The sequence below is a fragment of the Equus asinus genome, chromosome 7, assembly GCF_041296235.1.
Source record: "Equus asinus isolate D_3611 breed Donkey chromosome 7, EquAss-T2T_v2, whole genome shotgun sequence".
Taxonomy (NCBI): Eukaryota; Metazoa; Chordata; class Mammalia; order Perissodactyla; family Equidae; genus Equus; species Equus asinus.
Genome location: NC_091796.1, coordinates 28,481,607 through 28,768,868, shown reverse-complemented (window position 1 = coordinate 28,768,868; position 287,262 = coordinate 28,481,607). Strand labels below are relative to the sequence as shown.

The window sequence follows — 287,262 nt, the reverse complement described above, 5'->3', positions numbered from 1 at the left end:
CTTTATTGTACTTCTGTGAACTTTAACTAGTGGCAGGAAGAATGGAAAACAGTCTTCCCAGCGTGTTGGAAAAAAGTGGGAGGAAGAAGCAATACTAGATTGTGTGCTGGGAAATAATGGATTCTAGTTCTAACTCAGCCAGGAATGGCTGTGACCTTGCTCCTAACCCCATTTCTGGGCCTCGGTCTCCTTATCTGTAAAACAAGGAGATGGGCAAGACAATAATCAAGTTTCAGTCTTGGAGACACTTCCATATTTATGCTTCTAGAATTCTCTATATTATATACAGACTTCATAGCAATCTTCTCATTTGATCCTCACAATAAACCTTTAAGGCAGGTCTGGCAGGGGTTATTAATACACCCATTAGACAGATGGGTGCATTGAGGCTGAGGAATGGTAGGTTTCTCCCAAAATTTCATTCAAAATGAAACTTCTCCTCCTAATCCACAATAATTCCATTTTAGCAGGAGGCGCGTGCCTGTGTGTGAATGTTGGTATACTGGTGAATATGTCTGCTACGTTTCTCCGATGTGTGAATATGAAGAGTGCACTTAGTAGCGGGCTCATGATTTCTCTAGGTTCACAGCGCTGCTCTGTTCCTTGGTGATTGCTTTTGTCTGACGCATGTTTCGTGTTATGGCATAATTTACACTAAATGCATGAACTAGGCATTCATGAATAGTAACCAGAGGGCAAGAGGTAGTGGGCAAGGAGAGATGGACAACAAAAGGGGAAAGAACGAAGAGCTGAATGGCCAGGCGCTGTTCTATGTACTCTACCAGTATTAACTTACTTGGTCCTCACATTAATCCGAGAAAGGTTGCTGTAATCATGCTCATTTTACAAATATGGAAACCAAGCCCTAGAAAAGTTAAATAACCTGTCCAAGCTGTTAAGCAGCAGAGCCAGACTGTGAAGCCAGGCAATCCGATTTCAGAATTTGTACCCTAACCACTCTGCTGCCAGGTCAGATTGGGTAGTCATAAGCTGTCATGAGCTGCTCTGGTATAAAGTAAGATAGAAAAAAAAAAGAATGCCTACGCAAAGCCAGCAAGGTTGCAGAGAAATTGGCACACCATATATTGCTGGTAGCATTGACAATGAGTTTAATCTTTTTTTTTTTTTTTTTGTGGGGTAAGATTCACCCTGAGCTAACATCCGTTGTCAGCCTTCCTCCCCAAAGCCCCAGTGCATGGTTGTATACCCTAGTTGTAAGTCATTCTAGCTCTTCTATGCGAGTCACCGTCACAGCATGGCAACTGATGGTCGGGTGGTGTGGTTCGTGACCGAGCAGTGAACCCAGGCTGCTAAAGCAGTGAGCGCCGAACTTCAACCACCAGGCCATCAGAACTGGCTCGAGTTTAATCTTTTTATAAAGCAATGTGTGGCAAGAGCCATAAAGTTGCCTGTTGACTTAAGAATGCTAATCCTAGAAGTTTATTCTAAGTTTATAGTTCAACAAAAGCAACAAGCTACAGGCAAGAAGAAATTCATTGTATGATCGGCAACAACGGAAAACTGGGAGCAAATTAAGTGCCCATGAATAGAGTATGATTAAGTAATTTCACAGTACATTTGCCTGTTGGAATACTACGAAAACATTTAAAATGAAAATTCCGAAGATAATTATACAGAAGGACCGGAAAATGTTTCTGAGGAAATGTTAAGTTTAAAAAGCAGGATAAAAAATATGTAGATTATGACAACAGAACCGATATGCATGCATACTGCCAAAGCCTGAAATAGAACACGAAAAAATTCTAGCGGTTAGGAGTTTGTTAAGGTCATTTCATATTTTAAGATTTTTATTAGTGGTGGCATATTTGACAGATAAAAAAGAAAACTGCTGGTGGCAGGAGTGGGTTGTAATGTCACCTAGAATGAGGCTGGGGACTCTTGAGAGGCTGCACTGGTGGGGGTCTCGGGAGGCTCTGTGTCACCTCCCTATGCCCTGACACAACACAATGTGTCTTCAACAAATGCTCCCCTTTTTCTTTATCTCTAAAATGGGGGCAGGTAGACTGGATTAGATTTCTCCCACCTCCACACACTGTGATTTTACCACGTAGTTTTTACCAGACATTAAATAAAGGAGCCACAGGGTTTCGAAGACAACTTCCACCAGAGGAAATGGCCTCCATCTTTCCACCTGTGGATGTGCCCCCCCACCACTCGTATTCTGGCCTCTGTGTGGACTGTGAGCCTGGTCTATGGGTGGTGGTGGCAGTTTTCATAGCAGGTGGGCTGAGTGCATGAATGTGGTCTTAGCAGCCCATCTGACAACAGGGCTGTGGGGTGAAGGTTCTTTGCTCCTATCTTGCTTTACCTAGCCACTGGCCACACGTGACACCGTGGCTGTGTGGCCACGTGTGAATCTGAGGAGGCTGTAGCCCTGATGTCATATGCATGCCTGCCTGCTATGGAAGTGGGCGTGTCTGTGCACATGGCTGGTTGTGCTTGTGTCAAGAGTGGGGAGGTTGGTGGCCATGTGGCTCTGGGTTTTCTGGGTGAGCATGTCTCTGTGCACATACCTCAGTGTATGAGTGGCTTTCAATCTAGCAAATAATTATTGTGAGCTTTGTGCTCTGCAAGAGCAACAAAGCAGTGCCACAGGCAGGGAGCCTGGGAGTGTACATATCTGCATTGTGTGTCCTCTCTGTGTGTCTTCGGGAGTGCGTTCTTGGCACGTGTCCTGCGTTAACAAGGCCTTCGGCATGTGCATATCTGTGTGACGGTCCTGTGTGCGGCTGCTTGCTCGCTTTCCAGCTTCACTTGTGCCCGCAGTCAGGCTCTGCACGTGCACCAGCCTCCATGCGCACGTCCCCGAGTGACCTGTGCGCGGCGTGCAAAGACCTCCGGGTCGTGTGCACTTGGTGCGCTGGTGCCTGTCTTTCTGCATGCACCTCCACATGTCTGGGCGCACGTCCCTCTCGGTGCGTGCAAGTTCCGTGTGCACGCCGCCCGCGTCTGTGTGCAGGGCGCTGCACACGCGCGCGCTCCGGCCTGCGGGCGGCCAGAGACCCGCGCTGGGCTTAACTCACCCGGCGGGCTGAGCCCCCTGTCCCCCTGCGCCCAGCCGCGGGCCACCGCGATTGGCCGCGCGCTCCTTCTCAGCCGTCACCCCTCCCTCTCCCCGCCACCCGCGCGCCCGCGGTCCCCGCTGTCCCCCGCGGTTCCGGCGAGGCCGCGCCGCGCTGCGCTCCGCTCCCATTGGCTGCGCGCGCCTTTGTGTGGCGGCAGCTGCGGCCCCAGCGCCTTTGAATGTCGAGAGGGGCCGGGAAGGGAGCCTTTCCATGGGCCATCTGTCTCCCCGCCAGCCGCCGCCCCACCGCCGCCCGCGCCCCGCGCTCCGCCTCCCGCCCCGGCGGCTCCCGCAGCCCCGCCGCCGCCCGCGCCCGCGCCCCGGAGCCGCGCCACAAAGGGCCCGCGCGCAGCCGCCGCCGCCGCCGCCGCCGCGCGAGGAGCCAGGATGGTCCTGGTCCACGTCGGCTATCTCGTGCTTCCAGTATTTGGCTCTGTGCGAAACAGAGGTATCGCTTTTTCCTTTCGGGGTCCGCTTCGGAGCGTGGATCGCCGCAGGCACCGGGGCGGGGGCGGGCGCCGTGGGTGGCGGGGGGCGCAGGGCACACCCGCGAGGACGAAGGGCGAGCGGTGGCTTCTCCCCTCTCGCTTTTGGGGGGACCCCCGAGTGTGGGGGTGGCCGCCCTCGTGGGAGCTTTTGTAGTGAAGTTAGGGTTTGGCGAATTTGGGTCCCTCCCTCCTCAGCCCCATTTTTTCTTCTTTGCGGCGGACGCAGTTCCCCGAAATCACAGCCCCTTCCCCTAATACCTAGCCCTGTATGATCGAAAGACGGAGATACATGACTGTGTGCGTGTGTGCGTGCGTGCGTGTGTGTGTGAAAGCATACTTGGTTTTCTGTGATTTGCTTTTTTTGAGGTATATGTGTGTTTTGTGTTATTCACGTTTGTATTTCATTTTTTGGCCATGGATACCGATGGCTGGTTCGCTGGGATCTGGGATCTGCCCTTCCCATGCCCCAGCCCCCACCCTCTCTTGGGCACTTGCACGATTTCCCGTCCTATCCTTTTCTCCCCTCTAACCCTTTTTGTGTGTCGCCCTTGTGCTGTGCCCCGCTCCCTTCCCAATTGTCTTTGTATGACAGTTGCACTTACGGGTTCAAGATGCTTGTGTGCGTGTGTGTATGTGTGCGTGTGCAAGTGTGTGCGCGCCTCGGAGAGTCAGACATGCCCTGGTGTGCACCCCTGGGCCCGGCCGGAGCGGGGTGCCCGGCCCTTGGGTGTTGCGCTGTGTGTGCGGATGAGGTGGGAAGCTGCCCCACGCCAGGCCTTTGCCCCGGGCAGGCGTTGACAAAGCAGCAGGCCGGCGCCGGCTTTGTTTTTAACTGTGATATATGGGGTGTGTTTGCAAGGTCCCCTTCCCCACATCCCCTTTCCCTTACATTCTGCTACAACAATAGCTTGATTTCCCCCTCTTCTCCCCCCACCGCACATTTCTTTCATTTTCTTTTAATCAAAAATTCCCACCTCCCAAAGCAAATTTGAGATGCATTTAGATTCATTTTTTTTTTTTTCTTTTTGTATTCTGCCTCTGGACTCACATTTCTCTTCTTGGAAATGTTTCTGCTATCCTCTCCCACTCCACGTCTGGTTAAACCCCGCTGGGTAAGGCCCTCCCTCCTCCCCCCTCCCTCAGGCACAGAATGATGTTTTCCCTTTGCGACCAGGGCTGCTCCACCAAGTCAGAGTTGGGGGTGGGGTCGCGGGGCCAGCGCTTCGTGCGCCCCAGGGGCCCATTGGGTGAGAAAATGGAAGCCCAGCCCTCTGTTCCAGCCCAGCAGTCCCCAGCCCCACGCCTGTCCCCAGAACCTGAAAGGCAAGGTTGGCCCCCTTAGGCCTGTTGGAACCCCAGTTTTTTTGTGTGATGATAGAATGATGACATTCTGCATTTATCAAATCTTTTTTTTCTTCATTGTGTAGCTCAGTGAATGGTCAACTCGCTGCTGTGTGCGCTGTGACCCTTCTGCCTCCGCATTTAGCTGTATTGTGACACCCCTCTTAACCATCTCCTGTCTCCATCTGAGGAAGGCATTGCTATTTAAGCGGCAGTATCCCCTATCTCAGGCCAGCCTAGCAGTGGGGGGCGGTAGTGGAGTGGGGATGTGGGGGATAGGAATGGGGGGGCTGGATGAGATCTCCCTTGAAATGCCAACCCCCTCCCCCAACCCACAATTATGTCTTATTACTTGGCATTTCCTCTTAAAACGGGTGTGGAACATTACACTAGGCAGAAATTCAAAAATGATTAAGAAGGATGTTGAGCCTGAAAGTATAATTAGCCTGATTAAATCATTATCATCCTCATTAATACCACCGATCTCTAAATACCATTGCAGGATGCTGATTCCATGTTTTGAAATTCAAATTGCTCAGCTGCCTTTAAATTTTATTTTTAATACCACCCCCCCACCCCCCAAAATCCAACAAACTAATTATGCCCGTCAGTCAAAGTTTACTTTCATGGCAAACGTGCCCACAGGAAATGCAAGAGCTGAGGGGTGAATCGGGCTGTGGGTAAAATTTAGCACAATGTGATAAGAATTCATGACCTTCCGATAGAGGATACTAATGCTTAACCCAACAAGGTCCTAAACCACAGTCTTCTGGTAAAACTATTAGATAGCCTGCCAGCTTAAATCTGTTCTTTTCAGTTTCCATTGTAGTAGTATAGGATGTAGGCCATTTCAGAATAGATGTAGAGAAATAACCATTTTTGTATCTTCATCTTGTTTAGCCGAGTACATTGCACTGTAAATCCCTGTTAAGTGGATTCCTTTTGCCTTGGCTTGGAGGCTGTAGCACCCCATTTCCCACTTATCCAGGTGGCCATTGGCTACTTCCTGGCAGCACCCGGGCATAACCAAAGACGTTACATTTAGTTGGAGGCAAAAAATAATAAATATATCTATATGGAAATCTTTGATGAAATGACAGTTGCTGCTACTCCCTAGCTTCTGAAAATTTGATGCAGCCATGTCCCTGGCTTAAGGGGGAGCCGTGGCCGCGGTGTCTTAATTGTTTAATTGTACAATGTCAAGAGCATCTTTGGACATCCGCCCTGGCCCTCAGAGCTGCCCCTTTAACAGCCGGCTCCCTTCTGCTGCCTCGCCGGCCAGACCTGCTTGAAAACGGAAACAAAACAGCAGCAATAATGAAAGAATAAGGCCCCTCCTTCGAGGGCCCTTCCAAAATCAAGTCCCAAGTGGCCTCCCCAGATTGCCATTTGGCAATCTGAAAAGAAAGAGGGAAACGAAATAAAGAATCTCCAGCAAAATGGTTTTCCATTAAACAGGGATAACGTGTTCTGCTGTGCTGAATTACTTCCTGTTCTTATTTTGTGGGTAATTTTTTCTGTATCAAATATCCTTTTGGTTGTGTATCTTTTTCACCTTTTCTTGTACTAAAACTAAAGCATGATCTGTATTTTTTTACATCCCCCAGTTGACAATGTACAGCGCTCGGTTAGAGATGTTACCCCGCTGAAACGTACTGTGGTCGTGTAGCTCGGGCCATCTGCTCATTGTACGCTGCTTTGTTCTGTTGCCCTTCCGAAGCATGGTGGGCCCAGCCTTTTTTTTTTTTTGTATCGTGTGCATGACGACATTGTTACACACAGAATCCACTAATACTAATATACAATCTCTCAATAAAGAACTAGTTTCCTATATTAACCTAGTGTGCTTTTTCTCTTGCTGTTTTCCCATTTATTGTCGTATCCTGCTGTTTAGATTTTCCCCTGCTTTTCTATCCCCACCCTCACCCGCCCACCACTCCCACCTCCCATTGTAAGATTTGAGTGAATGCCTTTTTATTTTTAACTTTACTTTTTTTTTTTGGTGGTACAGATATGGTGACTTTAGTTTCATCTAGTCCATATCTTTTTACAATAGACGTTTGGGGTGATGGGAGGGTGAGTTGTCCTGTCACATGGAAACAGCTCAACTATGTAGAGAGAGCCCCTGTCTTTGGCTACTTATGTATCCAATAGCCTCCGGATTTCATCTTAGTTTCTAAGTCACATGGGCAGTCAATTTATGATGCTGGTGGAAAGGGGATATAACACTTAGGTTGAGAAAAGGGATACTGTTCTTAACTAGCAATCTTGTAGCATTTCAGACTCACCTGAAAAACCCATTTTTAATGTGTTTTAACTTTTCCTTTTACTGTCTCATTGATTTACTGTTCTTCTAAATCATGCTGGGGGTGACATTACATGTAGTTGAAGCTATGATCTGGAATTTTAAAGTACCCTCTTCTATGTGCGTATTTAAATTCTTGGGACCTGTAGTGTAAGTTTCACGTTGAGATCCTGCATAAGGAAGATGTTTGAAACAGAAACCCACTCAGACCACCCCCACATTCATCCCTGACCTGTTACCGTAGGAATAAGAGGTCTGTGCCCTCTGCAGGCTGTGAGCCAGTTAAAGCTGATTACAGCCTAGTTCCCTGACAGCTGCCTCATCTGTGGCCCTAATGCCTCCCTTGAGAAAGAAAGCCAGATTTCTGCCTCTGAGTGTGTGTGTGTGTGTTGTGTGTGTATGGGTGGTGGGGCGGATCAGGAGGGCAGTCAGGACCTATCCCCAAAGTGAACTGGAGGAAGAGCCTTTAAAATGTATCTTTTTTCCATAATTACATTTGAGAAGCCAGTGGAGAGGTATTTTTCCCCAGAGTGGAACCCCAATTCAAGCATTTGTCAATTATACCTATTCAATTTCAGCCCAGAACAAGCCTTGCTAAATGAGGCGTTTTAGACGGGAGGAAATCAGCTGATTAAAGAAATTCATGGTTCCTTCAAAAGGTCATCATTTTGGAGCCGCTCTTCCTTGGGCCAATGGGCATCCTCCTCATTCCTCTGGGTTGTCCCCCCTGCTGGCCTCTGTCCCTCGGCTTGGAGGCGGTCCTTCCCCAGACAGGCGCACCCCTGCCTGACCACAGTGCTTCCTTGCCTTCTTTGTGGCTTGGTGTGACAGTCCTCTCCCCCCATGGCTGCCCTTTCTGCTCTGGCCCTTTGTTCTCATGCTCTCCCCAGGCTGGGTGGGAAGGCTGAGCTGATTTACTGTGACACATGGACACACATGGAAATTCCCAGCGGAGGCTCGTGCTGTAGCTGTACAAGAAGAGATACGTAGGTCTTCAAGGATTCTGTTCCTTCTTCTCCGACTCCTCCTTCCTCTTCTTTTATTTTGGTTTACATGAAACTTTTAGTTTTGTTCCTAGTTTGAGAAAGCAAAATAAACCCAACCCAACCTCAACAATAATAAAACTACCCCAAATCAGGCGATCCCCCTCATTTTTGTCCTAGAGAGCAGTGGCTCATTCGATTGATATTAACCAACTCTAAGCTTTTACTCTTTAAATTAGTGTGATGTATGTCAGAAGTATTTGATCAATATCTTCTGAGGATGGTTTAGTAACCTAGTAATGATATAGAAAGCTAGTGGGTTAACGGGAAGTCATGGTTTAGCAATTTATCAAATGCATACTATATTTTCACCCAGATTGTTAGAATAAACACATTCATATGGAGGAAACTTTTCCCCTGACTGGACAATCCAGTCATTACGAAGCCATTATACTTCATATCTACTCTCTCAACCATCTGACACATAAGCTGTTTTAATAACTTTTGACTCCAGGATTTTGGAAAAGCCATCTGTTACGTAGATCCTATACCACAGACTTTGTAATAAGATGGCACACAGCTCTTCTTTTGGAACAAGAGAATGTCTCTCTTGAAAGTAGCATCAGATAATGCCACTTAACTGATGAGTTATCTGAAATAATAGTTTCCCATAAACCAGCAAAACTATTATTCAAGGTCAGGGGAAAAGCCACCCAGAGTCTCGATGCCCTAATATGCAGATGACACAGACTGGGCTGCCTCTCTTCCTTTGGCAGTTTGCTCACCTCTTGCCCCACCCTTCCTCCCTGCTCCACACTCCTTCCCATCTTTAAATAAGCAGCATGCAGTGTCGCACTGGGAAACCTAATGGTTTTCTGGGTTAGGGAAGCAACGGCTCCGAGCTGGATCCCAGTGCAGCATGGGGGCCCCTCCCGGCAGGAGACACAGGCCCTTGACTCCGATTCAGGTGTGACTGTGCATCTCTCAATCCTCCCCTACCACTATTGCACAAACGTGCAAGACACCTGTGCCTCGGTTTCTCTTTGGATCTAAACAGCTCTTCACAAATCCCTGGTTAACACGGCATGAATGTGAACTAGTATGTATGAGTTTCCGCTATGGTTTAGCTGCAGATGAACCAATTGATTTCCAAGAGAATCCAGGAGACGGCTTACCTTCAGGAAGCTCAGATTTTCAGGATGATTTAAGAACTAAAAGCAAACATTCATAACGCTGCAGCTGGACCACTCTCAATGCCTGTACATTCATGTATTCAGTCATTCATTCATTCACTCACCTGTTTGTTCATTTAGTTAATGAGCGTTTGTTGAGTATCTATTCGGGGCCAAGCTAAGGGGGTGCAAAAGCAACACAGGACCTGAGTGCCTGCCCTCCTGAGGCGTATGCTGAGGCTGGGAGGTGGATGCTCAGGAAACCAGATGCTGTCTAAGATGTTCTGTGCCAAAGCTCCCAAATGGATAGCAGAACATCCTGACTGGTGGGGTGGGAAGAGCTTGGAGCAGTCCAGGGCTGGAGTCCTGGCTGTCTTGACCTGGAGGGGTGACTTAGGCCACTGCTCTGAGCATCATCTAAACAGTGACTATCATAAGCTGATGTGGTGTGTCTACCTGATAGGCTGTGTCTAGACTATTCCAAGGCACCTGGCACATAGCGGGTGCCTCAGGCATGCTAGGTGGCTGCCCCCCAGCCCCCACGACTGTAGGAATCTACTGGCCTGAGGGATCAAAGAAAGTGAGAGATGGCCTTGCTGAGGAGGTGAGGTTGAGATGTGCCTCAAAGGGTGATAGCTGTACGGGAGGAGGAAGAGGAAGGTGGGGAAGGAGTGAGACTTTGGCCAAGGCCAGGGAGCTCTGCTGGCCTGGCATGAAAAGAGAGTGCACATGAGGAGGGGTGCGTGTGTATAGGGGTATGTGTGCAGGCCTGTTGCCTTGCGCAGCTACAGGAGGCACCGGGACCACTGTCCTGTCTTTGAAAGGTTCTCCCGAGAGCACCACTCCAGGAGTTAAGGGGCACGAAGTCCACAGAACGTGGGAGAAAAGGCTGGAAGGGATTTCAAAGCATTTTTGAGGCCTCTGGAAGCTCCAGTAGAGTTTGGACTTTCTCCTTTAGCCACTGGGAGCTCTCTGGGGAGAGTGGTGTTTCAATGACTTATTCTGGCAGCTGATGACAGAGGGGTGAGCCTAGGGGGCTGTGGCCAGGGAGGAGGCTGTGACAGGCTTCCAGGGGTGATGGAAGCCCCAACCAGGGGTCTGGGGATGGGAGGGAAGGCTCGCTGTAGGAGCCATACCATAAGAGGAAGGACGCAGAACAGAGTCGATGTGGAGGCCCTGAGGGGCAGGGAGATCGGGGAGGGGGGGTGCCTGGGAGAGCGTAAGACCCTGAAGACAAGGCAGGAAGACGGGAGGAACAGTTAGCTTTGGGGAGAGATGAGTTCAGCGTGCAGATAGACAGAATTTGAGATGCTGAGAGTGGCAGAGGGAAGGGGACCACGGCAATGTCCCGGCATTTGAAACTTCCAGCCCCCATTTCATTATTACCTTCAATAATGAAAATTCCTCCTATTTACATGACACCGCCTCAAAAAACTCTCTATCCAAGCCTGAAATCCCCTTATTCGGTTATGCTTATGTATCGTTAGTTACGCAGGTCACTTTCGCAGCAACCTCCTTACAACACTGACCCCTCCTGGGAGCTGTGCCATATTGTGCCCCGATATCTCAGATTGAACATCTTTTATTAAATTTCACCCTTCTTGAGAAGAGGGACCCCAAGGCAGACAAGTGCCAGAATTATTGCCTCCATAGGTTTACAGAAAGGTCAAGCCTACCCATGGAAGAAGGAGGAGCTGGAGGGAGCCCCCCTAGATAGCAGAGCGGGGTGATAAGGCTGAGGCAGGGGTGTGGTAGCTGGGGACAAGGGCAGGGGTGAAAGGGGGGGCATGGGCTCCAATCTCGGGCCTGGTCCTGTCTGCAGAGAGCCGATTCTCCTCAATTCAAAGCCCTTTCTCTTCCCTTGTCTCATGTCCTCCTTGACACAGCCTGTGAGGAGGTAATTGGGGACCAGAGGAAGAAACTGAGGTCAAGGGTGAGGAAGGCCTTTGCCGCCCCTCCCTCCTCCCAGCTAGGAAACGTCTGAGCCAGAAGTAGACACCAGGTCACTGGACGCCCTGTGGTGGCTCCTCGCACTGCCCACCATGGCCTGCACACTGTTGGGAACCTTGTTAAGACCAAGACAAGAATTGGAAAGGAACCCCAATTTTCCTCCATGTCCGGGGTTACCAATTCGGAATGCTAGGCTCCTTGTCCACACTGGCAGAGGCCTCTGTCCAGCTCAGGGCCTGCCCAGCTGTGAGGGGGTCTGAGTCCCCAACACTGAGCCCCACAGTCCTGGAAGGGACCTCTGAGAGACAGCATGTGTGGTGGACCAGAGAACCCCCGAGCAGGAGATGAGCAGGGGGCTGGAACCTGCCTGGTGAGTCCCTTGACCTGCGGACACTGGCTCGGAGGAGGCCTGGCCGGCTCGCTGGGGGGCCTCTGTGCTCCGATTGCCACAGAAACAATCAGATTCCCTTCCGAGGACTTTGGCTCCCAAGTCGTGAGCATGTCTTCTGTCATTTCTTAGGTCATCTTGATGGCTTCACATGTTATATCTATGTTATATCTTAGAAGTAATAGAATTACATTTTGGAAAGTTTAGAAAAATGTTTTAGAAAAAAAATCTCAGAGTCCACCCCTCTGAGATCATGGTAGTGAAAGGCCTTCCACATTTTCATTCACACATATTTATGAATTTTTTGTAGAGTTGTAAACACAGTCATATACAAATTTGCATTCTTCATGTTTTACTTTAACATATCAGAAGTCTTTTCATGTTTTGCTATGTTGTTTTTACAAGCATCACTTTTAACAGCTATATAATATTCCACTTGAATGGTGGCTCTGCCTCAGGCTCGGTGGCTTCTGAGGCACTCAGACGGCCCAGGGTTGCAGGACCACTCTGTGCTGGTCTACCCACCACCTCCCCTGGGCTGCTGTTTGCCCAGATAGGAGAAGGTGGTTAGTGAAAGGGTCTGACAGCTCCCCAGCCTCTCTGCTCACCGTCAGCCCCTTCCATCAACAAGCCCAAACAGATGGAGAGAGGGGCAGATAAGGCTTGGGGAAGGAAGAAGGTTTGGATAACACTCTTCTGAGATCTGGGTTCTGCCACAAACTTCCACTGTCACAAGTCAACTTCCTCCACCGGGTCTCAGTTTCCCCATCAGTGAAATCGATAGGATAGACCCATGGTTTCTGTCTTACAGGACTTGTCCCATGAAGTAATGCATATAAAACAAAGCAAGAAGCCAGCCAAAGGCAACAATAACAATAATAACTCACATCATCCACGGAGGCAGTCCTCACTCAGACAGGCCATGCGGTGCAAAGCAAGAATGCTGGCTTCCTGTCCCACTCTGCCAGTACCCACCCTTGTGACATGTTGGCTGAATCTGCCTGCTCTGTGCCTTCACTTCCTATCTGCCAAGGGAGATAATTGGCCTAATTGCTCTTTCCTGCTTTAAAAAGCTGTGATTTCCTCTGGATGAGAACAACTTAGATTTCCAGGGCCTTTTTGCCTTTCACGGGGCAGCAGCCCCAGGCTCTCTAGCAATAGGTAGATAGGCACGTGCCCTCCCCGCACCCCGCCGCGGCAGGCGCTGTGCTGTAGGAGGAATGGGGAGCAGCACTTACTCCTAGGGGCTCCAGCTAAGGCTGTGAGCACAGACCCCGTGGGGGCCGACCTTAGGCTCGGCCCTGCTAGTCTTGTTCCGCCTCTGAGCAAGAAGTTCCCTCGGACATCATTGCTTCCTAATGCAGTCCTTTCCTTTAAACATCCCCCTGAGGTGTGCCGCAAGAGGGCAGGGGGGACAGCCCTGCAGGAAGTCACCCACGCCGTGGCCGCCCCACCGGCCGCCTCGCAGCGCTCAGCCGCGCCCCCAGGGCGGCGGTGCAGCATCGGCCTTCCCTCTGAACCTCGGAGAGGGAGCGGCGGCTGCTGACTCAGCACGAGCCGCCGGTGGAGGGGGTGGAGGCGCTCCCGGAGGCTGGGAGGAAGTGAGAATTCAGCCAACACCTGTCTCAAAGAAGGGCAGGAAGCTTTGGAACAGCTGCGGCTCCTCCTCTGGGGCTGCGAGTGGGGGGGGGGGGTGCCCTCAAGTCTTCCCCTCCCCCTCAGGGGGCTGGCTTAGCTCCGGCTTTCCTCCCCCAGCCGCCAGGGCCTCCATACCACCCCCTCCCCACTGCTCAGGGGCCCCACGGTGCTGTCTGCCTCCCAGGACCACCCCCCTCCTAGGACAATTGCTTCTGCTCCCAAAGTCTGTGGGCACCCTACCCAGGGCTGGAGACACTGGCCTTCCTTAAGCCAAAGGGTGGCTCTTCCAGGGGGGCCCTCTGCCTCCATGACATTCTCTGGAAGGGGAGCTGGAATGGACTGAAGGGGGAGGGCCCCTGGGCCTGTCTAGGCCGACCCTCCACCTATGAAGTGTGGCCCTCCTGAGAGAGTTGGAACTGTGCTGGGGAAGGTGAGGCAGTGAGGGGGCAGACCTGGGCCCACAGGCCGGTCCCCTTCTGCAAAGCTCCCTGCACTGCCCTGCCAGTCACCCAATGGCCCAGCAGTGTGTGCCCAGGCAGGCAGAGGGCCTTTGGTGGACTCCCGTCCTCTGGGGCATAGGTGGAGGTCAGGACTGAAGAGGGCGCTCAGTCAGCTGGTCTGGAGGGAAGCTGGGCCTGGGAGGCAGCTCCCATCTGACTTCCTTTGGCTGAAGAGACACGGAGGCTGCTCCAGGCAGGGGTGCCCACAAGGCAGCGCTGCCACGGAGCTAGAGACAGAGGGGAAGGGAGCCTGGGCCCCATCAGGACCTAAGCTATCTAGCCCCCTCCCCACCAGGAGGAATGGGACTGCGGGAGGGGTGAGGGGAAGAGGCCATATGAGGTGAAGGGACGAACAGCCAACCAGCCCTCGGGCACTGGGGCAGGTGAGCTGGGAGCGTGTTGGAGAAGGTGGAGGAGGAGCCCAAAGACAAACCTGGGATGGTGTTTTCCTATTCTAACTCCCATGCCATCCTGAAGGGTCTCTGACGAGTGCAGGCTTCCCCCAGGAGAGAGGTGGAAGAAAGAAAGAGAAAGAAGGACGAGAAGGTGGGAGGGAGAAGTTAAAGACCTGCTCTGTGGGGACCGATCATCCTCTCATGGGTACTCAGTAGGTCTGCGCTGCTCCCTGCAGAGTCCTACCTTGGGCTCACCATGGGTGGCTGGGCCTGGCCTGTCTTCTGGGAGCATCCAGACTAGACAGGAGACTGGACAGGTGTGCAGCTGTCAGAGAGCAGAACACTTGACTCTGGGCAAAAAAGGGCCTTGTCACATCCCAGGACAATCACAGCATTTCAGATGTACTGCTAAATTTGGGGAAAAGGAGATTTTTATATTAAATGAAACAAGGAAGTCTTATGTCACGAGTTGCAAATTTTGCATGAACTTTTGAGTGAAAACATAGAACTTCAGTGACATATTTCATTTGGGCAGGCCCATCCAGACCATGCATGTATGGCTGGGTCATTTCACACTCCTCTGACATTTGGGGGCTTCTGTGAAAGAGTATGAGGAGTGCCTCAGGGTCTTGCAATGTCTCCTCTTCACTGAACTGGAAACCCAAGCCTATCCAGTGGCTGGAGTGGCAAAGCCAGCTCCTGAGAGCCCCAGTCAGGATTGGACCTGGGTCTGTTGACTCTGAAGGCGAATGCTCTCCTTGGGTCTTGACTCAAGACCAATTGGAAGGAGCCCAAGCTCCAGCAGCTGCAGCAGGAGTGGTCAAGGGGGACTTTGTGCGTGTGAAGACAGCATGGGGTTTGACTGGGCAGAGGGAGAAGGGGTGGCATTTCAATATGGCGGCTGATCCCCATATTACTCCCCTCGTCTGGAGCACCAGGGCCAAGACTGGGAGCGAGGGACTGAGGGGTGAGGTCAGGGGATGGAGACGAGCCCCATGAACAGGTGTGTCAGGGACGCCTTCCTGTGGGGGAGGCCCAATATGGGGCTGTCCCTGGTACTGTAAGGACTTTGTTTTTTTACTATGGTAAAATATATAAAGCATGAAGTTTGCTGTTTTAACCATTTTATAGTGTACACTTCAGTAGCATTAAGTACATTCACAGGGTTGTGCCACCATCACCACTTTCTATTTCCCACATGTTTTTATCATCCCAAACAGAAGCTCAGGGGCCCCTTCTCTTTGAGGCCTGCTCCCAGGCAGGGCAAGGCTGCGCTTTCTGGGTCTCCTGGAGGATGGTGGGGGGAGAATAAGTGGTAACAAGGAATGCACAGATTTTGACATCGAGCAGTCTTGGGTTCAACTCCTGGCCTTACCACCTATCAACCAGGTGACTTTGGGCCTCTCTGACCTTTGGTCTCTTTGTCTGAAAAAGTGGAGATAATCATTATTAATACCAGTGTCATGGGGGAGATGAGGATAAAACAGACTATGATGCATATAAAGTACAAAGCACACAAAACTCTGGGAGGTACCTCATAAAAGAGGGTTATTCCCAATTCCCCCACTCCCTCTGAACACACACCCCTGTTAGTTTGGGCCTGGAACAGCCTAAATAGTCCTAAGGGGGTGCAGAGGGGGCAGACAGGAAAGGGCTGGACATGTTTCGGCCTCACTGTGTAAGCAGGTCCTGAGAATCAACTTTGGGCTGTGGGCAACCGAGGTACAGAGAGCTTCTGGTCCATAGCCTAGCTGGGGAGACCCCTGAGCACCCCTGAAGTGGGTGGAGAACCCACAGACAGGGCTACACAGAGGGCCAGGCTGATGGTCATGCTGGCCAGAAAGTGTGGTCCAGCCTGGAGGCAGCTGGCCAGGGTTGGCGCACAGGATGGGGAGAGGTCACTAGGTCTGGAGAAGTCGGGAGGGCTTCCTGGAGGAAGCAGAAATGGAGCTGTTCTCCTAGGAGGGAGATCTGTAGCTCTGCTGCCTAAGGGGGCTACCAGGTCAGGCTGCTCCCCACCTCCACTCCCACGTAGGCCCAGATCTGATCCAAGAGGTGAATGTTCAGAGTCCTGTGGCTGTCACCTTGTCTGATTTTTCTTTTTCTTTTCTGGAGCATTGGGTCCTCTCATTTCATTATCATCCCACCCATTCCCGTCCCCTTCTTCCCTGCCGTCCCCAGCCCTGGCCATTTCTCCTGCGGTCCTCTGCCTCCTCTTCCACCCCTCTGCCCAGCGGAACTGCCTGAGCGTTCCCGTGGGAGAGCCACGCAGAGGGTGAGCTGCCCGAGGGGAGCTGGGGCTTCCGTGACCTCCCTCTGAAGCAGGCAGCCCCCTCGGGGCATTGGTTCCTCTCTCAGCAGAATGGGGTCCTCACTCTTACTTGCCAGGTGAGTGAGGACCAAATACGGCAGACGTAACGCACCCACCCTGACGCCTGGCACAGAGCACAGGGCTCCTCTTGTGGTTGTATGTGGCTACCTACTAGGGAGGTGCCACATACAGAAGCCCCCTTGCCCGCTCCTGGGAGGCACTTTGAATTTGGTAAGGGGGACAAAGGGGAGGGGGAAAACTCTGAGCCTCTGTGTTCTCATCTGTAAAATGGGAACCATCCTGGTCACCACCACCCCCCTCCCCGCCCCCTGCGCAAAAGAGTTATAGTAAGGCTCAGATTTGATCATGGATTTGATCGGCTCATCTTACAGATGCACACTGAGCATCTGCACTGTACCAGGTGCCCTGCCAGGTGCTGGAGACATGAGGATACAACAACAATGACAAAAGGGTAGCAAATGCTTTTGCACATTGGCTCTGTGCCAGGCACACTCCCTACCCTAAACAGACTCAGTCTCCTGGGAAACAGAGACGTAAACAATCAGAAAGTAAGGTCCCAGCTATGTGCTGGGTGCTCTCTCAGCCTGGGGGAGACACCCTGGGGAAGGCGATGCCTGTAGGAGCTGATGCTGAGCCAGTCTTAAAGGATGCTCTGGGTTGACCGGGAGGAGAGGTGGGCGCAGGTTGTTACAGGCAGGGGCCTGCAGGGGCTCTGGGCGGGCTGAGCAGCAGAGCACTGCAGAGGGGGCATGGGGAGGAGGCTAATGTCCTGCAGGTGCAGGGGCTGTGTCACTCCTAACTGTCAGCACGGCAGTGTGCCCGGTGATCAGCACTGCTGCTGCTTGATTGGCTTTCGTGGAGAATGAAGTGCACACAGTCACCTGAGCGCTCCCGTGTGTCTTGTATGAGCTAAGGGCTGAGTGCGAGACCTGGGCGATGCCCTTGAAGACCTAGAAAACAAGCTGGAGTCCTGACAGACCCTCACAAAGCAATGCGGGGCATAATAATAGTAGTAGTAGTAGTAATAATAATAATAATAATAATAATAATAGGGTTGGCATGGTTTTCTGCTGGGAGGAGTTCAGAGGATGAGAAGAGGAGTGGGTGTGGTGTCTGGGAGACCAGAAAGACATGTGGGTGGAGCTGACCCTTGAAGTAGGGGCCTTGGGCAGTATTTCCCACACTGTCCAACTGAGCACTGGGCCCCCTTGAGTTGTTAAAAGTTGTTTGTGCAAAAGGGTCACATGTTCCAACAATCTGGAAAATGCTACATACTACACCCCGCACTTGGAGAGTCCCAATGCCTCCTAGCACACTAAAGACTCTGATAAGTCCCGCAGTAAAGAAAGCCTTTTGGTTCTGCTTCAGTAGCATTTCCCCAAACAGAACTCCGCGGGTGTGTGTGTGTGATTCCTAGAAATATCCCTGGACCCTGGTGCGTGAGCACTTTTGGGAAATGCTAGCTTGGGAAGTGGGTCATCTAGCTCAAGACCGGCTCAAAGCAACTCCTGACACTGAGGGGAAATGGAGACTGAGAAAAAGCCCGTGCACGGTGCTCATCAGTTGGTGACTGCCTGTCTCAAAGTTGCCCCACCCCCTCATCCTCCCGGGAGTGCCATCTTTCCCTACTCAAGGGGAGACTCTTAAGATCGGGAGGTCAGTGATGAGCCGGTCATTTGCTCCAGTGACACCCTTGCTGGCCACCCGGGGAAGCTCTGCCACTGGCCAGGGAGCAGAGGCTGCCCTGGAGGGACCTCTCGACCACTGGAAGAACTGACATTCCATCAAAGCTCCCCTCTGCTCCGGACTTCCCTCCTACCTTCCTGTACTTATGACCTTGTCCAGGTTCCCTGGGGTGGGCTTTCTCCCTGCCCAGCTGTGAGCCCCCGTGCCCCTAACCCACGGCTACATTTCACACACTGCACACGATCCGTGAAGCACTTGATGTTCACATAATAGTGCACGCAGATGTCCACCCTCAACACACACTCATCCCCACACAGTCCCCACGTAATACCCGTTCATGCGCAATCCACACACATTTATGATGTCAGCACACAAACTCATTTACACTCATTAATATCTGTACTAGGTCAGAACACACAGTAATATACACACTCACATTCCCAGATACAGAGAAATGCACACACTTGGCCACTGCTGCTCACATAGACGTGTACATGCAGGTATACCCCGTGATACCTACACACTTTATCTCATGAAATACAAGTTTAAATGTCTTCAGATGCCACCCCTTCCCCTTCTTTTCTCTGACATGTCACCTGTGCCCCCATGAGGCCCCCACCCGGCCCTCACTGAATTCACACAGTGTTCCAACAAGGAGATGGACGCCTTCAGCCGGGATAACGCCACGAGGCCTGCCTGTGTCCACATGCCCCGGCCAGGCCCGCTGAGTTAAGGGACCAAGGCCTGCCACAGAGCTTGGGCCTAGAGCACCCAGTTGTCACCGTCCTACAGGCTCTGCTGTCTCCACAGGCCCTTGCTGAGGCCAGGACGGGCAGTGGCCTGTGTGCATGCTAACGAGGGAGGCACAGTTGCTTTGCCAAGGTCTCCACTGTAGCCACCTGGTGACGGATAAAACCAGCATCACAGAGCCCCTTTGGGAGGCTGGGTGGCCTGGAGGGCTTCGTGGAGGAGGTGGATCTCAAGCTTGGGTTGAAGGGTGAGGTCCATGTCCGTAGGAAGTGAGAGAGTGGAGGGCACCGAGGTGGGGGGACTGCATGAGGGGCAACCAGGGGGAGTGAGCATGGCTGGGGCTCCCCAACCTGAGGACCCTGGCAGTGCTTATGGGGACAGTTCCAGCAGAGATGGAAGAAGAAGCAGTGGGGCCAGGAGATGGCCAGCAGCCCCACTCAGCTGGGGTGTCCTCCGGCCGTCCTGGCGGTGGAGTGGAGTAGAGTGGAGTGGAGTGGAGGTCTTAGGGCTGGGAGACTCTTCAATGGATGCTCAGCCTCTGCAGCCAGGTGGCTGGGGGAATTAAAGAGACCGTGCCGCCCCATTTTATAAAGTGCCCTAACAAGCTGGCAAGCAGGCACACTCAGTCTTATTTACGGCTACTATTATTTCTCCGACATCGAGATTAATTTGATGATAGCGGTTTATAAGCTCTTCTATCATCAGATGGGCCCATTACCTGGGAGGAGAGGAGGGCTGGATTTAATTTGTGATCAGTGTGCTGGGTTCTCTTGCTCCTGGAGTGTCACAACCATAAATCATGGAAGGCGCCAGCAGTGCTGAGACCAGAGGCCTGGGAGCTTCCCGAGCCGGCAGTGTGTAGGAGAGGGATGCCCTGGCTGGTGGGCCAGTCTGCAGACCCAGGGCGCTAGGAGGGGATGCACAACCATCAGTGCTGGGAGAGAGACCCTTGGAGGGTCACCTGGACAAGGAACTTCAAACTCGAGTTTCCACCAAGTGAGAATCATCTGGAAGTTTGTTAAAATACAGAACTCCTCCCACCCCCCAAGCCTTACAGAGTCACCACCTCTCGGGGTGGGTTTTGGGACTTCCTGGAGTCTGGAGTTTTCTCAGATGAGACCTGCCAGGTACACTCGGGCCTCAATGAGTATTGGCCTGTGGACAGGCATAACAGGGTCCCTCCAGGTTCCCCCTGCTCCAGGGAAAAGCTTCCCTTCCTGGATATCTGAAGAGAAAGGGACAGGAGAGGGGCTCGCAAAGAATAGATCCAGAATAAATAGCTAAAGAGGCTGGGTCTTGAGCAGCGTGGTAAAGTTGGCAAAGGCTGTCTCCTTCCACCCACAGAGCCCCCCGGCATCGTCACCCCTCAGCTGCCTGTGAGCCCCTCCTGCCAAGCAGGAGAGAAGCATCTGTTCTGAATGTCACACTGGGGGCTTTATAGACGTCATCTCTCTGTCATCTTATGTTGATCTTTGGGTTACCTTTTATTAAACCCAACTGAAAGATAAAAAACTGAAGCATTGCAAGAGGTGGTTCTAGATTTCACAGCCTAGAAACTGAGGCCAGGCTTTAAATCCAGTTGGGACCCTGAGATCCCTTCTATGCCCTGAGGCAGTATTCGCAGCCTCAGGGCAGGGCCTGGCTGTGCATCTGCATGCCCACGGACGTTGTGTCCCTTAGCAGACAGTAAAACCAGCAGTGTGTATTGGGATGGGGTCCACGAGAACTCAAGGTGTTAAGGAGTTCTCCTGCTCCTTGCACTTACGCAGTCTTCCTCTGAGAGGTGGTTGTATTTTCCTGGGGGCCTCTGGAGCAGAATGCAGTGCATCCTTCTCTGCTGGTGGCCTGGCAGACCCTGTTGCTGCAGGTCAGTGGGGGAGATGGTTGTGGGGCAGGAGGGCCTGACTCACAGACATAACCCCTGTCCTGCCCTGATGAAGGTCAGTGGCTCCCAGGTGGTGACCTTGCCCTTTGCCTTTCCCTGTACTTCTTGGGCCTGTCTCCTCAGATGGCAGCTTTATGTCCCCTGTCTCCCAGGCCTTGGCCTTTCCTCCCCACTGTTGGCTCCTGCAGCCTTCGCAGGGTTCTGGTGGGCACTTTTGAGAATCCTTCAGGCCCAGATCCCCAGGTCCTTCTCCACAGGTGTCTTGGGTCTTATCCAAGACGTTCACTTTGATGAACTCTGGCTGCTCAAAGCCCATAAAATAGGAAGGAAGCCCATGTGGACTCCCCTGGACCCCTCCCCTTGTCGAGGATCTTCACTTCCATCAATGTGGCTTCAGTTTGCATCAGATGTTTTGGGCACACACTACCCTGTCATCAAGCTTAGTTCATGCAGACCAGAACTCTCGAGTCTGCTGACACCCGCTACAGAGTTGCTTATGTCCTTGCCTAGTGGAGCTGGTTTACTGGGTAGGGTGGAAGTTTGGTTCTGGTGACAGAGACTCAATAAAGGTGGCTTAAAGGGGATGCCAACTCTCTCAGAGCAGCCCAGAGTTAGCGGTTCTGGGCAGGCAGGTGCTCGATGTCAGGGACTCAGGAACCTCCTCTCTTATTGCTCTGCCCTCCCTAGGGTGTGGCCCTTTTCTGAATGGTGCAGGACAGTTCACCTCCGTGTGCACTTTCCGAGTAGCAAGATGGAGGAAGAAGGGAAAAGGCAGGAAGAGCATGGGGTAATGCTGCCCAGCACCCCCGTTCATATCTCATTGGCCAAAATTGGTCACATGACCTTGCATGGCTGCAAAGGAAGCGAAGAAAGGTAGTTTTTATTCTGGAAGGCCATACGCCCAGCTAAATTTGGGGATTCTATTACCACAGAAGGAGAGAAGAGATATTGGGGGACAACTAGTTGTCTTCACCTCAGTTGGTTCTTAGGACCCACACATGAGCCCTTATATTGATCCGAAAGATTCTCTTATGAGACAAACTTATGGTCTCACAAGCAAATCGTTTGTCTGCAGAAAAAAAAAAAAGATTGTCCTGTGTCCAACCCCTCAGTTTAGTGTTGTGGTGGGTGGGGCTAGCACGCCATCCATGGCTTCACCTAATAGGCGAGAACAGAGCCCCAAGGCAGGAAGCGAGAAGCCACTGTCAATCCACTGACCTGTATTAATTGGATGTGCTCATTGATTTAGTTACAAACTCTCCTCGTTGTCCTGGTGATTAGCTCACATTTTCCATCTTGTCCACAAGAATGTAGTAGGAGGTAAGGGCTAAAAATGGGATGATGATTGTGAGTGCCCAGCCCAAGGTGGTGGACAGTAGAGCCTCAACAAAGCTGTGCGCCCTCGGGCAAGGTATTTAACCTCTTGGAGCTTCAGTTTTCTTATCTGAGAAATGAGGATGTATTCATGACCTGCCCCTTGGGTTGCAGCGGAAATTCAGTGTAAGTCCACAGGCAGCACCCAGTGCAATGACTGGAGCAGGATTGGTAGCTGCCACAGAGGCGGGATGGCCTGCGGGTCAAGAGCACAGGCTGTGGGTCAGGCTGGCTGGGTGAGGGTGAGGCTCTGTAACCCCCTGAGAGGTTACTGTGAGGATTATATGGGCTGCATACAGCTTTCAGCACAGGTGTCTGGTGAGCAGTGGGCGCTCAGTGAATGCTAGTTTGCTCCCTGTCCCCTACCCCACTGTCAGTAATAAGGGCCATCACTTGAAGATCCCTTAATTCCAGCCCATCCCTCTACGGGTGGTTGGTGGAGGCCTGGGAGGACTCTGAGAATCAGAGCACAAGTGATAGGGCCGAGGAGACACAAGTTGCCGGTGGGCAGAAGATCAGGACCTAGGCTCCTTAGGCCAGCTTTGTGCCCATTGTCCCTGCTGCTGCCGCAGGCCCTCCCTCTGGTCAGGGAAAGAGATGTGCTCTCCAGAAGTGATAACCAGACACAGACGTCACTTGTTGAGAGCCCAGAGACCTGGGGCTGGGCCACGATTCCCGGGGGCTCCCGGTGGGTGGCCTGGCTGGACCCTGTCTGCCAAGACCCAGCTCTCAGGATTTTTATTGGAAGCCTGGAAAGGCAGGGCTGGAAGGAACCCCAGAGATATCTGGCACATCACCCAAACCCAGGAAACAGAGGTCCAGAGAGAGGAGGGGACTTTGCCAAGGGCACTCAGTAGGAATGAAGACCCAGGCCCCCTCCCCTCATTCTCCACTCTCATTCCCGAACCAGGAGTGCAGGAGCCAGATCCTTCATGCTGCCCACTTTTCTTTCTCTCTTCTTCCTTCCGCCCCCAATTAAGAATTATTCCATTTCTTCCCATGCTGCTGCAGTCATTGCATCCAGTCCAAGGAAGGCCTGGGGAGGGGCACGTGAGGGAGCAGCTGCGATGGGGAGGGAGCATTGCAGGATCAGGGGTTGGGATGGGCTCGGCTGCCAGCTCCGAGGCTCACTGGTGGGTGCTGAGGACAAGAGCGGGCAAAATCAGACCCGCCTCCCAGGGTTAGGATGGCGATTAACTGACATAAGTTTGTTAACTCTGAGGGGCCATTCAGACACAAGGCTTCTGTCCATTCAGGTTGTAAAGATGCGGTTCCTCACGCGTGAAGCACACGACAGAGGAAGTGTGATCTGGGGTGTAGGCTCTGAAATCCAACAGTGCTTTGACCACATGGGTCTCCTTCTATCTTAGAGGTCAAACAGAAGAAATCCTTACGAGTCTCAATAGTTGGTTAGGACGTCTCCAGGGTCTCTGTCTGACATCCCAGGGTTTTCACAGAGCAGACCACTGCCGCCACCGCAGCTGCAGGAAGCTTCTAGATGCATGCACTTTCACGTTTCACGTCTTGGAAACTGGGATGCCCGTGTGTCCTAGTTTTAATTGTCTTTTAAAAATCTTTTATAAAGTGATGGTGTACCGTGCAATTGACAGTCTCTGAGAGCTGATGGAATTTGGCATTCTTTTTTTATGCGCCCCGTATACAAAGCTTTGAGGCCACAAATAAGTCTGTAGAAGCGTCAGAGGCAAACGTCAGTGCCCAGTCTGTGGTTCGTGAGATCTAGTTTCTTTCTCACCATAGAGCGCCCCCTTCATCTTGTTTTTAACATTTTGAGACCCCTCGCACCCAAGGACTCAGGAGGACGGACAGATCTGGGAGGACAAGAGCCAGCGAATTGGGAGATGGGAGTCCTGGGACCCTTCTGATGGGAGCAGCCTTGTTAACCTCTCTGGGGGCCCTGGGCTCCTCATTGGTCCCATGGGAGGAGCACCCCCTTTCTGCCTCACTCTCCAGGGCCTGGTGAGGATGGCAGAGGTCATACAGCTTGTAGGGGCTGAGCCAGGATACAGACTCAGGCAGGGGACCCCAGAGTCCGAATTGTGACCACTCTGCTACATGGCCTCCATGTGTCTCTGTCACATCCCCGGGCCTGGTGGGTTCTCTGAGTCCTGAGGCCAGACGGCTGCTCCCCTACCTCACCCCTCAGGGCAGGGGTGCTGACAGGTTGGTGCAGCACCCTGCATGCCATTCAGAGCCTTTCTCAGTGCATGGCTCACTGTCCCCCTTTATGTATGAGGAAAATGAGGCCCAGAGAGACAAACCGATTTGCCCAAAGCCACAAGCTGATTAATAATTGGGTAGGTTTGAGGCCTCTCCTTGTCCCTTTGGAGTGTCTCCTCTTTTTGTCTGATTTTTTTGCTGGTGGCAGGGCCACGGGAGGGGTGTGTTGGGAGGAGGTGAGAGCACAGTGGATCCGTCCATCCTCTTGGGACCATCTCTGAGGACAAGGTGTGTGTATGTGTGTATATGTGCACCTGTGTTTGCATATGTGTGCATACATGCGTGTGCGTACATGTGTGCACACAGAAGGGACTGTTCAGATTCCACCAAGGACCCCCCTGAATCGAGCCCAAGACACAAGCAGCTGAGGGTTGAGAGGGTGCCCGGGGTCCCAGCATGCGCTTCCAGGGCTCCACCTCCACAGGCCTTCTCAGTGGCATTGCCATCTGCTCCTCTCATGGTGTCATCTCTCCTCCCCCTGACTCCTGCCTCCATTCTAGACCTTGGTCACATGTGGTCATAGTGTAGGTGTCAGAGGTTTTACACTCATCAGAACTGGCACCCCCAAGATTAGAGAGCCTTCTTCCAGAGCCACATGGAGCCCTGGCTGGAAAAGCCATGTCTGTGCCTTTGAGTTACAGCCTTGACTTCAGGTGGGGACAACTGACTTTGTCCAGTTCTCACACCTGTCATTAGGGTTACCTGGGGAGCTTGCAAAAATCCGCATTCCCAGGTCCCACGGCAGAGCTACCTTTCTGAGGTAGAAATATGTATTTTTATGTATTTGTGAAGTTTAAATACAAATTAGTTGTTTTGATGTTAAAGAAGAAAGACATGCCCATGAGAAATGTGACAGTATGAAGACTCATTGCTGAACAGCAAAAGTTTCTCCCCTGCTCCCCTGCCTCACCTTCACCCTCCAGGCCCTCCCAAGAGAGGACGATTCTTAATACTCATCCTTGATTAAGTAGCAAGAGCTGTGCTAGACATGGTGGTTGCCCTGTGTTGAGCACAACCCATGTGTCCCTGCCCTCGTAAGGCTTGCAGTCTAGTGGAGGCGACTGGGCGTAAACAGATGACAAACAAATACGTACGTCATCGTGAAACGTGACAAGGGTCAGGCATGACCGGAACAGGTGTTGGGAGAGAAAACAACAGGGATGATCACATTTTAATGGGCTGTGCTGGAGAAGGTGGTGGTGGATGGGTTGAGGTCGTCCCATCCATGGGACTGGACTTCCTAACTTGCCGTCCAGAATCCCAGGTGATTCTGAAGGAAACTTTGTGGGGGCTCAGGACCCTCTCCACTCACTTCTCACTCAATGCTTGGGGCACAGAGGGGAGCAAGATCCTTCCTGATGCTTGGGTGTCACCATCCAGTTAGGGAGGCAGGATGTCATCCACGAGGAGGATTGTGTTGGCTTCCTGGGGCTGCTGTAACAAAGGATTGTAAACTGGGTGGTTTCAAACAATAGAAATTTACTGGCTCACAGTTCCGGAGGCTGGGAGTTGGAAATCGAGGTGTTGACAGGGTGCTCCCCCTCAAGGCTCCAGGGGAGGACTCTTCCTCACCACTTCCATCTTCTGGTGGTTGCTGGCAATCCTTGGTGTGCCTTGGCTCGTATACACATCGCTCCAATCTCTGTCATCACATGGCATTCTCCGTGTGTGTCTCTGTGTTTCCACATGGCCTTCTTATAAGGACACCAGGCATTGGGTTAGGGCCCACTCTAATCCACTGTGACCTCGTCTTAATTTGACCACATCTGCAAAGGCCCTATTTCCACTTAAGGTCACATTTCACAGGTGCTGGGTGTTAGGATTTCAGCATATCTTTTTTGGGACGACACAGCTCAACCCTCAACAAGGATGAAACATGCAGGCCTAGCCAGTGGGACAGCCTGTGAGGGCTGCAAGGAATCCAGGAAGAGGACTTGGGTCCCTGCAGACTGGGGTGGGCAGGGCAGGCTTTAGGAGGGGGAAGCGTTTGATGGCTGGGGAGGACCCAGGTACTTGGGGAGGCGGGCAGAGCACGAGCAAGTGCATGAGTGAAGGACGGCCGAGGCGGGAATGCACAGATGCACAGACTCAAGGCAGAGGCTCCAAGGACCTCCTTAGAGCTGCCTTCTGGCACGGTGAGTCCAGTAACACAGGCCACGGCAATTACGAAGCCTGCAGCACAGCCTAAAGGTAACCCATTTGCTCCTCCCCTGAAGGGAGCAATGGAGACTCTGCGGTGTGCTCACCCTTTCTCTGTGACTTTTCCCAGTCCCACTGGCTCAAGCCTTCAGGTACGGTGACTGTCACCTGGGTTCCTGGGCTGAGCTAACACGTGCCTCCAGAGCCAGAGCCTCTGGCCCTTGATGACATGCTCCAAACCAGGACCATACCTTCCCCTCCTTATGCCCACCCCAACTAGCTTCTTGTTCCATCCCTCCCCTTCTCACAGGCTCACGGAGACATATTTAGGTGTGATGACACTCACCTTGTTCGTTGCTGTATCCCCAGTGCCTATAGAAGGGTCTGCTCAGACATGCCCGCAGAATTTCTCCTGACAGTCACACCCTCAGAGCTTGTCCCCTGGAGACCAGATCCCCCAGCCCTTCGTGCACCACTGTGTCAGGAGGATGGGCTCAGGTCCTGTGGCTGCCGCGGAGCCGACATGAAGCTTGGGCGAGGCACTTCCCCTCCTGGAACTCAGCCTCCCTCTCTGTAAAGTGGAGGTAGTAATACCCACGTCCTAGGGTGCACACGAGGGAAGATGCAAACAGCTGTCAGAAGCTAGACTCATGCAATTCAACTAAGCCGATAATCTGAGCTCCTTCTCTGCAATCTGAGCTCTATGCCAGGCCCAGGGGATTCAGGGTGGACCAGGCTTGCTGCTCCCTTCCTGTGGGGGTGATGGCCTGTCTGCTGGGAAAGATGGATTGTACGTAAGGAGTTTACAAAATGATGAAAGGTACAAACGGGGAATGCCACATCTCTGAGAGGGTGTAAGGGATTTCAGCTGGTTCAGGGGTCAGGTACATCCCTCCTGAGGAGGTGGCACAGAAGGGGGGACCTGGCCGATGAGGAGGAATTAGGCAGGCAGAGTGGGACAAGAGTTCTCAGCAGAGGGAATAGCATCCTAGAGGCTAGAGCTCATGGCCTGTCCTAGAAATACAAGGCAGTCTGGGGTGGTTGTAGCACAGAATGAAGGGGATTTGAGAACTCAGCCCAGAGAGCCCTGATGGACTCCATCTGAAAGGCCATTGTATTAGTTAGCATTCGGTTTGGTTTACAATCTGTAGGTTATTTCTCTCACCTGTTTAGAAGTGTGGCGGTAGCAATCGAAGGCTGGTGTGGTGCCTCATAGTGTCAGGGACCTGGCGTCTTCTAATTACTCTACCATTCATGACTTCCATTTCCAAAGACACTCATGGCCCAAAATGACTGTTAAATCTCCAGACCTTGTGTCTACATTCTAGCAAATACAAAGGAGAAGGGATGAAGATGCTTTCTCAAATTAGGTACTGTCTAGAAATTGCATGCACCATTTCCACTTAAATCCTATTGGACAGATTTTAGTCACATGGTCACACTTGGCTTCTAGGGAATCTGGGAAAGTGTCTTTATTGCAGACAGCATGGGCCCTCTAAGAATGAGAGATTCTATTACTGTGGAAAGCAAGGAAGATGGATATTGGGGGATAAGTTCATGGCCTCTACTGTAGTCACCATGTTTGCTGTTTCCATTGATGAGGGCACTCCGGGTCCAGAATACCATGAGACACACCATGAGTTCACGTGCTGGCTCCCTTGAGGGGCTTCCAGCTCATTCCTCCAAAGAGAGCCGTCCTCCGTCCCACCACTGTGGTTCATTCAAGGGCAATCCTCTTCTCCTCCATGGAACCCGCCCTCCACCGAGGGTGCTGAGGCTGTTGGAGGTCTTTACTCCTGCTGCTGGGATGGGAGGAGGGATAATGTATTTGTGGCAGGCCGTGAGCAAGAGAGGGTGTTCTGTAGAGAGTGGACTAAATTGACGGTCAGGCCCAACTGGCAAAACAGTCTGCCTGCTTCTGTGGACTAATCTGGGAACCTGGGGTTCCTAAGGAAAGTGCAATTGAAATTCCAAACGCCTCGTTTACAAACAAACCTTGAGACTCAGGTTGTTTGTGTCCTTTTCTCAAAGACATTTCCATGGCAAGCCCTGCTGTCCAGCCTGGCCCTCCCGGCCTGTCTTTTGGGGCCAAATCACCAGGCAGCATCAGGCAGAGGACCCCTGTGTTAAGAAAGTTGTCTGAGCTTCCCTGGGGGCCAGGAGGTGGGGTGCTATGAAAGAACCCTGCCCTGCCTCCAGTTCTGCCCCCAACAGGCACACGAGGTGGGGTGTGGAATACTGCCTGGGGTGGTGCCAGGCAGGGTCAGGCACCCGAGGGGTCAGGCTGGGCCTGGGCACTCAGGCTGGGAGGGAGCTAAATTCCATCCAGGCTTGGGGTGTTCCAGCTGCTCTTGGGTCCCCCGGGGACTGCAGAGCTGTGGAGGAGGGAGGAGCCCAGGGGCAGTGCTGCAGCCCCACAGCAGGAGACTTCCCATCTGCTTTCAAAGTGGGTTTCCACCATACATTGCATTTAAAGGAAGGTCTCTGCGACTAGGAATCCAGCTGGTCCCTCAGCGAGCAGCTGGTGGGAAATGGGCTGGTAAGAGGGGAGCGACTTGCCGGATATCCACAGACCCACGCTGCTAGCTGGCTCAAAGCTGGGGCATGAGCGCATTTTCCTGATGCTCGTGTAAGGCTTTACCACTCACCCCACACTGCCTGCAGCTGGTCAGATTAGGTGACATCTTCTTGCCCTGCCATGGGCACTCGGATGCTTTAGGGGGGCTGCAGCCCCGCTCCAGATGGGAAAACAAAAGGACAAGGTGAACTCTTCCTTGCCCTCCAAAGTGAAATTTCAAGTCAATCCCTTAGCCTGCTCTTCTAAAAAAGAAGAAAACGTATCAATTATACATACTTATGGTGATATAGAGATCATTGTATAGGTAGGTGTATGTAATAGGTTTACGTATATATGTGTATTATTATTTGACTGGGCCTTGTAGGCAGACGATACAATATCCAGAAGGCAGAGGTGCACACGGTGAAAGCAGGGCTCCCCGCCGACTGTACGCAGCCCCCCAGGCCCCCCCACCCCCCCCAGATTCCTCTGGACCCTGTCAAGGATTGTCACGCTCATTCCATTTGGCCCTCTTGATCCATGTGAACATTACTCTCAGTATTGTTATTAAATATACACGATGAAGGAAGGGGAGTGAGCAGGCTGACTGGCTGGGGAAGGGCCTGCCCCACTCAGCGCGTCGTTGGGGGCTGGCCTAGGTGTGAAGGCCTGTCCTCTCCCCAGGTGTGAGCTAGGAGGCTCCGGCAGCCTCCGTCCCGGCCTCTGCTGTCTCCTGGGGGAATGACTCTGGCTCTCCTCAGATCTTAGTCTCCCGCACTAGCAAGTGAAGGCCTTGGGTGAGATGCTCTTGAGGATTCCTTTTAGCTTCAGTTTCCATGATCCTATTATCTACTTCATGCCCCGTTTCCCCACTTAAAGAAATAAGAAATAGGGCAGCATGGAAGATAATAGCTCATTTATGTCCTGAAGGATTTCAAAGGCATTTACAGATTGTAAGCAAAACGGAGCTAAAATTCGGCTAAAGTTGGTCTGCCAAAGGCAACTTCCGCCCGCCCCTCCCGACTCAAACATGGAGGGTACAGTGAGGAGGCCCAGGCTCCAGGCTTGGGAGCAGGTCCAAGGTGACAAGGGGGTCAGAGGTGGTGGCTTCCCACTCCAAGGCCAGTCTTTTCTCCACCAGGCTATGCAGTGGGCTCCAGTAGGCCCTTGGGATGGATTCTCAAAGAGGCCAGGTTTTCCTTTCAAGGTTTTGCGAGAAAGTTGGTTTCCATTGAAGATTCCTTAGGCCTGGGTTTACTCTATGAGGGCCAGCTGGGCAAGTTCCTCAGGGCACTCCTGAAAGGAACAACAGACTTTCCACAAGATGCTTGCCTTCCAGGAGTTGGTGGGGGAGCAGGGTGTGGGTGGACAGATCCCACAGGCCCCCTGGAGTCTCGCCCACTCATCGGCAATGCCTCTAATTCCATCCTGGATATCCTCCTTGTGTCTCATGTCTGTTCTGGAAAACCCTGAAGAGCAGCATAGAAGCCACCCAAATAGATGGTGGCACAACCACATTCTGGTCTTTGAACTAGTGAAAGCTTCAAAGCCTTGTCACAGACACGGGGTAACTCCACCTCGGCCAATGAAACTTTGGAACCTGCTTCTGTGAACAAACAAGAGATAACCACACCAAGTTCAAGTGTGCTTAAGTAGGGGTGTTCAAAGTGCTTGACAAGTCTTTCTTTTCAGCAGTCCCCTCGGGGCCTTTCCTTTTGCTTACAGAGGCACATCAGACCCAAGCCGAAAGGACTTTGGAGAAGGGTTCACTCAGCTCCTCCATTTTGCAGAGGTGGAGACTGAGACTCGAAGGGCAAGAATCACAGGACTAGACAGTGGTACAGGGCAGGCCAGACCCCAGGGCTCTTGTGTGGAGCTCTTTCCACACCTGCAGAGAGAATGTCGAGTCAGAGCCAGGCCGCCTCTATGGTACAGAATGGAAACTCGCAATGGTGGGGGTTCTGCCTGACTTGCTCACAGCTGTCTCCCTGGTGCCCGGCCCAGGGCTGGCACATAGGGGATGCTCAATAAATATGAATTGACCACATGAATGGGAATTACAACACATTCTAAATCAGAGGGGTCTGAATAAATGTGGCTTTGCTGTGCTGTCAGCCAAGAAAATCCTTCCTTCTTTGGGCTTCGAATGTGGCCCTGAAGGGGAGCACTCTTCATTCTTCCATCTCCTTTGCTACAGAGGAAGCAAAGGCTGTCTTCTCCCCTGGCAGAACACATGACTCTATTCCAGGTGTTAAAACGATTGACAGGCACCCACAGCAGTGCCCCTAGCCAGATCTGCTGTTGTTTGCAAAGCTCCAGCTGTCACAGGGCCTAGGGCAGCCTGGAAGTGGTGTCTGTATCTGGCTTCTCTTAGGGCCTTTGCTGGACTTGACTGGAGGCGCCTATGAATCAGGATTCACCCTTTGGTCTCTGGGACCCTGATTCACCCCTGCATAACCGCCTCCTGTGCTGGTTCATATCTACTCTGAGGGCAGCCCTGACATGGGTCCAGGGGAGAGGACAAGGCAGAGAGCAGGTGGTCAAGTCGCAGCCCAGCTCGTGAGGGGCTCACAGGCTGGTGGAGGAGCTACAACTCTCATGGTCGTACTGAGCTGACCTTGTCTCCCCAGCCTGGCTGCAAGCTCCCAGAGGGCAGAGAATATGTCTCTTTGTCTTGGGTGCCTTGGACTTTCTGAGGAGAACTGAAGAGGTCACATGGACTAGCTGGGGCCATCAGTGAGATTATGACCTCCAGACTCACCTCTCAGAGGGCCTGAGGCCCAGGCTCTGCTCCCTGAACCGCTTTCCTAAGGACAAAGGGTCTTCCGGGGTCTTCTTGAGCTCCCTTGCCCGACTCATGCGCTTCCTCCCCAAATGGAAGAAGTTTGCTTGGGTCAAAAATCCTCGAGAGTTAACCAAAATGTGTTTTGGTGTGGTCTAGCAAAACTTCAAAGGAAAAGCCCCAGGGACACAGAACACAGCCTCGAAGGTACCCTCAGACAGGCTCGCTGTGGGGGCCCCAGCGGACCCTTGGTGATGCCCACCGGTGAGCCCCTGGGCGCGTGACTTCAGTCATCTCCCAGCCCCCACTGTAAGATGCCCTCCTCTCTCTGCTGACCCCTGGACTTAGGATTGGTTTACAGTTGGATTTGTTGTCTCCAGAGGGGCCAGAAGAGAGGCCGGAGGCCTGGGGGAGACTCCTCCGTGGGTTTCACAAGGCTGCCCTTAGGCTCCCTCTGACGCCTGTCCATCTGTGTGTCCTGGTTGGGGGCGGCATTTGTGGAGGACTGCACGGTCCTCGGGAGCAGAGGAGCAGCAGGAGAACAAGGTCCGTGGATTCCTCTGAGCTACTCCTCTCTGGGCTGCTGTCTGGAGGCCTCAGGAAGCTGCTCCCTGATTGGCCAGGTCTCCTGGAACTTCACGGTGGTTCAGGTGGAGGAAAAGAGCCCTGGCCCAGGATTCAGGAGAGCTGGGCCCTCTGGTTCCAGCTGCATCCCTCCCAGGCTCTTGGGGCTCTGTGTCTCTCTCTGTGACAGGAGAAGGGGGCTGGCTTAGGGCCTCTGGGACTCCCCTCACTTCAATCGCCCTGTGAATCTCTGGTTCTCTGGGATATTTCTACTTTATCACCTCCCCTGCTTCTCCTGCTGTGTCCTCTCAAGACAGCTTCCCTCCTCCTTGTTACAGAAGAAAGAGTGGAGTTACTTTTTGGAACCAGACCTGGGTGGAGGGGGTGGAGGGCTCTGATGGCAGGAGCCCCTTGTGGGCCTTCAGGCTCCCGTGTGGGCTCCTCAGAAACCCAAGTCCCCTGTCTGTGTTACCCACCCCACTCCCCTGACTCAGGGTCATGCAGGGTCAAGAGTTCCACGGGTTCTGTTTTGCTCTATTCTGTTTTGGGATGACTGATGTCTGTCTCCGGAAGTCTTTTCTATGCTAAGTGAACACATGTAGTTATTTCTTTTGGTTTTTTTTTTGTGTGTGTGTGAGGAAGATTGGCCCTGAGCTAACATCTGTTGCCAATCTTCCTCTTTTTGCTTGAGGAAGATTATTGCTGAGCTAACATCTGTGCCAATCTTCCTCTATTTTGTGTGGGATGCCACCACAACATGGCGGTGCTAGGTCCGTGCCCAGGATCCGAACCTGCGAACCCTGGGCCACAAAAGCAGAGTGCAAACTTAACCGCTACACCACCGGGTAGGCCCCCACATGTAGTTATTTCTTCACAAGGATGCTGGGTCTTGATATGCAGGATTCTGAGTCTGAAATATGGCTGGAGTATCTTCTTATTTTGTGACCTTGGACATCTCACTTCGCTTCTGGATTTCTACCTCCTCATTCAGTAATGGAGAGCTCTAACTTTGTGGCTAGATCTTCCTGAGAGTTCAGGGTGTGGGCAAGGGAGAGGGATGACCACAGGAGATGTATAAAGAGCCAGGTGGTCACCCTGAAGGAAGTTAAAATCATTTGCAAAGGAAATGTCATACCTCGTGAACGAACACTGGCGGGGGTTGGGGGGTTAGTAGAAGCTGGGGTCTCATTAAGAGAAAACTCTTATGAAGATTAGAGGAAGGTGAGCTGGCAACAACTGACAGTGTTACCCTCCTCCTCCCCAAGCCCAGCTCAGCCCCAGAGGACACTGTGTTCCGCCCACACGCCCCCTCCGATGCTGCAGTTCACTTCATGATGAGCCCCTGAGAACTTGGGGAGGGGTCACGAAGAGTTGCTCCCTGGTTTCCTTGTGCTCTGAGTCAATGGGAGCGCCCGGCAGTGCCTTCTGCGGGATTCCAGGAGAACTTCTTGATAGCACAGTGGTTACTAAACGCTGGAGTCGTGACTGAGAGGAAGAGTAGGATTTCTGAAAAGCTCCTACGCTGGGAGAAAGGTGTTCATTTCCGGCACGGCTCAAGTGCTGCTCCGCCTTGAGACTTTCCCCTGCCCTTCCTACTCCTGAGATTAGGTTGGATTCATTCATTCATTCACTCATTCATTCCTTTACTTAACACACACGTCTGGACTGTCCACCATATGTCCGGCGTTGTGCGAAGGGCTCGGGAAAGGAGAACAAAAGAGAGTCTTCGAGAGCAAAAATGCAAGTCTAGCAGAAGGCCTCTGTGTCCTGCTGGAAAGAATGGATTTTCTGCAACTGGCTTAGGGCCAAGTGTTCCTGTTGGGCTTCTGGGATTCACACCAAGAAGAAATTCATCATATACTTAATTTCCAAGAAAAAGGAAATAAATCACCAAGCAAAACAACACTGTGGACCTTATAAAGCAAACACAACAGGAAGACACTGGGGTTGGGTGGATGAAACGTTCCTCCCAGGCTGCCCGTCTGCTGGGGACGTGGGATCTCTTCTTACACACACAGAGTTTTGGGAGTTTTCCAAGGACGTTTTGGGATTTAGTTTCCTATTCAACTGGATCAATCTTCTCCAGATGTTGGGTAGACCAGATGACCCCTGAGGTCTCCATCTGCTTTAAAATTCAACTATTCAGGGATTTTCAGGATCTGAGCTCAAACTGGAGGATTGTATCAATGTTTAGCATGGGTGATGGGAAGCAATTTGTCCTCAGTAGTGACCTGGAAAGGAAGTGGGTTCCTGCTTGGCAGAAAAGTGGCTCTGTGTTCCACGCATTTGTGACAAAGCCTTGTGCTGACACTCTTTGTGGCAGGGTAGAATTGCTTCTTGAATGACAGATGGGTCTATTGGATTCATAGCCTGGTGTCTTCATAATCAGGCAGTTTCAATGAAAGGGTGGCCCCGCAACCTGGGCCTTCAAACCCACATTGCACAAAGCTTCTAGCACAGAGCCAGTTGTGTTTGTATAACCTTTGGCAACGTATTCTGTCAAACTGGCCTTGGTTTTTCCACCAGTCGGCTGCGGCTTTGTGTTTCAGCAAGACCAGACCCCGGATCCCCTGAGTATCAGAGTAGAGGTATGGTTCTTAAGCCTTCTTGAGCATCAGAATCTCTTCAGTGCTTTAAATAATTCAGATTACTGGGCTCTACTCCTTCATGTTCATTGCAGCTGGTCTAGGGTTGGGGCAGGAATCTGTGTTTTTAACCACCTCCCTACATGATTTTGATGCCCAGCTTGGGTTGAGAATCAAGGCCTGAAGCCAGCGAGTCTCTAAGTGTAGTGTCCTTGGCAGAGTCCCCACTCCGGGGAGCTTGTTAAACATGCAGACCCCTGGGTCCCTCCCCAGAATGAGAATCTGCGTGGGTAATTTTGATGCACAGTAACAGGGAAGAACTCCTGTGCTGGGCCTTGTCTCTTCCCTGGACCTCCACGAGCCCTGGTGCTTCTGTAAAGAAATCCTTCCCGGGAGTTTATTGGAAGTTCCCTAAGTGAATTCATCCCTCGAGATGTAGGTTGGACCTGCCCCATGTTGGCTGAGATTGGCTTGGGGTGGGGCCCTGAACAGAGAATAAAATATGTTGGTTAAATCATTTACTCTTCCCCCATCTGCCTCCTTTCTCGCTCCCACCCTCTGCCCACATCACCACCCTAAACCCTACAGGATAGAGTCATGGGATAGAGGAGCAGGAAGAAGCCCATGAGGGCCCCTAGCTTTCTCGTGGGCCAGGGGGACACAGGTCACCTTGGTCAAAGTTTGCCCTGGGCTTTGTCCCCAGCCTCATCAGCGATCTAAGAGAAGCCAGCTGGACCTTCTCCTGAGGTGATTCACTTCCGTAGATCTGTTCCCTTCAGGACAACCCCACGGATTTGAGTCTTTTCAGTTACACGGTGGGTCATGAAGTGCTCACTGTGTACCCAGGCCTGGCTGTGAATACAGAAGTGGGTCGACCTGTACGGAGAGTCTATCTTGATGGGTGGGATTACAACCTGGAGCGAGAATGCTTGGGTTCAGGCCTCATTCTGTCGTTCACTAGCTGTGTGACGTAGGGCAAGTCACTTAACCTCTTTGAACCTCCATGTCCTCGTGTTTGTTTACTCACATCTATTCAACCAACAACTGTTTGCTCAGTACTGACTCACAATGGGCTGGACTTGACCGCATGTCATTTCTGAGAGCTGAGTACAGAGTCCAGGATGGACCATGTCAGGAGGACCTGAGGATGAGGCAGAGTTCCTTTAGGGTAGGACAAAGGGACTGGTGTCTACACAGGGGTGCATGTGAGGGCAGTGCTGGTGGGCTGTGGGTTGGCTGGCAGGCCCCCAAAGGCTGGACTGTCTGCCACACTTCAGCAATGCCAAGTTCAAGGGCACCCTAGAACCCACCAGCTCCTACATAGGGTCCTTCAGAGGATACTGATCAAGAGCTCTCTCTGGAGGGAGCCTGGTTGGAGAACGGCGGAGCTAAGTTCTGGTGCTGACCTCACCACTCACTTGCTGTGCATCCTTAGGCAAGCTGCTTCGTTTCTTCCTGCCTCAGTGCTGGGAGCCATAACCTGCCACGGCCTCTCCCCGAGGGAGGCCCTGTGAGGACCCAATAAAAGGGTGCACAGGACACAATGAGAACAGTGTTCTGTGATGTCAGGGCATCGTTGTCCTCTCCACCATCCCCTATGTGGGCTATCTTATGGTCACCCTACATTCTGGCTTGTTTCGGTCCTGGAAGAGAGGACCACCATCTGTAGAACTAATTCATGTTACCCTGGCAACAGACAGGCTGGTCTTGGGAGGGGCTGGCCTGAGGGGTTAGGGATCCTCTGTCAGGACAAGGTGGACGGGAGGCAGGAATAGAGAGCCGAGGCTTCTGCTCTGGTTCCAGAATCTAAAGGTTTTGTTGCCTCTGGTCAGGCCGTTTCACCCATACTTGTTAAACCCCCTACATTTGACAGGGACAAAATCCATATGTTTCCTTTATTCTAACCACACTGCAGTACTGTTATGTAAGGGCTGTGTGGTGTCCAGGAAGCCTCCTGGGGCACAGGGAAAATGAAGTTGCTCACCTCTGAGCCCCTTCTCTCTGCTTTCTTTTCCCACGGCCTCTCAATGGCACTGCCAGCCCCAGTGAGGGAGGGGAGCCTCCTGCTCTGAAATCGAAGGTGTGTGTGCATGTATGCGTGTCTGTGTGTAGGAGGACGTGGGCTTAAAACTCCAAGGTAATGAGTGGACAGAGGGCTCCTTCATCCTTCTCATTACACATGCCAAGCTCAGCAGAAGAGCTCCTGCCCACTCACTCGGCTCCTGCAAGGGCATGGTCTCCTCCAGGGGCCTCCAGTGCCGTGAACTTGGTACCACAGCTCTTGGTCTAGCATGGCTGATGCTTGGCCTTTGGGGAATGGTCATGCCCACCAAAGGCTCAGGGTAATCACTCCGTGCATTTCCCCAGAGCTTCCTGCAGGCTCTCTGAGGTTCCCTTACTCCTTCATCCTGACAACCGCCTGTGAAGGTGCTGGTCTGCCAGGCAGATGAGGAAAGGAAGGCCCAGGGGAGCCGAGGGACTACCTGGAGTGGCCCAGCGAGTGGTGGGCTCTGTCTAGGCCTCCTGACTCCAAGGTGGCCCGTGACGTCCTGGCTAGAAGGACTGGCCTAGCTGGATGTATCCCAGAGAGCAGGTCACTGCCATGGTGTCTGTGGCCATGGATGACCCAGTTGAAAGTGATGTGGGGAAAAGAGAGCACAGAGCTAGGGACATGGAAGGCTTGATAAACACTTGCTGATGCTGAAGATGGGGCTAAGCACCCCAACAGAGGCTGCCCAGTCTCTAGGACAGCGTGCCAGTAACCGGCAGAGCAGACATGTGTGTAAATAGCCCTGTATGGTTCTTTCCGGGACTAGGTTCTCCCCAGGATCTGGGGAGTGGGAGGCTTGTTATCTGCATCATGGGTCGGGAAGCTGGGCTCAGAGTGTCTCAGTGCCTGGGCACTCGCTCTGCCCCAGCCCTCAGCCCGGTGCCCTTGAGTGCTCCTGGCAGCTGCCTGCTTTCCCAGAAGCAGATGGGCAGTGGCTCCCACAAAGGGCATGTGTGGCGCCTGTGCTCAGTTCCCATGGCAAACTCGAGCCCCTCGTGTTTCTAATTACTCCCAGTGTTCTTTTCTTCCCCCGGTGTGAACGTGGCCAGGCAGGGGCATTCTTGTCATCCTGGTCCCCCACCTCCCCTCCCGATCAAGTGTCCCTGTATGGAGCCCTTCTCACAAACAGGAAAACGGGGTCCCAGGCAGTTTGCGCACCAGCCAGGCGGCCTTTGCTATCTTTTAAATTTGTTCTCTTTCAGTTGATTAATTAATCATGTTTTATGGTGGTAAAATACACATAACATAAAATTTACCATGTTAACCATTTTCGGGCACAGTTCAGCAGCATTAAGTACGTTCACATTGTTGGGCAGCCATCCCCACCATCCATCTGCAGGACATTTTCATCTTCCCCAACAGAAACGGTTCCCAATAAACACTAACACCCCGTTCCCCTCCCCCTCAGCCCTTGGCAGCCCCTAGTCTACTTCTATCTCCACAAGTCTGACGGCTCTAGGAACGCCCTATAAGTGCATTTATGCAATCTTGGTCCTTTTGAATCTGGCTTATCTCACTTAGAATACCGTCTTCGAGGTTCCTCCATGTTGTACCATGTGTCAGAACTTCCTTTCCCAGCTAGGTGGCTTTACGCCTTCCCTTTTGCTCTAATTCTTTAGTTTTTAAACTTAAAAAAAAAAAAGCAATGGAATCCTCCCTCAGCTTTTTTCCCTCCCCCAACAAAATCACCCGCAGAGGCCCATAAACAGGCACTCAAAAGTGGAGGGGTTCTAGCCAGTTGGGGGAGAACTGGGGACCCCACACCCTGACTTTGATTTTCCTGGAAACCCTTTCCAGGAGCTCCTGGACACACAGCTGGCCATCTGCCCCCCAGTGGACTTTCATGTCCCAGAGACGGGGCGATTTGATTGATGGTGGGGCCCTGCACTTGCCCTGAGGGGCCTGGCCTCGTCCATCGCTGCGCTTCCTTCCTGCCTCCTCTGCTTTCCTCCTAAATGTCCTCTTCGTGTCCCTGGGCCTGGCCAGACCCTTCTAACACAGGTGAAGGTCCAGAGAAAGTTAAAAACGCTCTTTGCTGGGGGATTTGGGATTCTTCTTGCAAACCTCCCCCAGGCTGGGTTTATCTGCATCTGTCTGATCTTTTCCCGGACCTCGTGGAAGCTCCCTGCCTCCCCTCCCTCCATCCTCCATTCACCTCTATCATCCTGCCAGCTCTCCCTGCCCTGAGCCTTGGGGCTCCTTCCGGGTAAGCTGGCCCCATTCTGTTCTGTTCTCACCGGCCTCATCTATATACCAGCTCCTTTCCCTTTCATGGAAAATTCCTTGCCAGGAGTCTCCATTCTTAGCGCCTGGTGCATAATGAGTGGCTGCACAGGTTTGTGCACGCTGGGGCGTTCTACGTTTGTCAGACGACACTTGGGTCCTGGCAGTTTTACGCGAAGGCCCAGAGCACGCGCAGAATTTCAGACCCCGTCACAGGCAAGGTGGGGCTGATATTTCGGGATGGGAGCCGCACATGGAGGAGAGTGCCTTTTGGGTGTCCCGTGAATCTACGATGGCAGCCACTGACTCACCCAGTGAGTGCCAGGCCCTGGGCTTAGGCCCAGGGAAACAACAAAACAGGCTTAGATCTTGCCCTTGATGAGACCGTGTGATTCTGTGCAAGTTATTTCATCTCCTTTTGCCTCCTTTTCCTTCTCTGTGAAACGGGATGACAGTAGCCCCTTGGACGAGGACTGAAGGAGATCCAGCGTGTGGAATGCTTAGAACAGGCCAGCACAGTCAGCACTGGCCACTCTGAGTACCACCGTTTCCCACAGCCGAGGGGCCAACAGGCTCCTCTCTGTACCCACTGTTAGGGCCCTGGCTTTTTAAACAACAGAACTGTCACACGTCCTTCTGTCCACTGAAGTCCTTTCTAAAATCAACCTGCAGCATGGGGGGAACTGACATCAGTTGGTTAGCTTCTCTGTGCCAAAAGTCTCTGTGAGGTAAGTGTAAGTATGTGCCCACTTTACAGACAAGGAAACAGGTTCAGGTGGTTAAGGAGCGTGTCCAGGACAACACGGTCAGAACATGGTAGAGGCCACTGCCTGGTCCTGGCCTGCCCAGCATTAAGCTTTGTTCCTAGTGAGGAAAAAGGAGCATAGGCGTGAAGGAAACAGAAGATGCAGCCCCTTGGGGAGATTTTTTTATCAGGGGTTTTTTTTTTTTTTGAAGATTTTATTTTTCCCTTTTTCTCCCCAAAGCCCCCTGGTACATAGTTGTGTATTCTTCGTTGTGGGTTCTTCTAGTTGTGGCATGTGGGACGCCGCCTCAGCGTGGTCTGATGAGCAGTGCCATGTCCGCGCCCAGGATTCGAACCAACGAAACACTGGGCCGCCTGCAGCGGAGCGCGCAAACTTAACCACTCGGCCACGGGGCCAGCCCCTTTATCAGGGGTTTTTTGAAGCCTCCTGGATGGGACCCCAGACCCTGCCTGTGCACTGAAATATCAGACCAGAATTTGTGGAATGTTGCAAAATTATGGCCCTGTGACTTGGGAAGGGATTACGCCGGAGGCCTCAATCCAGTTCACTGGAAGTTAGTTCAGTGAGCACTGGTTAGGAATGCTTTATGTGCAGGGATTGCGAGACTCAAAGATGCAAACCCCAGCCCTGCCCCCTAGGGAGCGTCCGGGCTGCGGGAGGAGGCAGGCTTACACTGGATGGCACTAAGAGAGGTTCTCTGGTCAATGGATTACTTTAAATTGTGAATATATTTCTATGAAAGATCCCAAGAAGGTGTAAAATGTATCAGATTTAATTCCATTTTTAGTAAATAGCCTTTAATGAAAAGAATAATGATTCGTGAAACTGAGACTGAATATTTGACGCTTACAGTTAATATCATCCCTTTCTCCCTCCTTCCCTCCTTTTCTCCCCCCTTTGCTCTCTTTCCCTCCCTCTTCCCCTTCCACAGGTATTTATTGGAACCTGCTATGTGCTAGACACAAAATGAATAAGGAGCTTTCAGTGAAGTGAGAGAGGCAGGCAAATATCAGACGTAAAACTGCTTCAAAAAAAGTCTATTTAAAAAAAAGGCAATATCGACATTACTCCAAAATGGCTGTGCATGGAGGTGTCACAATAACTCCCAGAAGGGGACTTCACTCAGATATGGGGCCGGGAGCAGCTGGAGGAAGTTTTCTGGGAAGAAGCCATGTGGGAGGGGTGACTAGAAGGACGGCAGTACCTAGGTGAAGGGGTGGAGGTTGAGGGGGGAGCTGGAGAGAGGGTACTAGGTAGACAGCAAAGGATGTATGAAGACTCTATAAACCAAACATATGGAAGGTCAGGGGCGGGTGTAATTAATTTTGCTTGAGGGCAGAGGTTGAAGACAAAGGCTTCAGGGAGGGGCTGGTGTTTGGGGCATTGTGGGATGAGTAGGAGTTTGATAAGCAAAGGTTGAGAGCGCTCTGAGCAGAAGGAGTGGCATGAGCCAATAAATGCATGGTATATTTAGGGTGTGATGTTCAGGCCACCATGTCTAGACGAAGGTACAAGAGAATGGGACTTGGCATGATCAGGCATCCGAGAGGAAGATCTGGGCAGGGGGATTGCTAGGAGGTGATGGTGGGTTGCATGATGGAGGTGGTGCAGGAATGGAGAGGTGTGGAAGGTTCAAGAGGCATTGGAGAAGAAGGCGGTGGGTCTTGGCAACTGACAAGTTGGAGTAGTTGAGAGATGAAGCCATTGGAAGATGACCCTGGGTTTGCATTTTAGCGACCTGCTCTGCCACATCCTAATGCAGACTTTATTAACCCTCCAAGGGAGCCCCAGCCATTTATCAATTTGTATTAAGGAGCAAACTTGAGGGCGTGTGTTCAAAAGTGAGATAGGGACCACCACATTCCGATCTCTGCCTGGCTAGCTCTAGTGTGCACAGTAATGCACAGTGGTTTCTCCCTGCGCCCATAGTACAAATGAGAAAACTGAGGCTGGGAGGCTGCTGAAGGCCACAGAGCAGTTAGGGTCAGCGCCAGGGCTGGAAGCCAGGTGCCTGGGGCACATCTTCTAGAACATTCATCCTTGTGGATATACTCTGTGGAAGGGGCAGGGTGAAAAGTGGTGGCCTTTTGCACCTCTTTCTTTATAAATCACACCAAAATTGGATGGGCTTCAGGGAGCTTGGGGGGAAGCTCTGAAGTGTCTTCGCTGCCAAATGTATAACCGCCCCCCCCACCCCCCCATCTCCTAGCGTAGCTCTGATGGCTAAGCAGCTGAAACTAACCACATGTCAAGTGGAGGGATCCTCAGCCCCTTATGGGGCTCACCTGCTCCTAATTAGGGCTGAAGCAAGGAGGGGAGCGGGGCTCCACAAGGCAGCAGCCCACACCTGGTCCCCAGACTCGCAGGTGTGGGGAGGCAGCGAAGGGAAGGGAAGGCTTTGGGGCCTCATTGCCCCTTCTGGGAGCCCCCAGGCCTCCCACCCCACCCATGATTCTACTCTATGATAAACGGGAGGAGCTGGAAACGCTGTGGTGCTGGCAAGTCTCTCAACCAAGGCAAACACTCCTTACTCCCTTTTGGGGGGCATCCAGTCCAGAGGGTTTTAAGCTCATTGACTCCACTTGTCCCCACTTTGCAAACAGAACCCTCTCCTTGAAACTTACCTTGAAATTTAAGAGAACAAATCCATCTCATAGGGCAGTTTCTTTTCAAGGCTGACACCTCATCCCTGTAGGTTCTGAAAAACCCCTTCCTACTCACTTCCCACAACTCCCACCCATCCCCTCAACCATCTTACAGATAAGGGAATAAGCCCAGAGAGGTTGAGTGGCCTGCCTGAGGTCACACTGTGATTTGGCCTCTGGGCCTGGGCAGCAGCACTGGACCGCTTCTCTTCCCACCAGGCCCTTCATGGCACATTTCCTCCCTTAGGCCGCCTTCTGAATTCCTCTTCCTGCTCAGGGCCCTCGCTGCTAACTACAAAGGTATAGCATCTCCAGGGGTGGCCACAGTCTAGCCAGCCACCCCGGGGAGCTCGTGAGCTTTCTGAACCTAAAGGATATGACTCAGGACCACAGACAGCGGAAGAGGCACTTGATGCAAAGGGTCCGTTTCCAGTCCCTTCCAGAGATGCTGCCCTGTGGGTACCTGTTCCTGAATTCTAACTGCTGAAGGGGCTGTCCTGCCCCTGGGGTCCTTGGCCCACGGGGAAGTTCCCGCCACCAGCCCCGCTGGCGGACCTCATCTCGAATGGAACTGGAATGTGAGAGAAGAAATGAGGGTCCAAAGGCCAAGGCCGCCTCCTACCCTGAAATTCCTCCTGATCCTTTGGTCTCAAGTTCTCTCCATCAATGAGCTGTGCTGTTGGCTCACTGCAGCTTTTTAAACAACAGCTCACTTCCCCCTTCCCGGCAGCGGGTGGAGTGGGAGAGTCTCGAACCTCTGCCTCCCTGTCCGCCCTGTGCCTCTAGGCTCAGTTTCCTCCTCTATGAAATATGAGAGTGGGGCAGGAGGGTCTCTCCACCACCCTTCAGCTCTGCCAGTCTCTCACTTGAGGGTTCCCAAGGAAGGGGAGAAGGGAGACGCCACTGACGGGAAGTGTGGGAACCACGAAGGAAATCCCCAGTCCCTGAACATGCGTGCTTTTGCAGGGGTGGGGAGGGGTACCTCTGGGAGGGGCTACGGTCTCAAGGTTCCCCTCATCTCCTCCACCTCTCTCCCATGGCCAGTCTGGCGCTGCCCGGGCTGGGCCTGGAGGTGGGCCCTGGAGGAACATGCGCAGTGGGCTGTCTTCCTTTCTCCCCTGTTGACCTGGGAAGGGGGTGTGCAGGGATATCCACAGGTCTGAAGGAAGCCCTAAAGAACTTGCTTAAGGTTCACTGAGAGGCAAGTGAAAGTAACAGTGACGATGACAACCTCGACGTCAAGACCAATAACAGTAGTAACAGTAATAACCGGCGCTTGCGTGGCTTTTGGGGGAGACCCTACACTGTCCCCAGCGCTTTACCTAAATGAACTCTGGCCCAGGGGCCTGTCTTTCCTCATGTCCTGAACCTGCTGCCTTAGGGAGACACCGTGCTCGCTGCTGGGCACCGGATAGTCTCAGGTTTGGGGAGCTGGGAGCCGGTGACCTCTGAGGTCCCCCAGCTCCCACTATCTGGGATCCTGCAGCTCTGAACCAGCCCGCACGCCCTGGGCTGAATGCTTGTGTGCAGCCCCCCCCCCCCTCCCCCCAGCTAAGGGGAAAGAGAGGCTGGAAGGCAAGTGCTGCCCTCCTGGGTCAGGTCCCCCTCACACTCTCCCCTGCCCGCCTCCCCAAGTCTCAGGGGAACCCCAGAGCCAGCCCCATGGTGGAAAAGGAAGGAAAAGGACAGAGGGAGTCTTAGAATGCAAGCCCCAACTGGCTTGGTTCTCTTTATCTCTCAGAAATAAATCCATCGCAGATAACGTCTTTGACTCCTGGGTTCCTCTGGCTGTGTGTGGGAGTGTGGTGAAGACTTGGGGTGGACACATTACGGGGTCTCAGTCTCCCCATCTGTAAAATGGGGACAATACCATCACTCTGCCCTCCCCGTGGAAGGGGAGAAGGGAAGCAAAGTTGTTCTGAACTGAGGAGGAATTACTGTCACTGCAGCCTGGCTTGGAGATAAGGCCAGGTGCGTCCTCTGTCGTCCGCAGCTGACACCAGGTTTCCATCCTGACTTGCTGTTCCGGCTCTGGTCTGTGAAGAGCCAGGCTCCCCTGTCTCAGGACATGAGGGCAGGCGCAGCCCCAGGAGACAGTGACCTGTGCCCAGGCAGTGCTGTGCTCCTCCGCCCCCTCCCTCCTGCCTGGGCCTTCGTCCCCGCCATCATGGGCGCAGGCTGCCCCTTGCCCAGTGTCCCAAGGCTCGTAGCTGCATCAATGTTTGGCCCTCTCAGGGTCTTCCTGTTTCCAGAGAGGCCTCCTGGAGGGGAAAAAAACATGCTGTAAGATTCTCAGGAACAAAATGCCAGTGGTGGGATTTCCGGGACCCCCACTGGGAAGGTGTTTTTGGAGAGAGGCACTTCTCCCTGGCTCTCTGCCCCAGGGTTCAGCTCAGGCACCAGCAGTGCCTGCCCTCCCCTCAGGCATCATGGATGAGATGCTCCTCAAGGGCCCTGTGGCCCGCCTTCCAGAGACCCTGGGAGACAGAGCTGTGTGGACGGTGCAGGCTCTCCCCGGTGCCATCTCCGTCTGTGGGGCCGGGTGGCTTTGGGAGGCTTGGTTTTTCAACAAGAGGCTGTGAAGATTTCAAACACAGCAAATTTTGGCATCTGAGCAGCTGGATCCCTGGCAGCATAGATCCCTCCACTGTCTTCCCTTCCTCCTGAGATGGGCAGGCCCCAGGGAGGAAGGGGTCCCCCAGATCTGCAGCTGGGGAGGATCAGGGCAGGACAGGAGCCCACAAACCTGTAGCTTCCAGAGATGAGATTTTTTTGCCAAGAGGAATTCTTCTCCTTATATGTCATTTAATATTTTAAAATCAATTAATACATTCATCTAGTGTCAGTCTCTTATTTTCCCATTGTTTATTTAGCCTACTGCTGAAGATAAAATCCTGCCTACCCATACTTTCATGTTTTGAGTTTCCAGCTTTCCTAACCATCCTCTATCTATTGTCCATCTCCTCTGATGCCCCGCCGAGGTGTGATTTCCTCTGTGTGCAGGGAAAGAAAGAGAGGATCATGGAGCTTTGGTTTCCCTCCTGGGGAAGCGGCAGTGGAAGTGGACAGGGCCTGAGATGGCTCACTCTCCCTGGCCCCCGGGTCTGGAACCTCAGGCACACTCCAGCCTGCTGGGCCAGCGGGACCAGGTCAAAGGACCCACCTCGTACCCTCCTTCCTCTCACTGTGCTAGGCCAAGATCAGGCAGAGGGCCCAGCCCAGGCTGGGATAGGAGCTGGCTGGGCGAGCTGGGCAGGCCAGATGATGGCTGCCCAAGAGGAAGACATGGTTAGACCCCGTCCAGCTGCAGGAGGCAGTCAGCCCAAGACAGAGTCAAAGTCAAATTTTCAAAATGTTGGAAACATTCTCCTACAAATATTTAGTGAGCAAGAGTCAAAGATATTTAAGCCATTAATGAGGGAACCAGCAGAGTGATACACCCAGTTCAAAAGAGGAATAAAAAATATACATACACACACACATTAATGGAAAAAAAGGAATGCTGAAATAAGGTTGCTAAGTTAGATACAAAGCTGATTCACGTCCAACAGAGCATAAAGCAGTAACCTTTGGTGTTATATTCTCCACTGGACAAAAGTCATTTGTACTTTATCAATTTTCTAATAAGAATGTCTAACTTTACAGAGACTGGGCTCTACCAATCGGAAGTAGTAAGTCAAACAAAGTTATATTGCCCTAGAAAGCCCCGTGGCTCTTAGGCAGGACAATGTTCTAATGTGACTTTGAAAGGATGCACAGTCTTCTTTTTGCCTTGTTTCAAAATTTGGGATTTTTTTCTTAACAGCAGGCAGAAGCAACCAGGAGGTGAAACTGAGGGATTCTAGCCGGAGAGAGCGGAGAGGGAGACGGCACAGCAGGGTGTTTCCCCTCCAAGCCCACTGCCCCCTCCTCTGGCCCTGTCCCGCCTACTTGGTCATCCCTCCCTCCATCTAGAACTCCACTCAGGTTATTAGAGCAACCTGGTCACTTAATGATGGACGTGAGTCCCAGAGAGCTGGGCATGCTAAGTCCTCATCTGGGGCTCCCTGCAGCGCTCCATCTTCCTGAGGACCTGCAGGTGGGTGTGTATTTGCACATGGGACTCCATTCCTTTTCATCACAGGGACTCTCTCCTTCAGGGCTCTGCCCAGTGCTGGGGCTGGAGAGCCTCTTCCCTCCTGAGACCCCTCTGGCCCCTGTTTTCTATCCTCTCCCAAATCCATTACTCTTTCATTGAATTTTTTTCCATGGACATATACCCCCCCACCCCTGCCACACAGGCCCACACATAACACCCCCATAAAAGCAAACCCACTCCCTCAGATGCTCTGTGAAGCAGCACCTCTTCCCAGTAGAAAGGGGGCCGTCCCTACCTTCCACTTCTTCCCCCCTGGACCAAGGCCAGTCCATTCTGCACCTTTGCATGAGTTAGTGGTTTTCCTTCCCCGCCGTGGATGCAGCCAGGGCTCACGCATCCCAGCGCCCTGCTTCAGCCCCACCACTCCCTTGCAGGACATCTTTGTGCCCGGCACAGATAGCACATTTATGTAGAGTGGCCCCATTCCCTCCCCATCAGAGATTTCCAGAGTCACCTCCAAGGCTCCCTTCAACCTCTTGGTTGGCAAACTTTTGAAGTCCCCATGGGAGAGAGCCCAACCAGTACCGTCACGTGTTCTCTTAGATCCTGCTCACCACGCTGGTGCTGCCTCTTGTTTCCTGGGTTGGAGAATATTGTTCTCCAGGCAATGTGGTGTCAGGGGCCAGGAGAAACCCACCCACTCTACTAATTACAGGGCTGCCTTCTGGGCCCTAAGTCAAACTGCACAGAAATGAGAGTTACATTGTAGATTCTCTTGGGAGATTAGGTGTAAGTGACTGATGACAGATTGTCCTGTCTGGAGGGTTCTGGGCACTAGGAAGACTCTGTGTGTGTGTGTGTGTGTGTGTGTGCACGCGTGTGTACACATGCAGGGTGGGGTTCTGAAGAGGAAGGCGATACACAAGTGTGTTGAGGCTGAGACTGGGAGGTTCCATGTTGGCTCTGCTGACTCTGGTGTACAGAGAACAGCCTCTGGAGCCCCTAAGTTCCCCAGATTCTGCTCCTCTCTGCTGATGGGCTGAAGGAGGAACTAGGCCTGTTTTAAAATGCACAGAGGGAAAATCTAAATACAAGCCCCACAGCCCCTCATCTGGAAGTGTCAGCTCTCACCCCCTGGAGTGTGAGCTGAGCGCTCACCACCTCCTCCCAGGGCTCTCCGCCACTCCCCGCTCCCCTGGGGCTCCGCTCCTGCAGTTTTGGCTGGACCCTCTGGTGGTAATTAATTAATAAATCAGTCTTTGGCTCCCTCTTGGAAAAGTGATTTTCTTCCCTCTATAGGTGATAAGTGTTTCAGTTCAACCCAGCGAGGTGTCTGGGGCCGGAGGAGCTGCTTTTGTTAATGCATGCCAATAAGACGGTAATGTTGTCCCCATAAAGTGAGGGGACAGGGCTACCTGACCTCCTGGTGGTGTCTGCCAGCCCTGACACTCTGACCGCATGTCCACAGGGAGGAACTTCCAGGCCATCTGGGCCTCGCTCTTAGTCGTTTTGCCGAAAGGAGATATTAGTGTGCCCCAACAGCTTCATCGGGGCTTGGCAGCAAATGCCTTGGCCCATTGGTTCAGGGGGAATGTTCTCATGTTTGAGAAGGGAATGGCTACCCATGGCACCAGAGTTTATCCTCTCCTGGCTGTCTCAGTGCTGGTGACACAGGCTGAATGAAATTCTTCCCCATCCTTGTACAAGGATCCGTAGGCTCTGACACCCTGGCTACTCTTTAATCATCAGCATTGTCATCATCATCACCATCACATCTGGCATTTGTATAATCTGATGGTTTACCAAGTACCACCACATGTGTAGTCATCTATTTGAGGCACAAACTCTCGCTATGATGGAGTTGTGGCAGATATAACCATCATTGTTTGATAGGAAGCAGTGGCTCAGAGGAGTTAATATCAATTTTCTTCTAAGGCCAGTAAGTACTGGGGCCAGAACCAGAATCCAGGTCTCTTTCTAAGGTATCTTATGTCTTGACCCCAGATCCATCCATCCAACTATCCATCCATTCATCTTTCCAACCAACCATCTATCCCTTCATCCCCCATCGATCCATTCATCCTTCCAACCAACCATCTATCCATTCATCCCCCATCCAACAGATAATTACTAAAAGCCTATCTCATGCCAAGCATGTAGGAGGGGTAGAGTATGAGCAAAAACAACCTGTTCTCTGACCCCAGGAGCTGTCAGTCAAGTGGGGATTCTCTTCTCTGTAGAATGAAAGAGGCAAAATGTGGAGAGGGAGCCTGGACATGAGGTTCTTGGAGGAACATTTTGTTTTCTCTTCCCACCATTTCCTCTTTCCTTCTGCCCACAGCAGAATGGATTTAGGTCATTTTGGGAGCCCTCCACCTTCGGATTTCTAGAACTTTGTTATGGCGAGAGGACTTGGGTGGTAGAAGAGCAGCTAAGCACCAGCTGAGGGCAGGGAGGCACTGCTGGGCGCCGGTGCTGACCGGGAACTTTGCAAACACGTCTCATCTGATCCATCCCTCACGACCTCCCCAAGGGGATGCGTAGTGAGGGGATCCGGGACAGTGGGCCAGGTCAGGGAAGCAGTGATTTCTGGCGATCTCATGGCAGTGATATCCTAATGTGCCTTGTTAGTCCAGAGCCCTGGTCTGGCCGGCTCAGTAGACAAGTTTCTTGATGACCTGTGGTCCTCAATTTCAGCGTCCAGTTGAGTGCGCATGCAGGGTGGGGTCTTACATTAAGTCCCCCACCCTGTAGTTCCCATGCAGTGCTCCAGGGGCCACCCTGAAGTCAGGAAGGCAGTTTTTCCTCAGGACAGTGGAGGCCTTCAGGAGCAAGTCTAGTATCACAACAACACTTAGCTGTGGGGACAGGGCGTTTGTACAGAACTTGCAGTATTCCAGGATTTGTACTGGAGAAACTTGTCCAAACTTTGGTGCCTGAGTCCCCTCAAGGCTGTGCAAAACATGGGCACTCCTGTGCTTCCAACTCCATCTGAGTGCAGGTCTGGGAGGTGGAAGGTGAGGAAGCCTCACTAGACCGGAGGAGGTCTGGAGCTGAGCCAGGAGGTCAACTGAGGGGTGTGAGGGCCCACTGAGTGGGAACAGACAGAAACCCCAGGTGGCTTCCGTTGTGGAAGCAAAGGCCAAGAGGGGAGAGGATTCCAGTATCTGCCATTGAGGACTTCTGAAATCTCAGGGTTCTGCCACCCAAAAGCAGACTCTTGAAGCAGAAGGTGACCTTAGGGGTAACCTAGTGACAGGGACCACCAATGTGGGGCATGCAGGCCGCCCACCTGGCTCCTGGGATGGGGGCAGACATACTTAATTGACCTCGGCAGCTTCTCCCTCAAGCCTGGAGTTCTCAACACAGTATCGCAGGCCAGGATGTTCCAAGATTCAAGCTGGCACATGAGTTCCACACAAGTCTCTTTGCCAATCCAGACCTAGATGAACTTCCCCATCTGACACATGAAGAATATGAGGCCGAGAGAGGGAGAGCAGCTCACACAATGGTTATTTAGAATCATGGCTGGGAAGTGAAAGAAGGTAGCTGCATAGTAAGGTGGCGTTGTCAAGGGATGCTGGCCAGGTACGTTTGAGAAATCCTGTATGTAATATCCCCTCTCTCTGGAAAATTCACCACTCGCAGAGTATTTTACAGGCTTGGAACTTATTTAACCCGCAGCTTCGTAAATGCATTTGGTCCTGGGACCCTTTCTTGCTGTAGAAACTGTTCAATCCTGCAAGACGATTTGTTCCTGAAACACACGTTGGGGCCTGCAGGTTGAGCAGAAAGAGATTAGGCAGCAAGACACCGGTGCACTGTTTTCAGGTCTTTCCCGGCCGTGATCAAGGGCACAGGAGGCGCATGAGGTCGGCGCTAAATAAAGCCATCCTCAGTCTGGGTCTGCGGCCTGGTTGATTTGTGGCTTCTTTTTGCCCTGGTGGTTTAGGCTTCGCAGGTCAGGGCGTGGGCTGTGTGCATGCGGCGTGGGCACGGGCCTGCTCACCAAGCCTAGTCAACAAGAAAAAGTGGCTCTTTTGGAAGGTGGTTTTAGGATAAACTAAAGAAAGTTCCATTTTTCCAGAGTGAGAAGTAAACCTGGAGAACTCCAAGAGACGTGTTTGTGTGGAGAGGTGGGTGTGAGTGAAAATTTAACACCCCACTTAGGGGCAGTCAAAAACAGATCTAAGAACACAGAGGCTTAAAAAAAAAAAAAGACATGAAACACTAAAATAGCTATCATGGCGCTCGCGTGCTTAACTCTGGGGCAGTTTCTTGGATTTCTTTCATAGTTTATCCACTCTTAGTTTACAAAGAGTTCTACCGATGGTGGCGCTCAGTCCACAACAGATTGGAAATACCCAGTTGGAAGCAAGAGGACAGGCTCGGGGACAACAGAAATGGTAACTGAGAGGAATGGGTCCATAATCGTCCTATATCACGACTCACCATTAGGTCATTCTGACCACAGGGAAACAGGGAAGGGTACATCGTATTTAGTCACTGTTTAAGGAGCCAGGAAAGTAAGTGTGTGAGCACTTGGGGAAGGTTTCCATGTTAAACGATGGAGGCCAAGTGGGTACGTTTCTGTTCTGCGGAAAATTCACTCAAGTGAATCTTTCCCAACCGTGCTGATAAACGAAACTTCACAGTAAGTTCTAAATGCTCTAGATAAATTCCCCTGGGACACACACATAATATGTTATAGGAACCAAAGTGTGTTGGAGTCATCTGGTTCAAGGGCTTCGTTTTGTAGGCACCAAAAGGGAGGTGGAGTGGAGGGAGCCACCCAGCTAGAGGCCCACAGCTGGTGGAGGTAGGGACAGTCTCCCGGTGCTGGTCCAGCATTTGCTCTCATCAAGGCAACCATGGGGGCTGGATTATTACACCCCCTAAAGCCCCTGCAGACATAGACTTCCAGATGGCAAGGACTTGGCCCCATGCAGGGCCTTTCTTGGGTCCTCTTTATGATTCAAACTCTATTCAAACCAGAGCAGCTCTCTCCGAAAAACAAAATGACCACTTTTAACCAGTGACCACTCTGTTCCCCTCTTCTCTCCGGGGTCTTCAGAAAGCACTCTGGCTTCCCTGCCCTCTGCTGAGCTTCTTGTGTTGTCCTTTCTCTGCTCCTGCTTCTACCTGACTCTCTGTGCCTCCTCTTGCTGGGGTGGGTCAGGCTGGTCAAGTCTGGGTGGACACTGGGTTGATTCCTGCTTCGACCTTCACCCAGAATGTCTGGCTCCTCCTTCCCATCACTGTCTAAATCTCCCTTGTCTTTCTTAGCCACAATTAAGCCCCCCACAGCCTTCCCTAATATTTCCAGACCCTCTGACTCTTTCCTCTTCCTGCCTCCCACCCTGGGGGTTGGAGCTGCCACAGGAATCGGGCATTGTGGGAGATTAAGCCAAGATAAGTGTCTTAGGAAACTGACTCCATCAGCCATCGCTGGTCTGACAGCAAATGACAGTGGTTAGAGATGGGGCCCTGCCTCTGTGTCCTCAGGTGGTGTGGCTGGTTTCATAGAAGCACTGGCATATGTGTTCTATTTTCAGTGGAACTTGAATTTAAAGCTTGTGGATTTTAGGCTTTCTGTGAAACGAAACACTAACCCTTCTCTGAGTGATGGAAATAGGCCAGTTCCATCTGTTTTTTTTTCCTATAGGACAATGAGTCCATCAGCCCCCATTCATAAGCACTTACATGTGGAATATAAGACTAAGGAGAGATGAAGGAAATGTGGGAGAACCGGGGCTCAGAGTTCCAGATGGGCCCCGCTCAGGTTTCTGTGGCGCCACTTCTGAGCTGGGTGCCCTTGGTGTTGGTAGTTAATTTCCCTCATCTGTAAAACAGGGATGTGAATGCCTCACAGGGTATGATGATCAAAAGAGATGGTGAATATAAATCATTTAGGAGGCACTCAGTGAAAAGGAGTGATTATTCTATTAAAGGAGATTTTTATTGACTTGCACCTCCACCATTGGTAAGAAAGTGGTCGCTGAAATTCTTGAAATACCTCGCATTTCATAATGGTCTGAGAGTGTGACAGACTGGGTTTGGATTGGGCTCTGCTTTTGCCAGCTAGGTGGCTGAGGATGAGATTTCCTGCCTCACAGGGCTGAGGACAAAATGGCGCCAGTCATGGCTCCATAAATGGGGGCCACCACTTCTTTGTTCATTATTTAGAGTTTACTGTTCACCGAGCACATCCTCCTGGGCTGTATTTCACATGAGTTATCTTGCTTAGTCTTGAAGCGGGAGACTGGGATTCTAGACCCAGTGTCTTCACTCACAGCGTGTGACCTGGAGCATGTTCTTTAACAGCTCTGCGCTCTGTCAGGTGGGAATGGCGCTGTGGCTCTTTCAGGAGACCATTGGGAAAATTAAAGGTGAGGCTCAGGGCACCTACCACGGTGCCTGGCTCACTGCATGCTCCCAGTTCAAGGTGGAAGTGACAACACTGATGTTATTGCCATTACTCCACACTTGGAGTCCTCATTTCTCACGTGTGTTGGACCCACTGCTTCCTAACTGTGCTCTGGAGGAACCTGGGGCTCCTGGGGGCCTCCTGGGGCAGGCCCTGGTGGGGGCAGGGGTGGTTGGCACAGCCAATTCTCCCAACTTTCCTTCAACCTGAGCTGTTCTGCTTGGTCTGTTGACATGTTAAAATATGTTTGCACACCCCTGACTAATGGTCACCCAGGCACTTTCTAGGCTAAGTGCTGTAAAGAGCTTGGGACATGTTGATCTCCAGATTATGTCCTCTCTTATCCCCTCTTCCTAAGCCTGCCCCTCACCCCCACACCACACACATACATGCACCATACAATATACATACTATACACACACACTTCACACACCACACACACCCCCCCCCGCCCCACTCATTCCCACCCCCCAGCTCTTTCCCTGCTCAGCCCCTCACCTTACCGGGCCTTCATCTTCAGCCTGCCTCTTCCCCAAAGACACTTGGCTTACTCCAGCCCATGTCAACCCCTCTCCTTCTGAATGCTCAGTGGAGCATTTGATGGGATTCAGCTGGGGGCTCCTTGCTGTGTACAATGGTCCTGTGTGTGTCCCCCCGTAAGCTCCTTTAGGCTAAGGCCATCGGTGCCCTCCTTTGGTCACTTATTGACCATACTTGGTGAGAGTGGATGATGCTCAGAGCATTTTTTTGTTCGCCAGCTCTTGAGAGCCACACTGGAATCTGTGAAGCTCCCTGTGGCCAGTGTCCCTATCCTGCTAGACCTGTGAACAGAGACTGAGCAGAAGTTGCTTGAGGGAGCCCACATGTGGGGTGATGGGTCAGTGCATGGAGGAGGGCCCAGAGAGTGAGGTCAGCGCCCACCTCACACCTGGTCGTGACGTTGTCACTGGCCTCTTCACTCTCTGTGCCCCCTTCTGAGGGCCAGGGCCCTCGATTCAGCACTCTGCTATGCCTCTGCCAGGTACCCAGCTCCAGAGTGGGCCTATATGGAGAACAGACACGCAGTGCCTGCATGGAGGAGGGCAGCGAGCCTCCATGGAGCCGGACTGCAGAGAGACTCATGGTCCTGGCCTTTAAGGAGTGACTCCTGGTCATTTTCCCTCTGGGTCCAGCCCCAGGAACCAAAGGAACGCCATGAAGAAGTTTGGAGGGAAATCAGAGCCCCTGAGGCAGCCTCCTCACACCATGGGCACAGAGACTCAGGGGCCCAGGGACTCACTCTCCACCGCAAGGCCACTTGGTGCAAGATGAGCACTCTCCAACGTGGGCAGCCGCGGCCTGCTGTACTGGCTTCACAAATTTAGATTTTTCAGGGGTCGGATTTGCTTAAATCATGGCTCTGTATTTAAAAGCAGCACAAAGACAGGGCACTGTGTTAAGAATTCTATTCGTCAAGAGGATATGCCCACTAGTTTCATCCTGACAACATGTCGTTAAGTTTAAGGATAGCTTCGCAGTGTGAATCGTCCCAGCCTTGTTCTGGGCTGGTGGAGGACGGTCCCCAGGTGAGAGGGCTGTGCCAGGTCCTTGGGCAATTTGGCCGGGCCGCATCTGATCAGGCGATATCCTCAATCCAGTCCAAGCAGGCAGAGCTTGCCTTAGGTGTCCCAACCTTTCCTTTTAGCTTCCTACTGCCCTTGCGGGGTGCACACTCTGCTGCAAACCAGACTCTCATTAATTTCCTCCCTCCAGAATCTTCTTTTCACTTAGGTGCAAGTGGCTAGGGATGGCGAGACAGATGGGGAGCTTCCTGCAGAGGGACAGACTTTAAACAGGATGAAAACATGAACCTAAAGTGATCAAGCGTATGCCCTGATTTCACATAGAAGCATAATCTTCCTGGAGCACAAGCAAGACACAGCAAGAGTTGTGTCTGAGGCCCTGCACCAGCTCACTACCCAAGACTGAGGGAGCTCCCTCCTTCCAGCCTGCCAGGTGTCCCTGCCATTGGATTGTTCACTCCTGGAAAGGCCATGCCTCTCCCCCGCCCTTCCAAACAGTCCACTGGCTGACATCCAAGTGATCCTCGGGGACTTTGCTTCTGAGGGTCATGAGTCTCCATCCTCCCCCGCCACTCACTCTCATTCAGCTCTCAGCTTGGCTCTGCTCACACAGCTACAGCGAAGGAGGTTTCCGCTGAGACCACATTGATCAAATGGAAGGCAGTTTGAAGTATATTCTTAATAAACTACCCTGGTGGTTTTTTCCCACTTAACTTCTCATTTGGGTTGAATAGGTCCCTGCATACCCCACCCCAAGTCAGACAAGCAGGAAATCCAGAGAGGCAGAGCCTTGCCTCATGTCCCTAGCACCATGCAGGGACAACCGTGGACCCTAATAATGGCCCCAAGGTTGTTTCCGTAGGGGCTTCCCTCCAAATGTGCCGTAAATCCCACATAAAGCCTCATTTAGCTTATGGAGAAGGCTACCTTTGGGCCACAGAATCTTAGCTGCCACCCGCCTGTTGGGATTCAAGCTGATACCCCAAACCAGTCCAGACCAGCTGGACTCCCATTTTGTGGACCTATAGAGTGGATGGACTCAAAGGTGCAAGGTGGGCCAGCTATTATCAACAGCCAGTCGGTATTGCCGCTTTTCCCTGAACCTCCCAGGAAGGGTGCAGAGGTCCTTGAGCCCTGCTTTTCCAGAGGACTATGTGACCATCTTTTTTTTTTTTTTTTTTTGAGGAAGATTAGCCCTAAGCTAACATCTGCTGCCAATCCTCCTCTTTTTGCTGAGGAACACTGGCCCTGAGCTAACATCTGTGCCCATCTTCCTCTGCTTTCTATGTGGGAGGCCTACCACAGCATGGCTTGCCAAGCGGTGCCATGTCTGCACCCGGGATTCGAACTAGTGAACCCTGGGCCACCGAAGTGGAACGTGAGCACTTAACTGCTGCACCACCGGGCCGGTCCCTATGTGACCATCTTCACTGCTGCTTGCTGAGTGCCAGGGACTAAGACCAGAGGCCTCAGGGTTTCCCCACTTTGGCACTATTGACATTTTGGGCTGGATAATTCTTTATTTTGGGGGCTATCTTGTGCGTTGTAGGATGTTTACCAGCACCCCTGGCCTCTCCTACTAAATGCCAGTAGCAGCACCTCTATCCCCCCCCTGCACTCCCCTGCTTTGTAACAACCAGAAATGTCCCCAGATATTGCCAAATGTCCCCTGAGGGCCTAAGTCACCCCCACGTGAGAACTGCTGCTTTCCATATATCATCAGATATAATCCTCAGAGCAGCCCTTTGAGGAGCCAACTTTTATCATCAGCTCCCGTTTACAGAGGAATTGCCAAGGCTGAGTGAGTTAAGTAACTTATCTGTGGTTGGTAAATGGCAGAGCTGGGACTCAATCCTAAGTGTGTCTGGCACAAAGTCCATGATTTTAACCAAGATTCCTGCTACAGAGGATGAGGTCTGGTTCACTCCCTGGAGCCCCCAGGAGCCCAGGATCTCAGCTAGTGTTCAGCTGGGAAAATGCCCAAGCCTGGGTTTGGGAGACATGAGCTGGTAGGTGGTGTTCCATGCAAGGGTCCCAAGTATGAATTCTCTTGCTGCAGAGGCTTTCCAGGGCCAAGGGAGATGAGAAGAAGTGTCAGTATCTAGTGCCACCATCATGCTGCATATGAAGTCACCCAACACCCAGTGGCTGAGACCCTGAATCATTTATGATGGCTCACGATTCTCTGGGAAATGTGAACAGTTCTTCTGGCCTCGTGTGGGCTCAGCAGGGCTCCCGCATGCCTGTGCAGTGTTCTGCTCTTGGCTGGGTTCTCTCACCTATCTGTGGTTTTGGCTGGGACAATTGGGCTACCTCCGCTTAGTTCTATGTGGTCTCATCACCCGGCAGGTTAGCTCGAGCTTGCTCCCATGGTGAAGCAGGAATAGGAGAGAGAGAAACAGAGAGAAAACGTGCAAGACCCTCTGCGGCCTCGGCTTGGAACTGGAACAATCCCACGTGCCTCATTCTGTTGGCTAGGACAAGTCGCAGAGCCAGCCTAGATGCAAGGTGGGGAAATATTCTGCCTCTTGATGGAAGTGGCTGCAAAGTTATTGCAGGGATGTGGAGACAGGGAGGGGGCAACCGAGGCCCTTTTTGTATTTCTTCTCTCACAGTACTCATCTGGCCTTGGCTCAGCCACTGGAAGCCCAGGCCCGGTCAGTGAGATGGGAAAAGGGAATGTTAGCAGGTTCAGGCTTCTGTAGAGAAATTCGACCTGCCTGGATGCAGAGTGGGTCTCCTCTCACCTCTCAGGATGGTGAGCTCCTTGAGAATGTGGACTTTGTTCTCCCCTTCATCCTAAGAACCTGGGATGTGCCTGGCACGCAGTAGGTTCTCAGCTAATAGTTGGTAAATATGAAATTAATTCAATTAGTTCACCTCAACTCAATTCCATGTCACTTGATTTCAGTGGCCTTTGTTACATACCTATTGTCTATTGAGCTCAGTCTGACTTTATCCAGGAGAGTCAGAAGACTGTTTGGTTCTCAGCCTGGCTGTCAGGACCGTGAATCAAAGGTCGGGCATGAGTGATGGACCACTTCAGAGAAGGGACCTAGACAAGCCTTGGTAGCGCTGGCCTTGCAAACCACACCCATTTCGTGACAGCCTGGGCCATCCAAGGTAGGGTGTGGCAGAGGCCTGGGGCTCTGGAAACTCTTCCCCAGTTCTTGGCACCATGTGAGTTGGGTGGATTTTCTGCTGATTTTCCAAATGGCTCCATTTAGCCAGCTCCAGTGGGTGTCCCGGCAGCCTGCTGGCCTTCCTTTTCCTTTGAAAGCCTGAGAGCTCTGGAAGGGAAATCTGAGACCATGCTTGAGATTCACCACAATGCTGTCTGTGTCAGAACGGCTGGGACGGGAGAAGCCTTCCAAAGCCCCAGATTCTTAGAAGCAGGAAGCTGCTTTCTGCCAGGAGTCAGCAAGGTTCACTTCCCCTGGGTAGGCCTGGAGTCCAGGCTTCATGTTGGCCCAGGGGGCCTGTGACTGAGGCCTCCCTTCTTCCTGCTCTCCAGTTTGGAGGAGGAGGGAAGGACCTTAATGAGATGTCATTCCTCTCTCTCATCTCCACCTTCAGCCTTTCCCAGGGTCAGGAGTGAGCCTGAGGGTGGGGTTCCTTCTAAATCAGGAAACATCAGACGAATGTGTGTGGTTTCTCTGAGGGCAGAGATCATTAATATCAGTCACTTAGGGCAGAGCATATGCAGTGTGTGTGAGTTTGTGTGTGTGTTGGGGGGGGGGAGGGCGTCACGGGAAGCTGGGAGGATGTGCGTGTGTGTGGTCATGGGGAGGTGGCAGGGTGGGAGGAAGGAGGCAGGCAGAAGGAAAAGCAAATACCAGGAGACCAGGTGTTGCACATCAAGCGTGTATCAGGTGGCTTGAGCCTTTGCCGGAAGCTGTGGACAGTCCAGGAGAAGATGCAGTGGTTTGTCCCCAAGGTGCCCACTCCCAGTGGGGACATGAATCTGGCACAGGTGAGACCACCGGCTATCAGTGATGGACAGTGTCCCATGCAATGTCAGATGGTGTGGCCAGGACTTTAGGGCTGGAGGGACACAGAGGAGGGAGGTCAGGGAAAGAATGAAGAAGAGGAAGATTTGAGCCGGGGTGACACCATGGGGTTGGTGGGTCTTGCACTGCAGGAGGACAAGCACAGCCACCTGCTGTTGAACCGAGAGCACACAGTCAGCCCCCAGGGGCTCTATGGAGACCAGTGGTCCTAAAGCTGCTGCCATCAAGGGGTCTGCTCCCCGAGACAGGAGAGGCTAAATGTCCCAAATGCCGTGACTCCCCTCTCCTCTGCTCTTCGCTCCTGGGGGGGCGGGGGCAGGTGCTTACTGCCCGTTTTCCCTCTGGCTTCTGTCCTTCCTGCTTGGATCCCCATCTCACATGAGACATGTCTCCACTATCTAGTCACAGTCTCAGCAACGCGTGTAGGGCAGTGGTTCTGAAGCGGCACTGTGCTAAAGGATCTCCCGGGAGCGCTTGCTGAGATGCAGGCTCCTGGGAACGGCTGCCGGAGATGCTGGCTCAGCAAACCTGCCACAGGGCCTGGGAATCTGTATTTTACTTAAGTCCCCAGGAAACTTAAGTTTCCAGGAAGGCCTGGAAAATTGCTTCAGTGTTTTGTGGTTGCAAAATACCTTCAACTACAGGGTTTCCTAGAACTCCTGCTGCCCTGTAAGGTTGGCTGAGCAGGGATAGCTGTGCCCATTTTCTGGATGGGGACAGTGGGGCCCGTGAGCAGATCATAAAGGCAGTAGGTGGCAGAACTAGGATGCCTTTCTCCATCAAATACCCCCACTAGACTGGATCAGGCAGCGAGGCCTCCCGGGAATGTGCGCACTTGAATTGGGTAAAGACATGTGACTCCCCGGGGAGAGCCCGTTTTATCTGATTTGTTAATGTGTCATGGTTACTGACTGATGGCAGAGAACAGAGTCCTGAGGACTGGGACACAGGGTGGGTCGACTCTGACGGGAGAGGTGGGGGTGGCGACGAAAGGAAGGTCGGTTGGCAATGAATGACAGAGTCCAGTGCTGCCTGCCACCCCTCCTGGAGGCAAGTAGTGGTTTCTTCCTCTTCTTCCCCTGGGAGGACCCCCGGAGCTCTCGGAATCGTGGACTGTGAAAATGGAAGGCGTCTCATTTTCAGGTGAGGAACCCAAGATTGGAAACGCTGCCCAGGGCCAGACCTCATCACCAGCAGATTCAGCCTGCGGGCTCAGGTTTTGTGTTTCCGATTCAATAGCCTCTCATCCAGCCTCGATGTGCTTTCCTCTTTCCTTGTCCAGGCCCTGCTCTTGGTCTTCTCCCTCGTTTCTGGCCGTTTCTCTGGTTTTCTCTCTAATTCTCTGATACCAGCCCCTCACATTCCATACTGTGGTTGGCTTGTCCAAAGCCCTTTTGTGTACGCTACCCTGAAAAGTGATGGAGCCAGTGACCTAACTCCACTTTACAGATGGAGAAACTGAGGCTCAGGGTTAGTGAGGTGCAGATGTGGGACCAGCCCTGGCTGTTCTGGTCTCTGGGCCCCTGGGGTGCTGGGCACTCTGACTCTCAGAGAAGGTACCCAAGTGCACCCCGGGCCCTCACTCATCTCTTATCCTTCACCTGGGTTCATTTCTCATGGATGGGACGTCCTGGTCTCCCTCTGTAGTTCCAGCCCTGATTTCTAGAAATGGGCTTAGTACTTCTGATGCTCAAGTTTCTCTCTCCTCATTGGCTCCTCCCTGAGGCTTTTACCTGACCACATGAGCAGTCTCTGGGTGCTGTCTTTGTCTTTGGGCTTGGCCAGCTTCTCTCTGTCTGTTAAAGGGAATCTTGTAAGATTGTGTGACCTGCCTCTGATTCCGTGTTAAATGCTTTGGGGGACAGAGAAAGAGGAGAAACGGGGAACAGCATCATTGAGACAATGTCATTTCTAGGCACGCAGAAGGCCCCGCAGTTCTCACAAGTCCCAGATGTTCAGGACGTTCCCTGGTGCGTCACTGTGCCTCTCAGTGTGGCGAACCCGAGTCAGATAGTCTGTCAGGGACGCTCTGTCGTCTCCTTGGATCTGAACACAGCTTAAATTGTACCAGCTTTTCAGTAGCCCTGTCACTGTTCTTCTGATGGCTAAATCTTGCTCCTCTAAGTCTTTGAATTTTTCCATGTTTGGTCTTCTGTTAGAATAAAATATGCCAGGGAGGGCCTCAGGATGAGGCTCAGGGAGGCATTTATGACTCCCTCCCTCTGGGTTTATTGGGGAGAGCAGTTTGGGATGGGCAGGGGATGGGATACAGGGAGGCCAAAGCTGCCAGAGGCCCAGATCGCCAGCAGCAAGCTGAGCCTTGACCTGGAAATGCTGGGAGGCCAGACTCTCCCACAAAGCAATGAGGGGTGTGCTGTGCAGGCTGACAGTCCTAGGCCTCGGGACATGAGCTGGAAAGCTGGGGGAAGTGAGGGCTCAGGAAGACTGGGGTCCCCAGGGGCTTGCTCTGTCCTGCTCAGAGGCGAGGGTGAAACCTGCTCCACCAGGCCCTGTCTGATAGTGAGGACCTGGGTCCATTTCCCGGGGAGCCACTTCACCTGCCGCACTGGCCCAGGCATCGCCTGGGGCCTCCCAGCTGCCAGTGGGCTCTGTAGGCCACACCAAACTCAGCGGGTCGGCAGAGAAAATCCAGCTGAAGTCAGAGAGCATCATGCAGCATTCCTCCCACCCTCCGTTTCTCCAGCCACCCAGGGTCACTCAAGGGCATTTTTTTCCTTATTGTGGAATTTTTCAGACCTCAGCAGTGTCATTCAATTAAGAACGAGGGTTCTTTGTATTTAAATTTTACAGTGGAGCCAAGAGCATGATGACACAAAAGGACCTTATGAAACCCCTTGTTGTCTTCTGGACAAAGTGACTGGCCTGTGGTCACCCACCCACTCTGGGCTGGGCAGCTGGACCTCACCTGGGTCAGAGGACAGAGCAGAGGAACACAAGAAGAGAGCTAGGACCCATTCCATCCTGCCGTCTTCCCATTAAACCCTCTTTAACAAATGTCAGCCACCTTCAGGACTGCTCTTTAAATGACTACAAACCATCGCATCAACCCTGGTGCGCTTGAGCCTCTTGGTGGAGCTTCTGGCGTCAAGAGGCCTCAGAGTTGAGGGGGCCTTGGAGGCATCTCCTCCTCTGGTCCCCAGACAGGTCAGGAAGACACATGGGGGTCCAGGAGTCCAGGTGACGACAAGCATCTCATGCCAAAGCAGGGGGCTTTACACAGTGGGAGCGTCATCAGTAAGTGTCTGCTCTATACGGGGGAGCTCTCAGTGAGATCTATTTACACAGAAAAAAGATTGGAAACCACAAATCTGATGTAAACTCAGAAAACCTCTCCTCACTACCCAACGAGAAGCTTGGACTGAACTTTTTCTGGGAAAGGTCTCACACACTGTTTGCAAAGCAATTCATTTCTCCCTCCTCCATTAAAAAAAAATAGACTTATTGAGGTATAGTTGGTGTTCAATAAGCTGCACATATTTAAAATTCATGATTTGGTGAGCTTTGACATATGTATATACCAGTGAAAGCGTCTATTCCCTGTTGGTTGACACTTCTTGATCGTTTATTAACTCATTTATTAGATCAGCTACTTATTGAGCACATATAATCTTATATTCAGTTAAAACCTGTCTCCCTCTAAATTCTACTCTCCCACGCAGCTTTGCTAGGGGTGCCAGATAAAATACGGGATGCTCAGTTAAAATAGAATCACAGATAAACAATGAATGGATAGGTTTTTGTTTGTTTGTTTGTTTTGTATAATTATGTTTCAAATATTTCATGGGACCTACTTATACAAATATTGCATGTGACACAATTGATAAAAATTATCTATCTGAAATTCTAACTTGACTGGGCATCCTGTGCTGTCATTTGTTCATGGGCAATCCTAAGCTCCACCCTCTTGAGCAGTATGGAATTCCTGTGTTCCCTCTGCCAAGGGACAGCCTTGCTGACGTTTGATGACAGCTGTTAGTGCTCCCACGTGTTCTGAACTTCCTGGTGTTTCAAAGTGTTGGACAGCACCTCCTCTGGTCTCAATGCCAGGATTTAATTAATGATGTTAAGATTGTGTTAGCCTTTTCGAGTCATGCCCCTGGCTCCTGTTGATCTTGTCACGCTCAAAACCCATGGCTCATGTGCACTTGGGTGCCACCAGGCAGGCCTCCCCTCCAGCCCTTAGGCAGAGGTTTTGAAGTAAGCCTTAGCTTCTCCATCCATGCTGGTGATATTTCGTCTTGGTGGTTTGTCCATGCTTCTTGGCCACTGGAATCTCATGGAAGCCAGAGTCTATCACCTAGCAAAGCATCCATCACTCCCAGATTAGAATATATTCAAAGCTGATAGACCTGACTCATAAGTCTTCAGTCAGATAACTGGTGGAAATGGGACCAGGTCAAGGCTAGGCACAGACGCCTATGGTGTGCCCTGGAGAGAGTCCCCTCGCCCTCCGTCCCTTCCTGTAGGTTGACATTAACCAGCACTCATTGGGCCAACTCACCTAAGTGTGGTGTCTATTTCCCAGACTATATTTCTCATTTCTATCTGCAAATGTTTCATAACAATCTTCTTCAATTTTCTGATTCACTCATCTCAGTGAATATTTATTGAATGCTTCCTTGTGCGAAGTGCCAGACGCCTGGTGAAGATCAGATCCACGACAACTGGTATTCTGCATCTCCCAAACTAGGGAACCCCCCCTGTTACAAAAGCTCATTCCTTAGGGAACGCTACTGGCCGCCTGGGATTATCAGTCCCCTCTTGCTCTCCCTTCACATTTTAAATGATCACAAACCATTTTAAAATCCATTAAAAATTTGTCAAGGTGTTTTATATTCCAATTTAAAGTTTCTGCATTTCATCTTTTTTCCTTGTGGGAAAATTTAAACACGATTTACGGTCTGGAACGCCTGCCCCTCTGCGGTCAGTCTTGATTCCTGCTTAGAAGTTCTCGGGTCACGTCTGCGAGTCCCTCCCTCGTGCTGCACCAGAATTTAATGAAGTTTGAAGATGGAGGTTCAGTGAATGTGCCGAATGGCTCTCCAGCTCTTTTTAACGCAATCTAGTGAATTCTCAGTAATTTGATGGATCTAGGTCAAGGACAGGAGAAAGGGTGACTGACGGAAACTAATACATATTAAGCACTTATTTTGTGTCAAACATGCAGTGCCTTCAGTATTTATTGTATTATTTCACCCTCAGCAACTTTGATGAAGTAGGAATTATTAGCCCAACTTTTCATTTGGAGAAACTAAGCCTGAGAAGTTCAGAGAAGTTAAGTATGGTGTTCAAGGTCACACAGCTGGGATGGCTGTGTGATATGTGCAGAATTCACATCCAGCTCTGTTTAGCTTTAAAGTCTGTGTTCTTCCCACTGTACTACAGAGCTGAGCTGAACTTGAAGCAAGCATAATAGGGCAAAACACATATTTTGGGGAGATAAGACTCATTATATAATTTCTTTTTACATAGGATCTAACTCATAAAGTGAGTTTTTAATTATTATTTTGAGGAAGATTAGCCCTGAGCCAACATCTGCCGCCAATCCTCCTCTTTTTGCTGAGAAAGATTGGCCCTGAGCTAACATCTGTGCCCATCCTCCTCTACTTTCTATGTGGGACGCCTTTCACAGCATAGCTTGATACGTGGTGCGTAGGTCCACCCCCAGGATCCAAACCAGCGAATCCTGGGCACCAAAGCGGAGCATGCAAACTTAACCCCTATGCCACAGGGCCGGCCCCATGAGTTTATTATTTTTGAACACATCTCTTGTGCACAGTATGGTAGACTGGGTTGTTGCTCTCTGGGACACAGGGAGGTTGAGTGACTTGTTGAGGGTTCCATAGAAGAATATTTAACTGTGGGGGCAGCTGAGAGGTCAGCAATTCTTCAGCTGTGAGGTGATAACCCTGCCCAGGAATAGCAGTGCCTGTGGGCAGTGTCTGTGGCCAGAGAGGAAATCAGCGCCACCACTGGGAGCCAACAGGCTGGCACCTGGAAGGCGGCTGGCTGGAGTGTGTACGGCAGTGTGGGCCAGGCGGAAGGCGGGGCCAGTGAGGGGCACAGCAGTGGCCCAGCTAGGGACAATGGGGTTGTAGACACAGCTGAGGCGGTGGGATGGAGTGGCGGTGGGAGGGTGGGAGCGGTTGTAGGAGGCGGTGGGGGAAACAGCAGAAGTGGGTGAAGGAGGAAGAGAGAGAGCAAGAGGGAAACTCTAGGAAGGGTCCCAGGATCCTGCCCTGGGCTACAGTCCAGACGAGTTCGGGACAGCCCAAGGGGTAAGACAGATGGAGGAGCAGGTGGGAGGAAATAAATTTGATTTGGATGGGTTGAGGCTGAAGTATATTGGGACACCCAGGCAAAGGGCTTCTTAAGGTCTGGGGCTTGCGGGGGAGATTTCGGGGTTACCGCTATGAGGGCGGCCATTTTCTAGAGTTATTTGTAGGTAAGATCGTCCGGGCAATGAAGCTCTCTACGGAACCAGCATCCCTTCTCCCACCAGGAGTGAGCTTCCACCGGGTCTGTGCACGCCTGTGCACCCTTACACACTCACCCACACATCTTGCACTCCCCTCACGCACACACTTGTATACACTGACATAGTCACACACTCACATGCATACTCATACACACACGCACTCAAACACATTGTGTACACCCATAAACACTACATGTAGGCACACCGACACTCTCTTCACACATGTACTTACACACTCCCTTAATACACACTCCTGCGCTTGTACATATCTGCACATTGACACCCACATCCACACGTGTGCATCTCAACACATTCACTCACATACACACTCCCCTCATCCACACATTCACACACATACTCACGTGCATACTTATGCATGTTGTGTGCACCCTTTGCCCCTCACACACTCATACAACCCATGCACACACTCCCCTCATCCACACACACTCACCGCCACTCACACACTTGTACGCATTTATACACTTAAACACACGCCCTCACACACGTGGGTACCCTTCTTCCTCCCCCACTCCCACTCATAAACCGCTCCTGCTGCATAAAGTCAGCCCCTGCCCAGCCTCCTGGGACGGTGGCCACTATCACAGGACTGAAGGCCCCGGGCAGAGTAGCAGCTCCACAGACAGGTGGTCCGCACTTGGGGCAGCTCCTAACTCCTACTAGCTCCAGCCATAGGTGCTGGCTGGGGCTCACCTTCTGGATCCAAGCTCTGATGAACTTGTGGCCCTTCCGTCCTTCTAAGCTCCAGGCCTCTAGGAAACATGGGACCAGGCTGTCCTTGGAGTAGAACGAAGTGTTGGAACTTGAAGAGTTCATGGGAGCCTCTCATCTGGCTCGTTGTTCAGATGAACCAACTGAGGCTCAGAGAGGGCCTGATGCCGAAAGTCACCCTGCCAGATGGTGGCATGTCAGGGGACTAGAACACCACGATCTGGGAAGCGGAGCTCTCAGGGCCGCCTGGCTGATAGGTTTGACTGCAGAGGGATCAGATGTGAGCCCAAGTGTTGAGGGTGGGGCACAGGGCCCATCAAGAGCAATGAAGCCAGATGTTGGGGGCCCTTATGTTCCCGTCCTGTCCCTGACAGAGTTGCCATCCCTGAGACGGGGCCCGGCTGGTGCCTGGTAGTGGGTAGTGAGGGCAGGTGTCAGGCAGCTCCAGGTGCTGGCCCATCCAGCCCAGAATCCTGATGGTGATGGGGACACATGGGGATAGGGTAGGCAAAGCGTGGTTGTCTTTCCTGGCATCATCCTTGCTCTGTCCCTGAACAGCCTAGTTCCTTTTAAAAATGACTATTTATGGAGCGCTTATTTAAGAGTTACCCAAAACCCTCCTGACCTGACTTTTGCCCCTGCGTCTACCCCCTCTTGAGGGGAATGAGGACTATAAATTGCAACCTACAGCATACAGTTGGGCTTCCTTTGATTTGCCTTGAATTCCCCTGTGTTTGAGATCTATTTGAAGTACTGGGGTTAGCGACAAGGGCTACTGCTTCCCTTTCCAGGGCATGTGCAGCTTTCATCCCACAGGGCGGGGGACCAGCTCTGGCCTAGGCATCCAGCTTCAGACCCAGCCAGCCCTTTGGAGGTACCAGGTTTTCTTTCCCAGCCAGGCTCCTGACATCCCACCCAAGCATTGTGGCTGATGGCTGATGCGGGGGTTAGCTCTTTCTTGCTTGCTCACGTGTGCTTTCTCTCTTTGGCACATATTTTCTTTGTTATTACTATGTGGCTTTATTTCTTTCTCCATTATAAAACCATGTAACAAGAAATTTGGAAAATATCATTCCTAACCCCATCACCCAACAAGGCCATGTTCACCTGTTGGTGTGCTTCCTTCTAGATTTTCTCCCTAGGCAGATGAGGTGTTGTTTAGTTTAGGGTTTTTTTTTTTGAAGTTGAAGGTTAATCCCTTGTAATGCAGAGGCTGTTTCTAGACGTGTGGCTCCAGCAGTCTCTTGCATGGGAAAAAAATGGGTCACAGCTGCTATTCATAGCTGGATTTTTTAAAATTAAGAGCAGAGAAACACTTGCTGGGAGCTGGTGCTGGGCTCTGAGCCTTGAGGCATATCAGGTACCTCCTGCCTGGAAGGAGCATACATTCCAGTTGGGGTAACAAGATCCACCCAGGTAAAAAGCCGGTGACATCACAGGCATTACGTAATCACAAATGTTCTAAGGCTGCTCGGGGAGCCTTGCTTATTGAGAAGCACAGGGATAGATGGTGCCTTCAGGAATCCGGGGTGGCAAGGATCCGGTGAGGTGGTCAGAGAAGCTTTCCAGGGGGAAGTAGGATGGTGGCTGAGCTTGGAGATGGATGTCAGGGTAGGGGATGTATTTCAGATTGAGGAAAGAGCCTGGGGAAATATTTGGAGGCAGGAAAGCTCCAGAAAGTCTGGAGGCCTGGAAGCAGCTCAGTGAAGGAGGGATGGTTGGTGGGAGTTGGATGTGAAGGGTGGTGACTGCCCAGCTATGACATCTAACCTGGAGGGAGTAGGGAACCATGGAGGTAGCTGCTAAAGGTGCTGTGACAGAGGCTGCTGATTCAGGCGAAGGTGAGCAGGAGGAAACATGGGTCTGCTTTAAGGACCAGGGAAGAGGCCACTGAGGAAGTGGAGGGAGGGATCTGCCAAGGAGCAGCCCTTGCCTTGCCATCTCTTGGCACTATCTCCCTCCTGCCTAGAGCTGGGTCTCAGGCAAATCTGACTCGTTTCTGGTTCGTGGCATCTATAATGGCAGCCTGGAGTCAGGGGAACATCTATAGAGGTGAAACGCTCAGCACGCAGATCTAGACTCCTAGATTCAAATCCCAGATCTATTTCATTACGGCCCACCAGCCAAGACCACCAGGGGCACACCTGAGGCCACACATAGTCAGGTGCATTAGCCTCCTGCAGCGAGCGAGAGCACACGTCATGGGAAACTGCAGGGCACCTCAAAAGAGGGCATTCAAGATGGGGCACTTACGGAGTTTGGGGGCTGGAGTTCATTACAGCACAGTCTTGGTCAGAGTTGGTGAACTAGCGGGTTGCTGGAACAGGCAGAAATCATAACTTTAGAAGCACAGGCCTATTGGGAATTGCTGTCAGATCGGTTTGTCTGTGGTCTTGTCTTGGAACATATGGGTGTGAATGAGCTGGTGTCAAAAGAATTTGAGCTTAGATAGTCTGCGCTGTGCCGTTTATCTGTTTTATGAGTCACTGCACAGGGCTTTTTGCAAATTGCTGTTTCTGTTTCAAGTCTCAGTTCCCTGTTCACTGGCTAGCTGCCCTCAGGGCCGTTTCCCACTTCAAGTTTGTCTGTGGGTAAGTGACTTGCCCTCTCTGTGCCTTGGCTTCCTCAGTGGTTAAGTGGGGGCAATAACAGCCACTACACCATGGAGTCCTGAGGATTATAGGAGTTAATGTAGGTGAAGCATCGAACAGTGCCTGGCACACAGTACAATGTAAATGTCAGCCATCATTAGGACTGGAAGCTGTTAGGATTGAAAAAAAGAATGTTTGATGCTTCTACTGCTCCCAAAGAAAGGAATAATCTACAAGCTTATTTTCCACTTACGGGGGAAAAATGAGGCACAGAGATATGAGGTACCTTGGACCAGAACAGGATGGTGTCCCAGGGAGCAGCCAGCATGGTCTAGAAGAAGCAAGCCCTGTTTGATGGGTATGATCTTCTAGAAGGAGAGAAGGAGGAGGGTCAAAGTATGCTTTGAGGTTTCGGGCACGTCTGCCGGTGAAGGGTGGTGACACCCTCTACCTTGGGTCAGCCAAGGGCAGAGCAGGAAGGCATGGACTAATGCAATGACACTAAGGGTTTGGATTTCATACAGAAACAATAGTCTGACTCTGGGTCATTAAGTATTGGGGTGGGGAGGGTAAGAGGCCATGGGCTCCTGGCCACATCTGACTAGGGTGGAAACTGTGGTGCAATGGTGGGGCACCTGGCCTGGGAGTCAGGTGGCCTGGGTCCTAGCACTGAACCGCCTCTGAGGAGCAGAGCTGTGGCTTTTTGCTACTCATTCTTCACTCTGCGTCTTAGCCTCCCCACTTGTAAAATGAAGGATTCGGAGGGCCTTACAGACTCCCTGCTGTCTTCACTTCAAGGCATCCTGGAGATGATGGTCATTCTTTCTCACGACTGCACAATATTCCCTGAAAACACATGCCCTATTGATGGACGTTTGGTTGTTTCTAGTCTTCCACATTTAGGCCACCATGCACACTTTGTACATACAGCTTTATGGAGTTGTATACATTTAGCTAGGATGCCGAGTGGAGTTACCCATTGACGGGCATTGTGCAATTGTGATTTTCATGGCCATTGCCAAATCACTGTCCATGGAAGCTGCACCAAATTATAACCCTACTGCCAAGTTGTGGGCCCTGCTGCGTCAGTTACATGGTGAGGGGCGGTGAGCAGGAAGTCTTGGTGATCCCTCCAATACACCTTCCACCTCTAAGGCTCCCTGATGTCAGGGTCCTGCTCTGCCCCTGCTCCCATTTCTTAAGGCACCAAAAGTTTGGCTGGGCTTGGCTTCTTGCTTCTTCCCTTGAATTTGTTTGTCTGCTCTCCATCTCACCCCAATTAGAGAGAGAGAGTGCGTGCAAGAGAGAATGAGAATGAATGAATGCGAGAGAGTTCCAGGTGTTCAATGTCTGGCCAGTGCTGTGCCAGCAACTGTCGTCATTCCACTTTCTGTGCACACACACCTGGCTTCCTACAGTCGGGGTGGAGGAGGAGGAGGCCAGCCAGCTGTGTTTATAATGGTGAAGGTCAGAACCCCTGGACAGTGAGACCAAAGGGCACAATCGCCATCCATGGTTCTGCTTCCAGCTTTCAGGATGAGGATCATCATTCATTAATTTAACAAGGCGTCTGATACTTCATGGCAATTTCACACCAGGAAGGTGCTGGTAGGGCCTAGAGTTTGGTTGTGACCTGGAGCCATGCCCGAAAACACTCAAACCGATCACCAATAACTGTCTGTGGGCTTAGCTGAGGGGGATGGCCGATGGAAATCCATCCCAAAGGAAGTGAAACATGACCCAGGGAATGGAAGTGCCACTTGTTCCTCCCATTCTCGCCATTGGCATGGCCAATGAACTCACTTTACGAATTATGTCCTTAATTGTCCAGGCTAATGAAAGCAGTCAGACAATGATCCCTGGATTCTTTACTGTGTGCCAGGTGCTGGCTGTGCCTGGGTGGCAGATGACCAAACCCTGCCTCCATCCTGGGGAAGTTGCTAAGACAAGGCTCCTTGTGACAAATCATAGGGTGGTAAGTGACAAGTGTCAACAAGACAGGAAAACATGCCCTACAGATTCAGGCCCTCCCCTGCCCCCTGACAGCCCTCTTAGTCTGCATTCCCTGCACATCTAATAATTTTGAGAGTGTAATGAAGGGAGAACCAGAGTGTGAAGGAGTGGACAGCTCCCTGGAGAAGGTGGGTGAGGCCCTGTAGGACAGAGCTTCAGCTCTAGCGTTTGCTGACTTAACAGGGTCACTGGCAAGTTGCTTTGGGTTGGGCGAGACGGAGAACCACAGTGGTGTTGGCTGGAGAAAGGAAAGAGACAAGATTTCCTAGGGGGCCTCTGCCCTTGGCCTTGGTGGATGAGATGATGTCATGTAGCCATCATTAACAGGACATGTGCTTCTTGGTCAGTTGATTGTTTCTCACCCTTGTTGTTGAGAGGGGGTTGCATGGGGCCGTTTGCATCTTCTTGCCAACTCCCCTTTCTTACTGGTCCATTCATTTCAACACACGTTTGGTAAGTACCTACTGTGTGCCAGCAGTGAACCAGACAGCAGAGGTCCTGCCTCATGGAGTTACACTTTATGTGTGTCCCCAACTGTGACGAAGTACCCATCCTGGGGAGGGTCACTAGGATCTTAGTGGGGGATCTTGAAAAAGTCTTTGTGTTGCAAAGGGGTAGGCTCTACTGGTGGAACCTCAGGCATAGGTCAGATATTTGGGGCTCTTTGCTTCACCGAGGGGAGGTGTTCAAGGAAACCAGATTCAGTCAGGTAGCTGGGCGTGCCTGAATTATGGCCTAGAGCTGGGCCATGTGTGTACGTAATCTTTACATCCCCTTGGTCCCTTTTCTCCTGGGGGTGGATGCTCCCTGGGAGGGGGAGGGCTGGGGAACCATGGCTTCCAGCTCCCTGGGGTGGCATGGAGGATGCCAGGCTCCCTGGGCTGAAAGCCTCTTGTCAGCGGAGTAATTGGATCTGACTTGCAGCAGGCAGGGAGCGGAGGTACTGGAGTCAGTCGTGCTATTTTTATACGCCCTCTCTTCCTCAAGTGCAGATCTCAAGCTCAGCGGGAGAGCATGGCTCATCTCAGAGCCTGGGGAATCAAAGCGCAGCTCTCCCCACCAGGTTTGAGTCTTCCCCCTCCCATCCTTCAAATCAGATCTCATCTTGGGCAAGCCCCCATGAGTCCTGCCACTGCCACATGCCCGGTTTGGGGAAGGGTGGACTCCAGGGGCCGCGGGGCTGAGGGGACATATCCTAGTTTGGGTTGGCTGTCAAGCTGGCCAGAGGCAGGCCCACAGCCCTGGTCCCTCGGCTGCGTGGCAGTCCCAGAGGCTCACCACTCAGCCTGTAGGCAAACATGTCCCTGCCTGTCTGCCCTCTGCCGCCATCTCTGACTCTTGGTAGCAGCTCACAGCTGCCTGCCAGGCTCTGAAGACAGCAGGAGTCAGAGCAGAGGGCAGGCGTGCTCCTGTCAAGCATCCGTCTGAGAGCTGAGCCCCACACCCTGTAGCCCAGGGTGGCGGAGACGGCTCCCGGGAGGCTGTGCTCTCGGTCACGCTGCGGACAAGGCTGCCTCGTTCCCCTGCTTCTCCTCACTTGCAGCACTTGCTCCCCGCTCGCCCCCGCCTCCAGCAACAGCAGCCTCTGGTTGAGGGGCCTCTGAGCTACAGGTTGGCTGTGAAATGTTCCCCTTCCAGGGGATGCAGGGAAGACACGAAGGGCAAGTGCCAGTGGTCCTTGACTATCACTCTTGGAGAAGGACAAGGCCACCTCGGGCAGGAGCTGCTGTGGAAATGGAGACGCTGTTGGCAGCCCACACGGAGTGAGTGCCCTCCCTGCTCCAGACGTCACACCTGTGGGCCGGGAATCACCGTGCCTGTTACAGACGAGGACACAGAGGCCCAAAGGGAGCCCCTTGGCCAAGGTGACTGGCAGATCCTCCCTGTCACCATGACAAGGATCGTCGAAAACCCCCAGAATTCCTGAGGCCTTGAATGCAAAGAATGAAGGATGCCCCAACTTCAGACAACACAACCCCGTCTCTGAGATGCTGGAGGGAGCTAAGCCCTGGGGCACTGTTCAAGTTTACTGCTTTGGGGGACGGGTCTTGAACTCAGTTTTCAAAATTGTTTAAAACATTGCCAGTTGGGAACCCTGCCGGGACCTCCTCTCTCTAGAGTGGAATTAGAATAAGGCGGGCTGCCCCGAACCTGATTCTCAAGTTCACGCCCAAAGCACCTTTTATAAAGCACCGTCACTCAAGCCCAGCCTCATCCAGAAATGGACATGTGGTGACATCCACGGGGCCCTGGGAAGATCCGCTCCACCCCAAAGTATGTCCGCTATTGTCTGTCACTTGGTGTCTGAACTCACACCACTGCAGGGGACTTCCTTTGGCTTTCTAAGCAGTTTTGAGGTATTGGTTCCGAGTGGGGACTCTGGTTTTGGAGTCTACAGAGCTCTACAGAACTGAATCCAGACCCATCTTGTGTTAGCCTTGCAGCCTGGGATATGGCATAGCAAGTTGTCTATTTTCTTCACCTCTCAGTTTACTTCTTCTTCTTCTTCTTCTTTTTTTGGTGAGGAAGATTGGCCCTAAGCTAACATCTTTACCAATCTTCCTCTTTTTTTCCCTACCCAAAGCCCCACTGCATAGTTGTATATCATAGTTGTAAATCCTTCCAGTTCTTCTGTGTGGGATGCCGCCACAGCATGGCTTGATGAGGGGTATGTAGGTCTGCGCCCAGGATCTGAACTGGCGAACTCTGGGCCACAGAAGAGGATCATTTGAACTTAACCACTATGCCACCAGGCCGGCTCCTATTTATCTTTATCTGAGGAGAGAGGAGGAGTTGAAACTTGAGGAGAGGCGTGGGAGCAGTTGTGGGAGGCCCTGGGAACCTGGGGTGAAGGAGGTGGGAGGATGAGAAGGGGGACAGAACAACACTGAAGATTGACCACCTTTTCCATTTTGCTATACTTGCACTTTTCATTATTTTATTTTTTAAAACTACTGGGTATATTTTAAAAACCACATAATATATGCACATGGTAAAAAAGGATGCATATATACAGAGAAAAACCACAGTCCCCTCTCTCCCCTGCCCCCAGCCACCCAGGTTCTCTCCCCATGGTGAACCACTATTGTCAGATCTCATGGATCCTTCTAGAAATTATCTGCATATTTACTTTTCCTGAATATAGACTATAATCTAAACCACAGTTTAATTCAAGATATTGCAGCATCCTCAGGTTCCTCTCACATAAATATTTGTTGTAAGTCTTTAATACCAGGCCTCATGTGAGTAAGTCATTTTACAATCTCCAAGGCACCTTACCACAGCCTATCTTATCTGAATCCATGACAGTCCTGGAGGTAGAGATGGCAACATCCTCATGCCCATTTTGCGGGTTGTGAAGCTGAGGTTCAGAGAGGTTAGGCTACTCGCCTAAGGCCACACAGCATGTAAGTCATTAAGACTAGACACGAATACCGCTTGCCTGACTCCCTGGGCAGATGTATCACACTGCTTCCTTGAGGGAAATACTTAACTCCCCGCTATATTGTTGAGTATAGAGCAGGTATTTAATAAAAAATAATTGACCTGGCTAACCAGCGCTGTGTGTAGGCACTGCCAACAGGCAGGCCTGACTTATCCCAGCAGGTCTCGGGGCAGATTGTGGATACTAAGGCTACAGTTGCCCTCTGTGTGCACACACACACACTCACACACAGCCCGACACCCCTCAGACTCCAGAAGGGCAAACACAGCATGGAGACTGCCTTGCTCCTCACGGCTCCCCTTGCCCAGTGGAGAGGGAGGGCGCACTGTAGCTGGGAAGGGCTGTGAGAGGCCACATAACCCATCAGAGGCCATTTTGCCCCCGGTAAACATCTTCATTTTTGTGCTGTCACAGCATTGCCAATGGGGAGCCCGCACTGACACCAGGGCTGCAGGAGAATGCGGGCCTGATCCGGGCCTGACCTAAGCCAAAGGTCTGTGGGGCCTCCAATGAACCTGGAAAATGGGCCTTTATTCTTGGCTTATTGGCGTCCCACTAGCTTCAGATGACACCTGGAGCCCAGGAGATGGGGGCAGGGGCAGGTTCAGGAGTGTCCCTGTGTCTCCTCAAAGTGCCACCTCTTCTGAGCCTCAGTTTCTTCATCTCTAAAATGGGGATAGTCTACATAACTCACTGAGCTGGATGGTTGTGGGGCTGAATTTGGAAAATGCTTTGTAGGAAGTGACGTGATGCACTGATGTTACTGTCAGCATCAGAGAGGGACAGATGCAGAGCTCCTGAGGGATCTGGCTCACCTGGGGTTGAGGGAAGACAAGCAGAGGGGCAGAAAACAGTGCCGAACGAAGCCCTGGACATGGACACGAGCCCTGGACGGAAGTCAGGACGCCCAGGGCTGCACCAGCTGGCTACCCAGGGCTGGAGATTGTCCTCAGCCTTTTTGACTTTGCTGTTGGCATTCTCCCTGCTAATTAACATGTCATGGGGGTGGAGAGGAGGAAAAACTCAAAACAATTGATTTGTCTATTTGCCAGCACATCTGGGAAAAGGCCGGGTGTGGGAGGTCAAAACAGGCTAAAAATCAGTGCTTCACATTCTCAAGGAAACACACGGATCTGCGGGTTTCTATTCTCTGTGGGTATCGCTGATGAAAGCTCTAGGAAATCAAGGCTCAACTGCAAACTCTGGAGGGAGCAGTGGGCAGAGAGAGAGAGGAAGTATTTAAAGCTCTTTTGGCTTTGTCAGGGGGAAGGTGATTCAGGGACGAGGCTCGTTCATAGGGAGTCAGTTAATAAGTGATCCATCCATCCTTCCTTCCATCCATCCATGCATGCATCTTTCCTTCTTTCCTTCCTTCTGTCCGTCTATCTGTCCTTCCTTCCTTCCATCTTTCCATCTAGCCACCTACCTCGTAAGTACACACTGAGCACGCGGATTCTATCCAGTCCTTTCCTGAGGGCGCTTTGATTGTTGCGGGGAGAGAAGACTAAGATTTTTCTCTCTAAGCATCCAGATTCACATTCAAAACAATGAGAGCATAACTCAAAGTTGAGTTCCCACCTCAATAAATGGCAGCATCATCTGAATCAGTTCACTTTGTCTGTATTACAACCCCTCCAAAGCCTGGCTTTAAAACAACAATCATTGATTCACCTCATAATTCAGTGGGTTGATAATTTGCTTTGGGCTCAAAGAACTCAGCTGGGAAGTTCTTTGGTCTTGTCTGGACTCCCTCATACATCCAGGGTCCGCTGGGACAGACTTGTCTGGGATGGCCTCAGTGAGGACAGTTTATCTCTGCTTCACAGGGTCTCTCATCCTCCAGTGGGTGAGCCTGGGTTTGTTCATATGGTAGAGGCAGGGGTCAGAGAGAGAATGGGAACAGCAAGGTCTCTTGAGGCCCAGGCTCAGAATGGGCATGGTGACACTTCCACCACATGCTATTGATCAAAGTCAGTCACATGGCCAAGCCCAGATTCAAGGGGTGGGGAAATAGACTCAGCCTCTTGGTGGGAGGAGCTACAAAGCCATCGTGCAGGTGTGTATACTAGGGGAGAGGAGGAATAGGGCCCTTTTTGCGTAATGTCAACCACACCATCCTAGTTGCTCAGGACAAAAGATCTGGAGTCCTCCTTGTCCTCTCTCACATTGCACGTCCAACTCATCAGCAAATCTGGTCACCTCTACCCTGGACATATATTTTGGATCTGACCACTCCATCTTCTCTCTGCCCCATTCCCACCCTGGTCCAAGAAACCAGGATCTCTTTCTTGGTCCCTGTTTCTTTCCTTTTGCCCCTGTAGCTTGTTCTCAACACAGCAGCCAGAGTAAGTCACATCCTGTCACTTCTCTGCTCAGACACCCTCCTTTGGCTCCTAATCTCACTCAGAGTAAAAGCCAACATCTCGTAATGGCCAACAAGGTCCTGCACGACGTGTTCCCCTGAGCCCTCAATATCTATCTCACCTAAAGTCCTGCCACCCTCCCCTTCCTCAGTCTATTCTGAGCACACTGGCCTCCTGACGTTCATCCAAATGCCAGACATCTCTTACCACAGGGCCTTTGTACTGGCAATTCCATCTGCCTGGAAAGCTCTTCCACTGATATCTTCATGCTCCACCCTTCCCCTCTCTCAGTTCTTCTTGCAAAGTAACCTTCTCAGCGAAGGCTCTTCTGGCTATCCCATCTAAAATGGAAACATCCCCCTACTCACCCTCCTTCCTTGCTTCAATTTTCTCCATAGCTCTTATCACCATGATCAATAAATGTATATGTTTAGATAAATAAATATATTTTCTTATATACCTACTTATTGTCTAGGCCAGAGCTGTCCAATAGGAATATAATGTAAGACACATACGTCATTAAACTTTTCTAGCAGTCACCTTAAAAAAGTAAAAAGAAACAGGTGAAATTTATTTTAATAATATACATTATTTAATTCAATATATCCAAAATCTATCATTTCAACATATAGGTAATTTGCAAAGATGTGGGGTTTTTTTTACATTATTTTGTGGGTACTAAGTCTTTGAAGGCCGGGGTATATTTTACATTGGCAGCCTGTATCAATTTGGACGAGCCGCATTTCACCTGCTGAACAGTCACACGTGGTGATCACCCTGGACAGCACAGAACTAGACCACATTCCCACGAGGACAAGGATTTTGGACTGTTCTATTCACAGCTGCAGCCGTAGCACCTAGAACTGTGCCTGGCATATAATTTGCATGCAGTAAATATTTCCTGAGTGAATACGTCAAGTTTGGCATCAAATGCAATTATGTGGCCAGTTAGTTTCAGGCCCAGAAAAGAGCTGTTGCCTGGTGATCTTCCTTCTCGGGGCTGTGGGGGCTGACGGGGATAAAGCGAGGCTCTTTCTCCCAGCCCTGCCACCTGACTCAGCGTCTCCACAACTTTCCATTCTCTCTGGACAGACAGAAAGGCTTGCTGGTTCATCCACATGGAACAGTTGGGACTTAGCGTGTTGCCCTCTCGGGAGCATTTGCATCTTAAGAGCAGGAGTGAGAGAGCACAGCTTAATTCAGAGCACTGACTCCCTCCTGGAGAAGTTTTGGCTCCAGTGGGAACGCTAGTGGTGGACCATGAATCTCTCTGGTGTCCCCGGGTTCACCCCAGGAGTAGGAGGCCAGACAAGGTGCTTCTACTGGCAGGGAGCCATTAGGAGGCCTGAGCTGGGTGCCGGGGCCACTCTCCCCTGCCTGGCGTTTCACTCAAGACCGCGCTGGGGCCTGATGGGCAGAGACGGGACTGGGGAGGAGAGGGTGTTCTCTGCAGCCAGCCCTGGGCCAGGCCCAGTGGAGGGTGAGAAGCGTTTGTCCCCTGTAAGGCACTTCCGCAGGCGGTGTCTCACAGCATTCTCCCTGCCAGGCGGGCAGGTGAGGCACGACCTGCTGGTTTTGCAGATCGGAACGCTACAGCCCAGGGCTGGTAAGCCAGGTGCCTCCGCTGCTCTCCTAGGGCTTCCCGGGGGGCTGTCCTCCATGGGAGCAGGCACAGTGCGGGCCTGCCGGGGCTCTCATTCCAGCTGGGGGAACCTGGCTGAAGGGACAGTGGCCTGAAATGATAACTCTGCAGGATACCAGGTGATGAGCTGAGAGCACGGGGCACAGCTGGACCAGCCTGCCCAGGCAAAGGCCAATTAGACAGTGGCGGGAGGCAGGCACAGTCACAGGCCAAGCCAGGGACAGCTGGGGGGCTGATAGAGTCACCTGAGGTGACTTGAGATGAGCCTTTGCTGCTGGTTCCCAGACACCTCGAGCTCTGCTTTTCCCAGGCATCTTCTCCATCCCCTCCCCCACTCTCTTCCCTCTCTTCCTTGTGTGACCTCTCCCTTCCTGTTCTCTCTCACAGCCTTCTCTCTCTCCTGCCTTCCTTTTCCTCTCTCATATATTTCAACCAATGTCCTCCTTCAATCCTTTCTTTCTCTCTGTCTCTGTTACACACACATCGGGGTGCTAGACTGAGGTGCCCATGAGCAGCAGTGGTTGGAGATCTAATTTAATTGCCCCTGCTCCCTCTCAAAGCAAGCAGATACCCACCGGCCCAAGCGATTTGCTTTTAGGGGCATGGGGAGGCCAGGAGCTCCCACAATGCCTGCACTCACTGGCTGCTATCCGAAATCCCACCAGGAGAATTTCAGGATGTGGTTTTGCCAAAACATAACTGCTCCTGAGAAAAGTCATTGTCTAAACTCTTCTCCGTCGTTGCACCTCACAGGGAATGGGCCCTGGGAGCAAGGCTGGGAGCAGGACAGAGGAGTGGGCAGGAGAACAGGTAGTCAGAAGAAACAGAATTCTCCTGGGGGAAACGGGAGGCTGAGGAACGATGCTACCCTCAGTCCTTTCCACAGAGTTCACAGGGCCAGGCTTCTGTGTAAGTGGAACAGGTGTTCTGCAAACCTCAATAGAAAGGGTCCAGTGGAAGAGGCTTTCTGGACTTGGTCTGCCCCTTTGGGCCCCAGGCAACGCTAATTTGAGATGGACCCAGGTAGCTGCCCTAGCACAGCTTGAACGCTGTTGGGGTTCGGGGTTTTTAATTTCCTTGATCTTTTATCAAGTATAGTAAGAGAGTGTGTGAACTCATGATGTAGGAGGAGCTACATGAGTTTTACAAAAGCTAACCAAAGTCACCAGCAGTGCAGACCCCGCCTTCCTTGGCCAGGAACGGCAGGAGGAGGGTATCTGTTCTGGGTCTGAAACTGCTTCTTCTTCTGGGTTCGTTGGTCTGCTTCACACTGACCACCTCACAGGGTGGGCCCCCAGGCATTGGACTTGCAACTGGGCCCCTGAACTCATTGAAAGAATCCCAGTCTTTCTGTCTGCAGTGTCTCCCAGGTCAGTCTTTCCACCTTGCACTTTACCTCCTTTAGCCACATTTGTTCCTCTGCCACAATGCCAGCCCACCGGTGCTGAAATGCTGGGAGGCAGTGGTGTTACACGCTACCGAGACACTGCTTCCCATAGGTTCAACCGTTCGTTATCATTCCTTCACTCATCCATTTATTCACTGAGCGAGTTCTTACTGTGTATTAAGATCTGTGCCAGGCACTAGGCATACAGGTGGATGAGATAAATCCAGGTCCTGCCTTCATGGAGTAAAGTCTTCTGACCACAGATACCTTCCATGAAACGCCCTCTTACGACTGTGGTGGGATGTTTTTATAGACCTCTTTGGCATTAGATGGAGAAAAGGTATCTTCTGGGATGGAGGATGCCTGGAAGACTGTCCCACTACTCATAAGGGTTTTCTTCTGCAATGGCATCTAGCCAACCACCTCCTCCTGGGCTCCCTTCCCTCACTCCTGGCCCGTGAGGGCAACTGGAGCTAACAATTGGCCCTTTGCTGCTTGCTGGAAGTTTGCTGCTTATTTGTCCCATGCCCACGGGCAAGTCAGCTTCCTTAGGATGGAAAGTCCCCTCCCACAGTGTTTTGAGGGCCTGGAATTCAGTTCCTTGGAAGAAGCTGAGCTTTTCATTAGAGATCAAAGGCTGGCCCTGGGCAAGCATTCACAAAGCAGCTCTTGGCTGTCAGGGGTCCCTTTGGGCTTATCATTGCCTTTCCAGGCCCTTGTATCCTCCACTGTTCAGGGAACCAAACCATGGAGAGGCAGGAAAGCAGACCTCTGGTAGCCCAAGGAGCTGGGCCAGGGAGTAGGCCTCTTGGGGTTGATCAGACTAGAGCAAAAGAAGGTTAAACTGGTTTACCTGGAGCAGGTAAGGAAGCCAGGAAGAACAGTCCAGGAAGCTGGGTTCTGGGCACGCGGCCCACTCTCCATATTCTTCATCTCCGATTTGTCTGGTTTGTAGTGAAGCAGTTAGCCTGTGAAGTATACCCGAGACTCCTGGCTCCGCCATTCAAGACTCCCCACAACTTACCTCCTCCCCCATCTTTCCTGTACCACCTCCCCAAGTGTCCTGCATCTGAATGGATCGCAAAGGATGCATTATCTAGTCACGTGGAACTTGGATGTGTCCCAGGTTGGAGAAGTCATTGTGGGCCACTGGGAGGCTCAGAAGACATGGGAAATGGAACTCTGAGCTGTACCAGTGGAGCGGGGGAAAGGAGGAGGCACCTGGGGGCCATGTTGAGTAGGACAGAAGGTCTGTCTTTGGACACCCGCCTTGAGGCTTACAGCTCTTCCTCGCCTCTGGGCTCAGGCCTCCAGGCTTGGGCCCTGAGTACTCAGGTTTGTTCTCTCCTTGCTGCCATGCACCTTGCTCCCTTCCCCCATCACCGAGGCCAGGCTTTCTGTGCCTTCACAGACCAGCTTGTCCTAACTGTGAGCAAGCAGGGGGTAGAGGTTACAGGGAACTTACGTCACCTCATGGTGGGCCTAGAAGGGGCCCTGGAGGTGCTCCCCACCATCTCCTGCCCCAGTGTTCACACTCCTCTGCTGGGCAATTAGTTGGCCTCAACAGGGACATCCCCAGTGATGAGGAACTTTGGGGAACGAAGTGACATTCTAAGAAATATCTTCCCTATGTCGACCCAAATCTACCAGAAAGAGCTTAATCCCTTTGCCTGCAGCTGTTACCTGACCCATCTCCTCTTCCCTCCTCACACCCGGACTCTTCAGCTGACAACTCAAGTCCCCTCACAGCCCCGGTCTCCATCATCAGAGTCCAGTTTACACGTGTCCCTGTTAGTACCAGGGGCCTAGAAGTGGTGTCAGGACCCCAGAAGTTTCCTCCATCCTTTCTCATCAATTAAACCCTGTGAAACACAGGACCTAAAGCTTCCAGCAGCCCCACAGGATTTACCTCGCTGGGAACACCTTGGCCTACTCCATAAAGCTGGGGCTTGCCCTGGGCATTTTCTTAGGCCTGGGAGGGGACCTGGGGCTACGGGCCAAGGTGGACTGGACTGAGCCTAAGCAATCGCACTCACCACGGCCATCCCTCTGCATCTCCCACAGAAGAGATTCAAAACCGATTCCCATGGGCACCAGCAGCTGGTCCCTTGCCATTTCACGGTTACTTCCTTAGGCAGGAACAGGCTTTCTCCTGGGGAAGCTCGGGAGAGGGATGGGTGTTGGGGAGGGAGGTGGGACCAACATGGCCATGGCATGTCCTTCCTGGGCAGGCGGGTTCCACTCTGGGAGTACCATGTGTGCACATGTAGGGCCTTATGAGGGTCCGGGTGCTGGGAGGGGGCCTCTGAAGTGGCAGGGCAGGGGGACAGCACACTGCACTGGACTCAGGAGGCCAGAACTCCAGCCTCAACTCGTCCTCGGACAAGCCACCCCACCTCTTCCAGCTTCAGAATCCTCATCTGTAGAACAAATGCTGTGCACTTTCCAAGCCTCATTTAGCTTGAATATTCGATGATTCCGTGAAGAACCATATTGCCTTACTTGCTAATACTTTAATACTTAACATTTCTGAGATAATGGAGGTCTTTCTTCCTTTTCCTTCCTTCCTTCTGCTTTCTTCTCTCTCTTCTTCCCACCTCATCCCTCTTTCTTTCTCTTTTCCTCTCTCCTCCATTCTCTCATTTGCTCTCATTCCCCCTCCTGCCCTTCTTGGAAGATTCCTAAGCCCCTTCTAAGAACAGACAGCATTTACTGCATGGTATTTTCCCTGAAACTACTCACTTCACTGCTTATTATTGGAGATAAAATTTATCCACAAATAAAATGCCAAGTATAATAGGCAAATGTCACAGGTCAAATGGGTTGGGGTGTCTCATCCGGCTGGGAGATTCCATCCTAGGGTTAACTTCTACCCTGAGCAGTCCAGGTTGGACAGGACGTGACAGTCTGGTGAGGTGGGGGTAGCAGTGCCAGGGGACAGAGAATGGCCATTGGGGGCCCAGAGGCAGCCAAGGCCCCGGGGGTCCGGAAGAGGTGAGAGGGAAGGTCATGTGGGACAGCGGGAGAGACACCAGGAGGGGAATTTGTGCAAGGGATGCAAGCTCAGAATTGGGCTTTAGGGTAATGTGGCAGCTATATGGAAGATGGGTTTCGAAGGTCAGCCCGGCCTGCCCTGCTTCTCACTGTTCCAGCTCGCTTCAAATGCTGGACATCACCACATGCTTTCCTTGACAGCTGGAGGGCAGGAGGCAACAGGCAGGAGAGCCAGGTCTGGGCTGTCCAGCTGTGGGGCCCTGGGGCCGTCACAACATCCAGTTCACAAACATCTCCTAGTTGTTGCTTTCTACTTGTCTTGCTCATGAGAGGCCTGGCCAGATGTTTGTAGCCCCAGCCAGCCGAGAGATTTGGGCAGGTTGTAGGAGCAGGTGTTATTATTGTGGGTCACAAGTCTAGGAAACTAAGGACGGACAAGTCCAAGGTCCCATCCACAGGACCATGAGGGGAGACACCCTGGCCTCCAGGACACCGGATAACTCTGCCTGGCTTTGAAAGCCTCGTCAGTAAGTAGAGGCCTTCCTCAGTGGCCTCTTGTGGACAGAAATCTGCTTTTCAAAAGACTGTTTTCTTTGCGGCTTGAGAGCAAGCTTTTCAGAAAGGAGTAAACTCTGACCCCAGCTCCAGCTTCCAGAAAGCTCTCCGCAATGACAAGTCTGAGCCTTCCCCATCCCGCTGGTTGACTGACCTCCATCCTCTTTCTCCCCACACCACCCTTTGGGAGGGAGTCTCTTTGGCTCTCCCCTCCCTTCTGACTCTGCCGTGGGCCCTGCCCAGTGCCTGCCCCTTCCCACCACCTGTTCTGCCCTCAACTCTGAGGCAGAGGGATGCTGGGTCCATGAGTTGAGCGACAGCAGGGAACCGACACCCTGAGAACCAGCCTGGGGAGGATGGGACATGCCAGCCCAACTTCCCTGGAGACCTGGGAGGGTTTGGTTCCCATCCTACTCTCCCAGGGTCCCACATCCCTGGGAGGAGCAGGAGACAGAGAACCCCGGTTGGCTGGTGGGCCTGCTACAGGGACTCTGGGCAGGCCTCGTGCCTGAGGCACCCACGGGCTGAGATGTTGGGTTCCCCCCATCCTCCTCACAGCACCACCTATTCCTCCCTTCCCTCTTCCTCTGAGCACTTGAAGGCAGGGCCTCTCAGTGCTAGAGTCTTGAGGATGAAAGCCCCTTTACTTCGGGGTGACCTCATTAATCCCGATTAGAATACAGCTAGCATACTCCTCCAGCTCAGGAGGCTGCCCACTCGGGATAAGTCTCTGCCGTCTCTGGCATTCTCACTTCTTGGCCTGGCTCCTTTCTGCTCCTGCCCAGGCCCAGCCATGAGGCTCCTCCAGCCCCCTTGACTCCATTCTCCTCATCCCCAGGTTGGATGAGAACACAGAAACCAAGGCCTAGTGTGTCCTCTGGGTGTCCTGGCTGCATTTCCTTGCCGCCCTGCTCTTTGGGAGGTCCCCTCACTGCCACCTCTCCTCTATCCAGCTTCCCAGTTCCCTGGGCTCTGGCCCCTCCCTCCCACCCACAACTGGCTTTCAGGAAAGACTTCAGTTGAAACCTCCGCTCTGTCATTTACCAGATGAGTGTCAGTGAAACTTCCAGAGCCTCAGGACCTCTGTCACTGTTCTCTCCACCCAACTTGCCCGCAGCCCTTGGCCCCAGAGTCCCCTGCTTCTCCCTTACCTTTCCCTCCCCCGTGGGACTGTGTGGCTTCTTCTGTCCTTTGATCCACCCACTCTCCAGCTGTCAGCCTCTTTGGGCTCCCTGCCCACGAGGCACGAATCAGCCACCAGTCTCTGGCATTTGTGGAGTGACTGTTGCGTCCCGTGGGCATCAGGCAAGCCCCGCGCTGTGGGCTCCCCCTGCCCCAGCTGTGCAGGGCTGGACCTGAGCCTCCTCCGCAGCCCTGCCCCGCCTCGCTCAGGCCCCAGCCCCCGGATGAAGGTGTTGCTCCCAGCCAGCTCTCAGGGGGCGCCAATAGTCAGCATCGATTTTCTGAATTTTAAGATGTGCATGTTTTTCTTTAGATTTCTGAATGGAATATGTGTCTTACACTTGCTGTGTTTCTTTAATGTGGTGGTTTGGTTCTGGGAGACCCCTTTTTCTCCCCACTCCCTAAAATGTTATTTAGCTCATGATAAATCTTTCAACTGATGGCATTTCAGCCCTGGGGGAAATATGATAAATGGATAGTGTAATCAGTACATCTGGAGATTATGTTTTAACCCAAAGGAGTAACTCTAATGGGAAAAATTGTAGGTTGTCTATTGATGGGGACATTTTGGGATGTCAGTGTTGTTCAGACGTCCCTGATCATTGGCTTGTCATGGCCTGGATATCTACCCTAAGAACATCCCTCTTCTGGTGTTAGAGACCAAATACAGCAGCTATTATCTGCTACTTTCACAGACCCCCACATGACATGGGGCTGAGAGAGGCTGGGGACCCCAGAATGGGTGTTTCTTGGCTTCAATTCCCTTCTGAGCAGGGGTGATGAGACTGAGAACCCTCTGTGGATGGAGATGACAGGGGAGAGGGACACAAGGCCCGGAACGGCAGTCAGAGGACCTCTGCAGCTAGAAATTTCCTAAAATATTATGGGACAAACAGATACTTTGGCTCACTCTTCTCCTGCTGTCCATCCTAGAGAGAGGGCACCTGCTCTCACTTCGCAGTGCATCAACTGGAAGGCACAGGTTCCAGGAGAGTGGAAATTGCTCCAGGTGAGGAGAGTCTGCCCTCTTCCTAATGGGCTTCCATAGAAACCTGAAGGCTCCCCCTCATGGGGTGGGCACCCTCATGGCAGGATGCTGGCCAGCCGTGCCTGACCTGTCCCTGCCAAGCCATAGCAGTAAAACCCAGAGCTCACCTGGGCCCTACTTGCCACTCTCTGTCCCTCTCAATTTCAAACCAGTTTGCCTTCAACCAGCCTCAGTGCCTCAGTCCCCTTGAGCCCCTGATTTTCTCTCAGTCCCTCCAAGAGTCAGTCAACAGGTCTTCACTGAACGCCAGCTCGAGTGAGGTGCGTGGGGATCCAGAAACAGTAAGACACGAAGCTCAGCCAGCTGGGGGTGGCGAGTGTGAAGAAGCAGCTCAAGGTAGCCAGCGCCAGGTGCCAAATGAGTGATACAGACAGGGCGTTCTACAGGAATTCAGAGGAAGAAGGCGTCCCTGGGGCTGGTGGGCAGGGGAGGCATTCTTGAGAGAGTTGAGAGGTGACCTTTAAAGATTGGGAAGGCAGCTGGCAAGGCATGAGCAAAGGCCCCTCAATGGGAATGTGTGTGGCATGTCTGGAGTTTTGAGTAGACTGACGTGGGTGGCTGGGGCAGGGCTGGGTGGGGTTAGTGGGGTCCAGAGGATGGAGCTAATATCAGGCTAAGGGGTGTGCATCTAAGAAATGGGGATCTCTCCTTTTGAAGGCAGACCAGTTAGCAAACTTGGCTAAAATGCTTTGCTCTGTGTATGGGGTTGGCTTTCTTCCTCTGGGACGGCACTGTCCAATATGGAAGCCACTAACCATGAGTAGGCTATTGAGCCCTTGGAATGTGGCTGGTCCAAACTGAGATGTATTATAAGTGAAAAACATACACTGGATTTTGAAGACTTAGTCCAAAAAAAAAAAAACAATGTAAAATATCTCAGTAATATTTTATATTGAGTACATGTTGAAATAATAACATTGGATATATTGAGTTATGTACCATATATTATTAAAATTAATCTCACCTGATTCTTTTTACTTCTTTAGAGGTGGCTACTGGAAAATTTACAGTTATATACGGAGCTCACATTATGATTCTTTTGGACAGTGCTGAATTGGATTCTTTACAATATCCTTTTTCTACCCTACTCCCTTTCTCTATGGTCATCCCTGCCTTTCACTTCTTCTCCTCAGCTTTCAACAGCTCTCCTCTCCTGTTCCTGCCTTCTTTCCTTCTGTTATGTTGGGCTTCTCCTTCTCTTTTTATGGTCACAAGTGACGATAGATGGTGGAAGGAGGGAGAAGGGGTAATCAGGCCACAGCCCCTGGACTCATTGAAGTCAGAATTCACCAGGCAGAGAGGCCCTACTTATCAGGCACACTTGTGGGACTTAAGCTTCTAGATCATTCTTTTCTGGTTCACTTGAGGGCAGTCAGAAATTCTTTTTATTTTCATTTGGTTTTGCAAATATTTATCTTTAAAATATTTAACAAAAATCTATCAACGACATGCACGTCATTTACAAAGTCGAATAGCACCAATATAAGACACGTTTAGTAAAACCACGATTGTCTGCTCCTTGCTCTCCCACCACAATCCTACTGCCTGAAGCTCGACACTTCCAACTCTCCCTCGGGTATTTATTTCCTGAAATACATAAACTACTAAGTCAATTTATAAATACATTCTTATACTGACATTTATTGATTTTTCAACTTTGATGTCTATTTTCTTATTATGGAGGAAATGTCTTTCCTGTTAAATGTCTTTTCTGTTTAATATTAATGCTTGTTTTGTTATTAATATATAAATATTGTTCACTGCTGAGCCAAGTAGTGCATAAAAATTACACTTTCTTGCACAACTTTTTCTCTTCGTGGAGGTAAATAATTACTTGCTTTCTATGACATTTTTACAAATTCTTACCAAATTCTCTATGAAATTGTAAAATTCCTTCAAACACCATTTTCATGTGGCCAAATCTATTGGTAATCCCAAATTTTCCATCCCCTGGCCCCAGATACCCTCTTGGAGTGCCCACCGACCTGTTCCCTTGAATGGTGCCAGAGCCCCTGCATAGCTGAATGGGAAACCCCACCTCTTTCAGGGATCACCTCCAGTTCTTTGTTCCTCTCTCTTGGTTTGTGTCAGTACATTTTTGAGAAAGGGTGCTGCGCAGGTTATTTTTTTGAGTCCCTGAATGTTTGAAAACGTCTTTCATCTATTCTCACCCTTGATTAATAGTTTGGCTGGGTATAGAACTCTAGATTGAAAATCTTTTTTTCCCCCTTAGTCCCTTGAAGGCAGTTACTCTACTGTTTTCAAGTTTCTGATGATGTTCTTGAAAAATCTCATGCTGTCTTGCTTCCTGGCCCTTTGTATGGCCCCTCTTTGTTTTCTCTCTGGAAGGTGTTAGAATCGTCTCTCTGCCCCCACTATTTGGACATTTCACAGTCAGATGCCTTGGTGCAGGGTTCTTCTCCCATCTATTTTGCTGGAAATTCAGACCTTCTGTGCTGGGAAATAGTTTTTGCAATTTTTTTCATAGTTTCCTCCCCATCGTATCCTCCGTGCTTTCCCTCTTACTAGTCAAATGTGGAATCTTCTGACTGGATCATTCACTGTTGACATCATTTTTCTCCTATTTCCTTTCTCCCTGTGTCCTTGCTCTCCCTCCTGGGAAATTTCCAACCCTCATATTTAGAACTTCCAAGAGCTCTCTTTCTTATTTCTCATTACTCCTTTTAAAAGAGCTTCTCGTTGTTTCATGGATCCAACATCTTATTTCCCTGAGGACATTAATTATAGTGTTTTGAAGTTTATATTTTCCTGGTCCCTGTATTACCTCTGTTCCTCTGAGCTCCTTCTCTTTTCTTTTGCTTTTAGTTTGGTACTTTTTCTTTTCACTTTGTAATCTTCCTCAAGAGACCGGTCACCCTTGGGCTGTCTGTTCATACTGAAGAGTAGGTCACTAAAAGCTTCCAGAGGCTGTGTGTGTGTGTGTGTGTGTGTACTTTTCAATTTATGGGCTTCATTATAGAGTGGCCACTTGGGGCCACAACTATTTTATTGGGGTACTCCTAACCAGAAGTATCTATACAGCTCTTTCTGGAGAGTTTCTAGACCAGGGCTGTGGAGGGTGCAGGCAAGGGGCATAAGGTGGCAGCATTTTCAGAACCAGGTGGTCGAAAGGGGCAGGGGTTTCCAAATTTCCATGTATGTGGTACTGCACCCCACCCTCCTCTGTTGGAGCTTCCCTGGCTCAGTTTCCCTGCAAAATGCCAGGAAGAGGGAGGGGCAGTGGTCAGGGCCCTGGATGGAAAAGGGGAGAAGCCCTGGGCAGAACTACTTCTACACAGACTTGTAGTCAGCCTTTCAGTTCTCACTCTCTCTCCTGCCTTCCAAAGTAGCCACTGCCTTCACCTCCTGAGTCTTCCAGCACGTGCGCAGGATCTGTCCACTTCTTGTTGACCTCCCCTTCAGTAGGCACTTGATTTCCAATTTCTCAGCTCTGCTGATTCCCTCATCTGCTTTCCATCTTCCAAAAATCTGTTGACATCTGTTGCCTGCTGATGTCACCTCTCCTGTTCTCTCTGTCCTTGTCTATCTTCTCTTTATTCCTTTGCTCTCATTTCAGTGGGGTTGGGGAAAGAGCAGACAGTGTTGAACCTGCCATGTTTAGCAGGAAGTCTCTGCAAGCCTCTCTAAAATGCTGAAATTAAAGGACTGCTTGCATCATCAAAGGACTCCAGTGCCGAGAGCTGGATCTTTGCTCACAGAGAACTTATAAGGCTTTCTTGTCATCAAGATCAATTTTATTTAGAAAAGTAGTGGAGACTAGATTCAATGTCACCTAAGCCCAGCTTATTCCTGGAAATATTTGCTTTGAAGTAGATTATAATAGTATTAACAAATTATTTAATTATTATTTAAATAAAAACTATTTTGCATGATTAGTTTTTTCTTAAAACTGCATGGAAAACAACTTCTGCTTGTTTTCTTTCTAGAAATTAGGGCTCCCTACACCTGGGTCCTGGCTAGCCAAGATTTCAGTGTAGTTCAGAGCTTGGCTAGGCTGGACTCAGTTTTCTCTAGGTGGCATCTATTAAAAAAGATCCTGGAGCCGGCCTGGTGGTATAGCAGTTAAGCTTGCATACTCTGCTTTGGCAGCCCGGGGTTCGCTGGTTTGGATCCTGGGTGCAGATCCATGCATCACTTATCAAGCCATGCTGTGGCGGCATCCTACATATAAAATAGAGGAAGATGGGCACAGATGTTAGCTCAGGGCCAATCTTCCTCAGCAAAAAGAGGAGGATTGGCAGTGGATGTTAGCTTAGGGCTAATCTTCCTCAAAAAAAAAAAAAAAAAGATACTAAAGTCAATGAGGTTACATGGGAGGAGTCTAATTCAAGAAAGCCAAAATGCCTTCACAGACCTTAAAAATCTGTTCATAAATATGTTAATTTTAAAAAGGGATGCTTATCTATTAATTAAATATTAATTATCTATTAATTAATCCTCCCCCCTCCAACACATATACACACAGAGCCCTTACTTGGCAGCCTTAAAGATGACCACGTGTATATAAAAGTGAAGACACTTCTGTGTTCTAATGAAAGGCTTGAGTTGCACCAGCTGCAGGGTGTCCCCAGGGCGGGACAGGTCTGTGGGGTTGGGGTGCAGCGGTGGTCCTCATGGAGCTTTCTCTGTCTTCGCCTCTCCAGGTGCCCCCTTTCAAAGGTCTCAGCATCCGCACGCTACCTCCTGCCGCCACTTCCACCTGGGCCCCCCGCAGCCGCAGCAGCTCGCGCCCGACTTCCCCCTGGCCCACCCCGTGCAGTCGCAGCCTGGCCTCAGCGCCCACATGGCCCCGGCCCACCAGCACAGCAGCGCCCTGCACCAGTCGCTAACCCCGCTGCCCACCCTGCAGTTCCAGGACGTCACAGGTCCCTCCTTCCTACCTCAGGCCCTGCACCAGCAATACCTCCTGCAGCAGCAGCTCCTGGAAGCCCAGCACCGCAGGCTCGTCTCGCACCCCAGGTGGGTGCTGCCTGGGGAGGGGGCGGGGCGAGGAGGGCTGAGGGCGGGGCTTAGGGCAGGACACCGGCTTCTAGCCCCCCAGGCCTGGCCCGAAGTCACCAACTGGGTCTCCGCGCAGGAGGCAGCTTTTGCTCCCCTTAGAGGCATTCATTTCAGGCAGTGATTGCTATCATGACCCTACACGGACTCCCTCCACAGCTAGCGTGTCTCTGTCACATCACCCAGGTGGAGGGACAAGGGCTGGGTAACTGGTGGTCTATGACGCTCGCATGGACTTTTGCACCATGTGAGAGATTTGACTAGGGGACCCCTCACGTCCCCTCTAGCTTGATGATCACCTGGTTCCAACACCCAGCATCCCTAAGCGATACCAAAGGACGGTCTGCTTGGAGAGACCAGCTATGAAACAAGTGGAGAGTAAAGTTAGACGACCCTAATCAAATGGGTCTGAAGTAGCTGTGGGACTCCAGGCAAGTCACTTCACCTCTCTGATCCTCCTCAGCTGTCAAGAGAGAGTTGGACTAGATCAGTGGTTCTCAAACAGTTTTGTCTCAGGACCCTTTACACTCTTAAAAATTATTGAGGGAAACAGTGAGCTTCTGTTTATGTGGGTCACGACCATTGGTACTTACCATATTAGAAATTAAAACAGAGAATTTAAAAAGTATTTATTAACTGATTTTAAAATACAATAACAAAAGTATGTTAACACCAATAGTATCTTTTTCAAAGAATAGCTACATATAAATGTAGTGAGAAGAGTTAGTTTTTTTACATATTTGCAAATCTCTTTAATGCTTGGCTTAATAGAGGACAGCTGTGTTCTCACGTCTACTTCTGCATTCAGTCTGTTGCAGAATCACATGTCACATAGTTTCTGGAACACTCCACCGTTCCCTTGTGAGGGAACGAGAGTGAAAAAGTAAATGATATCATAGTAGTATTATAAAAATAGTTGGACCTCATGAATCCCATGAAGGAGGCTTGGGGACCACCAGGGTTGCTTGGCACACACTTTGCAAACTGCTGGACTACATGATCTCTAAGGCCCTAAGTGTCCATGTCTGTAGGGGTTGGGGTGCCTGGGACAAAAGATGAGTGTTGTAGGAGGTCAGAGGGAGGAGGTCACCATGATCTGGAGTTTTCAGGGAGGCCTTCCTGGAGGAGGTGGGCTTCGACCTGGGCCAGGAAAGCTGCGAGGCTTCCTTGGAGTTTGGGAAGAGGGATGAAGCTCTGTAGGCTGTGGGCTCAGGCTGGCTGGGGCTGCTCAGAGCTCCAGGGAGCCGGGCTGGCCCTGGGCAGCCCCTGATGCCAAGGACCCTTCCTCCCTTCCGGTGCAGGCGGAGTCAGGAGCGTGTGTCTGTCCACCCCCACCGCCTCCATCCAAGCTTCGACTTCAGCCACCAACTCCAGACGCCTCAGCCCAGGTATTTGGCTGAGGGCACCGACTGGTGAGTCTTTGGGGTCCCTGGGGGAGTAGGGAGGGAGGAGGTCTTACCTGATCTGTCAAGTTCCTGTTTCCTTCGCTAGAATGGTGCAAGACATCTGGTCCTCAAGCTCCAGCCTTTGCCCTGTCCCCAGCCACCCTCAGGGCCAGACGGCCCCCACCCACCCTGGTTCCAGCAATTAGCTCAGACATGGCTGGGGGCCATCATGTGCCCAGTCTGGGGCTCAGTGCACCTGGTCCTGTTAGGAAGGAGGGGGCAGGGATACAAAACATTCCCCAAGCTCAGTGAGGCCTGGGGACCAGTGCCGCCTGGGAGGAGGGAAGAAAGGAGCATGTCAGGAGCTAGGGTGGCCAGGGAAGGAGCGGGTGGGCCTTGAGAGACCCACAAAGAGGTGCCAGGGCGTGCCAGCGAGGCAAAACACAGGCGGATGGAGACAGAGCCAGCTGGGTGGGAGGCAAAGCCTGGGGAGAGAAGCTGGGGAAAGAGGTTGAGGGCTTTGTTGTGATGTCTTTGTAGGTAACGGGCCCCTGTGAAGTCCTCCCACAATCCCCTGCGCTCAGGACAGAGGTCTTTGTTGCCTGGGATGCAGCGTTGCTTAGTTTTAGATGCTTGATCCTATCCGACTCTCTGATTCTAGCTCAGGAGAGGGCTGACCTAAACTGGGGTCGGATCCGAACACCCAAACACTTGAAAAAGACCTGCAGCCCACTGAAGCATTCAGAGGTCAAGGGCATCATGCCTGCAACTTATTTTTAAATACTTCATGGAGAAGTGTGTGTGTGGATGGATGCATGGATGGAGAGAGAAGGAAATGCAGAAAAATAGTGAAACGTTGACACTTGGGGAATCTGGGTGAAGGGTATCTGGAAACTCTTTGTGCTGTTCTCGCAACTTTGAGGTCAAAAAAATTTTTTTAAGAATGTAAAAACGAACAAAAACCCTCAATGGAAAGGGATGGATTATTTAAAAAGAAATAGGAGTGCCGTTGTGTCATTTCTCAGCCATTCCGTCGGGCAAACTGGCTTAGTCAAGGGTCACTTACCGGACACCCAGGAATGATTCAAAAGCAGGATAGTTCTGCTTGATTTGATGCTAAAGGCACTTCCAGGTGCTGAAAATAGTTGTTTTAACATGTTCTGTTGTCTCCAGCCCACTCTCAGGTACACTGTTAAACCACATACTCCCTAAAAAGATAGATTGTGCTCAGGCCAATTTCAGCCCGGCCTTTTTCTCATTAGCAGATTCAAAAGTGGAAGATTTAATAGCAGTTTGGACTGAATTCTGTCCCTCAGCAGGCAGGTCAATGGAATTTAACTCAACTCAGCCCCCACGGAGCACCCAGGGCCCTTGCACAGGGCTGAGTGATCTGAACGAACAAACAAGGGCCAACGTGGCCAGTGGGACAGGACAGGTGACATAGGAGAGAGTGCTCCTGGGGAGATGCTAGGAGGAGCAGAGCAGGCGTTAGCCCTGTCAGCTCTCTTTATTCAGCCCAATCTCCTGGTCTTTCTCGCTCATTTCAATCACTCTGCGTTCCTGACCCCCGCTTGCCCCAGACACATAAAGACTGAGGCCCTGAAAGGCTGGTCTGTGTCCCAGCAGGGGATGCTGGGAGGCCCCCGCCCTGCCTGAGTCCCGTCCATCTGGGTCCACCCCTGGGTCGTTTCTGCCTGTGCCATCTCCGCTTCCTAAGAAGGAAGCCTTTTCCAGAGGAGGAGCAACAATTTCTCCTGCCTTGTAATTAGGTCTGCTCCAGCAAGGGCCAGCCTCGTGGTGACGAGGGCCTTTTTGTCATTGTGATCATGCTAAGTGCATCCCACCACTCTTTTCCAGAGAGGCCTCTTCTGCCAGGAGGTGTGCAGTCTGGAAATTAGATGACAGAAATGCATGATAGGATGGACCACTCCCATCCCTGCAAGGAACCCTGGGAGGAAGGAGGTGGGGAGAGTCTGGCAGCAACCCCTCCCCCCACCCCCCGCCCTGCGCTTAAAGAACCATCAGAAACCACTGAATTCTGTCCTAGGTCATTCTAGGAATTGAACCAGATATAGGCCGCAAGATGGTGCAAGATGCCCTTTTGGGGCAAGCTTCCTAGGAAGAATCTAAGGGTCTGCATAGCAACCAGACCACACTAAGCCTCGAGGCCATTGACAGTGGAAAATAAAGCTCAGTTTGATGTTTAGACACAACTGACAAAAACTGTGCATTGAGACTATGTCCACAAGAAGTCTCCAGGGCACCGTTCTGGGTAACCCCGGGACTTCAGGCCTGTGGGAAGTTCTATGACCCTTTCCAGACTCAGCCAGGTCCTCACAGGCTGGTGGGAACAGCAGGAAGAGACACTGCCTCTCTAGGGGCTGATGTCTTCTCGGGGCAAGTCCCCACCCAGGCTTCTTTAGGGTCCGAGGAGCATCCCCTGTTCAGGGGTCCTGGGCGCAAGAAGGGATTTTCTGACGAGATGGTCAAAGGGGCATCCCAGAGCCACCCAGACCCAACCCCAGCAGGTCATCCCACGCATCTGAGGGCTGAAGCACCTTTGGCTTCTCCGATCAGCATTCTTGGATTCAGGGTGACTCTGTTCCAAGTTCCTTGGGACTTTGCTTTTGGTTGAATTCCCTGAACATCTTCCCTGCTTTGGATTTGCTGGGCTCCCTGAGACTGCTGGTAAATGCTGACATGGGAGCTTCTCTCACAGGCGGGTGCCTTGTGGAACTCCTTTCCTTGGGGTAGGTCAATGGAATGAGCCCTGGCATGGGGCAGAAACCCTGGTGGCCCTAACCAGCTAGCCCAGGACTAAGGCTGCCCTTCTGCAGGCCACAGATGGGCCAGCAGAAACGAGCGGCTGGAGTAGAGGATTTCTGAGTTTGCTTCCAATTGGCTCCAAGAGTTTAGCTCATTTCTCAAATGACAGACTCATTGGAGTTATTCCAGGGATCCAGGCTAATATCTATAAGAAATACAGGAATATATATACATCATAACAAATATATATCATGGCTGGAAGCAGAAATTCCTTTAATACCCCTCATATATAAATATATATATATATATATATATAAAATGTCTTTGTTGCAGAAATCAGGCTGTTTTCCAGTAGAGTTTCCCCTTATCTGGATTTTGGTGGTTACACCATGGTGGTATCACTTAAGATGTCCCTCAGTTTCCATTGTTCTCCATACACTGGAACTTAGATCAAGCCTTGAGCAGATTCAGGTTCAGCTCTTATTTCTTGGCAAAACTACTTCATAGGTGCTGGTGCGTCTTCCAGCAGAAAGCTGGTGTCTCTCCTTTTGTGGTGTTAGCAGCAATTGACGATCCTCGCCGGGATCCTTTATTTCTTTAGAGGTTGCAAAGGTGACAAATAATTCAATCCCTCTTTATTCATTTCTTAGCTAGAAAACTTTTATAAATGCAATTTCCCTTCATCAACTATTTGGTTACTGTGAAGTACAGTGAAGAGAGGAGAGGCAAGATAAATGCTTAGTTCTTTCCCTTTATTTACTAGTTTTCGAAATGAAGAGCTTGTTCCCCGGCATCCTTCAAAGGGTCCAGTGTCCTTTAGCATCACTTCACCCCCATGGATTTGGACCTATTTGACGCGGTTCATTCAGTCTGTTGCAGTTATGCTCGCTGACATGGGAAGTGCCCAAACTCCAGCCAGTGGGAGCCTCTTCAGGATGCTTCCTGAATCCTTTTGACTTGAGCCTGGTCTTGTTGGATAACTTTCTTGCTTTCAGTTATGACAAGATGTTTCAATCTCATTTTGCACATTTTCTGCCCCAGACCTGAAATCAGCCATTTTCCAGGGAGCTCTGGTTCCTTTGCAGTTGCATTAATTGATTAATTTTTAAGTGAAATCAGTTTTCCTGTACTTCTCGGGTGGGTGGCAGGGGCTGGGGTCCAGGATAGCTTTTCCTGCCTCACAGCTGTCGAGGTTCATTTTCTGTTGTTTTCTCAAGTTGGTAACAGTATGCCCTCTGTTCCCTACTCCACTCTGTCTGGGCTGTCTTTCCTTTGCTCTGTATCTCTGATCTTCTCTGTTTCGATCCATCTTTCAGCATTTCTCTCAGGCATGGGCTTTGTCGTGAGAGGGCACTTTGGTGACTAGTTTCAGGAAGTTTTATGGGGCCTAGACTGTTCTAGCTCCTTCAGACCTCAAGATCCCTTTGTCGTCTGTGCCTCAGTTTCTTCACTATAAAGAGGGGAAGAGCTAGTGAGGTTGCCCCTTGCAGCCCTGGCAGTTTGTGACTCTGATTCTCCTCGATGGGCGTGATGCCTGAGGTTCCTTCTGCAGCCTGATGGCTGAGTCACACCACCTGTGGTTCACTGTGGCCATGTCCCTGCAGGGATCTCAGTGTGGACGCCGGCTTGAGTCCTGCTCAGTTCCAGGTGCGGCCCATCCCTCAGCACTATCAGCATTACCTAGCGACTCCTCGAATGCACCACTTCCCCCGAAACTCCTCCTCCACGCAGATGGTGAGTGGAGGGCTCCCCCGGGACACTGCCTCCTTGCTGCCTGGTGGGGGCCCATGGTGGGCTGAGGTCTGCAGCTCCCCCGGGTCCCTCTGCCCCATGTCCCTGTCCCGCATGTCCCCTCTCCTGTGTCCTTGTCCCCTGTGTCCCTCTCCCAGGCTAATCAACTGCTACTCTCCCCTCTCAGCTCCTCTTCCCACTCTGGCTTGAAGGGGAGAGATAAAGGGAACCTACTGGACTGAAGCTAGTACTGTGGACAGGACCGGGCGGGCCCTGGAGGGGCGGAAAGGGGCCAAGTGGCAGGCTGTGGCCTGTGGGGAAAAGGCTCAGGGTGAAGAGCAGGCAGGGAAGCCCCTGGACTCCATATGACCTTGTTTAGTGAACTTCTTGGGGTCAGGTGCCTCCCTGGGCTTTGGCTTCACTCACCTGTGAAATGGGAAGAAGACACCTGCCTCGCCCATCCCCCAGGACTGGTGTGAGGAACAGAAGGGACCCCAGAGGGAGCCCCCGGGCTGGCCGACTGATGCAGTTCTGCTCTCTGCAGGGGGCAGGACTTCCTCACTGTGGGGTGCTGAGATTGCAGAGGATCCGGTGGGGTGTGGGGGCTTTTGAGTTCCTGGCATTGCAGGCTGCAGGGAATGAAGGCGAAGATACTCCATTAAAGCAGCAAAAGGCTGATTAAAAATCTTATTTCCAGATAGCTTCTTCACGTTGCTGCCCTGAAGCATAACTCCTCCCTGCCAGCCCTTGCCTCTGCCACCAGGCAGGCAGCACCTCAGTCTCCTTATTTGTAAAATGAGAACCTATGATGAGTAGTCTCAGAAGTCCTTGGCAGCTCCGAGGTTCTATGGTTTGCATTCTGAAGCCCCATCTCCTAAGAACAAAAGCTAACATTTATTGAGCACTTACTGTATACCAGGCGCTGTTCTGAGCACTTTACGTGAATTATCTCATTGAAGCCCCTCAATGACCCTACACGAAAGGGTATTATCCCTATTTTACTCGGCAGACTCGGGCACAGAGAGGTTAAGGAACTGGCCCGGAGTCCTACAGTGAGTAAGCTGAACAGCTAGGATGGAAACCGGGTCCCTCTGACTCATAGGCTGGGTCAGGGCGAGGCGAGTGAGGTAGGGCCATGCAAGTACAGGGTCAGATCCTGTCTCTATTTAAAATTTTGATATACTGTTCATTATGGATTTTTTGCATTAATTTTTATTTTTTTAAATATCACATTAAAATATTATTTATCTTGCTTCCTGGGTCTTTTGGTGTCCTCTTGTATTTTGTGCCCTCGCTTGCCCCACCCTAGTCTGGGCAGTGCAGAGCAGAAGGGGAAGGAATGGATGCTGCCATCCAACTGCCTGTGTTCCAAATAGTAGTTCTGTCACTTGGTTGCATAACTCTGGCCACTAACTTAATCTGTTTGTGTCTCATTTACAGTATCAGTATCATGGGAATAGTAATTGCACCCACAGTGTAGATCAGATGAGATAATTAAATAAATAAATTTGTGAAGGGCTTAGAACAGAGCCCACTATGAAATAAATGCCCAACCAGGTTAGTCTTTTATTTTCCTGATTTTATTATTCTTTCTGAGGCTGGTCTGGTACAAGCTTGGTTCTTGATGAGGAGGGGGACAGAGGAGCGGGAAAGACAGCACTTCTGCCTGTAGCATCTCAGGGATGTGGTGACTGGCCGTTGCTGGAGGAAGAATCGGTTGCTGGGCTCATCAAGACTTGATTCCTATCCAAGGCATTTTCTCCCCAACAGGTCGTCCATGAAATCCGAAACTACCCTTACCCTCAGCTTCACTTCCTTGCTCTCCAGGGACTGAACCCCAGCAGACACACCTCCGCCGTGCGGGAGAGCTACGAGGTATATTCTTCTGTCTGGGAATCCTCCTGCCAGCCTGGTCCCAACTGGGTTGGTGGAGATGCCATCATCGTTCATCATCTCCTCTCCCTTTCCCCTGCTGGTGGGTAGGGCATTGGTGCAAAGGGGAGCCTTGGGGTTGAGAGTAAGAGAGAAAAAGAGAGAGAGTAGAGATACTATGGTCTTTCTGCATCAGACCAGTTCTTCCCAATGGCTATGTGAATGCTTCCTGCTGGCATCCCAGTGCCCCTCTTCCTTACTGTGTGTATGTGTGTGTTCGCACGTGCCCAGGGCACACATGCACATTTTTCTCTTTTCAGGAGCTGCTGCAGCTCGAGGACAGGTTGGGAAATGTGACTCGGGGAGCTGTACAGAACACCATTGAGAGGTTCACCTTCCCCCACAAGTACAAGAAGGTGAGTCTGCCAGCAGGTCAGCCTGCACAGTTGGGGGATGGGGAGTGTGGGTTGTCTAATTGACCTTGGCCTGCATGTCCACAGAGTGGTACAGTCTAAAATCTAGAAGCCTCTGCTCTGGGTAGATGTTCTGAAGCTGCAATACCTTCCCAGGGTCTTCTCTCTTGCCTCTGCCAGGAGGAGAAACGGGGGCCCTCTCAGCAGTAAGGAGGAGGGCTAGGTATGTGTGTGTGTGCATATGGACTTGTGACTGGGTATATTAACTAGGAGTACAGGCATATAACTGTTTGCATCTGAGTGAGGCAGGCAAAGGGAACACCTGCACTGCAGGCTAAAATTTGCCTTAGAAAAGAATTCCAAGTCCAATCTCACATGGACAAACAGGCAACTAAGGCTCCAGAGGAGGGGTTTCCAATCTTGCCTGAGAATCAGGATCACCGGGGGAGCTTTTAAAGCCACAGATTCACAGCCTCTACCCTAAGCTATATAGGTAGACTCTGCAGGGTGATTGCCCAGCCATCTGGGGTAGGATTCAAGCCCAGGAATCTGAATTTAAAAGTTTTTAAATTAAAATAAATAAAAAATTTTGGAAGCAACCAAGATGTCCTTCAATAACCAAATGGATAAACAAACTGTAGCACATCTATACAATGGAATATTATTCCCTGATAAAAAGCCATTAAAAGCTATCAAGCCATTAAAAGATGTGGAGGAAACTTCAATGCATATTGCAAAGTGAAAGAAGCCAGCCTGAAAAAGCTACATGCTGTTTGATTCCAACTATATAGCATTCTGAAAAAGGCAAAACTAGAGACAGTAAAAAGATCTGTTGTTGCCAACAGGCTGTGGGGGAGGGAAAGAAGAATCAATAGGTGGGTCACAGCGGACTTTGAGGGCAGTTGAACTATTTTGTATGATACTGTAATGGTGGACACATACATTGTACATTTGTCACAACCCATGGAATGTACAACACAAAGAATGAACCCTAATGTAAACTAACGGACTTTAGTTAACAACACTGGATCTCTATTGCTTTCACTAATTGTAACAAACATACCACACTAATGTAAGCTGTTAATAATAAAGGCAACTGTGTGTGTCTTGGGAGGGGGAGGAATATGGAAACACACTGTACTTTCTGCTCAAAAAAACCCAAATAAATAAATAATTTAAAAATATCCCCCCTCCTGGAAGAATTAAAAACTTGACAAGTGTTAAGAAACTTGGAGCAGGAACATGCTCATCGTGGTCCAGCCAGAGCCCATCTTTACCTCCTTATGGGGCCCTGGGGTGCATGGTGGAGAGCACTAGGTGTTGGAGTTAGACAGGGCCAGTTTTGAATCTCAGTTTTACTACTGTCTCAGTCAATTCAAGCTGCTATAACAAAACACCATGGACTCGGGAGGCTTAAACAACAGACATTTATTTCTCACAGTTCTGGAGGCTGAGAAGTCCAAGATCAAGGCACCTGCAGATTTGGTTCTTGCTGAGGGCTCTCCTCCTGGCTTGCAGACAGCTGCCTCCTCTCTGCATCTCCACGTGATAGAGAGAGGAGGTGTCCTTTCTTCTTCTCATAAGGGCACTAACCCCATGATGGGGGCTCTATCTTCATGAGCTCATATAAACCTAGTTACCTCCCAAAGGCTCTACCTCCTAACACCATCACATTGGGGGTTAGGGCTTCAATATATGAATTTGGGGTGATGCAGACATCCCATCCATAACCACCACTCACAGCTGTTCAACTTTGGAAAACTTACTTGGCTTTTCTGGCCCCTTCCCTGCCCTTTTTAATGTAAAATGGGAATGCTATATTAGTGCTACATAAGGGGTGCTCTGGGGGTTCAGTGGGCGAATGCATAGACACAACTTAGCACAGCTCTGCTCTCACCTTGAGATGGGGCTCACTTGGTCTAGGCTTGCCCAGGTGCCAGTGGTGTCAACATCAAGGATTATGAGTCTCAGTCTCTGCAACTCCTCATGGAGGAACTGGCTTTATCCCTAAGTGATTCCACCAACATTTACTATTATGTGTCAGGAACGGATAGTATGTTAACAGAGGAAATGACAGTATTTCAGTAATTAAGGGTGTCATCTGCATGGAAAAAATTGTCATTCTCTGGAGAGAGAGCTTTGAGCTATTGGAGAAGAACATGGAAGGGAATGAGGCATGTTCAGGAGCCGGGAGCAGCTTCTACTTCCCTGACTAGGGTGTGCTTGCTCCCGCCAGGGCCACGTGCGTCACCGACCACCCTTTCAACAGGCCAGGAGGAGATAAGGAAAAAAACCAAGCACTAAGAATGAAAAAGGAAAATGGATCGAACCAATGAGACAAAGAGTCAAGCTAGAAAATTATGAGAATAAAAAAAGAATTAGTGGAGTAGAAATATTTTAAGTAAGGAATAAGAGAAATTAAAAATGAGAGCTTATAAAGTCTAGGACCCAAACGAAATGTGAAAAAAAATTAAACTGATAGTAAAATAATGTAAAACAAAAAGGGTATTTTAAAATGGTAATGATAGGACAAAATAAAAAAACATGGAAAAATATATAGTCTAATAGAAAAATATAAAAAGAATAAGAATTAGGAAAAGATATGAAAACAACATGTAAAATTAAAATCAATAACATCAAAGTGAAAAGTGAATGTCAATGAAAATCAGAAGGTAAGGGAAAGAGGGATAAAATAAATATTAAATAAATAAATGCTGAAAAAAGTAATAGTTAAAAGTTGCATAGATAATGAAAAGAGAAGAGAAAAAGCAGAAGCCCTAAAAGATTACAAATAAAAATAGGAAATAGGATAAATTTCAAAGAGAATAATTTAAAGAACTGTAGGTCAGACATAGTAAAACAAGGTAAGAATATTAAGCTAAAATTATTAGCTATAAAAAGGAAATCATGAATAATAGTGGGGAAAAAACAATAAAAAAACAGGCAAGTAGTTGAGTCTTAATGGTGTCTTTTACAGAACATCCCTTTTGTTGCAGGGCCAACTAAAAGAAGGCCACTTCTCTAGCCACCCCAGCTGGGCTCTTAGGCAGACAGATCCTCATGACTCCATTCATACTCAAAAGTCATGACAATTATGTGGGACTATGGATGTAATTCTGGTTGTCTGGATTCTGGATAAGGGGATACTTATTGTAGTAGCCTTGCATGGTTTGCAATGGGATGTATAGGGCACAAGGAGGCTGAGAGCAGAAGGCATAGATTTTCTTGTCTCTTCTAGCGAGCTTACAGTATTCCTCAGACTATATCAGACTAAGGAACTTCAGAACTTAGGACTAAGGATCAGTATAAGGAGATTTGGCATCTAGGGCTGGCCTCAAGGTCATGGTCATTCTCTGGGTGGCCTCCATCTAGTGACTATAGATTTTTCTCCGTAAAGTGATCTTTCAGTCTGCTTATCCCTGGAGGGGAGACAGAAGGGCTAATTTTCTTCCCATGGGTACTGTCAGACTTTCACCACATAGCATGGAGATGGGAGCATGAGAGGTAGGCTGATTTATTCACTGATTACATTCCTTCCTCTCCAGAATATTTATTAAGCACCAATGGTGTACCTGTGCTTGGCCAAATGTGGGGCAGTACCTAAAGAAGAGTGAGCCACGGTCCACACCATCTAAGAACTTGGAACTTTCTACTTAGTGGCTACTATATTCAAATAATTATCATAGAATTTAAAACAGGACAGTTAAAGTCAATAAGTCTAAACAGAGTGCCTGCATGATGTCTAACCTCATGTTGGAACTGTGCCTATATAAGAGGAACTTTCTGGATAGGGAGTGAAATCCAACAATATAAAATAAGAGTGTAGTACAAGTTACAGATGTAATGCCAGGTTGAAGAATTTTGCCTACATCTAGTAATGAATGAATAAATGAATATATATTAGTGAGTGGAAGGAAGGAAAGAAGAAAGGAAGGAAGGAAGGGAGGGAGGGAGGAAGGAAAGAAGGAAGAATGGTTGCATAGATGGGTGGATGGATGGAGCCTGCTGCACCTGAGAGGGGAGGGAGAAGCCTGGAGGTAGGGACCTAGGTTGGAAAGGGTGTAATGAGGAGTGAACAGCATGAGTTGAACAAAAAGGGGGAAACTCTTTATGCACAGCCATCATTTTGCAAATAACTGATTCATCAGGTACCCAATTCCTTTCCAAATGCTATGCTCCTAGGACAGCATAAAGTTTATGCCTGTGACATAAATTACATGGGACAACAAAAGTAAAGTCCACTTGGCCTCTTCCTCGCTTGGCTTTAACCCTTTGTATCCTGAGCAGGGAGGAGGGGTTGGGAGGAGGCAGAGAGAAGGCAGAAGGGAAGAGCACAGAAGTCTGGCTGTTACTTAGGAACTTAAAGAGACTAATTCAAAGGAACAGGAGGCCGCAAGGGAGTGGGAGGCTGTGGATGAAAGGCAATGGTCACCCGGTGAGTCTGCCCCAAGTAATGAAAGCTCCTCCTCTGCTTCTCACAGCGAAGACCCCAGGATGGCAAGGGCAAGAAGGAAGAGGGGGAGGAGTCAGACACAGATGAGAAATGCACAATCTGTCTGTCTATGCTGGAAGATGGAGAAGATGTGAGGTAGGAGGCTGGCCTCTTCCACTCCCTCTTGGGTATTGGTGATCACTCCTATACTGTGTGTCAGGGGTGGGGGTACTTGTTTGTGTGCGTGTGAGTGTGTGTGTGTGAGAGAGAGAGAGAGACAGAGAGTGCCAAGTGTGCCATAGTGTGCTTTGTGGTTGTTCTAGGAAGGTGGGGTGTAGAACATTCTAGATGTGTGGTACCCATGGCTATGAACCCGTGGACACAAAGTGTGAGTAAATAGAGTGCTATTTGGCCTGAATGGGTCTAAGACAAAATCATGGCTTTGTTTCAGCCTGATCTAAAAGGGCTGCATGGAGGACGAGGGCCTTGGGGCTCTCCTTCTTGTCACAACTTCCCATCCCAGCCACAGCCTCACTCCATGGCAGGGCTCCCAAGACCCTCTTTGGCCAATCTCCCAGTGGTCCTGGGTGTGAGTCTCCTGATCTTCTCAGTAGCCTGTATCCCTCAGCTCCTGGCACAGCTCCGGACCCCTTCCCTCCGACCATTCCTCTGACTCTCCTTCCTCTCTTCCAGGCGCCTACCCTGTATGCATCTCTTTCACCAACTGTGCGTGGACCAGTGGCTTGCCATGAGCAAGAAATGCCCCATCTGCCGAGTGGACATTGAGACACAGCTGGGAGCTGACAGCTGAGGGAAGAGTTAGCCAGTGGACGCCCCATTTTCCTTCACCAGGTCCCCCCACGGCCATAGCCCTTGCAGCCAAACTTTGCCTTCTGAGCCATTTGATGTAGAGGATAAGCCTGCAAGCACATTTTGTGGACAGAGGAGTTGGTGGTATCAGTGTCTGAGGGAAAGGAGGGGGTGGAGGGAGGACCACCCATCCAGAATGGTGACTGCCCCCATCCGCCTTGCCGAGTGGGAGGGAGGGAGCTGGCCGTGCCCGGAGCAGGGGTGGGAAGGGGGGGCCCACGCTGCTGAGAATCTTGATGCGATCCTGAAGGTCCTAGCTGATAGACTGGCCCCTCAATCCTGTCCTTTGAAGGATTGTATATATACCTCTCGACCACGTAGAAACCATGTAGGGGTCTCTAGCTATTTCTGTGGATGGCAGCCGGAGCATGTTAGCTTAAGAAAAATGTTGTGTGTGGTGCTCTAGTCATCTTGTGGTGGACATGTCGCTATTACCGAATTCGCACCAAATATTTCTCATTGAGTTTCTTGTTTTGGTGCCTGACTGAACCAACCAACGACAGCCCAAATCTTCCCGCCTTTAGGAGAGAAAAGGAAAAAGGAATCAAAAGTGAAAAAAAAAAAGCCAAATTCTGTTTACGGTGAAAACCAATTTTTTTCACCCAGATTGGGAGGCGGGAGGGGGGGTTCTCGTGTTTTTTGGTTTTGTGTTTTCCTTTGCTTTTGTTTTTCTCATGTTTACAGTGCATGGAGTGTGGAGAGGGGCATCTGGGAAAGGGCAGAACTGGAAATGGAGCAGATAGGGGACTTAGATGGGCTTCTGAGGGGCTCAGCCGGGGTTGGGAAGGCAGAGTTTGAGTAGGTGCAGGGGAAAATTCTGTCTTGAAAGAGGGCTCCCCAGTTCTGGAGCCCATCTACTGAGCTCCAGCCATCCCCCTGGCTTTAGCCAGAGTCGCCCCAGGTCCCTCAGAGCCAGGATGCCCCTCATGCCAGCTTCTTCCTTACGGCTGTGCTCATGCCCTGTCACAAAGAGGCAATTTGGCCACTGCCTCCCTATGCAACAAATTAACCAATGCTGAAGACAAGATAGCATAGGTGATGGACACTTGGTCTTGGCCAGAGTGCTCTCCTCTAGCACTCAGGGGCTGAGGTCAAACTCTGTGGACCCTGAGGAGGACCTTCAGCTTCTTTTGGAATGTCTCAAATCCTGCTGGCGTCCGTCCGAGATGGCCCCGGCCCTGAGACTGCACTGGCTGGGTTTGGGGGGTCCTGTGTCCCTAGCCTCTGGCTCTTTCTCTGACTCTTTGATAACCTTGGGCAAGTCCCTTTCTCTGTGCCTCAGTTTCCTTCTCCTTAGAGTGGGGAGAAACAACAGTGCATCCCATTTCCACTTCCTCTACCTCACCTAGATGTTGTGAGGATTAACAGTATCTGCCCAATGCATCCTATGCTCTCTCCTGGGAACCTCCTTAAGGTTTAGGGATGAGGGGTGGTAGGAGAGACAGACCTGGAGGTTCCAAGTGACACCACCCAGGTGTCTTTCTGCACCACCACACAATTTTTCTGAACCTCCAAGGGAGCAGAGATGGGAGGACTGAAGAATGGAGATAGGAAAATCCACCAAATTCCAACCCCAACCCAACTTTATCCACACGTGGAAAACATCAGCTCAGCTGGAATTCCACTCTCTTCTTTTGCCCCTCCCCCTCTCCCGAATTTGCACTGCCCTCAAAGCTTCCCTCCCCTCACCCCCTACTCCCTTCTCAATGCCCTTCTATCAATAAGAGAAGACTAAGAAGGACCAGATACTTATCACATAGATGAAGAAGTTCCATAAGGTTTAGGAAATCTGAGTTTGCACTGCTGCTACAAAGGGTAAAATCAGGACCAATGGGCAAATGACTGGGAGGCAGATTTTGGCTTGAGGCAGAACCTTCCAGGACAACCAGAGCTGTCAGGTGGAAGGATGGCTGCTCTGGACACCTGCAGGCAGAGAGTGGGGACGTGGCTTCCGGTAGGAGGGCTACTCAAGGATCTTACTCAGACTAAGGCAATCTTGACTGAGGTGCTGGGACAGACAATGACAAAGAAGACAATATCTCGCCTTGAGGAGCTTCCAGTCTAGCTGAGGAGCCAAGATACAAACAGGTGCAAAAATGGTGAATAGTGTGATTCAGGGTTAACATCAACGAGCCTTACATTGTCCCATTCAGTGATTCCGGTATGTGAACATTGTCTCCAGGGTGGTGGAGACCCCACCAACGGGGGCAGCACTTCTGAGTCAGGATTTGGAGCAAGCTGGTTACCAGTGGCCACAGGAAGCTGGGAATACTTCCAACCCTGCTTTGATGCAGAGGCAGCCAAGGTGGTCTGGGGAAGGGCACGCTCCTCTCAGTCTCGGCTTCTCTCTGAGGCTGGTTTCAAAGGCTAGCAGGTAGAGGGAGTCAGTGAGGAGGCCAGATGGAATGAGAGCTGGTGCCCCGGGGTCCCGTCTTGGCTCTTCACTGACAAAGTGGGCCACGTTAGAAACCCTCTCCGTCTCTCTCTGGGCCTCAGTTTCCTCAGCTGTAACACAAGGAGGTTGGATTGGACGCTAAATTCCCTTTCAACACTCATTCTCTGATCCTCCCTAACATCGACACATCTTTCAAGTCAGTAGAGCTGGGTGCCAACTGAGCTATTGAAAATGACTTTCTGTGGACACCAACATCTATTTCCCAGGCCAAGAGTTGGGTGTGGTGCCCTCCTTCCTCCGGATTCTCTGCAGGCTCCCTGAGTGCCCCAGGCTAACATGAGGCACTGACTGGGTTGGGGGTCTTCCGGGGGGGAGAGGTCAGCTGCTGACTTTGGGGGTAGATCCCGAAGCCCCCCTCCTCCCCATCTCTCTGGGGCCCCTGTACCCTGCAGGTGGGCACAGGAGGTGAGTGGACTCATGCTCCTCCCAGCTCCCGGCTTCCTTAGGCAGGCAGCCCGGCAGCCATCCCGGGGAGAGGAGTCGGGAGAGGGTTGTGCTTCCGCTCCCCTGAGACCCCCTGCCAATTGTCCGCGAGCCTGGGAAGAGCGGAGAAGAGGTGGGCTCGGGGCTCGGCATCTGGCACCCACCACCTCCAGGAGAGAAGACCCCTGGTAGTCCTCCTTCTGCTCAACTCAAGGGACTCAAACCCTTTCTTGACTGAGACGTATGAGTGCCTTCTGGGGCGAGAGCTGCCCCAGGATTCCAGTTGGGCCTCCTAGCCGCAGCCCTGGCCGCAGCGGGCGCACCGAGGACGCCAATCAATGAAACCAACGCCACGAGCCCGGCTGGCGCGGGCAGAGGCGCCGGGGTCGGGGGGCCGCGGGCTCCTCCGCTAGCCGGGACGCCCTCGGGCCCTGAAGCCCTTGCTCACCACCTGTGGCGGGACTCAAGCTCCTCTTCTACAAATGTTCCCAGCCTCCGTGCAAGTATTCTTAACTCTTTACGCCTAATGAACAAGCACAGTTTTTTCAATGGTGAAGAAAAAGCACCAGATTTTTTTTTTTTCTTGAAGAAATCCCCCAAACCCTCCGCCTGCCGGCGGGACAAACACTCCCCGCGTGGGGCTGTAGCAACGTCTGTCAGGTCCCCCCCTCGTGTTTCATCTCCTGCGCGCGTAGAGCAAATGCTAGAGCGATTTCAGCTGATAGAAAAACAAAAATGAAAAAAAAAAACACAAAAAACAAAAAACATGGCACGTTGCTAGTTTACAGGGTTTTTGTGAGTTTAAATGCCTTATATTTAACAATCATAATTTATGACTAACTTGTAGATATCGTGGGTTCTTATTTAATTATTTTTATAGTTGTTTTGCATTTTTAATTATAATTTATTTATTTAGAAAGGATACTAATTTTTTTTATTACTCCTATTACCTCATTTTGGCATTGTCCCTGGGAGTGGAATGCTTTGCATGCATTGGTACGATGACAAACAACTACGAATACAAAAAAAAAATTTAAAATAAAATTCTGCGAACTTTATTTCGTCCAAACTATCAGGGTGTGTGATTGCAAGCTGTCCTACTGTGGTGCTGGCCTCTTTTGGATACATTCCATACGAAATGCAAAACTTTGATTCTGTATGCTGTGATCTAGTGAAAAACTCCAATATAGTGACTGTATTTAGCACATATATAAATATAATTTGCACTCGTCAGCAGACTGGGGTAATCCTTTCACTTGCTACCTGCCCCCCACCCCCATCATTAACCTGTTTTTCCTTCTTCCCTTAACTTCGACCCACCCTGCCTTCATCCTCTGGGGAAAGTCAAGGGCCACTGGACGTCACTCTTTCCCCCCCGGGCTCCAAATCTCTCTGGTTCCAGAATTGGGCCCTTCGGACACAGCCAGCAGGAGTATCTGAAAGCCAAAAAGCTTGATTTATTAGAATGAGACTAACTGGGGTTTTCAGACCAGCTCTGCTGCAAACCGCCCTCTGACCTTGAGCAAGTCACTTGGCTTCCCCCAGTCTTGGTTTTCTGGGCTGGGTGAGGGAGGTGAGCTGGAGGATCTCTAGGGTCCCTCAGACTCGGATAGAGTATAACCCAGATTCGGTGGGAGACCGCCACGCTGTGCTATCTCACCCTCTCAGGAGAGAGGAGAGGGGAGGAGAGAGGATAAAGGGAGGTGGGAAGGAAAGAGAAAAGGAGAGGAAGAGAGTGGACGGAGGATTTATCCAGCAGATTTGCTCAAAGGAGAGATCCGGAAGGGTTTTTGTCCTTTTATATGCTACATCCTGTGGGTGACAGAGAGGAGGTTAGGTGGACGCATCCCTGGACATGGGACATGGCTTTCACAAGGCCATTTGGAGAATGAGCTGAAGTCCACATCTTGTTGGATATGGGAATGGGGGAGGCAGAATATAAGCCCCAAACCGTGGTGTTTGGGATTGGCACCCCTGTCCTATCATCTCTTGGAGCCTTTGTTGTTGAGGCATCACCCTTGACAACAGGTTGGGACACAGATTTTGGACTCTGGTCTCTCCTCCCCAGCATCTCCTCCTTCACCCTCTGCCAGTGCTCCATGGGAGCTGTGGGCAGGAGAGGCTGCTGTGGAGGACGGGGTGAGGTGGGCGCTCCAGTCTCACTGCCCCCAAGGAGAAGTGCTGGGGGAGGGTTTGGGGAAGCAGTGGCCTCAAAGGCTGGCACAGCAGTGAGCCCAGTTGCCTTTGAGCCAAAAGGAGAGAGAGGAGGTCCATGCACGCGGGAGGAGCTTCTGAGCAGGCTCAGACCCTGGCCAGGAATGGGAGGACCACTCCTGTGCTCTCTGCGTGTCTGCCTCCTCCCTCCTCTCCTCCTTCCCTTCCTTTCCAGCTCATCCTTCCCCCTTGCCTCTTGATATCACTGCCTTTGCCTGGTGGAAAATTCCACCCTCCACATGAGGCCCCCTGCGATGGTGCTGATGGGGGAGGAAGCGGAGGCCTGGATTCGCCACACTGCCTGGCCAGGCCCCTAAGCCCCAACTTTGCTCTGGCTGGTCTATGGGTCCCGTTCCCTGGGCTTCCTGCCTGCTGCCTGCCCAGCTTCCCTTTCTGCCTACACCCTGGAAGCTTGTCTTCTCGTTTTGCTTGGAGGCGGCCTGTGGAGCGGCCCACGGGGGCCCATGACCACCACACTGCCGCGCCTGGCAGATACTGCCCCCTTGGCAGGGCTCCTGGACGGACATGCCTTATGCTGCTCTGCAGGGTCAGAGTGGGAAGGGGCCCTTTGCCCTGGCTGGTCCGTCCCTCTCCCCGCCCCCCCCAGGCCCAGCCCCACCTCTGGCCTTGGATTTGGCTCCTTTCTCAGCTATGGAGCCTATAGCACCAGGCCCTCCACGGGGTAATTTGGTAGCCCCTGGTAAGTGAAAGGATTATCCTCAGTGTTGATTGTCCTTTTTTGTAATCCTCCTGCTGTTCTGTTCTGTTGTGCTGTGCAACATTTTGCTACATAGACTATTTTATAGCAGAAAGCTAGAAGAATATTTATTATGAATATTAAAGCAATAGTGCACCAATGAAAAGGCGGAGACATTAGGAATTGTGTAAATGCTTAGATTCACTTTCGGTGGATTTTTTGTACTTTATTTATAACTAATAAAAATGAACTGCATTGCTAACTACATCTTACTTGTGCAGGGTGCTTATTTCTGTGCAAACCCAGGGCAAGTCCGGAGAAAGCCTTGCAGAATCTCTCCCCACCCGTTTTCCTTGTCCCCTCTCCCTGCCTGTCACCTGTTTCCCCCCCATCTTTCCCCTCCTCCTTCACCTCCTCTGCCTCCTCCACCTCCTTCTCTCATATTTGTTATCTCTTTTACCTCTTTATCTCTCAAAGACTCTGTTCCATACTAGGAACATTCATCTAATTAACCTGTTTCCTAAACTTCAGTCTATGGGTCTTAAAGGAGAAAGATGCCATTTTTGATCAATTTTCAAATGTGACCTCTTGTGTTCTGAACTGGAGGGCTCCTTAGTTTCTCTTTGGGAGGAATTCCATTTTCGACAGTTGGCGTGGATTTCTTATTCCTTTGTGGGAGCCCAAATTCAGACCTTCTGCATTGTCTAGAGTCTGTTCTCGGTGTGGGAGTCAGTGAACTGAAAGATGGCTTTCTTTCATAAACTGCAAACAGAACCCATATTAATGAACTTTTTTTTTAAGTAATAGATCTTTTTTTTAGGACAGTTTTAGGTTTACAGAAAAATGAGCAGAAAGTACAGAGAATTCCCACATACTGTTTCGCTACCACCCCCAGTTTCCCCGATTATTAACATCTTGCATTAGCGTGGTACATTTGTTACAATTGATGAGCCAATACTGATACGTTATCATTAACTAGAGTCCAGAGTTTGCATTAGATTAATGAATGTTCAAATCCCTAGTTCTTGTTCAAGTGAGACGATCCTAAATGCCGTTGGTTGCTTTCACATATTTCCATCTACGTCTGCTCTGACCCATGACCAGGCACTTTAGTCCTGGCCCCGCCACTAGCCAGCATGCCGACGTGGCAAAGACACTTCCCTTCCCTTGTTTTGCCAACCGCAACAATGCGAACGGTAGACTGGGTTCTTCCAGCTCGACATTCCACGGGTCTCTATTTATAGGCTCTGCCTCCCTCTAGTATCCTTGTCCATTTAATCTCTGTTTACACTTACACTGGAGGTGACCCTGGGAGGAATGGCCTGGGCTACTTTCGCACGGGGGGAGGGGAGAGGGAGCCGGGGGATAGTTCTCTTTCCTTAGATTTTGTGCCCGCCCCCCACAGTGCATGGGCAAACGTGCAGCCTTCCTCATCTCCACTCCCGTGCCCTCACCTTCCTGTTGCAGTGGCCAGGAGGACAGTGGTTTCTCAGAAAACACCCAGACTCACGCTCTGCCTACACCCCGTGACTCCCAGTCAGCATGAAGTCCCCCCAGGAGGTCAGGAGGAACAGAGTCTGTCTGTGTTAGTCAAGACTCTCCAGAGAAACACAACCAAGAGGAGTTTTATTAAGAAGAATTGGCCCCCGTGGTGACGGAGGCTGAGCAGTCGCCCAATCTGCTGTAAGCTAGCCGGAGGCCCAGGGAAGCTGATGGCGCAGTTCCAGCTGGAGTCTGAAGGCCTGAGAGCCAGGGAGCCGACTGTGCAAATTCCAGTCCAACGGCAGGAGAAGACCGATGCCCAGCTCTAGCAGGCAGGGAGGAAGGGGGCAACTTCTCCCTTCCTCTGCTTTCCATTCTATTCAGGCCCTGAAGGCGCTGGATGACGCCCACTCCCCCGAGGCAGGGCGATCTACTTTACTGAGTCCACCAATTCAAACGCTCATCTTATCTGGAAACACCCTCACAGACACACCAGCAATGGTGTCTAATCTGGGCCCCCTGTGGCCAGTGAAGCTGACATATAAGTTAGCCAGGACCCCTCGCTTCTTGTTCTCGGCTCTCCATTCCCGAGAAGCCCGTATCGCTCCTGGGATGTAGAAGACAGGAATGGACCTCCTCTCTCCAGGGCATTTTCCTCTCCCCACTCCCTTTCGTCCTAGCTGGCGTGCCCTGTTCAGCAGCCTTAACCCCGGCAAATAGCACTCCTTCCCCACATCCGCCCTGCACTGCTGAGCAGCCTTCTGTCTGGGAACCTCCCTCTTGTCCCCACAACCAGCCGGAGCAGCCGTTCCTTCATCTGTGTTGTGTTTTGAGCTTCCATCTAACATTTCACCTGAGGAAAAGCCCTGCCCTTGGGCTTTATACGCCACCTGCTAGCTGTGTGACTTTGGGCAAGTTACTTAAACTCTCTGTGCTTCAGTTTCTTCATCTATAAAGTGGGATAATAGCACCCGCGTAGGTCTTTATGAGGATTTAATGAGCTAATGTGTGAAGCATTTAACACGTGTCTGGAATATAGTAAGCACCACATAAATATTAGCTATGATGATGATGATTTTTTTTTTTTAAAAATCCCTGCTTTCCGTAGTGCTTCTCCTTGGCCCTCTTGTTCTCCCCTCTCCCTCATTTTCCTAGAGAGTTTCCCGGGCTCCATTAATGTCTGCTCTTCCCCTCTTGCCATCCCAGGCCGTGGTCATCCACCAGCAATTGCCTGTCCAGTAGGAGGGCTGGTGGCAGAGGCTTCCAGACCAAGACTCCTATGACCCTTGCTTCATAATAGTTTTCCTGCATTCAGCAGAGATTCTACAAGAAAAGTCACATTGAGGCCTGTAGGCTGGAAGTACAGAACCCATCTTCCCTCTAGCTTGTAAGCAACGCCACCTCCCCCACCATCCAGGTGTGGCTCCCCAAGCTCCCCCTTTTAAATGTAGGGCTAAGATGCTCTTTCCTCCCTTAAAAAGTCATTCACTCTCCAAACCCGTCTGTCCCCAAACCCTTCTTTCCCATAGGCTCTATTTACTCCCTATGTCCAAAGCCGAGGTTCCCCCACCCATTCCCTGAACACCTCTTATCCTGCCCTGGCTGAGGGCATTTGGGTGTCTGTCAGTGGTTGACGCCTGGTGTCACGCTCTGCCAAGGGGCTGGAAGTAATGGGGGTCCCTGTTCAAGAGGCCTGCCCCAGGTGATGATGCAAGGTTGGGACAGGGGCTCTTCTGTAAGACAGGCTGCCCCTTACAGACTGCGGCTGGGCCACCGTGTCAGCCCTAAGGTGGGACTTGGGGGACTAAGGCCCTGAGAACGGCCCACTTCAGGTGGAAGGTTTCTCAGTCTACTGCTGCCACACACTTTATTTGGGAAGCCTGTGTTCAGGATGGACACGCAGCACCAGGGGTCTTCAGGAAGTGCTGCATCCAGAGTATTTCTGGCCTCTTCCACTTGGACCCACATAATCAGAATTTAGAAGGGGTGTATCTGAACCGGGCTGAGTTTACTTGTATCAAAATCTTGGAAGAAAAGTGTCCTTCAGCCAAAGAGCTGAGAACGTAAGATCGGAAGGCTTTTGTTTAACCTACTTAAGAGCAAAAGTGTTTTTTAGTCTTTGGTGCAACAGTTTGCATGTAAATAGCTTGTGCTAATTGCAAACGAGGCTTATCTCTGCTTTGATGTAGACCCCCAGGGATATTTGTTTGCAAATACTTTGTTAGCAGTTACTGGAAAGCAATACAATTAAGGTTCTCTCCAAATTTTCTTTAATGAAGACTTGTCTCTAAATCAGGAGAGGAAAGATGGAGCTGATATAAAACCTTGTCACTCAAGAAGCCGTCCTTATAAGGAAGAACTTTCTAATGGTGTCAGCAGTCAGCACCAGGGGGTCTGGGGAGGGAGTGAGCAGCTCTGGCAGGGGCTGTGGGAACTGGAAGGGAGGTGCAGGGGAAGGGAGAAACCATTACTTCCTTTGTTTTCTTCACCCTGAGCCCTAGTGAGGGGGCTCTGTCTTGGCCGGAGGAGAGGTGGCATTTCAGCGCCACCTGCCCATGGTCCCCTGCCCCAGCAATGACCACGGGCTATGTCAGCCACAGGGCATTGGAGGAAGACTGGTTCAGGAGGGACCTTCCCAAGAGAAGGGGCTTGATCACCCTCCCCATGGCCCGCTGTTGGGTCTCAGCCTCAGAGTTAGGACTGTTGGGGTACAGAGACTTGTGGGGACTTCGGGTGGGAGAATATCTTCCTACTAGGGCCAAGACTAGGGCGAGGCAGGTGAGGCACCCTATGTGCAACATTTAAGGAGCCTTCATTCTTGGGTGGAGCCCTGCCTTTGCACGAGCCTGAGGGTGAGAGCTTCCTCAAACTTTGCACCCTGGGCTTCTTGCTTGCTTCACCCAAACCACAGCTTTGCTTTCTGCCCTCGCCAAGAGGGCATTGCTGTGATTGCCTGTAAGGAAGAGAGGGAAATTGAAAGGCAGAGCCCAGAGCAGGGGCAGATGGGCTGAGATCTGGAGCAAAGCCCCCTCATTCCTTCCTCAGGGTGGTGGGCAGGCTTGGGGGCAGCAGGCAGGTGAGAGCAGAATGCAGCAGTGGGTTGGCCTTTTCCATCCTGCCCCCCAATGCCCTTGTGAGCAATTCTCCCCACCCTTCACCTTCAGCCTCGGCACAGCCTGGGTGGAGAAAGGAAGACTGTAGGGTCTCGAACAATATAACTCACCAAGGGCCCCAGCGCCCCTTAGGGAAAGGCAGTGCCCAGCCCAAAGAAGCAGGGCTGTGGAGATGGGATCCAACAGATGTTGAATTCTGCAAGATTCCCAGCCCCCCTCGCTTTCCCCCCTCTGCCACCATGCGCATCTCGCCCCAACCTCCTCCACAGAGTGTGAAGGGCGTCAGAAGCCTAGTTCTGGCCCAGCTTTGCCCCATGGGACCCTCAGTGAGTCAGAGACCTGCTCTGGGCCTCAGTTTCTGCTCCTATAAAGCAGAGAGGTTAGACTAGCATGGGGCCTCATAACATGGTCCGATGGAGGGGTGGATGGATGGGTGGCAAGGAGACTTCAAGCAGATGGGACAGTCCTAGCAGAGGCACGGCAGAGAGGACAGTGTCTGTGGCATTGCTGGAAGGCAACATGCTGGGTCTGAAGCTGTGGGTAACTTGCCCACAGTGGAGATGGCCAAGGTCCTGGGAACTTGGGGAACCAGGTGGAACGTGAGAGGTCCCTGAATGAACCAAAGGTATAACAGGTTTTTATGGGACTTTTACAGCTGTAGTTTCATCAGACCTAGACAAGTCCTCTCTGGAAAGCAGAGGAGGCAGGGCAGGTAAGGGTGGAAGAAACGTCGACTAAGGTCATGGGGGATGTCGTCAAACCAGGTCTGCCCTATCCCAACAAGAGTAAGCCAACATTTATTGAACACATCGGCAACACGACGTGAGGCTCTTCCTGTACCAATTTTGGCTGGATCCACAAGACAGTAGATGCGACCCTCCACATGAGACCACACGGCACTTGCCAGAGGGCATGGCAGATAACTGTTTTGAGCTTTGAACTGATCATCCTCCTTCAAATTATGACAGAGGATGGAGAGGCTGAGAAGGGGGTCATGGATCTGAGCACAGGACACTCAGAAAGAGCTGCAGGTGGGCTGGGGGTACCCCCTTCTTCTTGGCAAAGTGATTGAGGCTTCAACAGGGCTATTTGGAGAAGCGGATGAGTCCACCTCAGTTGAGGACATAGTGCCCTTCTCCGTCCAGAGAAATCACAGGGATGAGAGTTGGCTGGCTGGCCACTGATGGCAAAGATGAGTGGCCTGAATGCCGAATTTGTCAGAGCAAAGGATGCTGGAGGACGTCTTATAAGGTGTCTTAGATACTGAACAAGAAAACAGAGTGGAAGGGTGAAGGGACTGAGAACGAGCCCACCCAAGTGCAGGTGAGAGCAGGGGTCCAAACTCCCCCTAGTCCAGAAAGAAAGACCCCGACCACAATAGCACCCCTCCAAGAGGATGCTGCCTGCTCCCTTCATTTCCCCACTCTTCCGTGGAGGAGTAAGAAACAGCATCAGCAGGAAGAGGAAGCAGGAAGAAAAGTGTGAGGGAGAGAAAAAGAGGTGAAGGTGACCCCACACTCACACTCCCACACACACTCCTCCTGCACTTCGGTTCATGCCTGTGACATGCCTATGCTGGGGGATGAGAGGAAATAACTCTAAGTGTGACGTTTTCACCTTTATATTGGAGCTGGACCTTTAAATTACAGAATTGACACCGACTCTGTGACTTAGAATGGTTGTTGGACTTTTTATGACCTAAAAGAGTCCAGAAGAGTTGCGAGGCTTGCCTAAATTTTCTTCGGGGACAGAAGCAGAACCCGTTCCACAGAAAAGACACAAATTAAGCTTTTTAATGGTTACTTCTCCTCCCACCCCCTTCCAGCCCCCTTGAGTCTTGCTTGTTCAACACAATGGACACAGTCACCCTTCAGTGCAGGTGCTGGATTAGAACTGTCTGCATATTAACTCATTTAGTCTTCATAACAACCTAGGAGGTAGGTATTATCATTCTCTCTGTTTGACAGATGAGGAAACTGAGGCCCAAGAGATGAAATAATGTGCCCAAGATCTCCCAGCAGGTAGGAGGTGGACTGGGAACTCCAGCCCAGGCAGGCAGCCTCCGAGCCTGCACTTTCAATGGCCACCTCGCTTTCCCCCTCAGGGCCCCCTCAACCCACCCCCGCAGGACAGTCAGAAGTCAGGTGCTGTGAATTCGGCTTCCTGATCTCTTTGTGATTGTTGTCCAGAGAGTGTGCGTGTCTGTGCACACGTATGTGCATGCACGTGAGCGTGTGGTTCTCCTGCTACCTCTCCATCAAGGTCACGTTCCCCTTGAGGGCAGCTCTCGGTCCACATTGGCCGCAGGGAGCCAACAGTGATACATGATAAAGATCCCCCACGCCTGCTCCTCCCCCAGGCTTTCCCAGGTACCGTCCCCACCACCTTCTGCTCAGGTCTCTGGGTCTCAACTGTGTTATCACAGGGTGGGGCAACCAGAGGACACCCGGAGATTTGTTCTTTGTAAAGTGATGGCAAGGGTCATGTACCTTTTCACAGGCTCATAAATCCCCACGGCCAAAACACTTCCTCCTGATGTTTTCTCTGTTTGCCACTGGATTTATTGAAAATGGGAAAAAAGGATGCATTTCTTAGTGAGCAGATGCCAAGATGAGTTCTTTGTGGAGTGTGGTTGGTAATAATTTAATTAGCCCAGCTTTTTTGGGAAAAAAGTGTTAATTAGTTTTTGCTTAAAATACACCATCATGATGGCCTCTTCTTCCCCACTTCTATCCCCTGGGTGAAGCCCCAATTTCCCGTCCACACCCGGCAGCGTGTCTCAGCCTGGTCACCACTATAATTGGAGAAGAAAATGCAAAAAGCTACTTTGGTGCAGCCATGAATTATGACACATGTTGATGGATTCCTGTAGGTCCAGGAGACCGGGTAGGGGCAGGACCCCGAAAGTGGTCGCCCACAGTAGACGCTGAAGGACCAGGAAGTTCTGGTCCACAGCGCCACACGCCACCCTTCTAGCCCCCAGTCCCAGCTCCAGGAGGCTTCGAGAAAGGACTGCTGACAGCCCAGGTGGGGGCAGGAAGGTGTGGTCAGGGCCTCCAGCCCTCAGACAGAAGGGAAGAGGTCTCTCCAGGTGAGCCCGTCCCCCCGCTTCTTGTCCAGCCACCTGCCACAGTTGAAGATGGTGGCCACTCCAGTGCTGGTGTTGGTGACTTCCACCTTCTCCACCAGCCAGCCGGAGTAGTAGCCGCTGCTGTCATGTTCCACGCGCACCTTGCGCAGCTCACCCAGCTCCAGCGTCTCCAGGAAGAAGCGGTCGGTGCTGCCCCGCTCGAAGAGGTTGCGCATTTTCTGCTTCAGCTCCCGCTTGCCCGTGTCCCCATTGGCCCCAAAGATGGTTATGAAGACGTTGGCATCAGTGCCTGCCCCTGGCTCGTAGCCTGTCGTCACAATGACCTCATACTTGACGGGCACCAGGCTCTGGACCTTGCTGGCAAAGCTCTCCGTCGTCTTGGTGACCTCGAATACCTTGAAGTACTTCCTCTTCCTCTTGAGAGGGATGAGGCAGTCGCAGTTGAAGAAGTACCTGGGCAGGGAGAGGTGCGAGGAGACTCAGTGAATACCAACCAAGGGTCATGCCCTCCTCGGGGACCCCTGGTCATCCATAAATGATTGCTTTCCCAGGCGACGGGATATTCGGGCTGGCAATGTCTGTGTTAAAATGTGAGGATGGGGTCTTTATCTTAAAATTCACAGTGAGTGGCATCTCCATCCTTCCAGTTGCTTCTTGATTCTCCTTTTATTTTTCCCCCTCACACTCCAGATCCAATCCCCTTGACTCCATCTTTAAAACAGATCCAGAATCAGCCCACTTGAAAAACTATCCAGTCCCTCAGCATCTGTCCTGCTGCCCCTCTGGTCCAAGGCACCACCATCTTCTACCTGGAATATATCAGCCTCCTATCTGGTGTCCCTGCTTCCTGCTACCTCCAGTCAATTCTCTATACAGCAGCCAAGTGACCCTGTGGAGATGGAAGCCCAAGAATGTCATTATTCTGCTCAGAACTGTCTGATGGCTTTCCAGGTTAAGCAAAAACCAGTATCTTGCAGAGGGCTGCAAGACCTTACACGATGTGTCCCTCCTCCTGATGTTTACCTTTCTGACCTGTTGCCTGCCCTTCTCCTCTAAACTCACTCCACGCCAACCGTGCTGGTCCCCTTGCTCCTTCAAAGGGATTGAAGAATCTTTACCCAGTGTTGGCACCTTCAGAGGCAGCTGTGGGATCCAGGGTGACAATCCTAGGCAAAGCCAAGTGGAAATGTGACTACGGAATGTGTGCTATCAAATCCCTCGAGCTTGGCTGAGTCAAACTATGAGAGTGTGTGTGTGTGTGTGTGCACGTGTGCCTGTGTGTGCATGCACATACCTGTGATATGGGGAGTACAAAGGGTAAGAGAAAGTCCTCTACTGAAGAAGTACCACAAGCAGAAGCAAGTCCACGCCAAGAGAAACGGTCTTGGACCAAAAAGTTCTCTCTCTTCCTCCACCCCACACACCCCCAATTTTAGCCTTAGGGTCGTGGCAGTGAGTCTAATAATTATCAAGGAGGAAGTCAGAGGGCAGAGTGGGAAAATGTTGCATAGGGCTTGAGGGGGCTTGGGGTCGGCCCCAGCCCTACCACCTACCGCCTGTTTGTCCTTGGGCAAGTCACACCCCTACCTGGACCTTGATTTTCCTAATGGCAACACTAGAGGTTTGGACTAACAACTGCTGTGGTTTCTTCCCACTCCAAATTACTAATATTTCAACAGCCTTGGAAATAAGCAACCCTGGCACTGGCTAATGACTTCAGGAATGCAGCCCTGAAAGGGCGTGCCCAGTGGTGCCAAATCAAGCCCTATTTTACGTGAAAATCCATAAAGGCAAAAAAGATCTCGGTTTTCTGCATGCTTACTGAATGCCAGGGCTTTGCATTCTTACATCTCATTAACTCCCACAACAACCCCAAGCTGTAGGCCTGATCTTCCCTTTTCACAGAAGGGGAAACTAAGGCTTGGAGAAGAGAAGTCACAGCCCAAGGTGACTCAGAGCTGGGCCGAGAGCTAGCCTGCCTGGCCACCTGAAAAACCAGCCATTTAAAGACACTTCTCAGGTTTTGAGATCTGTCTTCCTCAACCTATCACTTGATAAATTTGGATTGTTGCTACATATCACACTTTCTTAGAGGGAGATATACTTGCATTCTTTGCTTAAAAATTCTTTTAAGATGTATGTCTTTATGCAAATGCCCACTTACAGACATAATTCTATATAAATGCACAAATCATGTGATCACACGCATGTTTTCTAAATGCGCTTTTTTTCTTTTCCTTTTGCTTGGCTCTCCCTCCTTTCCACTTCAGCATCCCGCCGTCACCTCAGATAACCCATGTAACAGTGGCAGGTGTATCTTGCCAAATTTCCCTCTGTTCCACCCAACCCTGTATAGACCCGCATAGACACAGGCATAGACAGGACGTCAGTGTTCCCTGTACACAATGGCATCTTCCCATATCTTGCTTTTCTCACTCAACAATACTTCCTGGGAACTGCTCCAAGTCATCTGGTACATATTTAATTCATTATTTTTAATGCCTGAAAAATATTCCCTGGTGTCATGATAAGGAAATGTTTTCTAATAGACATAATTATAAGATCACCAGAATGTGGGACCCCAGGGCTTTGTGGAGTCAAGACTCTAGCTGTGGAAGGACACATGCCAGGCTGTTGTAGAAATGGGGGTAGGGTCATCAGCAAGTATAAAGGCAAAAGCAGAGAATAACGAACAAAAAGAAATTAAATATCTTTAAAAACTTGGATGAGATGATCACACTTCTGCAAACAGCATGTGTGTGAGATATTTAAAAAACGCCAGAGAGAATGGGGTCACCAGACGCTCATGGTGGCCGTCTCTGATGGGTAAGACTGTAGAGAATTTTTACTTTCTTTTGTACACTTTTTTGTATTATTTGAATTTTTATAATGATTACGTATTATATATGACATTGGGGTAAAACAATAAAGCTGTTTTTTGTTTTTTAAAAAAGAATAAGGGGCCGGCCCAGTGGTGTAGTAATTAAATTTGCACACTCTGCTTTGGCAGTGGGGGGGGGTTTGTGGGTTTTGATCCTGGGTGCAGACCTACACACTGCTCATCAAGCCTTGCTGTGGCAGTGTCCTACATACAAAAGAGAGGAAGATTGGCACAGATGTTAGCTCAGTGACAATCTTCCTCAAGCAAAAAGAAGACAATTGGCAACAGATGTTAGCTCAGGGCCAATCTTCCTTACCAAAAAAACAACAAAAAAAGAGGAATAAAAGTCTTTCTGTGTGTACTCCCATTGAAATCTTGAGGCTATTAATGGTAAAGAACTGGTCAGAAGGTAATGCACATTGCAGAAGAGGAGTCAGAACTGAAAAAGTTTGGAAGGTAAAAATTTGAGATTATTGTGTTCATAAGAGATTGAGAATAAATTCACTTGTATTCAATGGGAACTCAAATATTATGGTTAACATGGTGGTTGGAAAGGAACTGTGGATCTACATAGCATACACAGTGCTGTGTACGTGGTTTTGTAATGGCAGACTGTAAGCACCTTCTAGAACGGTGACGTATGAGTCACTGCAGTGAGGAAACACGCCTGCACAGTCCCCTTTCCAGATGGAGGCAGTATTTCTCGAGGGAGGTAGGTTCTCACCCATCAGAACCCATTGGCTTGAGACCTGCGCAGGCAGGTGGGCTGCAGCATGACTTCCGGGAGCTTCCCACGCTGGAACCCTGCCATCCTTCCTTGCCGCCAGACTCCAGAGAGCATCTAGCTCACCTCCCAAAAGGAGAAACTGAGGCACAGAGAGGTGATGGACTATTGCCTGAGGCCACACAGCTGACCATGTGACAGCTCTAGTATCCAAGATTCTGGGCTCTCTGCATCCCGTTCCCTTCGGGAAGAGCCCCCACCCCAAGGACATCCCTCCCTCCCTCTCCAGCCTAAGTGACACACTGAGGAGCAGCCACACTCTCGAGGGTGTAGGAAAAGATACTTCCCTGGGTGTGGCAGCTGCCTTGCACCAGAAGAGAAACCCTACAACTCGGCCCCAGGCCTGTGGGGTGGGAAGTTCAAGGGCTGGGCCTTCTCTTCTCCCTCCTGAGCCTGGAAGGTGCCGGGGGCGCTGAGCTCTTTGGCTTTCTCTCTCTCACAGCCAACGTTGTCAGTTTAAAGCTAACTCAAGGGGCGATCATTCTATTTTGTTATTTTATTGCATTTAGCAGTTTGTTTTGCTTATTTGGGGTTTGCGGGGGAGCAGTATCCGCAGCCGCGTTCCCTGTGGTTGGGAGGCAGCACCAGGTTGCAGAAGGGGCTCTGACCTGGCCCCGGCTTGCTGGGTGAGTCAGTAACTCTACTCACTGCTTGCGTCCCAGCTCTCAAGTCCTCACCAGTACGGCTCCTAGCAGCCGCACCCAGCAACTCCTATGGGACATATTGTGTCCCAGTTGGTTTTTTCTTTAAGAGAGCAACAAATAACATTGCAGTCCAACACGGAAGTTGCTATGGACTGAATTGTGTTCCCCCGAATTCCTATGTTGAAGGCCTAACCCTCAGTGTAATGATATTTGGAGGTGGTGCCCTTGGGAGGTAATTAGGTTTAGGTGAGGTCATGAGGGTGGGGCCCTCATGATGCGATTGGCGCCCATATAAGAAGAGGAAGAGACACCAGAGCTCCCTCTCTGCTGTGTGAGGACCCAGCAAGCCAGGAAGACAGGCTTCACCAGAACCCAACCATGCTGGCCCCCTGACCTCAGACTTCTGGCCTCCAGGACTGTGAGAAAAAATGTCTGTTGTTTGAGCCACCCAGTCTGTGGTACTTTGTTATGGAAGCCCGAGCTGGCTAAGACAGAAGTTGAGAAGTCAGAACCCTTTCCTGCCCAATTCCCAAAGAGGAGGCTTGGCCAGAGTGAGCCAACTCCACAGAGCCTGCAGGTCTCAGGTCAAGCATGGCCAGACATTGCTTTGAGAAGCTTGGGCTCCTGAAGGCTGGAGCCTGCGGCTGAGGGACCTGCCCGGGCTGGCCTGCACCTGGCTGCTGCTTCTGCCGCATGTGCTTATCGTGAAAGGTGTTGCCATGAGCAGGGCCAGCCCTGCTTGAGGGGCTTGAGGGGGATGATGAGGGGCTGGCAGCGGTCCTGGGGTGGATGCCCCCGCACGCAGCACCAGGGTGGCCCTGTGAGTTGCATACCTAGGCTCCCACTCGCTCCTCTGGCCTACTCTCCCTGAGACAAGCACTGCCCTGGGCTTCCCCCTTTCTCCTCTCCTGGTTCTTTCTCAGCGTCTTTCTTGCCTTCCAGAGCCTCAGGGCTCTTTCTGGCTTCCAACGTGGTTACCAAGCGCTTTTAATTACACAAACTGATGGCTGTGAACTGTTACCCGGGTAACTAAGGCCCTTAATCCTCCAGAAATGCCCGAGTTCCCAGAAGGCCCTGGTGGGGGGAGTGCAAAGCTCCTTATCTGGGGTCCTCAGAGGCAGGTGGGCCATGGGATTACCCCCGCTGGTCTCTGGTCCCTACGCTGCCCACACGGATGGAGGGCTTTGACTATGACCATGGAAGCAGCGGGCTTCCAAGCTGGATTTCTGTGTCATTATACAGGACTGGGAGGGGAGGGGAAGGAAGGTCTCCACTGTCTGACTTTCTCAGTGTTCTTCCAAGGAAGCGTCTCTCATTCAAACACTGGAGCACCCAACATCGTTTGTTCTAGTCCCTGTCTCTGGGGGTAGGCCTAGGGTTCAGAGAGCTCCAGAACTATACAGCTGCCTCCCCTCTTCCTGCCCCATAAGCTTCCTGAGTGAGGTGACCTTGGCCTTGAAGGGGACGCCTCCTGCACGGTGCTGTCTTGCCCGTGGTCCAGCCTCAGTCCCTCCCCACTAAGGGAGTGGCAAGTCCTGGGAGAGAGGGCAGGAGGACAGTACATACACATTGCCGTACTCCATCTCAGTGATGGTGATCGTCTTGACATGCCAGACAAGCTCTCTCTTGGGGATGAACCGGTCCTCCCTGGCAAGATGGCCCACGCAGAGGGAGGCAATGTCCCCCAGGTAGACACTGTCAAACTCAAATGTGTCTGTGGTTCCCCTGCAGAACACAAAGGTATGGCCAATGAGAGCTGCCCATGCCCACTGAAGGACATAAGCATTTATTGAGTGTCTACTGCATTCCAGGCCCTGGTCTGAGGGATAGGGATAGAATGGCAATCACAACCATTAAAGGGCCCTGCTGGCTGCCTGGTCCAAGCCCCAGTGAATGGGGACATCGGATGGAGTCAGAGGAAGGTGAGGCCCTGGATATTGGGCTGAGGAGGGTGGTGGGGTTCAGAGAGCCCAGGAAGGGGAGGAAAGGAAGAGTCCCCTGATGTGGACTTGACTTGGCAAAGTCATGGCATGGGAACAGTGGGATGCGGAGGCGCAGATGTTTTTTGGGGAAGTGCTGGCTGGGGTGGACTTTGCGTTCAGTGAGGGAAATGGCAGTGGAAAAGAAGGTGAGAGTGTGGCAGTCTGTGGTGGTCTGTAAGTGCCAATCTAAGGGGCTCAGACTTCATCCTGATGTAGAGGGAGTTTGAGTAAAAAGTATAGTGGGCTTATGGGAGAGGGAGACTTATTTAAACAGTTCTGGAAGGCATGGGGAGATGAAGTGGGTATGGAGCAGTTCAGAGGCAGCTCTGATGTGAAGGAGGTGAGACTCCCCAGGGCGTGTCTGCCAACCAGGCGTGGTGAGCGGAGGTGCCTTTATACGAGACCCAATTTTGCTTTTCCTGTAAAGTATCTTAAAGACTCTCTCCTCCCTCCCTCCTTCTACCTAGAACTTAGTTCTATGCTGTCTTATATGATTCTTTTGCAATTTTATGGATGAATGTCTTCCTTTTCAACTAGAGCATGAGCCCCTCGTCTGCACAGACATGGGATAACGTCTGCCGTGAGCCCTGGCCTTGCTGCGTAGTGGGCTCTCTTGAATTAATTTTTGCTGTAGCTTTCCATTACCTTTTTTCAAAATTGAAATATATTTGACACATAACAATGTATACATTTAAGGTGTAAAACATGTTATTTTGGTGCATTTATCCACTGTACTAGGATTGCCATTGTAGCAATGTTAGCAACTCTATCATGTAACATAACTCTTTCTTTTTAGTGGTTGGGATAATCAAGTTTTAGTCTCTTAGAGTGGGATCTCTTTAAATGGCTGTCCCCTCCTTTCCCTCTTATCAAAATCTCCTGTTCCATCCATAGGAACTCCGACAGGATCAGCATGCAGTAGATACTCAATAAGTACATGTGATTTAAGCTCATTTGTATATTTATGGTCCCCACCAAGGGAGTTGATTCTTGGGGTCTCTCTCTTACCCACTCCACCCATCCCCATTCCCCTGTGGGCACCCCTCTTCCTACTTCCTAAAGGCCCGCTGCCTGGAAGAATTTTCCACGAGAAACTCTTTGGATCGGTTCTTCCTGCCCTCCAGGATGAGCCAGACGTTCTCCCTGGTTTCGCCTCCGTTGCCTGTTTCTATGACGATCTCGTAGGCTGCAGTGGAGAAGGTGGGAGAGGGTCAGCAGAGGGGAAGCAGGGCCCACCCTCGGGGCAGGAGCTCAACGGCAGTCTCCTCCAGATCCTACATTTGATCTTAGACCGCAGCCTGGAGGGGGCAGGTTAAAGTTGCCACAGTCAAGGTGTTATAAATAGAACCTGCCCCTATTTGGGGGGCTAAGAGGCTCACTTTATTTATAGAAGCTCTTTGCCTGGCAAACACGGGAGCCGCTGGGAACATGGGAGCTGCTGGGAGAGAAGGACCAGCCTCAGCTGCCTCCAGGAAGCAGGAAGAGGGGATGAGCTTTCTGAGAGATGCTGGGACCTGGCTCTCAAGGGTGGAAGAGTCCTTGAGATTCAAAGCAGAGAGCATATGCAAAGAGAGGGGAGGAGAGGTGGAGCCCAGCAACACAAAAGGGAGGGAGAAGACCCAGGCAGGCGAGACTCCAGGAGAGCCTCGAATTCTCTCTCACAAGCAGTCCCACTCCCCGTCTTGGGTCTGCTCTCACTCTGTTGTCATGCTCAGCATCACAACCCTCTGGTCCCTGCAGTTTCCTCAAGCGGGTCTGCATTCATCACCCGACATTTGTTAAGTGGGCGCCGAGTGTCAGGACCACCCTAGGCTCTGGGTGACGCTAGAACTCAATCTCTAGCCCTGGACACAAATGCTGACTCTACCCTAGGACAGAATGTGGCAACTTTGCAGCCAAGGGCCAAACAAAGGAGTATGGGGCAAGGGACAAATCTGGGTCCCGTCACCTCCCTCATCTCCTCGGACTTTCTCTCTGCTCACTTCAGCCCTTTTGCGTCCACGCTACTCCTGGAGCACTGAGGCAGAGACTTGGGGCTCAGCCTTACTGTGCTGTTATTTTCTCTTGTCCTTATCAACTTGTACCTTTTACGGTGCTATGTAGTTTACCTATTATTTTTATTGTTTATTGTATCCCCCACCCCCGCCAAACGTGAGCTCCATGAGGGCAGGGATCTTCATTTTGCTCACTGGTAGATCCCAAGTGCCCAGAACAGTGCCTGGCACATAGGCACTCAATAGATATTTGTTGAGTGAATGAATGAATGATTGGGCTAATCACAGGAAGCTCCATGAAGGAGGCGGCATTTTCACTTGGCCTTGGAGAAGAGCCATGATTATGATCAGCAGAAAACAGAGGGATGCTCTAGGAGGAGGGAGGAGCATATGCAAAGATACTGAGGTGTGTGAGAGGCGCTTGAAGTCCTCGTGATCCAGCCTCACTCCCCAGGGACCAGGCCGGGGATGGAAGTGGCACACAGGACGATACAATAAATATTTGTCTGGAGTGCCCCATGTATATAACTCTTGAAGCAGCAAGTGAATCGTTGAGGGTTTGGGATTCTGGATCCAAAGGGTTAGCTCTATTTCTGTGCCTTTATCTTAGAGCTATAATAAAGACAGTTAAAAGAAAGGATGGCAATGCCTTCAGCTCAATGTGGCAATCCCAGCCTCTCAGCAACCCTTTTGCCTTTGTGACATCTCTCAAAGAGAATCTCTGCTACCTGAAACAGGTAGAATGAATCTGGGGAAAGGGGTAAGTAGCCAACAATAGACAGATAGGGGAAGAGATCCACAGAGAGCACACAGCGCCTGAAGAAGGGAAGGTTCCATAGGCCCCAACAGATCCCAGCCTAGGAACGTGAAATAGCTGGATCATGGCTGGCAACCGTAAGCCGTTGCAGAGAGGGGCACGCTCCCACTGTCATTCTGCATTCCCAACAGAAGGTAAGGTATGTCCTGCAAACCAGACACCCAGGAATTCAAAGTGGATCCTGGAAATGGTCTTTCAGCCCTGAGAAGATGCAGGGAGTGCCAGGAACCTACATGCTTACTACGATTAACTCAAGGAGGAGATGCGAGAAATGGTGCATATGGACTGTAACCCATCCTTTGCTGATGGTCCTGTGGTCCTGAGGGTAAGGTAGAGAAGTAAGGTTTGTAAGTGAGGACATCCAGGTAGATTAGAAACTAATGTTGCTAGTCTCATTGGTCATCTTTTGAGAGGAAGTTTCAATCATCATATTTTCATCTTGCCATCTTTCCCATTTCATCAACGGCTTGATAAAAATGTGGAAGGTGTGGGGCTGGCCCCGTGGCCGAGTGGTTAAGTTCGCGCGCTCCGCTGCAGGCGGCCCAGTGTTTCGTCGGTTCGAATCCTGGGCGCGGACATGGCACTGCTCGTCAGACCACGCTGAGGCGGCGTCCCACATGCCACAACTAGAGGAACCCACAACGAAGAATACACAACTATGTACCGGGGGGCTTTGGGGAGAAAAAGGAAAAAATAAAATCTTTAAAAAAAAAAATGTGGAAGGTGTGACTCTCAACTTTGTTGATAGGTTGCTGGGAGGGAACAGAGGAGACAGAGGAGGATCAGGGACTTGAGCGACTGGGGCAAGTAGGAGTGGCCAGCACAGTCTGCTAGGGATCAATATAAGGCTCACCCGTGGGGCCAGCACACCCCCGGATAAGCCCGGCTGGAGAAAGGGGCTCAGCAACCACCTTGCAAGTCACCAGCATGAAGGGGTCACCAGCAAAGCTAGTGTGGGCTCAGGGGTCATGAATGTGGTCCAAGTGACAGAACAGGACGGGGGAGAGAAGACCACCCTTGAAATCTTGTCGGTACTCTGGGCATGGCATCTGCAGAGGGAGACGAACAAGCAATCCAGGATGTGCTGAGAAGACCCAACATCACATCATGTGAGTAGCTGCTGGATAAACAGATGATTATCTTGAGGCAAGAACCGCAGGGGCACGTGATGCTGTGGGGGAGTGCTAGGACAAGGGCAACTGGGCTTCTAGGGAGCACCTGGAACTTACTGCTCTGGATCACCTGCCCCACCTCATGTTGACAGGACTATTCTTTACTCTGTGGAGCTCCTGCCATGTGGTTTGGATGGTGGTGAGAGTCCTGAGCCTGGCTGTTCAGAATCTTCCCCTGGGAGATGCTCTCTTCCCTTCCATTGAGGCTGTTAAGCTAGAAGGCTGCGGGGTTGGGGCTACCAGCAGCTATCTTCCCACAATGCAGAGAAAGAAACAGAGCTAGGAGGAAATGGCAGACAGAGACACACTGAAACTATTGGAGCCTCTGGAGACAGCCCAGTCCAAGCCAGCCCCACCTGGGACTTCCAAGTTCTGGGAACTAATACATTTCCTCTCTGCTGGAGCCAGCTTAGGTTTGGGGTTCAGACACATACAACTGAGAGTTCTGCCCACTCCTGAGGTTTTCTGTTTTACCCCATTGGAACTTCCAAAGGATGGAAGCTTCAAGAACATGAAAATGAAGACGGATTTTCTAACAGAACTGCCCAGTGAAGCAATGAGTCCTCCAGCCCTGGGGTGTTGGCCATCAAGCTGGACTGTATTTGGGCTGGAAATGTTGCAGAGAAGGCTGACTGAACAGCCTTGAAGGGCTTCAAGAGGGGGAGAATTCAAAGGGGGAGGGCTGTAAAGAGGGAAGCATTGGTCCTGCTGGAGGATGTCCCAGTGAGACCTTTGTCCTCCCAGGTGAGTGTGTGTGCATGCACGTGTACACATGAGCATACGATCCTACTGTCCAGGCCTTACCCTGGATCAATTACAACAGAATCTCTGGGAGTAGGACCCAGATGTCAGTATAATTTAAAGATTGCCAATGGTTTTCAGCTTTGGCTGCGCACTGGCATGATCTGCAGAGGCAGATGCTTGCAGAGGGTCAGGAGCAGCTTCTGGAACTGCTAACAAGAATTGGAGGTGAAGGCAGGAAACAGGAGGCTCAAATGAGGTGGGGCAATCGATCAGTCTGGAGTAGCAGCCAGCCCCATAAAGACAAGATGTCCTGCTATGGGGCAGTGAGTCTTGGTCTAGGAATCAGGTCACTTGGGTCCTATTGGATACGAATGGGTCTTAGAGGTGTCACTTCACCATTCTGGTTTTTTGTTTTCCTTACCCATGATATGGAGTTGTGAATTTGCACCCTATCTAGCTCAAGGGCTGCCAGTGGGGCTGCGAGGACCTAATGAGAACAGAGGTGTGAAGTGCTTTCCACAAATGAAGCTCTGCTCGAGCACGAGAGGGTGTCTGTTCTTACAAGCTGAGTGCCCAGGCCCCTGGGTCACAGACACCAAAGGTAAGGGCCACAAGGGCAGGCCTCTGTTCTATTCATTGATGTGTCCCAGAACTCAGAATAGGCTGTGGCACGTACTAGATGCTCAGTAAGTATTTGCCAGATGGTTAAATAAAGGTAGCTGGCGGTTGGGATTTTTGGCTCGAGCTGTCTCCGTGGCTCTCCCCAGGATGAGCCTCCATCTGAGGACACAGCTGTGGCTGTCTGTCCCCCCATGGGTAGCTCTGCCCACTGCAGGCTCCTAGTAAAGACAGATCCATTCAGGCAGTCTCCTGGGCTCTGCGCCCATGCTCTCTCACCTCCAGTCCATACACATCCTTCCGGAACTAACGCAAGTGCCGCCTCCCTTCTGCAATCTCTCTGCCAACTCAAATCCCACAGGTCTTAGCCGCTGTTTGGCAGGAAATCTGTGAAGGAGGCTCAGTGACTATGCTCCAAACCTCACAAATGTCTCCTCCTCTGAATGCCAATGGCCTGAGGAGCGTATGTTGCTCATCTTGGCACTTGTGTAAGGGGCTTAAGCTTCTCCCTCTAACAAGATTGTGAGGATCCAAGGAAAGGATCGCATCTTCTTCCATTTACTGAACCCTAATTGTGCACCTACTGAGTCCCAAAGCCTACAGAGCTGCAGAGGGCTACAGACACAAGTGACTCTGTCTCTGACCCCTGGGAGCTTACAGTTGTGTAGGGAGACTAACACATGTGCAAAGGTTCATGCAAGTAAACTAGAGGTCACAAAGCGGTGAGCATCACTCATGGATCTAAAATCAAACTGGGAACAAACAACCCAATCAAAAAATAGGCAGAGGATCTGAACAGACATTTTCCCAAAGAAGACATACAGATGGCCAACAGGCACAAGAAAAGACAATCACTAATTATTAGGGAAATGAGAATCAAAATTACAATGAGATATCACTTCACACCCATCAGAAAGGCTATAATTAACAAGACAGGAAATAACAAGTGCTGGAGAGGATGTGGAGAAAAGGGAACTCATACACTGCTGGTGGGAATGCAAACTGGTGCAGCCACTATGGAAAACAGTATGGAGATTCCTCAAAAAGTTAAGAATAGAAATACTATACGACCCAGCTATTCCACTGCTGGGTGTTTATCCAAAGAACAGGAAAACACGAATGAGTAAAGATACATTCACCCCTATGTTCAGTGCAGCATTATTCACAATAGCCAAGACTTAGAAATAATCTAAGTGCCCACTGAGGGACGAATGGATGAAGAAGATGTGGTGTATATGTATATATATACACAATGGAACACTGCTATAAAAAAGATGAAATCTTGCCACTTGCGAGATGGACCTTGAGGGTATTATGCTAAGCGAAATAAGTCAGAAGGAGAAAGCCAAATACTGTATGATTTCATTCATAAGTAGAAGACGACAACAACAACAAACAATCAGATACAGAGAATAGATTGGTGGTTCCCAGAGGGCAAGTGGGGAGGGAGCAGGGTGGAAGGGGCGACAGGGCACATGTGTACGGTGATGGATTATAATTAGTCTTTGAGTGATGAACATGATGAGGTCTACACAGAAATTGAACTATAATGATGTACACCTGAAATGTATATAATGTGACAAACTAATGTTGTCTCAATACAAAAATAAATAAATAAAATCAAACTGGGCACATGGTAACTCCTCGGTAAGTGCAATTACAGACGCTGAGAGTTCACCCACTGAATTAGGGCAGGAATTCTCATTCAGTAAATTTGACAAATGGGTGCTTGGCCCTTGTTTGAATATTCCCAGGGACATCAGTGCTCACTACCTCTCAAAGCAGCTAATTTCATCATTGGGCATTTTGGATGGCATGGCGGGATGGGTGGGTGGCTTTCCACTAAAGATCCATGCTTCCCTTCCGTGGTCTACAGTGTTTGCCTGGAAGGGGCCGTCCAGCCAGGGAGTAAATTTCCCAGGTGCCCTTGCATCCAGGTGGAGCCACATGACTAGTTCTCACCAATAGAAAGTGAGTCCATGTATTAAGAAGGGAGGGGAGTAAACCTTCTCCTTAGTCTCTTTTCCCTTCTGCAAGAAATGTGGTTAAAGAAATACAAAAGAAAGAAAGAAAGAAAGAAAGAAAGAAAGAAAGAAAGAAAGAAAGAAAGAAAGAAAGAAAGAAAGAAAGAAAGAAAGAAAGAAAGAAAGAAAGAAAGAAAGAAATGTGGGAGCCACATGTTGGAAAGGGCAGAGACACAGATGAAAAGACCTTGAGTCCCTGAATCACGGCATGGAAGAGCTCCTACCAAACTCACACTGGACCGTTTATTATATGACCGAGAAATAAATTTTGTTGTTAAGCCATTGAGATTTGGGGGTTTATCTCTTACTGCAGCTAATGTTACCTTAATAATTAGGGTTGGAAAATACTTTCTTTACATTGGGCCCTGCCTTTGATAAGCCTTCTTTGGATCTGTTTGGCTCATACACTGGCATCTGTGTTAAAAAAAACCGCCTCCCTGGTCCTTGATGGCCATCCACCTTAGGGATCAATTACTCTTTCCCTTTAAATATCCCCTGAGGAAGGGACCAAAGGGAAAGTGGCTGATGGAGATGCTGGCTCCCCCTGCACATTCCGTTTCCAGGAAGGCTTGATTTGGCAGCTGTTGCCACAGGCATCAATTGGATGGAGTCCATGCTATAAAAATAAACCAGAGAGAGCTGCACACTAAATGTCCCAGACCAGCCCTCAGGGCAGGGTGAGCTTTTCCCCAGTGGGTTTGCCTGCTACCTAATTAGTCCCTGTGATTCAGGGCCATGAGCTGGTACCAGTATCTCAGCTGTTCCAGGTTCACCAAGCAACCGTTAGTGTGTTTGCTTGCGCACCTCCCCAATATTATTTCCTTCACTGGGCATCTGATTCCCCTCCAGCTGTAACAACCACTTAGATTTTTCCAACACAATTTCCCACCTCCCTCCTGAGCTCATTCTCACTGAACTCTGAGGATTCAGCCCAGGCATCACAGCCAGGCTGAGCCCACCAGTCTCCCCACGTACTGGTCTCCTCCAGCTCATCCTGGATCTCATTGTTGGCACAGGCAAAGTCACGGACCGTCTGTCTGTCGCCCTCACTCTTGGAGAGCCAGCAGTCACATTGGAAGCGGAAGGTCTCATCGCGGGAGTTGTCCTTCACGTCGACATAGCTCAGGTGCCAGCCAGGAAATATCCCTGTGGGAGAGAGATCCTGGTGACTGGGAGCTGAACGTGCTCTCTCTCCCCTTTCAGACTTATGCTCCCCCTGGCCCTCTGGCTGTGTGGCCCTGGACAAGTTGTCTGTCTTCTCTGGGCCTTGGTCTCCTCATTGATGAAATAAGGGTTTGGGTTAGATGATCTCTGAGGGCTCCTCCAGCCCAGAGGACATAATTCTCTTTGCAAAATCCTTAATTTAGGGTTCATGAACCCTTAGAGTATTTGTATATGAGATTTAAGCAGTCCACGGGCTCCGAGAAATCATGCTATTATTACACAAGGACATTTTACCAAGGAGAGTGCTCACAGCTTTCATCAGATTCACAATGGGGGCCTCTGACCCAAGAAATAGACCTTTTTAGGAGTTCATGAAGCTGAAGGATGAATCCTATTTCTTCCTGACACCAGCATTCACCTAGCTCACACCCATTACCCTTCCAGAATCTGTTTAGGCATCAACTCCTCCAGGAAGCCTTCCCTAATGTCCTTTCATCACCTACTAGGCCTGCATCAGGTGTCCTCCCCCTTGCTCCCATAGCATCCTGCACCTGCCTTGGCCACGCCATGACCACACTGTTTCCTCACTGTTTACAAGTGTCTCTTCCTCTGCACTGTGAGCTTTTGAGGGCAGGGAGTAGGTCTTGTCTTTATTTCCCCAGTGCCTAGCATAGCAACTGGCATGTAGTAGTTACTCAATGAATGCTTAATGAATATGTTATGACTTTGAGGACCATGGCTATTTGACAATCATAGAAGGGATCAGAAGCTGCTATTTCTTCAGAGTGTGTTGCTAAACCTGACATATCTTGGCCTAATATTGAACTTACAGCTGCTTCTGTTGTAACTGTCAGGGCTACCTTCAGAAATGTCCCCCCAAATAATAGCTATCAAGTATGAATCGACGTGCATTTGCTGTGACAGCTGCAAGTTATTTGCACCATGCACTGGTTCAGTTACCCTTCACCCTTCAACGTCCTTGAGAACTCTGAAAGCCAAAGGGCCCCATGCAGGGGGAAATCCCAGTGGTCAGACAGGTTTTGGTGATGATACTTGCTGCTCGTAATATGTCCACAAGGCAACCCCACAAGGAGGCATATATATGCTCCACTCTCACGTCTTGCCCTCTCATGCCACCTGGGGTTGTGGGGACAGTCCCATTGTCCTCACAAAAAAAGCCTTTCTATAGGATCAAATGCTGCCCAAAGCAACGACTGTAGCTCCTGCTGCTGGTCTGAAGGGTCTTATAAGCACAATGACACACACAAAAAGGGACAGACACCAGTTACCCAGACTGCAAGGGGTGGATGTTAAGGCTTGTGGGCAGGGCATACATACTGGCAGTCCTAGCATAGTTTCATCCAAGGTTTAAAAAGTACTCAGGGGGCCAGCCCTGTGGCCTAGCGGTTAGGTTTGGCCCACTCTGCTTTGGTGACCTGGGTTTGGTTTCCTGGTGCAGACCTACACCACTCGGCAGTGACCAAGCTGTGGGAGCAACCCACATACAAAATAGAGGAAGATTAGCACAGATGTTAGGTCAGGGTGAACCTTCCTCAAGCAAAAAGAAGAGAGGAGGATTGGCAAAAGATGTTAGCTCAGGGCGAATCTTCCTCAGCAAAAAAATAAATAAGCAGTATTCATATTTCTTTAAACGTAGATCTTTACTGAAGTGGAAAACAATGAGTGCTAAAACAATTAAGTTAAAATTTAAAACACCTCTGTCACGTTAAACAGTGGTGAGTTATTTTACCAATAAACTTTTTTTTTTAACTCAATAAATATTTTTCCTTTTCTGCATTAGGGGCAGTTCTACCTGTAAGTTTGTAAATTGGTTGCCTTCCGAGATGGTTCCTAATAGTATTACGAAACGGATTAAACTGCTTAATAAGCCTCGATCTATTCAGTCTGGAAATGATGCACACGAGACCTACTGAAGCGGTCCTAAAAGGCCTCTAGAGTGCGCCATAGAAAGGAGGGGTAAGTGAAGAGTGAGGCAGAGAAAGAGAAGACAAATCGTTGGTGCTGGGGGAGATGTCCCAAGGGAAGACATTCTTTGCTCTCCCCTCACTCCCCACCCGGGGTGTGTGCGCATGTGTGTAAGAGAGAGAGAGAGATTGATTCTACTATCCAGGTCTTACCCAGATCAACTACATTAGAATCTCTGGGATGGCACCCAGGCATCAATAGTCTTTAAAGCTGCCCAGCTGATTCCAGTGTGTAGCCAAGTCTGTGAACTTGGGCCTGCATTGCTATCAGCTGGAGGGCTTGTTAAAACACAGATTACTGGGCCCTGTTCCCACGGATTCCGATTCAGTAAATTTGTAGTGGGGCTAAGAATTCCCATCTCTAACTAGTTCCCAGGTGATGCTGATGCTGGTGGTCCCAGAACCACACCTGAGAACTCCTGGCTTAATGTATGAGAACCAGAGTCACCTCTTCTGACCCCAGGATGACGGTCATTCTATGACATCATGGAAGCAACGATCAGTGGGAATCAATGGAAATTTTAAGTGTGTAAGTGTGTGTGTGAGTGAAGGGGGATGACATTAACTGGAGATGTAGGTCATCATGAGATCACTTCTGTTGCTGGAACTCACAATTCACTCTGTTCTACACCCTAAGTAGCCTTCACTCATGAAATACACTCCGGGGCTCCAGGCAGGGTGGTGACAGAGGAAAGCAGGAGCTGAGGGAAGAATGGATTCTGGGCTAGCTTTAACTTTATCCATAGAAAATTCAGTGCTCCAGTGTAGGGGTCAAGACAACCGGAGAAGGAGCCTGCTTGGTCCTTCTGGTGCTCAGTAGCAGGTTGCCTCCCTTCCCACTGCATCCCCCTCTCCCCATCCTCTGAAAGCATGGCGTTGTCTCGCCCCATCCCAGTTCTCTTTTCAAGTTAGAATGTTGCAAAGAAACTCCTCCCATGGTAAAAATAAGTCTAACTCCAACCCCTTTGAAATGAAAGAAGCTTCATCCTCAGCTCTGTGCTCATTGCCGATTTAGTTGCCTTGTTTCAGAAATGATTGGCAGGGATCCTACCATGACTTTCTCCACTAAGAACCCATCAAACATGCAGCTGGAAACAGGCAGCTCTGGGCAGGCTGAGATCATATGGCTAGTTTTTGCTGGTGAAGACAACAGAGAAGTAGAGAGATCCACAGTTACAGCGTGACTCATGTGACCAGCACTAGGAGATGGTGGAGGCCCTGCCCCAACCTGTGGACCAATAGGGAACCATCTGAAACCTCCCATTAGAGAATCCATTTCTTTACACAGTCTCCTCTTTTAGAATTCTACTTTATCATAGCAAACACTCCACACTGTTTGACACCTTACCCTTTCACTCACAGTCCGTCCATATCAGAACATAAATATCTGCCCCATCCTTTTTCATAGTTGCATGATATTCCACCATAAGCACATGCCAGAAATGATCTACCTTGTCTTTGTTGAAGGATAATTAGGTATTATCCAGACTTCTACTCTTATATACAATGCTATAATTATTATCCTTCTATATACAGCATAGTGATTTTTAAAATCACAAATCAGATTTTGTCACTTCTTCATAGAAACATTTCAATGGCTTCCCATCACTTTCAGAATAAAATACAAACTGCTTACTGACAACTATAAGGATTGACATGATCTGGTTCCTTTTCATTCTGATTTCATTTTATAATACTCACAATTTCACTTACTATATATTCCATTTACACTGGCCTTTTTTATACCTTGATATATGACATGCAGTCTTGCCTTTGAAACTTTGCATTTACTGTTCTGTCTGCCTGAAACAATATTCCCCAGGCTCTGAATGTGCATATTGTCATCACTGAGGTGTCAGACCAAATGTCCTGTCTTTGGCAAGGCCTTTGCTAACCACACTATTTGCAGGAGATTCCTCATCTCCCGCTACCTACCATCACATCACCATATACCCACTTCACAATCTGAAATAATTTTGTTTTTATTTCCTTGTGTGTTGTCTGTATTGTCTGTCTTCCACTGAGCTCAGGAATCTTGCCTGATCTATCCACCACTATATTCTAGTGCCTAGAACAGTGTTTGGCACATTATTCAATAAATGTTTATTGAATGCATGAGTGTGTACTATTATTAAATAAGGAAGAACAAAGATGAATGGCACCGGTGGTAAAATTTTATGAGTGAAGTGGAGAAGTGATTTAAAGCTTCACCAGGGAGCAATGGCCTGTCTTAGTAGCCTTGATTATTTTATCCCAAATGTTCCAAAGTTTACTGCAGGAAAAAGGCCTAGAAACTGAAACACTGTGGGGCCTCTATCCTTCCAGGGAAGAGATGGCAGACTCTGAATGGGAGCGAGCCTGGTTGCTGGACACCCCCTGGATTTCATCACGCCGTCTGCTGCTTGTGATTCCTCATCTGATGGAACAAAAGAGCCTGACTCTGTGTTTACATATTTAGGGCCTTCTTCATTCCGACTCCATTCACCTTGTTTCTCACTTCAATAAAGGAGAGCCCTTATGCAAATCCTATATCCCAGTGAGATGGATTATTAAGCAATATTTTGGCATTTCCTCTCTCCTCATTAATGCTCCAATCTATTCCCCCACCCAAAATTCCAAGCTATTCTCTGGACAACTTAGGCCCCACCTCCTCCATGAAGCCCTCCAAAATCCCCAGGCCCACAGAGTTTATTGTCCATCCATTCATTTGACCATGAGCACAGATGGCTAGAGAAATCTTTGCTATTGAGGTTATGACCACACTCTTACTCTTCAATGGCGATTTTAATGTGTATGTCTGACTTCTCCAGTTAGATTTTAAGGTGTGGGAACCATGTCTTACGATCTCTTGATTGCATCACAGGGATATTGACTTAGTGCTCTTCATAGAATTAATGAATTATATTTACTTTCTATAGTGAACAGTCAGTTTTTTACTCCAGCCCAAACCCTTGAAAATACTCCTTGAACAGATAGATAATTTACTTCCCCAAGAAACTTCCTTAAAAATAACCTTTGGCAAGCTAAGTGTCCATGTGGGTAAACCAAATTTCTTAAACAAGATCAATAGATGGTTTGAAGTGAGATATGGAACCATCACAGAGCCCTAGCTATAAAAGAATACAAGAATCTGGCTATCACCTTTCCACAAAGACTTGATGTCATGTGTACATCACCCAAGCTAGGATGCCCAGGGCAACACTCTTGGATTTGGCAGATCTGGGTTCCATTCTCAGCAGACTCACCAAACTGAACATGTTATAATATCTCCATGCCTCAGTTTTCTCACTTGAACAATGTGGTGGGGTTAAAATAGATAACTTCTGAGGTTCTTTCTATTTCTATGAATTTACATTATCCAAAAGAAAGCATACAAATTCATCTTCTTGTAAAAGAAATTCATTTCACCAGAGTTTTCCTTTTGGAGGGAGAAAGATGAATTAGAAAATAAACACTCTATGTGATAATTTGTTCAGTATTGTAGGCGCTATCTGGGTAATTGGAATTAAGGGGAAGAATTAATCATTTATCTTGATTTTCCCCTATAAACTGTTTTTCATGGTAATCAAATAGCCTGGGGGACAATTTTTTTTACAGAAGAGTTCTAGCTAACAAGTGGATAAGAAATGACATAATTAGAAAATCACTGTTTGTAACCCTAATTGATCATCACTGGATGAAGCCATTAGGTGAACATTTATGGTGGAACTTACCAATGGAGTGATCAGACTGGCAGCTCCCTGGATCCACTATTCAGTGTGAGCATCAGTAAGAGTGAGACTGCTGTGATGTAATACGAAGCACACAAGTCCCATTTTAAAGTAGTCCTGATACCACCTATAAAGTATTCTTACCAAAGAAATTGAACCTGAATCTAATCAAGCCCTTAGAGCAGAATTTCAGATTGCAAGGAATATGAGGAATAAAGAGGCAATGACATCATGAAGAGGCAGACAGACAGGTCCAGGATGTGGAAATTCTATAGATCACTGGACCCAGTTCCTTCAACAGGTCAACAGCATGCAAAAATAATGGGAGTAGGCACTGCTCTGCATTAAAGGAGAAAATAGAGACATAACACCTAAACGCAGTGTGTGGACCTTGTTTGCATCCTGATTAAAAGAAAAAAGTCCAAGGACTTTTTTGTATTATCGAAGAAATGTGTACATGGAGTAGAAATTGGATGACACAAACAAATCATTGTTAAGCGTGATAATGGCATTGTGATTTCATAAGAAAATGTCTATTTTAAAGAGAGGAATATACTAAATATGTTTGAGATGAAATGATATGAGTTTTAGGATTTGATTTTATATCTTCCAGCAACCAAAAAGAAATTAAGAAAATAAAAAGTAAAAAGGGTAAAGCAGGTATAACAAATCTTAATTGTTGAATCTGTGTGATGGGTATGTGAAAGTTTATTATACTATTCCCTTCAATTTTGTGAATGTTTAAACGTTTTATAAAAAAGAACCATTGGATAAAAAAAAGATGGAAAGGTAGATTCAGGGAAAGAGAATATTACTATGCTTTTAAGTTAACTAAACATTTGAAACCAGACTTATATGGTATTTGTTCAGGGAGTCACAACTTTTTTGTGGAAGACTCTCAAACGAAATATATTTGTCCTCATAAACTTCTATACAAGGAAGCATATTTTAGCTTGAATATTTTTAAACTAAATATGAAAAAATGTGGCACAGAGATAGCTTAAGGACATATTTAGCTGTCTTAGCTTGTATTAACATTTAAACTTCCATCCCTGGAAGAGAAAGTTACTATAAAGGGGAAGTTGGGCACACAACCTGAACTTCCTTCTCCCTATCTTGACCCTAGTATCCCAAACACTTGGGCTCAATGAGGTGAGGGAACTCCTCTTTTCCCTGTTGAACCTCAAGACCTACCAATGATATGGTCCTGCTTTCAGATCCAAAGTCTGGAGAGAAGGAGGCCCACTTTTCTGCCTACAAGGGGAAGAGGATCACATCAATGACCTAGAATTTTTTTAATTCCAGGAGCCATTATGAGACCAAGACAATACGATAGTCTTGGTCTATCCACGGGAGGAATCACGGAAGAGCTGGGCTCCTAAAGCAGAGTAGCAGCAATGATCAATACAGTTGAAACTGCATGGAGCTGTCCACGGTGCTGAAACACCACCCTCCTCTTCAGGGTTTTTTTTGACAGTGAGGACATAGAAAAAATTGGCTGTTGGGTCTTCGCATAGAAGAAAAATGCATTAGGAAAACTAAGAAAGTCTATATATGTGCATATCAGTGTCTGGAAGTAGGGGGAGCTGGTATTGGAAAACCTAGTTATGACTCTGAGGTTCATGGCCAGGAGGCAAGTTTTGAAAATACTAAGGCACAAGGAAAAATTCTGATTCTGGAGAAACATCGGCTTCCTATGACTGAAGCAAGAAAAAACAAGGATTAGTCAGAGACAAAGACATAGGAGTATAAATAAATTCTATTAAAATATATTAAGTCCATACTATATTACAAGGCAGTGTGATAGGCATTAGGGAAAGAGCAATGAACAAGACAATGGTACTCTTGGAACTGATAGTCAAGCAGAGCAGACAGACAAAAAGCATGTAGTTACAAATACGATGACTTTTCTGGGAGGGGCTCAAGTTAGGGAAGGCATAGGAAGAACTTCAGTGAGGAAATGAGGACATAAGAGAGTTTGTTTCATAAACAGGGAGATGTAATCGTAGCAGAGCGAATGGTAGGAATTAGGCCACAAGGCAGAGGTCCCAGTGGCTGGAATTTAATGACAAGCACACAGTGGGAACGGAAGTTAGTATTTGATGCTTTTTTCGCTCTATATTCCTCCTCTTTTTCCGACTTGAAGGAGTTGTTGGTTTTTGAGCCCTGCTTACCACTGAACTGCCTGCAGGGCTATGAAGACCTCAGCCACAAAAGTTAAGAGCAGTGAGTTTGGCAAGCAGATTCCCTACCTGACACCACCTTGAGAGTTTAACTCTGGAACACCTGGCCTCACTGTACTTTAAGCTGCTGCAGTTAACCCCATTGCCATTAGGCTCTCTGATCAGACTGAATTTGACTCGGTGTCTTCTATCTAGTGGCCTTAAATATTTTTACATCCAGTAGCAAATTCTGAGGCAGATTCTTTGCTGCAGGGAAGTGCCTGAATTGAGGCCCTTGGAAAGTCTTTAGTATTCCCAGAAGGGCCTTCCCTACTGTGTTGGTCTCTTAGGGCTGCTGTAACAAATTACTACAAACTTAGTGGCTTAAAACAACAGAAATTTATTCTCTCACATCCCTGGAGGCTAGACTCTGAAATCAAGGTGTCAGTAGGGCCATGATCCCTCTAAGACTCCATGGTAGAATCCGCCTGGCCAATTCCTAGCTTTAGGTGGCTCTGGCAGTCCCTGGCATTCTTTGGCTTGTAGCCACTATCTCTAGCTCCAATCTCTGCCTTTATCTTCACACGACCTTCTTCTTTGTATGTCTCTCTGTGTCCCTTCATCTTCTTATAAAGATACAGTCATTGAATTTAGGGCCTACCCTAAATCCAGGATGATTTCATCTTGAGATCCTTAACTAATATATCAGCAAAGACCCTATTTGCAATTAAGGTCACATTCTGAGGTTCTGGGTGGATAAGAATTTGGGGGGGGGGGACACTGTTCAATCCACTAAATATACCCTTGGAAAATTACAAATGTTTTCATAAGAATGTCTGATATGATGCGTCACATCTGAAGATTTCCCAAACACCTAGAGGGGAGAAAAAGACCTGCATGGAAGTCTAGGGAAGAATGGCATTCTGGAGCCATCCATTTAGGATCCAGAAGCTGCTACAAGTTGACGGATAACATCAATTTACTCATTCATTCATATAATTATTAAATGCTCACCAAGTGCAAGCACTGGGAATACACAGGTGAATCAAACAAGGTACCTAAGCTTAAAAGACTCAAAGTCTGCCAACTGTAATTGGCAAGACATTTACAATTCAGCATAATGAGTGCTACAAGCAGAGGTTTGCACAGAGCAGTTTAGGAGCACAGAGTAGGGAGCATCTAGCTTCATTTGGTGTAATCCAGGAGCTTCATGAAGAATGTGATTGATAGTTAATCTGGATTTTGAAGGATGCATAAGAACTTAGCAGTGGAAGGAAATTTCAGGTGCAAAGTCATCTCTTGGGTATCCATTTGTGAATGACTGTTAGCTTGGCCCAAAAGATGTAAGTTATTTCACACCAGGTTAAATTTAAATAAGAGCTGGCCTCAAAGTTCAGGGAGCTAGGAAAGAGAAGAGAGTGAAGAGAAGAGAAAATCTTTTGAATGGAAAAAGTTCATCTTAGAGATTTCTCACTGCTGCAAACTGTGTGCTGTAATACACCTTTCTCTGGAAAGATTGGAGCAGTCAGGAATAAAGACAATTCCACATTACAAAAAGGACCAGTGAGCAGCCAGGGTGAGGCTAGGTGAGAAAAGTTCCCTGACATTTTGTGTGTGTGTGTAGGGGGAATACTGAGGAGGCAATGAAGACCATTTCTGTCTAATAAACACGAATCCATAAATGACAGAAGGCTGTTCATCTCTTCCTCCTTTCTCCCTGTTACAGTGACTTAATTGTTTGGCTATATAACAAAATTTCTTATCAAGGGATTCTGGGAATTTTCTAGGGAGAAATAAACATTTTAAATATTTTGAATTGCTTTGCTATTTAAAAACAAATGGGCCTCATGTTGCCTTTATTAAATTTATGTCTGGAAAGCTATGACGTCAGGAACCAACACAATACATTTTGGGATTTCATGGCCAGTAAACAATCCTCAGCATTACAGTTCCCCAGACAGGGTCCATCTCCCCAAACACATTCCAGTTTGGAAGTAAAAGCTATGGAGGCCACTCTTTCCCCTCTTCTTTTCTTCCTCTCCCTCCTCTTCCTTCCTCTCCATAATCTAATCTCAAATGTTGCAATTCTCAGGAATCTGCTCTAGGCCACCCTTGTTTTTCTCAAGCTGCATTTCCTCCACAGGCTCTCTAATTCACTCTCATGACTTCAAAATTGCCTCTGCACTAACAACTCTTAGATAATATCTCAGATTAGTGTCTCCTCATTCATTTTCCTCCTGAGCTCCAGACCCCACTGTTACCGGACATCTCCTCTTATATGTCCCCCAGACCTTCAAATTCAACATATCAAGATGAAAAAACTCCTCCTGCATCCTCTCCATTCTTGTTCAAGTCTCTTTTCAGTCAAACCTTTAACAAGTCCTCTGCATCAAGTATTTCTCAAATCTCTTCTTTTTCTCCATTCCCCACTCTCATTATCATTGTGCAAGACATCATCGTCTCCTACCATCTCTTAATCAGTCTTTTGAAGTTTGTTTTCTTCTCCGTCTAACCTATTCTCCACAGACACTATGACAATCTTCCCCATGTGACTACCATTCCTGAGATCCTTTGATGGCTTCTCAGTACAATTAGGATAAAGTCTCAATCCTTGGAATGGCTTATAATATCTTGTATGGCCTGGTTCCTATCTACTTTCTAGCTCCCACCCCTATTACCTACTTTGTAGTCATTCTGGAATTTTCTTTCATTTCTGGTGCATAGCAAAATTTCTGGTGGTCAAAAGGTACAAACTTCAGGGACCTACCCAGTGGCCTAGTGGTTAAGTTTGTGCACTCTGCTTCAGCAGCCCGGGGTTCACCGATTCGGATCCTGGGCACAGACCTACATACCACTCATCAAGCCATGCTGTGATGGCATCCTACATAGAAGAACTAGAAGGACTTACAACTATGATATATAACTATGTACTGGGGCTTTGGGGAGAAAAAAAAGAAAAAGAGGAAGATTGACAACAGGTGTTAGCTTAGGGCCAATCTTCCTCACAGAAAAAAAAAAAATCACACACACACACACACACACACACAAAGGTACAAACTTGCAATTATAAAATAAATGTCATGGGGGTGTAATGCACACCATGGTGACTATAGTTAATTAAGATATATGGCATATTTAAAAGTTACTAAGAGAGTAGATCTTAAAGCTCTCATCACACACACAAAAATTGTAACTGTGTGGTGATGGATGTTAACTAGACTTACTGTGGTGATCATTTCACAATATATACAAATATTGAACCATTATGTTATACATCTGAAACTAATGATGTTATATGTCAATTATATCTCGATAAAAAAAGACTCCTTCTATTTTAGGGCCTTTATATTTGCTATTCACTCTGCTTCAAAAGTGCTTCTCCATTTTTGGCAAATACACACTGCACCTCACGTATACTCCTATTCATTCCTCAGGTCTCGGCTTAAATGCCACTTCTTCAGAGAGCTCGCCTATGAATCCTCAGACTAGCACCTTGTGGGCCCCCATTTTAGAGACCTATCATTATTTAAATTAATTACTTTTTTAATAAACATATTTTTTTGCTAGAAGGTCATTTTCAAGATGAGAGGAACCTGGTCTCTTGTTTACTACTGTCTCCCCAGCACTGAGCACAGTGTCTGGCAGTAAGTGATTGATACAGTTGAACCTCATTCTTTGCACATTCTGTATTTGCAAATGCACCTACTTGCTAAAATGTATTGGTAACCATATAATCAATACTTACAGTGTTTTCACACTCATTCATGGAAATGTGCAGAGTGGTGAAAAATTTGAGTTGTTTAATGCACATGTTGCCAGCTGAAGTTGATCAAAACGATGCTCTGCCTTCTTGTTTCAGCTTTTATACTATAAACAAGTGTCCTTTTTGTGGTCTAATTAGTGCCATGTTTTTTGCATTTTTGTGCTTTTTGTTGGCGATTTTGCTGTTTAAAAGGCCCCCAAGCATAGTGCTGAAGGGCTGTCTAGTATTTCTAAGTGCAACAAGGCTGTGTTGTGCCTTACAGAGAAAATACATGTGTTAGAGGAGCTTCATTCAGCCATGACTTGTAGTGCTGTTGGCTCTGACTTCGCTGTTAATAAATCAACAATATATATTAAACAAGGTATCTCTAAACAGGAACACACACAAAACAAGGTTGTGTACCAATCAGTTGATGAAAATGTTGTGACCAGGGGCTCACAGGAACTTTCCTTGTATTTCCCCTAGAAGCATTAGTTCAGTGCTCACCAATGAATGAGAATCCATTGTATTTGATTTATTGACTACTATTAATACAAAACTGTGAAGACTGTTAGGGCTGCAGTCACAGAGGAACTGGACTGCTCGTATTGTCTGAGGAGAGGGCAACGCAGGTAGGAGGAGCAAAACAAGAAAGGGGGCAACATAGGAGTCACTAAAGACAAACATTACCCCTGACTACTGAAATGTTGCTGCATGGCCTTCTGGAATATTTTTCTCAAATATATGAACCTTTACTTTCCTAGATAGTTTGGAAGGAAGGATACAATGTGGAGTAGGAATGCCCAAGCGGAGTCTGGAAAGTTGTGATGAGAAACAAACTGGGAGGGAAGATGATGAAGGACATCGAAGGCAGCATCTGGAGAAGTCAACCAAGAAATAAAGAATCAGTAGGGTTTCAAGGGTCTGGTCAGGTGAGTTCAGAATTGGAAACAGTGGCCTTTGAAGGCAGGAGACAAAGATAAGCCTGATCTAGGATCAGCAACTCTCTACCTTTTATTGCTGTGAATTGAGGAGGGACTGTATGGTAATGTGGACCATCTTGCCAAGTTTGAGAGATGTCTATAACAGGCAAGGTTGAGAAGAGTCACAACCTAAGGTCGGAACCCTGGGAACAGGCTGCAGAGTCCAGAGGTGAGAGAGGCCAGAGGAGGAGTCAGAACCCAGGACAGCTCCATGGCTCCAAAGATTGTTGAGTGATTTCTCCAGAACTGTGGTCTTTAACACAGGCATCCTCAGTCTTTCTGACCATCCCTCAACCCTCAGGTCCGACCCCTCCGCACACCCCCCATGAAGGAAACTCTCATATTAAAAATGGCCCTGATATTGTCTTCTTTTCTTGGAAAAGGGAGTGAGGTCATCATGGTCTACATGAAATCCTTCCTTAAGCAGTTTTCTGGCCTGACTGAGAGGTGATCCAAGAACCCCTTGCCCTCTGATCTCATCGTGTGATTGAACCCTGAGGGGATTGTTCAGGCTGGCTGGGAATAATATTCCTCCCTTCTCAAGATTCTAGTTCCTTTGCTTCTCTGTTGAATCTGAGGTAAGGGCTATTGCCGAACAGGATTAGTGACCCTGGTATTTCTCAGCTCTCTCGTGGTGTGGGGGTGGGGGTGTCTCAACTAAGCCAAGGTTTAATGAGTTTCCACTATGATACAGGTGCTGTCATGGGACGTTATGAAGATAAAGATGAATAAGGCATGGCCCCTGCCCTCAAGAGTAATGATGTCTTGCCAGTGTGTGTCAGCAGCCTGGCAGAGAGTTGGAAGCCCATAGACACAATGTACTTCTTTCTGATTAAGGCCGGGGCATACTTCCTGGGAATATACTCCAAAACAATGGTTTGCTCTGGTGTGGGCACTGCATACAGGAAACGGTATGCATGGATGTTAGGGTAGACAGACCCCATCCCCACCCCAGTCTCATTAGTCTGATCTGTCAAATCCCTCTGATTAGGCTTGTGGTGACACACACAATGGGGTTCAGTGCTTTTCCTGAGTCACCGGCAGCCCAATTTAACACTGAAGTGACTGTCTTGACTGAGTGATCCATGTGTTGAGTATCAGAGGCAGCAGCTCGTCTTGATCTTGTGACACGTCTGGGGCAGAAGATGGTCTTAATGACTATGACTCTGGTTATTAAGCCAGATTTTCAACTACCATCCAACCTGCTACTAGTCCTAAGACAATCATAACGGATGACGAGAGAGTGGGAAAGAATTCAGGAGTCTTTGTTTTGTTTCCTTCCCAGGAAAGAGGAGAGATCCATTAGGAATATTTTGATAATGTTTTATAAGCACTTTTCTCCCACAGACTCATAAGGACACCTGAATGAACAGGTGAGGAGGAAGCATTCCCTTGCAATGCATCATTTTCTGGATAAGACAACACCCGTACACCCCCAAAATAAACATATATGGGGAGCATAGAGAGCAGAGATAGAAGAAGCTGCCCTCATCTCCTCATCTTCTTTTTTGACCCACAGGCACAGCAGCTGTGCGAGGGTGCAGAGTAGTGATGGCAGGATCGCAGAGCATGGTGTACCAGAACAGACATGCGTTCTGGCATCAGAAGACTTGGATTTGAGTTCCGGCTACGTCCCTTTCTTGCTGTGTGATCCTGAGGAAGAAATTCAAACTTCATGGGGCCTCAATATTCCTCGGCTAAAGAAAAGAGGGATAATAAAGTGTTTTTGCTTCAGTAATTCACAAAGTTGTTGTAAGGATCAAATATTTGTATCTTTAATACCTAACAGAGTACCAGGAACATAGGGAACCCTGTAAATGTTCACTAAGTGAATGAATGAATGGAGACGCTGAGATTTGAAAACTGTGGAGTGCTGTGCAAATATGTGTCATTTTATTGCTTTGAAGACTGGCTATTTTCTCTGTGCCTAATCTGAGCTTATCCCATGTTATGGGAAAAAATTTAACTGTTTAATTCATATTAAAGCAAAATGGCCTAGGTCCTTTGGGAAGAGAGGTTGCAACCTTCCATGTCGGCTTCATCAGTCACCAAGACAGACATATTGGTCCTCAGTGGGGATTTGGAAAAATTAAGGACAAATACAAGGGTCAGGGCGGCTCTGTGCCACTTTGGGGGAGACTCTGAAAAGACTGGAGGAGGCTGTGAGTGGATAGCTCTGCAGAGGTTAGTTTTAATGGAAAACAAGAGGGGTGAGTCAGAACAGTATGAATTAAGAAAGCAGTATATGTCAAGGAGGTGAAATTTAGTATTTAACAACTCTACACTAATTACATAAAATAGAGCTTAAAGGCCAAAAGCTAGAAAAAATGGTCACAGTGACCTGAAGACAACAAAAGAATAACCAAAGCAACGCTGAGAACACGAACTTCATCACAGTTACAGATGTGACAAAGTATTCCTTAGGTACCTTGAAGTTAAAAATAAATTTCTCACTTGGCTTATATGCTATTCCATCATTTATATTTATAAGCGCATTCGACTAATTTTAGGCTTGCTATTATAGAAATAAACGAGCATAAACTTTTATAGAAAATCCATGGGAAGTGAATTTGGTGATACAGCCTATTTTTCCTCAATTTTTATGACTGAACTAAGTAGAATTAATGCTCCAACATCACAGAAGATTCAGAACCACTCAATACCCTGGGGAAAAGCAGGGGGAATGAAGTTTCAGTTCTAAAATTTGTCCAGAAATACTGGCTCTTCTAACGGATGGAAGTGTCAAAGTGGCATCAATCAGCCATTTTTAGTTGCCTGCCACCCTGGGGTGGAAGGCTCAACACGCTGCCAGGGAGACGAGGTGGGGCTCAAGTGAAGAGGTCAGCCTACCCCCCCACCACCCTGACCTTGAGGGGAGCTACCTTTGTTGTCGTGCCAGACCCTCAGCTTGCAGAGGTGGCCCAGGCTCAGCATGTCGGAGAAGTTGAACGTGTCTGTGTTGTTCCGCTCAAACTTGTTCCAGTTGGCCGACTGCTTCAGGGCCAGGGTCCCGCTGTCCCCATTCTCCCCAAAGATGATGATGAACACGTTGGCATCGGTGCCTGCTCCTGGGGGTGCACAAGACAAGGGCGCTGGGTGCTGGCCTCTCGGACACACAACTCTCTTGCTCTGGCCTGGACTCTGGACTCCTCAGAGGAGCCAAGGGTGCAGGTGGGCAAGTTCAGAGTCAGTGAGGCCAACGGTGAGGTCAGAAAGGGCTGGTTAGTGTCCTGGGACTTCTAGGTCTCCAACCCTATTCTTCATGTCATCTCTGTGCCCTGTTAATGCTGTTGGGCTGACTGGAGTTCTGGTTAGCAAGTGTGAATGATTTAGTGCAAGAACTCACCTAGTTCTGGGGAAATACACCATATTTAAAAGGTGTGCCATGTTGGCTGGCTTTACAGTTTAGAAATACAGGCTCCCTCCCTCCTGCACCATGTGAACTCAGAAGAAAGGTTCTTGTTTGCCAAATCTACCTCTGGTTGACACTCTATGCTAGAGCTTCATATCATCTGCTTAAACCAAATAGAGGTATTGACCCCACTTAAAAAGAAAGAAAATCCTCCCAGAAGAGGTGACCTCATGAAGCTTTTCTGATGCATACCCTACTGTCATGAATGAATTTATCAGTTACTTCTGAGAGCACATCATTAGAGGATGGAGGAGCTTGAAAACATGTGGACACCTGGAACTTCAAGGAAAAGAGTGAAGGTTTCACTGCGAGAAGGAAGAAGCAGGTGCCCAAAACAAACTGCAGACTGTACTAACCCATCACTTATGCCTGAGATCTCACCATGAGAGCTTCATCTCTTTGGCTAAATGTTTCTTTGTTGAAAAATGTAAGATACCAGGGCCAACAAGTTAATCCCTCACTAGCCATCTACAATCAACGTGAAAGAGTTTGCCAGATTCTTTGCAACAGCTCCTGGAGAACAGGCTTGGTAGAGGGGAGGGTAGTGGGAGGCACTGTCCCCACGACGAGAGTGTGTTCCCCCTCGGCTCCAGGCCTTTGCACATACTAGTACTTTTACTGGGAAGGCCCTTCTTCTGGTGTCCCATCTGCCTCAGTGGCTTCCATTTGTCTTTCTGGACTAGACTTTTGCTACACCTCTGGGAAGCCCTCCAAGATCCTTGCCCCCAATCCCCAGCTAGGTAAGGTGGCCTCCTCAGGGTTCCCCAACACCTGTGCTGACCTCTGTCAAAGCCTCACTGTCATTGCCCTGCCAGAATGTCAGATCCACGAAGGCCCTGGGTCATTCTCTGTCCTAAGACCCCAGGCCAAAGCTGGCACATGGAAGATGGTTGCCAAGCACAGGAATGTGGGAAGGAACCCAAGGGCATCTGAGATGCCTGGCGCCTGGGGAAGGGCCATCAGGCAGCATCAGGAAGACACAGGGCCTTAGTCAAGCTCCTGCACCATTTTCAAAAGTGCTGATCATACTGCCCGATACTGTTCTCCCCTATTTCCCTGAAGGAGGATGGACAGAGCCAACTCAGTCATTGGGAGGAAATACTTTGTCTAGACAAAAAATGACACACTGTGGAAAGGACTTGGATTGATTAACTTTTGCAAGGCCATCCAAAGAAGAATGCCCTGACCAGAGCCCAGGGCCTGAGCCAGAATTTGAGAAGGGGCAAGCGTAGTGGGAGGTGGGAGTGGGAGATGGGAGGGACCCTCTGACTCACCCAGGATGTCACTGGTCTTAACTGAGACAGTGTAGGAAGTCCACTCCATCATCTCCTCCCCATCGATGACGGCGCACATTTCACACACTAGGGTCTTCTTGCCCTTCCGCTGGGACAGCCAGTCTCCATAGTAGAACATGGTCAGGTCTCCAGTATTCATGTTCTTCAGGAGGATCTGGGTGAGAGGGAGCTGGTGTGGGAACGCCCTCCTTCACCTCCACCAGCCCCCCACCCTCTAATGCAGCCACCTCCACTGAACCCCAAAGACCCAAGCTCCAGGACCTGAGATGAGTCCTTCTGACTTAGGCTCAAGGCGTGTAGAAAGGGCCCCTCCAGAACAAAGACCCTGTCCTGTATGCCTTGCATGGGGCCTGAAACCCCCACTGGGACTACCCTAGTTTGGGGATTTAGAAATGGGCAATCCATCCAAACATGTTTCTGAGAGGTGCCTATCATTGTGCACAAGAAATGCCTGCTGAATAAATGACAGAAGAATGGACCAAGCAAACCACAGTCAGCAGCCAACACCTGGGAACAGCATACTGAAGTTGGCCAGACTATCCCTGGTGTGGGCACCATATTGTTGGCTCAAGAAAATCTGCTAATGGCTGAACAGGGAAGTAGGAGCCTGGGGACTCGGGACAGACGGCGTTTGGTGGACAGGGGATGAGAAGACTCACTAAGTGGGGAGCAGAGGCCCAAGACAGAAAAAGAGGCAGCCACCTGGCTGCGTGGTCACAGGGCGCCAAAGCTCCCTTGCTGTCCTGCCTAGAGTTCCCGCCATGGGAGCCTCTCGCTGCCCCCGTTCTTGCTGTGCCTCTCTCAACCCTCCCAACTCACTTCCTCTGAGAAGCCCACACTGAGTCTCTTTCCATGTCATGTTGACAGCACATGCTGCGTTCTCTGGACACAAATAAATCAAACTACATTCTCTGATTAATTTACATCAAAAGACTTATTGGATGATATAGGTTGGTTCGGTGTAATAACCCTCCAAGGCGAAATTTGCACTTTAACAAGGTCCACTGACAACCCAAAAGAGCAGGAAGCGGGGACAGGCAGTGGGTGGAAGGGAGGGTGAGGGGCAGACACTCTACCCTCTCCAGGAACCACTCGGGCCGGCTGCCCAGGCCGTCAATTCGGATCCGCATCTTGGTGAATGGAGCAATGTCCAGGATCTCCATGATGAAGGTGTCGTTCTGCTCTCGCTCAAATCTGGGGGTGGAGAGGAGGGCCATGAAGAACGGCAGCTGGCCATGGGGAGGGGGCTGGGCCGTGCCAGAGACCAGATTCAGGGTAAGGAGAGAAGAAGAGGTCTTTACTCAGCTCCCAGTGACTCTCCAGGGGCCTGTCTCTTGCACCCTACTTATTTCTGAAAGGCTGGGGTTAAGGGAGTTCGGCAGGTAGAAATGGCCCTGAGTTGAGAGCTACCAGTTCTATGTCCTCATCTCATTCTGCTAGCCACCTAGAGCAGTGCCAGCTCCTCTCCGGGACTTTGCTTCCTCATCTGTAATCTGGGGAGAATGACACTAGCCCTGAAACTGTGTAAAACTCTCAGGAGGACCAAATGGATGTGAAATCAACTTAAAATGTAAAAAGAACTCCATACCTTCAAAGCTTTAAATGAGATTCTGTGAGTGACAGGGCTGCCATGAATGGCGGGGCAGGTTGAACACTGCACAACTCTAGATGGTGCCATTCACAATTTTTCTATACACAATCTGTACAACTAAATGCAGCGGCCCTCGATTGGGTAATGCTACTGATAACTGTAAAATGGCAGGCAAACAGAAGGTGATACGGCTTTTGCTGCTATCACTATTTTTCTCCTGAATGACTTCATCATTTCAGAGGTGCTATATCTTTATTCCTCACTGCTCTTTCCACAGTGCTGCACACATAACACGACCTTCAATGCTGACTGATTCCAGACGCTGCTGCTGATAAGCCCCTGGGGGTAACGCAGGTGGCACTGCAGCTATAACACTGCATGGCAATTGTTATGCCTCCTTGAATACAAGACATATTTTTAAAAACAGAGGCCACAGCCCGTGGAGGCTGGGATGCAGATGCTGTGAACTGACCACTCCTAAAGGCAGCGGTGGGGCTGAGGCCTCGTCTCCTTGAGAACTTGCTCCTGAGCACTTTGCGATGGTTAGAAGTGAAAACCTTCTCCCAAAAGTCTGCCCAAAGCCCCTCCTGCTTTAATTTAAGCCCCGTCTGTCCCTCCGGTCATGTGGCAACTGTAAGGGAGGCTCACAAATTCCCTTGTCAAGCTCATATCACATATTGGAGATTTTCTCAGATAATCTCTCAACTCATGGACTCCTTACCCTTGCTGGAGTGTAATTCTGCAGATCAAAGGAACTGCAGGATTCCTTGCCTTGTATTTCTAACTTTTCCTCTTTGAATTTAGCCAAGTATCTCCATGTTATGGAGATATTTTGGTGGGGCAGGAGTAAGGAAAGAGAGAGAGAGAATTAAGCTTTTCTTCTGGAACACTGAAAAGTGGATTACATTACCCCATCACCCTTCACTACAGGCTAGACCCCGTTACACCGGGATGGCCCTCCTCTCCTCAGGGTAGAAGGGCCCCCTCCAAAGGGAAAGCCCCTCATTGGCCCCTCCGTCTCCACGACTCACTAGCCACTTCCTTCTGCTGCCCCAGACCCCTCAAGACACCTCAGCTGACCTGAGGAGGGTTGCCACACCGAGGGGCCTCCGTTGGAGAGGAGGTGAGCCTCTGATCCAGGTCAGGAAGGGCAGGACAGCTGAAGTGGCCAGCGTTTGCCCCCCTCACCTACTCAGAGGGGCCTCTACTCAACAGCTGAAAGGGTGACATCTAGGGGAGGGGCCTTTGACTGCCCCCTCGCCTTCCTATTCTGATTTCCTTCTCTTCCCTGCCCCCATCAAAGGCTGTCCTAGGAAAGGGGCTCAGTGCCCACTCACTCACCTGTCCCTGTGTCTGAGAACAGCCTGAGGCTAACCAGGGCCAAAGCCTTGGGCCGGAAGGGCAACTATTTAATGGAAGAATTTTAGGCATTGCTAAGAAGTTAGGGAAGGTTTGCGGGTAGGAGCCTGGGAGGGGCTGGCTGGAAGACGGGGAAGGAGGGTGTGGGCCACGAAGCCAGCCTAGACCAAGTTTGCCTTTGTGCCTCTTAGAAGCATGGCTGGGCATCTCGGGGTTGACAGGAGTCAGAGCCTCAGCCACAGCTTCGTGCTAGACCAACCTCCTTCCAATCCGGGGTCCGCATGCCAACGGCCGTCTAGCCCACGCTCAGCTGTCCCCAGCGATGGGGCCCATGGCAGCCTGGGGCAGCTCTTCCCCTCTTAGGATGGCTGTGGCCAGAGTTTTTGTTTACTCTGAGCTTGGTCTCCCCCCATTGTCTCAGCCCTTCGTACCAGAACTAACTGTTTAATTGTCAACAGTTTGGCCAACCTCCGTGCCTCTTCTGTCGCCCCTCCCCAGACCCTTGCAACAGGCCACCAGCCCTCTCTTCTCCAGGCCTGAAGTGCTCACCAAGGGAATATTAGGTGGCGACGAAAATGAGCAAATCACAGCCACACTCAACAGCTAGAGAAATCTGAAAAACCTAACGGTGAGGAAAGAAGATATAAAAGAATTCCTGTAGCCTGATTCCACTTATGTAACACTGAAATCCAGGCCGAATGGAAGCCGACTGTTTAGGGGGGGCATGCCCAGGGGAGGGATAAAACAATAAAGGAAATGCTCAATTTCCTGGCCTAAGGGGTGGCTGCATGATTTTTCGCTCTATAAATATTTCTGATTGACTTACATATATATGTTATACATGTTAGATGGTCATATATGTGACTGGAGGCCTGGACACAAATAAATAAAACTACATTCTCTGATTAATTCATGCCAAAGAAAGAGCATATTGACTTATATAGGTCATATAAGGGTTCTCTGGTCCTCGAGACATCAGGGCCAGGGATGGTTTGGGGGACAATGGCTGAAAACGGAAAATCAGCCCAAACCCAGGACTCTCTAAGTTGGGGATCTGGTGACAGGCGCAGACAGTAAGTACCGTAGGAGGCCCACCTTTGTGGTCCTCACTAATAACTATCTTCAGCGGCAAGAGAACCTGCTGCTTAAGACTGGGTCCCCTGTGTGACGTTCCCAGTGCCACAGGGGACACTACTGGGCCTTGAGCAGCATGACTTCACCTTGCCGTGCCTCCGTTTCCTCATCTGTAGAATGGGGCAGATAAGAATGGTCCTCAGAGAGTTGCAGGGAGGACTAGGTGTGCCAACAAGTGTAGAGGGCTTAGAAAGGTGCCTGGCACAAAGTCAGCCCGCTTTGTTGGTGTTCATGCCGTTGCTGTGGTTCCCTCGGGTGTGAGGCTCCGTGAGCTCTGGATCCTCTCTTCCTGGTTGTTCCGTCTCTCCAGTGCCTGGGACAGTGCCTGACACACACTGGGTGTTCAGTCATTTTTTAATATTTTAAAAATTCTTTTAGCTTTTTTATTTCACAATTATTTCAGACTTGTGGAAAAGTTACAAAAACAGAGCAGTTTCTGTGTACCCTTCACCCAGCATCCCCTAATGTTAACATCTTACATTACCGCAGTACAACGGACGAAAGCAGGAGATTACAATGATACAATGCTATCAGCTAATCTACAGACCTTACAATAAATATCTTTGAGTGATGAATGGAAGGACAGAAAGAAGGGAGGGAGGGAGGAAGGACTGGCTGGCTATGAGCTGAGGTAATCAAGGAAGGCTTCCTGGAGGAGGCAGATTTGAGCTGGAGCTTGAAAGAGAAAGGTCATGAGAGAGAAAAGAGTGGACGAGGGGCGTTCCAGGAGGGAGGACGGACACAGACAAAGGCATGGAGGCTGGAAGGCCCCAATGTCTGCAGGGGATGTGAGGGAAGCAGTCTGCTGGAAGGAAGGTGAGGACTAGATGGTGGAAGTTTGGATGTGCAGAGGGCAAGGGGCAGAGGCCACCTCTTGATACCTGGCCTTCTTTTTGTCCAGCTGCACTTCCTCCGTGCTGCCGTTGATGCCATAGAGGGTCATAAAGATGTTGGAGTCGGTGCCACCGCCGACCACGTCGCCCGTCCACACTGTCATTTCGTAGAGCACCTGTCATGAGACAGAGGCAGGTCCTGATCCTCGGCCTCACCCACTGGCCCCACGACTTGCCTCCCTCTCACCAGGCAGGACGACATGCTCTCCAACCTTGGTGGCTCTGAAAAGCGCCCTCCCCCTAATCAACGGTGGCAGTGTAGAGTAAGTCAGGCGTTGTCACTCTCCATGTGCCCACGGTGTCCAGTTCAGAACTAAGAGGAGTTCATTTTCTGTTAGAGAACACGTGTGCAACAGAAACACAGCTGAAAGCCCCAGCATTAATCTACTTCTTGGTCAATCAAAACTCAACCTAAGTCCATGCATTCCAGCAGCGGGTAGTGTCAGGACAGTGCCTTGGGGAGCCATGCAGTGTCACTGGAGTCTCAGGTCTGCCACCTGCTGGCTGTTGACCCTGGGCGGATGCCCCACTCTCTCCAGCCTCTGCTCCCTTCATCGTAACATAGGGATAAATGACTGCAGAGCTGTGAGAGCTACAGACACTTCGCCTCGGTGCCCGGCGCTGGGGCTGCCGCGTGGTACGGCGTCAAGAAGCAGCAGCAAGTCTGGGCGGCTGTCCCTCCTCCAAGGTGCAGCTAGCACCCACCCTGAGCAGTGGGGAGTGAGGAGCATCTCAGGGGTGAAGTCTAAGGGAGTTCTGCCTCCCCTCACTTGTGACATGGGATAATCGCCTATTCGTATGATTTGCGCTGAGATTGGGATTTCGGCCTTAGGATTGCTCTCAAGAGGATGTATTCCCCCTGTCCTTCTCCACCAGAAGGGGAGGGAGCAACCCGCTCTTCCCAGGACGGCGCCCTCACTGAGGCCTCTGCCTTGGTTCTCCCTCTTAGAGGCAGCCTTGTGGCAAGAGGGGTCATCATCCCCCACACTCTGCATCCTGGATCCATTCCTCTCACCCGGGGCCCAAGGACCAGCAATTAGGTCTCAAGATTCAGAAGAGGCTTGCACACGTGGCCAAGAAATGCCAGGCTGCCCATCTCCTTTGAACACACCTGGCCTCCCCTTCCCTTGTGGCTGCCACATTGTATTATCGCCTGTGCAGGTGCCTGGTGCCCACCACCCGGAAGCCTTTGAACTCAGAACCCAAGGTCCTGGTTGCAGTGGTCACGCCCCCGACGTTGGGCCTGTTGGGTGCCGGGGGCTTTATAAGCAGCACCCAGAATCTTTGATGTGATCCTGCACAGTTAGATGTGGGATTTGCAGGCCTGGCCCAGAGGACATGTTTGCTAAGGAAATGATTGAAAAGCCTCTTGCTTTATCAGGAAAATCCTCTTAGACCCCTAACAAGGGCATCCACGAAGCGCATGGAACTATTGGGAACAAAAGCAGGAGCCTGATACTTTTTGCTCTTATCCAGACAGGCGTAAAAAAATAGAATGATCAAAATGAGTGCTTTGGTGGCCCCCTAGAGCCTGGCCCCTTAAGGCTGCTCCCTCCAGACTCCTGTGTTCTCTGTGTCCATCTTTCTCTCCTTCACACAGACAAATCTCTTTTTATGTTACAGGTATGTTTCCAGAAAGAGACACAGAAACAGGGCTTTTGTAATTCCGGTCTGATAGCAGACGTCCTGGGGAAGTGGCCAGTCCAAAGAACCCTGCGGTTCTTTGTAAAGCAACAAACCTGCGTTCTTTTGTACCATGAGTAATGGGGGTGGGTCTGGACTTCCGCAGACTGAAGAGCTGCAGCTGCGCTGAGCAAGTGTGCATGTGCTGGGGTGCGGCACACACACGGGCACACGCGCCCACATGCACGCTGGGAATTGGGTCAGGACAGAAGTCCTTGGACTAATTGTGTGCTCATGCTCACCCACACCATCCGTCTGGCCATAGATGGAGACGTCTGGGGGGGGGGGTGTCCATGCTGCACAAAGTTCCACTCTCTGGCTCTTAAGTAGGGGACGGGCAGGCATCCACCCTCTGCCTGTCAGGGTTTTTAGCGCCTGTAACTTCTGTTCCCGTATACAACACAGGCTGGGCATGCTCAGGCCCAAGGCGATTTCTTTTTCCCTTTGTGGGAGGGCTTCTGACCTAAATCTAGTAGCCCATTACTTAAGATTCAGGAACAAAGATGAGGGCTGGAGCCTTCTATTGACTCCACAGCTTTTCAGAGAAAAAGACGTCTGCAGGACTACATGAACCAGAAGCCTCTGGGCCACCAACGGCTTTGTGTCCTTGGGCTCCAGCACCCAGCATCCTGCCTCCTGCCCAGCGCTGACCCCTGAGTTTACACAACTTGTCCCAGCTCATTTGGCCAGAGAGAGGTGGAGCTAGGACAGGAGCATGGAGCTCCTGCCATCCAGCCTTTTCCACTTAAGACAGCACTCACTGTACCGTGAGACCCAGAGGCTCAGAGAATCCCAAGTGCCATCTGTCCCCATCACCTTTGAGAATAATGACTCTGCACGTCCATGTAGAGCTGTTACCTTGCAAAGCTCTTCATGGACTGTTCACGATCTCATTAGTTCTCAGGCTCTTACATGGAACAGGATGGGAAGCAGTATTTCCATGTGCTGCATGAGAAGATCAAGGCCCAGAGAGGCCAGGTCACTTGCCCAAGGTCACACAGCAGCAGACCAGAGGAAACTCGAGTCTCGCGGCTCCTGGTAGAGCAAGTCTGCCCGGTATAGCAGGCTGCAGCCCCTGCCAACGCCTAGTGATCAGTCTCCTGCTTCCCTCACTTCCATCTCCCCTCCCGCTCCCCCACCCCAACGTGTACTGCCCTTGCCATGCAGTGTGCACCCACAGGCCCCCCTCTATACCTTCACCCCAATGTTCACCACCATGGCATCCAGGAGGTCGAAAACACGGGAGGTGACGCCATCGCCTCGGTCCTTGGCAAGCCAGCAGTTGCAGCGCAGTATGTACTTCATGCCCTGGGTGGGCACGGCCAGACACAGCTCCTCCACCAGCCAGCAGCTCTCCGGAGAGGCCCCGTCATGGCCCACCTGGGAGGAAACACACCAGGGCTGTGAGGATCTGGGCACAACTGGGAAGGAAGCCCTCCCTACTCAGCATCTCCTTCCCCATTCTGCCTCCTCCCTCAGTGCTTCCTCCAGTGTGCTGTGCACTCACTGACCCAAGGCCCTCCCATGAAGGTGAAGAGATTTTGCAGATGTAATTACGGTGTCTAATCAGATGACTTTGAATTAACCGAAAGAGTATTCAGGGTGGGCCTGACCTAATCAGGTGAGCCCTTTAAAAGAGAGTCTAGATATCAGGGATGGAAGAAGTCAGAAAGATTTGAAGCAGGAAAGATCTTCTCTTATTGGCTTTGAAGAAACAAATTTCCATGTTTTGGAGAGCATCACAGGGCAGGGAATGCGAGCAGCCTCTGGGAACTGGAGCCTTAGTCCTACAACCACAAGGAAATAGATTCTGCCAACAACCAGTGAGTGAGTTTGGGACAGGACTCCAAGCCTCAGATGAGGCCACAGCCCTGGCAGCAACTTGATTTCCGCCCAGTGAGACCCTGGAAAGAGGACCCAGCTACCTCACATCTGGACTCCTGACCCAGGAAACGATGAGATAATATATTTGTGTGGTCTTGAGTTACTAAGTTTGTGGTAATTGGTTACACAGCAATAGAAAACTAATCCCCAAGGCATCCCCATTGGATGGGTGGAAAACTGGGACCTGGAGGGGTGGGTGATTCACCAAAATCACCCAGCTAGTTGATGGCAGAGGGCAGGAGATCTTCGCTCTGCCCACCCTCCAGCCACTCTCCCACCCATGTACTGGTCAGCTCCTTCCTTCCCTGGGGGTGGTCACCATCCCGGGGCCCCAGGGCCAAGCACCTCTATTTTCTTGATGACGCCCACATCCAAGCCTGCGACGTAGAACTCCTCCACAGAGCCGCAGCTGAAGCCCCTCTTCCCCCGGGGGTAGTCCAGCCAGATGCGGTTACTCCGCTCGTCGTCCTCCCCGATGAGTAGGATGAAGGCCCGGCTGTCGGTGGCGGCGTCCTTGTGTGTCCCGGTGGTCACCGACACATAGTAGGGAATAACTGTGAGAGATCACGGGGGCCCAGCCTCATAATGGGCCAGGCGGACCAGGACGGCTCGTGGACTTGAAACTGACCTCTGGGAGGCACGGGTGTCAGCTCCCTGCCTCCGAGACAGAGTACAACAGAGCTTTCAGACTGGCGAGTGGTCTAAGGCGAGCGTCTACTCTCCAGGGTGTGAGGGAGTTGGTGACCCCCAGTGAGGATCAAAGAGAGCATCGTTGCCACTTCTCAAAGCCCTGCTGGCCAATTATCCTGGCTGCATCTAGCACTGCCGTGTGAAGCAGGGTAAGAACAATAACTCTCACCAAGTACAGGGGTTACTGTGGTCAGCAAAAATGAGCTTGGCAAAAGCCAGGTCTCACAGGAGGTAGGAATTTGGGGAACAACAATAAAAGAGTACTATATATGTAACACGGTAAATGAAAGTTCTAGAAGGCATCCATTTCCAAAACAAACCAGATTAATCAGCATAAAAACTTGCTCAGGCAATATGGCACAGACTTCTAGTTGCCCACCCAGTATTCATTCTCCTTGAGGCTAGGGGTGGTCATGATATACAAATAGATGTTGTTGGGTAAGGTTTCTGGGGAAATTTCTTTGAAAGGGTGTGACTCAACTGGGAGGAGCATCCTTTTGCCTCTTATCCTCCTATTCATTCTGTGTGGAATGTGGATGTGATGGCTAGAGCTCCTGCAGTTATCTTGGAACCATGGGCAACACTTAAGATGGAAGCCACTTGTAAGGTTGCCAGAGTGATCACATTGAAGAAGCCTGGGTCCCCGACTTCCCTGGAACTGCTGTATCAGTCCCAACTGTCTACCTTTGAACTCTTACGTGAGAGAAAAGAAAAATCCCTCATTGTTTAAGCCATGATCTCCAGGTGGCTGTCACTTGCAGTTACTAATTGATACAAGTTGGAAACCCTCCTCCTGGACCATCTTCCTCAGCAGCTTGGGAGACACTGCCCTGGTGTAGGGAGTGCTAGGCTATGCAATCTGTATCTCTTTGAAAAGTTTCCAAACTAGACCTTCCTGGCTGGACTTACCTGCCTTGTTTTCTATACCTGCCCGTGGCCTTGTTTCATCTTTACAAGGAGAGCCCCACTGGCCTTTCCATAGTTGATCACAGTGCTTAATTAAGGAGAGGCATCTTCTTGTGGGTCCTGCCACTTATTCACACAGTGAGATGATAGAGTATAGAAAGATCAATTCTCTCTACCCAACCCTGAAGACCCACCATGTGGTCTCCTGGAGGGGAATGCGGTGATTGTCATGCTCTTATATTTAAGAGAACTGAACAGAAAGGCAGTGCATTTAAATATCCAATAGACAAATATACAACTGCCTCATCTCAAAAGTCTGTTTGGAGAAACCAACTTGTCAGGGGATTACAATCCTGTCTTATGGAGGAGGGAAAAATTGAAGCCAAAAGAGTGACTTGTCCAAAGCCACACGTTTCATTGGCAGAATCAGAAATGGAACTTTGTTAGTGCTGTTGAGTTGATTCCGACTCCTAGCGACCCTGTGCACAGCAGAGCGGAACCCTGCCCAGTCTTTTCGTGCCATCTTCTCACCTTCCAGCGCCACATCAGACAATGCTGTGTTGCAAGTCACAGGGTTTTCATGGCCAAATTTTCAGGAGTGGGCGGCCAGGTTGTTCCTAGTCTGTCTAGTCTGGAAGCTCTGTTGAAACCTGTCCACCATGGGTGACCTGTTGACTTGAAATACTGGTGGCATAGCTTTCAGCATCATAGCAACATGCAGCAGGCACAGTACGACAACTGATACACTGGTGGTATGGTTCCCTGGCCAGGAAATGAACCCAGGCTGCAGCGGTGAGAGCTTAAATCACGCCAAAACAGCTCAAGACTTCTTCCCCCACCCCACAGCATGCCTTAAGCTTTCATGGCTGAGTCCATTGTGTTACACTCTACTGACATGAAAGGGGTTCTCATTGCGGCGGTTGACTCCTGTCTGATGAGAATTCCCCTAGGTCCTTTGGGCTGAATCTATATCCTGAGAGTCTAGGTGAGAACAGAGTTTATAAGATAGCCTCCTGGTGGTGGATAGTGGATGAAGGACACCACCACCCTAACTTCTCTTAGCCTTTGTTTCCCCATCTGTAAAGGGGGCTATAATCCCTGCCCTCTCACCTCCCAGGGTTGTTGTGGGGATGCTGATAACCAATAGGTGTGAAAATTCTGTAAATTACAAAGCATTAAATGTTAGTTAGGTGATGGTGGGACCAATGCATGGCCTGTCCACGAATAGCTCAAACACGTTTCCATGGGTCTGCTGCTCCTCTGACAGCCCTCTGCTTGGCTTACCTGGGCCCTCCTGAACGTAGTCAGCCATGGGCCCCGTCACTGTGGCGATGTCGATGTCGGCCATCTTGGAGCTCAGGGTGATCTCCCAGAAGTCAGCAGGGCTGCTGCAGTTGCTGCTCCGGTCCCCAGTGTACTCCTGTCCAGAAGAGCACGACCAAGGCCCATTACAGTTCCAGCACCTTCCGTCCCATGGGGCCTCCCCCCGGTATGAGGATGATGACAGACCATGGCTGAGCTGGGCTCCCCAGCCGCCTTTCACACACCTTCTCATAAAAGAGCCTCTCGAGCCGCCCATCCTCCTTCTTCAGGGACAGCCAGCGTCCACACAGGAACAGGAACTCGTCCTCGTTGGTGTCGTTCCAGATCTCCACCTTCTCCACATACCAGTCTGCACACCATTTGGTGTTGTCATGGCGGAGCTTGATCTTGTAGATGACGCCCAGGTCAGCGGCCTCGATGATGAAGGTGTCGGCCTTGGGAGTCCAGATGTGGGGACTTGGTGGGGGGGACACTCCCCACCTCCACCCATTCCCACCCCGACCTTCCAGTACCTTCCATCCCCCTCAATTGTTGGAAAAAACAGACCTTCCTAGCTGGGAACCCTCCAGGCCCAAGTCCCTAACACAGAGCGTTTAGTAGGTCAAGGCCTCACTCCCACAAGGGCCTCCTTTTGCAGTCTAGTTCCTCTCGGGATAAGCCCTGTGGTGTTTGGAAGATGGACCCTCATGAGCAGATGAGCGGGGGTGGGACAGACACGGGTGCTCTGCCCAGTTCCTGGACGTCCTTCATTATCTTGAGTATGGCATGAGTTCTGGTGGGAGGCTGGAGGGGGAGAGCCATGGAAGAGGGGAAATGTTCTGAATACTGGGAGGGGCCTGGAGTTCCTGGGGGAAGCTGGGAGGCGGTGGAGGAGCCAGCGGCTGGGCTGCAGGAGAGCAGGCAGAGGGGGGTAGGCTCTGGTGGAGGCACAGCTGAGGGGAGGGCAGAGGACAACATGTGGAATGTGGGTTCGTGAGCGTTTTTGTGTGGGTGTGACATAGGCCCTCCACTGCGTCCCTGACTGTGCCCTCAGTAAAGTGACACTATGCTCTTGGGCACTTGGATTCTCTGGGGATTGCTCCATGAGATGTGGACTTCCAGGCCTTGGGTGAGGTGGGGTGAAAACACAGGTTGAATGTGGCAGGCAGGAGCCTGGGGAGGGAGAAGAAGGACAGGTGACCCTGAGTGATGCCACTTTCCTTCTGGAAGATGTACTGAGTCCCTGCTGAGCACTGGGAACACAGAGATGAATGAGATAGGATGTCTCCCTCTCCCCGAGACGGCCCCTGTAGTGGGAGCAGCCACCTGGGCCAGGCCGAGGGGCAGGGTTGGGAAGATTCTCCAGGAGGCGGCATTAAGCTGAAGACACGGGGCTGGGCCTTCCAAGCAGCCAGGGCAGGCCAGCCACTGGCTGAGGACACTGCAGGTGAATGGTGCATGGCTGACAGCTGGTGTGGACCAAGCAGGCCTTGGGGAGCTGGCAAGTGACTGAGTGCATTAGAACAAAACCAGGCACACCCATGACACAGCAATCCCACTTCTTTGCATCTGTCTTGGGGGGACACCTTGAAATATTCACAAGTGTGTTTATTGCCGGATAACTTTTACAGTTATATATAACTGGGAGCCATCTAGGAGTCCAGCACTTGGGGAACAGCTGAATAGCCATGTGGACTGTTGCTTACAAAGAATGAGCCAGCCCCATCTGTGTTTGAGTATCCTGATGTAGAAGATTCCAGGGTAACCCGCTGCACACCAAGCCAGCTGAAGAGCCATCCATATGGGATGACGCCTTTTATGTAAAAAGTTAAAACCACAGAAGAGCATTATGCATTTTCTCAGGGCGTAAGACCATGGACGCAGAGAAAAGGCTTGGAAGGATTTAGAGACAGGAGAGGGTGTAGGGCATTCTGGAAACTGGGGTCCAGGGGTCAGGCTGACGGGGTGGGCCCTGAAGGTTTGTGAATCCCACCCAGGGCTCAGGGCAGATCTGGGATCGGTGGGGAGCCCCTGATGGGTTGAAGTGAAGCGGTGACTTTGGATAGGTTAATTGACGAAGCCGGAGGATAGACTGGATTCCAGGGGCCTGGAGCAGGGGGACCAGGCTGGTTCACTAAGTGAGGTGAGACAGGGAAGGGCTGAGTGGCGCCGGAGTTGACTGGGCTGATCCCAAGTTACTTAGAAGGGAGAATCTCCAAGACCTGGTGACTGACTAGACGTGGGTGGGGAGGGGTGCTGACAGGGAGAGGGTGTGAAGGACAGCTCCTGGATTCTGGAGCAAGCGGTTAGAGAAACGGAAGCTTTTAGATGCTCAGCATGAATTTTAAGTCCCACAAATCGTCAGGGACTGAGCCAGAAGTAGCTCCAGCTCCCCTGATGGGACATCAAAACCGGAGGAAAGGAAGAGAAAGGGATGGGACAGAGGGGAGTGAAGATTTTTCTTTTGATGTAACAATTGCTAAGAAAGAAAAAAGTCTGACTCTGAACACGGAGGAGAATGGATTGCATCACCTTCAGTTATACCTTCATTCATTTATTCTCTCAACAAATATTCACTGTGCCTACTCTGTGCCAGGCTCTGTGGATAGAGCCCCGCACAAAAGTGGATCCATCAGCTGGATGCCTCAGCTTGCTGTCTTACAACACATGTACCAGGTGTTGGCTCCGGGCATCAACAAAGGCAGGGGACAGGAGCTCTCCACGCCTCGACAATGCCCAGCATGAACAAAGAGCTATCTTCATGCCAGGGTGGTTCTAGGCACTTCACATGTTTTCATTCGGCTAACTTATTTTATGGTGGAAGAAACTAACGCACAGAGATGCTAAATAACTTACCCAAGAACACACAGCTAGTCAGTGTCAGAGCCAGGATCGGAGCTCAGGTGATCTGGCCCCAGCCACAGCGCTGGGCGCCTGACCGCTGAACGGCACTGCCACATCCCACAGCATCATGTGTGGGTGAGCCTGATAACTGTGTCCCTAGTCTAGAGCCAAGGACACCACAAGAGTCACTCGACCTCGTTGGCATTTCATTTGTCCAAAATGGATAGACCTCCTATTAGCTATAAGTGTAGGGAACAATTACATCTCGTGTGTGTGTATGTGAGCGCGTGTGTGTGTGTGAAATTATTTCTCCCTGATGCAAAGTGCTCTTACATTTCCTGTCCTGTTTTTCAGGCCAGGGGTCTACTTAGCTATCACGTCACTATTGCCTCTTCACAAGGAGTAACCAAAGCTAGGGGGACATGGTTCATAGCTGGATGATGGAGCAAACGAATGGGAGCCCTGGGGCCTGACTCCCCGGGGGCCTTGTAGCCAGGCTGGGGCTCCTTCCAGGTGACCTGGCTCATGGGGTCACCAGCCAGCGACAGACCCGTTTAGATGACACCTGCTTTCTTTGTCCCAGAGCTCATTTCCTCCACACCAGCAGCAAGTGTGTCAATAGTAAAGGTCATGCCTGGCTGAGGGTCAGGTTTAGGGGGACCCCTGATAAACACCCACTGATGGATGCAGGAAATCCCCACAGGCAAGGCCACAGATTGGGTTAAGAGCCAGTCTCCTTGCTTTGATCACCCTGAGGCTATCGCCTGGCCTGTGGGGGGGGGGGGGTTCCAGCAGATTTCGGTGAATGGAGAGAAGGAAAAGCGGCTGAGGAAGCAGAGAAGGGGGTAAGGCAGAAAGGACACAGAGACAGAGAGGAGCCACAGCGGGAGAGGGAAGCCGGGCTGGTGGGAAGGGAAGTTTGGACAGATGTCTTCGTTTTGTAAGACCACAGCATGTCAGAGCTGGCCTGGCCTTAGATGCTGGCCAGTCATGTGGTTCTTAAGCCTTCTTGTAGCCTCAGAGCCCTTTGCTTAATAGAGGGCTTGCTTTGCACCCCAACAGATAAGCCAGGTCAAAGTGGACCTACATGGGTGGAGTGGGGTGCCCGTCTGCCCCCTCTATCCCTCCGTGGCTCCCAAGGGCCTCGGTGCTAACCAAGGCTCTGTACAACACGGTTTAACTGATTCACGTCAGGCTCCTCATTTTACAGATGAGGAAACCAAGGCCAGAGAAGTTCAACCAGACAAGGAGTTGACGGCAGAGCCAGGCCTCCAGACCCCCAGTTCAAGCCTCTGTCAGCGCGGCCCCCACCACTCTCATGACCCACCCACAGGGAGCTGGATTTTCTGAAGACAACCCAGTCCCATACAGCCCACAACCTAGGGCTCAAACAGACTTGCTGAAGCCCCACCCGCACCCCACATGCAGGACCCAGGCCCATGCATGGGCAGGGAGAGGGGACCAGCTGCTCTGCAGGGGGAGGTACAAGGACAAATGCCCATGTCAAGGTGTAGGACACTCCACAAAGTTCCCACACAGCCTCGGGGACCAAGAAGAGCTGGCCCCCAGAGAACTGGGCCTGGGAGGGGAAGGGAAGCGGGTAAACTCAGCGTGCCCTTGTACCGTTCCCTTCTCGAACTTGTTGGTGCGGTTCTCTGACTTGCCGAGGTACCGCTCCCCAGTGTCCCCCAGGTCTCCATAGATGGTGATGTAGACCCTGGCGTCCGTCCCTGCTCCGGGAACGTTTCCTGTGAAGATCTGCACGGAGTACAGCACAACTGGGCAGGCAGTGGGACAGACAGACAGACAGACAGATGGACAGACAGGAAAAAAAGGATGGCATCATTTAGGTTTAAGGGAACTGGATTTGTAGGAGATATTAAGCTTCTGGCCTGGGCTTCGAGGATGAGTCAGTGTCTTCCTTTTATTTGCTTAATTATGAACATTCTGCTACGAATCTGCTGGATTCACCAGTGGGAAGGTCGCCCATCTGATCTGGACACAGGTGGCCTCTAAGAGCCAAGGATGGAGATTTCCCCCAGTGCCCCTCGAACCGTCCACCCATCCACCTGCTTACAGCGTCCTGGGGGAAAGACTCAGGAAACCACCTGACACGTGTGCACACCATGGTCACTCAATCTACCTGCCCTGACATGCTGACGATAACGTGCCATCCCACCATACGGTGACCAGTATCCGTGCCAGGTCATCCTGGACAGTTTATGGAGAACATCAAATATTGTTGAGCGAATAGCTTCCTCAGTGTCCATTTCCATTTTCACCTATTCTCCAATCTGCTGCCATCCAGCATCTGCCCCCAGTTTCCCCAGGGAGACTCCTCTCTCCAAAGCCACAGTGACTGCCACCCTCTCCTTTGTCTCCCATGGCCTGTGGGAAGCGCTCCACACATACTGGTGTGACAGTTATTAAAAATTATTAAGGAAAATAAAAATGAGTGCTGTCCTGTTTTGTTTTGCTGCTGTGGGCTCATCAGGGAAGCATAAAGTATCTGCTTCCCCAGCCTCCACTCCAGCAGGAAAGGCATATCTTACGCTGCTCTGAAGGCTGAGAATTCTCAGTCCCCTCTCCACATCCCTCCATCCAAGGAGCTTTCAAGTTTCAGGCCAAGGAAGAGGAGACTTGGCTAGATTACCCTCAAGCAGAGGGAGGGGAGTTGTGGCTTTGTGGTGAAGGGCGAGGTGGCCCAACTGGGAAGAAGGTTAGTTTCCCAGCCCGGGGGCGGGAGAGGGTTTGGGCGTCTCCGCGGGTGGCAGGAACCCCTCACCTGCACACAGAGACCCAATAGGGAGATGGCTGTGGGCTCATCTGGGGACTTGAAGTGGGAGGCCTCAGGGCTGAAGAGAGGCTCTCTGGACAAATCCAGAGTCTGTGAAGAAGCATTTCTGGCCACCCAGAGAAATGATACCTGCATGTCAGTGGAGAGCCAGCAGCAGCAGTGTGACGATGTGGCAGGAGGCTATAGGTATAGGTGGTACACACCTTGGACTAAGGGCCAGGCCCCTCCTGTGAGTCTCAGGATTCTTCTAAGACCCTCGAAAGGGGATTCCCCCTCTCTGCAGGGCCTAAGAAAGACTTTCTTACCAACCTTGCAAGTGCGTTCACACCACATTTCATTAAATTTAGAAATGTAAGGTGATGTGAATTGCTCATACCCATGGTTATGGAATACATTCACGCCCACATGGCTCCTGTTATTTTCCTCATTTTCCCTGGGATTCTACAGCACTATTCTCTCCTGCTGTCCCTTGGCCTCTCTAGACGCTTCTTCTTGAGTAGTTTTACGAGTTCCTGATCTTCTGCCAGCCCCTTGGATGCCCTTGCGTGCCGGGTTCCGCCCACTACCTCAGCTCTCATTCTGCACGCCCCGGCTGTTGACTGCCGTGAGTGCCCAAGTCTGTATCTCCAACCCAGTTCCCTCCTGTGCTCTGGATCCGCGCCCCTGTCACCCAGTGGACACGTCCACCTTGACAAGATCACAGGTCACAAACTCACATCCAAACCTGAAATCCATCCCCTCCTGGCGCCCCTTTTCCAAACCTTCTCCTCACCCATCCTCCCCGTCTCCGTAGCCCCCCACCCAGCACTCTGCTCCCCAAACCTCCTTGGTGTACTGTGAGAACTGCCCTCAGAGGCCTGCCCCCATCAAGGGCAGGAACCAGGACTAGTCACACTGCCTCCATCTCCCATCTCGCTCAGCTCAGTGCAGAATCCAGTGAACATTTCTTGTGTTGCAAGAACAAATAAAATCTTCTCTTGGTTGTTTAAAGAGTCAACACTACCCAAGCCTGTCTGGCTAATACTGACAGGAGGTAACATTAGGAGCCTTGTCACAGTTTAGACACAACAGTCGATTGTCTCCCCCTCCCCCATTTTTTCTCGCCATCCATTTCCTGGCTGTGCCTTCAGCCCTCTCCACACCTGAATAGGACCTTTTCTAGGAGCCCTGTGCTGGAGTGGGGTGCTGTGTCACCAGGGCTGTGAATAAATGGCTGTCCTTCTCCCCCGTCTTCCACCCCCCACTGCTCTCTCCAGTCCTTTGGGAATTAGGAAAACTGATTCAGCTTCTGGGTGCTGAGCAATGCGGTTGTGCAGTCAAATCCGGCTATTTCTGGATCCTCCTCCCTCCCCGTCCCACCCAGGCCACACAGCTCTCAGTGGAAGATGTTTCCCTAGAAACACCACCAAGCACAGAGTGGGTTTGTGGCAGGTGATTCATCTAGAACAGCCAAAGTGTGCCACTGGGATGGCTTTCCAGGGTGGCCTCTGGGATCCAAGTAGAAAAGGAAATTACCCCCCAGATGTAATAGCAAAGAAAATTCGGAACGAGGGATATGGGTAGGGAAAGGCACATTATTGAGACAACACTCGTTTTTATCGCTGAGTGGCAACTCAGATTAAAGGAAATGTTAGAGCTATGGCTGTCTTACATCCTCCTAGCTCTCTATGGGGCCCAGAATCTTGAGTTTTACTCTAGTTTTTCTCCAAGAAGGCAATGAAACAAATAGAAGCTGGATTTCCAAGCTCTGGGAGCATCTCTGAACCATATAGACTGCCCCCGTGGAGACCCATAGTATTCTTTCGTATATCCTCAGTGGTAGAAAGCCTGTTTTTCACAAGTGAATTTGATTTTTGACATAGCTAAAGCTTATTTGGCGCTGACTAGCTGGTGAATAACGTGGGGATGGACATGAACAATGGCACTGCTGGTCAAAACAAAGGTGTGACTCTGTCCATGTGGTCCAGGAAGAATGCATGTGTGTGTGTGCTCACACATTCACACGTGCGCGCACACACACATGCACAGTGTGGAAAGAAAGAAGGCTAAGGACTGAGCCTGGAGCAACACCGCCCGGCAAGAGAAAGGAAAACAGCATTCAATAGGCTAGGCAGAGAGCAGCAAGAGAACCAGAAAATGGTGGTTCGCAAGCAAAGGAAGCAGTACGAGAAGTACACGGTCAGGCCGGTGCAAGTCCTGCAGAGAAAACCACATCAGAGGAAGGGGCAAAGGTAACTGGCACCAACAGAAAAGAAACCATGACTTTCGACACCCTGAAGCTGCATCCAGACCCTGAAAAAAAACACACACGAACCCAGTTACATATTTATCCAGGATGCTTCTGGATTCAGACTTGGTTGAGACGGCTGGATCCAGCAAGAGCAAACCCTGCAGATCAGTAGCCAAATAAACAAGAAGAAGGGAGAGACAAGGACCAGGACAATCCAGGCACAAGAGAACAAATATTTGGATGTATTATCACACTGTCAGGCCAGGAAAGGACTTGAGCACAAGTCCTTTGTGGAGCAAGACAGCTGAGACTTTGAAGAATAGGTCTGCCATTTATTAGCTGTGTGAACTTGGGCAGCTTATGTAACCTCCGTGAACCTCAGTTGCCGTCTCTGCAGAATGGAGATAATAACAGAGCCTGCCTGCTAGGGGCAAAGGCTCCTCCTGGCACGGGGCAGGGGCCGTAAAGGGAGGGCTGCTGCTGCTGAGGGTGGGGCCATCGCACCACACTTACTGTCCAGAGGCTCCTCCACTTCCTTGTACACTTGCCTTAACGACCCATCTTTCATGTATTTCTCAGTGAAGATGTCATAAGGGACCAGTTCTCGAATGGTCTTCTTGTCATCCTCTGAGGTGGCAAGCCATCGGTCACAAGGGAAAGTCAAGGTCTCTGTGCCCTGGGGTGAGGAGGAAAGAGGAAAATTAGCCCTTAATGTGGAAACCGCCAACTTCAGCTCATTAGCATGTCAACACTCACAGGGACCAAGGACAGGAGTCATGGAGCCCCATGGGATAATGCAGAAGCTACAGGGGAGACCCCCCTCCAGCCCTGCCCCACTTTCAGCAGATCCAGTCTCACTTGAAGACTTCCACAACCACACGAGGGATTGGCTCATGAAAGCGGGGTTCCCTGGGTCACTTAAAAATAGATCTCTGAACCCCATCCTGCAGACTTAGCTTCAGTGGGTAATGGGGGGGCCTCAGTATTTTTAAATTGCTCCCAAATCACTCAAATCTACAGCCATGATTGAGGGCTACCCTTCGGTTAGAATCCTGTGGTTTCAGAATGTTTTCCAAGTTGTCTGGGTGGATTTCTTTCTGTGAGTTGACCTTGAGTCACAGGAAGGGCACGTTGGGTCACTCACTAGTAGTATGGCCCTGGGTGTGGGGAGCAGAGACCTGATTGCCAAGACCCTCCGCCTTCACCCCTAAACCAGGTTCTAAAAGATTCTGCCTTGGACCTGAGCCAGTTCCTGCACCCTGAGTGGACTGCAGGAATTTTCCTCCTAAGATTTTATCTCAACTTAATAAGGCTGTAGGTTCTTGTAGGAAATCTGCCTGGAATCTCTTCTGGAAAGGGGCAAAAGAAACAACAGGACAAACAGGTCAGGAACTCACGTCTTTATCTGGGAGGAGCCTGCGGATGTCCACGTGGGAGCAGTGCCACCCAGGATTTACGCCTGTATTATCGTGGCCAATCCGAATTTTTTCAATAACTTCTCCCACGTCTTCTAACTTTGGCAAGGAGAAAAGGCACCAGATGTTAGCTGGCGGGTCCAGGAAAGTACAGCCTCAGCAACACCCTGTCTCCCCAGGGCATCCACCCTTGAGTCCCTTTGAACTTCCAGAGGTCATTTTCTCTCGGTATGTCCCATCATCCAGCCAGCCCAGCCCCCACTCTCCTCTGTGCATGCCCCGCTCCTGCTTCCTTTCCCCTTCCCTCACTTAAAATCAGCCTAGACTCCAGAACTCAGTTCAATCGACCTCTGGGAGGCTGTCTCCACTCTTCATGGTGGAGCCCAGCTCTCTGTCTTCCATGACTTATTGCTGTAGCAGCTCATTCCCTGTTTGAGAACTGACTTGGGTAACAGAAGATGAGTTCCAGTTCTGCCTATGCCCTGTCTTGCCAGGTTGGCCTTCTCCTTGGCCCCTAAGAGTCCCCTTCACCTTCAGCCACTGCTCGTCTATAACCCTCAAATCCTTGTCCTTCAAATTTGACATTTTCTCACCACAGGGCCTTTGCACATGCTCTCCCTGCCTCTCCCCTTTCTTCTTCTAAACCAGTGTCTGCTCAACCTCATCATTTGGGTCTCAGCACAAGGATCATTTCCTCAGGGAAATCCCCTTGATCACCTCGAGAAAGTCAAATCTCTTTATGATAGGCTCTTATAGCACCCTATAGCCCCGCCCCAGGCTGTGCAGACTTGAGTTTCCTGGAAGCCCCTCTGCAGAGCTGGCTGCCTGGCCGCTCCCTCAAGCTCTCAGAGGAGACAGCGCAGTCAGCTCCAGGGCAGATGAGGGCTCTTGATGAGTGAATGGCGTCTGAATGATTGATTGAGTCATTCATCAAATGCAAAGCCTCTGAACCATAGACGGAAGTGACCTCCGAATGAACTGAAGCAGCCTCCAACCAGAGGTTTCCTCCCTCCCCACACGCCCACCCACCCACAGTTGGCAGCCAAGGGGAGGCCCATCAGCACTACTTGACGAACCTCCCCCCACTCCCACCCCCTACCCTCATCCCCCCCCAATTCTAGCCCTGACTCTGCCACCTACTGGCTCTGTGATCTGAGGCAAGCCACTGACCCTCCAGGCTTCAACTTCCTCACCTATAACATGGGGGAGCTGAAGGCAGGGGCATGGACAAGACAACCTCTTGAGGTCACTTCTAGGTCTGAGATCACAGACATGGTTCTTTTTGTTAACTATTCTCTCATTGCAAGGGACCAGCAGAGCGACACATTGCTGCAAACTCTCTGAAGCAATGAGGATGCTACAGCTGCTGTTGCTTCTGCTACCCCACAACCCGCCCCAGCCCCCCAACTCCTTGCTGGCCGGCTCACCCACACCACATCAGAGAAGTGGCACCCCCTGCGAGCCTGCGAGGGGCTTTCTGAATCATTAAATACAGATCGGTGATTTCAGGCCGATGTTAGTGCCGTGGACACTTTTAATGAGGCCTTATTTTTCACGAGAGAAACACGGTCCGCAGAATCTCCACTTGAGGACGCTAAGCTGCCTGGCAGAACCAGGAACGGAAGACCCACCCCCCTCTCCCTCTGTCCGAGGGCCTCTCTTCCTCCGTCCCTGCCTCATCTCTGATGTTTGAGATGTGAGGACCTCGGCTTCGATGGTACTTTTTAAAATCTTAATCATCCAGCCACTCAGTTGCACATGCTGTGCCAGGGTGCCCATCTCAGCTGTGACCCCGCAGAGAGCAAGGAGACCTTTAGGGGACCACTGGTCAGGGATGGTGGGCCTCAGGGATGAACTCAGATGACGTCAGAATCAGAAGGGACCCTTGTGTTCTCCCAAGATGTGGAAGAGTTAAGCAGAGAAGGCTCTGGAACTGAACTGCTAGAGTCCAAATCCTGGCTCTGTCATTCATTCCTTGTGACCCATGAGCAAGTTTCTTAACCTTCCTGTGCTGTTTCAGCTGTAAAATGAGATACTCGTACTACAGAACTCTCGGAATGGTGATGAGGATTAAATGAGTTGATAAATGTCACCTGCTTAGAACAGGGCTGGCACGTGTGACGTGCTCAATAAATACTAGCTGTCATTGCTACTTTCCTGGCCAGTCCCTATGTCTTAGGATGAGGCCACAGAGAGGGAGCGGCTTGCTCAGGAGTTAGTGGCTGAGCCAGAACCAGAACCCAGGGTTATGAGTTTGCAATCCAGGGCTCTTACCTCTTACCTGAAGATGGGTCAGAAAAGAGAAATGGAGAGAGAGGGACACAAAGCTTTTTTTGTTGTTTTCAAGCTCTCACCCTCCCCCAACCCCCAGATAGATTTGAAAAGAAAAAAGAAAAAAAAATAACAACAAATTTCTGGCAAATTACAGCTGCCCATTGGTGGGCACTTGGTTGAGGAAACTCCCCAGAAGACGTGCTGAGGTGCAATCACTGCCCAGGCCACTGACGGCATCGGCTCAGATGACTCACCCACCACGACGACTTGGGTGGGTGAGAGGGTGGTCTGGGTGGAGAGATGAATCACCCTTGAATTTTCCTTGTCAAAAGATTCCACCAAGGTGGCACTCTTCCCACAAGCGCTGACTGCTCCCAGAGAAGGTGGAGCTGCAGGGACTCCCCGGGACAGACACCGACCGAGGAAGAAGGCAGGTGCTCGAGGCTTTGTTTCCCATCAGAAAATAAGGGGCACATCTCCAAAGGTCCCCACTGCCTGGAGAGTCCAGGCTCCTGGGACTCCTACCTCTTCTTCTTCAGAATTGTCCCCCTTAGGTCCTGTTTCATCTGGTCCTCAGCCCAAGTCACGTCACTCTCCTCCCGTCCCCTCTGGCCAAACCTCAAACCACACGCTGTGTTTATTTCCACGTCCGGCCCTTGGCCACGATGTTCCCCTTGCTAGGAATGCCTCCCCTCCTTGTCCCTGCTGATCCCACTTTCAGGTCCAGCTCAAAGCCACCACTTGCAGGGAGCCTTCTCCCTTCTCTGAACACCCATGGCGTGCTCAGTCAGCCCTGCCATGTGCCCTCATCCTCACGGGCTGGTCTTAGCAGGAGCTAAGAGCACATATTCTGAGCCAGTCCTCCTGGGTTTGAATCCAGCTCCCACTATGCCCTAGCTGTGTGATTTTATGCAAGCTACTAAACTCCCTGTGCCTCAGTTTCCCCATCTTTAAACAGGGGTAATTACAGCACAGAGGTGCTGTGAGGGTTAGGTGAATTAACATACATAAAGCCCTACAACAGCGCCTTCTGACCCACAGGACCAGTTATGACGACGATCACCAGACTCTCCCATTAGCTTTGTGTGGAGGTCAGGGGTTCCCCAGCCAGACTGCAACCCCTTGCAGGCAGAGTCTGAGTCCTCTTCCCTTGTCTCTTCCACCCAACCTAGCACACAGTGGCATGCACAGGGCAGGCACTGAACTGAAGCAGACAGGGTACTAAGGTGACCGACCTACGTCCACAGTAAACCCCCAGGCCAGAGCCAAGGGGGAGCCAAGGAACACACAGGATGTTCTTCTGTTTTGGGTTGTTTGGCCTTAGCTCGGCAGGTGAGCAGAAGGCACAGTTATGTGACGAGCAGGTCTGGAAGCCAGGCTGTCCCCATGGATACACGTCTGTTGTTGGTAGCACTGGAGATGGCCCCAGGGAAATTGGAATTGTGCCCTAGTTTCCCCAAGGCCTGTCCACTCCTTATCACCTTTGATGCTGACACCAGTCCTAGAGGGGCAGGGCGAGGTTCACCGTCCTCCTGGTACTCGGATGTACTGAGGCCCAGAGAGCTCGGATGAACTGCCCGTCTTCCTCACCAACAGCAGCCCATCAAGGTGAAAGGCACGTGACTGCCTCTGGGCGCAGGGCTCTTTCTCCTGCCCCCTCTTCTGACCTGCCGCACCTTCCAGACCTGGCTCCCCGGCAGCCTGCTGAGCCCAGGTACCTCCATAATGAAGCGGGAGGCGGACTTCCTCTCAAAGAACAGCTTCTGCTCCCTCTTGTTGGTGCACAGGTACTTCTGCTGGGTGCACACGGCATCGCAGCCGTAGATGACGATGAAGATGTTGGCGTCTGTACCAGCAGCAAAGACATCACTGGTGTAGAGGATGATCTCGTAAGGGACAACTGGGGGCGGAGGACAGAGGGTTAGCTTAGAGGGGAGGTGAGAACAGAAAACGAACGAGGGCAAGGTTGAGTTCTTCACCAGCACCGCCACCCTGGGCCCCTTCACCAGGGAGCTGCTGCCCAGGAATTTGGGCCTTCACATTGTCGTCCAGTAACCACAGAGTGGGGGGAAGTGTCCTGTCATGCCTAGTGCCCACAGGAAGCCCCTGTCACCTCAGACCAGGTCTCCATGGCTCTCACATCACAGAGCTAGTACAACAGATTGGCTGAAAGCACAGGCTCTAACCTGACTATCTGTGTGACCTGGGCAAGTCACTTATGAGCCTCCGTTTCCTCATCTGTAAAGCATCCTCAACATGCTCCCTAGCTATAGACACCCTATAAACAAGAGAATTATATTTCACGGGGCAACTTTCGCATTGGATCAGCCAGTCTATAGTGGTGAGAGTCCTCTCTCTTCTCTTCCCGTCCCCCTCTCCCAGTCCCTCACTCACTCCGTGCTGGCCTGCCCTCCCCAATTCATCCATGTTGCATCTGGCCCCTTTTTGGGTTGGATGCTGCAGGGGGCCTTCTGTTCCCCATCATTCATGTCCCCTCACTTTATAGGAGTCTCCTATTGGGGAGGGGAGTAGAGGAGGTGAGGGATGCACCAGAGTTTACTCAGTCCCAGCAGGGACTGTCTGTCCTGAAGAGAGAGGTTGGCCATCAGTGTTGTTGGCAAGCAGCTTCCCGGTGGGCGGCCACCAGCATGAGCAGAGGACCTTTTGTTTCAGGAATTCTTGGGATGCTTGTTGAAAATACAGGTTCTAAATATTTAACCCAGACTCCACACTAAAGTTGAGACCAGTGTTCTAAGAGAGTGTATTGCTAACTATGGGCTGAGATCCATTAGCAGGTTGTCAAGTGAATTTGGTGGGTCATCACCAGTATTTTAAAAAATATATGGAATTGAATGAAATCGAATAGAAAATATCACTGTCCATCACACACAGTGAAGATAAAGCTTTTTGGTGGCACTTATTGTTTGTTGCATTTGTATATAAATGTGCATACTTACTCTAAGTCACACAAAAAAGGATGAAAAACCCAGAGGTATAGTTCAAGCAGAAATCTACCCAACCTGTGGTCTTGACCTTGAAAGGAGTCCCGTTACAAGTCACCTTCTCACAGATGACCCCAACCTTCTCCAGAGGAGGAATTGCCTTTTATTATCATGGTTACTTTGCTGTGGGACTGTAGTAGCAATTGTCATTCCTTGAGTGTTTGCTATTTGCCAGGCTCTGTACTAAACAGTCTACATTCCTCAGCTCCTTTAACCTTCACAGTGACCCCAGGAAGTGGGTGTTACTATACTCCACTCTATGGATGAGAAAACCAAGGCTCAGAGAGGTGAAGGATCTTGACCCAGATCATACAGCTTGTCAACGGTGGAACTTGAACTTGAACTCAGGCTTGTCTGACCCCAAATCCTGTGTGGTCAGCCTCTAGGGGTGCTGTTGTCGTGAACTGGAGGTGAGGAGTGCTGCCTACCCACAAACCACAGGGAGGGGTAGCCTATGGCGGTGACCGCTGGTCAACTTAATATCAGACTGGCCTGAACAGGGTCCTCAGTAGCAGGTTAAGGGGAAACATAGTCCTGACCCTGCCAGGCCCTCAAGCAGGACCGGAGGTGCCATCTCCGTAGCGTGCGGCCCCTTCCTCTGAGTCTTCTTGGGTTTCTCCACTGTCTAAGGCCCGGGAGGCCTTGAGCAGAGAAGACGGCAACGGATAGGAGCTCTCCTGAGGCTAGCCGGCAGTGGGAGCAGCCCTGGAAACGTCCTGGGAGGAGCAGCCCACCCTTCAGCCCTCATTCCTCTAGGCCTGGGCTCAGATTTGCTTCTCGGCCTCTAGCTCTGCCTCTGCCATTGAGTAGCTGTGTGTCCTTGGCCAAATGGCTGTACTTCTCTGGGCCTCAGCTTCCTCGCCTGTAAAATGAGGGAGTCTAACCAGATCTGTGGTTTTCAGTTTGTTTAACTGTGGAATTCTTATAAATACATTTATCAAGAATGTTCAGAAAAAGCTTGACTTTTTAAAGCTGAGGAGCTTTTCTGGATGGCATGAATTGGGGGCTTTTCCCCCCTCAGGCTTTCCCCTTCTCCCATCGGCTGTCCTGAGACACCCCCTTCGACTTCCACGGATCCTCAGAACGTAGGTTGAAGGCTAAGGTCCCTCCCAGCCCTAACAGGGCATGGTTCTGACATTCAGGGCTCCATGCTATGCCCTGCCTCCCCGGGGAGCCTATAAGTTCGGGCCATCACAACAGCCCCTTCCTAATTTACATGCCTCTCCTGTGTGGCTCCATCTTGATCTGCTCTTCACGTATTGGGCAGCCTTGATGAACTGCCTTGATTCCTTCTAGGCCCTTGAAAATGACGACTGGGCACTGTTCCCCACCATTCTTGGGGCTGCCACTCCCTAGACCCTGGGGTCCCTGGCTTTGGGCCCCCAAGACCTTTTCCAACCAGGGCAGTAGGTTCTGAGCAGCAGACCCTGCTCTCTGTGCTCCCATGTGGGGAGAACCGTACTTCAAAGCTGCCTCCACAGCTCTTCAGTGTGAAAGTCAATTCTTTCCTGCATTATTATTATTTTCATTGTTTGCAAATGTGAATCTAAGACAAAGGGCAAACGTGCTCGTTTTAATATCAGACTGGAACTGAATATACTCAAGGTCAGGTCACACAACTCCCTTTTTTGTACAGAGCAAAGCCTGTCAAGGGCATGAAGGGAGAAATGGGTGCTTCTGTCCTGAACGGTCCCACTCAACACTGCCGCCAGCTCTGTGTCCATCCGTCAGGTCAGTGTGTCTGACATACACTGCAGGTGGCTCCCGGGGGCAGAGGCTGGATCCAGCTTTTGCTTTGTACGTGCAGGGACTTTACGAGAGGAAAATGTCACTTTATTTCAGTTTTTGAACCAGAAAATATTCTGATGATCTGGTCATTTACAGTTTAATCCCTTTGGGCAAAAAAAAAAAAAAGGTTCCTCAATGATTCATACTGTTTAAGTACGAGTTGTTTGGGAGAAATCTCTCGGCACAGGTAGCTATTTGGTTAGAAAGAAATTGTATTCTCTGGGTTTTGTTCAGATTTCAGCAAATTCAGACAGATTTTTATCGTTTGGTTGATTTCAGTTAGATTCCCAGCACCTATATGGCCCTATATGTATATCAATATTTAATATGCACTTTAGGATGATGATGACAGTGGAAGGGAAGTGTTGAGACTTTACCAAATTGTCCCCTTCCTCCTTTCCTTTAGATGGTAAAAGGAATTACATTTACCTTCTTTTCAAGTTCTTTTTTGTCCCCAATCAGGATAAAATCTTACAGCGGTCATTTCTTTGGCATGTTAATGGCTGGAATAAGGATTGGTGATGGGGTTGATAAGGATCCCTCACAGTTAGACCTTTATCTTTTTTCCTTTTTGGGTCTGACAACCATCCTGCATTATTATCTCTCTTTTACAGATGAGGAAACTGAGCCCCACATAGGTCAGGCTCTCTCTGCCTGTTGTCACCAGCAATTTTGGGGTGGAGTTTGGAATAAGTCCCATATTTCCTTTCCCTGGGTCCAGCGTTCTGCCCACAGCCTGCACAGGTACCAGGGAATTTGGGAAAGGAGCCAGAGACCCAAATCTCCAAGGTGGGCCTGACCCAGGGTGAATGTTGGACGAGAGACTGGGACCGAGTTGGGGTGGCAGGCAATGGGGTCCAGGAGGAAAGCCAGCCTTGCTATGCACGGTTCCTACATGGCGTGTACAGTCTCGTCTGAAGCTCCGCATGGAAGAGGTCCCTGAAGATGGCCCCGTCATCTTCATTCCTGGCCAGCCAGCGGCCACAGGGGAACGTCATGCACTTTCCAAGAGATGGGGCGTCCACGTCTACCCAGTCTACAAACCAGCCTGGAGCCTTGCCTGGAGAGAAGGGGACACAGAATCCGTTAAGGACTTCTCCAGGCGTGGCTTCCCATGGGTAACTTCAGGGACTCCGAACATCCCTCCCTGCTTGACATCTGATGCCTACAGCTCCACCATGAACACACCATCCCTTTTGCTTACAGCATTGCTAAAATGATTCCTGTCAAACTGTGCACCCAGCTGAAGATGGATCACACTCCAGGCTGCTGTCAGTCAAAGTAGCAAGAGCAAAGAAGCAGAGGAAGAGATGACAGGAGGCAGAGAGTCTAGGAGGAATGAAGCAAGGACCCTGCCCAGGGTGGAAGGCACTCCAAGCAGGAAACCCAGGGATGCCAGAGAGCCTATTAACAAGGACTGCATAATTTCACCCAGTGGCGGGATAAGACTCTGAGCTCCCTGGCCTCAGTTTGTGATGCATGAAGGGAAGGGAGATCAGCAAAGGATTGATGACCCTCCCTGGGAAACGAGCGCTCAAGCTTGAAGAAGGAAATGGAGGCCAGGCAGAGAGCCCTGCGCCCCAGTCCCAGAGGCGAGGAGGAAGCTCTCCTTCCTCACGCTTAGAAGATGTGGTTTGAAGATCAAGAAAATGTGTCCTGCTTTACCGAAAGAGAACAAACTTGGGCACGTCCTTTGTCTGGCTGTACTGTCAGTGGGTTCTGGGAAAGATTGGCTAGATCACTGGTTCTCAAAGTGGGGTCCCCAGAGCAGCAGCCTCAGCATCACTTGTGAGAAATGTAAACTCTTGGGCCCCATCCCAGACCTACTGAATCAAAGACTAGGGGTGGGGCCCAGAAATCTGTGTTTTAACAAGCCCCACTCCCTAAGTGTTTGAGAACCACTGAGCTAGGTCAAGATTGTCAAATCTGGCTGCACATTGCAATTACTGAGGGTGGGGGATGGGAGAAGTCTTTAAAATTCACCAGTATCCACCTACTCCAGACCAATTAGATCAGAATCTCTGCATGCAGCCGGGGCTCTACTGGGCTGAAGGGAGTGAGAAGATGGGGCATTATGGAAGGTAAACGACATCCAATTTCTCCACCCCCCCCCCCCCCCCCCCGCAGGTTCTTTCCCAAACACCCACGGGAACCTGTCCACGGTCCTTACATTCTTAGCAGGGAACAGAGGGGAGGGAAGCCAGACCTGTGTTGTCATGGCCGATCCTGACTTTCCACAGATCTCCCAGGTCCAGGGTCTCCACTGTGAAGATTTCGATGCTGTCCCTCTCAAACTTGTCGCTATTGGTCTTGGAGGATTTCAGGAGGGTCATTCCTGCCGAGCAAATGACCCCAACATGACCGACTGGGCCCAAGACCTTCAAACCTAGTCTGCCCACCCTTTTAGTCTCTCCTCATAATGTCCAAATTTTTGAACTTTCATCAAATTTAGACTATGCGATTACCATCCACTGGGCACCTTGGCACATTTGGCAATTTCTTTTCTGGTGAGCGTCTTTTAATTGAACTTTGCAATAACCCTCTGAGGTATGTATTTTTATTTCCAGTTTGTATCTAAAGAAAACGAGACACACCAATAGGTTAAGTGCCTTATCCAAGATCACCCAGGAGAAAGTGGTGGGGCCCTAAGTCGATGTCTGCTGTCCTTCCACACCCCTCACGTCCCTCCATGTGTGGAGGGAGCTGATGACAAAGCCACCCTCCCCATGCACCTGGGGAAACAGGGCCTCCACTGCAGGGCGAGGCATGTGGGAATTCTCTGGAGACTCTTCTCTGGACGGCAGAAAGAGGCATGGCTTCAAATGCCCCCCACCAGCCATCTCACCTTCATGATCAGTGCTTGGACCCTGGCTGTGGAGGCACTCTGAAATTTGAGGTGGGCTCAAAGGCATCACCATCCCCTCCTGCCTCAGCAGGCACCACATTGCCTTCAAGTCTCTTCACCCCCATTAGTCCCAGCTCTGGGCCACCTCCTGCAGGAAGTCTTCTGATCCTCACAGACTCACGCAGACTGAAGTGCACAGAGTCAGACGGACCTTGGTTCAACATCTGTTCGCTTGGCTCACTTGCCGCCTGGGTGGCCTTGGGCAAGTTAAGTTATTTTCTGAGACTTGGTTTCCTCAAATGTCAAAAAGCATGGTTTGGTGCCTTCCCCATAGAGTTGTTGTGAGAATTTAAGAAGATGAAGACTGTTGAGTGCTCAAGAATGTGCCTAACACCTAGAAATCCTTTGGCAAATAAAAGCAGTTGTTAGGGCCCCTCAATCCCATTGATGGTGATTCAGTAACTATCATAATGACATACATTTATAAGTTATGACCTAATTCACTCATTATACATTATCTGCATGATCTAACCTATTAAATAGTAATTAATGTTTATTGAGTGTCATTTTGTCTCAAATATTTTACATGTTCAATTTCATTAAATCCACAATTATATGAGGCACATACTCATTTAATCTCCATTTTACAAATGACAGAAACTAAGACACAGAGCGGTTAAGCAACCTGCCCAAGGTCACACAGCTAATAAGTGGTACAGCAGAAATTTAAACCAATCAGTCAAGCTTGAGTCCATGCTCTACCACCACACCACTGTATTAGAATATGAACACCTCAAAGTCAGGAATTAGGTCCCTTCAACAATGCTTGGAACAGAGCTCTGAAACCACAGGGTTTTGAGTAAAGACATGATGACTACTTGAGGAACTGGCTCCTCTCTGAACTCAGACAGAATGGCTGGACAGGTGGCCCAAGTAGATGGCTGACCCCAGCACTAAATGCCACCTTCTCTGAGTACCTTGGCAGAGATGCCAGAATGACTCCAAGACTCTTTGAGCATCTCATATTGAGGGTACCATGGGACCCATTGCCTGAATCTCATTGGAGGCTTGGAGGAGCCATGTTTTCCCAGGTTGTTATTAAGGTAGAGATAGAGTTAGGGCTACCTCTGCCATTAGAACAGAAGGAGAAAGCTGGCAGCAGACAAAGAGAGGAGACCACTCACAGGACTAGGGAGCCCCTTCGTTATGGTTTTGAAAGGCAAACAGAGGGATGGTTCCAGGAAAGGCATCGGAAATGGTGAAAACTTTCAGAAAGACATGGGAAAAGACTGACCATCCAAGAGATCGGGCACCAGTACCTGGGGAGAGGATCCTGAAGGGAAGGTGAGTCGTATGGCTTCCAAACCCTTCTCCGTGGGAGAGCCAGCAATGAGGACAGGAGAGAGGCAGGGGCTCTTTGCCCCCTGGAGTGCAGAAGGACCGACCTAATAAGACTTAGGAAGAATTTCTAAAGCAGCCAGCACTCACAATCTAGGTAGAAAAGTCATCTTATGTGGAGATTTTTAAGAAAGAAAGGAACTGCCTTTCTCTGATGGTGCCAGTTGCATGCAATCTATCAAGAGTCAGAAGCATACAAGAATATACAAGAATGGAGAAAGGATAATCTCCTCAATAAGTGGTGCTGGGAAAACTGGATAGCTACATGGAAAAGAATTAATTTGGACCCTTATCTTACACCATACACAAAACTCAACTCAAGATAGATTACGGACTTAAATGGAAGACCTGACACTGAAAAACTCCTAGAAGAAAACATAGAGGAAAAGCTTCATGACACTGGTCTTGGCAATGATTTCACAGGTATGACACCAACAGCACAGGCAACAAAAACTAAAACAAGCAAGTGGGACTACATCAAACTAAAAAGTTTCTCCACAGCAAAGGAAACAATCAACAGAGTGAAAAGGCAACATACGGAATGGGAGAAAATATTTGTAAACCATATATCTGATAAGGGGTTAATATTCAACATATATAAAGAACTCCAACAACCCAATAACAAAAGAATGAATAAGCCAATTAAAAACAGACTGAAGATTTAAATACACATTTCTCAAAAGAAAACATACAAATAGCCTCCCAAAAATACTATTTGTTACTAATTATCAGGGAAATGACAATTAAAACCACGATGAGTTATCACCTTATGCCTGTCAAGATGGTTACTATCAGAAAAACAAAAGATAAGTGTTTGTGAGGATGTGGAGAAACTGGAACCCATGGACATAGTTGGTGGGAATGCAAAATAGTGCAGCTGCTATGGAAAACAGTATGAAAGTTCCTCAAAAAATTAAAAATAGAACTACCATATGACCCAGCAACCGCACTTCTGGGTACATATCCAAATAACTGAAATCAGGATTTGAAAAGACATCAGCACTCCCATGTTCATTGCAGCACTATTCACAATAGCCAAGAGGTGGAAAAAACCTAAATCTCCGTTGACAGAAGAAGGGATTTTTAAAAAGTAGTATATATACACAATGGAATACTATTCAGCCTTAAAAAGAAGGAAATTCTCCAATATGCAAAAATCTGGATGGTCCTTGAGGACATTACACTTAGTGAAATAAGCCAGTCACAGAACAGACGAGTACAGCATGATTCCACTTATATGAGCGATCCAAAATAGTCAAATTTTTAAAATCAGTAACTGGATTGGTGGTTACCAGGAGCCGGGGAGAGGAGGAAATGGGGAGTCATTAACCAACAGGTATGAAGTTTCAGTTTAGTAAGATTAATAAGCTCTAGAGGTCTGTTGTACAACACGTACCTATAATCAACAATAATGTAGTGAATGTATTAACATATTAAAACTTGTTAAGAGGACAGATCACATCTTAAATGTTCTTCCCACAACAAAATAAAACAATAAAGAGGAATTCTTAAAAATGATTTTTAAAAAAGAGAGAGCTAGATGCATGACCAGGATTTCCTTGGAAAGTTCTGGAGAATCTCCCAGGCTCCCTGGGGAGGAATGTGGGTGAACCACGCCCTGCCTTGCTTTCTTACCAGTGTCATCTTGCGTGCCAAAGAGCGTGATGAAGACGTTGGCATCTGTGCCCGCATTCTTCTTGTCCCCGGTCTTTATGGTCACCGAGAATGTGGTAGATTTATCTGCCAGAAGAGGAGTGGGGAGAAGTAAGTGGTAGATTGCTCCTCCCATGAACGGAGGATAGAACAACCATACAGAGCACGTGTCTATGTTCATGTTGACCATTTCTGTGATTCGCTTTACTCGCAGCATGGGTTATTGTGCAGTTGCCTTTAGTCTGGAAACTTTCTGAAGGCAGAGATGAGGTCTCCCCCATCTCCAGCTCACACAGGAAGTCCTCAATCAATAAAGTTATAGGATGCTTAGGGGGCACTAGGGGTGACTGTGAGGGTCAGAGGCTCCTCCAGGAGCCCTGATCTGACTCTTCCAGGTTGGGAAGAGTTTTAGGGATGTGCGTTTCCAGGAAGGGAGCACAAGCATCACAGAACTCGAAAGTTCATTCTTTCCCTTGACAAAAAGAGGGCCCAGCCCCATGGCCAAGTGGTTAAAGTTCTGAGTGCTCTGCTGCAGCAGCCCAGGTTTGCAGGTTTGGATCCCAGGCACAGACCTACTCCACTCACCAGCCACACTGTGGTGGTGTCCCACATACAATATAGAGGAAGATTGGCACAGACGTTAGCTCAGGGACAATCTTCCTCAAGCAAAAAAGGAGGAGGACTGGCAACAGATGTTAGCTCAGGGCGAATGAGCTTCCTCAGCAAAAAAATAAATAAATAAAGTATTAAGAGCAGATAATGTGCCTGGAGGGGAGGATACAAGACTAAGTCAGAACCAGCTACAACTATTCTATTCTATTCTATTCTATTCTATTCTATTCTATTCTATTCTATTCTATTCTATTCTACTTTATTCTATTCCATTCCATTCCAGACAACAACTCCATGGGAATATGCCCCCTCATCTCCCCATTCTTGCCATGGAGGAATGAGACAGCAGTATAGATAGAATGCCAGAGGAGGAAGTGCCCAGAGCTCACGGAGGAGGGCATGAAGGTGGAGGCCTAGGATGGGGGAGAGGCAGGGGGGGGGGACACTGGAAGGAAGAAATCAGCCCTTAGTTTAGGAAACCTTTCTGCTCCAGGGCCAGGCTGTCGAGGGGCTTGCTGTCACCACCTCCCCCACCCTCCTCGTCCTCGCTCGGTGGCAGCACATAGGACTCATCCACTGGCAACAGCTCCCTGGATAGCTGGCCATCATCCTCCTCCACCGCCAGCCAGCGTTGGCACGGAAAGTAGTACCTGTGGGAATGAGGAAAGGTGGAAATGTCTCCTTGGGACGGTCTCATGAAGGAGCAGTCATGGGCCATGAAATGAGAGGCCCTGGTGGGGCTCAAACCCTCCCCTGCCCAAGCCCCGGCCCTCATAGCATTGCCCTCCGATTCTACCCAGCCTGGGCATCACCCCACGAGAGTCCCTTTCCTAGAGGAGACAACAAACAGGGGGACATGGTCTTCAGATAGCCCACTGAAAATGGCTACGTTGTGGTGTCTGGAGCATAGCAGACCCTCAATCAGGGTCATATTGGAGGTGTCTGGAAGAAGAGGGGCGTCTGGGGACTGTTCTAGTCTTTTCTGGCATTAATCTGTCAGCCAGATCTACTTTAACAAAGAGTGTTGTAGGTGTTCAATACCTAAGTGTGGAACTAACGGATTTTAACGTCAAGCTTCTGGAAGGTACAAAGAGTGTGACTAAGTGGCCTACACAGAAGACAGCCGGGGCCATCGAGGGAAGGGAGATCCAAGTGACTCCTGGCTCTCCCACTTAGCATAGTCATGCAACCTTGAATAAATTTCTTTACCTCTCTGAGTTCGCATTGCCAGATTTAGCCAATAAAATCAGGTCTTCCAGTTAAATTTAATATTAGATAAGCAATGAATACTGTTTTAGTGTAAGTGTGGCCTCTCCAGTATTTGGGATATATTTATACTAAAACGTTATTTGTTGCTTATCTGAAATTCAAATTTAATTGGCTATATTTTATCTGGCAACCCTATTCTGTACTTCAGTTTACTGTTCTGTAAAGTGAGGATAATATTGCCTGTTTTATAGGCTGTTGTAAAAGTTACATTAGTTAAACATTTAAAGTGCTTATAAAAATGCCTGGCTCTCAGTAAGAATTTGCTGACTCTATTGTTGCTATTACTATCTGTATTTCCCGTTCTTTCTCCTCAGCGCATGCCTGGGAACTCCGCAGGCTGTGGGCTGGACTATTCCCCTTGGACCCCAAGCTCCCAGAACAACTCAGAGGGTCTGAGACCACAGCCCATCTCTAAACCGGGGCATTCCACCCGGTGTGTGCCCCTCCCCTATCGCTGTCCAGATGCATAAGATGCATTCAGGGACTGGTCAAAGTCCGGAGGGGTGGGAGCAGTGTAGCCTGAGGGTCTCTTCTCTGTCTGAGCCCCACATTCTCCTGCAGTCCTCAGTGACTCCCAAGGTCGACATGTTAGAGGAGCAGAACCAGAGAGCGCTACCTCAGCCCGTGGGCTCGGATGGGGTGCGGAGCTGGCAATTTTTTATTGCTGGACGTGGACCTAAAGGGTGAGAGGAACTCAACCTAGGACAACATAGACTAAATTGTGAATAAATTAGTGTTTAAGTGAAAAATGTATATTGTTCCACTTCTCAGCCTTTAAATGTATGAATGGGAAAGTTAAACTTTTATTCAACCAAATAACTTATGAATAATAGGCTTTAGCTCTAAATTATGGCCAATTAAGGGAAAGAGACAGAAATAAAGGAGTAGGGTTGAGGCAGAGACAATGAGTGTGTGGGAAGTCGGAGAACAAGGACAGAGGGAGAGAGACGCACGAAGAAAGATCCACGGAGACTTACATCGGGGCACAGAAACAGCCAGAAAGACAAAAAGGGGGAGCCGTAAGCCCTCCCACACCCGCGAAGAACGCATGCGCTCAGGGAATCGGGCTGGCTTTCCTGGAGCGCCAGCCCCGCTGTCCCTGAGATTGCAGAACTGCGACATTGAAGTCCATCAGCTCGCACACAGCTGCGGCATCCGCGCATCCAGCTCCCTGCGTGGGGCGAACCAGAGCGGGCGCCAGGACTGGTCTGAGTGCTGGGCGCTAGCCTCGGTCCTCGAGGCGCCAACAGGCACTCACAGAAGGTTGGGCTACTGACCGCTGCCCCTTCGTCCCACAGAGAGAAATCCTGCTCAAGCAGGTCTCAGGGTCCTGGGCAGGGGAGTAGGCAGGAATATTTAAGGAGCAAAGGAGGAGAGAGGCGTGCAGTTGTTCTGACCGGATGTGTTTGCCCCTCTGCTTAAACAGGGGCAATGGGAGGAAGGAGCCAGGACTTGGGGGAGCTGGAGGTTTAAAGGGAACGTTGAAACAAAGCTTGGGACTGCTACAAGTACACGTTTCACTTGGAAGTAAGAATTGAATGAGCAGACTGCAAAATTGGATGTTGTAAACTGTACTTAGTTTTGAACGGACTTTCCCACTTTGTGCATGGACTAAAGGCTGGACCACATCAGGTCTAAGTCACCTGGTGATGCTGGTAGAGTGTGTGGCAGCAACAGCACGGGTCTGGAACTCAGGAACTTTGGGTTTGTGTCCCTACTCTTCCCCTAAAGTGCTGCGTGGCCCCTAGGCCCCAAGTCTCCTGACCAAGAAGGCTGGGTAAAGTATCTGTAAGGTTTTTTCTGTCTCAACGTTCTGTGACCCCCAAGCTCCCTGGAGGAGTGAGGGGTTCCAGAGAACTCCTTGCTGGGTGAAACTTAAGGGGAAAAGTTCTGATAATGTTTTTGTTCAACGCTCCCTGGAAGGCCCACGCAACATGTTTGCCCAATGTAATGGAATTCAAGGATAGCATCTGTCTTCAATGATTCTGGATCTTAGGGGACCCCCCCCCCACCACCACAAGCCATCAGTCAGAGCAGGAATCTATGTCTTGGGGCTGAGAACAGAGGTGGAGAAAGCATAGAGTGTCAGACTGAATGTGGACAGACCTCAGGATGCCAAATACATTCCTAACTTGTGTGGCATTTGCCTCTTCCTCTTTGAAAGTGAGAGCATTCTATTATATTGCAGATCAGAAATGCAGCTAGAGTATTAAAAGAGAAAGGAAGACGGGGCATAGCCTCATTTAATCAACAAGTCAATGGATGTGGAAGGGGTGAGAAAGCAGCAGAGCCAATGAGCAGATGACTCAACAAAGATGTACTAATTCCAGACCATATACCCCCAAATATCCCACCATTTCTGCCATGTGTTGTGAAACCCCAACATTAGAGGCTTAGAGTTTTGGTTATTGAAGGACTTAGAGTTTTTAAGTCCCTTGATGATGTATTTAGAATCTCTTGGCTATAAGGGATCTTTAAGAGCAAGTGCATGGCCAGTCACATCTCTTTCCAATACAAGGATGACCATGGAAGCATCCGTTGATGAAAAGCCTCCATCACTCTGGGTTCCTGAGTGATCATATTGAGCAAAGTCCCCTGATGCCCAGCATTGGATGTGTAGTATGAGCAAGAAATAAGCTTCTGTTGTGTTAGGCCACTGACTTTGTAGGGCTGTTTGTTACTTACCAGAACCTAGCCTATTCTGACAGATACAACTTGAGACATCAATATGGCAAATATTCTCAAATAAATGGTCACTGAAGTGATGAAAGTGGAAGAAGTTGCCCAGGAAGTGTATATTTAATTATCTGTCTCCCCTGCCAGGCAAACCATAAGCCCATGAGCTCAGGGTCTCCTTGCTCATTGCTATGTCCACAGTCCCTGGCATACATAGGTATCCATAAATATCAACAGAATTGAAAGGCGTTGTCTCCTCTCCAGGTGAAACATCCTCATTTCCTCCTTCAAAATTCCTACAATAACACCTACGCTTCTTAACGAGCCATCATTCCTTCTTGAAGATGCATTTTTTTGCCCCTAACATTCCCCCTAGAATGTGGAGACTAAAGCCAAACCAGGAATTGTCTGAGCAGAGCAGAGGAGAGCAGAGAGGACCAGCATCTCCTCGTTCTAAACATGATGTATCTGTCAACATGAAAATCTATGTGACACTTTTTTAAACTGTCATCTTTTCAGAGTGGCCAAGGGGTGGTCCTCTCAGGCTAGAGGAGGCAGGATAAACTGCAAACCACCATTAAAAAGGCTTTTCTGCATCATCTTGATCACCTCCTGCCAGTTTGGGATTCCTATAAAGGACGCCAAGTACTCTCTACTTGAAAAAAAAAGAGTATTCTCTTTCTTGGTGATTAAATTGCAGATCAATAAACCTTCTGTGCCACCTTCCCACCCCTCATCCCCTTCTCCTGGTGTTTCCAGCTCAGGCTTAGCTGCTCTCCAGAGCAGTCTTGGAGGCCACAAGGGTTGGGAGTGGTCCTGCTGAGAGTGCTATCCATCTCCAGACATCATAGCTCCTGGACCACTCTAAGCGCTCCCTGGGTGACCTTAAAGTGGGTGGCAGGGCCTCCAGGGTGTCACATACTCTCCCAAGCCCATCTTCTCAGGAAAGCATCTCCCATAGGTGCCTGACCCCTGCTGGAATCTCCCTACTCCTTCCCTCTGTCTTCCTCTCTCCTTCTCTCTGTCTTGCCTCTCAGCCTCCGGAAGTCCTTCCCATGAAATCCAGCCAGTCACGAGCTTGGATATGTTCTCAAGTGACTTGGATAGGTAAAGTAACTTTCCCAAGGCCACAGAAGCCTGAGCAGAGACCTACCTGGAGGAAACATGAACCATTGGGGGAGGAAGTGCCAGGGAGAGGGAACAGCAGATGCAAAGGCCTTGAGGTGGGACCATGTCTGTTGGGTTCCAGGAAGAGCATGGAGTGAGCAAGAGGGAGACCAGGAGTAAGCGATAAGGAAGGGGCGGGGGGCAGGCCACTGGAAGTGCTCTAGCTTTACTCTGAGTGAAACTGGAGCCTTTGCAGGTTGTTGAGCAGAGGAGGGACACCACCTTGAGGTCTGGACTGCTGTAGACAGTAGGAGGGCCCGGGTGAAGCAGAGGGATCAGTGAGGAGGCTTTGACCAGGGGCTGGGGAAGATGGGGAGATAGAGTCTGACTTGCTTTCCTGAAAAAAGAACCAGCCAGTGGATTGGGAGTGGAGCATGAGAGGCAGAGAGGAGTCGAGGACGTCCAGCTTGCTCGAGGCAGGTGACTGGGCCAGGGCAGTCCAGGGAGAAGTCCGAGTTCGCTTATCCTTTTGGCTGCCAAGGCCTTATTCCTGAGCTAATAAAGGTTCTGGAAGGGCCCAAGCACTGTTGGGAAGGTGGCATCTCTGAGACAGAGAAAGAGAGAGAGAGAGGAGATTCACTACTCTGATTGTTTCCTCTGAACGTCTGTAATTTTGCCTATCTCCCGGAGCAGGTTTCGCTCAGAGTCACTCTCGGCTTGTAAGTGGTTGGAGCCAGCTCATCACAGAGCCCTTAACTGCTGCTTCAACAAAGACGTGTAAATGCACAACACCAACAAGAAAGGAAGAGGAGGAGGTGAGGGAGCAAGGAGTGGAGGAAGGAAGGAAAAAGGGAAAGGGAGGGGAAGAAGAGAGACGAGTAACTAGAAGATTCCATTCACAAGAGTAATAAAAATAAAAAATACTTGGGCATAAACTTAACAAGAATGTGTAGCAGCAATGTGTAGAAAATTGTAAACATTACTGAGATACCTAAAGGAACGCTTGGATAAATGGAAATATGTACCTAGAGGGTAGCACTCAATGTTCTAAACATGCAATTCTCCACGCATACATTTAATGAAATAATCAACATTCCAATAAGATATTTTTTTAAATCACTTAATGTCTTGAGTTGCAAAGGCAAGAATAGCTAATATTTTTAAAGAATAATGAAAGAGGAAAAGTACTGACAGATATTAAAATAGATTATAAAGCTACAATAATTTAAAAATTGTTGGGCTGGCCCAGAAATGCCAAATCGATGGGACAGAATTAACTGACCCTAACCGAGCTGCAAGGGGAAGCTAGGAATGTTCACAGTGTGTGGCTGTCCTCACGTTTTTTGCAGGATTTTATCCTTTTCAAGCTTAAATGCCTTAGATTCTCAGAGCACCTTGAGAAGTAAGTTGGTCAGGCATCATTAAGCCCATTTATCAGAAGAGCAAATGAAAGCTCATGAAGGTGGAGCAACTTGTGCAGGGCGTCCTGGTGAATTTTTAGCAGCGGATCTACCCCAGGTCAGGACCCTGGTTCCAGCCATGGGGTACGCCGTCACAATCACCTCACGGAAATCCATGACATCAGGCTGTGTGTGAGCTGTGCCTCCGTCTCCCCATCTGGAGCAATCTTTTGGGTTGGTGGGGCAGGGTGGAGGTGGGAGACGGGGTGAGCCCCCAAGAAGGGGGCATGCTCCAAGAGACACCAGGCTGCGGGCCAAGAACTTGTCTGATTAACCAATATTTATTTACTGGGTGCTCACCACATTCCAGGCACTGGCAGGCCCTCAGCAGCTGCACGACCCACTCAGGATCTTGCCTGCTTCCCTCTCTGCCTCCGTTGGCCCCTCCCCACCACATCTCAGGGACTTCTTTCATGTCTACTCTCCTTTGGCTCCTTTTGCCCAAGAGGCAATGTGGTCTCATAGTGGAAACACATCAGATTTATCATTGATGGTCTGGGGTTCTGGGTCTGGGTCTGGCACAGTTTGGCTCTGGGGCTGCGGCTTCACCTCCCAGGGGCGTGGTTCCTCCAGCTGTCAGGAGGGCAATACCCGTTTCCCCACCTAGTTCACGATGGTCGCTGTGAATCTCGAGGAGGGGCCAGAAAAACTGACCCGCCACCTGCTTATGTACATCCCACAAGCTACGCATGGACTTTACATTTTTAAATGGCTGAAAAAAATCTAAAGAATAATAATATTCTGTGACCTGTGAAAGTTACATGAAATTCAAGTTTCAGCGTCCATAAATAACGTTTTGTTGGAACACAGCCACATCCATTCATTTAGATATCACCTGTGGCTGCTTTCCTGCTGCAAAGGCAAAGTAGAGTAGTCAAGACAGAGACCAAATGGCCTCCAAAGCCACAAATATTTCCTATCTGTCCTTTATGGAAAAGGTTTGCCTACCCCTGGTCTAGAACATTGAAACAATGTACTGGAAGTCGCTTTACACATGGAAAGACTCATGGGTGACTAAGTCTAGACATGGAGACTGGGCCAGTGAAGGTCTGGCAGGGACAGAAAACCCGACTTTCTGAATTGCCGGACCTCGGTGACTGGATTGGACGTTTTTACCAGACTGTCACCTGACAGGGCAAGTGGCTCCAGGGAGCTTCCCAATGAGGGAGAAGGGAGGTGAGCAATGCCCACCCAGCCCACCTACATGGGCCAAACCCACTCTGACCATGGCAGACATCACAGCCACCCCCCCCTCAGCCCTCTTTCCAGGACTATCTTAGAGGCAGGCATGGCCTTCCCTCCCTCCCATCCAGCTGCACTCACGTGATCTCATTGTTCATGTCGGTGATGTCTATCCTATCCAGGAACCAGCCTGGTCTGTTGCCCGAGTTGTCGTGGCGAATCCGAATCTTGGTCAGGGCCCCCAGGTCAATGGCGTAGATGGTGAAGGTGTCTGTCTAGGAAGGACCAGGGTAGCACTCAGAGGGATGGCAGCCCTCCCCAGCTAGCCATCAGCTTCACCCTCCCTGAAGCCAGCAAGTGTAAGACCCAAACTATCGAGGTGGGGGTGTGTGGGCAGGATGGGAAATGCAGTCAGTTGTCTGGTGTTTGGTCTAAGCTACTGTTTTTTAACCTGCCTCCGCTAGGGGGTCTTCTCACTCTCACTGTGAAGGGGGGGTGGACTGGGAGGGCCAAGGTGACCAAGAGAGAGGGTCAGAGAAGACAAGTTGGCTGGACGCCCACATTTGTGTTGTGTGGTGTGTATGTGTGTGTGTACAGCCTAATGCTTGGGTGTCTGCTGAGACCCTGTGTTGCGTGTGCATAATCTCTTTCACCCACAACCTGCCATGAGCCGATGCGTAGATTCTCCACATATTTTCCACATTTGCGTCCCCTCCACCTTCCTCTTTCTTGCTCTTTCTCTATTTTTTTCTGAATCATTTGAAAGTAAATAGCAGACACCATGATCCTTCACCCCTAAATTCTATAGCATAGATTTCCTACCAATAAGCACATCTCGTATAATTACAGTATCATTACCAAATTCCGGAAAGTTGACATTGACACAATATTATTATCTAACATAGAGTCCATATTCAAATTTCATCAATTGTACCAGTTCTCTCCTCTATAGCAATTTTCTTCCAATCCAGGATCATAGTGGCTATAAATTTTAAAGGAAAGTTCTGAAACACAGAAATAAACCCTGATCCTCGTGTCATGGGAAGGGAGTGTTGAAAGAAAAAGCAGGAGGCCTCTGAAATAAACCAAGCCACAAGCCCAGAAGTATTTTAATGGATTTAGTTTATTTCTTTTCTTCCTCTGTGTTGATGAGGGAACCTGGCTTTGGGATGGGGGCAGGAATGGGAAAGGTGAGATAGGGGAAGTCTTCTGGCGAGAGGCTATGTAAAATCTCAAAGGACAGAGGGGACAGCTGTATTTTCCGTGCTTTTCCCACCACACCCAGAAGAGGGAGATGAGTGCGTTTCTTTGAATGCTCGAAAGCCTTCGTGGTTCCCACTGCATCAGGGTGCTCCTCAGCCTGTCTTTCAAGGCTCTCATTCCTCCCCATCCCCTAAACTGGTCTCATCAAGCTTCCCAGAGGCAGCACCCACCATGGCTCAGCATTAACCACAGAGCAGCAGGAAGACTCCCTGTCCTTGAACGTCCTTCCACATCTCCACCTCCACATCTTTGTCAAGTGGTCCTGTCTTCAGCAAACACTTCTCACTGTCATCTTTAGACATCTATACCATACTCATCCGCCAAGGCGCAGGTTACATCTTTCCTCCCCAAGTTTTCCCCAAAGCGCCATCTTATGGTGAGCACTTCCTCCTTGAACCTCTGCTCCACTCAGCACCTGAGCGTCTGCTACCAATACTATGATACTGTCTCTGCTTAGTTCCTGTGGGCTCCACAGTGCTGGAGCCCGACCTGTGCCTTCCTTATATGCTCGCAACAAATTGCTGGTGCTTACAGAGAAGATACTTCCATTATACCTGATGGAATTGGACAAAGCACACTGCGGGACACACAGAAGATGCTGGGCTGGGTGGGGCTGCCCTGGAGATCACCAGAGGCTTCATGTCCTCCATCTGACTGCCCACCACCCACCCAAGGGCCAGAGCCCGCACTCTACCTGCCCCTGCTCAAACTTGTTGGACTTGTCCGACTTCTTCAGAGGCCGCTCGCCCGTGTCCCCGTACTCCTCGCCATAGATGGTCAGGTAGACATTGGCATCAGTGCCGGCCTTGGGCACGTTCCCTGTGATCACTTGGACCTCATAGGTGTTGGCTGGGGACACAGAAAGATGTGGCATTGAGGACACCTGGGCCTCAGGGTGGACCTGAGGCTCAGCCTCTCGGATCCAACCAGACTGTGGGAGCAGGAAGGACCTATGAACACATCCACATCTATCCTAACCGGAACTGAACCTGCCCTCCTCCCTACCCAAGACTTTCCTTTTCCATGAAGCCCAAGAGGCTGAGAGTCATGGCAAAATTCACCCTCAGGAACCCTCCTACCTTATATCCCCAATGTTGAGTTATAGTGAGTTTTATCAGAGCTCCTCCTAAGGTCGTCAGTTCCTCCGGAGAGCCTCAGGACAAGAGCAGTGCTAAACCAAGAGAACTATCCATGGTGGCATTTCAGACACAGGTCAGGAGAGCTATCTGGGAACCATGATGGGCGCCCACCTATGGGGCCTCCACATGAGAGGAGAGCTGGGCACCCTCCCCGTTCACTGAGCCCCCTCAGGGGACTGTCCAACCCCTCCTCAGGCTTACGCTCAGGACCCGGCTGGCCGGCCGGCACCAGCTCCACAACAAGTTCATTGTCCTCCTTGCCCCGGGCCAGCCAGCGGTGGGCTTCGAACTTGTACTCCTCAATCACCTCCTGCATCCCCGGCCCGAACTCCTCCTCTTCCTCCTCCTCCTCCTCCGTTTCCTCCTCCTCCTCTTCGGACGAGGACTCTTCCGAAGAGGACTCCTCCTCCTCCTCCCCTTCGTCCTCCTCGTCACTGCCTTTCTTCTTCTTCTTCTTCTTCCTCTGCAGCTTGGCCTTCAGCCGCTCCTTCTTGAGCAGCTGCCGCAGTTTGTCTTTCTCCTTCTTCCTCCGGGCCTCCTCCTCCGGCGTGAGGTCCGCCTCCCGCACCACCAGGTGCCGCAGCCACACCGTGTCCACGAACCAGCTGGGCCCGAAGCCTTCGCCCGTGTGCCCAAGCCGAATCTTGAAGATCTCACCCACATCTGCCGCCTCCAGCTGTGCAAATCACAGGGCAGTGGCTGGGGCAGCCCTCAGTGTCCTCCCTGCCTCCCCTGCGGGACCAGGCACGGGGCTGCAGGATGGAGAGGCTCGGGGCTCCCAAGCTCGGACGCTCCCACCGGCTCCCTCTCTCCTACACACCCAGTCCGGTTTCTCGGCTGGTGGTCCAGGAACTCTTGCTGGTACCTCCCTCCACCCAAACTTATTTCCATCTAAACCTCTGTGATGGTCAAGCTGGTCTTCCTGTTTCTCTCTCTCTCACACACACACACGCACACACTAATCACACGCATCACACTCATTCCTATTACTCCTATTTCCACATCTTTGTTCATGCAGTTCCCTCACCAAGAATGCCTTTATCCCTCCTCTGCCGCTAACTAAAACCTATTCATTCAGATTCCTCAGCTTTATTATTAGGATTTTTTTTTTAGGTTGTGCTTTTCTGTGTTCTCTTTCTGAAATTTTTTCAGCATTAATCACACGTCATTTTTGTAATAAACCAAAAAATAGTATTATTTTTCCAAAACAGAAATCTCTCTCATGCCCCCGACCTCTCCCTCAGCACATGGCCTCCTTCCTTCCCGAGAGCTCTGAGGATCCCAGAGCTTAGCCGTGGTCCTGGCCTGTCCTGAATGCCCTTTTTGTCCTCATGAGCTCATCTCTGCCCTACTCACATGGGAATTCCTAAGGGCAGGGATCAATCGTGCTCGTGTCTCCCCCTCATGGACCTAGCACATGGCTGCCTCAAGTTGGTGGGTTTAGCTTTTCTTCAGAGGATCAAGTCCTCTGCCTTTGGTCTATCCCTCTATTCTGAGCCTCACAGTGAGGTGCAGAGCTCAGGGGAGGGCTCGAGTGGGGTCCCTGCTGGTCGAGCCACTCTTAGGGCTTCCTCGTGCTGATGGGCCCTTTCTGGGTGTTTGACACATTTCAACACCAGTCCCACCATTTCTCCCACTTGTGTGACAGGGAAACTGAGGCCCAAGGCTGTCCCACAAGATGCTCATTGGCCCATCATTGGAGTCCAGACCTAGACAAGAACTCAGGTCTTCTGACTCTGTTCATGAAGCTACGATGCAGCCAAAAACCACCTTTGTGAGAAAATTATCAGCCAAAGTGGAGCCCAGGACCCCCAGGAAAGGGGAATTTATTCTTCTCAGCTACTTAGGGGATGTTCTCTGGATCTGGGAAGTCCCTACTTCAGCACATTTAGATCTCCTCTCCAGCATTTTCCAGGTCACAGCATCCCTGCCATCAACCTCTCCAGGGAGACCCGCTTGCTGTCCCCTTTCCCCCCATCTGTCTACCCAGCATCCACCACCACATCTAGCCATGCAGTCGGTTGGCATCGAGAAGATGCCCTCCTCTGTTGCATGTTCCTTGACTACTCACAATTTCCTAAGTACTTTCCCTGACATTGACTATTTTGATCCTTCCAGGAATGGTGAAGTAGGCCTGGCAGGTACTATAAAGCTACACTTGAACTGATAAAGAAGCCGAGGCAGAGAGGTGAAATGCTAGGGCCTCTGCCTCCCTAGCAGTCATGAGGGAGCTGGACTCAGTGAGACCCCCCACAGTGCTAATGTTCCATAGCCCTGTGATCCCGGCCCTACTCTGAGGATCTTCTCTGAGAGCACTGGCTTACAACTCTTTGCTGAGGGCCAAGCTGCTTGTGACACACAAACACACACACAGCACCCAGCCTGAACATTCTCCTGGCACACACATATCTTCAGACACACATGCACACACACACACGTACTTGTGTCCCTTAGAGAACATTCATGTGTCCCGCAAGGGGCATCACCTTTGCATCCTGCTCTCCCACCAACAACATGCTCACATTCTCATCTCTTTTTCTCCTCTGCTCACAGGGAAGTGTGGAGCACTCAGCACACAGCCCGGAGACCCCCAAGCCCCCCTGTATCCTGCCTGGAAAGCACAGCCCTGCCCTTGGGCCAAGGGAGCTGTAGAATCAGAGGCCACAAGGCTGGGAGTGGATGTGGTAACCAGGGGCCTAGTGCGGAGCCTTATCTTGCTAAATTAGGATCATCTACTCCAGCAGTTCTCAGAATTGGCAGCATATTAGCTCACTGGTAGAGCTTTTAGAAGCATACCTGAAAACACATCCCACCATAGAGGTTCTGGTTTAACTGATCCAGGTATGGACCAGGCAGCACTTTTTCATAAAGCTCCCCAGGCAATTCTAATGAGAAGCCAGGGATGAGAACCACTGATCTAGTCCGATCCCTCATTTTCAGGCTTCCACTGGGCCCTCTGTTGGCACCCCCACTGTTTCACCCACACACACCTGGAACGTGTCCTTGGAGGCCCGGTCAAAAACTTTTGAGCGGCTGGAGAGGAAGAGCACTTCTGTCTTGCCTTCCTCACCGTAGATCTGCATGTAGACTCTGGCAGTGGTGCCTGCACCGCCCACATCCCCCGTCCAGATCTCAACCTCGTAGTGGACCACTGGGCAGGCCCGTCGAGGAGAAATGGGAAATTTAGAAATAGTAACAATAGCAATGGTAGCAACAAAACAAACATTTCCCGCACCTGTACCATGTGTCTGGTGCTTCATAGGCATTATCTCATCTAATCCTCTCATCAACATCATGTAGGTACCATCATTCTCACTTTGCAGGTTGACAGACTGAGGCTTAGAGGAGTTGAGTAGGTGGTGGAAATGGCAAACCCAAGCAATCATCAAACCCAAGGCCCAGTCATCCGCTGAGCCACATGTGTCCTCTGGAACCAGGAATGAGGAGTAGTCAGTACAACAGCTGACACTCTCTGTTGAGTGCCTACCCCTGGGCAGACACCAGGGGCCAAAAAGAAGTGAAGTCTGTGTTTGTTTCTTTTCCTTATTTTCAGTAAGGGACAAAGGGTTGAAATTATAATTTTCGTTTAAATATGTGCCCCTGTCAGATGACATCGGCAGATACATCTATAAGAGAGAGTTGTCTGTATGGTGAAGTAATACTTTATCAGGCTACTGGAGGGTAGAAATGTGTTACAAGTATGCACCACCAGAGGGCACTTCCCACTGGAGAGCAAAATGTCTTCCAGAACTGTGGGACCACATTTTTTCAAAGTGACTCTTACAAGACTTGCCCTCTCAGTAATGCTATAAGGCAATATCACGATTTTTTTTCAAGTTAAGACTATGATTTTCAACAAAATGGAGGATCTTCCATTACTATAGCAATGTGAGAAATTGAGGGCTGAAAACTAGAGGACCGGCTGAGAGGCTGAAGAAGTTGAACTAGAGATACCAAGCTCAGCTGGCAGCAGGGGTAGGCTAGTACGTGGACAACAGGGGGATTCAGTAAAAGCTGGCATTCTGGATGGAGAGAACCTCCAACCCCATTCCCTCCCTCGGTTCTCAGAACAGCAGGCAGCCAGGATTATACAAAATTAGGATAGATAAAAATGAGCATTCAGAGAGCAAGAACCAGCTATTGGAAATTAACATTTGATAGCTGAAATGAAATATTCCACAGCAAGGATAAAGTCAAGGACAGGTCTCAAGAACAAAAAGGAAATTTCCCAAGAACAAAACGACAAATGACAGTGAAAAGATAAGAAAACTGGAGGAAGCCCAACATCTAATTCAAAGTTCAGTTCTGGAGAGAACAGAAAACAGGGAGTTGGAAATTATCAAAGAAATAATACAAGAAAATGTCCCCAGAACTAAAAAGTGCTTCTAAGATTGAAGGAGCACACAAGTTGCCAGAACAATGGATGAAACTAAAATCACAAAGGCAGTGAGGACATCATGAAATTTCAGAATGCCAGGGATAAAAATAGGATCCCATAAGTATAAAATCAACATACATAAATCAGTAGCATTTCTATACACTAACAATGAACCAACAGAAAAAGAACTCAAGAACTCAATCCCATTCACAATCGCAACGAAAAGAATAAAATACCTTGGGATAAACTTAACCAAGGAAGTGAAGGATCTATACAATGAAAACTACAAGACTTTCTTGAAAGAAATTGACGATGACATAAAGAGATGGAAAGACAGTCCATGCACATGGATTGGAAGAATAAACATAGTTAAAATGTCCATACTACCTAAAGCAATCTACAGATTCAACACTATCCCAATCAGAATCCCAGGAACATTCTTCACAGAAATTGAACAAAGAATCCTAAAATCCATATGGGGCAACAAAAGACCCCGAATTGCTAAAGCAATCCTGAGCAAGAAAAACAAAGCCTGCTGAATCACAATCCCTAATTTCAAAACATACTACAAAGCTACAGTGATCAAAACAGCATGGTACTGGTACAAAAACAGGTCCACAGATCAATGGAACAGAATTGAAAGCCCAGAGATAAAACCACACATCTATGGACAGCTAATCTTTGACAAAGGAGCAGAGGGCCTACAATGGAGAAAAGAAAGTCTCTTCAACAAATGGTGCTGGGAAAACTGGACAGCCACATGCAAAAGATTGAAAATTGACCATTCTTTTTCACCACACACCAAAATAAACTAAAAATGGATCAAAGACCTAAAGATTAGGCCTGAAACAATAAGTCTTCTAGAAGAGAATATAGGCAGTACACTCTTTGACATCAGTTTCAAGAGAATCTTTTCGAACACTATAACTCCTCAGTTGAGGGAAACAATAGAAAGAATAAACAAATGGGACTTCATCAGACTAAAGAGCTTCTTCAAGGCAAGGGAAAACAAGATTGAAACAAAAAAACAGCTCACTGATTGGGAAAAAATATTTACAAGCCACTTATCCAACAAAGGGTTAATCTCCATAATATACAAAGAACTCACACGGCTTAACAACAAAAAAACAAACAACCCGATCAAAAAATGGGCAGAGGACATGAACAGACATTTCTCAAAAGAAGATATAAATATGGCCAATAGACACATGAAAAGATGTTCATCATTGCTAATCATCAGGGAAATGCAAATCAAAACTACACTAAGATATCACCTTACACCCGTTAGATTGGCAAAAACATCCAAAACCAAGAGCGACAAATGTTGGAGAGGTTGTGGAGAAAAAGGAACCCTCATACACTGTTGGTGGGAGTGCAAACTGGTACAGCCACTATGGAAAACAGTATGGAGATTTCTCAAAAAGTTAAAAATAGAAATACTCTATGACCCAGCCATCCCATTACTGGGTATCTATTCTAAGAACCTGAAATCAGAAATCCCAAGAGTTCCTTGCACCCCTATGTTCATCGCAGCATTATTTACAATAGCCAAGACGTGGAACCAACCTACATGCCCAGAAACTGATGATTGGATAAAGAAGATATGGTATATATACACAATAGAATACTACTCAGCCATAAAAAAAGACAAAATTGGCCCATTCGCAGCAACATGGATGGACCTCGAGGGTATTATGTTAAGCGAAATAAGCCAGTCAGAGAAAGACGAACTCTATATGACTCCACTCATAGGTGGAAGTTAACATATTGACAAGGAGATCTGATCGGTGGTTACCAGGGAAAAGGGGGGGTTGGGGGAGGGCACAAAGGGGGAAGAGGTGTACCCACAACATGACTAACAAAAATGTACAACTGAAATCTCACAAGGTTGTAATCTATCATAACATTAATAAAAAAAAAAAAATAGGATCCCATAAGCTCTCAGAGAGAAAAATACCCAAAGAGCTAAATAGCAGAATGACAGCAAACTTCTTAACTGCAACACTGGGAGCTGGAATATGGTAGAATAATTCCTTCTGAACTCTAAGGGAAAATGAGTTTTAACTCAGAATTCTATAATAAGCCAAACTATTGGCCAACTGTGAGAGTGGACTAAAGACACTTACAGACATGCAAGGTCTCCACATTTCTCTTCCATGCACCTGTTCTCAGGAAGCTCCCAGTGGAGAATGTGTTCTACTAAAATAAGGGAATAAACTAAAGAAGAGGAAGACATGACATCTAGGAAAGAGGAGATCCAACCCAGGAGAAAGAAGAAAGGAGTTTCCAAAGAGATGGTAAAAAGGAAGTTCCAAAGGACAGCCTCATGGCAGCATAGAAAGCAGGAAGACAGAGGTTCCTAAAGGAATGTCCTGAGCAGGGAGTGGGGAGAAGGAGACAGAGAGGAAACCAACAGAACTCCTGTTGGGCTTGAATATATGAAAAGGATTTTAGTTCCTTTGGAGATATGGGCATAAGGCGGGGTTTATGGGCCAAATTGTGTCCTCCTCAATTGATATGTTGAAACCCTAACCCATAGTATCTCAGAATGTGACTGTATTTGGAGATAGGGCTGTTAAAGAGGTGATGAAGGTAAAATGAGGCCATTAGGTGGGTCCCAGCCCAATATGACCGGTATCCTCATAAGAAGAGAGTAAGACATAGACATGCACATGCACAGAGGAGAGACCAGGTGAGGACACGACGAGAAGCGTACATCTTCAAGCCAAGGAGAGAGGTCTGAGAAGAAACCCAACCTGTCGACACCTTGATCTTGGACTTCCAGTCTCCGGAACTGTGAAAGAATAAAACTTTGTTGTTTAAGCCCCCAGTCTGTGGTATTTCATTAGGGCAGCCCTAGCAAACTCATACTGATGGGTGGGTATATAGATGGATATATAGAAAACTACACAAACAAAAAGATGAGGCTATTAGGAACTCCAGAAAAAAAAGTTGTACAAAAGCTGAAATGTAATTATCATACAGTAGTTGTCTCAGCAGTGAATAATATTTACATGGTCATAATAATGTAAAAATTGAATATCGTAATTTTATCAAATGCTGGAAGGAGGGGAACTGTGTGTGTGTGTGTGTGTGCACGCAGACACCCATCCATGTGCACATGTGAAAAGGGCTAAATCCTCCTCTTCTATAATAGAAAGTCAATAGTTAATGCCTAGGACTGAAAAATCAACAAATTGGTAAGCATATTATTGAAAATATGGAAATAAATTTCAGAGAAAAAGCTAGAGCAATTAAAAATTTGTTACCTCTGAAGAAGGGGGATGAGGGAGGAGGAGGAGGTAGGTAAGGAAACTACTGTGTTTTTATCTGCGTCTTGTTAACTGGTACATATATTACTCTGGTGGAAATGTTTTAATTTATAAAAAGAGGGAAAGAGTTGATTCTTCACACTGGCAGGTGCCACTACAAAGCACGTAAATGGGACACCGCCTTCAAGGAACTTGAGGAGAGAAAATGCACACATGGAAAGACACAGGAGTTCTGGAAGAGGAAGAGGTGTGTTGGATGGGGTTCTTTCCGGGGAAGCTTCCTGTGGACGTGAGCCTTGACAGCTGCTTTCAGGGGAGGTGCAGAAACGCAGAGGTGAGGGAAGTCACATTCTCTGTGCCTGGTGTTGATCCTGCTGTCCTCCTGACCCTTTAGATGGCCTCTTGTCTCTCCGACCCCTACCGTAATCTAGGGCTCTCACGTCATGTGCAATGGGCAGCCAGATCATTTTGAACTTCACCTCCACTCAGAGATGTCGCCACCCTGTCCATAAAGGTCCCTCACCCTGACACCATTCCTAACCCTTTATCCTGCTTCCTTTTCTTCATAGTTCTTGTGTATTCTTTGTTTGTCTCCCCTGGTGGAATGTAAATCTATGAGGACAAGGATTGGTTCTGTTTTGCCCACAGCCGCCCCTACAAAGCCTAGGGCAGTGCTGGCACAGAGAAACATTCAATATGTACTCATTGAATAAATGAATGAATAAACAGCTTTATCTCCCTAGACAGTCTTCCCAGGGGAAGACACAGACTTTGTCTCAAACTCCTCTTGTACACAGGACTGAGAAGGTACATTTCTTAGGAAAACGATTTGCTGCCTTTAACCCAGGAAAAAAGTGTCTCAGCCATTGAGTCCTCAGTCTCCCCATCTGTAAAATGAGCCCTTCTTCCCTCCCAGAACCATGATGCCAGAGACAATTGAAAGCCCTCCTTGGAGATAAGACCCAGGTCACCCCATAGTCCCTCCTCCTTCCCCACTACCCCATCCCGCAGGGGAAACAATGCTGATGGTCCCAGCACCATACATTTCTGGATCTCCACGACCTCGCTGGGATACAACTCCACCTCCAGGCACCCATCGGCCTGGTTCTTGTCCAGCCAGCGGTTGGCAGGGAAGGTGTACTGCTTGCCTTGGCGGGGCACTCGGATCTGGACACTGCCCAGGAACCAACTGGCGTGCATGCCCGTGCTGTCGTGCCCGATCACCAGCCGGTTGATCTGGAAGGAAACCCAGAGTGCAGGTGAGCAAGGAGCTGGTGCTTGGGAACCTCCATACTCCCATCCCTACCCCCAAACACTGGCACAAACTGCTCTCCTCAACCCAGTCTCATCTCCCCCAGGAGCAGGGGAGGCTCAGCAGTCAGAGGCTGGGTCCCAGTCCTCTCCATCATCAGCCAGCTCTTCTGCCCGGAGCCTCTGTTCTCTCTTTAGTCCAACTCACCTGCGGCGAAGTTGTGAGAAGCACGAGGGGGAACAGGTGTGGCATGAACTTTGAAAGCTCCAATATGTACTTAATATTGTTAGGTGGTGTACTTAATGTGTACTTAATAATAATGGGGTGGCTGCACAAGGAAGCAAACGTTCAAAATGTTAACCATCTGCTTCTGATAGCCATGGTATTGATCTGGCTTTGTTTTGTTTTAAACAATACACTATTGTGAGTATTTCTGCATTTCTTCTTTGACATACCCATCCTTTAGGTGACAGAATATGTGGAGCTCTGTGGTTCTGTGCCCAATTCCTCCCCTCCCTCTTGCACCTGGAGAACAATTTTTCTCTTTCCAACAACACTGGATAGTCCAATTGCTTTGCTATTTCACATTTTAACATCTTTGCCCACAGGCAACATGGGTGACCTCATACATGGTCATGTTACCATCCTTATATGTACTTGGCTTTTCAATATTCAAATTGCTTTTATGTTTTTTTTTGAGATGCTATAAACAGGGCAGTTCCAACATCAGACAGAATTATCAAATGGCCTTCAAGATCCCTTCCAGCCCCCCAGGTTCCCTCTGTGATGGTTTGGAAGAGTGACGCTAGCCGAGTGTGGTGCCAAAAGGCCAGATTTAGAAAACCACCTGTGCGAGCCCTGCTCTCACTCTCGTGAGTACTGTGCTAAGTGTCTTTTTGCAGCTGGTAACAGAAACACCACCATAGCCTAGTGCACGTAGCCCGATTCCCCGGAACTGTGGAAGGAAACCAGCTACGTTTACAAATACAGCTGGAGAGCCTTTTGGGTGTGTGCTAAGGGACATGGGAGAACTTCGTCTTTCTGTGGTGCTGGGACTGGGATGGCCCTAGGGAGTGACCGGCTGAATGAGTAAAGATGGGGACAGGTGTCTTCTACCTGATATGACAGGAAGCTCCTTGAGGGCAGGGACTGTCTCAATTCCACACCACCTAGCACCTGACATGGAGCTGTTGTTCTATGAGTAACTGCCAGGGTTTAACCAGCGCTTCCTACATGCGCGTGTGTGTGTTACTAACAGAGTTAACGCTAACAGCAATTCCGTTAGGATCCCTGGTTGTTATGAATGACAAAACGGAGGCAAAGGGAGGTTAAGAAATGCACACACAGCAGGTAAGTGGACACGTGGGACTTCAGACTCAGGCAGTCGGCAGCCAGAGCCCTCGCTCCCAACCTCTTGGCCACACTGCCTGTTGAGGGGGTTCCAGAAACTCAAGGAAGGCCCCAAATGCCCCCATCCTGCCCTCAGATGTCTCATTTATCTGCTGGCTGCTGCCAGAAACCCTTAGTACAGGGAATACAATTTCACTTTACAATTATTAATTCAGCTCCAAATGTAAATACATTTTGATCAAGGAAAAACTTGACTTAAGCTCATTATCTTTGAGATGTAAATGACTGACATGTGCTCTCTCACCAGAGTGCTTTTTGGTGGGGCACCTGAAATAGGATGAGGCTCCCGGAGAGTGGAAGGGGCCAGGAAAGGTGAGGCTGCAGCCGGGGAGCTTGTTACTGTCTCAATTTCCACAAGCCAAGCCCTGAGAGAGGAGGCGGTAACAAGAAGCCCAGCTCAGACATTTTTAGAAGTGTTTCCAACACTCAAGACCAGAGAGGGAGACCCATGCTTCTCCAGGCAAAGTGCTCAGACCACTTGCAGCACGGTCACCTGGAGTCTTGATAGAAAGAGAATCCTGAGTCCCATCTTCTAAGGCGGAATCTCTCTGTTGTAGCTCGGGAGTATGCACCGAAACAAGCTTCCTGGGCATAGTTCTGATGCACACTCAAATCCAAGTTTGGAATTGGGAAGTATTTTTGGCCCCTCTTTTCAGTTTTCCTTCTGCTCTTTTCTTTCCCTGCACACCCATGTCCCCTTCTCTGGTGTCTGGGACCCAGGTACACGGGTCCTGGATATGGAGGTAAAGGAAATGTTGGGACTACAGCCACTAAAATCATGCAATCCATAGCCAAAGAGACTCTGGGAGCTTAATCACTGTTCCCATAGCTTCAACTGTTCTAGGGCATCACTGAAAAACAACGTACCAAGTAGGCATTGTTTTCCCTTCACAATGGGTTCAACCCAGGTATAGGGGAGTATGTGTGTGTGTGTGTGTGTGTGTTGTGTGTGAACCCATGTGTGGATATATGCATGGCGATGGGTGAGATGATGTTACGTGGTCTTGGAAAGAAGACTTACAGTTCCAATGTTCAGGGTCTCGAGGGTGAACTCATCCACCCGGCCACGTTCAAAATAGTCTTTCAGGTTATTGTCAGAGACAAGAAGAATTTGCTTGATGGTGTCAGATTTATCCCCATAGAGCTTGATGTAGACTCTGGAATCCGTGCTGGCCCCAGAGACGTCCCCAGTCTTCAAGCTGATGTGATAGCGAAAGTCTGAGCAGTCCACGGCAGAAGGCAAGAAGAGAGTGGGTTAGTGCAGGCCCAGCAGGAAGAAGCGGGGAGGAAGAAGGCAGTCTGTAGCCCCAGGTGGGACACTAGGTGAGGGGTCAGCAACCCAACTCTTGCTCTAAGTAGCCCTGCGACATGGGAGGTCTCCCCCCACCTCCGTGAAGTTCCCTCATCTACAACATCAGAATCTAATACCTGCTCGGCCTGCCCCACAGGGCGTGAACGTGCTGAAATCATGCCATACTAAAGCATAAGAAACTTAAAGGATCTACAGCAGCCACCTCATCCAATTTTTCATCTGATGGATGAGGAAATTGAGGCAAAGGGAGCATCAACCTTTGCAGACAGTGTTTAGCACATTCTGTTCGCAGTATGATTGCTAACTATTCTGACCTCAGCTTTGTAAGTGAGGAATCTGAGCCCCAAAAGGTTGTATGTTTGGCTCCAGACGTCAACAGTTAAGAAGTAGCCAGCCAGGAGTGAAAGCCTAATGTGGACCTAAAGCTCCCTGTTCTTAAACAAGACACCATGCTGATGTCACTCCGTTTTATCACCCAGAAAGGTCTGTGTCATTTGTTCACAAGGGAGGATAAGAACATCTGGGGAAAGGTGAGTCCTTTGTAGCCAATGTTATTGCTTTTGTTACTCTTATCGGCAGGGGCCCATATGCGTCCGGAACCCCTCATCCAAAGAGACTGTGTGCACAGCGCAGACAGACAAAGAATTCCAGGTCCTCCCTCAGAGCCTCTTCCTCTCCACCCTCCCCAGTGCTGCCTCTGTGGAATGAAGTGAAGAGCACATGCTTTCTCCAAGGGCTTGCTTCTGTGTAGCCAAGGGAGGGTACTTGTCTCGCCAAGGGCACACCCATCACACCTGGTCATCACAACAACTTACTCTTCAGTGTCGCATTGCTGTCACTGGGCAGCAACTCTCGGACCAACTGCCCATCGTCTTTATCCTTGTCCAGCCACCTGGTGGGCAAACAGGGGGCCGTTAGCTCTTTGAGTGGGGCAGGCTGACAACCAACCATCACACAATTCGTGCAGAGTCACCATGGAGGCCAGAGCTTTGAATTCTGCTAGGGAAAACAGTTCTACAAGAGCTCAGAACAAAGGATCCCCCTAGGGAGGGAGGACTGCCCTGTGGAGGTAATATTTGGCTGAGATTGGAAGGATGACGAGGAGTTAACCAGGAGAGGAGGGAGAGACACATTCCAGATGGAACAATATATGCTGAGATGAGTTGACCGAAGGCCAGTGTGGGTGGAATGCAGTGAGTGAAGCGTAGAGTGCTGGCAGATGTGGCTGGAGAGGTTGCAGGGTCACTTGATGTCGGACCTTGGGAGTCATGGTAGAAAGTTTGTCCTAAAAGCCATGAACATCTGTGTCACTGTTATCATCAAAAACAACCACCTCTTTTTCTAAGAGCCTACCATGCGCATGGCACTGTGCTGAGGGCTCTAGGGTGCAGAGAAGGCGGAGAAGATACACTAAGACCAATAAGACACAGCCCAGCCCTTAGAGAACCTACAGTCTGGTTAAGAACATAGGACTGACTGGCCAAGGCACTGAAGACCAAGACAAAGACGGATGTTGGACCAAAGTAAATGCAGCAGAAATTCAGAGAAATGAGAAAGGCTTGTGGTGAAGGTGCTTTGATCTGAGTCCTCAAGGATGAATGAGATTTGCCAACAAGGAGAAGCTGGGTCTGGACCCTGAAGGGCTGGTGTTTGATAGCTGTGATCCAACAATATGTCGGAGTGGGCTGTGGCCCCAGCTCTCTGTTGGTCATCCACCAGGGGGAAAGATATTGGATTGATTCATCTGAAAAGCACTGTCCCGACTGAGCACGGAGACCCAGCCTGAGAAATCAGACAGTGGTGGAAGCACGAGCTGTCCGGGCTCCAGTACTGAAGACGGTCTGTGATACAGGGTGATGACAGCAGAAGAAACACTCGGTATTCTCCAGGGCAACGGGGAAACCAAGACACTTCCCTCCTGACCAGAGTGTCTCCCCACTTGTCTCCATCTTGCTGCTTGTCTTTGCGTCCACCCTATTACACTCCCACGAGGAAGGCAATTCCCAGGCCATAGGACCTATCCAAGGAAGCCCAGGCACTGCCTCCTCACAGGTCCCCCTGACACGGAGCTCAGGCCTCCCTAAACCACAGTCCTCTCTGGCAATACCTGGTCCCTAGGACCAATGCAGGCAATGCTGTGTTCTCCCCAGTCTCTGCTCTCTCACCTGCCTTCCTCAAGCACATGATCTTAATTCCCAGGGGACCTTGCCGTCAGCCGGCTGTTAGCTAGCACCAAAATGTTAACCGACAATTCAGTTGTTACACTTCCCATGGGCTTTGGTGCTGTGAGTCTAGAACGCCAAAAAACGTTTGCTATTCCAAGACATGAAGATACAATTGCAGAATTCTTGGCATTGGCAACAGGGGAAGGGAGAGACATTCGGGAGCAGGCGACTGCTGGCTAGAACCCCTCCATTCAACCCATTAGGAACCTCCCCCTCTGTCTGTCCTGTGAGGTCGCTCTGGCCTCTCCCACAGACATGGAGGTGCAGGGGAGGAGGCTGTGATGCAGCCCTGGCCGTTCCCAAGGACAGGAAGGATGGAAAATTGGCAGGCCCTCGGCCATCGGAGAATCCCGTCGGCTCTCCCCTCCTTCTCTCCACCACTTCTCCATCCCCAGGCCCTCCCCGGCGGTGAAAGGAAACTATGACTTGTCATTTCAGTTTCCACCTAAACACTTATGGGATATTAATAGATATCTCCAAATATAGCCGTTTTCTGTCAGCTTCAAACACTTCAGCCCAGTTTCAGAGTGAGATGTTGCTAAAAGAATAAGCTAGTCTGCTTGGGATTTTCTTACTCTTTCCCTGGACTCACAAGCATGTGCAAGTATGCACATGCATGCACACACACACACACACACACAAATACACACCTGCCGTAGCTAAAACGCTCGCCAAGCCCTGATCCCGGCAGAGAAGTTTTGGTAAACAGGCCTGGTTTGTCCTCCTCACCCAGGAACCCAGGAAGTTAAAATAGCAGCTCAGGTGAAAAAAGAAGCAGTGTGTGAGCTCAGGCTCTAGCTTCAGGTTCTTCAAATTCCTCCCGGGTCCTGAGTCGGCAAATGCCATCACCAAATGCCTCAGCAAGACGCAAGACGTAAGAATCCATTTCTAAAGAATGCAGGACCTCTTAGGTGTTTGGGGGCAGCCAGGGCGCTGGGGTATTTCAGGGGCCTCAGCTCCCATTCTGCCCTACAATCAGCATCCTCGGCGCTGCCTGTGTCTGCAGCAGACTTGGCTCCTTTCAAAGTGCAACCTCATTTCACCCTCCCCATCACTGTAAGACACGTGCTGGTCGGGAAGGCACGGAAGACCAAAGGAGTTAAGAAATTTGCCCACAGTCACACAGCAGGCAGACGGCTAGACTCCTGGTCCCAAGCTCCCCCTGCACCATGCCTGGGGAAACACAGGCAGTGTGAACACTACAGTTTATCAGCCCCTTTCCAGGTTTCCCTCCTCTTCCTGACCTGCCCCCAGGGCTCAATCCTCACCATTTTCTTGCGTGGCGAGCGTTTTAGCTACGGCAGGTGTGTATTTGTGTGTGTGTGTGTGTGTGTGCATGCATGTGCATACTTGCACATGCTTGTGAGTCCAGGGAAAGAGTAAGAAAATCCCAAGCAGACTAGCTTATCGACACTCCCCTTAAAGGATCGCATCCATTTCCCTGGCTTTAAATTCCATCTCTATGCTCTCATTTCCTGAAAGTCTTTATCAAGGCCTTCCTGCCTGCTCACTCAGAGGCATCTCACACCTCACATGCCCCAACTAGACTTACAGAGTCCAGCCCATCCCCACCTCTCAACCCTTCCTCCCCACGCTTCCCATTTCAGTAGAGAGCATGACCTCTACCCACCTACCAAAGGTAGAAACTAGGATCTCCAATTCCCTTCTCTCTTATGGGCAAGTCCCAAGAAATCTACCCCTAGGATCCATCTCTGGTGTAGCCCCTTCTCCCCACCTTCACTGCTACCACCAGGGCCAAGCTGCCGTGTTATTGGTTGAATTGTGTTCCCTCAAAAAGATACACTGTAGCCTAGTCCCTAGTATCTCAGAGTGTGACTTTATCTGGAAAGTGTCCTTACAGAGGCATCCAAGTTAAAATGAGGTCATTAGGGTGGGCCCTAAATCAAAATGACTAGTGTCCTCTTAAAAAGGGGAAACCTAGACAAAGAGACAGGCACACATAACAGGAAGATGATATGAAGAGACATGGGGAGGAGACAGCCATCTACAAGCCAAGGAACACCTGTGGCTACAGCTAGGGGAGAGGCTCAGAGTAGAGCCTGTTCAGAGCTCCTTCAGAGGGAGCATGGCCCTGCCGACTCCTTGATTTTGGACTCTGGCCTCCAGGACTGCGACACAATAATTCTGTTGTGTGAGCCATTCTGTGTGCTTTGTTATGGCAGCTCTAGCAAGTGAATACACTCCATCTTGGACCCTGAAAATTCTCCTGCCAGTCTCCCTATTTCCTCTCTGGGCCCCCTGCAGCCTGTCCTCCACCCAGAAGTCAGAGGGGACTTCCTAAAATGGAAGAGCCCCACCAAACCCTGCCTGACACTGGGCTCTGTCCACCTCTGGCCTCACCTGGTCGCCCTCTCCTTTGTCCACCTGCTTTGGTCTGACTGAAGTTCTAGAACCCTCAAGCTCTTTCCTCTGGCACTCTCCTTTTCATCCTGCAGGAAGTCAGCCTAAATGCCACCTCTGCAGACAGACCTTACCCACCTTCTCCATCCCTAACTGACCCCGTCTCAGTGTGGCCACTCCATCAGCATCCATCACCACTGTGTGCTTCGCTCACCCGACTCCTCACAGTTTGCAATTATGGTTTCCTTAGTTTATTCACTTGCTTACTGTTCAGTTCCCCTCTAGACTATAAACTTCATGAGGACAGGGAGTAAGTGTGTGGTAAGTGCTTAATAAATATCTTTTGAGCGAATGGGAATAAAACAACAAAGGCTCTTCCATCCAGCATCTCAGCCAGGCACCCTCTGGGTCCAGTAGGGGGCAAACAAGTCAGTGATTGACTTGAAGAGAGACTAGAACTCTCTCACCCCATCCTTCTTGTCACTCCTTCCCCACATGTCAGGGTACCTCTCGCCAACCTCTGCTTGAGCCACCCTCTCAGTCCCATGCCTCATGCCACCTCTCCAGCCTGGATGACCCACCCTCCCTTCTCCTTGCCATCCATCAGCTCTCTGACCTTCTTTCCATGCCCAGGTCCAGTTCCACCTCTTTCTGGAAGCCTTCCCTGGCTCCCCAACCCTTACTCTGGCTTATTTCTGTCTATTAGTGCCACTCATTTGGAACTGCCTGTGTCATTCCTTATCTTTTCAATGTAAGCCCTCGTAATACTAAGAGTGGCTGTGCTTCAAAGGCTGTAGAGGCTTTGTCATGAACAAAACCTTTCACAATTGTTGTCCCATGAGATCATCCCAGTGGCCCTCCATGGCTGGGAAATTGCTCTTCCTGGGATCATGGAATTCAGCTGTAGCAAATGTGTTGGCGTGCACACATGTGCACATGAGTGCATCTGTGTGCATGGTTAGAGAAAGAGCAATGCATTCACTGCTGGGCTGTTGGGCACTTTGCCCCCATCCACTCCAAGGAGGGCTCTCCTCAGCGCAGCCACCTGCAAGAAGCCTGGGCCAGCCCGGTGAAGTGAGCTTGGACACCCAGCACCTCACCCACAGGTGCAGGACTCAGCCTGGGCTTGGGGTTTGCAGAGCCTGGCTAGTCCAAAGCTCCTAGTGAGACATACTGCATGCACCTCCCAGACATTGCCACAGGGGAGTGTGGATGACCAACTTGACAGCACAAAGAACGCTGATATTTCTTCTTCTTCTGAAAATGTCTCTATCAGAAACTTCTAGCAGTCAACGGAAGCTCAAACTGACTATGAAAGAAATCCAAATGCTTAAGAAAAAAGAAACTCTCCCTCTAGTAAGCTGGGGAAAGGAAATGAAAACATAGTAAGATATTTTGAAAAGATATTAAGAGGGAAGAGATGTGGTTGGAAGGCTATCCAAATGAAAAAAAATAACACTTTTGGTTCAAAAGTTTAAGTCAGTATGTAACAATCTGAGGTAACTTTCGGTTAAATTCTGAAATGGTCATATTTTATCGTTAAAAACTGCCAACCTTTTGGTGCTTAAATAGACATAGTAGCACCACACTGGGCACCTGATGCTGGTGTTCCATCACCTGTGGGGTGGGCTGGGGACATGAGGCCTGGGTCTAAGTGCCACCAGGAGGGCCACCTCTTTCTTGCACCAACTACATCCTTCAGCCACTATTTTGCTCCCTAGTCCTGGTTGTAGGCTGGAGTCTTTCCCAAAAATAAAAGCAGGTGGGACTCACATACCTGAGACACGGGAACTCCACGTTGTCGCTCTCGGGCTGTCCCTCCTCTCTCACCAGCACTCGCTCCAGGAACCAGCCGCTGCCCGCACCTTTGCCGTCATGTCTGATCCTCACCCGCCTCACCTTCCGCATGGTGACGGACTCAATGGTGAACTCGTCGGCCTTCAGAGGCAGGAGACAGCAAGGCCAGTTGGACTGTGGCTTCTCTGGGGCCCAAACACCAGGAGCAGACATAGGCCCACAAATCAGAAAAGCCAGAGCTGATGGGCTGGGCTCTGGTCTTTTGCTGATGGGCCAGGGGCTGCCTATAAACAACAAGTCATACTCCTCCCCCAATGTCTCACACTGGAAGGTCATTAGATGTCAAATTCCCAACAACTGAGATCTGTATTTTTTGGTTAAACAGTGGCCATTCCCTGTGATCTCCTTCTAAAAGGCAGATCCCCCAGGAAGATGAACACGTTAAGCTGTTATCAGTTACTAACCATTTATCATGAGTTAACACCTGGCTAATCTCCTCGGGCTTCTTGCTACAGAAGGATACTGGCTCCCTTTTGAGAAGGAGAGCGATTAGAATTGATTGCGGGGAGCAGTGGTCTTACTAATTTCACAGTTTTGCCTGACGATGAGGCAGAGGAGATGCAGTAGGGGCTGGAGAGTTGCCAAGTTTGCCTGGAGGCCTCTGGGGACAGGAACACGGAGGGTGGGATTGATGGGCAAGGAGTCAGAAGATGCAGAAGGAAAGGGTGGAGAGAGACCTCCACTCACATTCCAGGGCTTGCCCTGCCCTCATCAAGGAAGCGGCAGCAGAGGAAGGAGAGGACCGAGGCTTCTGTGACGATGGTCTTCAAATCCCCCTCACCTGGTGAGCAACCTTGAGCCTCACACTATTGCAACAACGACTCTTTACTGAGCACCTACTGTGTGCTGTGGGTCAGGTCTGCTGGCAGGGGCAGTACATCTGCCATCTCTGATCCTTGCAACAACAGGCCACTTGTGGGCATCCTTTCTCCCATTTTAGACATGGGGAAACTGAGAATGGAGTGATTTGCCCCAGGCTGGGTTTGCCCCCAGATCTGCCTGACTCTTTCCCCATTGCCCCACATGGCCTCCCCAGTGAACCCACTTGATGGCTGGGGGCACAGCTGGTACTTTTGTAATGAGGCTAGGAGCAGAAGCCAGTTCAACCACCCCTATGTTTAGTGTCTTTCCTGTTTCTCTTCCGAAAAGGAAAAGAACAGGGTGCCCCTAGTGGTCATGCCTAATGGAGGAGGCAAAGCTCCCAAGTCACCCTCAGGCACCCCAGCTTTCCACTAGCCTGTGTCCTCCAGTCCACACGTAAGGCGCCCAGCTTCCTTCCCTGCCTGCCCACCCCCGAGGGAAGAAAGCTGCTGTCCCTACCTCCCCAAATGTCCTCCTGCACTGCCCTCTTCTCAAAGCTCAGGGGTGGGGAGGGGACCACGTCCCCTCTAGGGTGGCTCTCCAGCTCCCAGCTGGATGGTCCTAGGAGCCTAGTGAGTGTCACGCATGTTAGTTCCCCATTCCCTCACCCAGAGTGAGCCTGTCTGATGGCTGAGGCCCTAGTACCAGCCATTAGTGCTGCTTTAACAGAGCAGGGAAGACAAGACAGTGGGAATGGGGGCCAGGGTCGGGAGACGCATTGCTGCAACTTACATTGCCCTTCTCAAACAAGTCGGTGTTATTCCTGCAGTTGTAGAGCAGCCGCTCCCCCGTGTCCCCCACGTCACCAAAAAGGCAGAGATAGACATTGGCATCGGTTCCCGCACCTTCGAGCTCCCCTGTGCACACAGTCACGCGGTACCGGGCCACTGGCAAGCAGAGAGAGGGACACCACTGGCTGACAACCCCCTGCTGCCAACCCTGGCCCTGTGGCTCCCCTCCTCTAAGCGCTGCCTTCTCCTCTCCGCCCAGCTCTCATCCCAGGCTGACCTTGCCCTTTCTTCAAGCTGTCCAGATCCCATCTCACACCAGTCAAGGGCTGGCCCATCTACAAATCTCAGACAGAACAGAGGTTCCCAATCCTGGCCAACCAACTGAATACCCTGGGAAACTTTTATAAAAATTCAGATTTCTGAGCTCTGTCTCAGACTTCACAGATCTTAATTTCCAAAGGTGAGATCCTTAAAACTGCACATCTACAAGTCCCCCCAGAGGACTCTGATGGAGTTGGCAGTGTTTGGGGACCACGAGTCTAATTCAAACGTTTTGGCACTTGATGCCATCCATCCCAGTAGAGCCTTTTGCCTTAGGATGTTCTCCAATTCGTACGTGTCCTGTCTTCCCAAGTGAGATAACTCTTCTTTGTGAACCAGAACTGGCCTCCCCTTCTCTTCAGAACTCCCCAGTGCTAAGGACATGACAGGATGAGAAGCAGAGAGAATGGCGCAAAATGCAGCCACTGTGGGAAGGGCAGTAGCTTCTTCCCATGTTGAAAATGTACCATGAAAGAGGTGGACCTGCTTCTCTGCACATCATAGCCTTACTTGTTACTTAAAACAAGCTGGAAAGTGCATTATTCGTTCATCCATTCACTTGCCCCTTGTCTGTTCACTGAAGTCTAGTAGGTGCTAAGCACCATTACAGGAGCAGAGATTCAGCAATGTGCAAGGTGGACAGACTCCTGCTCCCATGGACCTTGCCTTAGATTTGAGAGTGGAAGAGTAGAGAGGACAGATGGACAGTAAAGTCATAAATTATGAGTCGGAAAATCTCTGAGTTATACCTATAACAAAGATAGGATAATAGTGTGATGCCACAGAGTGTGATGGAAGTGGGAAGGAGTGTGGTAAGGGGGTGAAGATGATTTAGAGATGCCAAAAAGCTCCCTGCAGGTAGGTAACATTTGTACTAGAATTTTAATGTTAGGAGCCAGCCACAAGAAGCTCTGAAAGAAGAGAATGCTATTAAATGTGAAGCCTCAATGTGGGGATAAGCAGTGTATGTTCCAGAGGCAGAGGGAAGCCCCATATGGCTGGAATAGGGGGAGTGGGAGGGGGATGAGAGGAGGCCCAGACATGGACAGAGCCAGACACATGGTGTGTGACAAGTCAAGGTAAGAAGTATGTCTTCATTTTCTCTCTCTTTCTATCTCTCTCTCTCTCTCTTTCTCTCTCTCTCTCTTTCTTTCTTTCTTCCTTCCTTCCTTCTTTCCTTTCTCCTCCCCCACCCCTATCTTTCCTTCTTACAATGGGAAGCCACTAGAGAGCTTTAAGCAAGTAACTAACTTAATATGATCTGTGTTTTAAAGAGCACTCTGACTGCCATGTGGATACCTGATTGTAGGGGAAGAAGTGAATCAGAGATGCCAGTTAGAGGAGTAATTACAGTAGTCTAGAAAAGAGAGGAGGGTGTCTAGGACTGGGGGTGTGGTGGAGATGGAGAAAGGTCAGTATATTAGAGATATACTTTTGAGGTAGAACCACTGGTACTTGGTGATGGATTATCTAGATAATTGAGGGAAAGAGCAGTCAGGGATGACTCCTAGGTTGTTGGCTTCAGTAACTAGGTGGATAGTGTTGCCAATAAGAAGTAGGGATGCCTGAGAGAAGGATGGGTTTGGAGACAGCAATCAATGGTTCTGTCTGTTCATTACATATTTGAGACCCATTAGATGTTCACAAAGAGAGGAAAGATGGCAGTTGAATATGTGTCTGGAGGGTCAGGGCTGTTGACATGACTTTGGTCATCACAGGCATATGGATTCCACTAAAAGCCACAAAACCAGATGAGATCTCCTATGGAGAGGATGTAGACAGGGGTTGTAGATGGACATCAACATCAGAGCTCAAACCCTGGAGAAACAAACAACTCAGATGAGAAGAAGCAGCCAGTGAAGCAGGGGGGATTTTGATCTGAACCTAAAACTGCTCTTAAAAAGTCTGTCAAAAAATGAAGGAGATAGGGGCTGGCCCCGTGGCCGAGTGGTTAAGTTCGCGCGCTCCGCTGCAGGCGGCCCAGTGTTTCGTTGGTTCGAATCCTGGGCGCGGACATTGGCACTGCTCATCAAACCACGCTGAGGCAGCATCCCACATGCCACAACTAGAAGGACCCACAACAAAGAATATACAACTATGTACCAGGGGCCTTTGGGGAGAAAAAGGAAAAAATAAAATCTTAAAGTTAAAAAAAAAAAAATGAAGGAGATATTAAGGCATTCCAAGATAAATAAAAACTGAAAGAATTCATCACTAGCAGATCTGCCTTACAAGAAATATTGAAGAGAGTCCTTCACAGTAGACATTAGACAGCAACTTGAATTCACCCCAAGAGATAAAGAGCACCGGGAAAAGTAATGACATAGGTAAATAGGTAAACAATATATATGTAATTTTTGTTTGTAACTCTTTTCTCTTCGTATCTTATATAAAAGACAACTGCATAAAGCAATAAATATAAAACGGCATTGGTGAGTTTATAATGTATAAAGATGTAATTTGTATGACAGTATGGTACAAAGGAGGGGGCAGGGAACAAACCTATATTAAAGCAAAGTTGCTGTATATTATCTAAATTAGGTTGGTATTAATGTGAACTAGATTGTTATGTCAAGGTGCTAAACATCATTCCCTGGGGCAACTACTAAGAAAATAACTCAAAAAATATATATTAAAAGAAACAAGAAAGGTAAAATGGTGTTCCAGAAAATATCCATTTAACACAAAGGAAGGTAGTGATGTAAGAACAGAGGAACAAAAAAAGACATAAGTCATATAGAAAACAATTATCCAAATGACAGACATAAATCCTGCTATATCAGTAATTGAATTAAATGTAAACAGACTAAATATTTCAATCAAAAGGCAGAGTGTGGTGGTCATCCTGAATGAATGTAAGATGGATTATTCATATAATGTTCTGGAGAGTTCATAGAAGTTCTGGGGAGAACGTGATAGGCTCCCAAGCAGGTCCAGAATGGCTTGAGACAGCAGGCGCGGGGGTGGAGGCACAGGGCTGGCTTGGAATTTTATGGTGGTTAAAGGGTGAGAATTCCCTCACATGAGTCAGGACTTCTGAGGCTTGAACTTTCCACTAGTGCCAAGGGAGGGAGCATCCAGGCTTTCTTATCAAATTGCCCAGATATGAGGCAGAAGGGAGGAGGGGAGTGATGTAGCTTGAAAGCTGTCAGCAGTCAAACATCAAAAAGAAGTTAGACTTTTTATGACACAGAGACTGGCAGAATGGATAATGGATCTAACTATCTGCTATACAGGAGAGAAACATTTTAGATTCAAAGACACGAATAGGTTGAAAGTAAAAGGATGGCTACCAGAACTGACTCAAGAAGAGACAGACAATCTGAATAGACCTATAACAAGTGAATATATTGAGTCAGCAATCAAAGAACTACCCACAAAGAAAAGCCCAGCCCTAATTGGCTTCACCACTGAATTCTGCCAAACATTCCAAGAAGAATTAATACCAGTTCTTCTCAAGTTCTTCCAACAAATAGCAGGAAACCCTTCTCAACTCATTTTATGAGGCCAGCATTACCCTTCTACCAAAACCAAACAAAGATGTCAGAAGAAAAGAAAACTACATAACAATATATCTTATGACTATGAATGAAAAATACTCAACAAAATACTAGCAAACCAAATCCAGCAACAGAAAAAAGAATTATACACCATGACAAAGTAGGATTTATTCCAGGGCTAAGAGTTGGTTTACCTTCTAAAAATCAATTAATGTAATAAATCATATCAATAAATAAAAAACAAAAAAATCACATGATCGTCTCAATAGGTTCAGAAAAAGCATTTCACAAAATCCAACACTCTTTCATGATTTTTTAAAAAATCGACAAACCAGGGATAAGAGGGAACTTCATTAACCCATAAAGGTCTCTGTGAAAAACCCACAGCTAACGTCTTACTTGACGGTGAAAGACTGGATGCTTTCCCTCTAAGATCAGAAACAAGACAAGAAAGTAGTAAAGTTATCTCTAGTGATGGATGACATGATCTTGTATACAGAAAATCATAAGGAATCCACTAAAAACTACTAGAACTAACAAATGAGTTCAGCAAAGTTGTAGAGTACAAGATGAATACACCAAAATCAGCTGTATTTCTATTCCCTCGCAATGAACGATATAAAAATGAAATTAAGAAAACATTTCCATTCAAAAGAGCATCAAAAAGAATAAAATACTTGTGAATAAATTTAAGAAAACAGGTCAAAAACTAAGTCATGGGGATGTCGTGTACAGCACGGTGACTATAGTTAATAACATCATATTGCATATTTGAAAGTTGCTAAGAGAATAGGTCTTAAAAGTTCTCATCACAAAAGAAAAAAAGTGTGTAACTATTATGGTAATGGATGTTAACTAGACAGTGTGATGATCATTTCTCAATACATACAGATATTGAATCATTATGTTGTACACCTGAAACGAATATAATGTGTCAATTATACCTCAATGAAAAAAGGAAAAGAACAAGTGAAACATGTATGCTCTGAAAACTAAAAAATTGTTGAAAGAAATTAAAAATGATTTAAATAAATGGGAAAGCATCCAGTATTCATGGATTGGAAGACTTAACATTGCTAAGATGACAATACTTCCCCAATCGATCTCCAGAGAAAACGTCACCTCTATCAGAATCCTAGCTGACTGCTTTGTAGAAATTGACAAGCTGATTCCAAAATACTTGCGGAATTTCAAGGGACCCAGAATAGTCAAGATAATCATGGAAAATGAATAATAAAGAAAAAGAACAAATGTTGGAAAGGATGTGGAGAAACTGAAACTCTCAAATACCGCTGATGGGAATGCAAAACAGTGCAGTTGTTTTGAAAAACAGTATGGTACCTCCTCAAAAAGTTAAACAAAGAGTTACCATATAACCAGCAATTCCACTTCTAGGTATAGATCCAAGAGAATTGAAAACATATGCCCACAAAGAACCTTGTACACGAATGTTTATAGCAATATTACACATAAGAGCCAAAAAGTGGAAACAACCCAAAGGCCCATCAACAGTTAAATGTGGTAAATCCATGCAATGAAATATTACTCAGCAATGAAAACAAATGAAATACTGATACATGCTACAATGTGGATTGACCTTGAAAATATTATGCTATGCAAAAGAAACCAGACACACAAGGTCCCGTACTATGTGATTCCATACATATGAAATGTCCAGACTAGGCAAATCTACAGAGATAAAATGTAGATTATTGATTGTCAGAAACTGAGGCGTGAGATGGGGGAATGAGTGTGACTGCTGATGGGTATGGGGTTTCTTTCAGGGGAGATGAAAATGCTCTGGAATTTGAGTGGTGATAGTTGCACGATTCTATAAGTATACTAAAAGACTTTGAATTGTGTACTTTAAATGAGTGAGTTGATGGTACATGAATTATTATATCTCAATAAAGCTATTGTTTTTAAAAATGGAAACTACTCATTGGTGGTCCATTTAAAATGAAGATAAAGTATATGAGGAATGAGACAAATTGCCAGGAAGTTTAAATTCACTGTACAAATTATTCTTTCAGTGATACATTCATTTTTATCTGAAGATATAGAGATATCTGAACATTAAATGTGACCATTAAACATGTGGGTCCATGAAGATAGTGTCTGTGGCAAAAGCACGTGTTAGAAGAAAAGGCAAAGAAGGCTTGTATGCGGACCTGCCTGAGTGGAGCTGGCACAGGCAGGAGCTGAAACCAAGGTGGAGAAAAAGTCTCTGGCCCCAACGTTGCCTCTTCAGAGGGCCACAGCCCCTGAAGTCAACCACCACTGACTTCTCCAATCAACTCGGTTAAAATGCAACTGCCGAATGTTTTAAAACCTTCAGCCTCCGTATAAATGAAGCTGATGCTTTTGTGTTAGACCCTCAATGGCAGAAGATGTTAACAGTAAAAGGAATGACCAGCACTAACGGGAGTGAGTACTGAAATGTGGAAGCACAAAAGAGAAGGGAGAACACCAGCCTCACTTATTCTGAATTTTGATGAAAGTCAGTTTTGCCTTTTTTGCTGTAACTATTAGGCCATTCCCAAGAGCAAACTAGTGAGGGAATTTAGAAATCCCTTTGCCTGGGAATTCCAGCCCTCTTTGTTCGGGAGCGCTAAGGTCCACTGGTTGGCAGTTCTCAGGGGTCCTGATCCTCTCCAGGGGCCCCTCCCAGCCAGTCACTGAGGTCCAAGCTCCTTCCTGGCAAGAAGTCTGTGGAAAATTAAAAATAGTTATATTGTTAGCCATCAGCAGTGAAAGACTTTAAACAGATGGGTAAGAACCAGAGTCTCTTGTACTTTAATTTAAAAATTACAGCTCAGCCTGATTTTTAAAAAGCTACGATTGTCAGCACCCGAGTCCAGGGGTCTCTTGCCGGCTCATCAGTGGAATGAATCACCTCTGCTGGGCACGCGGTGGAGAATGCTGACTCCACCCAGTTCACTATCTCACGTAGCTCCAGAGGGAAAGGCGGAGTGGACACAAATTGTGAGCTGGTCTGTGTTTTGTCAGAATCTCCTGGTCTGTGTTAATCACTGCGATCACTCTCAAAAGTTCTCAGCTCTCAGACATGGCGTTAACTGCTTGTTAGACTGGACCTGATTTTTTAAGCATCTAGGAGAACACAATTTCAGACTTACAGAATGGATTTTAAATTGGCCTTTACTCATTTTACAAGACTCCAAGACTCTCCACTTAAGGGATTTCCAGGAAGCCTTGCACATTATTCATTATACCTGGTACCAAGTGGGAAAGTGCACGTTGCCACCAGCTCTATTTACTGTTACAAAGAAGCATCCAGACCAGAAAAGGAGATCTGAGTTCTTGCATAGGTGAGTGAGGGCAGAGGTGTGTTCCAAGAGCAAGAGAAATTGATGTGAGCCAGAAGAAGCAATGAGGAGGAAGAAATCTGAGTTGGTATGGGCTCCAAAGTACTCCAAGTTCCCCCTGGAAGGCATTAAATTGCCTTTATTGCCAGGACAGACAGCTGTTCAACCCAATGCTACTCACTAGAGACTTTGTTTCATTGAAATGGTTCTTTAATAGTATCACAGAAGACAAAAAACAGCAGCTATGATGGTTCCATATCTTCTACCCTGTTTCAAATGTTACAAGCCTGTTCATAGACATAACGTGTAGAAATGCTCTTCCTCCTTACCCCTCCCGCCACTAGAAGACCTAGCTCAAATGTCGCTTCATCTGCAAAGTTTCTTCCAACTTCCTGGGCAGGATGTTTATCTCGCCACTGTGTTTCCACAGCATTCATTTACCACGTCTTGCCAGTTCCACCTTCCAAATATTTCTTGAATGTATCTTCTCTCTAGTCTACCGGATCCCTGCTCAATTCCAGGACCTCTTTTTCTCTCTCCTGAATGACTCTAGGTTTGCCCCTAAAATCCATCCTCCACACACTCATGAGTTGGCCGGCCCCTGAAAGACCAGGAGAGATGTGGGGAGGAAGGAGCTGGAGGGAGTTCAAGGGTAGGGTGTCACCAAAGTCATGAGAGGGCTAGAGAGCAGGAGCCTGTGTCAGAGGCAGGAGCATGGAGTTCAGAGAAGAAGCAGCTTTGTGGGTTGATTCCAATTGAGGTACCAGGGAGCGGCTGGTTAAGTGAGTGGGAGGCGGACAAGGACCAGGATGTGGATGAATGGGTTTTCCGCATGGACATTGAAAGAAGCAAGACAAAGTCTCTGAAGTTTTCATGTGCACAAAAATTACTTGGTTGGGGGCCAGCCCCAGGGCCTATTGGTTAAGTTTGTTGAGCTTTGCTTTGGCAGCCCAGGTTCGGTTACCGGGTGCAGACCTACACTGCACATCAGTGACCACGCTGTCGCAGCAACCCACATACAAAACAGAGGAAGATTGGTGCAGATGTTAGCTCAGGGTGAATCATCCTCAGCAAAAAAAAAAAAAAAAAAAAAAATTTGCTTGGTTTGCCTGATAAAAATACAGATTACCAGGCATACTCCTCAGAGAATCTAATCGGCATATCTGGGGTTGGGCCCAGGAGTCTGCATTTTAACATACACACCAGGCAATTTTGATACGGGTGGGCCCTTGATCACACTTTGAGAGATACTATCTGTTATGGGCTGAATTATGTCCCTCCGAAGTCTTATGTTGAAGTTGTAACCCCAGTAACCTCAGAGTGACTGTATCTGGAGGTAGGGCCTTCAAAGAGGTAATTACAGTAAAATGAGGTCATATGAGTGGGCCCTAATCCTATAGGATTAGGACTGCTGTCCTCACTGGAAGAGAGAGAAACACCAGGGACACAGAGGGCACTAGAGGAAAGACCACGTGAGGACACAGCGAGAAGGTGGCTACCTGAAGGGCAAGGAGAGAGGCCTCAGAAGACACCCAACCTTGATCTCAAACTTCCAGCCTCCAGAACTGCGAGAAAATAAATCTCTGTTGTTTAAGCCCCTCAGTCTGTGGTATTTTGTCATTGCATTGCTAGCAGACAAGTATGCTGCTCCGGAACAATGGCAGGAGTTGGGGGTCTAGACAATGACCAAGGGACCCATTAAATCACCTTCAGTGAAAGAGGAAACTGACCAGAGGCCAACAGAAGACAGAACTGACCTGGGACAGAGGCAGCGTTGTGACACGGTGTGAGCCACGAGTCTGAGAGTGCAGAGGGAGTCAGGAGAACGCCCCCTCCGCTGACCCCACAGTTTGTGAGGCGAGAAAGCAGGGTTTTGGGAGTCGGAGGGAGCCATGCTTCAGTCAAGGCAAGGAGGAGGTGGAGGTAAAGAACATCCTGGAGATTCTAAGTAAAAACGGTAGATTTCCCTCTGGGAAAACCTCACTAAAATGACAATATGCAGGCTATTTAAAGATGTAATCAAAGAAAAAAGCATTCACCAATAAGGCTACGGGAGAAGGACAAGTACAGACAATAGCAACAAAATTTTGGAAACTGGAGAGCAGCTAGCAGAGTGATTAATGCCTTAGCACAGGGTTCCGCGGCAGCGGCATCACCTAGAAACTTGTTAGACTGGCAAACTCCTGGTCCCAGCCCAGACCCACTGAGCCAGAAACTCTGCGGGGGGGACCCAGTCATCTGTGCTTCAGCCCTCCAGGCACTGATGCAGCCGACATTTGAGGACCCCTGATTTAAAAGACCAGAGAGAATTGATCAAAGCTATCAGTTGTGAAATTCAGAACCAACCCCGCACAAAGGCTTGGGAATGACAGCACCGGGTCACTTTAGAAATAGGGAGTGAGCAACTCAAATCATGAGAATTGGTTAAAGAGTTCAGAAAGCAGTGAGGTCCCAAGACAACCTTCCCAGTTGTTCATATCTGCAGGCTTGATTCTAGCACACAAAGGACACAGACCAGGTGAGAGCAGGTGTACTTCTGCCTTGGTGGGCTACATATTACATAAGGTCTCAATCAGGGGCGGAATCATATGTGGTTTATCATATTTACAGGGAGATGACTGCCTTGTTGCCAAAGAAAATATTACTGAATGTGAAAAGGCAGCGTATAGCCATTGACCCGGGGGCAGGAGACCTTATTCTAGATCCCACTGTCTCTAACTAACTGTGAAATCAAAGCAAGAGTTTCCTCAGTTTCCTTATGTGCATCCGGCTATTTTAAGGGCCTTTGAACACAAATATTCAATGATCATATATTTTGGTTAAAAATGAGAGAAAACCGTAAAAGAGCAGATACATAGTGCTAATTGCAAACATTGCCTAATTAGACTAACAGACTATGTGATCTCTTTTTAGATAATTGCTGTTTGGGGTTACTATGCTTTTGAGAACTTAACTCTGTCCAAATCATTTCAACAAATATATACAGAGCTTCTAACGGATGTACGTACCAACGCCTGAGAAGTGACACTATCCAAATATTTAGAAAGGGCTACTGGGAACTGTGGGTGACATGATTTTCCATGTATTCTCAACTTTTTGTAGTTTTGCAATATTACTTTACTATTAAAAAAATTAAGGACTATGACAAGGATAGCAAATAGGTTAACTATCTTAAGTGCCAATTCTGATCAATGGCTAATGTTTGCCTAGAGTGCTTTCCTGAGGCCTGTGAAGCTCATTTCAGACTCAATGGGAAAGAATGCTGTGATCCCTCAGTAGTGTCTGCCAAGGGAAAGGAGAGGACATGCGCTCTGTATTTGCCAACACTCTGCTACTATAAACTAGAGGCAAAATGATCTCCTTTTATCCTTTGAATGTGGATACTCAACTCCAGATTAAAAGCTCAGCCCTCTCCTACTAGCCTCAAATAGAAATAGAGGACTCACCAGGGAGCAGCCAGCTGTGGCTACAAGAACCCAGATCCAGCTTTCCTTTTTGGGGAGCATCTCATGCATAATTTGAAGAGGCTGTTTCCTTTCATTTCAGGGGCACTCTCGAGAAATATTGTTCAGTGTGGATTCTTCTCATCCCCTCATAGCCAACCTGAAGACCCATAAATTTCCCCATCCTCACCCACACCCATCATCATAGAGCTCTAGCATCACGCCTTAGAGATGGCTCCTTCAGCTAAATCCACTCCGGCATTCAGAGGGGGCCTGAGGATGCAGAGTGGACAAGACTATCAGCTCACGACCAGACCCCCATTGGCACATCAAGTAGGAGTTCCACTGTCTCCTTCAGGATGGAGAGCTGGTCCGTACTTACTGCCCATTATCCTCCTCACTGTTGGGCCCTCTGCAGTCATTTCCCTCACGATCTCATTGTCATCCTCGTTGGCATCCAGCCAGCGATTGCAGTTGAAGTTGTACTTGTCCTTGGTCAGAGTGTTCATCAGGGTCATCTGGAATGAAGTCTCAGGGTGAGCAAGCGGGTGTACCAGAAATATTCATCCATGCCCTGGGGGCCCTGTTCTGCTATCTCAGCTCAGAGACGGCAAGGCCATCCTATAGAGATGACTCTTGTGGAAGGTGGAGTGACAGATGAATATTTCGCCCTCTGGTCCCCTGGAGATCCACACTTGCCTAGCAGCCAAGTGACTGGAGTAGAACGCAAGTCTCCTGAGCACCTGAGCATCTTCTTAGTCTACTTTGGAAATCCTCTCCCCATCAGGAAGTCCCTGTGTCCTGTGTCGAAATTCAGTTCTCATGGCAACCCTTCCCCACGCGTACTCCCAACAGATACAAAGGCAAACTTCTTTGATAGGGTCATTAGGAAGGGATCATTCTGGTTCCTCTCCCAACCACCTCCCTACTCCCAAGATGGCGAAGCTCACCCTTTCTAAATGCCATCCAGAACCAGGATTCCTTTTATCATGCCATGCCCGAATCTTATAAAACCTGCCGAGATCTGGGAGCTCAATCTATGGTGAAAAATAATAAGATTTGAGTGGACATAACCAAATGAAATGTCTTTATCCTTATAGCTGATCCCCTGCCAGGACGGCACCGACTTTAGGCTGTTTCTTCAGCAGCGAGGATGGGTTTGCTTCAAGCCACCCTCATATACTCTATCCTCTCATGTCCCTGGTAACTGGTGGTACACGAGGGAGCTAGGGTTCAGGATGGGCTGGTGGAATTGAACAAAAATAACTGACCCACAGTAGGATCCAGACTAAAGAAACTCTTCCAACCAATAAATGTTTAGTAACAAAATCCATATGGCAGCCCTGCAAATTAGCACAGGCCCACAGCCCCAGGACTCTGCTGGGCACTGAAACAGACAAAAAGATCAATACAGCAGTCATGCCCTTTCCCCAGAGGCTGGCAGTCTAGCCGGGAAGACAAATACATAAAGAGCAATGAACTGAGCAGGGTAACGGAAGCGCCGGTGGGGTGCTCTGAGAAGAGAGCTACAAATTAGAAATTCTTCTTACCTAAAGGTCAAAGCAGCTCTTCTGTTGCCAAAACAAGCCTTGCTTTAGTTATATTTAAAATTTAAAGCTGAATTTCTTATAAAATGTTCTAAAATTTATACTTTCCCTTAAACTTGTCCTCACGCTCTCATTCAGCCCAGATGGGACAGTTTGACACTAACTGCTCAGCATCTCTCTTCTACAAGGATTCCCTAAGTCACGAAGCTCCTGGATGCTCAGAACCATTCCATCCTTGCTTCGTCCCCCTGGCTTGGTTTTGGACTGTTTGATTCAGGAGGGCCAGATCTAAACTGCGCACCATCAGTACGTTGCCTAGCGATCAAATTTGGCACTTCTTGCAGAGGCCTGAAGTCCCCATTGCACCTTTTTATCTTCAGCCTTCATCCAAACCTGGCCTAGAAAACTGGGATCCAGTGTCACATACCTCTTACACCCCTTTCTCCTTCCTCCCTCCCACCATGTCACACTTCTCTCCTACCCTAAACTTGTTGATTACGCCTGGTTTGAACCACTTGTTGTCGGGGTTCAGGAGAATCTCATCCGTCCGCCCTTTCTGCCCGTAAATCTGGATGAAGATAGGAGAGTTGGTGCCAGCTTTCTTCAAGTCAGTCGTCCAGACCCACAGGGACCAAGGGAATTCTGCAGAGACAGGTCAAGTTGCATGGTAAACTTCAAGGAGTAAAGAGATTTTTGTGCTGCCAGTAGGGAAGAGGAGCAAATCAAAGGTGATCAGGACAGAAGAGCAGGTTATATGCAAGTGTGTCCCACTCTCAGAAACCCATTATAAAAAGTGCCAAACTTAGGAAGCCGTGGATTCTTTGCTATTTGAAAGAGTGTCTTAATATTCCTTTTAATGGTGAAAGCCTATTAGTAGTTTTTAAATAGGGGGAGGTGCTGACTCCACCTACCCGATGTCCAGTACATTCAGAGTGCACCATGCTCAACCATTCATTTTAACATCCAGCCCATCAGGGAAGCTTATTCAGTTTGGGGACCCTGGAATACCTACCTTGGTGACAGGTGTGTAACTATACGTGGTCTGCTTCTTCAAGAACTGAGCTCCCTGAGGCAGGCCCTCTCCCTTCCTTTCCAGAGGAGAATTGAGAAGTAGGACTGGGCCCCTGGAAGCTCTTGCCCAGTGGTCTGACCTCCTGCCTTTGCTGGCCCTGTCTGCAAGTCCCCCAGGCTCTGGGCCCCCTCCACATACTTTTCAGCCTCTTCTTCCTGAGAGACACCATCTCGTAGAGCTGCCTCTCAATCAGCCCATCCGCCTTCTTCTCGTCCAGCCAGTTGCTGCAGAGAAAGGTCTGCTGGATGCCGGTGAAGGGGCACAGAATCACCACCTGGAGGGAGCAGATCACAAGTGTCCTGTAGCAGGTCCCCTGGTTGGGACCTTCTTGCAATGTTCAATAGCCTCCTCAGCCCCACGTAAAGGGTTGTCTGCATTAGGACCCTCAAGAAACGGCCCTTTTCTTCCCTTTGCCTGTCTCCTTAAATCTCAAATCAAGAAATACCTCCTCCAGGAAGGCTTCCCAAGTAGGTATCATCCATCCTCCAATTTATTAGCCCAAATCTCAAACCTTTTCCTCTATACACAACACCCTCTTTGAACTCTAAATTTCTTTATGCACATCGTAAAATCTCACTTTGAAACAAATTAACTAGAATAATAAATTAATTCCCTACCTTTGCCTTGTATGAAAAAGGTCATTCACATAAAAGGTAATTAAGGAGCCGGCCCAGTGGCACAGCGGTTAAGTTTGCACATTCGGATTTGGTGACCCGGGGATCGCCGGTTCAGATCCTGAGTACAGACCTACGCACCGCTTATCAAGCCAAGCTGTGGTAGGCATCCCACATATAAAGTAGAGGAAGATGGGCATGGATGTTAGCTCAGGGCCAGTCTTCCTCAAAAAAAGGTAATTAATATCTGGAATTTAATACAAAAATTAACTGGCCTCTTCTGGGCTTGATCCTCACTCAACCTTCTCTCCCATACCTTCTCCATCTCTATCCACATTCTGAACTCATGGGTTTAGAGCATGGAAGTCTATCTAGTACGGGCCACCACAGTATAGATGTTCAGAGGAATGTTCTTGGATCACTACAAAATCTTCTGTCAGCAAACAAATTGTGACTATCCACATTACTAGATTCTCAGCTTTACCATCTTTTCAACTTGAAAACTAATCTGAACTCCCCTCCCCCAACCATTAGTTAAGCTTTTTGACTAGTCACTGTCTTACTGGGTATTTGTTTGTTATCAGTTGTTCATAGTTACTACAATTGACTATAATTTCCTTAAACTGAATTATTACCATTAGATGTACCCAGATATCTCTGAGAATTCACCTAATACTCACTATCTGACCATCATCACTGTAAGAAACCTTAACTTAAAAGCATCAAGAGGAAAGGAGATAAAAGATGGGGGAGGGAAGTGTGTACCCTCTCAAGCTCCCAGAGAAACTCTCCTCTCTAGAGGCTAATGATGGCTCAAGGCCTCAGGCAGTAGCCCCTTCAAATGTTTTAGCCCTTTGACACAAATGTATTGGCAATTAATATAGTCCACCCCGGCAAGCATTCAACATGCAGAAATGCTGAGGTCCAGAAAGGGGAATGAAGTGCCCAAGTTTGCACATTTAGTTAGTGGCAGAACCGGAAATATAAATGCTCCTGATTAATAATTATCAGTCTGGGGCTTTTTATACCCATCAGCAAGAATCTCAGAATTCCTATTATGGCTGAGGTCCACTGGGATCCTTTGTTGTACTCCATCTTTTATGCTGAAGATCCTATGTGACCGTGTATTCAGAAGTAGACCTATGCACAAGCAAAGATGGAGACCACTCATGCAGCGTGATCCGGGGCACAGAAGGGTCTAATCACCAACAATTTACTTAAAAGCTTCTTTCTCTTCTCTGAACAAATCCTGCAGTTGTTTTCTCCTAGTTTACTCTCGTTCTCCAGTTGTTACATGTGTATTGGTTAGTCTTGTCTTATCAACAAGAAAGCAAACTCTCGAAAGTCTGAGGTTATGTTTTCTCATGCCTTGTGGTTCCCCTGAATATAGTTCTAAGCATATAGTAAGCACTGAAAAGGACTTGCTAAAAGTTCTGCTTCTGGACTAGCTAGTCCAGAAAAATAGATAGTATGAAAGGCCTCCCACTACTGCAAAATACCCCTAGTTTCAATAAAGAACAGCAAATACCCTTTTATATACATTGCTAAGCAGCCAGGAAGTTACAGAGAAGCCACAAGAGCAGCAAAAATTAGGAGTAAGCAGAAACCAAGAGAAGGGCAGACATGAATGCTGTCGTTGGTGCCGCATGGAAAGCAAAAGACAGGACCAGACACTCAGAGACCAGGGAGTTAACAGCCATCTGAGGACAGGATGCGAGGCCTTGGACTTTGCAAAGTGGAGGATCTGAACCGGCAACCCTGAATAAGCAGAAACACTTGAAAGAGCTGCCCCGTCAGACAAAAGGTAGGCAGGGGAAAATCTGCAAAAGGAAATTTATCTTCTCTGCCTCTGCTCCAAACAGAAAATAATGATAGTCTTCCCTAAGAATTAGTTACCATAAGCCAATATACATATTATGTATATATTCACACACAGATATATAGATATAGACATATTCGAGAAAGAACTTGTGTCAAGAATATGTAAAGAACTTTTATAATTCAATAATAGACAACAAAAAAATTTAAAACAGATTAAAAAAAACCCTCACACAATAAGATACACAAATGATCAACAAGGACATGAAAAAAATATTCAACATAATTGACCATCAGAGACATGTAAATTAAGGTCATAATTAAATACCACTACACACCCATTAGAATATCTAAAAATTAAAAAGACTGACATCGTCAAGTGATGAGAGGATGTAGAACAGCTGGAATTCTCATCCATTGTCAATGGGCATGCATAACAGTATAGCCACTTTGAAAATAGTTTGGAAGATTTTTTAAAAATTAAATGTATATTTATGATAGGATCCAGAAATTCTACTCTTAGGTATTTACCCTCCAGAATTAGAAACATGGCCATACAAAGACTTGTACATGAATATTCATAGCAGCTTTATTCATAATAGCCAAAAAAAACAAAACCAACCTGGAAATGACCAAAACGTACATGACTAGTTGAATGGATAGACAAATTGTTATGTACCCTAACAAGGGAATACTACTTAGCAACGAAAATATTTACTAATACATGAAACAACATGGATGAATCTCAAAAACATTATGCTGAGTGAAAGAAGTCAGATACACACACACACACACACAGTGCATACTGTATGATTCCATTTATATTAAATGCTAGAAAAGACACATATAATCTTTAATGACTGATACCAGATCAGTGGCTGCTTGGAGTCATGGACATTGACTGCAAGGAACACGTTGGCTGATGGAAACATTCTATATATTGATTCTGGTGATGGTTACACAGGTGTACACATTTGTCAAAACTCATAAAACTGTACAGTTTAAAATTGTGTATTTTATTTTACATCAATTATACTTCAACAAAGTTTATTTTAAAAATGAAACAAAATTAAACTGAATGGTGATAAAAATATCCCATATTATAACATGTGGGATGCAGCGAAAGCACAACTTTGAGAGAAAATTATAGTATCAAGTGCTTATATGAGAAAAGGAGAAAGTTAAAATTTCATGAGCTAAGAATCCAACAAGAATTTAGAAAAAACAGCAACAACAGAAATGCACAGAAATTAAAAGGAGGTAAAGTTAAAAATATAGCTCATTAACATAGATTCAAAAAGAAATAGAAAGCCTGAATAACTCTATAACCAGAAAAACAAAAACTTTTTTTTAAATCAGTAATTAATTTCTGATACACACACACACACACACACACACACACAATTTTTCAGGAGACTGCATCTAAGCATTGGGGGACCAGATATAAATAAAACAAAAAAAGGAGATACAATAGAGTATAAACAAAGTCAAACGTTGGTTATTTATAAGGGCTAAATAAACTGTGAGAATGATATTTTAAAAAGCAAGAAGGCATGAATAAATGACGCTAGGAATGAAAAGGGGATCATAATTACAGATGCAGTAAAGGTTAAAAGGATAAGTAGAGGTTAAAAGTATACGACTTTATGCCAATACATTTTAAAATCTACAAATACAGAAATTCCAGGAAAAAATATAGCTCATTAAAATAGATTCCAGAAGAAATAGAAAGCCTGAAAAAGTCTCTAACCAGCAAAACAAAAACAAAAACTTTTTGTAATCAGTAAGTAATTTCTGATTACGTACATGCATACACACACACACACAATCCCACACAATTTTTCAGAAGCCTGCATCCAAGCATTTGGCGACCAGATCGCTGTAACCGTATATACCCTCTTTGAGGAGAAGGAATACTCCTCACTTCATTCTAGGATCAAACCTGTCAAGGACTATATGAGAAAGGCAAACTAAAGGCCAATCCCTCTCATGGACATAGATACAAAATTCTAGATAAAATGTTGACAAACAAATTCCAGAAACATGTAAAATTAAAATCCATTATGACCAAGTTTGGTTTACAGAAATTCAGGATTGCTTTGCTATTGGAAAATGCAGTCATATAATTTACCAACTTAATAAATCAAAAAGAAAAGTCATATGACTATCTTACCAAGTGCAGAAGAAGCATTAGATAAAATTTGACGCCAAATCGTAATAAGAACTCTTAACAATACAGAAATAGAAGAGGATTTCCTTAATCTAATCTAAGACAGTCTATCAAAAACTCTCAGCAAACATAATTAACTAAATAAAACATTAGAAGCAGTTCTTTTAAAATGAAAAACAAAACAAAGATGTCCACTATTACCCTTCTATCTAGTCTTGCACTGTGCAGGTGGTCAAATAAGAAAAAAAAAATTTTAAAGATAAGGTTTGGAAAGAAAGAAACCAAACTGTCATTATTCACAGACCATATGACTACCTTCAGAGAAAGTCCCCTCAAAACCTATAGACAGATTATGAGAATTAATTACAGAGTTTAGCAAGATGGCTGTATACAAACTCAATGTACAAAAAGTCCTTCTCCTTCCACATCAGCTACAGAGTTTAAAATATAATTGTAAAGAGATATAATTTATAACAGCAGCAAAAATTGTAAGGTCTTTATAAACATATCTAACAAAGACAGACAAGATCTTTATTGAGAAAAATATAAAGCTGTATTAAAAAACATTAAACAGGGCCTAAATGTTAAGAGGTAGACCATGTTCATAGATAGGAAAAGTCAGTATAATAAGGATGTCAGTTCCTCCAAATAGATCTACAGCTTCAATTGAATTCTGCTTGACACAGTTGTTCACGGAACTTGGCAAGAAAATTCTAAAATTTCTATGAAAGGGTAAAGGGTCATAAATAGTTAACCCATTCTTGAGGAAGAAGAATAAGGTAGGCAAATTTTCCCTAGCAGAGGCCAAGAGACAGCATAAGGATATAAAATGAAGATAGTGAGTATTGCTTTAGTGCAGGGATAAGTTAAATCAACAAACAGAACAGACTAGAAATCTCAGAGGCAAAATCATACATTTCACGAATCTGACATATGACAGAGTTGCCTTTTCAGAACAGCGGAGAAAGAACTACTATTAGTAAATCAGTACTTCTCAGACTTCCTTAATGATAAGAATTATCTAACGCACTTGTTAAATATCCAGATTTCCAGGAAATTCTGATTCAGTAGGTTTGGGTTGGAGCCCAGGAATGGTTTTTTTTTTTTTTTTAGATTTTATTTTTTTCCTTTCTCCCCAAAGCCCCCTGGTACATAGTTGTATGTTCTTAGTTGTGGGTCCTTCTAGTTGTGGCATGTGGGACGCCACCTCAGCGTGGTTTGATGAGCAGTGCCATGTCCGCGCCCAGGATTCGAACCAACGAAACACTGGGCTGCCTGCAGTGGAGCGTGTGAACTTAACCAGCCCCCAGGAATGTATTTTTTAAAAGAATTCCAGGTGATTCTTAACTTTACTCAACTTTTAAAAGTCCTTTTATGAATGTTGCTGGGACATTTGGCTATTTATACGGAAAATAATAAAGCTGGATCCCTACCTCACACAAAAATCAACTCCTGGTAGATTAAAGATGTAAATATGTAAATGGGAATACCAAACTTTACACTTTTTAGGAGAAGATATAGGAGAGCGTCTTTATAGCTTTAGGATAGATAAGATTTCCTTCACCAACACAAAACCCATTAACCATAAAGGAAAAGATTGATGAAATAGATTACTTTTAAGTTAAATCTTCTCTTCCTCAAAGAACATTGTAAACGAACTATGAGAAGATATTTGAACAAATACTATCAACGAAAGATTAATATCCACGGGCCAGCCCAGTGGCACAGTGGTTAAGTTCCAATGTCCTGCTTTCGGTGACCCGGGGTTCGCTGGTTGGGATCCCGTGTGCGGACATGGCACCACTTGGCAAAAAGCCATGCTGTGGTAGTCATCCCACGTATAAAGTAGAGGAAGATGGGCATGGATGTTAGCTCAGGGCTAGTCTTCCTCAGCAAAAAGAGGAGGATCGGCAGTAGTTAGCTCAGGACTAATCCCCCCCCCAAAAAGATTAATATCCAGATTTAACAAACAACTCCTAAAAATAAAAATTAAAACCACAGTAACATCATTTTACAACATCTAAAGTGGTGAAAATGAAAAATTCAGACAATATCAAGTGTTGACAAGGATGTATGGAACAAAATGTCTCTTACACATGGCTGATAGGAGAGTAAAATGATGCAACTACTTTGGAAAATGATCCAGAATACTTTGGAAATACAATTATCCTGTAAGTCTGAAGATTCACTTACCTTGTGACCCAGAACGTCCAGCCTGAGAAGCTCCTGCAAATTTGTACGATGATATACGTACCAGAATTTCACACAGCATTGTTTAGAATAGCAAAAATCAAGAAACGATCCCCAAATGTCCATCAATAGAAGAATGGGCAAATCAATTGTAATCAATTCATGCAATGGAATGGATTGGAAATGGATGAACTACAGCGTCGGTTATCAATTCAGATGAAATTCTAAAGCTTAATGGTGAGTGAAAAGTGCTAGTTACAAACAATATACACATAGATTAAATTCCTAATAGGGTATGCTCTTTAGGAGAGAGAGGATTATATGATTGAGGAAGGACACAGGAGTTTCAAAAGCATTGGAAATGTTCTATTTCTTAAGTTGGGTGGCAAACAAAATTGACACTTGTTTTTTATGATTCTTTATATCTTACTTTTATTATGTATATTCTTTAACACATAAGTATTCCACAATATAAACGTATATTTAAAAGTACTTGTTGATTGAGAGATTTATAGGCTGAGGTGAAACACCATACCAGGAATCAGGATCATCCATAACCACCACCTGAGCCCCTCCAGGTAATCTACCCTGCAGTTGTCCCTTGGATGCATTTACAGAACAGTCCTCACTCCTGACCATCAGCCAGACGAGATGGATGGGCATGACACCATCCAAAATGCCCAAGGAAAGGCATTGCCCATGTGCTTGCAACTGGTCCAAAGGAAGTAGGAAGTAGGATTCAGATTGGCATTTGTATTTATGAATTAAGGAAGAGAGGGGTTGAATCAGGGAAGGGTCCTCCAGGGCCGTCCCTTACCTTCTCACAGTACCAGCCTCTGTTGACGCCCGCGTTGCCGTGTCCGATGGAGACCCGACTCAGGGGGCTGAGGAGGACAGCCAGCTCGATGTGGAAGATGTCTGTGCGGCCACAGTCAAACACGCCGCCCTCCAGGAAGATTTTCCCACTGTTCTTGTTCCCTCTGGCCCCGTACATGACCAAGTAGATCTTGGATTTGGTTCCAGCCCCACGGACATCCCCAGTGAAGACGGTGACAATGTATGAGATAGCTGGTGTGGAAACAACCGGGGCGGAAGAGGGATCAGTGCCAGCTGACTACATCGCCTCCCCACTTTCTCCCTGCCTGGCTACCACTGCCCGAGGCCCTCCCTCCCTCTTCCATCCATCCTCATTCCCCCAAGTTCTCCTCCTCAAGATCACATCCAGTGCCCCTCTCGGCTTCGCTTGATCTTTTTCACAGTTTGTGTGTCAATGGATCCGAGTTTAGGAAAAAACCGCAGGTATTATCACAGGAAGCTGCCAGCCCTGGTTACAGAAAACCAACAAAGAGAAGGAGGAACTTGGGTTGGCTAAGAATAGTGCTTATTATTAAAGCTAATTACCAGGGGTATATTATTAATAGCTGCCGGATGAATTCTCTTATGTCTAATTTAATTATAATAGTCAACTCCATTAATGTTATGTATAAAATTTACATAAGAGAGGAATAGCCCTGTCTAGAGGAGATTTATATTCAGGGCTAACTGATTCATCGAGCTTGCTCTTTTGCTCATAAGTTAAAGCATAACTTTTAATAGAGAGTGCTAATGTCCTCCTTCACCGCCTGACGTGGTGGGGTGAGGCAAGATGGAGGCAAGGAGAGAGCATTGTGGGTTGGGCCATTTGGGGTTCTGGTCAGTCGGAGGCAATATGGAGCTCTGGGAAGAGCCAGCGAGGGAAGATTAAACTCCGAGATGGGACAGAGTCAGAGAAAACACCAATGACAAGCATCTGGACAGGAAGCTCGGCTAAGGTCTGGCCTCATTCTTTCATTCTGCCCCGAAGTCTGAAGCAATGGCGCTTTAGTCCTTGCTAATTACCCCCTCCTACCCCTCACCCCATCCCAAACCCCACTCTCATGCCGTGACCTCCGAGAAATAAAAGTCCCAACCTCCTTTGGGAGCTAGCACAGGCAACTACATGAATGCATTACCCATTCACATATTTACGCCTTCCTCTGTTCAACAAACATTTATTGAGTGCATGCTGTATGCCAGGCCTCAGGGATAACATGGAGATAAAACGGAACGGCCGCTGCCCTAAAAGAGTGGCTCTCCAGCTTTATTTCTCCAAAACACGTGGACAGACGGTGTTCTCACACAAGACATTCTCCCGAGGCCTCAGTTACCAGCAATTCCCAACCTCTAACGACCATTTCTCCTCTCCCTCCACCTCTAAGAGGCAAGTAATATACACATGGTTAAAGGGGTTATGTTAAATCCATTCTAGTATTTGTTTTTAAGTAAATACTTCACAAACTCTTGTTACAAATGACTTGTGACACACCCAATTATGGTCAGACCAGCTCAAGGTGCCACAGTGTCGAGGCTGAAATTGCTGGAGCAGAGGAGCATTTGGTGTGCTAAACAGTAGCAATCAAAGTCTGCCCAAAACGTCTGGAGGAGAGGGAGGAATTGCCCTGCCTAGAGCAGCTAGGGGAGAGTTCAGAGTCGGTGACTGGAAGCAGGAATTTGAGAAACACAAAGAGAAATGGCATTAGAGGCTGAGGAGAAAGCATGCTTCAAAGATGAAGGGAGAGAAAGAGAAAGGCAAGCAACTAAGGGAGAGGAGAGAGGAAGGCATGTGGATGGGGTGGGGGAGAGTGGGAGGGTGAGGGGAGGTGGGAGCACAGTAGAAGACCTGTGGGGGGGGCGGTAGAGGGAAGAGTGAACGGTGTGCAGACGAGGCGGAGGGTGTGTGGAAGTAGTAGGAGAAGGTGTTGAAAGATTCTGCTGATAAGGTAAACTGGAGCCAAATTGTGGAGCAATTTGTTTGTTATGCCCAGCACTTGGACTTATTCTCCATGCAGTGGTGTGTCAGGAGGTTCTGCTCTAGAGCACATTCTCAGATGTGCACATTCACCAACATCGACTTTCTGGAACATCCATGAACTTCCCAAGCTGGGAGCTGCAGGATCCCTGTGGAATTCACGCGAGGTAGAGATTTAGGGGGCAGACAAAATCCTGGATCTGTCACTTACCATCTGTGTGACATTGGACAGATCTCTTAACTTCTATGTGACTCAGGTTCCCCATCTGTGAAATGGGAACAATAACACTTCCTATATTATAGGGTCATGTGAGGATTAAAAGAGATGGAATAGTTCAGGCACCTAGCAGAGAGCCTGGCATACAGTAAGCACTCAATAGGAGGAGGAGCTTAGAGTGAATCAACATCCTCATAAATGTCCACACGTATCAGGACTTCACATTCTGACTTCATCCTGTGGACAAGTTCTTTTGCCCTGGGCAGTTCGAGTCTGCTCAGGGGCATCTCTTCATCTCCTCTGGCATCAGCAGAGCCCCAGATGCCAGCCCAGAGGAACAGAACACTTTCAGGAGCAGGAAGAATGTCATTTGAAGACACGGCTGGTTTCTGCTTGATTGCAGGCCTCCAGGCCCGCAGAGGAGGACACTGAGCCTCAGACAGAAAATGAAATATTAGGCAGCTGGGCGTTCCCTGTCTTCAGTTCTACCTGTGGTCTCAGCTCCACCCACTAAGATGTCCCTTTGGATTTTGCCATCATCTTCATCCAAGGCCAGCCAGCGGTTAAGAGGGAAGTCATATTTTCTTTTGTTCCCAATATCTTCAATGACAATCTGGGAAGGAGAAGAGAGGGAGGGAGCGTTAAGTGTCATTGAGGACACACCTGGTGATTGAACTCAATTCCTCCATCCCTTGAGTGTACTCTGAGAATACAATCTCATCTTTTTAGTGGCCCAAGGAAAGTTTATCACAGGGACACACCTGTTGCCAGGAAAACCATGCAAAGCATTAAGAGTCACACAGGAATGACTGGTAATTACCTCCTACTTGAATTACTGACCCACCGTTCCCTCCTTTGCTGAAGATCATTTTAAGAAATTGAATGCAAGAAACTTGTAGGATGTGTCCCGTGAGACTGGGGGACGAGAAGGGGAAGCAACAAGATCATCACCTTCTTCGCCTGCTGAAGGTTGGGATTCTGACCTTGTAGGTGAGAAGTTCACTCTAGGGGAACTGCCAGCCCCAAGTCAGACACACAGATCCCAGGATTGGTGACCAGCTCAGAAAATGTCAGCCCCTGACAGGGAGGCTGGTGGAACTGGCCATCTCTGAAGCCTTACTCGGGGACTCACATGTGAGCTAGGCTGGCGAGGTTGAGAGGATTGTGCCTTCTAGATCTTACTAAGGAACTAAGGGGCCCTCCCAAAATGTCCCAGAAAGACCCAACGGAAAACTCAGTCTAAGATCAGAGGAATTGTCAATAACCAGAACGTGTCCTCCAGTCACAGCATTGTGCAGGCAGAAGCATCTGGTGACAGGCAGAGTGAGTTGGCAAGTAAAAATATCTGCCCAGGTCCTAAGACTGATGGAGACGGGCTCTGATTTTCAATGAAGGCTCACTTCCTAAGATCAAAGTATTTGCAGTGTGGAAACAGAGCATACACTCGGCTGCTGGAAGTCAGTGCACCTTGTTCTAATCCAGTTTTCATAAAGGAAACTTCTGAGCTAAGAGCTGTCCTCCTGAAGGACATGACCCACCAGGGAGGAGCCAGTAACCAGAACCAGCCGTCCCACTAGGCTTCTCTCCCCAGATAAATCAGCATTGAGGTTCTGGTTTATAAATCAGTCCCCTGTGAGTTTGGTTAGTATGAGTCACCCTTCAGGACCTGCTGATTTGATTGAGTGTCTGTACTTTCAAAGCTGAGTGCCTGGAGACCACTGTGGTACTGCCCAGAGGGTGTTCTGCCATGGAAGTCCAGCCTCTCCCAACTCATCTATCTGCACACTTCTCTGTGGCTTTCATCTCCTAGGGTTGAGGCGAGATTGGGGAATCCCTGACAAGGATCTGAGCCAGGCTTCAGCCCGCCTCCTAACCGCCCTTACTCTGACTCTCACAGAGTTGGGAAAACAAGGTGAAGAAAAACAGGACTTCGTTTATCAGATAAGTGTCAAGTCTAATAATAAACCTAAATAAACAGATTTACCATCTCTGTCTTTAAATGTTCACAGACAAGTGTGCCAGCCGTGGTTTCAAGAGCAAGAGAACCACCCACAGCTCATAGCGATGTCATCGATAAAGGGCCTTCCGCTGACCTGGGATCTGACGGAAATTCCTGACTTGAGAAGTTTATCTAATCTGAACAACAGAATGTGTACCGTTAAATAACCTCTATGGGACAAAACTAGCTTGCACAGCTAAACCACAAGGGAAAGAGACAATATTTGAGTGAATATGCAAATAACAACCAAGACTCTAAAACTTAGACTTTCCGAAATACCAAAAAACAAAGAAAGGCCGAGAGAGAACATCAAAGCTCAAATACCAGTGCAGAGAGTATAAAAGTCCATGAACAATTCTAGAAATTTTCCAGATGTATATTGAAATATGGAAACAATTATTTATGATATTCCTTCCTTCTGAAGGTCCGGGAGATGAGGCTGAAGGAAGCTGGCTCCCCGAGGGGAGAACATTCGGGAACACATCTAGGAGCAAATGGTGATGTGTGCAGGGGGATGGAGCAGTGAGGCGGAGGGAGGTAGGGAGGGAGCCGACTCAAGCTCTCCAGTGTAGAAGGACCTTACAGGGAGGAGTGGGCAGAGGTCTCTCCCAAAGGCATCCTGCCTCTGCTGATATGGGTTCTGGCTGACCGGGGACCCCTGTTGCTTACAGGAGCATTCCCAAGGGCCCTTCCGAGGGAGGAGCAAGCAGCTTTCCCACTTCTGTTCACAGTTGCCCAGACACCTCTGCGTTTTCATGGAGTTCCTTTTAAGAATTCAAGACGTCTCAGGAACGGTTTTTGCTGACAGAATGAAATGGTGGTGTTTCCTCCAGACCGCTGTTTCACAGATGCTGTTGTTATGGCAGAAACAGTTGTAAAATAAGACTGGAGAGATGGAAGCACCCTTCTCCACGAATGAGAGAAGCACACGCCTGGAGTGTGTGTGTGTGTGAGACAGACAGACAGAAGCAATGACCTCATCAAAAACAAGAGCCATTATCGCCTGGAGGAATATTCTCCACCTGCAGACAAGCCCACAGGCAGGGCTGGCTTCTGAGAGGCAAGAGGGAAACCAGGGGTCCTGAGCCCCTGGGAGGTGCGATCGCAGCCGGAGAAGGGGCCTGTCCACGGTGGAGCCCACTAGATCCTGCAGCAACAGAAACACAGCAGAGCCACGGGCTGGACTGCTCCTTGCAAAAAGCCAGGAAGGATAAACCAGCCCAAAGAGGAGGAGGGAAAAGATGAAGCTGCCAAGCAGGGCTCATTTCTTCCTTGTTCTTTGCAGGTGGTTCAGGGGCACACCCAAACGGTCGGGGGCCTCCGGCCTTCCTTTCCTCCCCAACAGGGCAGACACATCCACGTGAACACATGAAGTTGGTCTTGGAGTCAATAGGTTTTAGATAGATGTGGAGTGTCAACTATGATTCATAGCAGCTCTCCCTCCTTGATATTGGAATAACTTCCACCAATTTTCCATAACCTGATCGGGGCAGAGGCCCATTCTGTGCAGAAGAAATGAACCCCACACACACGGGGCAGTTTGGGGAAACTGAAGGATCTGCTCGCTCCCATCCACGTGCTGAGTGCCTGAGATGCAGACAGCCCAAGTGATCCACAGAAGGTACCCTCTATGTACCAGCCCTGAGGGCAAGAAAGGAATGTACATGTCCCTGTTTTCACTCTTCCCTTCAAAAATGCAGCTACGTTATCCATCAAGGTTGCCCTTGACCCACAATCAACCATCTCCACATCCCAAGAACCATTAGTGAATTGCAGTTACCTCTTAGAGTTCTAAGACCATAGGGCAAGGGATAGGAAAGTTTGGACACAGGAGAAAAAAAGAGGAGGACTTCTGGAGCTTATGAACCTGTTCTGAAATAAATCTTGGCATCAAGGAGTTAGCAGGAAAAACCTGGTCTCGTGGAAGAGCGAGGGAACGAACTGTGGGGGAAACTGAGGCCCAGCAAAGGAAGGCGGGATCTTCTCCTCCCTGTCACGAGGTTGCCCGCCCCACATGCTTCGTGTCTCACTCGTCATCCTGGAGTCGAAGTTACATAATATGAACATACCATAAACATAAATAACTGTAAATGACAGCATTCAAATGGTGACACCCTAATACTCTAGCTCTTTCCCCTAAACTTTCTTCCTCTCCTCTGAGACCCATATACCCACTCCCTCCTTTCCACCGCAGGCTACCTCATCCAGTAAAGACCTTTGATGGCTTATTATGATCAGGGGCTGTGTGGTCCTGTCCTAACCCACCTCCCTTATTTCCCTGTGCTCAGTTCTCTGAGCCTTGTGCCCCAGCCCAGATCTATTCCATATGCCGGTTCCACCGTCCAGCTCCTCCTCATCCACCACGCCCTCTGCCCAAAGGAGTCCTCCTCTCTGCGCCTCTTGGCAAAACCCTGCCTCCTTCTGGGCCCAGCTCCCCGGACCCTCCCCGAAGCCTCCTCTGATGCCGAGTCAGACACCGCTCACCCCCACAACATTTGTTTCTACTTCAGCAAGGTTCTTATCTCATCCTGCTTTGCATTGAAGTTGTGGTAATTCTGTTTCCTGGTCTTCAAACTGGGAAATTTGCTCTGATCAACACTACGCTACTTGTGAAACCCTGAAGACAGAACGATTTCACTGAAAGCTGGACTTCCCCTGAAATTTCGGAATATAAGGTTACAGTAAACATAACTATTTAGGGACTTGAATTATCTCTTGTAGATGCAGAATATTGTAATAGCTTATCATGATAGCTGCAGTGGTGGTGCAGAGGATGTCAGAGTTACTTGGTAAACGTTTGTTCAATGTTGAGTCTTAATTGGTGACGTGAGGGCCCATTGGCTTCTTGAGGTTCCTGAAATCCCCTCCAGGAGCCTCTGTCTCCCCTTCCTTTCAGAGCCAGTGGTGCAGGTGGATCACATCCCCCCTACAACACACAGCAGGCAATACGCACAATTCTGGACTTTCTAACGTGTTGCATGGTGGAGAGAATCCAGACTGGGCATCCAGAGGACCAGGGGTAGGTACCAGTCCTGCCGCTGAAGAGCTATGGGATTTGGGGAAAGTCTCTTTACTGAAGCAGATGGACAAGGACGAGGCCCACTGGCAGCACAATGTTCCATCTTGTGACTGCTGCTCTTTTGAAGTGGTTGTTGAACTGAGCCAACGATTGGAGTCAATCACAATTGTTGGACTAATGAGACACGGGGACCCAAGCCGTGTGCAAAGCCTGGGAGGGGAGGATGCCAGCCCCTGGGAGAGGGCGAAGAGCAGAGGAAGAGGCGTGGTCACCCTGAGGCCCATCAGCCTGGGCTGAGAAACACACATGGTCAGTTAACCAGGCAGAAGAGGAGCGAGACCACCCATGAATGGGCTAAGTATATTGGCTTTTAGATTTATCCCAGTGAGCCCTTACACGTAAATGCCGAAGGAGTGATTGTCCTGTGAAGGCCACGGCAACCCAGGCTGGCAGCTTGGAGAATGGAGCACTCACTGTGCAGGCATCAAATATGGAAACGCAGTCAGTTTAACAGCCCCTTTAACGGGTGTCTCTGGGGAGCTGAGGGCAAGCAGATCAGTCAGTGTGAATGGAGCGGGGACGGATGGAGGCTGCTGTGGGGGAGGCAGGAGGTCGGGGCTGGCTGTCTGTGGGACAGTCGGAAAGTGCAAGAGGTCGGTCGCTCTGGCTTCTCCCAGCCTCTGGTTTCCAGCTGGCACCCACCCCGCCTAGTGCCTAAAACCTGCATTCCTCCTTTCTCATCACAATGCTTCCCTCAGGAAAATACCTAGCATACCCAGGCGCACCGACCTATAAAACGCTTGAGTTATCTTTATGTCTTACCCCCTGGGAGGGTCTTGGTTTGGCTTAAGTTAAAAGAATAAGCGGTTAGGAGTTTTCCAGAAGCCAGTGAACCTTCGAGAGGGACACCACTTTGGTGCTGGGTGAGACAGGCGCACACCAGGCCCTGAATTCCTCCACTACACACAGCACAGGCCCCAAAGAGAATAACCAGTCTCCCATTGAAAGTAGCCTGCTTGGGCTTTGGTTTAAAATATTGTCTGAAAAACAAACAATAAGAAGAAGAGAACAAGGAAGGAAGGAAGGAGGGAGGAAAGGAAGCAGGGAGGGAGGGGAGGTGGGGAAGGGGAGCTGAACGAACTAACAGAGGACCCCTCCTCCTAGACATGGTCTGGCAAGACTTTTGAATTATAAAGAAAAAAATCCTGCAAGCATCCTGGTTGGAAAAAAAATAAAACACCAAACAGGTTGTCCAGACAGAAGCAAGGGTCTGCTTGGCCTCAATATCAAATTTCAGAAGGCAAGGGAACAAGATTTACAACATTTGAAAGGAAAAATAATGTTCTCACCCGTAGATTTCACGCCTTACCAAGCTGTCCTTTCCTTTGATCATGAAGATGACAAAAGGGTCTGTTCTGACGTGGGAACCTGCCTCCTTCGTGAAGCATCTGAGAGCACAGCGGGGGAGTGGGCTGTGTAATCAAGAAGGAACCTGACCTCATGGGGGCAGCTGCCATCACCACCACGTCAAGGCCGCACCCAGGCCCTCGGGTGCACTTCGCAGCTCCTTCCACTGAATCTTGTGTTTCCACTCAGACTGCCTTCCTTCCCAGCATGAAGGAGCTGGGCTTCGAGGTACCTGCTCCATGCCACACCCTTGCTGAGGTCTTAGAACACACCTGCCTCCCCTGCCCTGAAGACACACCTCTGCCTGGTGTTGGCTACTTGTGCTCTGGACTCCTGGACCACTTCTTCTCCAATCCAAGCAGCAGTTCCACGTAGCCTCCTGGAACCCTGCGCAGCACCAGGCTGGCTGCTCTGAGGACCAGGTGAGCCCCTTCCTATCCAAAAGAAACTCGGCCATTGCTTACGCCACTGGTTCAGTGCTCCATCCCATGCCAAGAGCTGGAGAGGTGCCCCCAAGGAACTTTCAGGCTAGTTATGGAGAGAAGCATGGCAGACACTCTAGGATGCTCACTCAACACCCTTTCCCAATCACCTTCTTCTTAGCCTACTTCTTCTATAAAGACTGGAAAGCTAGCCACTTGATGTCCCAGTTTCCACTGCAGCTAGGGTGGCCACATGACACCTTTCTGGCCAATGAAAGGTAGGCAGAAGTTCCAAGGAGGACTTTGTTTCTCTCAAAATAAGGCAAGGCTTGCCAGAAGAAAAAGCATTTTTCCCCTTTGGTCTTCTGTTTTCTTCCTGCCTGGAACATAGATAAGATGCCTAGAGGTTTGGCAGCCATCCTGTGATCATGAGGCAATAAGTTGGAGGATGAAAGCCGCAGTGCTGAGGATGGGGACACAGCAAGAGAGCAGGTATCCCAGAAAGCAGCTGCACCAGCCCTGTGCTGACCATATCTAGACTTCATGTGAGATGAGAAAAATAAGCTCCTAATTCTTTAAAATGGCACTTTCAATTCTCTGACACTTGCAGCCAAATACATTCCTGGCTGATGCAAGAAGGTGAGTGAAGTTAAGCAATAACAAAACCTCAGCTATCAGACAGCCTCATTCCCTATAGTCAAATTATTATAAATCTGAAGGATTTCTGTTTTAAGCAATAAGACTTTTTCAAAATATTTTTCAAAAATATATTACATGTTAACATTTTCCTGTCATTCTGTGATGCGCTGATATATACTGATAGCCTCACAACTAAGGGATATACGTGCAAAGGGCTGGTAGCCCATTTTCTAAGTGACCTAAGACTTCTGGGAATTGTTAATATTTTTTTGGCTTTTTGCATCTTCTCTGACTCCCCATTACAGTGCTCAATAATTCTACCTATTACAATGTCTCTTTCCCCTCTAATTTTCTGCTTTGGGTTTAAAACTGCAGGCGGCAAGTTTGCTAGAAGGGATTGTAAGTGAGCACTAGACTCTGAGTGAGAACCTGAGGGTTTTCCTTCGAAATCAGGGCAGGGCAAGACAGAGCCAGGACCATGAGCTTTCCTCACAAACTTTGAACCAGATATGTTTTAGCTTTTCACAAGCCTTTTTGCTTTCTTCTCGATTCTTAACTTTGTCCTGGGTTGTGAAACTATGAGGGACCCAAGATCAGAAATTTGAGGAACAAAGCAACAGCCCAAGATAAGTCACAGGAAAGCTTATGATTAGGGTTAAATGAATGCTAGACGGGGCCGGCCCTGTGGCCGAGAGGTTAAGTTTGTGCACTCTGTTTCAGTGGCCCGGGGTTCACCGATTCAGATCCTGGGCGTGGACCTACACACTGCTTATCAAGCCATGCTGTGGCATCCCACGCAGAAGAACTAGAATGACCCACAACTAGGATATACAACTATGTGCTGAGGCTTTGGGGAGAGAAAAAAAGAGGGGGAAGATTGGCAACAGATATTAGTTCAGGGCCAATCTTCCTCACCAAAAAGCATACTTTAAAAAAAAAAAAAAAGAATGCTAGAAGCAGGCAGCGTGACCAGCATTCGTGGGAGGGAGAGGTTCTGGTGAGCCAGAGTCAGAGAAAGCTTCAAGGCAGAGCCCTGAAGGATGATCAGGCCCTGAATAGTTCCAACGAGAGAACTCAGCTTTCTAGGAAGGCGAGGACATGAGCAAAGTCTTGGAGGCTATGAGTCGGGCAGCATGGGCGGCCAGCAGCCTTAGGTAGAAGAGTGGAGGCAGATAGACCTAGAGAGGGAAGTTAGGGCTCAAATATAAGCCTCTAAAGAGCCAGAATTCCCCCTCCCAGACCGCAGGGACCACAGACGGGCAGCAGAACCCACCTTGGACAGGAACCAACCTGCAGAACTGCCCTTGTTGTTGTGGCCAACATTGATCTTCATCAGCTGCCCCAAATCGGGGGCATCCAGCATGAACTTGTCTTCAGCTCCCTTTTCAAAGTTGTTCTTTTCATTCTCCAGCCTACGCTCCCCTGTGTGCACATACACGCAAGAAAATCACAAAGGAGACCAGGCGAGGAGAGAACCGACGGCAGACCTTAACGGTCCACCCACTGAAGAATGGTCTCAACACTCAACCAGTTGGGGAGGTTGGGTGTGGGCAGTGGGTACAGGTGGTACCTGGGCAGTCTCTGTACGTCCACTCGATTTTGCTATGAACCTAAAAATGCTCTAAAAAATAAAGTTTATTAATTTAACAAGAAGTCAACAAGGATAGCTTCACCCTGAGATCTGTGGGCCCCTTAACCCCTCCAGCCTTCAGTTAAGGCAGAGACTTGCCTTCTGTGTGGCTTGTGCCCGGGACCCGTAACTGAGCTCCTGATTTCTGCCTTAGCCCGGAGTCCACATCCTAGTAAACCAATTTGCACCCCCATCCCTAGACCTGAGGCCCTGTCTTTCTTTACCAGTTGCTTGAACTAGGAGCCCAACCATAGTAGTTGGTATATATGGCTGGAAGCCTGACATCAGCCGACAGACCTCCTTCAGTCTGACTCCTTTTCTGGAAAACAGCAATGATAACCATCATCAGACACAGCCAGTTGCTTAACGTAGTTTTTTTTTTCCCCTCACTATTCCTCATCACAATCCAAGAGGGAGGTATTATTAACTCTGTCTTGCAGATGAGTAAACTGAGACTTAGAGAAGTTAAAGAACTTGCCAAAAGTCACCCAGGTGATAAGCACATAATTAGGACTCTTCTAATCTGTTCTTTCTACTTTGCAAGTTTCCGTTATCACATTCCAGGTCTACAGGTCACATTAACCCTCACAACCCCACCGAAGCACCAGCTTTTTGCTAAGCCATCCTGTTTTCTTTCTTCTCTAAAATTTGATTCTTTAAATTTTAAATTGCCACAATTCAAAAATATAGAAAATAATATAAGACATCCATGTACCTGCCACCCGGATTTAAGAGGTATAGCAGACGTTAAGATTTTGTCTAATTTACTTAGACCTTTCTCTTTTCTAAAGGAAATAAAACACAACAGATAGGTCTAAAGTCTCACGGTCCATCCCCCTTCTCCCACACCCTCCCCTAAGTAAACACCATCCTCCATTGGTGTGAATCGTACCTGAATTTTTGTTTGCACGTCTGTATCCATAAATAAAATACAATATTTTTGCATGTGTTGGAATTAAACATAAATAATGTCACAGTGCACATCTCTCTGTCTTGAGTTCTTCGTCTGTACAATGGGGATGGAAATGGCATCGCCTCATGGCCTCCACTGTGAGGATTAACTGGGTTAATACATTCGAGGCCCTCAGGGCGGCGCTGGAGCATGGTACATGCCATGTTAGCAACTGAGGTTATTGCTATTGCTCCTGTGATCCTCGTGGTATCATCATCCTCATACACCCTTGTGCAACTTACTTTTTTTCAGTTAATATTACGCTTTTGAGATCATCTGTTGATGTTAATAACTTCAGTTCATTCGTCCAACTGCTGTGTAACAGTCATTGAATGAAGAAAACACTATTATGTGTGCATTCTTCTACTGACGGACTTTTAGATTGTTTCTAGTTTTTTGCTATTGTAAATGCACTGAAATGGACTCTTTTGTACCCACCTTCTGCTGCACATTTGTAAGAACTGCTCTGGATAGACACCTACAGTGTTGCTGGGTCCTGGGGTGGGCGCCTCTTCAACATATCAGGTGTTGCAAAATTGCCCTCCAAAATGGTTGTACTACATCAGTTACCATCAGCAGTACGTGAGGGTTCCCATTCCCCACAATCATTATTAACATATGTGCTTTTAAATTTTGTTTCAGTGTGTGCACAGTGGTATTTCATTGTGGTTTTAATTTGCGTTCCCTCGATTATTTGGAGAGATCGAACATACATATATATTGTTCGTATATAGATTTTGAGAGATTGGCCATTTACACCTTGCTCTTCTGTCATTTTTCTGTTCACATATTTTATTTTTCTATTCTTTCCTTTGTCTATGATATCTCTTATCATAAAGACTTTTTTCTTGTTTTAATGGGCTTTATTGATATTTTCCTTTGTTGTTTGTGCTTTTAGCGGATACATCAAGAAACTCCACCCTAAATTGAGATTTTAAAAAGACCCTCTCTTAAAGTTTCTTCTAAAAATTCCACAATTTTGCTCTTTCACACTGAAGTCTTTTAGTCCACCCGGAAGTTAGATTTGTGTATGGTGAAAGGTAAAAAGATGCAATTTTATCTTTCTCATATGGTTAGAGAATTGTTTAAACACCAGTAATTGAATATTTCATCCTTTTCCCTCTGATTTATAATGCCACCTCTCTGTGTTTCTAGACTCTTTATTCTGTTCTATTAGTTTATTTGTTTATCCTTCTATCCATACCACACTGTTTTAGTTCTTAGAGATCTGCAATGTCTTAATACCTGGCAGGGTAAATTTCCCCATATTATTAATACTGTCAATGTTATTTTCATTATTCAAAGTTGTCTTGGCAATTCTTAGCCCATTATGGACATGAATTTTAATGGCAGCTTGAGCTGTGGGATATCGCCTCTTGGGAATTTGACTGAAATTGCATTACATTTACAGAATAACCTGGGAAATTTGAAGATCTTCACGAAATTGAGTCTTTTCTCATCCATGAGGATAATATATTTCTCCATTTATTTAGGTATTCTTGTCTATCCTTAAATAAAAATTTATATTTTTTCCAGAAAGCTCTTTTGTTAGTTTTTCTTAGGCACCTTGTAAATGCTATTATAAATTGTATATTTTTAAATTAAATGTTTGCTTGATGTTTTTATCAATATTTGTTTATTAATCCTGTATCCAGCACCTTTATAAACTTTCTCTCTCATTGGTTCTAACAATTTGTAAATTCTCCTGGATTTTATACATGGTCATTATTTTTTCTGAAAATTAAAGATTGTTTCTAAATAGAGTGAGAGGCTGAAGTGCCTTCTAATTTTATTGGCATAAGTTCAAAGAATGTTGTCTATATGTTAATGATTTATTTAAGTTTATTAAGACGTGTTGTGATTTAGCATGTGGTCATTATATTCTTGAAAAGAATGTGTATTCTCTATCAGTTGATGCAGAAATCTACGTCCTTCCACTAGATCAAGCTTATTAACTGTGTAGTTAAAACCTTCTGTGCACATGCTAAATTTTTATCAGTTCGACTTATCAGTTATTGAGAGTGTTGTATTCACATCTTCCATATGATTAGGTACTTTTCAAGTTTCTCCAAGAATTTTGTTAATTTTTGGTCTACATATTTTGGGAATATATTAAATTCATACAAGTTCAGAATTATTATATCTTCCAAGTTAATTATCCCTTCTATCATTGTCTAATATATTTATTTCTAATCAAGTGTTTTGCCTTGAAGTTTCATAGATATTAATATAACTACACCAGCTTCTCTCCTGTTTTTGATATGTTCCTGGTATACTTTATTCCATCTTATTTATTCTAAGCCTTTCCATATCATATTTTAAGCTGGATTTTATTTCTTTTCATTTAATATGAGACTATCCTTTAATTGATAAGTTTCGTTTGTTTCTATTTATTGTGTTATTTAGACATTTACCTTACTTTGGCTGTTAGCCATGCTTTTTCTTTGCTTCTCTTTCCTCATTTCCTGCCTTCTATTGGTTGATTAAATTTTTATTCCCTTTTATTCCCTCTACTGGTTCAGAAGTTATTCATTTCTACTTTTTGGTGGTAAACTTTACAATTTTAATATGCATACTTGACTTATGACTTTTAAGATCTTTCTCTTTGCCTTCGGTTTTACCACAGTGTATGTAAATGTGGATCCGTTTTTATTTATCCTGTTCAATGACTCATTTTGTCACTTTAATCTGAAGATTCATATCTTTGTTCAATTCTGAAAAAAGTTTCAGCCATTATCCTTCAAATATTGCCTCTCACCTATTTTATATGTTCTGTTTCTGGAACTCCTGTTCAACACCTGTCAGAACTTATTCTCTCCTCCAGGTCTCATGATCTCTCATTTATATTTTCCAACCCTTTGTTTCTCTGCATATTTTGTTCATATTTATCTCACAGTTCACTAATTTTCTATTCAGTGGTTTCTAATTGTGCTGTTTAACCCCTCCATTAAGTGTTTATATTTAATAACTCTATTTTCATTTCCTGCATTTCTGTTTACTGTATTTTTCAAGGTGTCTTGTTACTTTATTGAATTGTTTCTTTCACATTTATGGTCAGTATAAACATACTTAAGTTATAGCCTTTCTAAGATTTCTCTTTTATGGGAAATTCTGGAGGATTTAATCTTATTGTTTGTGGAGTCTATTAGAGTTTAGTCTTGGTGGATGTGTCCTCGAGTGATTTGTAGTTTTGGAAAGTAAACTCATCTCCAGTGCTGTATCTGTGGGAATCTCACACAGTCTTGCTAAGGTATCTGCCAAGCGCCAAAGGGTATTACTGCATGGAACCAATTTCCCGTCCCTGAGGGAGAGAGGTTCCCAAATCGCACTCTAGTGCAAAGTCAGACCTCAGGCCCACCTGTGTGCAGGCCTGAGGTACCAGTTTCTCAGCACTTGTCTTTTTAATCACAGCTCTTGTGGAGATAAGTTTACTGTACTGACGAGCCAGTTTTGTCCTAATCTCTTTTTTCATGGAAGACGTTCCTGTGAAGCTTCAGGGTTCCTGGCTTTATGTGTGGTTCTAATTTTGTGTATCTTGCCTCATGCAGGGCCAAGATCTCATTTTCTGACCCCAAATGGGTATGAAAATCCATCCTGGAGATGGTTGAACGCGAAAGCTCCCTCCTCCCAAGAACCAGTGTCAATGCACAGCTAACACCTGGGCTTTGAGTTCCCGCTTCATTTCTGGCACCTGGAGATTACATTTTTCTTATAAGCTCAACAATGCATTTTTAATTACTTAATGCATTGTGTGCAAAATTCACATGTCTCTGCAGCTTTTCTGACTCCCATGCTATGCCACTAAATTGGCAGAAGCCGGAGAGGACCACCTGTCTCAGTTCTGCCGGCCTGCACTTTGCCCCAACACCGGCAGCTGTCTGTGCCCTCAGTTCTTGTTCCACCTGAGAGGCCAAGTCTGCTTCGACCCCCTGGCCCCATTCTGGTCTGCTCCAAGCCACTGCACTGAATCATGCCATGCCCAGCTGCATCCCCAAATATAATTCAACATGGGTGTGGAGCTAAGGGAGACAAAGAGAGTGAGTGAAAATGAGTTCCCCGGAGATGTGGAGCTTGAGTCTGTTCTAGGATGCAGGACTATTTAAATTCAACCCCCAAACCAAGCACACTTTATTCTGAAAACACATCACACACATAAATTTTATAAGATGGGCACCTCGCTGCCCAGGGAAGGCCATGACAAACCACATGGCAAGAAGAGAGATGCTGAACAGCAGAACCTAGAGGAGACTGGAATTGCCTTCCTCTGCCAGGAGGGTGGGAAACAGCCCACCGAAGAAGCAGTTCTGGGCGTGGCTTGCATTACCTGTGTCTCCATACTCTCCAAAGATATTGATGAAGACGTCGGCATCAGTCCCTGCACCAATGACATCACCAGTGTACACCTTGACTTCATACTTGTTACCTGCGAATGAGGACAGAGAAAGCCTCAGCTCCTTGGGATCCTGAGGAGAGAAGAAGAGAGGTCCCAAAGCAGCTACCACACCATCCCCTTTCCCTCCAGCAATGCATGAGTTGTCCCCATTACTGTCAGTAGCCAAGCAAGAAACAAGTCGCCTGATATTGGTTCCCAAATGGTCTTTGCTAAACTGCATGCATAGCAAAAATCAGAGGAAGAAGGGACTTCTGTTTTCATCTACTAACGTGTTGCCTTGGGCTGCATCAGTCAACCCAAATCCAAGGTGCCACCCTCAACCAACTCACCAGCGTGTGTCCCTTGGCTATTGAGATGACTCTAACTTGGCCCCCTGCATCTACTCTGCCTTCTCCTATCTGTTCTCTACACTACATCACAGTATAAAAATTTACTGGAGATAGTGGATTATGCAAATGAAATCAAACTTATATGTAAATTTCAAGGCCATCACCAATGCAAAGGCTAGAGGCACCAACAGAAGCCAGCAAATGCATGCTTAGGGATTACCTCATTTGAAGACCTGTATCTGCTTCCTATACCTTTGCTCCATTTATTGAACAGAAATCCATTCTCTATAACCCCCAAATGCCTCAGACTTCTCCATGGCCTTGAGAGGGGATGGGGCTCAATGGAAACTTGACAACATCATGACCCCTGCCCAGGTCTCCCCAGCTGGAGCTTGCCTTAGGGTGGAGGGCAAAGGGCAGGGGTTGCAGTGTGGTACAGAAAAGAGACCCCTCTAGATTTTCTTCCGGTGCTGACAATTTCAAGAACTGAGGCAACTTTCCCTTCCTTTTCCCTTCCTGCAATGGTTTTCTATTTTTTGTGTAGCAGAATCCTGTTTTCAGATGTCTCAAGCCCAATATGTGAAGCTGATAAAAATTAGAGCTTTTTGGGGACCAGACCAGTGGTGTAGCAGTTAAGTTCGCACATTCTGCTTTGTCAGCCCAGGGTTTGCCAGTTCGGAACCCGGGCATGGGCCTATGCACTGCTTATTAAGCCATGCTGTGCCAGGCATCCCACATATAAAGTAGAGGAAGATGGGCACAGATGTTAGCTCAGGGCCAATCTTCCTCAGTGAAAAGAGGAGGATTGGCGGCAGATGTTAGCTCAGGGCTAATCTTCCTCAGGAAGAAAAAGATAGAGCTGTCTCAATTGAGGCAAGAGTCTCAGACCCTCCGCTTACCTCCACCCTAGAGACTTCCCTGATGTCCCAGCCCTCAGGGCTCTTTCTCTTCTGCCCTCCGTGGCTCCGGCCTGCACTTTGCCCCAACACCGGCAGCTGTCTGTGCCCTCAGTTCTTGTTCCACCTGAGAGGCCAAGTCTGTTGTCTGTGTCAATGTTTTCCAAGTTTCGTCAATTACTGCCTTGTACTGTTTGCTGTTTCTTGCAGGCGAGGCTTTTAAGTTCCTCAAGAACTTAAAAGACGGCTGGGAGCAGGACTTCCTTCTCTTCTGTAGCCTCCCCACAGCCCCCAGGGCAATACTGGGCACAGGTTAGAGTCTCACTGAGTATGTCGAAAAGTGAATTGAATCGGATTTCCTGAAGCTCAAAGTCCCAGGGAAGTTGCTCAGGGCAAAGGACTCAGGTGGGAGATGAGGAGAAAACCCAGTTGTGTCCCTTCCCCATCTCAAGTCGTGCCCAGCAGTACAGGGCCAGCCCCTCTAGAGATGCCACAGTGCAGAATACTGCGGTGGACCCACAGGACACGCCACCCCTACAGCCCTGAAGGCTGGTCTTTGACCTGCTGAGGACCCTAAGCCAAGAGGGAGCAACGTCTTCTCTTTCTCTTCTCAATCTTCACTCGGTGAAACCCATCAAAGGGGAGGGAAGACCCTCCAATCCTTGTCCCCAACTGAAGGCTCCAACAGGACAATCGTTCTCAGATCCCCACTGCCTCTTGCTTCCCCATGAAGACCCTCTGAGATGGGAGATAGAATCAGGGCCTTCAGAAGAGGACAGACCCAGGCAACCCTCAGGTCAGTGGCTTGAAACTCGGGCCACGTTCAGGCTACCTGGAGAGCTTAACAAGGCAGATTTCCAGGTTCCCCTTCCCGAGATGCTGAGTCGTGTGGTTGTAAAGGACCAGGAAGGCCTCAGTCACATCCAGCTGATTGTGCCCTTGATCATCTTCCAAGTTGCAGAGGCCTTCCACTGGGGAGTTGGTTCTTTCCTCCCCTGGCTGGTAGGGCCTCTGAGAACCATTCATTTTGGTTCAAGTCCTTTCTCAGATTCAGTCCAGGGCTCCCTTCACACAGAGGCAAGACTCCTCTGCAGGGTGGCAAGATGCCCAAGGCCCCCTGACCAGTGGTGCCAGGGTGGGGTGGGGACTGGGAAAGGCTCTGAAGGCCACTGTTGAGCATGGGTCAGTCAGAAGGGGCAGGAGGACTCCAGAGGGAACTGGGCGCAGCGAGGCAGGAGAAAGGATGAGGGGAGCTGGGAAGCATTTGTAGAAGGAGTATCAGACATTCCGAATCATGGCAGGAGGCAGAATTTGAGTTAGTGGGTTGAATTATAAAGAGGAATATTTTAGCTCACCAATAGAAATAGTTTCTAGTAGCTATGGCTGTCCCACAAAGGACTGAGACGCCCTTGGGGGAAGTGAGTTTCCCATCCCCAGAGACACCTAAGCACTCACTGTGTGCCAAGCACATTGATGGAGAGCCATCTGTCAGGGATGCTGCAGAGAAAATGCCAGAGGTGAGGGAATGTGAGAACACCAAGGATGCTTTTCAATCTGCAATCCCACGACACTTGACCAGGAAAGGCAGCCCTGCAGAGTGTGGAGGGAAGCCAGGAGAGCAGGGGAGCATCTCAGAAGATGAGGGAGGTACCCAAGGCCGGTGCGCCTGAGGCCTGGGAAACGGGAGCTGCAGGCAGGGCTTTGGGAACACACAGCATCCCTGTCCTGGGAAAGCAGAGCTTCGGGACTGAAGTGAGGCCATGTGGGAGACAAGCCAAGGGCAGGGGATCAAGGGACCAGACAGAGCTGGGGTAGGAAAGAGCTTCCAGGCCTTTCCAGTTGAGGCAGACAAGGGACCCACGCCCAGGGATCAAGAAGTCAAGTGAACAGAGTGCGGGAAGAAGTCAATTCTGGAACAAGACTGGACTGTCTTCTAGACTCTGTGGAACTTTCTATGGCAAGATGGAGCCCTGGGTCCCCATGCAGCTGGCTGGGTGGAGAGCAGGATCCCCATGTGTCAGGTGACCTTTGATCACACAGAGGAAAGGCCAAGGGCTGCAGGGGGGTGGGGGGACATACCTTACAAACCACTCTTTAAAAGGCCCCATAGATGCACAATGAGGCCTACTATGCTACTCTTCTCCTTCTTTCTTCCACATTTCCACTTCAAGCAGAACCCCATACTATCTGATTTGCCATTTTCCAAACAAGGCCTAGGGCCCAGTGCCAATCCTAAACTGTGATTAAATGCATATGTTGATGGAAGAGCAAGGCTGAATAAGAGCAGGGCTTCGTTCTCTCACGGTCGGCCAGCTGTCAGCGCAGGGCATCAAGCCTTCCTCTGAGATGGTCATAGGAGACCCCCCACCCCCACCCTGGTTTCCTGTGATCAGAATTTCAATAAGTGCAAACTTGCCATCTGGTCACAAGTGGGTTTTTCAGCCAGAGGGGAAGGTGAAGGGTCAATCAAATGCCTGCCCCAGAGGTCACAGGGAACAAGGCAGTCAGGAGAAGATGAGGAGAGGAAAGGGTTGAAAGAGAATAGCCAGGGCTGACTCACCTTCTTGGGCAAATAATACTAAACATTCACAAAGGTCTTGCAGTTCACAAGGAACTTGCACATCCTTGATGTCATCTGATCCATACAGTGGCCACATAATATAGGCGGGGCAGGTACTATTGACATCCTCATTGACAGAAAGGAAGCTGAGGCTCGGAGGGCAAGGTGGCTTGCCCCAGGACGCACAGCTGTTAAAAGATGCAAGAGCGGCTCAAAGCCAGGTGTCTTGTCTCTGAGTCCAGGGCTCTTTCCAGCATCCCTCATGGCCTTTTGTGATCTAAGCCAAGGGTCAGCAACACTTTTCTGTAAGTGCCAGATAATAAATATTCTAGGCCTTACAGGCCACTTGGTCCCTGTTGCAACCACTCAGCTCTGCCACTCTGTTACCGAAGCAGCCATACCCAACTCAATGTGAACACTGTGTACACAAACGGGCCTGGCTGTGTTCCAAGAAAACTTTATTTATGGACGCTGACATTTGGTGCTGCTTTCCCTGCCCCCGCAAGGCTGTGTGACTGGGCTTAGCCTGATGCTCCCCCAAGTCCAGTGGAGAAGGGGCTGTCTGGGGGTTCCTGAAGGTGGGGATAGATGGCAGCACCAGCTCTGCAACCTTGGGCATTGTGCCTTCAGCTCATTGCCTGGCTGGGAGGGAGCAAGGAGCAGAGATGGGAAGACAGAGCAAGGTCAAGGTGGAGAAGGGGAAAGCAAGGCGTTCATTGCCCTTCCTGAGCAAGCACAGGAGAAGCAGGGCCTAGTGATGCATCTTGGGAATTGTCACCCAAGCCCCTACTCTAGAGCTGGCCTGTGGTTTACCCATTTGGGATCTTAGCTGCTATAAAATCCTCCCTAGAGCTGGTTTCCCTCTGGCCTTTTGGCAGGGGTACCATTAGCCCATACAGCACCTTTGTGTACATTAGGAAGAGAGATCCCTTCTTCAAGACACTTTACTGCCATCTGTTGGATAATTGTGACAATAAACGCACAAATCTATAAACTCCAAGATGTGAAAAGTGTCTCCTTATGGAGTGGCACTTGTGCAGTGTACCACCTGCACATCTGCACTCAGCAACCCTACCTTTCAGGTAGTAGACTCCTTCCACTCAAGGTCAGTGTGAGCCCAAAGAGGTTAAACTGATTTGAGCATCGATCTGAACAATATACAATAAGGGATACAGACCAGAGATGAAGCTGATCACAGAGTGCCTTCCAAAGCCAAACAGAATTGAGCTGGGGACCTGTACAGACGGCGTAGTTGCAGCCTAAAAGCAGATTGCCGCCTCAAGGCCACAGCATCGGGTGGCCTGTGTCCTTCTCGTCCTGCCCAGGGGATACACAAGACCTGCCTCGCCCTGTTCTTCCCCTGCAGGCCCCATGGCAGAGGCACAAGGCTGCTCCCTCCAGATGGAAATCTGTCCCATGCAGGCCAGGCGGAAGCTGCCTGCGTGGGCTTCCAGAAAAGGCAGGCACTGGAAGGCCCTAGCTGCCTCCTGTGCCGGGTGCGCCAGCCGCCCCCACAGCCTCCCCTGCACTCTGTCTGGAACAGTCAGCACACAGCCAAGACAGAACACATCAAAGAGTCACCCTGGGTGGCGGGGGAAGGCACAACCATGAGGGGGCCGGAACCCCCGACTCCTGGTGCCACATGCACAGCTGAGCCCAGCTGAGCTGCTTGTCACGTTCCCGACGACAGAAGTCAAGCTAATGCCCCCGTCTCGCTTGCGAAGAAGGGACCATCCCACACAACGTGATTTGAGCCTCAAGAAGCTCACGTGGTCCAGGCTTTTTTGGGAAGCAGAGACTCATGAATGAACTGGTGATGAACTGACGCTTGGAGTTTCTTTCCCTGCCTCTCATCCATTCTCAGATCCTGTGTAATTAGCATGTGGCTTTATTGTCTGGGCAAGTGAGGGGTGAGGAGGGGGTTGGAAGGAGGATGACCGGACGTGATTTTACCCCCAACCGAATCCGCAGTGGTTCCTGCACCGACAGCCATCATTTCCGCTCACTGAGAGCCAGACGTGGGGAAGTGAGATCTCGCCGGCTCTGCGTAGGAGGAGATGAAAACCTTGAGGAGAGAAATTCAGCAGGGCTGCCCCGGGGTTGGGGGACAAGGTGGAATGTTCTCCCCCAGCCAGGGAAGGTCCCTGACAACTCAACCCTGCACAGATGTGTGGAGGGTGTGGTCAGCGGAATCCAAGGATGAGCAGCAATGCTCCGTGCCCAGAGCTGGGCCATGGCCACTGACCCATGCACGCCCTCCCGGCCAGCGGGCTCGAGTTCTCCCTTCCTGCAGGCTGCCCCAAGAAGCTTTCCCCTTCCTTCTCAAGGGTCCGGAAGCCAGAATCTCTCACCCAGCTTCACCCTATTCTTCAAATAGGACTGGAACTTTTTTGCTTTCTCTAGAATGCCCTCAAACTCACTGCCTTTGCAGATGCACCTGCTCATCAAAATAATAATAAAAAGAGCCTCTATTCCTTACTGAGGACCTACTATAGGTCAGTCACACCTATTACCTCATTGAATCCTCACGATGACAGACCCTATTGCTACTATTGTCACCACTTACTGATAAAGTGAGGGAAGCAGGAGGTTAAGAAAGTGTAACCATGGGGCTGGCCCCGTGGCCCAGTGGTTAAGTTTGCCCACTTGGCTTCAAAGGCCTAGGGTTTCACTGGTTCGGATCCTGGGTGCAGACATGGCACTGCTCATCAGGCCATGCTGAGGCAGCGTCCCACATGCCACAACTAGAAGGACCCACAAACAAAAAGATATACAACTATATACTGGGGGGATTTGGGGAGAAAAAAAAGAAGAAGATTGGCAATAGTTGTTAGCTCAGGTGCCAATCTTTAAAAAAAATTTAAAAGAAGAAAGTTAACCAAGTCGAGACCCTGCCATTAGAAAGGGTGAAAGCCAGATGCAGACTCAGGGGATCTGGACAAGAAACTCTCCCTGAGCTGCCACCCACCCTGGCCGTTTGAGCTTAAACTCCACCTCCCAGAGCTGCTGTGCTCCACTCCAGAACTCCTGGGGTCTATGTCACTTATTTGGCACTTAACAGGTGCTCAAACAAGCCGTGGGTTTGACCTCAGCTGAGTCCAGTTATGCAACAACATTAAACCATCACTCAGTCCTTAATAGTTGCTCATGAGAAGTAATCAAGAAAAAGCACTCTACCCCTTTAGCACTCCCAGATAAATACGCATCTAATAAGTCTTCCTGAGAAACTGTACTGTAAGCCTGAGGTTATCAGGTGTTGAAACAGTATGGAGATAAACTTTCACTCCATTTAGCTCATCGTGCTCATCCTCCATCCAGTTCATCTCGAAGCCCACGGAGCTATTTCCACGTGCCCCTCAGTCACTCATCTTCCTTGGCTCCCTCTCCTGCTGCTCTGCAGAAGACCCATCCCGTCCACTTGCACGCTCTGCAACCTCAGCTCCATTTCTTCCCTTTCCAACCCCGGCTCCACTCCACTGCTGGAGTGTATCCTCCCATAGCTCTGGGAAAGCGGCACTTCTCAAACGCTGCTGGAGGAACAGAACGCAGTCTGGGGGGTGGGTGATACAACATGCTAACATTCTGCAAACCCCTGCAGCCAACAATTCAATCCCTGTGCATAATAAATAGATTATACTAGGAAATAATTGTGTTCATAGATTACCTATAAAGACGTCTATCACAGCACTGTTAATAATAACAAAAAACTGAGAACAACCTTAAAATATCCAAAATGGTGGATTGTTGGGGTGAATTGTGGTATTCATCCATTCATGGAATACCATGCAGCCATTTAAAATAATGGTTTAGATTATTCAATGCTAGAATAGAATGTTGAGTGTAAAAACCTGGTCACAAAGTTGACTGTAATACAATACCATTTTTAATCAATATGTAGTGTTTAACATATTCAGGCACAAAAAAAGAACAGGAAGGAAATTCACCCAAGTGTTAACAGGAGCGTCTCCAAGGCTATCCTACGCAGTGATGAAGTTCAAGGCTCTGGGTTTGCTCTTGGCTCCATCACTTATATGCAGATTACTTAACCTCTCTGCGCTCAGTTTTCCTCATCTGTAAAATGGAGATAATAATAATACCTCCCTTTTGGAACTGTTGTGAAGATGATAGATAGATAGATGATAGATAGATAGATAGATAGATAGATGATAGATCAGAAAGGTGCTTGACTCTAAGTGCCCAATAAAATTTAGCTATTATCACTTTGGGGTGATGGGATTATTGAAGATTTTATTATTCTTCTTCTTATTCTTACTTTTTTGAAATTTTTGACAACAGCCATATTTTACCCTGTAATTGAAAACTAAAGATTGAAGTCACCTAAAGTTAATACTTGAATGAGTCATGCTCCCTGGAGTCCAGGGGAAGCTGTTGCAAACTCCTGCGAGTCTATAAGACACCCGTAAAGAAAACCCGTGCACGTGACAGACATTTTTACGTCCTCCAGCCGACTTTGACACCAGCCAATTTTGAGCTGGTCAGAGTGACTGTGAGGCTGGAGGGAGGATTGAGGACCGGACGGAGGAAGAAAGAAAGCAGAAGCAAGGGCCACCAGGTATGCCTCCAGCCCCAGGCAGGCGGGAACCCCTTCTCTGACACCCGCTGGGCTCACTCTGGCCAACACTTGGAGCTCAGGGGAGGGGTCCAGCAGGAAACCATTGCTGGCTGGAATGGACACCCACCGCTGGATCAGGCCGAGGCAATGTCTGCCTCATAGGTGCAGATTTTCAAGCATACAAATGCAGCTCTAAGGACGTGTTAGCTCCACAAATAGAAAAAAAAAAAAGGGGTTATTATAAACACCTATCTGAAAGTCAAAATAACCTAGTATGGGGCAATTATACAATTCCATGCATTCCCCAAAGGTTCTGGCTGCTGGGTTGAAAGAGAGCATGTCTGGCAGTGGTCTCAGGGAAGCTGAGGCCTCAGTGAAGCTGTGAGTTGAAGGGCCTGATCCCAGCTCCGTGAACAAGACGCTGTGTCATCAGAGCCCTTCAGTTCCCTCAAGTGCCCTCGTTCTGTTTGAAAGCCTAGCAAACTCTTTCTCAACCACGAAGTCTCAGCTTGGGCATCACCTCCTCCATGAAGCCCTCCTGATTCATCCTTCCTCTATGCTTCCGTTGGCCTGGGTCAGCCCCCACTTAGAGCAGTCTACCTCTTTGCACTGTGATTATTTATTGGTCCAACTCTCTCCCCTTTAGACTCTAAGCTCCTAGATAGAAAGGCCCCTACATATTTACCCTGAGCACAGGATTCGGTGCATAGAAGATTCCCAGTAAGTGCCCATTGAATGACTGAATGACACTGGAGGAGCACAAGCTGGCATCTTGAGCCCAGGGCTCTAGCTTTGTCCATAGTTACACTGTGTGACCAAGAGCAGGTGGCTTACCCTCCCTGGGCTTCCATTTTCTCTTCTATAAAATGGAGGGAGAATAGGTAAGGTCCTTCTGGGTCCTGAATTTCTCTGATATTCTTCATTGAGGCCTCATTTGAAACAGTTCTCTTCTTCCCACTCTTTCCGGAGACAATTTTCTGCAATGCTAAGTGGGAGCAGATGAGGTGGGCGGGAAGCTGCTGTCAGGTTCAGAGGAGGAGAGCGCTGCAGGGCTGGCCCAGCTCTCCCACCCGGAAACCCTCATGGCTGTGAGTCTGTGGGCCCAGGGCCACCCCCCATAGGATTCGAGGGGACGATGACTCCCAAGCAGGACCCACAGCGAACAGAGCTCAGAGGGGCCTGGGATCATTTTCAACTGGGTTAAGGGGGAACGTCAGGGAGAGGGAAGAGGATTGGGAAGGGGGTGCTCCCTGCAGGCTTCAAGGGCAGTCAAGGTCATGAGTCTATTTCCAGTTGTCTAGATGAGGCTGCTGGATCCTAGAGGGGATCCTGGCACTGAGTGGCCCCAAAACCCGTTCTGATTCTAAGATGCCAGAATCTTGAGTCTGTGCTTCTGAGTCAGAACAAGCCTGGGTGTAGGAGAGGAGGAAGGGGAAACACCAGGATCATAATAACAACAGCAACCACCACCGCGATACTCAGGACCTAGTGCAGTGCTGGGCGCACAGTCACTGCTCGGTAATGGACCGCACTGCACTGAGGCTTTATGTTCATTTCCTCAGCTAACCAGCTCAACCACTTTAGGAAGCAGGAATTAACGTAATCCCCATTTTACAGATGAGGAGACAGAAGCACAGAGCTCCAGATATCTGCTCATGTTTGCGTAACTCGTAGAGTGGCAGAGCCAGGTTTTGACCACAGAGAATGGGGTCCAGAGACGATGCTCATGAAGGGGAGGTGGGCCCTATGCAGAAGAATCGAAAGTATGGGGTGATGGGGGATGAAACAGGGGAGAAGCATCCACAGCAGAAGGGAGGGCTCCAAAAGCCAGGCTCCTCTTGCCCCTGTGGAGGAAGGCTAGTCCCGAACCCATCTTTCTCTGTTTGTGAGGATAAACACTCTACTGATCCTGAAAAGATCTGAGAGGCCAACTAGTGTGCCCACTCTATGGTGGAAGAAACTGAGGATGGGCGAGCCACTGAGATCTGCCCCAGGTCTCATCACGACTGGGTGGCAAAGCCAGAACCAGAACTCGGGGTGTAGGTCCCATGTGCTCTCTGACCCGGAGAGCTATATTTCAAAATGAACGATTTGCTTACTCTATGGTGTCATCCAACAGAATCTGGGGACACATCAAGGCTGCTGGTTTATTTATGCTGGTATATCACGATGGGTGTGTTTTGCATCAATCACCCAGACTGCTTTCGTTTTGCACTAGCTTTTGCACCATGCCGTCCTCTGGCAGGTCCAGAACACACTGCAGGTCAGCACAAGTTGCACATTCCCCTAATATGTTAATCACAATCCCTTTCTTGTCTTGTCCTTTCTTCAAATGCACCCTGGGCACTGTGCCCAATGTGGTCTCGCCAAGACTGGGTACACATCTGGAGCTGTGTGATAATCATTATGTAGCACGGCGTGGATAGTAATGAAATTATAACCCAGTTACCTGATGAAATACGCAGGAGTGGAAATACTGATTGTGCTGGACAAACACAATTCCATTCCTCCCTGTTACCCAGGCTGCGGGCAGCTTTCGGCCGCCAGAACTGGCTGTCCCACTTGTTATAGCGAAAAAAAAAAAAAAGCCAATCCATTTGCTCTATACTGGGAGTCTGAAAGAAAACGTCCTCCACCCCTCCCCACCGCCTGCCTGCTCCCAGCCCACCTGCCCAAGCTGTTGCTTCTTTCTTGTGAGCTCTGTTTCCTCCAACAATCAGCCCTGTGGTCTCTTTGGAGAACAATTCAGAACTGGCTGCCTCGCCAGCAGACGGTGGCCCCCAGCCCAAGCTCATTCAAGACCCAACACTGGTCACCCTGAATCTACCAGAGAGACCACACCATCTTATCCCACTCTGTCTAACTCAGCTGTCCCTACTCCCCGATCTTTCAATACTGCCCCTTACCTCACCTCCAGCCTCAGAGACGTTCCCTGAGCCTCCTTGGGGCCAGAGAGGGATGCAGAGTCCTGCATCCTTGGCCTGGGCAACTCTGCAGTGTGCTTATCCATTGCACCTGCATGCTGGACCGCATGAATGTCACACCGAAAGTGACAACATCAAGGTAGGGGGAGTGAAATCAGTGGGCATGAGACGCCTGGAGCCTAGCAAGAGAGACGAGAGACACTTAGCTAGCAGAGTACCAGAGAGAGCCAGCACTGCCAGGGACCTCAGACAACCTCCAGTCCAACCTTCTGGTAGATGAGGAAGCAGTGCGGAGAGGACGACTAACTTGTCTAAGACACACAGTTACCGACGGGCAAGACTAGAAGCCAGCTCTCTGCCCCTCGAAGAGCTCTTTCCACCCATCTCTGCTGCTGGTCTTCAGAAGTGGGCGTGTCTACACACACTCCTGACCGTGCACACCTGAGCCTGTTGCCACCAATCTTCACCCAAACCCCTAAGTCCCAATGACCAAGTCTGCAGGTACAAGGGAAAGTGTTGCCCGCAGAGAAATCTGAGCGTGGCTCGAGATACCAGACAGACGCAGATTAAGTAGTTAGAGCCCAAAGAGGCAAATAGCAGTCCCTGAGATAGAGTGTTTCTCAGCTATTTATCCATCTCAGCACACCTGAGGGCTACAACCCACCCCCATCAGCCACAGTGGCTTTCTGGCTGGGATTCAGCCAGAACATCTGAATCTCAGGGAGTGGGTCATAAAGTTTCTCCTCTCTGCCCATGAGATTCCTCACACATCCCCTGACTGTGGTTGGGGCGGGGGCCCCACTGCGAATCACCGCACTACAGTGGAAGGCGCAGACCTCCATTTCTCCGGAGTTTGTGGTGGGAGGGGAACTCAAGGCAAGGAAGCAGGTGATGCTTTTCAGAGAGGCTGGGGCTTTAAACCCACTGGGGTTTGGGCGGCGTGGAGAAAACCAAAGGAGAGGATGAAAGAGTGCAGGTGAGGGAGAAGAGGTGGTGGTCCTGACATTTCCTCTCACCCTGGCATATGCTGTAGTGTGAGATCCACAATATTCTCACTAAATGACTTGAGACAGAAGTCTGGGAGCAAGGAGACCCCCTGCTAGGCAGCAGCCAGGCGGGCCCCTGGGGACCTGGAGAGCAGCCCTGCTGCATCCTTGCTGGGTTTGATGGAATGGGACCTGAACCCCAGAAACTGCTGTCAGTGGTCAGGCTTCCAGTCCACAATCTGGGAGCAGGTTGGAGGAGGGTGTCTCATCCTGTCCCTCAGGCTTCAGTCCCATTTCCTCTGCGTCCCTGGAAACCTCACCATGGTTTATGAGTGCTGGAGAAAACAGCTTTCAGAGCCACTGCCTGCCAGACCCTGGAGCCAACACAATCTGAGCAAACAGGTTGAGAAGTGGGAGATGCTAGCCTGAGACCAAGAAACAGGGGAGGAGGTGAGAGGTGGTCTATGCGTGCTCACCTCGACCTTCATTGCGGGTACAAAGTAAGGATAATAATAAACCTTACTCCTAGGAGTGCAATGGATTTTAAATAAGATGCTAGTCGTAAAGCATATGCACATGAAGACACAGGCTACAGAAATATTTTGTCCAAAAGTCCTGTAGCTCGTAGGTGGCATTGCTGGGATTTGAACCTAGGACTCCATAACTTGGGACATGGAGCTCTGAACAATGATGCCCTCCACCCTGTTTGCGGGTACCTTGTGCTATGGCAGTCAGTCCTCCACTAGACTGTGAGCACCTTGAGGGAAAGGACCACGTCCTTACCCCAGACCCAGCATCTAAGAGCATCTCAGGGGGCATCACTCATGGCAGCTATTGATGTTAATGCTTCAATTCAAGGCCTGGGAGACTGTACTCAGATTCTGGCCAGGGGCTTTCATCAGTGTGTAAATGTCAATGCAGCTACTCTGCCCCTCTGGGTTCTGGGTTGTCAAGAGGGTGAGCCATTCCAGACAGGATGGGAGAAATCCTCCAGGAAGGGAGTCAGGCATCCATGGCAATGGAGGGGATGTCAAGAGGCAGATGGTAGGAGGGAAAATTCACTACACTTCCGGAACATTTCGATAGCCAAGACTGTGCTCTCAGGAGTAATCAACGCAAATATGCTGAAAAAGAGGCTGCCAACTTTCCCCAGGCCCCAGAAGGTGCCAGGACCCCTGACACCCACTCTAAGAAGGAGCTGAGCATGGAGATGGTTGCTAACTCCCTGTTCGGGCTGCATGTATGTCTGAGATGCTTAATCAGAAGGTGTGATGTCTCCCTGGACAATTCCATTGAGATGTTAGAGGGAACCAGCCAAGACTGGGACACCCACTTCTGCTGACTCACATGGGGATGTGTCAGGAAAATCTGAGAGGTTTCCCCAGCAGCCTTCAGGTCCTGGGCAAGAACCGAGGACTTGGGGTGGAGGCAACATTTTCATCTTCTCTTCCAGGTGAATATGAAGCCTTTGACTACAAAGTCAATATGGTGTATTATCACAGTTAGGAACAGTTAACTAAAACTTAGGGTGCATTAAAAGAAACAGGACATCAAGAGACCCTGAATAGCCAAAAGAATCCTAAAAAGGAGGAACAAAGTTGGAGGTCTCACACATCCTGATTTCAAAACTCCTACAAAGCTACAGCAATCAAAACAGTGTGGTATTGGCTGAGGACAGACATTTAGACCAATGGAACAGAGCAGAGACCCCAGAAATAAACCCTCATGTATGTGGTCAAATGATTTTCAACAAGAGTGCCAAGACCATTCAATGCGGAAAGGACAGTCTTTGCAACAAATAGTGCTGAGAAAACTGGATATCCACGTGCAAAAGAAGGAAATTGGACCCTTACCTTACATAATATACAAAAATTAATTCAAAATGGATGAACAACCTAAACATAAGAGCTAAAGCTGTAACACTCTTAGAAGAAAACACAGGACAAAATCTTCATGACATTGGATTTGGCAATGACTTCTTGGATATGACACCAAAAGCACAGGCAACAAAAGAAAAAATAGATAAATCAGACTTCATGTAAATTAAAAATTTGTGTGCATTAACAAACACCATCAACAGAGTGAAAAAGCAACCCATGGAATAAGAGGAAATATTTGTAAATCGTATATCTAATAAAGAGTTAATATCCAGAAATATATTCTGGATAGACTCCTACAACTTAGCAACAAGAAAACAAGCAAGCTGATTAAAAAATGGGCAAAAGGACTTGAATGCACATTTCTCCAAAAAGATATACAAATAAGTGCATGAATAGATGCTCATCACCACTTATCACTAGGGAAATGCAATTCAAAACCACAATAAGATACCACCTGACAACCATTAGGATGGTTATTACCAAAAACAAACCAATAAAAAAACAGAAAATAACAAGTATGATGAAGATGTGGAGAAATTGGAACCCTTGTCCATTGCTGGTGGGGATGCAAAATGGTGAAACTGCCGTGGAAAAGAATATGGCGGTTCCTCAAAAAATTAAACATAGAATTACCATACGATCCAGAAATTCCACTTCTGAGTACGTACCCAAGAGAGATGAAAGCAGGAACTCAAACAGGTATCTGTACACCAACGTTCATAGCAGCATTATTCACAATAGTCAAAAAGTGGAAACAACCTAAATATTCATTGACAGATGAATGGATAAATAAAATATAGTATATACATACAGTGGAATATTATTCAGCCTCACAAAGAAATGAAATTCCAACAGGTACTACAATACAGATGAACCTTGAAGACATTATGCTAAGTGAAATAAGCCAATGACAAAAGGACAAATACTGCACGATTCCACTTATATGAGGTTCCTAAGTAGTCACATTCAAAGAGACAGAACACAGAATAGAGGTTACCAGGGGCTGGGGGCTGGGAATATGGAGTCAGTGTTTACTGGGCACAGAGTTTCAGTCCACGAAGATGAAAAAGTTCTAGAGGTGAATGGTGGTGATGGTTTCACAACAATGTGAATTTACTTAATATCATTGAATTGTACGCTTAAAAATAGTTAAGGTGGTAAGCGTTATGTGCATTCTACCACAATAGTAACAATTTTTAAAAAGAAGCAGGATGATGGAGTCAGGGAGGCCCCCTGCACTCAGTTCTGAGGAGCCCCCATCTGGAGCACAGGGTTCTCGCGTAGGAGGCACATTCTTGAGGGGCACTGACAAACCAGCCTTCTCAGGAGGCAAGCTGGAAATGCACCACAGGAGGAGAGACCGAAGAACCTGGGGTGCGATCTTGAGGAGAGAGGCTGTATTCACACAGCTGCAGGGCTGACACGAAAACATACACTGTGTCGTGTCGGGAGATCTGGAACAGACAAGCGGAAGTCTCGGGGAGACCACGTGGGGTTTAATTTCAGGTAGATCTTTCTGACAACCAGGGCTGCTTGGCAGTGGAATGGGTTGCTCTGGGAGAGGGGGAACTGTCCACCACTCAAGAAAGGCTGGATTCAAACCCAGACCAGCGAAGCAAGCGGTGGGGATGCTGTGGAAAGGATTCCTGTGACAGTGGGAGATTGGTCCAACTGACCTCCATGAACCCTGGCCGTGAGCCCTCATTCTAGTCCAACTCCATCAGTGCTTGGCTGTCTGGTCTTGGATGAGTCACCACCTCCAGGATCTCAGTTTAGTCATCCGAGTAATTAACACCAGCGTGTCCTCCCTCACCTCCCCACCCCCAGGGGTGTGGTAAGGAAGAAGTGAAATGAAGACTCCTGAAGGAGAAAGCCCAGATATCTTACCAGCCCTCCTCCCTCCTGGTCTCTGCTTTCCCTTCCTCTCAGATCAGGGCTGGGAGTGTTTCCCAGGGTGCAGTTTGCCCACCACTGAGGGCATGTAGGATGCTGGTGGTGATGCACGAGGGTTAGCTAATGTTGTGTATTTATTTTCATATGTGCTAATGTATACGTGATATTTAAAGCAAAGGATAACAGGTTTTTTATGGTAGTGATATCAACTTTCATTTAAAAATAAACCTACACGTTAATATAGGTTGTAAAAAGTGAGTTAAAGTGGAATAAGTAAATAATAAGGGAAGCGGTATTTGAATAAAGCGAAAATCTCGAAGGTGGAATGTGAGCGGCTGGCTCTGGGAACCCCTGGATGGACTGAGGGGACACAGCAACCTGGCTCCCCGGGCCCAGCACAGATCCCCAAGGCCTGGGGATGAGACGCAGAGAAAACCAAAGGGCAAAGCCTTTTAGGTTGGTCCTGCTGCCTGGTTTCCTCAAGGTGTCAGAAGCAGAGATTTCATCAACCAATTGAGAACAACTAAGAAATTGAAGCTGGTTCTAGGATCCTCCATCCACACCGCTGTGAGCTGGTCCACTTCTACCTCCTTCTTTTGGGACCTCCTGTCTCTGTTTTTCCTCCTGCCTACCTTCTCCCCCGTGGTCTCCATGAAGCCAGAGGGTGGCCCTGACCAGGCCATTCACCCCAAGGTATTAGGAATATGTTGGGTACCTCCCCAAAAAGTACATTTAAAGAGAGGCCTAGTGAGGAAAAGTAACCTCCGTGGCCAATGTCAGGCACTGTGCCGCACAGCGAGGGGACTGTTCCTGTCTGGAACAGCAGTGCTAGTGCTCCGCAGCTCACCTTTGGCACCAAGGAGGGCAAGCTGCCCTCATGCCTGTGTCTTCAAGCATGATACGTGAGATCCCCTGAGGAGGAATGATCTAGAAACCTGATCAAGGTCCAGTCCCCTCCATACCCACAGCTATCTGCTGATCACTCTGGTCAAAGGGTCACTCGGTCAACCTAGGGCACCTACCTTCCCCGAGGAGGAGGAAGGAAAGAAGGTTCCAGCTGATTATCAGCCAGAACCTGGGGAGATGGCCCTTGGTTGTGGGGAGAGGGCAACAAGGTGAGGGGTGGGATATATGCTGCAAATGTCCCCTTTCTTTACTCTTCCTTCCTTCTATAATCGCCCACATGCCGAATTTTGAAATATTCTCACCTGTCAAACTGCATGGATGAAAAAATAATCATCTTCCCCATTTTAATCATCAAAGGCCCCCTGTAGCAAACAAACACCCAGTTGATAGAATTCCAGGTGAAAAGCAAATAAACGTAACCTTTTGTTTATGAAAGCAGTCCCTCGAATATTTAAAAATCATGTTTTTCATTCCTTCTTCCTGAATGCAGCCTGGAAATAGTAAAAACCCAGCTCCCTCCAGCCCATAGAAGGACGGAGGGCCCAGTAGCTTGACTCAGAGACTTTAAGAGGCAAGAAAACACTACCCCGGATGATTCTTGTGGTAAGTTGGAGAACCACTGAGTTACATCAATTCTTTCTCAATGGTGACTCTTTAGATGCTCTTCTCCTAACAGTGGAACCCTGGGTTTTCATGTGACCGAAGCATAAGGCAGGACAAGGAGCTGAAAAGCAGGAAAAGGGGAGACTAAGAGAACTAAGAGAACAAAAGAGGAAAATCAAATCAAAAAGACAGGCACTGGGCATGAGCAGACAATACACACACGTACACACATACACACCCACAGACCACCCACAGACCACACACAGACCACACACACATACACACATACAACACGAAGGGCCAATAAACATATGAAAAATATTCAACCACACCAGTAACCAAAGAGAGAACATTGAAAAGCCCCCTTTCCTATCGAATTGAAAAATTGAACACTACTACCAAGCATTAGCAAGGCTGAGGGACATGAGTGCTCTTGCACAGCTGGTGGGACTGCGCACAGGTGGAGACTTTGTAGGGCAACTTGGAAATGCCCATCAAAAGCTTTAACCAGGTGTGTTGTTTATAATAGTATTATTTACAGTAAAAAATTTTAGAGGAGGAACACAATATAAATGTCCAACAATAGGGGATTCAGTGACTAGATGGTGGTACTCCCTACTCCAGAACACTACACAGCTGTTACAAGCAGGGATGTTAAGGGAGGTTTAATGGCATAGAAATAAACATGCTCTAAAACAGGGGATGCTCCACCAGCCCATCCTTTCAAACTATATATGGGTAGAAAAGACTAGAAATGAAGGCACAAAAATGCCACCAGTGATGTTTTTCCAGGTGATGGAATTACAGATGTTCTTTTTTTATGTTTGCCCATCTCTATTTTCTGAATTTTCTGCAATGATCAAATTTGGCTTTTGTAGTCAGAGAAAAGATCAATAACATATCTTTTGAGAAAAGAATTAATGAAGTTGCAAGTTACTGCAATGAGGATCCCAGAGGTATGGGGCAAGTGTTCAAGGTTGGCTGGGAGGGGGGAGATCAGAGATACAGAGAAATTGAGAGCCAAAGCTGATTGGAAGAGAGGCTTTGTTTATTTCTGCCCAGGTGGTTGCAAGAGAGGGTGGAAGGTGCACCACAAGGTACATGCTGGAAGGGAGTGCATCAGCCCTCTGCTGTTCTACTGAGGCACTGTGGGAAAGTCACTTCTCTCCTGGCTGCCACATTCCCCTCCCCTCGATGGCCCATGACTCTGTGCAATCAGGGTATTATGATGCTGGTACCCACAAGGGATGTCCACCTGATAAATATGTTCAATGATGGGGTGAGGTGGGGTCAGGACTTTAGGGGACAAAGATGAGATAAAACCAGACATGGGATACAGTGTGTGTTTTTACATGCTTTGTTCCCCTGCCTCCTGTAAAGAAAAAAATGACTGAATTTAAGGCTTTGGGCCAGAGATATACTTGAAATAAGTTGTGTCACTCCTCATAAAACAAGGAGGCCTTGAAGGCAGCGTGCTGGAACTCTGGAAGATGCAGATTCAGATTCCCTCCACCAAGCCCTGACAGGAACTCACCTTCTTGGGCATCAGGAGGAAAACAAGGGAACAGAAGACAGGGAAAGCTGCCTTTGAACTCAGAGGGGACTCTCCATAGACACTCATTGACAAGAGTAGTTGAAAACACAGAACATGCTCAGGCTGCTCCCGTCCCTCCATCACGCCTCCAGGTCCTCTCGCCTTTCCCACTCCCTTCAGTCCCCAGAGTACACGAGCTTGCTCTTGAGAAGGCCACACGGAAGGGATGGGGCCTCACCGGGACCCTAGCCAATAGGAAGACCCTGGAGGGTGGCAAGGGAGATGGGACTGCCCAGAGCAAGACAGAGGCCTGGCGAGCCCAACCCAGGCAGGGAGGGATGGCGGACAGGCCAGGCACGGCACTGACCTCTGGGCATGTCCATGGGGTTGAAGCTGGCCAGCAGGTCCCGGCACCACTGGCGGTCACCTTCCACCTTGCTCAGCCAGTTGTTGCAGTTGAAGTAGTAACGGAGGTGAGGCCGCTTCATGTCGGTCACAATGACATGGTCCAGGTACCAGCTGGCGTTCAAGCCTGTGTTGTCGTGCTCGATCCTGGGGCGAAGCAGACACCCACCCTATCATGGGCAGAACTGAGACAGCGCCCCTTCCATGCTGAAATACCCAAAAGGTCTACTCCAAAGAGAGGTTCAGTCATTTGTTGTTGTTGCTACTTTACCTCTCAAACCTCAGTTTCCTCATCTGTGAAATGGGGATTCCTTGCAAGGTGGATGTGCTTTTTAATGAATGTTACATTGACACACTGCCTGCAAGGAACTCTTGCCTTCCATAGACAATCCAGGATCACCAAGGCTTGCAATGGGACCATCTTGAACTTCCCCTTTCTCTCTGACTCCCAGATACTCTCCTTAGTCCAGGAGACTAAGGATCCACCCAGAGGATCCCTCATGGCCATCCAGACCGGTGCTGTCCCCTAGAAATATCACAGGACCTACATATGCAAGCCACATATGTAGTTTTATATTTTCTAGTAACCACATTGAAAAAGAAACAAAGAAACAGGTGAAATTAATTTTGACAATATATTCCATTTAGTCCCTTTATCATCAACATATAACCATGTAAAAATTTATTAATAAGCTATTTTACATTCTTTATCTTGTACTAAGTTTTCAAAAATCTGGTGTGTTTTTGTATGCACAGCACATCTTGATTTGGACCAGCCACAATTCAAGTACTCGATAGCCATGTGTGGCCACGGGCTACTGTATTTAGCAGCATAGACTCAGACTCTTCAAAATCTGGCCCCCAATATCTTCTCCCACTTCCTATAGTCCTCTTCACCCTTGGCTGTCCCAGTTTCCTCTCTAGGGTCTAGTTTCCTGTCCAGAATTTGACCCCTGGATGACCTCACTTTGCGCCAAGCATCTCCTCCCTGTCCCATCACAGTGGGCCTTATTCTTGCCGGCTTTAACAGGACAAACCCAGCTCAAGACAGACGGATGACATACATGATGTACACATGGATGCCTGCCAGGTATAGAGCCTGGCACATAGTAGGACCTCAGCTTAGTGGTTGCCTTTGCCCACACACTGACACCGTCTTCCTACTCTCCCCTGTAAGAGGCCCCATACAACCCCATACAACTAGTGCCAAGGTCCTTATCTCTCTAATGAGGAGAGCTCGTGGTCCTAGATTTTTCTAATGGGAGGGAGAAAAATCAAGACTGAACTGAGGCAGTATTTGACTTCTGTCCAGGCCCATGTCTGGGAACTACCAGACCACAGATGATCTTGACATTCTGACAAACGGGCATGAGCTTGTATGAGGATGGGTAGCAGGGGGGAGAGGGCAAAAAGGAGCGATTGAAGGTTCCTCTTTGACAACCAGGACAAAAGGATTATCCATCCCCACACACTCATGAAAACTCCCCCGGAGACAGCAGGTTGGAGGGAGCTCTCTGTAGAAGGCATCCTGTAGTATGACCCAGCATCTCTAACACTCTCTGAGTGCTCACTCTACGCCAGCTACGATTCTAAGCACTCACGCATTGAGTCCTCGCTAACCCTAGGAGCCAGGCACCATTATTACAGATGAGGAAACTGAGGCTTGGAGAGGAAACCTGTCCAAAGTCCCACAGCTGGTAAATGGCAGGGCAGAAATTTGAACCAAGACAATCTGGACTCAGTCTGCTCCCAACCATTGTGCTAGGGTCTCAGAGCATATTTGCCAAGTTTGTAAAAAATTGTCCCAAATTGTCTTAACCCAAAGAAGTGAATCTCTATTGGAGAAGTTTAGGGCTCTGTGACTCAGGGTGGGAGGGAAAGATTTGGGCCTTTGGTAACTCCTCCAATGACACCAGGAGAGTAATTCACATCCAGAAAGCATCAGTAGGGAAGTCAGTTCCTAATCTACTTGCCATCCTCTCAGCCCCTCCCTTGGATAGGGGCAAGATTCTCACCTGATTTTGTAGATGAGGCCCACGTTGTTGGTTCTCACCCGGAACACATCGACGTTGGCTTTCTCAAAGGCAGATTCACTCCTGCAATGATGGTGTGCACAGTTAGCACAGGTCAGTGCCTGGCTCACAGGCCCAGGAGGAGAGCCAAGGCTGGCATCCCCCTTCTTCCTCCACCGTCCCATCCAGAAAGTGCTCCCGGCAACCCATCCCATTCTAAGATTCCTTTCTGACATGGTTTGGAGAGGTGGCGGGCAAGGATGGTTAGTATTCGTTCCTTGTTTTCACACCCAGGTTCTCACGCCATCCTTGCCGTGTGCCAATATTAGCCCCATTTTACAAACAAGTAAACTGCTAGTTGGTAGCAGAGCTGGGACCAGAACCTGACTCTCCAAAGTCGAGCTCCAATGCTCTCTGGTTGCTCTGAGTGGGGACGGTGGAGGAGGAAGAGAGGCATGATGAATGCCACAGTGCTCTCAGGTCTGCAGGCCTCCTGGCCTTCCTCCTTGCTTGCCTGGCTCTTGCTGGGGAGAGTTGTGATGGCAGCCCCAAGTAGATGCAGACCTTGGGTAGTGGTCCATGGTCCTGCCATTCCAACAAGAGAGGAAGTGCTCAACCCAAACCAGCAACCAGGGAAGTGGGTGCAGTGAGGGAATGCATATCTGCCATCTTGCAGGCGGTGTGAACAGAAGCAAGTACACCTGAGATGTTCCAAAATGAGGTGCCCAGGTGAGTCCAGACTCGGAAGTATCCTAGATTCAATCAGCTTACACGCAGAAGAGCTGGAGCAGCCTCGCCACGGAGTCCTCTGGGAGTGGAAGCCTGAATCCTACATGGTCATCTGCTCTGTCCTCTGTGTGGGCCAGGACCCCCATCATTCAAGCTGAGGCCAGCCCACAGCTCTTCCTGCCCCCACAGTGAAGCCCCTGGGGCCCTGAGAGCTGTAGACATCCTCTGGTGCTCCCAGCTGCAGCTCTCAGCACTGGCACACAGCCCACAGGAAAAGAAAAGCACAGAAGACATATGCCTATTTATTGGCCACCAGTGTGTTTCAAAATAAAGGGGGAGGTGAAGGCCTTTTCCCCAAGGCAACAAGGCTCGGACTCTGTCAGTAACAGAAAGCTTTTAAGGTTCTACAGACCCAGAGGCTGTGATTCTGCCAACAGACTCACTTCGGCCAACAGTCTCCCCCGGGGGGGAAGTTTCCTTAAGGTGGGCACACCAGGAGCCGTGGGGCCTACGGCCCTCCTAAAGTAGTGCAGAGCTCACGAAATCAGGCGGAAATGTACACTGAGGCAGACTTGTCGGGAAACAGAGGCCCCAAAGGTGAAGTCTGGGCACAGAGGGTGAGGAGGAGAGAGTGGTGGGGCTGTCTGGGTATTGCTGGAGTGAAGGGGCCGACTCCGGGCTTGCTGCATGTACTGAGGCCCAGGTGGTCTCAGCCCCTGGAGGAAGGGAGGGACTGAGACAATGCATGGTACCCAGAGTCTCTACTCCACCATTGGCTTTATTTAATATTTACACAAATTTAAACATTGAAAAGTTTCACTTTGGAAGAATTCAGAATTCTAGTCTTTTAAAGAAAGAAAAAGAAAAAAATGGGGGATCGTCTGTGGTCCATCCAGACAATAGAATACTATTCAGCAACAAAAAAGAAGCGAGGTCCCAAGCCATGAAAAGACATGGAGGAATCTTAGATGCATATTGCTGAGTGAAAGAAGCCCATCTGAAAAGGCTACACACTGTGTGATTCCTCCTATAGGACATGTGGAAAAGGGAAAACGATGGAGACAGTAAAAAGATCAGTGGTTGCCAGGAGTTGCAGGAAGAGGACTGAAGAAGCAGAGCACAGGGGATTTTTAGGTCAGTGAAACTACTCTGTATGATACTGTAATGATGGATTCATGTCATTAGACATTTGTCCAAACCCATAGAATGAACAACACCAAGAGTGAAGCCTAATGTAAACTCTGGACTTTAGTTAATGATATCAATATTAGTCAACAATTGTAACTAATGTGTCACACTCATAAAAGATGTTAACAATAGAGGGGGTGACATGAGAATGTGGTCTCTTGGCTCTTGAAAAAAAGCAAGGAAAATGAGAAGTCTTCTCTATGAAGAAGCAGTAAATCCTCCCTCTTGGGAAAATAAACTTACCAGGCTCAGCATTTAAAGGGAAATGAAACCAAACTAGCCATCAGGGGGGTCTGGCTGATGTCAGAACCTCACCTCCAAAGGTGAATAACAACACACTTTCTTTTTTAGAGTCAAAGCACTTGTTAAATGACTTGGAAAACATATGAATATTGATCCTGTGCGTCAGGACTGTGTGAGTAGGAAAGAAGGAAATGAATATGAGGTATTTTTTGTTTCAATATGTGAGACAAGAAATTTGATTTTTAGAATAAATAGCGAAGAGTCTCTACATCAAATAAATACCCAATGAAACAGTTGCCCTGGGAAGCTATGTGGTGGAATATTATGCAACCATTAAAAATCCTGATGTAAAAGAAGATTCAATGAAATAGAAACAGGTTTATGATATAGGCTCAAAAGAAAAGCCTGGTTAAAAATAGAATGTACGAACGGAACCGCCAATACAAACAGGATACCTGCTTCATTTGAAAACAACAAAGAGAGGGAGGATTCATACAAAAACTTCGTGTCTACATGGTAACACTAATATGAAGTCTTGGTTGTTTATTTTTGTCCGTATATATATTTTTTAATTTTCTGAAGAGCATACATCTTGTTTTTGTAATTATGTAAAAAAACCACAGTTCCCGGTTTCAGTAGCGCCCACCACACCCAGCCGGCAGCTGCCTGTGGAGAATTCCTTGGAAGGAGTTTGAGGATTGCTGGCTTCATCTGCTGAGGGTGCATGGAATTTGGGAAACAGCCAAGGCTGATGAGTAGGGGATGAGGAGAGGGATCTGGAAGGAAAGCAGCTGGCTTTCCGGGTGCCTCTGACGAGAGTTCCAGAAGAGAAGCTCTGACAGCTGCATTCAGTCAGGGCAGCTCGTGCCTTCAGAAAGGCCCCGAGCACGTGAGCAGGTGGGATGTGGACTCGTCCGTTCCAGTGTGTATGTTAAATAGGCGAGCACAGTGCTTTACAGCCACTCGGAGAACAAATTTTAAAAAGCGAGATGGAGGAAGGGAAACCAAAAGAATGGGCAGAGTGAGCTCTCCGCACAGTCTCAGGACCACACTGGGGCATTCCAGGGCTTTCCAGACTATGAAGCAATCGTCCAAGGCGTTTACAAGGCGGAGACCAACATCTTCTTGGCAATAAGAAGAAGGCCTTCTGCACGGCAGGAGTCTCTCTCTTCAGAGGAGGGAGAGGACAGGACTTCAGGGACAGGCCTGGACCGACTCCCTTCACTCAGGGAGGGGCCGGGATAAACCCAAACAAGCCCCAACCCCAACCCCAGCCCACTCGGGCTCAGATTCCCAAATCCCCACTTCTGCTAAGTCAGGATGCAAAGGCCTGTTGGTTCCAGAAAGCTGACTGGGGCTGGGGTGGAAAGAGCAAAGGACTGCGGGTCCCTGGTCAGAAGAAACAGTAAAACACAGGTGTCTTCACATTTCCGTATGGAAGACTGTGGCTTCACCGTGGCTCCTGGTCCATCCGCAAATCAAGGCTAACGCCTGTGCCTGTGCCTGCTGTGCAGCAGGGACCCCACCCTACCCAGAGCATCTACAGGCCGCATAGGGCATTTTAGCCACCCACCGGACAGAGCCAGCAGGCTAAAATGCTAGGCATTCTCTGACACTCTCAGGTGGTTAACTCTCAGCAGGAGAACCATGTTGCAGAAGATACATGAGACCCCATCCTTTTGCCATATTCTGAACACGTGACCCTGTGTTGAGGGTGGTCCTGGCTAACGGAGGGGAACCCAGACATGAGGGCTTCCTCTGGGAGCCAGAGGTGTTGGCACTAAGTGGTGTGGGGGTTGGGGTGGAGGCCAGCTAATGGGGAGTCCAGGTGAAGGTGTCACACTCCTTGCTGCCTAAGAGAGAGTCCAGTGTGCACGGAGGAACTGAGACATCAGACAGTGAAGGTGAGAATGAGCAGCATTTTCATATCAGGCACCAAAGTTCTCCTTGCAGCAGAAATTATTTTGCACTGGAAAAAATATCCTGATAAGCCATATGGGAGCAGAAGGTGACGTTCTGGAGCAGAGGAGAAAAAGCACAAGAAAGAACAGGAATTGAGGGAAGAAAGATAAAAGAGGCTGTGGGAGAAGCAAGAGAGAAAGGAGGGTGAGAGACAGAGCCAGAGGCTGCGGAGAAAGGGGTCAGGGAGAGAGTCCAAGAAAGCTGGAGGCTTAATGTTAAGACTAGGGGCCTATCTCATATTCAGTTTGAAGCTGTTGGCATTGCTGCGATGTGAACTCTCTCTGGTGCCTCGAGCTATTAGTGAAGGATGATAGACACAAAAATGCCTTGGAGCATGTGCGTGTGTAAGGCAAAGAAAAGGAGCTCGGTTCCAGTGGACACATGGGTTTGGGTTTGGGGTGACAGGGTGTGGTGAGGAGAGAGCAGCAGCAGATAGGGAGATGAGAGATTTCGAGACCAGTGGGCATTCCAACCAGACCCCAGGGACCAGCGTGGGTGAGGGCTGGGCTGGGTTAACTGCATCTAAATCTCACAGAGCTCAGTGACCTCTGCCGCTATCTGCATCTGGGTTACAGGAGCAACCTGGAATTCCTCGGAGAGCAATGCTCCCCTCCCAGACCCGAGGTCTCCATCTTGAACTGAAAGCATCTTAGATGGCGAGGATTGTGTCTACGCAATTCTCTTTGTAGACATTTTCTCAAGTATTGCAGCAGCCAGACTCTGGTCTCCTCCTTCCCATTTATCTGCTCACCGTGGTCAGATTCATCTTTCTTGGCTGCATAGTAAGTGGACGCTCCGTTGATCAGCTTTCAAGCAAGGCCTTCTACAGTCTGGTCCTCCCCTGCCTTTCAGGCCCCATAGGCCTGTGGTGCCCCTTGCTGCCTCTGTACTTTTGCACGCTAACCCCCTTGGTCTCAAGTACCCTCTTTCTTCCCCCTCTTTCTTCCCCTTTCTTATCTGAGTCCTTTTCACCACTTGAGGCCCAGATTACATGTCCTCTCCTGCACAGTCATGCTCTAGCCACACTGATACCACATCATTTACTGAGCTCTGACTATTTGCAAATGACTGGGAATGATGCTGGAGGCACAAAGCAGACCTCCCCTCACCTTCTGGCTCTACCTGGTATCTCTCTACGTATCACCTCTCCAGTCTTTCCAAGGCACACAGCCGATACTGCAAACCGTGCCCACATCCCTGAAAACACCCACTCCCCTGGGCTCCTGCAGACCCCTCCTGACTGCCGGATTGGGGTCCTGGCCAGGCCTGTGCTCTTGCCACCCAAACTGGGGCATCACACAGATATAGGAGAGGCCGCACCAGCAGACCCATGGAGTGACTGGGGGGACGTTGGCCTCCATGGGGATAGGCCTGGAGAAGCTGGCTGCTGCGTGTGGTTTCAGCAGGACCTGGAGACCCCTGAACCCACCAGCTCATTCATGGCTCAGACCCCTTTACTATGATGCAGTCTTTCCTTCCTCATTGAGAAGGAAGGCTGGGACTCAAACTCCTGGAAATGGGGACTCAGTGACAAACCTTAACACTGGGTTATAAACCGTGACTCTGGTGGCCTTCCTGAGAGGATATTTGACAAATGAAAAAGGTGAGGGGCAAGAGTCTGAGGACACTAGATGCACAAAGGAAGGAAAGACAGCGAGGAACCACCATGAAAGGAGAAAAAGGTTCTTTTTGTTTGAAAAAGACAGACCAGGATTCCAGAAACCAGATTGGCCAACTCCCCAGGGTCTGGTGGCTTCTCCCTGGAGGGGTGCACTCTGGGGAGGTCACATGGCAAAGAGGATGGACATTTCATGTATTCTCGTTACCGTGCCCACATCACTGGAGGGAAAGACTTCCACAAGCGAGTCACTCTGCAGTGTAAGTGGTACAAGAAGGCGGGTACCCTGTTCTGCGGAAACGGACAAAATAGGAGGTTATGCCTGCCTGGACGCTGCAGCATTTACACCGTAGCCTGCATTCAGGGTAAACACGTGACACGGGGCCTGATCAGTCTGCTAAGCACAGAGCTCAGGGATGTGCCGGCCTGCGGACCCCACCCTTCCACTGCTTCCTCAGCCGTCCCTGAAGGTGCCAAGACGTAGACCCCAGAGGCCACAACTTGCAGCCCCAGGAGACCTTAAAGAGAATCTCCCACACACCCTCCAGGGCCACGGGGCCATGTACTCAAGGAAAATTCTACACCAAGAACCTGAGGTTTGAGGACCAGCTTTACCACCAAAAAGCTCCGTGGCTCAGAGCTACTCACCACTCCTCTCCAGGCCTCAGTTTCCCCATGAATGGGTTGAAATAGATTTAGTGGTTTTCAAATTTTTCTTGGCTGTGGAACTCTTGGCTCAAATAGAATTTGACTCAGAAACTGGTTGGCGCAGGTAAGACATCCATATGTCGAGCTGCTCCGGAGGAAGGAAGGACAGGAGCATGGTGAGCTCAGAACCAGCTGATCGCTCCCTGGTTCCATTCAGCCAGACTGAAAACCAGTTGCCTAGACCATCCCTGCAGCCTCTAGACGTCTCTGGATTTCTATGATTCTGCGAAAGTGTTCTCGTGTTTTACTGCGTGTTGATCTGTGTGCTCACGTGTGTGGTGGGGTGAGAGAATAGAAAAGAAGAGAGAGCAGCCCCTGCTCTCAATGGGTTACAGCAAGATGGAGAACACAAGGCGTACACACAAACACAGACACACACACACACAAGCACATCTACACAAATATGCACACTCGTAAGTAATCCATATGGTTGACTCGAGTGTGCCTTAGCTGGCAGGCAGGTTTACGATGATGTCGGTCCCTGGGTGAGATATAAGTGCAGGGCACTTTAAGCTCACGGCTCTCTCGCATGCATGATCTTGTTTCCTCCTCTCAACTGCCCTGTGAGTTTGGTAAAAGGGGAATTATCACTTCCAGATCATACATGAGGAAGCCAAGGCGTTGGATGCAAAGAGATTCGGCCAAAGTCACATAGCAACTAAGTGGTAAAGCTGGACCTAGACCCAGATTCTTGGTCCTGAGTCCTTATTCTCCCACATCAAGGGACAGGCAATGTGAATTCTAGGTAATTCTGAGATCCAAAGTAGGCATTACTGTACAAAAAATCAAAAGAGGAGCTGAGGAAGATCGACAGGAAATCACTGGGAGAGACCTGCCTGACATGTGGTCTGTCACGAGCAGAGGCCCTGTACCACTTAATGTGGCTGTGGACACACACGTCCTCTCCTCTGGGTTCCAGAACCACAGCAAACCCAGCTAACAGCTCAGGACCCCACCATGGCCGAGTTGGTACTCACTTGCTGGTGAGATGGAGCTTGGGAGAGAGCCCGTTCTCTCCAAAAATGGTGATGAAGACATTGGCGTCTGTTCCTGCACCACGAACATCCCCTGTGGCTGTGACCACCTCATACACTGAAGGAGGAAAGGAGAAAACAGATGGCAAATGCAGAAGAAAACCCAGAATCCGATGTGGGCTTGGAGAAGCCATAGCTCCTGCCAGTCCCGCAGGAACTCTATGAACCCCTGCTACAACCCACAAGCCTCTGAGCCAGCGTCAGACCCACACCAAGTCCTGCTGCGAGACCAATCCTCCCATTTAATGCTGAGCACTCATTTCACAGGTGAGGAGCCTGAAGACAGGGGACAAGCTGAGGTCACGCTCTACATGGTGTCAACACCAGAGCCACACCAGAGGCCCAAGGCCTCCGGACACTCAGTCTGTGATCTTTCTGACACAACACAATGATGCCCTCCTAGACAGCTTTCTCCAGAGCCTACACCTGGCTCTCACCTTCCTCTCTGCTCTCTATCCAATGCAGCGGCCTTACCAACCCTCCCCTCCCGTGACTCCCTGGGCACTGCCACTGCAGTCTCAGGATAAGCCGTCCCAAGGCTGGGTGGTGCAGAGCTTTGCCAGGGAGTCCCTCTTTGGTGGGAGGATTGATTTCCCCTCTTTGTCTCCTTGAAGCTTGTTCTGTTTGCTGTCAACCCCTTTCCTTTTGATGTCCCTGGTTCTGATGAAGGTCCCCATCAAGGCACCGTGAGGGGGAGAAAGGAAGCAGTACATTTGCATGACTCCCTGTCTCTTGGGATAACCAAAGCCTTAATTCTTCACAGTCTACACCACAGGGGTGCCCAACCTGCAAACAACTCCTGTGTCCCTCCTTGGGACACCTCCAGGACCCGCAGTGTTGCCCACATGTCTTGCACATACACAAGGGCATTTCCAAACTAAGTGTTCACGGGAGAATGACCAGAATGGTGAAAATTCTAGAACCACATCACATGAGAGGAAACGTAGAGGCCTGCGGATATTTGGTTTGGAGAAAAGGAGAGTCTGGGATACAGGTGAGAGATGAAGAAACTTCTCAATAGTTGATTCAAGGGTACACAGCTACGTCTTAAACAGGACACTAACCATTTAAAAAAATTGACTAATTGGACTTAATAAAATTAAGACCATCAAGAGAATGAAAAGGCAAGCCACAGACTAGAAAATATCTGGAATGCATAGGTCCAGCAAAGGACTCATACCAAGAAGATGTAAAGAATTCACACAAATCAGTAAGAAAAAGAGAGACCACTCAATTTTTTTAATTGGCAACAATTTCCTTAAAAGATAAACATACACTTAACATAAGATTCAGAAATTCCACTTTTAGGTATTTACCTAAGAGAAATAAAAACACGTCCACAGAAAGATCTGCTCTCAAATGTTCTGGCAGCTTTATCCATAACAGCCCTAAACTGGAAACAACTGACATGTCCGTCAACAGGTGAATGGACAAACAAATTGTGGTATATCCGTACAATGGAATACTACTCAACAATAAATAGGAATGAACTACTGACAGGCACAATACGGAAGACTCTCAAGCACATTATGCTGAGCAAAGAAGTCAGACACAAAACACTACACACTGTAACGCCATTTATATGAAACTCTGGAAAAGACAAATCTAGTCTGTTATAACAGAAAGTAGGACATGGTTGCCTGGGGTTGGGAATAAGGGGGATTGACTGAGAAGGGGTGCAGGGAACTTCTGGTGGATAACTTGAATGTTCTATATATAGGTTGTGCAAGTGGTTACACAGATGTATACCTTTGTCAGCACTCCAGCAGCACATTTAAAATAGATGCATTTCATTGTAAAGTAAATTCTATTTCAATAAAGTTGAAAAATGGGCAAAAGACAAATAGGCATGTCATAAAAGAGGGTATCCAAACGGCTGATAAACATATGGAAGAGTGCTCATCGTTATAACGCATCAAAGAAATGCAAATTAAAATTACAATGAGATACTACTATGTACCCACCAGAATGGCTAAAATTAAAGACTGACAATATTAAGTATTGGCAAGAATGTGGAGCCACTGGCACTCTCATACATTGCTGGTGGGAGTGCAAATTTGTGTGAGCACTGGTATCTAAACTTACTCCCACCCTAGGACCCAGAAATTCTACTTCCAATTATAAATCCAAGAGAAATGAGTGCGTGTGTCCAACAAAAGATGGGTACAAGATCTGTAGCAGCTTTCTGCATCAAAGCTAAAAACTGGAAATAAACCCAAAGTCCACCAACAATAGAATGGTTAAATAAATGGTGATGTATCTATAAAACACAACAGTATACAACAATAAAAAGAACAGACTATATAACATGTCACAGCATGGATAAACCTCTCAGATATAATGTTGAGTGAAAGAGAAGCTAGACACAAAAAAGTGTGTACTGTATGATTCCATTTATATGAAGTTCAAGAACAGAAAAACCTAACGTGTGGTGACAGAATCAGGAGAGCTGTTACCTCTGGGAAGGAGAGTGAAGGAGCTTTCTGGAGGTTGGAGGTGTTCTGTGTCCTGTTCTGAATGATGGTTACAGAAGCATGCACATGTGTAAAAATTCATCACGCTGTACATTTATGAGTTTTGTGCTGCACATATATTATTCCTCAATTTTAAAATTTTAATTTAAAAAGTTCATATAGCTGAAGAACTATCTTGCGGAAGTCAAAAAATATCTTGTGGAAGACAAAATTCTGTTTGGCTCCAGAGGGGAGGACCTCAACTAATAAAGTCCCCTGGTCAGCAAAAAGCGTCAACAGCAATATAGGGTTGCTCCTGGCACATAGCCTGGACAATGAGAGATGCTCAATAAATAATTACCTGGATGAATGAATGAGCAAATAAATGAATGAATGAAACAAGCAATGAAATAAATATGAACTGTGGAACTAAATTGACCAGTATTTGAATCCCAGTTCTACCATTACTGGCTATGAGATTTCAATCAAATTTCTTACTGAACCTCAATTTCCTCATCTCTGAAGTAAGGATAATTTCTTCCTTGAAGGATTATGATAAGGATCAAATCAAATCAAATAAAGGTTTCAACATTCATACTCACTGACTTAGCATTTCCACTTCTGGGAACTTATCTTACCGACACTCTTCCATAGCTGAATGAAAGATATGCATTCCATAAGGGGTAGACTGTTATCATCATCTTCACATCATCATCATCACCACATTATCCTCACCATCATCACATCATCATCACCTTCATCGTCACCATCATCATCACCGCCATCATCATTTCCATTATTGTCATCATCATCATCATCACCCCCATAGTCTCCATTAACAACATCCCCAAGAAGGATGCGTTGGAAAATTATATCCCAACAGATGCTGGGAAACCCCAGACTGGGATGCAGGAGAGGAGAGGGTCCAGGGCTGGAAGCTTGTGCAGGATGGCCTCCGCCGTCCCTTCAGATCTCAGATTCTGGTATTAGTCACTCTTCCCTTCATGGGCCCCAACTTAGACAGGAGATAGACCAATGCGCCAGGCTCAGCCTTCCCTCAGAGCATTGAGGGAGCTCTCTCCTCCCTCTGGCTGTTGGTGAACTCCAGCGCAGCCTAGGGGCAATGCAAGGAACAGAGAAGGAAACCTAGGAGTTTCTCCTCTTCCTTCTTCCCCATCACACTCTCCAAGGTTCTCTCTGTAATGCAAGAACCCAGAGCTCAAAGGGAGTAGGAGACGTGTCATTCTAGAAGTGAGAGGGTAACAATGACAGTGCAGGTGAAGCTCAGCATGTGACTATCATCCACGTTTATTGCGCACGTCCTGCAGCTGACTGGACAGTCAGTGGGTCTGTGTCTCAGAAATGTCAACGTGGCGCCCACCTCTCTAGGATCTTCTCCAGCTATTTTTACCACAGTCAAGATTGAGCAATACAAGAGCAACGACCAGCCAGACTGGCTAGATCCAAGTATTTGTCAATACTCAAGCACCACATTTAAAGTAGATGCATTTCATTATAAAGTAAATTATATTTCAATAAAGGTAAAAAAGGGGCAAAAGACAAATAGGCATGTCTTAAAAGAGGATGTCCAAATGGCTGATAAACATATGGAAAAGTGCTCAGCATTATTACTCATCAAAGAAATGCAAATTAAAATTACAATGAGATACTACTATGTACCCACCAGAATGGCTAAAATTAAAGACTGACAATACTAAGTATTGGCAAGAATGTGGAGCCACTGGCACTCTCATACATTGCTGGTGGGAGTGCAAATTTGTGTGAGCACTGGTATCTAAACTTACCCTCTCCCTATGACCCAGAAATTCTACTTCCAATTATAAATCCAAGAGAAATGAGTGTGTGTGTCCATCAAAAGATGTGTACAAGATCTGTAGCAGCTTTCTGCATCAAAGCTAAAAACTGGAAATAAACCCAAAGTCCACCAACAGCTATTTGCCAGCTTTGTGGTCTTGGGTACGTTACTCAACTTCACTGTGCCCCAGCTTGTTCACCTGAAAAGGAAGATAATAAGAACCTAACCCATCTTGTTGGGCTGCTGTGAAGATGAAATTGGTTCAGATGAGAGAAGCGCTCAGTGTAGTATCTGGCAGCATCATGAGATGAAAACGGAGACCTGCCTTGGGAAAGGATATTTGAAGTTCTTGTCCTCTCTCCTGCTTGTGACCTTGCTGAAGTCACTTAGGTTCTCAGAGCCTCGGTCCTTAACCTGTGAAATGGGACTAATCACACCGCCTTGACTCTTCTCGGGGATGTTGAGGATCAAATACAAGAATGTGAAAAGGCTTCAAAAAGGGTGAAAAGAAGAGGGAACACAAGAGGGATAATATGGTCACACTGCGGCACAAACTGAAGTGGACAGGGTGGCAGCTATGAGAGGCTCTAGAATGCTCTTACCAGCAGCCACGTGGGCTGAGGAGAATCACCCCAGCAGCTGAGAGTGTTTGTCAAGGCTGCTGCCCCCACATCTAGCCTCAAAGCCTCTCCTGCCACCAGACAGTCAGAGCTTGGAGCACACACGCTGGGAGAGGGCAGCAATGCCTCTCTTGTTCTAGGACCCTCTTTCCCTCCCACAAACCCCGTCTCCACCCCAGGAGATGCCCAGGACACTGTGCTGAGAAAGTGGTCCTAGCTGAACCACAGCCTTCCTGGTGCCTCGGCTGTGATCACCTTCTCCGAGTCTGGGCCTGTGCTGGGAGCTGGATGAGAAGGGAGGACAAGCTCAGGAGGCCCCACCCTCCTGGAGGTCAGGGTGGCTGAGGCTATGAGCCCAACACGCCAGACATGTATGAAATGATGGAACAATGGAGAACGGCATGTAATCAGGGAGCTCACAGTGGACTGGAATTAAGGAGGGCTTCATGGAAGAGGGGGACCTGAGCTGGGCTTTCAAAGTTAGGACAGCAAGACAGAGAAAAGGGGGAGTGAACAAGCCCAAGAATAGGCACAGAGCAGGCGTTCAATAAATATTTGGTGAATGAATGAATGAGTGAGTGAGTGAATATGGTGCCTACAGGAACTAGTGAGCCACTCTGGAGTAAGCCCTGAGAATTTAAATGCCTTCGGGGACCAGGTGGGCTGCATCAGTGAGTAAAAGAGACGTAGTGTGAGATGATGGGGAGAGTCTGACACACTGGGAGTCCGCCGCCTGTAGGAGTCCACAGTCAAACGTGTTTTAAAATACTGTCAAGGCAAAACAACAACCACCAAAATAAAATAAACAAAAAAACCCTCTGCAGGCCAAAATTGGCTCCCAGATCCCCAGTTCACTCCTCCTCTGGTTTCCCTGGCAAGAATGTAGAGCATTACAAAGCAGGTCACATAAATGCCAGAGGAAGATGAGATTCAAAGGACAAGACCTTGGGGTCCAGAGCCCCAAGTGCCCTCCCCATATGGGCCACAGCATCTCATTGCAAAGCCCCAGGGTGGATGAGAGAAGGGTCAGGACTCCTCCCCACCCCTCAGAGCACCTGTCGGGCACTCTGCCTGACACAGGCCACATCACGGAGACCAGGCTGGAACGTGGCTCCTGGGATGTCCAGGACCTGGACAGTGTGGGCACTGCGATTCTAGTCTATTCTGTGCCCCTAAGACTCTGACTAAGGGCAGGTTGCCTTGCCTCTCTGTACAGGCAGGACCCTAGTGTAATGCTTGCCCCATTTACTCTGAGGAGATGTAACTGATGCAATAGGATAATCCATGAGGAAAGGGTTAGGTTGGAACCTAAAATTCCTCCCTCAAAGCAAGAGACATGACCCCCCTCCCACCCCAGTGTGCCCCTGCCCGTGCCCCTGGGCCAGGACCACACCTTTGGCCTTGTAGTACTCGTGCTCCAGCTCCTCCTCATCGTCTTCCGAGGCGTAGTTCAGCAGCTCCTGCTCGTACAGGGCTAGGAAGTCGATGTCTTTCTTTCTCCTCTTCTTCTTCTGGGGCATCATTTTGCCGGCTGCCCCTTCCTGGCTCTCGCTGGCTCACTGCGCCCACCTCCTTGGCCAGCAGCCTCTCTCCCTGAGCTCCCGCACCCACAGGCCTCCTGTAGCCTCAGGTCTGGGTGGGCCAGAGCCCACGCTTGAGTCCCCCGTGCCCACAGTGCTGCTCCTGCTCGCCTGAGCCAAACCTCGGTGCTGTGTCTCTCCCCTGCCTCTCTCCCACCCCTCTCTCTGCCACCCTCTCCCGGCCACCTCCTCCTGCACCTGCTCTGGGGTTTCTCCTTGGGCCTCATCACTTATTTATGGAGACTGAGGGCAGGGTGTCCTCCTTACCCCCCGCCTCTCCCCACCGGTTCCCTCTCTCCCTTCATAGAGAATCAGGTGACATTGAGCCCTTGGCATCTGTTTCTCACCTGGCCACACAGCAAGGGGGCCCCCTGGGACCCCTCCAGGCCACCCCAGGAGCAGGTGGGGGCCTCCCACCATGGAGATCTCCCTAACCTTACAGCCCTTGAGGGCTGTGAACTGCCTCCCCCAGAGCTGGGACCTTCCTGAGGAGCACAGGGCCCCAAATCGGCCAACCTCCCAGGACTCAGAGGCCTCCGTTTCTCTCCATTATTCATGACCTCTGATCAGCTTACGGAGCAGGCAAGGTTCCTACTGGATCCTTCTCATTCTCTCTGCTTTCATCTTCTCAAGACTGCTGGATTCTGGAAGTGACCATTCGGCCAGGGGAGACCCACTGCCCTTCAGAGACACTGCTCTGATGGAGCAATCACACAAGCCACAAAGTGTGCACTGCGTCCTGAGTTACTGGCATTGCCAGGCCAGAGCCAAGGACGTTGGCGAGGCCACCACATCCTCAGTGACCCCTTGCTCTGTGGGAACAAGG

At 49.0% G+C, this 287,262-nt stretch overlaps 2 protein-coding genes and 1 long non-coding RNA gene across 4 annotated transcripts; 2 read left to right on the top strand and 1 right to left on the bottom strand.

Annotated features, from left to right (window-relative positions):
* The first annotated feature begins 2,471 nt into the window (after positions 1-2,471).
* Positions 2,472-109,885, top strand: ARK2C (arkadia (RNF111) C-terminal like ring finger ubiquitin ligase 2C). Its single transcript, XM_044774665.2, has 8 exons — positions 2,472-3,533; positions 90,012-90,327; positions 91,668-91,778; positions 96,122-96,251; positions 98,019-98,123; positions 98,441-98,536; positions 103,015-103,121; positions 103,659-109,885. The coding sequence occupies exons 1-8, from the start codon at positions 3,473-3,475 to the stop codon at positions 103,774-103,776; spliced, it is 1,044 nt and encodes a 347-aa protein (XP_044630600.1). The 5' UTR covers positions 2,472-3,472; the 3' UTR covers positions 103,777-109,885.
* On the top strand, positions 3,542-5,499 carry LOC139045648 (uncharacterized). The gene is made up of 2 exons (XR_011504432.1): positions 3,542-4,685; positions 5,001-5,499. It is a non-coding gene; the product is annotated as an uncharacterized lncRNA (long non-coding RNA).
* Positions 109,886-116,669: 6,784 nt separating the features above from the next.
* Positions 116,670-286,379, bottom strand: LOXHD1 (lipoxygenase homology PLAT domains 1). 2 transcript variants are annotated; one of them, XM_044774666.2, is made up of 41 exons: positions 286,250-286,379; positions 279,911-280,025; positions 272,489-272,569; positions 270,436-270,620; positions 250,916-251,014; positions 245,283-245,431; positions 237,013-237,136; positions 234,297-234,547; positions 226,826-226,961; positions 226,097-226,257; positions 225,019-225,105; positions 224,451-224,586; positions 213,480-213,634; positions 211,807-211,967; positions 206,259-206,335; positions 205,153-205,349; positions 202,513-202,705; positions 196,810-196,970; positions 194,021-194,495; positions 193,375-193,529; positions 191,559-191,692; positions 184,204-184,373; positions 183,094-183,198; positions 179,422-179,550; positions 178,111-178,275; positions 174,144-174,325; positions 170,134-170,250; positions 169,250-169,412; positions 165,333-165,487; positions 161,111-161,320; positions 160,848-160,983; positions 158,313-158,521; positions 157,278-157,463; positions 154,389-154,516; positions 150,500-150,617; positions 149,403-149,577; positions 147,599-147,784; positions 131,946-132,116; positions 124,655-124,787; positions 123,186-123,344; positions 116,670-117,763 (listed from the first exon to the last, which is right to left on the bottom strand). In XM_044774666.2, the coding sequence occupies exons 1-41, from the start codon at positions 286,377-286,379 to the stop codon at positions 117,283-117,285; spliced, it is 6,840 nt and encodes a 2,279-aa protein (XP_044630601.2). In that variant the 3' UTR covers positions 116,670-117,282. The 2 variants fall into 2 exon arrangements, with proteins under 2 accessions (XP_044630601.2, XP_014684407.3); XM_014828921.3 differs by lacking the exon at positions 157,278-157,463.
* Between the last annotated feature and the right edge of the window lie 883 nt (positions 286,380-287,262).

Bases quoted from the DNA above. Each gene is read 5' to 3' on its own strand.
- ARK2C (XM_044774665.2), top strand. From the start codon at position 3,473: ATGGTCCTGGTCCACGTCGGCTATCTCGTGCTTCCAGTATTTGGCTCT. The intron at 90,328-91,667 runs GTGGGTGCTGCC...CTTCCGGTGCAG, and splicing joins AGGCTCGTCTCGCACCCCAG to GCGGAGTCAGGAGCGTGTGT. The intron at 98,537-103,014 runs GTGAGTCTGCCA...TGCTTCTCACAG, and splicing joins TCCCCCACAAGTACAAGAAG to CGAAGACCCCAGGATGGCAA.
- LOXHD1 (XM_044774666.2), bottom strand. From the start codon at position 286,379: ATGATGCCCCAGAAGAAGAAGAGGAGAAAGAAAGACATCGACTTCCTA. The intron at 237,137-245,282 runs GTGGGTTCTGCT...TCTCCTTCCCAG, and splicing joins CAGGTTGGTTCCTGTCCAAG to ATTGTCATTGAAGATATTGG. The intron at 147,785-149,402 runs GTGAGTCAGAGG...GTGCACCCCCAG, and splicing joins TAAGACCAGTGACATCCTGG to GAGCAGGCACCGATGCCAAC.